Source organism: Doryrhamphus excisus, linkage group LG18 (assembly GCF_037039965.1).
Source record: "Doryrhamphus excisus strain RoL-2023G ecotype Guam linkage group LG18, RoL_Dexc_Guam_v1.1, whole genome shotgun sequence".
NCBI lineage: Eukaryota > Metazoa > Chordata > Actinopteri > Syngnathiformes > Syngnathidae > Doryrhamphus > Doryrhamphus excisus.
In genome coordinates this window covers 16,495,001-16,734,335 of record NC_136374.1, presented here as the reverse complement: position 1 = coordinate 16,734,335, position 239,335 = coordinate 16,495,001, and the positions used below count along the sequence as shown (strand labels likewise).

Below are 239,335 nucleotides of genomic sequence, written 5' to 3'. Positions count from 1 at the left end.
CTTTATTTGGATGCCTTTATTCTTTGCAGATTTTTCATGGCATTTACTCTTCCGGAAACATTACAAAGAAAATAGCAGAGGTTTTTGAGGTTGGGTTTTCATTCCCTGCAGTGCATTCAATTTAAGTACTGTACTTCTTGGAATGCTTCGTTTCACATGGAAGACAAAAAGGAGAAATGCCAATGTTGACCACAAGAGGCTGCTATAACCTCACGAAAGTTTCGATAACTGCCAGTCGAGGAAGAGTCCTCTCGTCCAATGAAAATTCAGGTTATTCTCATCCTGACCAATCACAAGGCGCGGTGTATGGGCCGCTAATGAAGATGCGTTTGTGGGTTTGTCGGGGTAGGGGGGGGGGATGAGGTGGGTCAAGAGGAGTCAGTGTCGTGGATTAATGAGACACCGTGAACGCGAAACTGACCAGCCGTCTTTTAAACATGCTTTCCGTGGCTTATATTTTAACGTGGGCTTTATTTACATCCGCGCTGGCGAGACATTTCCACGCCGGGGAAAAGTCGTCGGTGAGGAGGCCGCCGAGGGAGTTGAGCGGTGATGAGGAGCGACAGAAGTTGGCACTGAATGGACACTCATGCCCAACTTTTCCTGGAGTGGAGTCAGCGCTGCTAAACAACACCCACACTGTAAGTCACATTTTTAAACATCCGTAATTATCCGTCATTATATGGACTACTAACTATTTAAAGTCACACTAACTTGTTTGGAACGTGTCCTCCGGGATTAGGCTACGGTGTGTTGTGTTGAGCAGAGAGACAAGTGGGGATTGTTAGGGTGAAAGATGTCAACCATGCCTCTCAAATGGGGCTTATGAAACCATTTAAATACACTTATATTGTAATACATTATAGCTAATATGAATCCCTGTGATGTGTAGGGGGCATTTTGCGCCGATTTTCAAAATAATTTGTTTTTAAACATTTTAGTGCAATTGTCCAAAACGGGGAACCGTAAACGCTACACAACACACATCTACACATTTGTTATAATTCCACATTTATCTTAACATGAAGTAACACAATCCCTAATGTTAAGGATTTGGAATCCAAATTCAATTTCTAATAATGATGTTATTTGTCCACCAGATGGCGCCGCTTTTTCCCATTCAAAGCATGCAGCTGGAGTCCTCACTCCTTTGCTGTTAATACAGTAATTGTGTGCCAAATTGTCCATAGGTATGAATGTAAGTGTGAATGGTTGTTTGTCTATATGTGCCCTGTGATTGGCTTCTCGCCCGAAGACAGCTGGGATAGGCTCCAGCACCCCCGCGCAACCCTCGTGAAGGAAAAGCGGTACAAAATGAATGATTGAATGAATGAACTAACGCAATCCTTAATGTTAAGGATTTGGACCACCGGCCTTCAATTTTTAATGTTGTTATTTGTCCACCAGATGGCGCTGCTTTTTCCCATTCAAAGCATGCAGCGAGAGTCCTCACTCCTATACTGTTAATAGATAATACAGTAATTGTGTGCCAAATTGTCCGTAGGTATGAATGTGAGTGTGAATGGTTGTTTGTCTATATGTGCCCTGTGATTGGCCTCTCGCCCGAAGACAGCTGGGATAGGCTCCAGCACCCCCAGCGACCCTTGTGAGGATAAGTGGTAGAAAATGAATGAATGAACTGTGATTAATTGAATTAAAATACCAGGTATTGTTATCATACTACTTTGAATCCTACTTTGTGGAAATTCACCGGGTCTGGAACCAATTAACCGCGGTAAACGAGGGATTAATGTATGTTGTGAATTGTGTATTTGTGTTTTTACTTGAGCTTATCAAAAATTTTAAGACCAGTTTAAAAATTGCAAGAATAAATTTTGAGGTTGTGCAGGGGCGTCAAACGGCAGGAAACTTTTATACTGAGCTCTCATATGCGGTAATTAAATGTAACCTTACCGCAATTTAAAAGCCCAGAACAGTTTGTTTAGCCTTGCATTTGTATACGCTCCCTGGCCACTTTATTAGGTACTCCTGCACAGGCTGATGATGATCACGTCACGTGAGTTTGCCGTTAAAAAGACAGTACTAGTCGCTTTTGATTGACACCGTGAGACAAGTATGTCTGTATTGAAGTGCCCAGTGCGCGTATGTAGCCCGGTCAGTCTGGTTCGTATCCATCAGGACCCAATATGGAAGGTGCGGGGAGTTTTAACAACACAAAAGTTCCCCGTGCCGGTCGGTCTGGTAATTGGAGGTTTTTGGAATGAGCGATTGAGACAACACAGCGGTATTCATCGCACTTCCAAAAGCAACTCAAGCCTTCATTATTACGTCCAGTGAGCCAAAAACACATCGTCTGCGTTTCAAAAGAAGGCACAACGTGAATGACCTTGAGGTGCCGGAGGAATGTTAGGTCCACGGCTACTCGTCTCCGTTGGATTGTCTTCCTGTTTGCGTGTGGCGGTCTGTTCCGAACCACCTGGAGCACATGTTGACCATGAAAAGAAGCGGATAATCCGTCTTCACGTCGGCACTCGTACGTCCACGATTCAAAGATGCACATATCCATCAGAAAAGGTCATGCTTTGTGTGTGTGGGGGGGGCTTCATTTAAAAGACTTTACTGCTCTACCAACTGGATTTTTTTTTTTAATTCCCCCTCCTTTTCTCACAAGCCTGTCGTCTATCCCCTCTGGCTGAAAAATGTTGAGGGAAAAAAAAAACAGTGGAGAGGTGAAGCTGGTCCGTGGCCAGCTGTTGGAGCACCAAAAGAAATAGCAGAGTTGAGCGGCAGAGAAGGCAGAAATCATTCATTTTGAAATGAACAATTCTATTAAAAGTTATGAAAAACATACGTATGCACACAGGACCGCTATCTATTAGTGGCAATGGTGGATTAGCGGTTGGGGATTATCAGAATTATTTTTGTTTAGGTATTGTCTTTTTAGACTTTTGCAGTGATAAATTGCTGGCATGGCCCTTTAAATAGAAAAGACCAACCCAGTTAGCATTTATGCTAGTCATTGTAGTCTGGTATCTTTTGTAGTTCACCAGGAAGGCTAGCACAAGTAGCTACACAGGAAATTCCTTTCCTCCAACATGATGAACTCAAGAAAGCAGCAATGAAAAAAGTTGCAAAAAATGAAACTTTATCAAACTAATTTGTTTATCGGAGGTATACTAATTATTTCAAGCATTGGGGAAGGTCACATTTTCTTCTGTTGGCACGTTATTGTTTATATTAAAGGCCAACTATTTGACGGTTTGTATTGCGTTGTGGACTCCTATAGAGCAGTGTATTTCCTTGAATTACAAAAACAGTCAGTTTTAATTTTTACTCCCACGACACGCCCACTCTGCTGAGGACTTCCGGTTTACTGCCGAAACCCACTTTCTAATTTTGTCAGTATAGGAGTTCATAATAAATGAATAAACCCTGTGGAATGGTGGTGCTTATATGCAATTTTAAATAAAACTCCATACTATACACTTCATATTTATTTCATGTTAGAATTATATAGGTGTATTTCCTTGGATTACCAAAACAGTCCGTTTTAATTTTACTCCGCCCACTCTGCTGAGGACTTCCGGGTTACTGCCGAAACCCACTTTCTAATTTTGTCAGTATAGGAGTTCATAATAAATGAATAAACCCTGTGGAATGGTGGTGCTTATATGATATTTTAAATAAAACTCCATGCTATACACTTATATTCATTTCCTGTAAGAATTATATAGATTATATAGATTGACCTGGAGGGTAAAACACAGCGTATTTAAACCAAAGCATTCAGTCATGCAGGCAGTCCGATGTGCGATGTGACACAAGTGCACGGCGGCCTCTCCCCCCGTGATGCGGTCCAACATTAGAGGACTGGTGTGTCGGATCAGAGGCTGGCGTTTGACCTCCTCTTCTGATGTTTTATATGCGTAAACATTGGCCGGGTGCAAGGGTCAAAGCTCAGAGCGGAGTGAACAAGCGGCTCATTGTGTCCATGTCGGACCTGTGACGGGCGACTTCATTGGACTCCCTCCCAACGTTGCCAAGTAGTGTGTGTTTGTGTGTGTGTACATTTTTGTGCGTGTGCAGCAGCTCTTATTTTCTTTGCTCACTAGTGAAGCTGCTCGGATTCGAGGCTTAAGACCAGAGACAAGCACATCTCTTGTTAGTCTCCGCTGCATTTGTCCTGCAAGGCCGTCAGCTGAGCAAACGTGTAAGAACGCCCGCCGGCTTCATTTAAAACACGTGGAAATGCAGCTGGCGGTAACATTTGTAAAGGACTGACAAAATACTGGACTGACTCTGACTATATATGTCACGGGGTCACATCTGCGGACCCGACTACAGTACATTAATCCCTCGTTTACCGCGGTTAATTGGTTCCAGACCCCGGTGAATTTCCACAAAGTAGGATTCAGAGTAGTATGATAACAATACCTGGCATTTTCATTCAATTCATCACAGTTCATTCATTCATTTTCTACCGTTTATCCTCACGAGGGTCGCGGGGTGAGGGGTGCTGGAGCCTATCCCAGCTATCTTGGGCATACAGACAAACATCCGTTCACATTAAAACCCTCTCTCGCATTCATTCATTCATTCATTCATTCATTCATTTTCTACCGCCTATCCTCACTAGGGTATGCTGGAGCCTATCCCAGCTATCTTGGACATATAGACAAACAACCATTCTCATTTAAACCCTCTCCCACATTCATTCATTCATTCATTTTCTACCGCTTATCCTCACTAGGGTTGCAGGGGGTATGCTGGAGCCTATCCCAGCTATCTTGGGCATACAGACAAACAACCATTCACATTAAAACCATCTCCCGCATTCATTCATTCATTCATTCATTTTCTACCGCTTACCCTCACTAGGGTCGCGGGGGTATGCTGGAGCGTATCCCAGCTATCTTGAGCATACAGACAACCATTCACATTAAAACCCTCTCCCGCATTCATCCATTCATTCATTCATTCTCTACCGCTTATTCTCACTCGGGTTGCGGGGGCATGCTGGAGCCTATCCCAGCTATTTTGGGCATACAGACAAACAACCATTCACATTAAAACCCTCTCCCGCATTCATTCATTCATTCATTTTTACGAGGGTGGAGGGGTATGCTGGAGCCTATCCCAGCTATGTTGGGCATATAGGCAAACAACCATTCACATTAAAACCCTCTCCCGCATTCAATCATTCATTGCTTTCGCTTATCCTGACAAAGGTCACGAGGGTGCTGGAGCCTATCCCAGCTGTCTTCGGGCGAGAGGCAGGGGTACACCCTGGACTGGTGGCCAGCCAATCCCAGGGCACATATAGACAAACAACCATTCACACTCACATTCATGCCTATGGACAATTTGGAGTAGCTAATTAACCTAGCATGTTTTTGGAATGTGGGAGGAAACCGGAGTACCCGGAGAAAAGAACATGCAAACTCCACACAGAGATGGCCGAGGGCGGAATTGAATCCACGTCTCCGAGCTGTGAGGTCTGCGCGCTAACCACTCGACCGCCGTGCAGCCTAAATGAATCCCAGTTTTCCACTTAATTTTGGTGCATTAATCTGCATTAATCTGCTTGTTTGTCGCTGTCATAGAGTGTTTCGTATAATACTTTACATTTAAAAAAGGAGTTAAGGTAAAATACACGACTTGTGACTCTTTGCAGGCGTTTCCCAGCAGACAGAGCTAACATCTCCTGTAGCTTTATAGCTCCTGTCTACCTTGTAAACATTGTCAAGCCGGAGGATAACGTCCTAGCGGCGAATGGCAGCCAAACACTTGAGCATCACTCGGCCATGATTAGACCGGAATGTTGTTTCCCGGCGGGATCCTCATTCGCCCGAACACGATGCGGCAAGGTGGCGCGAACTATAAATCCTCCTGAAGTGAATGTTGCAACTGTGAACGTTTAAATTGAGTCTTAACAGCGTAACGGTAATTGCTGCAGGCTGCCGCTCGCTGCCGTCCTGCTGTGCTCGGAACGTAAGCGATTGTCTCGTTGTCTGGCTGCAGCTTTGTCAACGAGGCTGAATTTAGGTCACACGTACACACGCAGTCAGGGCAGTTTTTTTCTGGGGTTGTCGTGGTCAATGTGCAGTGATATTTAATTTATTTCCCTACTTGTGTTCTCCCCTGCAGTTCAACTTTAAAGTGAGGACCATGGGCTCCCTGTCACTGGCCTGGGTGGGAGGTGAATCAGGGGTGAGTCTGCTTATAAGCGATATATGTCACTGAATGGACAACAGGTGAGCATGCATCCGTGGTGGGGGGTCGCTCAAAACTTTCCGTATAAGACTGCGGAACTAGAAATCAACGTGTTCCAGGGTCCATCCACTGCCGTCATAAAATGAACTTTTTTATTGTACCCAGCAGCCAGGACCACTTTTGTAGTTCTATTTCCTGTTCTATGGTCGTCATCACACTTTGCCAAAGATAAAGGAACGCACTTGTGGAATGAATCTTACCTAAAAATGTCATCCAATACTTCTCTACAAGAGAGGAGAAATATGATCTTAGGGAAGAACTAAATTTGAAATACTTCTATGCTAGGACTACGTTATGCTAGCCATAGCATTTCAGTATGTGGAATCAAACTATGGAATGGATTGAGTAAGGAAATCAAACAATGCACAACGATGAGCCAATTCAAGAAACAATACAAGCAGTTGATGTTTGCTAAATACAAGGATGAAGAGTCTTGAACCAGTCATGATGTGCTATATATATCACTATATTGACACGCACTATGGTACCCATTATGGCATTGGATGCTCATATCACCTTGTACTGCCGTACATGACAAAAATTAAAAAAACAATTTTTGATATAATTTTTTGTGTTTTTTTTTATTTTAGTGATATTAGATAGAAAATAAAAAAAACATAATATTTTGACTTTATTGTATTTTTTCATAACTTTTTTAAACAAATATTTTGATTTTATTCTCATTAAATGACGTTTAAAAATAAAAAACAATTTTTGATATAAATTTTTAGTGATTTTTTTTAGAAATTTTAGTGATATTAGATAGAAAATAAAAATTAAAAAACCCATAATATTTTGACTTTATTGTATTTTTTCATAACTTTTTTAAGCAAATATTTTGATTTTATTCTCATTAAATGATGTTTAAAAATAAAAAACAATTTTTGATATAAATTTTTTGTGATTTTTTTAGAAATTTTTAGAAATTTTAGTGATATTAGATAGAAAATAAAAATAAAAAACCCATAATATTTTGACTTTATTGTATTTTTCATAACTTTTTTTAACAAATTGATGTTATTCTCATTAAATGACGTTTAAAAATATGTTTCTGTTATTTTTAAAAATGTTCCAACTATTTCTTCTCGTACAATTTTAATTACAATAATTATTTCATTAAATTGAAATAACTTCATTTATCATAATTTTAAATTTTCTAATTTTTTTTCTTGACGAGTGTTCTATTTTTGCTGTTTTTTTTAAAGTTTATATTTTTATAACCTGTCATAATGTGCTATATATATCACTGTATTGACACTTACTATGGTACCCATTATGGCATTGGATGGTCATTATTTAAAAAAAATAAATAAATAATAATAAAAAACCTTAAACTATATTAGGAAAGCAGGAAGTGAACAAATGTAACAGTTACTGATTATAAAAGTACCAGATGGAGGGGTAGGATTTAATAAGCTTTGCTTCTTCCTACTCCTTTTGGACATGTGGAACTGGGAACTGATTATGGGATGCATTCAATTGTAATCTGATGCATGTTCAAATGAAATAAAACCATTACCATTACAATTATCATTACCAATCCTTTCGATTTAAGCTTAATGATGTCATACTCCTCCGTTGCCAGGTCCTGCTGGTGCTGACCACATTCCAGGTGCCGTTGTTCATGATGCGATTCGGACAGTCCAACCTCTACAGGAGGTAAGCAGGGCCCAAGTGGTGACGGTACACTTAACAGCTTTTGTTTTGAAGCTTTTGTTGTTGTTGTTGTTGTTGTTGCTGTAACGCAACACTTGTGGTCTAAATCTTATGGTCTATGTGTGTGTCAGTGAAGACTTTGGGAAGACGTTCACTGATGTGACCCACCTGATCAATCACACCTTCATCCAGACAGAGTTTGGCATCGCCGTCAGTCCCGACCACTCTGGCAAGGTACGTTCCCTAAAAACGTGTTGTTTTTTTCCTGTATGGGGTGGAACATGCAATCTTAGCTCATTCAATCCCAGATTATTTACTAAAGCCGTCCCTCTCAGTACCAGCCATTTTGGACACATGATTTTGACAGATTTTTCAAAGCACACGGAAGGCTAAAGGATTAGACTCTCATCTGTCATCAGAAAATAAAGTTTGTTTTTCCCAATTTTCCTGTCTTTAGTAATTAGCAGTAGACCATAGGAACATTTTAACAAAATATCAGTTCTCAACAAAACATGGAGAAAAACAGCTTTTTGTGAAAAGATACCTTTCAAGCATTTCACTTTGACACAAATTTTGCCATATACTGATTCATTCATTCATTCATTTTCGCAGGGGGTGCTGGAGCCTATCCCAGCTATCTTGAGCATACAGACAAACAACCATTCACATTAAAACCCTCTGCCGCATTCATTCATTCATTCATTTTCTACCGCTTATCCTCACTACGGTTGCGGGGGTATGCTGGAGCCTATCCCAGCTATCTTGGGCATACAGACAAACAACTATTCACATTAAAACCCTCTCCCGCATTCATTCATTCATTCATTCATTCATTTTCACAAGGGTGGAGGGGTATGCTGGAGCCTATCCCAGCTATGTTGGGCATATAGGCAAACAACCATTCAAATTAAAACCCTCTCCTGCATTCATTCATTCATTTCTACCGCTTATCCTCACAAAGGTCGCGGGGGTGCTGGAGCCTATCCCAGCTCTCTTCGTGCGAGAGACAGGGTACACGCTAACCCAGCTGTTTTCTACACCCTGGACTGGTGGCCAGCCAATCACAGGGCACATATAGACAAACAACCATTCACACTCACATTCATACCTATGGACAATTTGGAGTGGCTAATTAACCTAGCATGTTTTTGGAATGGCGGAGGAAACCGGATTCCCCCGAGAAAACCCACACATGCACGTGGGAGAACATGCAAACACCACACAGAGATGGCCGGTTGTGGAATTGAACCCCGGTCTCCTAGCTGTGAGCCATATACTGTTTATATATTTATCCAAAATATATAAAGAACTAAAAATGTTGTTTTACATGAAAAATACCCATTTGTTCACAACCGCAACACCATGAACTATTTTCAGTGTTCACATCTGGAACTGAAACGCTTGCGAGTGTGCACGCGTGAGCGCATGTGAATGCGTTCAAATCGTCCTTCAATGCGTGTAATCTCTTCAATGCTGCAAGGCTCCGTGTTTTCATGGTTGCTGTTCATCATTTATCTCTATGTGAAATATTCATGCCGAGCTCTTATAAAATGCACGTTTGCCACCTCGTGACCGTTTTGCACCAAACATGCTCTCATTTTTTGTGCAGTTGAGTCATCACCTCTTTTTGCCTGTAGTGCAAAAAAGGGCAAAAAAAAAAAAACCCGTAAAAGACGTCTTTAGGATTGGGCGTTCGGGTCGAAATAAACATTATAAATACGTTTGACTCTGTATATCGGTTTTACCACCTTGGAGGGTTTGTTGCATAGAACAACAGCATAAACGGAATGAGCAATTTTGACATTCATATAGTCTCTTAGTCTTGGTGGGTGGAGGCGGGTCCGGTAGCATACACACAGAGTGCAGAAGACTGTAACAGTGGAAATTAAATTAGTTTGACGCAAATTGCAATATATTGTCATATATTTGTCTAAATTAAAAAATATATATTTTTGTGTATCACCTCAACTCGTGAACTCGACTGTCTACTGGATTTACACAGCTCTGCGTTTTTGTTTTCAAGGTGATCCTGACCGGTGATGTGTCAGAAATTGGCGGATTCCGACTCTTTCGCTCCCGGGACTTTGGCCGGACATTCACATCATCTGAACTGCCGTTTGAGCCCTTAATTCAGATGCTGTACAACCCAGGAGACGCCAACATACTTTTGACGCTCAGCATCACGGTAGAAACATGAAAACGAGGGTGTTAGCGATCAACTGGATCGATGCATTTATTCCCAGCCTTAATTCTCATGGATAAACCCCTAATCAGATAAAAAGCTGAGTTGCTTTTTAATTGCTTATGGATCCATTTCATTGTCTAGTTGAACTTGTGGCTGTCGGAGGATTTTGGCGCCACCTGGCGGAAGATCCATGACAGTGTTTGCCTCGTCAGATGGTGAGAATTGTCCTCTTTGTCATTTTCACACACAAATAACAACAACACTAATGGGAACCAGAAGCGTTGTCATTTTGGAGATATGGCAGTTTGATGCAGTGTAATTTGACAGTTGCATCACCTAAATTGTACAACTGTATCAGCAAAAACTGTTTCTAAAATAATGTCAGTGTATATCAATGTTATTATGAGAAATGAAGCCAATATATACTGTTTAAAAAAAAACATCTATTCATCACTGACAAAGACGGCGCTGTTTAAGTCGCTTTTCCCAACACATTCTTATGTTTGTGTGTTGTTATTCCAGCTGCACACAATTTTGGACCACTTGCCCAACAATGGTTTGAACCGTACACGCAGGTTAAACGCGGGGTTTCAGTGTCAACCCGCGGTTGTTTTGCGCTGCATTGTGGGAGCCCCGCGCGACCGTGGATTTTGGTCATTTCGCTCCCTAAACGGCACGCCACCAAAGAAGGGAGTAGAGGTTTCTGTTGCTGTGAATCATGAGTCAGCAACAGTTTTTATTATGATGTACTGTACCCCGCCTCCCCCCCTCCCTCTTCCATGAAAACATTTGTCCCCTCTCGCTTGCTTACACTACAACAGCACTTGGACTGCAGCCTGGAATTGGAACATTTGACCATGCAGGAAACCACAAATCCAGTCTTTCCTATTTGCATCTCAACTTAGGCAACATTCAGCGCTTGCAAAATGTGACCTTCACCGAAGTTCACTCTTTCTTTTTCTTTTTCTCACACACAGGGGGTCAAAGAATAGCATCTACTTTACAACAAACTACAACGGCTCATGCAGTAAGTGATGTACTTACTCGTTACACAAACACTTTCATTAGTAACAACGTACGTATATAATCGTCGTCACTTCCAGATCACAAAGGAATGTTGGAGTTACGGAAAACAACAGACTACGGTAGAAGCTTCCAGACAATCGCAACAAGAGTTTACTCTTTCGTACTTGGGGGGAGATTTGTCTTTGCTTCCATCATGACCGGAGAGGTGAGAATCTTTTTCACTCGTGATGTTAAAAGAAAGAATTAAACCTGGGGATTAAGTCATTCGCATTACAGTTTCAATATTATTAGATTAGATTAGATTCAACTTTATTGTTATTGCTCATGTCACTTGTACAGGGCAACAAAATGCAGTTAGCATCCGACCAGAAGTGCAAATTTATAAGTACCTTATTAGGAAGTAAACGTAGAAGTAGAATAGAGCTGTAAATGGACAGATCTATGTACAAACTATAACAGGCTGTGACTATGATGCAGTGTGGATATATACAGGGGTATAAATGACTATAATATGGTTATTGCAGATTATAAACAATATGCACGGTATGAATGTGACAATATATAATAACAGTAATATGTACAGTAGTGCAATGAAGTGACTATGATACAGTGTGGATATATATATATATATATATATATATATAGGGATTTAAGTGACTACAGTATGGCTATTGCAGATTATACAAATTATAAACAGTATGATCTATGAATGCGACAATATATAATTACAGTAATATGTACAATAGTGCAATGAAGTGATTAATTAGTATGTGTGGAGTAAATGGCATTTCATTCATTTCAATGACAGTAATTGATCGGCATTTGGATACATTTACTTGAATGACTTTGAGGAAATCTGCGACTTTGTCACAAAGACAGCTGGGATAGGCTCCAGCATATCCGCAACCCCAGCGAGGATAAGCGGCATTGAAAAAGAATGGATGGATGGAGTTTGGGGAAAGGCCTGCACGGTGTCTGAGTGGTTTGCATGTCGGCCGCACAGACCTGGGTTCAAATCTCTGTGTGGACTTGACAAAAACATGCTAGGTTAATTAGCGACTCCAAATTGTCCATAAGTATGAATGTGAGTGTGAATGGTTGTTTGTCTGTATGTGCCCTGTGATTGGCTGGCCACCAGTCCAGGGTGTACCCCGCCTCTCGCCCCAAAAGCCAGCTGGGATAGGGTAACCGGCATAGAAAATGGATATCTGGACTTTGATGTCATATTGGATTATTATTATTACATAATTGTACTCTTTGGAAGAGATGCCATAGCATGGATGTAGCTCGGCTTCCCCAGACTGACTCCATGCAAACGACTTAAGACTGAATGAACAAAATATCTGCTGGTTGCTGCATATTTCATATATAATATGCAATTTCAAATGCTTCAAGATCCCATGAATCACAATAACTCGCCTAACTTCCCTAGTAAACATACTACTATTGGATATTGTTATGGATGTGTGGATTACTGTTCCTCAGGGCACAGAGCGTATGATCCACGTGTCGGTGGACGGAGGACAAGTATGGAATATTGCTCAGCTTCCTGCTGTCAACCACGATCAGTTCTATTCTATCCTGGCATCCAATGAAGACATGGTGTTCATGCACGTGGACGACCCCGAAGGTCAGAACCAGTGATAGCGCTAAGAATGAGACTCAATCATGATGATGATTATGTATGAAGAAATCTCCTTGGGCAGAGTAATAGTACAGTAATGCAATATCATGTAGTACCCAAATATCATATATATGTATGTGTGTTGTGTGTGTGTGTGTGTCGCCCAGACTCTGGGATCGGAACAATCTATGTGTCTGATGACAGAGGAGCCGTGTTCTCCAAGTCTCTGGAGCGCCACCTCTTCACCACCACAGGAAGTGACACTGACTTCACCGCCATTACTTCACTTAGGGGCGTTTACATGACCAGCGTACTCACAGAGGGTAAGCCAACACACTTTATTACACTGTCGGAGTACAGGGGGGGGGGTCCTGGACAGCCTTGTCCAGGACCATAAAACATACGAACAAACATACAAAGCACGGTTAGCAAGGTTGTGAGCGCTTTTTGGTTTTGTGGAAAAGAAGGATTTCGCTATAAAGAATGAAATGGTTGGATCCTGATAACCAAATAATAAACTAACCATCCAACGTAAGCTAACGTGACGCTAAAGTGACTAAGGTTTCATTGCACAAACAATGCACAACGATGAGCCAATTCAAGAAACAATACAAGCAGTTGATGTTTGCTAAATCCAAGGATGAAGAGTCTTGAACCAGTCATGATGTGCTATATATATCACTATATTGACACTTACTATGGTACCCATTATGGCATTGGATGCTCATATCACCCAGTACTTTGGTACGTGACAAAAATTTAAAAAAGATTTTTTGATATACATTTTTAGTGATTTTTTTTTTTTAGAAATTTTTAGAAATTTTGTGATATTAGATAGAAAATAAAAAACCCATAATATTTTGACTTCATTGTATTTTTTAATAACTTTTTTTAACAAATATTTTGATTTTATTCTCATTAAATGACGTTTAAAAATATGTTTCTGTTATTTTTAAAAATGTTCCAACTATTTCAACTTTCTTCTCATACAATTTTAATTTCAATAATTATTTAATTAAATTAAAATATTCCCATCATATTTGGACTTAATAATATTCATAATTTTTAATTTTCAAAAATATTATTTTTTTTAAGTTTATATTTTTATAGCCAGTCATGATGTGCTATATATATCACTATATTGTCACTTACTATGGTACCCATTATGGCATTGGATGCTCATATCACCTCCTACTTCGATACGTGACAAAAATAAAATAAAAAACATAATAACAATTTTTATTTTTTTTTTGTAAAAAAATACTTACTATACTATATTAGGAAAGCAGGAAGTGAACAAATGTAACAGTTACTGATTGTAAAAGTACCAGATGGAGGGGTAGGATTTAATAAGCTTTGCTTCTTCTTACGGGGCGGCACAGCGCGCAGACCTCACAGCTAGGAGACCACGGTTCAATTCCACCCTCGGCCATCTCTGTGTGGAGTTCGCATGTTCTCCCCGTGCATGCTTGGGTTTCCTCCCACATTCCAAAAACATGCTATGTTAATTGGCTACTCCAAATTGTCCATAGGTATGAATGTGAGTGTGAATGGTTGTTTGTCTATATGTGCCCTGTGATTGGCTGGCCACCAGTCCAGGGTGTAAAAGACAGCTGGGATAGGCTCCAGCACCTCCCGCGACCCTGGTGAGGAAAAAGCGGTAGAAAATGAATGAACGAATGCTTCTTCCTACTCCTTTTCCTACTCCTGCTCCGTTTGGATTAATCTGATTAATGTTCAAATGAAATAAAACCATTACGTGTGTAGACGGCGCCGTGGAGACGGTCATCACGTTCGACCAAGGAGCTCGATGGCAGACGCTGCGTCAACCACAGAACAGCCAATGTGACACGGAGACCAACAGGCCAAACAGAGTGAGACGCACAGAGACTGTAACTAAATGATACAAAAATAGCCCTGGAACACATGGTTCCTATATACGTATAATTGCGTCTTTACAGTGCAGACTTCACATCCACGCCACGTACAGCACGGCCATGAAGATGAACGTCCCCATGCTGCCGCTGTCACAGCCCAGTGCAGTAGGACTCATTATTGCTCATGGTAGCAAAAACACTAAAACCTCCTGAATGTTTTGTTATCTTGTAAAAAATAAAAATAAAATAAACATGTTTCCTTTTTCAGGCAGCGTCGGGGATGCCGAGTCGGCCGTCATGCCTGACGTGTATGTGTCTGACGATGGCGGCTACTCGTGGCTGCTATCTCTCAAAGGCCCTCACCACTATGCCATATTGGACTCGGGAGCCCTGCTTGTGGCAGTGGAGCACAGCAACATGGCTGTCAATCAAATCAAGTGAGTATAAGTGGATTGCGATTCGTGTCGTTTGCGACACGTGTCACTAAGAGTCCGTGTCCAGGTTTTCCACCGACGAAGGCCGATGCTGGCACACGTACAACTTCACCAGCGACCGTTTCCACTTCAGCGGCATGGACAGTGAGCCGGGCTCCCGCTCCATGAATGTCAGCCTTTGGGGCTACAAGAACGACTTCACCAAATGGGTGGTAATCACCATCGACTTCAGGAAGCTCCTCGCCCGAGATTGTGAGTGATAAGCGAGAAGATGGCGAAGGAGGAAGTGGTGTTTGAGATGCTGTGTTTATACAACAGGCGGCGACGACGACTACGTGCCGTGGTTGGCTCACTCCGCCGACCCTGGCAGATTTGATGACGGATGCGTGCTGGGCTTCAAGGAGACGCTCTTACGTTTAAGGAAGGATTCGGCCTGCTGGAACGGGAGGGACTACGCCGTCAGCAAGCAGCCGTCGCCTTGTCCTTGTACACTGGATGATTATCACTGGTAACGTATGTCCTGTTGATCTCACCCTGGGAAGTTGCTGTCGCCTGGTGCTGATAAGGGAGCCGTACCGTAAATGCATCACTATTCAATTAACAAATCCTTAGTAACTTATTCGCTACCAAAGATGTATTTAAAGTTTACGTTTTTTCCAACACAAAGCCTAAAACACATACATTTATATTTCATGTTGTTTTTTTTTTGCACAAGAGGCACCAAGAGGTGATGAACTGTGCAATAGAAAAAAAAAGCATGTTTGAGGTTGTTAAGCTGAAAAATCAACCACAAGGTGACAGAAATTCATTTTATAAGAACTCGGCCCGCTGCACAGCAACCAGGAAGTCTCAAATGGAAAAAGTGTAAATCAGGGGTCTCAAACTCAATTTATTTGGGGGCCACTGGAGCTGAGGTCTGGGTGAGGCTGGGCCGCATCAGGTTTAAAAAAAAAAATATATATATATATATATATAAAAAAAAAATATATATATATATATATATATATTAAAAACAGAAAAAAAACTGTCTTCAATGCTTCTGCTTCTGCTATACCCTCCACTTTTTCAGCGCTTTTGGTTCTCTGATAAAACATTAAATTATTATAAATTATTGTAAATGATGATAAATTAATTTTAACTTATTATTAAATTATTAAATAAATGTTTAATGTTATTTTTTATTTTCAACACTAAATAAGATGGAAAAATAAATAAGCAAATCAAAAAACAAATGAAACAAATTAACAAATTAATGTTTCTTTATTATTAAATTATTAGATAAACATTTAATGTTAATTTTTATTTTTTGACACAAAATAAGATGGAAAAATAAATAAGCAAATCAAAAAACCAATGAAACAAATTCATTTTTTATTTATTATTAAATTATTAGATAAACGTTTAATGTTAATTTTTATTTTTCAACACAAAATAAGATGGAAAAATAAATAAGCAAATCAAAAAACAAATGAAACAAATTCATTTTTTATTTATTATTAAATTATTAGATAAACGTTTAATGTTAATTTTTATTTTTTGACACAAAATAAGATGGAAAAATAAATAAGCAAATCAAAAAACAAATTAAACATTCATTAAACAAATTAAACTTTCAAGGTGGGGGCCTCAAACTAGCGTCCCGTGGGCCGCATTTGGCCCGTGGGCCGTGAATTTGAGACCCCTGGTGTAAATAGTTCTTGGTGTTCTATATGTGTCTATGTTGTGGCATCATCGTGTAGACATTTTGCCTAAATTTCTATGTCAAAATTTGATGTCACTGTCAAAGTTATGCTGGAAATGTCGCAAAAATACTTTTTTTGTTGAGAACTATTATTTTGCTGAAATTCCTGCTGATGACTAAACACTGAAAAGGGTAGAAAAAAACCTTTTTGTCTGTTGAAAGATGAGTCTAATCTGTCTTCGTGTCTACTACGTATATAGCCCTAGAACACAATATTTCGTGTGCTTTGAAGAATCTGTCAAAATCATCAAATATGGCTGATACAGAGAGGGACGGCTTTTTGAAAAATGGCTGGTATTGAATGAGTTAAAGTTAAAAAAATAAATTAAAAAAAGGTTTGCACTATACACATATACCTGTTGAAAAATTGCAAGAATGTACCTTTTTTACCGTTGGATCCTCTAAGTAGATCCTAAGGTTCTAAGTAGAGCTTCGAAATGCACCAGGAAGAGAAGTGGGAGTGATTTATTGACACCATATTTCATTTTAATGACCGTTGCCAATAAATTGCTTAGTCATATTTTTTTGTGTGTCTCACTCCCACTTCTTTTTTTGCTTTTTCAAGCTCTACTTAGAACCTCCTTAAGATCCAACAGTGTAAAACGTACATTCTTACCATTTTTCTACGGATACTTGCATGATCTGAATGTAGTAAGTACTTTACCATTGTTACATGGCAACACATGTTTTTTTTTTTTTTTCAACATGTTTTGAACTACAAATAAACAAAAATGGCAATCTTCCATTTTTCTGCCAGAAGCTCTCAATGAAGTTTGATACGACTACTATTTTGTCCCACAGTGACTTCGGATTCTACCGACCCGAGAACAGCTCCGAGTGCGTGGAACAGGAAGAGATGAAGGGCCGTCCACTGGAGTTCTGTCTGAATGGCACCACCGAAGAACTAGAGACCAGTGGGTGAGGATGCGTCTCATTGCAGGTCTTCTCTCACCTCAGTGAGCCCATGACTTTGAGATAAATAACTACTTTTGGGGCTGCACGGTGTCTGGGGTCTGGGCGAGACTGGGCTTAAAAACAGAAGAATGAATAAACTTTGCTTTGGTTTCGATTTTCTGCAAGAAAAGCTGTGATAAAACATTCCACTGTTCTTAAATATCTTAATTTTTATTTTTGTGCACAAAATAAGATGAAAAATAAATAAACAAATCAAGAATAAAGAAAATCAATCAATCAGTAATAAATAAATATAATAATAATAATGGCAAATAATAAAAACTTAAGAAAGCACATATAGTTGGTGGGTAGACAAATTATATTTTTCAGATTAAAATGAACAAAGCATTATTAGAGCCCTGTAGACATGACAAAACACGACTATAGTCACATTTATACTCTTTTTATTTACAACATATTGCGCAACTGCAGGGTCTTGAGACACATGCTAACTCGCAAACTGGAGAGCTAGCGACCTAAACGGTAGCCTTCAAGTTATTTCCTTTAAACTTAAATAGCCAAAAACTTACCACTTCCACACGGATAGGGAGGATAACTGTTAACAGTTATTTAACCTTTAACATGAACATTAATCAAACGTAATAATTTTTTCCGGGTACATGATACCATACAGCATCCATATCAAACTTGCGCGGGCCGCACTAACATTATATTCATATCAAGGCGGGGGCCTCAAAGTAGTGTCCTGCCGCGTGTTTGAGACCCCTGGATAAGATACTTATATAATGATGTCGGTTTTCTGTCTTTCATTTCAGTTACCGGAAGATTCCAGGAGACCAATGTGAATTTGGTTTCCAACCCGTGAGAAAAGAGACAGACCTGAGAAGGAGGTGCACCAGCAATATCCTGCAACCAGTTTTTCTGGTTGGTACCGCCCATTTATGAATATCTGTTTTATGGTGACCCCACGCTATCAGGGTCCTACTTCAATCTTCAACGTCCTGTCTCTCTGTCAGACCGAAAGCGCCTCACCAAACGCCGCAATCATAGCCATGGTTGTCATAGCGATACTGCTGATGAGCGCCATCGTGGGCGTTTGGATGGTTAAGAAATACGTCTGCGGGGGACGGTCAGTTAGCGATTTGTTTGCGTCACGCAAGTCATCAATATTTATTGTTGTTGTGGTTGTGGTTCAGGTTCCTTGTGCACCGCTACTCCGTCATGAGGGAACACGTTGAAGCTAACAAAATAGAAGGAGTCGACGACGTGGATGCCCAGTACATGGAAACGGGAGCGGCGCAGTACAATGAGGATTCAGATCAGGTGTCCCATGCAGTGTGAAATACCTCATTTTTTTAAAACCAGGTCTACTTTATTACTCACATTTGTTTTTTCACAGGACCTCTTGGAATAGGTCGGACGTTTTGACCCCCTTGTAAAAAAAAAATTTACTCTCACTTGTCCCACATGCTGAACAACATCTGCTCTCACGTCTCACTGTTCCCCCCTGGTGGCTGAAGGAGGCAACAGCAGCAGGCTGAGTTATGACTGGTTGGAGGCTCCCACAGAGACAAACTAATGGAACCGGGATGGATTTTGGGGGGGCTTAACCGAGCTCACGACACAAGAAAGGGCTTTAGGTCCCTGCGGAGCTTTTATTGTGTCTGTCAAAAAGATTTCTGTTAGGACGTCTGGGTCTCAAATTGTGCTCTGCGTGATTCCTTTTAAGATGTTTCACAATGCACAGTGGAGGAATTAGTTTTTTAGGGAATAACAAAGTAGAATAGAATAAATGCTGTGTATTTTAGTCTTTTTTTTTTTTACTTTGTAAGATTGAAACCTAACTTGTTGTTGATATGGGCCTTTTAAACATTAATTTTTACAGTTTCACCTTTTTTTTTTTTTTTTTTAGACACAAGCACTTTTCATTCTGTGTTCACCACTCCCGCAGAATCGTTTTTCATTTTTGACTGTCGGTAGTTTCACTTTTCTTTTTAAGAGTGACTTGCATTCCAGGATGCACTTTAGATGTCAACCATTCCGTGCACGCTGTTACTTAGTTACACTGCATATTTTCTTACAACAAATTGCCCTAAAACTAGGAAATGAACCGTGATGGAATAACATTATTCCAGTATTACTCTTAATAAGATTTTTTTTTTTTTAGTATAATTTAACACTGATTAAATATTAGAGTCCGGAATAGAACAAAAGAAGATAAGTTAAAACAACCTGATGTTTTGCAGTGAGGCTTTTCATTTGCCTTGAAATTAAAGTACTTTTTAAAAAATAGTTCTTTACATTCTCCACATTCCTTATTCTAAAAATTATGTTTTAAAAAGAACATGGTATGTGCTCAGCTCAATTAATCATAGTTCCTGATGTGCAACATCATATAAAAATATTTTTCACTTCCCGCTTTGTCAGGTGAAAACAAAAGACTTGAATTATTACCAAAGCACTTTTAATGTTGAGTTAATAAACCTTAAAGATGAACTCACCATACCCCTGCAGTGAAAAAATATATAAGTAATCATAACTCGGAAACTTTTACTTGAATTTTCTAATACTACATCTGCTTAGTAACATTCACCAGTTTCTTCTTTTGTATTTTCTGTTTGAAAAAATGTGTCCCCACTCCAGTCAACATACAGTGAAGAAAATAAGTATTTGAACACCCTGCTATTTTGCTATTTCTCCCACTTAGAAATCATGGAGGGGTCTGAAATTTTCATCGTAGGTGCATGTCCACTGTGAGAGAGATAAACTAAAAAGAAAAATCCAGAAATCACAATGCATGATTTTTTAACAATTTATTTGTGTGATACAGCTGCAAATAAGTATTTGAACACCTGTGTATCATCTAGAATTCTGACCCTGAAAGACCTGTTAGTCTGCCCATTAGAAGTCCACCTGCACTCCATGTATCATCCTGAATCAGATGCACCTGTTTGAGGTCGTTAGCTGCATAAAGACACCTGTCCACCCCATACAATCAGTAAGACTTTAACTTGTAACATGGCGAAGACCAAAGAGCTGTCCAAAGACACCAGAGACAAAATTGTACACCTCCACAAGGCTGGAAAGGGCTACGGAGCAATTACCAAGCAGCTTGGTGAAAAAAGGTCCACTGTTGGAGCTATCATTAGAAAATGGAAGAAGCTAAACATGACGGTCAATCTCAATCGGAGTGGAGCCCCATGCAAGATATCACCTCGTGGGGTCTCAATGATTCTAAGAAAGGTGAGGAATCAGCCCAGAACTACACGACAGGACTTGGTCAATGACCTGAAAAGAGCTGGGACCACCGTTTCCAAGGTTACTGTAGGTAATACACTAAGACGTCATGATGTGAAATCATGCATGGCACGAAAGGTTCCCCTGCTTAAACCAGCACATGTCAAGGCCCGTCTTAAGTTTGCATATGACCATTTGGATGATACAGAGGAGTCATGGGAGAAAGTTTTATGGTCAGATGAGACCAAAATAGAACTTTTTGGTCATAATTCCAATAAGCGTGTTTGGAGGAAGAAGAATGAAGAGTACAATCCGAAGAACACCATCCCTACTGTGAAGCATGGGGGTGGTAGCATCATGCTTTGGGGGTGTTTTTCTGCACATGGGACAGGACGAGTGCACTGCATTAAAGAGAGGATGACTGGGGCCGTGTATTGTGAGATTTTGGGGAACAACCTCCTTCCCTCTGTCAGAGCATTGAAGATGGGTCGTGGCTGGGTCTTCCAACACGACAACGACCCGAAGCACACAGCCAGGAAAACCAAGGAGTGGCTCCGTAAGAAGCATATCAAGGTTCTAGCATGGCCCAGCCAGTCTCCAGACCTGAACCCAATCGAAAATCTTTGGAGGGAGCTCAAACTCCGTGTTTCTCAGCGACAGCCCAGAAACCTGACTGATCTAGAGAAGATCTGTGTGGAGGAGTGGGCCAAGATCCCTCCTGCAGTGTGTGCAAACCTGGTGAAAAACTACAGGAAACGCTTGACCTCTGTAATAGCAAACAAAGGCTACTGTACCAAATATTAACATTCATTTTCTCAGGTGTTCAAATACTTATTTGCAGCTGTATCACACAAATAAATTGTTAAAAAAATCATGCATTGTGATTTCTGGATTTTTCTTTTTAGTTTATCTCTCTCACAGTGGACATGCACCTACGATGAAAATTTCAGACCCCTCCATGATTTCTAAGTGGGAGAAATAGCAAAATAGCAGGGTGTTCAAATACTTATTTTCTTCACTGTATACAGTACGTTAACATCACCATATGAATGTGGTTGCCGGTACAACGAATGAGCAACTTTTTAAAGTGTTTTGGTAGCATATAAACACGGCTGACATTTTACATCCAGGCAGGTAATAACTACCCAGCAAATAAGCTATGTACTGTAGAGCCGGCCTACTATAGTGGCGTATTCTCAAGGACTCTTGGTTGTTTGAGAGCAGCTTCACATGCTTGATGTCTCTTTATATATACAACTGTAAATACCCAACTATTTACTGGCGTGTGTCATTTTATTTTTGAACTACGTCCACATCTGTGAAGAAACTATTTGCATTCTCACCATGTACACGCAGCGTACTGTCATATATTTGACTTGAGACTCATGCCTTCGTGTTTTGTTGACATTGCTGTGATAACACCGGACAGGAAGTGCATTTGAATTAAAATATCTTCTAGCACAGTTTGTGCTGTATTATAAAAAATTATGAGGGTAGTGACACATTTTTTACAATTTTTCATAGTGAATATTCCATTAACTCCATTAATAATATATGGTCATATTCATTTTTTGAAATAATGTTTTAATTGATTATATTCTCAATGTGATAATTATTTTCAACCTATTTATGCCATTGTCTATATACGTCAATTGCAGCTACTGAACAGCAGGGGGCGCTACCTCGTCACATTGGAACAGCCTTTCCGGAAGTTGCGTTTTTGAACGTAGTGTCAGTTAGGCTAACAGAGTACCTTACATTTAGCTGGCGTAGAAATAAACCTCCTCAGTTTAACCTCAGATATGTTTCGAAAAAACCCTCAACAAAGCAACAATGCATACGGAGCGAGTTAATGGATCCAAAGTCGCTTCCGGTGAGACCCGTTTTAATGCACCTATTGTTCAAGAATTGAAGCTACATGCTAACTAGCTGACAGCCGACATTACGTTATTTTTGACAGACGGGTTTTCAACTAAGCTTTAGTCACTCTGTTATCATAGTTTACGCACCAGTAATTACCTTTTCTTGTATTGTATTCCGTGCAGTCAATCGTATTATGTTTTTTATTTTTGTTTTTCAGACAATAGTTGCGCAATGATTTAGCATAGCGCATCTACTGTATGTGCAGCTGCGATGAGCTACATAGACCATAGCGAATGTATTCGGGCGTCAATAATGCCTTTTGTAATTACGTGGCTTGTTATACGTATCGAAGTAGTAAAATATGTAGTAAAAATAAGTAACAATTAAAATATGAAGCCCAACATTAACTTTATAATACATTTAAATAATGATTTGACCTCGTGCTATGACGTCAGACAGCGTGCTCTCCCACTGATGTATATGATTTTATATGATGATGATTTTAGCATCTCAGCGTTTAGTATGAGCTCATTATCAGCCCAAACATCTGCCTCGGGCTCATCATGCAGGGCAGGAGGGCCTGGAGATGGGAATCAGGTATGTAAGAAGTAAATAATATCAAAATTACAGTTTAATTTAAACCCCATATATTATTTTCTTATGAAAGTATTTGTTCATTCATTTCAGGTCCAACCCAAAGCCCCACTTTTACAACTATTGCGTATTGCTGGAGCCCAGGAGGATGTCTTCACACTCAAAGAGGTTAGTTGTCAAGTGTAATATCACCTCGTACTTCGGTTCATAAAAAAAAAAATAAACTATATTAGGAAAGCAGGAAGTGAACAAATGTAACAGTTAGTGATTGTAAAAGTACCAGATGGAGGGGTAGGATTTAATAAGCTTTGCTTCTTCCTACTCCTACTGTGGAATTGGGAACTGATTATGTGATGCATTCAATTGTAGTCTGATGCATGTTCAAGTGAAGTAAAACCATTACCATTAATACTCACTGTTTTGTGAGTTACGACATTTTTTCCACGTCAGGCAGGTGTACAGTTCTAGTTGAATTTAGGATATCAAACTAATGTTGGGATTTAAAACCTGAGGAGAACTTAAGAGAGTCCAGCCACTCATTAATCCTTAAGACGCCCTTAAAATTCACACTACAACAAAAAAATATTGTAAAATACTCATATTAATTGGATGTTTCGGGAGGTTAATTGGTGACTCCAATTTGTCCATAGGTGTGAATGTGAGTGTGAATGGTTGTTTGTGTATATGTGCCCTGTGATTGGCTGGCGACCAGTCTAGGTGGTACCCCGCCTCTCGCCCCAAGTCAGCTAGAATAGTCTCCAGCATACCCCCACGACCCAATGAGGGTATGCAGCATAGAAGATGGATAGATGTATGGGAATATAACAATATTTATAATAATCTCTGGCATATTTCACTTATAATCAATAACATTTGCTCAATCGAACACACGCATAAACACAATTAATGCCCCCCTCTGTGATTTACTTCTACTTCTACTAAATCCTTCCACTGGCTATTTGGTACATGTATGTACCTGCATATGTCTTTGCATGTAATATTGAGTGTTTTGTGCAGGTGATGCACTACCTGGGTGAATACATCAATGGCAAGCAGCTCTATGACAAGCAGAGGCAGCACATTGTCCACTGCCAGGATGACCCTTTAGGAGAGTTGCTGGAAGTGGACAGTTTCTCTGTGAAAAACCCAAGGTACTTATACAGCATATATATAACGCTTTTGTTTCAGTATTTTGTCTTACTTTATTTTTTTTTCATTTATGTTTAACAGCCCAGTGTATGAGATGCTGAAGAAATACGTCATAGTACTTGGTAGTGCTGGTAAGCAAATAAGTTTCATTACTTGTCATACCTTATTGGTGATGTCATTTTGGCTTGTCTTGATTAGATGGACTCAACATTTTATCGTTTCAAATTGAAACCGAATGTGTGTGTTTGCGATGAATGTGTGTCTAATGAGGTTCAGGGCACTGTCAGAAAAAAAACAAAAAAACAGCCTTTGCTGCAAATCTACCAAAGAAGGCCTTAGTCCGAGTGTGTGGTGGTGTTCTTGTTCTGTTACTGTGTCTTATCTGAAATGCAGACGCTGCAGAGAATCTTTCTGTGGGCCGTGAGTGTGTAGAGGGCGGAGTGGAGGATCGTGGTCAGGTAAAAATGAAACATGGTGCTTAGAAGAACCAGAGCCCCCCCCCAGCCTTTCTCGCCTCACTGCACACTAAACGAATGCTGTTTTTAAGATGTGGTGACCTCTAGTGGCGCATTTGCAGGCTACAACCGCGTTGACGGCGGATTGCGAAACAAAACGGCGTCGGATTGTGTGCATTGAGATGAGGAGGGTCGGGGGCTGCTGTCTTCGTCGGTGTCCTCCTGTACAGAGTGGCACCGTCTCTGTACAGCCCCATCCTCGGTATGGGTTGGGTGGGAGGGCCTGCATCTCTGATGCGCCCCCACCAGCTCCGCTATGGATGGGGGACAGAGTCACCGTCTCTGTCTGTCTCAGAGTTCTCTTCTCTGCTTCGCAATGGAGGGTCGCAGCTCCTGATCACAGACACCGGCCTAAAGAGACCCCAGGGCCTCTCCACTTTTCCTTGTCCTCCTACTTTCGCTTTGTGGACGTTCATTGCTGCTGTGCACTATTGGGCTTTGCTTAGTAGAATTATTACTATAACCTTTTCACTTCAGCCATTTTAACATGGCTTATAGTTATAGTAGCATAGCGATGAGTTACAGTCTGCTTAGAAGCTTGGTCACTAACAGCAGTGTTGTCCTGCATAGTCTGGTTTATTTGGTGTCCATTGTAAAGCGTGTACCTTGTCTCAGGATGAATCTGATCCTAAAATGGCAGCCTAACTTATATATAATCAGTCGTCAAGGTTTGTGTTAGCTACCAAATTTAGCAAATTTTCAGTAAAATCACAGAATTGATCATGTAAAGATACCTGCATGTTAAGGACTTTTGGTAGCAGTCTCGTTAACTTGTAATAAAGCTAAGTACATTTAGGATAAAACAAGGATAAATTACAGTTAGTCATACCAGTTTCACTACTGGTCAGATTATACCATTTTTTCCCTGTTATGCTCCCATTATTTTGAATTTTTCTTAATTTCCAGTATTTGTTTCACCTCACAGTTATTCAGTTAGTACTCCAATTGCCACTACCCACCCCCCCCCCCCAACTCCACCCCATATAAGGCCATCTTGACAAGGAGCTGCGAATCCTCCAAGTAACCAGTTACGGTTGAGTATTCTAATATCCACCTTCCCTCCCCATGTAGATGTGTGGGGGTGCGATCAAAGCAGGACTAGAGGCTACCAGTGACGGGCCTCCCCTGCAGACTTCCTCCCAAAGAAGACCACGAGAGCCGGATGAAGGTAATCGCATGTGGGGGGGGGGGGGGGGGGGGACAAAAAAAAAAGAACCCCAAAAACTAAACAAGCCTGTTTTAAACCTCTGCAGACTCACTTGAAGGTTTGCCGCGTTCAGCCTGCAAACGACCCAAATTAGATGTCACTCTTGATGAGTGGGACCTGTCTGGCTTGCCCTGGTGGTTTCTGGGTAATCTCCGCAGTAACTACAACCGCAGGAGCAATGGCTCCACTGATATTCACACCAACCAAGTAAGAACACCCGTGTGTTATTTCATTATTCATTTGCATTAGTGGCCATGACACATGCACATGTAATTTTTATGGATGGAAAGTCGCGAAAAGCAAAAAAAAAAAATTAATAAGGTGCAATGGTCCCATTATAATGCGTTTGTGTTGGGCCACAACATGAAAACCACCAGGATACAGACTTTGTTGGTGCTTTTTTTGGTTGACCTTCTCATCAAAAGACTGATTGTCGTGAACTAAGAGAAATTAGAGCGTGACGGTGGTGGTCTGACTGATGTGTCAGATGTCTCCCGTACAGGAGGAGGACACGGCTATCGTGTCCGACACCACCGACGACCTGTGGTTCTTGACGGAGGGCGGGAGTGAGCAGGTGAGCGTGGAGATGAAGGAGGCTGCGCTGGAGGAGGGAAGCGCGGGAGAAGGAGAGACTCTTCCCGAAGAAGAGGATGGAGGCGGAAAGGAGGAGAAGGCGGATCTTGAGGTAGGAGTCCAATTTTGGTCACTTTTATTAGAAGAAGTGGGTGTTAATAGCTGTAATGTGTGTTCTTATGTTATTGTTACTTTAGCATGTTATATTTAGCAGCCATGTTTGGGTGATGCTGCCACGTAATGGTGACATCGTTAAATGTTCACATTCAGATGCAGGAGGAGCCTGAAGAAGACTCCCAGTGCCTCAGTGATGACACAGATACGGAGATCTCCACGCAGGTTTGTATTGTCTCTTTGTTCTTCTTGTCAGTCTTTAGTGGGAACTTTCTCTCGTGAACTTTAGTGTGACTTTTCCCATCAGGATGCATGGCAGTGCAGCGAGTGCAGGAAGTACAACTCCCCTCTCCAGAGGTACTGCGTTCGCTGCTGGGCCCTCCGCAGGAACTGGTACAAAGACGTGCCCCGACTGGCCCACTCCCTTTCCGTTCCCGACATCCCAGCCTGCAGTGCTCTCACCCGCCACGACGAGGAAGACGACAGCGACACCGGCATCGACATCCCAGATTGCATAAGGACGGTTTCGGACCCCGTCATCTTGCCGTCCCACTCCACGCCCGATCGGCCGCTGCCCACCATGATTTCGTGCAAAGGGAAGGGACCTCGGCGCCCGGTCGGCTACAAGAACGAGCCGCTCTCTGGCGAGGAAGGCCAGGAGGGTCTGGGCATGGAGGTGGAAGTCAGGCCGGAGGCACTGCTGGAGCCGTGCAAGCTGTGCAGAGTTCGACCCCGTAACGGAAATATCATCCACGGACGCACGGCTCACCTTCTCACCTGCTTCCCGTGCGCCAGGAGGCTCCATAAATTCCAGGCTCCTTGCCCAGGATGTGGGAAAATAATCCAGAAAGTTATAAAGATATTCATCCTCTAACCTAACATAAAAACAGCATGCACATACAACAGCGCATTCATTTGCATGCTGTGTGTGTGCGCGTGTGTGTGTGTGTGCACAACACCTCACCATGTCAATTCAGCACTTTGCTCTTGGTTGCACGCTTCAGCATCGCAGCCTCTCTGAAGGACACTTTTGTCTTTGTCCGCATTCCCATGATGGATCAGTAGGAACAGAAGTATATATTTATTTATAAGAGCTGGAGGTGCTTCGTAAAGACGTGAAGGCTTCTTGGTTGGTGCCATGTGGAAAAGGGGTGTTTGTCTTTGATTGAAGGGCGTTTTGCCAAGACGAGGGTGCATTTGAATTTTTTTTGTTTTTATTTTGTGGTTCTGAGATACAATTTGAAGACCAGATTGAAGAGAAAAGCACAGCGCTCTTATTTCCCATGATATCTTCGTGGACGTCAGTGTGCTCATGATGTCACTTCCTCTGTGATCTCAGCCTCTGCAGTATTTCATGTTTTTGTGTGTAGAATTTTCACAAAATGACGGTGCAACATGGTTTGCCATATTATGGCAAGCAATCCCTGATTATGTTGTATTTAATTTATTTATGAGATTAAATCGGTAAGGGCCGTCTATAACGAATCGGAAAACTGCACTTGCTCTGTTAAAGAGCTGTCAAAGTCAAATCAGTCCAATGAAAATAATCTTATTTAATTGAATTGTAGCCTGTAAAATCAGTTTAGTACTTGGAGGGAGTTTGGTGGGGGTTGGTTTGACTGTTTTCACTGCCGTGTTAGGATTTTTGTGCATTTTATTTCCATGCTTGCGTGTTACTTTGAACATTCTAGGAGCTAATCTTCCATTACCTTTTGAGTGATGATGTTGAGCGTTCGCCATGACTCCGTGAGCTGTATAGGTGTCACTAGGCTTCTGTGAAGTTGGAGTTTGAATTTTTGGGCTTTTTTTTTCTTTTTTTTTTTACTCGCGCTTAATTTCACCGCCACCAGGGGGCGAGAAGTCCCAGTGTCGTGTGTTGTGTTGACAAGGCTGTACATTAGCACTAACAACAACAACAGCAGCATGCATGCAATCTGTAAGGACTGTACGACCAACAAATGACCTGACGGGATAGCGACATTGGCTGTACTTGTATGCTTATCTGTGTAACATCAATGTGGCTTGTTTATGGCAAATAAATATATGACATTAACGCAATGAAGGTACTGCGGTGTGGTGTACTTTAGCTTGGCTTTATAGATACACATGTGAAGATGAAATGCTTCCAACGGGAAACCAATTTGGAGTTGTGAAATATTATTGCTCAAAAGATGGTGAAAAATCATAACAATGGAAATGTTTTGCTTTTTCTTTGGCTTTTCTTAAGTGAGGTCATCACAAGGCTGGCAAAGAGGAAATGTGATGACAACCATAGAACCTGAAATTGAACTGACAGGACAATTTTGTCTGTTTTGTACTATATGTTAGCAATAACATTAAATATTAAATAGCCGTTCACGTTCATACAAGTTCATCTTGCTGGAATCGTTGCTTCATTCAGATAGTAAAGGTGACAAACAAATGAATTCAATGCACATGATTTCCAACAGGAACCAGTCTTACAGATTGTGCTCAATTTTGCAGCGTCCGCTCTACTCTACTTGGATGGAACTACATGGATGGTAGCCATACATTTGTCTGTGTAGAGGCCAAAGAATAAGTCATTGTATGACAGGCCAGCTGTCGTGTCCTCTCCTTTTTTTGACTGGTGTGGAGCACCTGTGTCTCCCCTGTCTTTGCTTAGTCATACACCCGTCTGCCCTTTTTTCCTCTCCTGCGGGTGTGTTGTCCTCTCCGAACCAATCTACGGGAACTGAAAAAGAAACAAACGACAAACAAAATACACATCAGCATAGTCTCACCGCAAACTCGAAAAGACGCCTTCAACTGCACTCCTTTAGTGATGGGAACATAAACTAAATAAAATGCTATTCCTAACAGTTGAAAAAAATCAATTATTATTATTATTAATCATATATGAAGTACAGTATTCTGATAAGTCATGATGATGATTATGTGCAAGGGGAACAAAGCAACACTTAGCATGACTCAGCCCCCCCCGCTGGTGGTGACATGGTACCTCCCCAGCATTGCTTGGTAATCTCAACAACGGTACTGGATGCTTCTAAGAGGCGCGGTGTGGGGGGGGGGGGGGGTATTTCGAGATATTTCTATGGTGACACTACCTCCTTTCCAACATCCCAGAATAACATGACACATTCTGTATAAACGAAGTCTCGAATTATAATTATTTTAATGTTTGTTTAGTTTTTTAAATGGTTATAGTGAACATAAAGTCGACCCCCTGGTGTTTTGGATTAGCAATTAGGTGGAACTGGCTCTTCCAATCATCGCTGCGCATGTGCGTGAGACCAAACCGGAAGTCCGATCTCTGTGCGCCGCCATTTTGGGTTTATAGTTTTGTATTAATTGCCTAATGTGGCGTGTTTACTTTTATTGAGAGGTGAACTCACGCTGACTGGTTTTGGTGAGTGTTTTGTGTTACCATTTTAGTATTTTTTACTAATTTCGCTTCATTGGTTTGTTGATTGTAGAAGTCATTGATTGTTTTTTTTGTTATTCCTGGGCTTAAATACTTAATTTTCTTTGGCCTACCGGTGTGCTAACTTTCCCTGCCCAGTATTTTGTTTTTACACTTTTATGTTCCATCCTAAACCCCTAAACTCACCAGACACTACATTAGGTACACCTGCTCGAATGAATGTATCCTGACTGCTGATTGGATGAGCCAGGAAAAGAGAGGGTCGCAGTTGAGCTGGAGCCTATCCCAGCTGACTTTGAATGCGAAACTGAGTATTGTTACTTGTTCTAGTCAAAAACGTTCATCCACAGCTCTAATTTGATTGTACATGTCTGCTTCATGCAGTATATAGTATATACAGTATACTGTACATACTTGTATATTTACTTTTATGACACACACACAAATATCCCCTCTGTTTTTGTGCGACTATTTGGTCGCTCCAGAAACCAGGCCGCTAAATTTGTCCCGGTGCTGACACAGGAGAAGGTCAATGGAATCAGGAAAAGAAACAAGGATAGGAATGTGGCGAAATATATAAAGAGATGAATGATTTTCAGAATAAGTTGCAAAGTTGGTTTGCTGAAACGGGTCAGTGGGTTCTCCTACATAGTACAAAATATATCGTACCATCTACTGTAGTATCTATACATCTACCTGTTAAAGTCATGGAAGCTGATTGATGGTGAGAAAGAATACAAAGTAGTGTGAGTTTCAATAACAATATTTTAAACAGATATTGATAGATTGTTTATATGGATCATGATGATTATAGTGAAGTTATTTTAATGATATGCTGTTAATATAAACTTTATGGCTATGCATGAGCTGCAAAGTATGTTTGTGGGAAGTGGGTTATGAATGTTGGCGTGTGTGTTTTGTTTCCTATACGCAGCGCGTGGCATGCCAGTGAAGGGAAGGGCAATGGACGGTCCGGTCGTCCATTCCTGTGATTTAACCCGACACCACTTGCACTAAGACGGCGACAGCTGTGCATGCACATGCCCCCCATTCTGTTTGTTGTAGGGGATTACTGTGCGATAAAAGCCCCAGTGAGCAGCGGCGCGGCCCGGCCGACACAACTACTGTTTCCTCCCTGACTTAGAAGGCTTTCTCCGGGCCTTTCGAGTCCCGTGAAAGCACAGGTGGATCACTTCATTCTAAGAAGGAATGAATGGGAGTATTCTCTGGCCGTAGTAGCGGCGCGTCTCCTTTTAGACGTTAGTCCAATTGGACAGCGCCGCAGCTTATGTAAGGACCATGATACCCATCACAGATACTGGGTTGGCTTTCTCATTTGTGGCCTCTGTTGTGTCATTGGGACGCATTTGCATGGAGCGATATAAAGGAAATGTATTATCTGAGTGGATTATGTTTATATTGACAAGATGAATAATGTGCGAGGCATCTGTTGCCGTCTCCCAGTGGTACCCCCATAACACTAAATCTTAATTCATCTTAAAACACGTTCACAATCTTGTCTGTTGCATGGCGGAGTACTCGTCATTAGATATACACAATGGAAGTTGGCTTGGTATGTTTGTTTTTCTTTATTTTCTCAAGCCGCTGTGCATCCTCTCTTAAAATGAAACATCAGTCGTCTACATATTTGGCATATTTGGCGACTGTTAATGCTACTGTTAATGAATGAATGAATTACCGTATTTTCCGGACTATAAGTGGCACTTTTTTTTCCTAGGTTGGCTGTTCCTGCGACTTATACTCCAGAGCGACTTATAAATGATAAAACTGTTCAAGTTCCATAAACACTGGACACCTTTTCTGTTCATGTTTATTTTTTGTGTAGCTGAATAAGCATTGTGTTAGCATATCTTACACCTATTCAGCCTGTTCTCTATTCTTTTATTGTTAGAACTTGCCTTCCAAGAGGACCTAATGTCTGTTTTGGTCAAGTAGTTTGGAAAATAAATTACCCGCAAAAAATGCAAGTCATACTCCAGTGCGACTTATGTATGTTTTTTTTCTACCTAATTATGCATTTTTGGCATTGTGCGGCTTATAGTCCAGAAAATATGGTAATGTTCGTGCCACATGTTGCCGTTATTTGGCGCCACAGCGAGCCACTACGCGCCAATCGCATAATCTTTGGCACCAACTGGCACCGGCCCAGTGGACTCCTACCTAGCATCATTGGCACAACTTGGCTCGCGCCACTACATTCCATTGGATTCCAATTGGCGGATTGTTTGTGACATTTGGTTCCACTTGGTGGACAAGAAGATTTTAAACATTTTGAAATTTTCTTGCTGCCAAACTCAATTTTTACCGCCGTCACGGGCCACCACGAGCCAGTTGGGGGGCAGTTTGAGCCACTGCACACCCCGAGGCACCTTATTGGCGACAAAGCAAATTTCATTGGTGCGAACTGGCACCGGCCAAGTGGACTCTTAGCATAACTGACCACTCACTCCCAAATACTTTTGCATGGGAAGCACAAAGAGGTGATGATGAAACTCCACCATAGAAGAGAGCACATTTGGTGCAGTTTGAAGCCGAAAAAAACGTCCACAAGGTATCAGAAGTGTATTTTCTAAGAGCTCTGCCTGCATCTTTCCCATGGAAATACATGCTCCGTTGCAACCAGGAAGTGAAAAGGCATCTCGCCGTGTTGCGGCAAGAAGGTTATGCATTGAAGGGAAATGCGAGTCAATGCAGGCACAAACAGTTCAGTTGCAAATGTACAATTGTAAATAGTTCATGGTGTTATATTTGTAAAATAATTGTTATTTTCATGTAAAACTACCATTTTTTGTAGCAGATCATTTCCTCCTCCATCATTCTGACACATTTGACCATATTCTAAAGAATCTAAAGAATCCGATCCCACAATATAGTCGGCCCTTTTGTAGAAATGTTCTGTAATCTAGTCATTTACATTAAGGTCCTACTTTAGCCACCTTTAATCAGCAACCCCTTCCCTTTTTGTTATTTTAGTCTCGTCTTACGTGTATGAGATTTCCCGACCGCGCTCACATGACAGATCTGCAGGTCAGAGATGATCTTGCAGGCTAACCTAAGAGTGGAGGTTGTGCGGTGGGGTCTGACGGGGGGTCTAATGCTCAGCTGTCCTGCAATGTGCTGCTTCTTGTCACTGAGGAGAAGTGGAACAGTGTTACCGGTGACAGAGCAATCCCTGGTACACACACACACACACACACACACACACACAGTCTAATGCGGTGAAATGATCTCATCCTGGAACTTTATATCTACGTATGGAGCAGCCCTATAAAGGTGTGTTACACAGACATGGAAAGACAAGACAAGACTCTTTCTAACCGTCTGTTGTTCTGGTTGAATTATGTTCTTAGTATGTGCAGCCAACCAATAGAAGATGCCCCCAGGCAGCACTTTGGACACCCCTGCCCGAAAGGGTCAATAAAGTTCAATATTGGGACGGCAGATGGAAGAAGCTAAATATTTGACCCATCACTCCATGACTGATTCATATACTGCCTGGCTACGGGATACTAGACATAATCTAATGGGTTAGACAGTCATTTGTTTGAAAAATCAACCATTAAAAATCAACCAAAAATCAAAACAAAAGTCTCACAAGTCCCACGATATTGTATTAGAAGTGTGTTGGCCAAAATCTGACCCTGATGCTGGAATTTAGACGGCTTAAAAGTACTTCATTTTTTACATATCCTGTACTTGTACTCGTTTATTGCGGTTAATCGGTTCCAGGCCTGATGAGTAAATTCCCGCAAAGCAAGATTCCTGATTTATAAATTGAATATTTTATATTAGTTAGAGCCTGTGATTGGCTGGAGACCAGTCCAGGGTGGACCCCGCCTCTCGCCCAAATACAGCTGGGATAGGCTCCAGCACCCCCGCAACCCTCATGAGGATAAGCGGTAGAAAATGAATGAATGAATATTTTATATTAGTTAGAGCCTGTGATTGGCTGGAGACCAGTCCAGGGTGTACCCCCAGCTGGGATAGGCTCCAGCACCCTCATGAGGATAAGTGGTAGAAAATGAATGAATGAATATTTTATATTAGTTAGAGCCTGTGATTGGCTGGAGACCAGTCCAGGGTGTACCCCCAGCTGGGATAGGCTCCAGCACTCTCATGAGGATAAGTGGTAGAAAATGAATGAATGAATATTTTATATTAGTTACAGCCTGTGATTGGCTGGAGACCAATCCAGGGTGTACCCCCGGCTGGGATAGGCTCCAGCACCCCCACGACACTCGTGAGGATAAGTGGTATAAAATGAATGAATGAATATCTTATATTAGTTACAGCCTGTGACTGGCTGGAGACTAGTCCAGGGTAGGATAGGCTCCAGCACCCCCACGACACTCGTGAGGATAAGTGGTATAAAATGAATGAATGAATATCTTATATTAGTTACAGCCTGTGATTGGCTGGAGACCAATCCAGGGTGTACCCCCGGCTGGGATAGGCTCCAGCACCCCCACGACACTCGTGAGGATAAGTGGTATAAAATTAATGAATGAATATTTTATATTAGTTAGAGTCTGTGATTGGCTGGAGATCAGTCCAGGGTGTACCCCCAGCTGGGATAGGCTCCAGCACCCTCATGAGGATAAGCTGTAGAAAATGAATGAACGAATGAATATTAGTTAGAGCATAGAAAGGCCGTTTAAACCTTCAAAATATGTGTTTTACACATACATTACATTATTTTTATTTACATTATTAGAGCTTCTAGACATAAACTAACACCCCTACAGTCACTCTTACACTCCTATTACCCAAAATAATAATAGACATAATCAGAGTAAATTAAGGCTGATGCTCACATGTGTGTTGCTATAAATTGTGTTCCATAGGGAGGCAGAGTGAGTGTCGGACAGGAAGTGACGTTGCGTTACTGCAGCAACATAGCCCATGTTGTTATTATTATTATTAGGGGTTATTGTGCCTGATGTGAGACAATTCAAACCTGCAATAACAGCCTGTTTATTTACGTTACGGTAACATTACCAAGTGACACCTCACGTCTTTGAACGCATCTTCAGTGTACTTCATTTAGACATTTTATGCATGAAAATTCTCAATTATTAAAACAATATGTAACATTTGTATGTTAATTATGCATCAACTACAACGCAGGTGATTTATTTGTATATTTCTGAACAACCATGATAGTGAAACCATGCCAAGGAAGACTCCATGTTGGATTCACGTATTGCGTACTAAAAGTAAACAGTAAGTAAACACCCCGAGCACACATGCCCCCCCGCTGCCATTTATTGCATGTCAAGTGTTCTCTTCAAAAATGCTGAGCGGGGGGGGATTTATCCCTGCAGGAGGCACAAGTGTGCCCACCCGACATGTACGACAACACACACACACACACACGTCTCTAGTTGTGCTGACAATGGGTTAAGATGTGAGACCCTTATGAGTGACTGGGACTCCTGTCGTAGTCCGGACCAACACAGGCGTCTTTGTGCTCCCTCCGCCATCAGTGACCATCCATCACAGATTAACCTGACAGGCCACCCCAGCCCTGCGCACGAGCACGCCTGAACGTTACACGAACACTACATCCTGACATTCACTACTAGGGCTGGCATATTTAATAATACTAATACTTTGACTTTTATCACAGCAGTATGAATTCAGTTGCTTGGTCATGTGTTGCTAGGCAGATTGTCCCCAAAAATTGCCTTATATGTAACTGAAATTCGCTTAACAGGTTTGAAAAAAAAAAGTTTTTTCTTTATTTTTCTCAAGCTACTGTGCCATATCTTCTAAGGGAGCATGTGACAGTCCTAAGGACGTCTGAAAGTGAAATTTTATCATGTTGAAAAATATTGTGTATATCAAAACAATGGGTCTTAATTTGCATACTTGGTAACAAGCAGTATGTACTACAATATTCCACTTTCTTACACAGACAACAAAATCATGTGTGACTTATTACAAAACTTCTCAAAAGAAATCATTTTAAGATTTGAACCCGGAGTTGCCCACGCTTTTACTGCATAGTCGTTTGTTGCTAGGCAGATTAGGCCAAAAAATCACAAATAAAAAAACACACTTTACCACAGTGTGAATGTCAAACTAGCATATTGCAATAGAAGTTAACATACTCTTTATGTCCAATGTATTATTGTTCATACCCAGCATGCCTTGCGGGCATTTGGAAATAACAGATTTTAGTTATGTGTTATGTTTAGCGGGTATTTGTTGATTTACGTCCGGGGTGTCAAACTCGTGCCGAGCAGGTGAAATTAACTAATTTCTGTGATGCATTCACTTGATGTGGATTTGTCGTGTTTTAGAGCGACTACTCCAAATTGACTCTGTATTAAATATAAGACACGTACTAGCTACCCCGGCCTTGATGCACTACTGTGCCTCTCTTGGGTGTTTCTATTGTGTGTCCATGCCTGCGGAAGCTAGTCCGGATTAGAGGCATCCTGGATGGATTAACACCGAGATCTTTGGCGGAAGAACATCTCCACCTCTGCATGTTTACTTTCAATATCCACTCATGGCGACAACTTGGTGTGGAGCGCTGCCCGTTCCTGCACAGGCTTGTCTGCGTCTGAGTCCAGCGTGACCCGGGAGGCGCCTACAGCATCACACGACGTACAACCTAGCAAAGCTTTGATGTGACGGGAACATGTTGGCGTATTTCAATATCAATCGGACCTTTCATTAACATTATTAGAGCTTCTAGACATGAACTAACACCCCTACAGTCACTCTTACACTCCTATTACCCAAAATAGTAGACATAATCAGAGTAAATAAGGCTGATGCTCACATGTGTGTTGCTATAAATTGTGTTCCATAGGGAGGCAGAGTGAGTGTCGGACAGGAAGTGACGGACAATTCATTCATTCATTCATTTTCTACTGCTTTTCCTCACGAGGGTTGCGGGGGTGCTGGAGCCTATCTCAGCTGTCTTCAGGCGAGAGGCGGGGTCCACCCTGGACTGGTCGCCAGCCAATCACAGGGCACATATAGACAAACAACCATTCACATTCACATTCATACCTATGGACAATTTGGAGTAGCTAATTAACCTAGCATGTTTTTGGAATGGGGGAGGAAACCGGAGTACCTGGAGAAAACCAACGCATGCACAGGGAGAACATGCAAACTCCACACAGAGATGTGGAATTGAACTTGGGTCTTCTAGCTGTGTGGCCTGCACACCAACCACTTGTCCACCGTGCAGTTAAAAATGCAGTTTTTAAATGAAACCTATTATTAATCATTCATTCATTCAGGGTCGCGGGTGTGCTGGAGCCTATCCCAGCTGTCTTGGCGCGAGAGGCTGGGTACATACATCCTGGACTGGTGGCCAGCCAATCACAGGGCACATATAGACAAACAACCATTCACACTCACATTCATACCTATGGACAATATGGAGTCGCTAATTAACCTAGCATGTTTTGGGAATGTGGGAGGAAACCGGAGTACCCGGAGAAAAGCCACGGAAAGAACATGCAAACTCCACACAAAGGGTGGAATTGAACCCTGGGGTCTGTGCGCTAACCACTCAACCGCCGTGCAGCCCGGACCTCAAACAATGAAGTATTAATCTCTGACCTAATTTTAGGAAAACGACAAACAATCCTCGGACTCATTTCCTTTCCATAAACAAGTATGATTCAAACGACTCAATGGCGGTGGCGTATGATTGGTGGAAGTGACAGCTGCTTGTCCTTAACTTCACGTATAGCGTCATGGATGGAGACGCGAGGCTGGGATTAGCTCATTAAGACGGACATCTTTGATGCACGGTTATCTTTCTCATTTCCACAGCAACTCGATCTTGAGACACACGCGAGCACAAAGACCCCACTCACACACACACACACACACGCGCGCACACGCACACTCGGACGGGCCGTGAAAGCTCCAGAGATCAGGGCCCAACGTGAGATACGGAGCGTAGATGTGCAGCAACAGCTAAACGTCGTGTCGGGTTTCTGGGGGCTCGTGCTAAATTTAACCCAGCGATCCCGCAGCAGGCCGAGGGGTTTAAATGCCAGCCTACAGTTGCTCCACACCAGTTGTTCTCCACACGTCTCCCACTCGTCACCAACGCAGGCCAAGGACGAAGGCAAGGCGCACGCGTGCACTCTGACACACACGTCCAGGCTCGGGACTTGAACAGCGTGTATGATATAGCGGTTCCGAAGGGGGAAGCAAGGGATTTTTGAACCATCGCACACCCACCACGACATTATCCAAGATGGAGCTTTTTGAGACCAACCCTTACTTCTTCCCAGACCAACGCTTTTATGAAGGCGGGGATAACTACTTCCCATCTCGCCTGCCCGCCGCGTACGACCAAGTTGGCTTCCAGGACAGGAACTCCATGATGGGTTTGTGCGGGACTCTGTCCGGAAGCGTCGGCGTGACGCCGCCTGAGGATAAACCCTCGCCGTCCGGCCTGTCGCCTCAATCCGAGCCTCACTGCCCGGGTCAGTGCCTGCCGTGGGCCTGCAAGCTATGCAAACGGAAGACGGTGACCATGGACCGTCGGAGAGCGGCCACGCTGAGGGAGAAGAGGCGCCTCAAGAAGGTCAACGAGGCTTTTGACGCCCTGAAGAGGAGCACCCTGATGAACCCCAACCAGAGGCTGCCCAAAGTGGAGATCTTGAGGAGCGCCATCCAGTACATCGAGAGGCTCCAGGCTTTGGTGTCGTCCTTCAACCAGCAGGACACGGAGATGGGGCAGCAGGGTCTGCACTACCGGACCGGACCGAACCAACCCAGAGTGAGTAGCAGGAACGGGGGTGTCATGTCGATGATACTGGAAGTAAAACGAGGTTCCTAAATGATTAGATTAGCGTCAGTGTGGGGGGTCTCGTGTGTTTCTGCAATGGTGCGCCGTGTCATAACATCGTGACTGACAGCGACTTCTGCTTGCGTGCGTCTCCATGGCAACAGGTGTCGTCATCCAGCGAGCCCAGTTCAGGCAGCACCTGCTGCAGCAGCCCGGAGTGGAGCAGCACCCCGGAGCAGTGCACGCAAAGCTACGGCAGCGAGGGTGAGTTCAGTTCAAGCAAGCGATAATGTTCGATTCCGCGTCACGCACTCTCATATCGTGTGTTTCTCTGCAGAGCTTCTGAGCGCCGCCGAGTCTCCGGAGCACGCCAACATCCAGACCCTGAGCTCCATTGTGGACAGCATGACGGCAGCGGACGGATCTGTGCCCTTTCCTGTGGACATTCCCAAATAAACCCCCCCCCCTCCAAGAGTGGACCCAGAGCAAGCACACTGTTCCTCAAGACACAAAGCAGCATGACAATCAGCAAAGAAAGCTGATATTTTTATATTTAAATTACAAATCATTTTAACAGTAACTAAAGAATTCCACCTTTGGCCTGATTTCCTTTATTCCCGGCTTTCCCTTAAAGCCGCGCTCCAAACAATCATTTGGAAGATTACACTTCAAAACGTTGCATGAACAAGGGCCTTGTTTCAATCCTTACTTAATTTAAGCTTTCCTTATTTTTTCGAAACCTTTCCCAGATTTTTCATTCTTGTGTGTGTGTTTTTTTTTTTAAATGCAAAAAATCAAAAGAACCATGAGTTTATTTTGTGGGGCCAACATGTATCATGGCAGTTTTGACCAAGATCTGCTTAAATGTTTAACTGGTTACAGATGCTTAGTGATGTAAATACGTTCCCTTTTTCTACAGAGTGGTTTTGCCAGTTTATTTTGTATTGTTTTGTCTGTTATTTTGCTAACTTATTGTTGTCTTTTATAACTAAGATTGTTGTGTATTTGTAGATGTTTGGAAATGTCATATTTCCTGACCAGTCCTTGTAATAAAGACCATTTTCAATACAATGTCTACAGTGTTTGTTGTTGTTGCCTCGCAAATTCACATTATTACCCTTAGTCCGGGGGTCGGCAACTCTATAGCGCCGCCCTACTGGCTCCCTGGAGCTTTTTGAAAAATGTTTGAAAATGGAAAAAGATGGGGGTGAGAAATATAATTTTTTGTCTTAATAGGGTTTCTGTAGGAGGACAAACATGACACAAACATTCTTAACGTTTTCCAATGCTGTAAAAATGTGTCAAATGAGTCAATATTTACGTCATTTACGTCGATTTACGTCATAGCCTGCGACACACGTTTCTATCAGCGGGGCGGGATGCCAGGCAGGTGCCTGTTGTAAACAAACCGGCGGCTGTGTGCTGGGCCATGGATCCCAAAGGGAAAAAGACAAAAACAACTGAGGAAAACAGAGGATTAAAGGTTTCTTGGACCGAATCTTTTGTATTCATCTTACATGCCCGATGTTGAGAAGCAACCGAAACGTCCGAAAACAGAAGTCACATTAAACGGGTAAGAACACAATCCTTTCATAGGCACATATTTAATAACAAAGTGGCTGTTTTTTAAGGTGATTTATGATTTTCGTCAGTATACATTCGAAATGACACTTAGGGATATTATTTGTTGTTTGTTGATCGGGTCCGAGTGTTACAGGCATTTGCCTTGGACAGCTATGTAGGGTGGACTTGCATGAACTTTGAACCAGGAAGTTCGTCCGGTGTGAAATGCCTCGAGGCTGGAATCTTTTTTTTTTATTATTATTATTTTTAAATATATTTTATTACAAACGTCAATTGTACAAAACAGTGTAAGCAGAAGTAGAGGAATATAAAAGTGCAATTCTACAGAACAATATCAACATAAATAAGAAAAAGTAAATAACAAAGAAAGGAATGTGCGAGGGATGCTGCTTCAAAATAAAAAAACAACTAAATAAAAACAAAAGAAAACATGTCACTTAAGCTTGTTCTTCATATGGATTGTTTTTAGAACGTTCTCCAATGTATGAAAGGTTTTCACTGCTTTTCTGTTTTTGATTATCAGCTTCAGTGATTCATATAATATTTTTGTTATACGTTTGTTGCCCAGATAAGGCGAAGGGGGTTATGCAGGTTCCATTTTCTTGTTTTTTCGAATCCTCAAAATAAAAATTACATTAAAAAATCGGATTTCTTTCTTGCATTTCTTTAATTTCATCAAAGCAATGAAACATAATTTATTAATATTTTAATGAAGTTAAACTTTAGGTGGCATCGTACAAGAGTCGTCACGCGGTGCGTCATTCCCTACAGGAAGTGCTGCAGGGAAAATAAACATTTAATCATGAAGGCTTATTATGTATTTGTAGCCAACTTAGTCATTTTGATAGTCGGCTAATATAGATACATACATCTATGTTCCCTTCATTATAAGGCTTTTAATTTTTTGTGGCTCCAGACACATTTGTTTTTTTGGTCCAATATGGCTCTTTCAACATTTTGGGTTGCCGACCCCTGCCCCAGTGGAATTGTGTGCAGCTGTTTGCAATTGTAATTAGTCGGGTTTATAAGCCCCAGTGTCGCTGCTACAGGGAAGTAATGGAGTTTAGGCAGCGTTTTAGGGGCGAGTATGGGGTGCTTTATTTTTTATGTGTGAAAATATGTTTTAATTTGTTGCCTGTAACCCCGTAAAGAGGCATGCTATTACATGATAGAGTAGAGTATGATAGAGTAGGTTGCATACCGGGGATTAAGCATTCCATAGCTCCAATGAGAATCTTAAGAAGTCATTCTCATTGCAAACGTTGACGCTCACTCACCTGACGTCTCGGCAACCATCCTGAAATTTCCTTATGACATCGGACTTCTGAAATGTACACTTGTATTAGTCCGTCTCTCCAAATGACGTGACTTTGAGGGTAAAATACACCACATCCACATCTTTAAAAAACAGCTTTACTCATGTCTATATAGTGTCATAGATACAGTACAGTTTTTAAATAGCCAAATAATAAAATCTTGATATGTCAGCATTGTTTCACACCTGGAATAAAGACACAGTACTCATAGCTGCCACATAGCACGTTACACCTTTTAGACACCTTGGTAAACAGTAAAAAAAAAACAAAAACAAAAAGAGGGAGGAAGATTGTACACCCATTCAGTAGTTCACTGGATCACACGCTATGTTTTTCACTGAACGAGGGTAGCCAAATGTACTGACTCCTCACTGGCATGTCGCCATGGTAACTAAATGGGAAGCGGATGGACGGGAATCATCAGGAACAGTGAAATGAAATGATGCAGAGCAGCAGCAGCAGCAGCAGGGAGGAGCTACAGTGTTGTCGAACCAAACATCCGCATCGTAAAAGTCAGATGATCATATCATTCGTTCTCACACTCACTTTTTTAAATCATTTCTCTAGGCCTGGGGGTCGGCAACCTTTAACATCGGAGGAGCCACTTTGCTTCCTATTGTAAAAAAAAAAAAAGTGTTGCCGCAAAACATGACACAGCTCATAAACTTGTAAACGTTGTAATGTTCTTTAAACGACTTAGCGGCTAACTTAACGGGTAACTTTAACATAAAAAGCGTTGATTTCTCAGTAGCGTTCACGCCTGTGTTGAATTGTCATCAATGACCTTTCTATTGGTCCCGTGCTTGGCTGTCTTTGCAGAGAGGAAGTATTCTATCATTTTCTCAATCTTTTCTTTTTTATTTTTTCATTGGGTCAAGAGATGCTGTGAAATTTTTATGAATGATTCTTTCATGTATTCTCCATCTGTGAATGGCTTCCCTCTCCTCCCCAAACCCAGTTCTGCCAACTTGGCCGATAAAGCTGGCGACTTTGTGACGTATTTTCCCAAAAATCGACCAGCGACAAAATGTAGGAAGCAGTCGTCGGAGACTTCGTAAAAGCAAAAGTGATTCTGAGGTTGCTGCCGAGAGGTCCTCCCCGCTTCACAGCCGTCAATCAATGCGCGGTCGCCAGTCAGCAGTCACTATCCGCCTCTCGCCACCGAAGCGCCAAACACACTAAAACATATTGCTAGAGCTGGATAATTTTACTGTTATTTTAACTGCAACACTAGCCTGCCTCCGATTCCCTTGCTCATCCAATCAGCAGTCAGAACACATTCACGGACCTGCACCGAGTCGGATATTTCACATTCTTTTTAAAAATGCACAAATCACCTGACTCGGCGAAGGAAGCCTGAAGAAGCTGCATGCGGCTCCCGAGCCACGGGTTCCCGACCCCCTGGTCTAGGCTACATAGCGTCATACGGAAAGATGGGGGGGGGGGGGGGGGCGGTAGAGAGCTACGTGGTGTCAAAAACAAGAAGAGAAGAGGCAAAGAGAGAAATTGGACCCACGAACCTGTGAGGAGAACTGTTCTTAGCGAGGTCCTCCCACTAACGAGTCACACTTTCATCATACGGCAAAAGACACACGGAGGTCCGACAGGAAATGAAAGAGTGAGAGAACAGTCACGATTGAATACAGGGCGATATTTCATACAGCCATTATATCATTTTCCATATATATTTCCAATATATATACTTTATAAAAAACATACCTCATCCATTTTATATACAGACACCATAATTGCGTAATACCTTGCATAACCGATAATGTGTAGTGGTGGTCCGCCATGAGTCGGCCATGTTGACACTTTAGGAATGAGGACGACGACCCACAGCTGAGATCGGGGGGAGCACAAAAACCACAACGACGAGGCTACCGGGAGCACTGGGTTGGACTGGGAGAGACCGGAGTGGGTCTCCTTGACAGCAGCGAGAGCAGGCCTGGGAGAGCGCTCTCAAGAGTTCAAAGGTCAGACTTGGCCTTGGTATTGCACGTGTGTCCGAAGGAGGAGGTGAAAGGTGTGAGGCGAGCCGTGGGGGGGCCCTCATCTGGAGAGAAGCCCTTTCCCCGCTGGCACCCTGATCCCACTCTCTCCACATTTGGCATATCACTCTCAAAAGGCCGCAAGCATGTGTCCGTATAGGTAATGGGAATGCACTGGAGACAGAAAACAGGAAAAAATGTCAATCTTATGGGGATGCATGTTATATACACTATTTCTTTAAAGTTTATTTATTTATTTCGAAAAAGTTCCGCCCAAGTTTCCCGTGGTGGCACCGTACCGGGGAAGGTTTACTATATGACCAAAGTCACGGTGCATTTGAAGCAATGTAACATAAGAAACTCCCACGGAACGACAAGAAGTCGTTATTAAATGTCGGGTTTAAATTCCCCTCTAACCTCGCTATATGTCTTCGGGCGATAGGCGGGGTACACCCTGGACTGGTGGCCAGCCAATCACAGGGCACATATCGACAAACAACCATTCACTCTCACATTCATACCTATGGACAATTTGGAGTCGCTAATTAACCTAGCATGTTTTGGGAATGTGGGAGGAAACCGGAGTACCCGGAGAAAACCCACAGAACAGAACATGCAAAACTCCACACAGAGGGTGGAATTGAACCCGGGTCTCCTAGCTGTGAGGTCTGCGTGCTAAACACACGACCGCCGTGCAGCCCTTGTTTGAATAACAACACTTCATCAAGTCATAAAAAGTACGTTCCATATTCAAGGATGCGGTATCAGTATCGCCTGGTACTGCAGTTGATCTACAGTTGATACTTTCACAGGAGACCAACAATCGAGTGGATGACACCCAAACAGAAAACACCCCAAACGTAAATATATGGTGTTGCAGTGAATCAGTATCGTTTTATTAATGTAATATCAGGATGTTCCGATCAGGGTTTTATGTTGCTTGATTCCGATATCAATCATCCATGAGTGAAATCGGCAGACATCGATATCAATCACATGGATTAAGTTTACATTTTGAAATGTATTTATGATGCGTAATTCCAAGTCCCCCTAGCAAATAGGTAATGTTCATTAAACAAGAGGACAAGATATAGTTAGTATAACAATAGACACTTCAGAAAGTTACTACGTACTTTATGGACGTGATATCTACTTCCTGTGGAACAAAAATGAGCTCCAAACTAACCGCATTGCTTGTTTGTTTTAGGTGTTAGCTAGGTAGGTAGATACTTTATTCATCCCCATGCCATGGGGAAATTTGCAAAAGACAAAATGTCACTGTGGTAAAACTGTACCTGGCTAGCTAGTTAGCCACAGCTAGTATGTAAACAATGTCAATAAAGATGCAAGAGAAGAGTGATCGAACATACTGGCATCGATTGGCGTAGCTTGTGGCAAGCTACCGAAACTGAAACCATCTGAGGTTTTCCAGACTAGTGTTGATTCTCGCGGCAATACGGGACAAAGTTGGTTCCTTGTCGGTTCCTTGGGAACCTTACGTGATGCGGCACACGTGCACATTTATGTCTTGGGTTGCAGTTGGCATGTCACCATCGCACGGCCAAAGGCGTCTATGGGCATATCACGACTGATGCTAATCAGCGGCGGATCCATGTAGTGTATTATATATAAATGTATTCACCATTCAAGATGGCTACTGTGTTATTACTGTTACTGTGTGTATACTTTTTGAAAGGATCACTGCACCATGTTTTGACCTTACCTGATAGCATTAGGGCTCCTGTTAGTAAGCCAAAAGGAGTTAGCATGAGTAGGTCCGCACCGTAGAGGGGTCGAGCCTTGGCGATGCTGGGGGCGGAGCTTGGCACAGAGCAGCGAGCAAGAGAAAACACAGCATGCAGTTAGTAGAAACCCAGTTTAGAATCAAGCACTCGTGTCCAACGTCTGGGAGATGTGGTCAGTCCACACCTTCAGGCTGGAGCTGTTTCTTGGGCAAGAGATTCATCGAGGGTGGCATGGACATGGAGGGCATGCGGAATCCAGCAGGCAGTGTTTCCATGGAGCCCGCCATCATCCCCAGCCCCGCTCCACCCTCTCGGGCCCGGAATCTCTTCCTCCACGATGGGGAGCGTCGAAAGGACTTGTCATCTCCACACTGCGAGATCAATGAGAAGGATGAGGCTATATGTTGTAAACGACGATTGAATGGTTACCGGATGTCACCTCCTCGAGTCGTCGGTCGGTCCCCAAGGCCAACAGATTGTTGAACTCCCTGTCGAGAACCTGTCGGGCCTGGAAAGCAAACACACGACATTTGTTCAACCTTCCTGTAATTGTAACGGCAAGGTGTCCCAATACTTATTGTCCATATATTCATTCATTCATATTCTACCGCTTTTCTTCACAAGGGTCGCGGGGGGGGGGGGGGGGGGGTGCTGGAGCCTATCCCAGCTGTCTTCGGGCGGAACACTTTGGCGTATTTCTGTGCCAACATGGCTGATCAATCGGACCTCAAACATTCATTCATTCATTCATTTTCTACCGCTTTTCCTCACGAGGGTCGGCGGGGGTGCTGGAGCCTATCCCAGCTGTCTTGGAGCGAGAGGCGGGGTACATACATCCTGGACTGGTGGCCAGCTAATCACAGGGCACATATAGACAAACAACCATTCACACTCACATTCATACCTATGGACAATTTGGAGTCGCTAATTAACCTAGCATGTTTTTGGGAATGTGGGAGGAAACCGGAGTACCCGGAGAAAACCCACGCATGCACGGGGAGAACATGCAAACTCCACACAGAGATGTGGAATCGAACTTGGGTCTCCTAGCTGTGTGGCCTACACACCAACCACTAGCCCACCGTGCAGTTGAACAAAAATGCAGTTTTTAAATGAAACCTATTATTATTCATTCATTCATTCAGGGGTGCTGGAGCCTATCCCAGCTGTCTTTGGGCGAGAGGCGGGGTACACCCTGGACTGGTGGCCAGCCAATCACAGGGCACATATAGACAAACAACCATTCACACTCACATTCATACCTGTGGCCAATTAACCTAGCATGTTTTTGGAATGTGGGAGGAAACCGGAGTACCCGGAGAAAACCCACGCATGCACGGGGAGAACATGCAAACTCCACACAGATATGTGGAATTGAACCCTGGTCTTGTCGCTGTGAGGTCTGCACGCTAACCACTCGACTACCGTGCAGCCCTAATGTTATGTCAATAAAAAAATCATCCTGTGAGCCATTTGTACTAAACGTTACGATTGTGGAATGGTTTCAGTGAGCGACTGTGCATCAGAGAATAACTAGAGCAGAAGTAAATGCGGAAGGAAGCCAGTAGAAATAAACACGGGTTTCCAACCTATTGCCGCATCATCCAGGCTAATTTAACGTAATCACCAGAGAGGACCTCTCCTTCCACGTGTACTGTTTCAAAGTGAGCTCGCTTCTGCCAGCACCTGAGTGTTCTGCATAGGGATCTGCAGGATGAGGGCCAGGCTGCTGTAGTCGAAGGTCTCATCCAGAGCGACGAGCGCCCCGTGAACGCCGCTCTCCAACAGGTTGCCGCTGTATTCCCTCAGACCGATGGACTGGACCCAGTGGATGACTTGCTCATTGGTCCACACCAGCACGTCTACAGGGGGACAACAGTGGCTCCGATGTACTTATGTACTCCAACAAGGATCATCAGAGCAGCCGGTAAAGCATCGATAAAGAGCAAAGGGGCTTAGAAGCAGAAGCGGACAGAGACGGAGAGAGAGATAAAGAGATAATGTGCATGTCCACGTCGTGTCAAGTGCCTGGCACGCTCCCTTTGTTGCTTTGCAGGCCAGCTGTCGGTAAACTTTCCACGTTGGAACAGGCGGCGTGTGTGTGCGTGTCGAAACTGGCCGGGGTCTGACTTGAACAACAGCTGAATCAAGTTCATGTACACACTTTAAGGTCAAAAGGGTGAGTGGGCAATGAATATCAGTGTGTGGTTTGGTGTATTGTGGATGCAGAACTTGCAGATCATTGTGGAAATTATTAAATTTCTACATTAAAATATTAGTTAAAAGCATAGTTTTTATGTGATTTAACACAAGCGCACCCCTCTCTGTTATGACGGAAGATGGGATCACAATCACAACCTTAATAACTTTATTCTGACCTGACACATTAACAGCAGACATCATGTCCAACTCGCAAACACGTCTTTAGACTGCACTCGGAACCACACTTGTTCATTATCACTAGATGACAGTGAGTTGCATTCAGGGGCACTCCGAACATCACCAAAACGTCTTTCTGCGTTTATGTAATCTGGATAAATAGAAATAGAAAGAAAAGTTCTCAGGGAAGAAGTAAATTTGAAACACTTCTATGCTAGGACTACGTTATGCTAGCCATAGCATTTCAGTATGTGGAATCAAACTATGGAATGGATTGAGTAAGGAACTCAAACAACGAACGACTTTGTGCACTACAGAGGCACAATCATGGTGGAAAATTAAATATTTCCACAAAGTTAAACACATACAATTGGTAAGATGATGAATTCAATATTAGTATATTATACAAATATTTCAGTATTGAACAAAGCAAAATTTGTTCTCAATCAGAAATCACTCCACGCTCTTTATTGCTCTCTGGTTCTACCATATCTTACTTATTGTGTGGAAATATGGGCTAATAACTACAAAAGCAATCTTCACTCGCTAAATGTACTGCAAAAAAAGGTCAGTAAGGATAATTAATCATGCCGCCGACAGAGAACATACTAACTCCTTATTTCTAAAATCACAAATACTTAAACTTGCTGATATAGTTAATCTTCAAACAGCTAAAATAATGCATAAGGCTAAAAACAACCAATTAGCTAAAAATGTCATCCAATACTTCTCTACAAGAGAGGAGAAATATGATCTCAGGGAAGAACTAAATCTGAAACACTTATATGCTGGGACTACGTTATGCTAGCCGTAGCATTTCAGTATGTGGAATCAAACTATGGAATGGATTGGGTAAGGAACTCAAACAATGCACAACGATGAGCCAATTCAAGAAACAATACAAGCAGTTGATGTTTGCTAAATACAAGGATGAAGAGTCTTGAACGTACTTCGGTACATGACAAAAAAAAAAAAAAAAAAAAAACTTAAATTATATTAGGAAAGCAGGAAGTGAACAAATGTAACAGTTACTGATTGTAAAAGTACCAGATGGAGGGGTAGGATTTAATAAGCTTTGCTTCTTCCTACTCCTTTTGGACATGTGGAACTGGGAACTGATTATGAGATGCATTCAATTGTAATCTGATGCATGTTCAAATGAAATAAAACCATTACCATTTTTAGTAACCTTATTTAATGACATGAAAGGTTCAAATAATCACCTTCCAGTATGATTCAGAGCAGTTCTGTAAACTGCAACCTATTACCACACTACTAAAACTAAATAAATAAAAAAATATGGAAATGTAGTTTGCCACTAAACCTTAGTCTAAAGCATTATATCATGCAAGGCATCATATTGAACCAGATTTTGGTGTTCAGCATCATAGCTACAAAACTAACTACTTTGAACTGATTATGTGATGCACTAAAATTGTAATCTGATGCATGTTCAAATGAAATAAAACCATTACCATTACCAAAAACAATACGTGGATATTCCTTTGTAGCCACTTTGTAACTTTCAATGCAGAAGTACTTAACTGACGAGGTGTACCATGGGTGCTAATAACACCGTCAGTGTGATTCAAATGTTCAGCTAATATAAAGAGACTAGAGTTAGGTAAATAGATTTAATATAAATATAGCATATGGAAGTGTTTACCATTATTTTATATGAGTTCCTTTTCCTTGAACCCTCATTGTTGACATTGTGCCTTTTCCAGAAATGACTTTCCTCGTGTTTGTACTAAAATGGCTTTACGGTGCCATCTGTTGCTTCGGCATGTGAGTATAAATAGAATCGCATAGTGAGAATAGATACTTTACTTAAGAGTATGTGTGGACATAGACTCATTTTTTACAGCTTCACTTTTGAGGGAGAAGACTTGAGGGGAGTAATGAAAGTATTCCGCCATCACAATTGAGTGATGTGTGTGAGTGCGGAGATGGTTGCCATTTTTTGGCTTGACTATTTGACAAATGAAAGCGCAGCTGTCGCCATGCTTTGGTGGCTATCTGCCACTAGGCGGCACACCGGCCCTGAGGGGCTGTTGATGTGTGAAAAGGTGAACATGCTGGCTTTGTTGCCATCTTTATTGCTATCTTGATCACTGATCTACCTTTCATGTCGTGTTGGCTGTCCTCTCTCCGCCGCTCCAGTTCTTTCCTGTCATAGTTGAGTCTCTTCAAGCACATGATCCCATACTGCAGACTCGCCCTAAAACAAAAAACGAGTAATGCCAATAATAAGAATCATAACATGATTATTTCTCTAATAGTTTCTGTTAACAAGCTAGAGCTTCACGCCGCAGACCTGTGGAAGCTGTCCACCATCTTGAGGTGGCTCCTCAGGTCCTTCTTGGTCAGGTGGTCCAGCATACGCGCATCCACCAGACACTCCATGAAATAGGATCGGTACTGAGGAAGGCCGAGACTTGGCAACCACTCGTTCCCTATCCATTCATGATTCATGTCTCCGTATGCCAGCGTCTGCAAGGAGAGGAGTGTTGTTCATGCGTACAATTAATGACCGGGAATGAATGTGTGATTAATAAATACAAAACTATGTGGTTGATTAATTAATTAATCCTGCCTTCAACAGATTTAAGGTGTACATAGTGTGTAATATGGCTGGCTGTTTGGGGCACTATAAGTGATATTTATTACAACCCATGTTTGATACATCTTAACATTACAACAATATGTTTTTAGTAACCTTATTTAATTACATGAAGGGTTCAATAATCACCTTCCAGTATGATTCAGTTCAGAGCAGTTACTAGAACTAGAACCTATTACTACGGTACCCATTATGTCATTGTATGGTCGTACTTCGGTACGAGGTGCATTACTAAAAAAAAAAACTTATGATTTATCATCATTTTAAATTTTCTAAATTTTTTTCTTGACGAGTGTTCTATTTTTGCTGTTTTTTTAAAGTTTATATTTTTATAACCAGTCATGATGTGCTATATATATCACTGTATTGACACTTACTATGGTACCCATTATGTCATTGGATGGTCATTATTAAAAAAAAAATAAATAAAAAAAATAAAAAAAAAACCTTAAACTATATTAGGAAAGCAGGAAGTGAACAAATGTAAGAGTTAGTGATTGTAAAAGTACCAGATAGAGGGGTAGGATTTAATAAGCTTTGCTTCTTCCTACTCCTGTTGGACATTTTGGAACTGGGAACTGATTATGGGATGCACTCAATTGTAATCTGATGCATGTTCAAATGAAATTAAACCATTACCATATTACCACACTACTAAAACTAAATAAATAAAAAAAATATGGAATATGTAGTTTGCCACTAAACCTTAGTCTAAAGCATTATATCATGCAAGGCATCATATTGAACCAGATCTTGGTTTTCAGCATCATAGCTTTTACAGTACAAAATGAATTATTGCGATGCAACTCATATTCGCAGTGCATCTTCATCAATAAAGTAAGAGAACAGTAATTTGTATGACCATTAATTAAAATGTCACCTGTTATTTCCTATGTGTAAAAATGTTTTAAAAAAATCAATCTAACCAGATACTAAGGACCAGTTCCCCACGAGTGTTTGACCTTGGGGGTTGTACTGTATTTAGATACGAGATACATTATGTACACCTGAGGACACTGGCAGACATATTCAAGCAGAGGTGTCAAATAGTTTGTACGTTTGGGGCTGTGACTTATCGTTACGATGTTTGATCGGACAAATGTTGTCAAAGCGGCGACCTCACCTGCGCCCAGCTGCCCTCCTCATTGGCCTGAGCGGCAGCATGACGGGAACAATACACAAGTTCAAAACACATGCTGATTAAACACATTGTCGAAACAGCGTCAGGTACTTCACCTTGAAGTACCCTAAATGAGACATCTGCATGATTTGGTACAAACATGACACAAAAGCACACATATTACACACCACAACAACACACAAGTACCAGCACAAGCACAAAGAGGCGTTCGTGTTAGTATGGGCGTTGTGTGTTTTTTTGAGAGGCGGCGTCCGGGAGCGGACATATGTGTATCGTGGTACGGACAGTGGGGTGTATGTGCGAGTGTTTGGTGGGAAGAAGGTCGGGGGAGGCGAGGGGAGCACCCAGATGGTACTGACCGCTTTGGTGGATGAAGCCAGGTTCTCCATCTCTTCATGAGTCACCCACACATTTCCGGAGGACTGCTCAGAGGACGAGAACACACCCGAGTGCATACACACACACACACACACAAACAAACAAACACCCAGTGTGTATTTTCACACATGATGACCCCCCGTCCCGCCCACATGCACACGCATACAAACACACCCACACAGACAAACATTTATTGTGTTGAGTGATGCCAAGGGAGGGAGTGTATTTCAGGCTATTTGTGCAACCACGTGCGTGTTGTTTTCCTACAGAGCTCCATGCAATTCATGTTAGCGGAAAAAGAGCCAACACTTCTGAGGGCATACCATCAGGATAACTAAAAGAGTGACGACTCATCAATTAAAGGTGCCGGTGAAATATAAAACAAAGTTTTCTGTGCACTTAATCTTAACAAATACATGTTTTGTGTAGGTTTGTGTGCACATTTACTGATATGTTAACGCTATTGCGTAGTTACCGTTCTGGACGTCAGAGGTGCAGACGGGCTGGTGAGGGACACCATCTCCTGGATGGCTAAACGGAGTTTGAGTCGATGCAGCGGGTTGCTGATGCCAATCTCCCTCTGGATCTCCGTGTCCGACAGCGCAGACATGATGGCTCCACTTTTCACGTTAGCGCGACACGCGGCCACATACCACGCCGGCATGCCCACCCACAGCTGAGAGGAAGAGAGAAAGGGTCCGAGGTCAACTGAAATGTCGCGTTAGTTTTTTTTATATTTTTACTCATGTTTTAACTGTGTATAAACGAATGAATGTTGTATTTTAACGTATCTTTTACACTGTTTACTTGTTTTTACTACATTTTTCTGTAAAGTCTTTGAGTATTTTGAAAAGCTATACAAATAAAATAAATTATTATTAGTACAGAAAATATGAAAGCAGAACCTCGAGCCAGGAGACAACAGTCGGGCCGTCCCACTGGGCAAATGGTAGCCCTCTTTTTCTAGCGTCTTCAAGAAGCTCATGTCTAAAGGGAAAAAAATAAGCACATTTTAAACATAATACTGGATAAAGTCAGAAAATGAGAGAAGAGTATAAGATAAGATAAGATAAGATATGCCTTAATTTGTCCCTCAGTGGGGAAATTTGCATTGCACAGCAGCAAGAGTACACAATCAGTTAAGCAGTACAAAATACACAATATAAAAAAATAAACAATATAAACACTCCAAGTATTAACAAATCAGAGTTATATAGAAATACAGTTTGCAGATAATATGAAATGAGATGAAATATATGACCAGTCTTGCTAGTGAGTTAATATGAGGCATTATAGAAATACCTCACTTAGAATTTCATATATTGCACTTAGAACCTTAATATTGCACAGTGAATGGAGTCTGGAGTAACTATACTTTACTTTTTCTTCATCCTGCGATCCCTCTCTGCTTGGGTGCCCAGTTTTCCCAGCGTCATCGTGTCTCCAATGTTCATATCAAAGTCTGAATATGATAAACACATATTGTTAAAGTCAAGTATGACTACAGTGAGTCCATGTCGCACCATTGTGTAGCACTGTATCTCTTTTTTTGGAACACTCTACTATAGAAATCAAAAATGAAATAAAACGTTCCTTTTAACGATAACAGCTTCTCTTCTGGAAGGACTTCCTACAATAATCAATATTTCGGCCATAACTTTATGGACCTTGCTAGCGCTGTAGTAATGTCTTGGCAAGATGAACCTGTCTCAATATTTTTGTCCATACGGTGACCTTACCTGTCAATGCTGGCAGGGGCTGCCCATCCCTACACATCGTCTGCTCCATTCGACCCTTTTCCTTTTTCCCGAACAACCGTCCGATAGATGACTTGATACCTTTCTTCTGCTTGCTGCAACCAGATATGAGACATAATTATCGTCAACTTTCAGTTTTCGTATCGCAAACATCCACATTAGGATACTATATTGGCTTTTATAATAAGTTTATATTCAAGTTTCATTTGATTATTATCCCATAAAATGACTGTGGGTTGTAAATGATGATCATTTTTGCATAAGAGTGTCTGTACCCTCGTCCATCCTCCAGGCTGCCGGTAAACTGAGCAAAATTGGTCTCCAGCTGTAAACTGCGCGGCGAGGAAGGAGGCGACGTCTCACACTTGATTGTAGCTTTGTCCACCTCCACTGGAGACTGCAAGAGTCACCGATGTCAGCAAAGGAGGTACCAGAAATACACAGTAGGACTTGTGTACTTACTGCCACTTTTCTACGGTGTTTTCTCAAGTCGCTTGGCTATAAAAAAAAACGATATCTTTAAAGGAAGCCAAATAAAGTGACGAATCTACTGCGATGTGAGTCTGACCAAAGTCATGATGCCAAGATGGTGGCTGGTATTGCGTGCATGGTGTTTAGGCGTTGAGTGGCCACTGGTGGGCGGCGAGGAGGATGACGCCAAGGACTGAGCGGTGGCTGATGTGGGTAGCGCCCGAGGTCGTAGGGTTACGTTAAGCCCGTCCATGCTGCCGCTGTTCACGCGTGACTCAATTTCGTCAGAGCGCAGATCAGCTGACTCTCTCTCCACCTGGATCATCCTGTGACACAGCACACGGCGAATTCATTCATTGTCTATCCCGTATGCTGGAGCCTATCCCAGCTGAGTTTGGGCCAATCGTAGGCAGATACTATCACACGCTATCCTCCAAGGAAGTTGTGCCTTAATGACTGTAGCTGAGGCACAATACTATGAAAAATAGTACATTTTTGAGTAGTCTGTACAATAAGATTTACACACAGTAATGTTTAATTTCTATAGTGTTGTCCTTTAAGCAGATATCATCAAAGTTGCTGAAATGCGAAGGGTGTACTCACTTTTTAATATACTAGAAGCAGTTTCTATGAAGGTTTGTTAATCAAATAAAAACGAAAGCAAATCTAACTGACATTACATAACAGATGTGATCACGGGAATGCACTATCTACACCAGGGGTCTCAAACACGCGGCCCGCGGGCCAAATGTGGCCCGCAGGACACTAGTTTGAGGCCCTCGCCTTGATATGAACGCTTAATGTTAGTGCGGCCCGCGAAAAAATTATTACGTTTGATTAATGTTCATGTTAACGGTTACATAACTGTTAATAGTTATCCTCCCTATCCGTGTGGAAGTGGTAAGTTTTTGGCGATTTAAGTTTAAAGGAAATAACTTGAAGGCTACCGTTTAGGTCGCTAGCTCTCTAGTTTGCGAGTTAGCATGTGTCTCAAGACCCTGCAGTTGCGCAATATGTTGTAAATAAAAAGAGTATAAATGTGACTATAGTCGTGTTTTGTCATGTCTACAGGGCTCTAATAATGCTTTGTTCATTTTAATCTGAAAAAAATCATTTGTCTACCCACCAACTATATGTGGTTTCTCAAGTTTTTATTATTTGCCGTTTTATTGTTATTATTATATTTATTTATTTATTACTGATTGATTGATTTTCTTTATTCTTGATTTGTTTATTTATTTTTCATCTTATTTTGTGTAGAAAAATAAAAAGATATTTGAGAACAGTGGAATGTTTTATCAGGCTTTTCTTGTAGAAAATTGGAACCAAAGTGAAGTTTTTAAAATAATTTTGTTTTTAATAAATGCGTTTTTTGTTTTTTTTTTTTGGAAAAACCTGATGCGGCCCAGTCTCACCCAGACCTGAGCTCCAGTGGCCCCCAGGTAAATTGAGTTTGAGACCCCTGATCTACACTATCAAATGTCACCTTATCTCTTCATTGATGGCGTCGAGCTGCTCCTGCAGCATCAGAGCCAGAGTCTGAGCGTCCGACTGGCCACTCGGGGAGAGCATGGCCGAGCTAACGTCATCTTCCAGGTCTGACTCTGCCTCGATGTCACTGCCGAGGAGGTGGCTGACGCTCCCTCGCAGGGACGGGTAATCCTGTTTCAACATGGCGCAAACCTGGATACAACAGACCCAATTTGTGAGCCAATTCGCTAATAAACACACAACATGGAGAACGATGCATACTTGAATTTAGTTATGATCAGATATGACTGAACGAGAGACTTACATTATTAGAGAGCATGTCCGTATCGGCAGGTGAGTGAGAAGCAGATAAAGATAGGTTATTTCAGTATGAAGCATGTCATCTTTAAGTTTGCCAGGTACCCTTTGGTACATCATGACGATATGACCACATGAATATGATATTGGCACCTTGTTTGGGTCATCTCGAAGTGCTGAGAGTCTGCCCTTTTGCGCCCGCCTGATCACAGTTGTGCTGTAGTGGCCATCTTGGCCCTCCACCACAGAGAAACGAAGGTCGCTTGCGCTACCCAGATGGGACCTGAGGTTCGGAAAAGGTTTATAAGTGAATAAGAGTTAAGAGTTAACATTCATTAGGTAAGTCGTCAAGCAGGTACTAATGCAACAATGTGTTTACTATCATGGCTTGGTTTTAAATTTGTAGCGGCCTTGTAGCTAGAGGCGCCATTTTTAGACAAGGATGCTGAAATACGATGCAGCCATTTTTGTATAGGACTATATTAGGTTTTGCAGGTTTATTTACCGAGGGTGACTTCCATCTCCAAACACTCCACTGCGGCGTTTCAAATGGTCAATCTCATTCCTCAGCTTGTCAATCTCACCAATTAATCTTTCCTGCAGAAGAAAAAGATGCACAGAACAATTATTTGTCGCTATAATGTTAGCCTTCCAAAATCAAACGGGTGGTCCTCAGGTTACAAAAGAGTTCTCTTCCTAGACTGTGATGTTAAGTCGGGTTTTAGTGCTGAAGTTTTAACTAAATTATATTTAACACGTCTGGTTCAGCAAGCCGCCATTCCACTTTGGACTCAAAATGAGTGCAAGCCGTCAAAATAAAAGCACAAAGTATCAACTAGACATCCAACTCTTGAGGTTTCAGGGAGTGAGGTTTACTAAACTACTTCAACCATCCAATGATTTAGTTCTGGATTAAGTTCAAGTTTACCTACCCTGGTGTGGTGGAATTCTTCCAGCTGCTTCTGGCAGTTCTCAAGATCTTGAATAAGCGAGTTCTACACACAAATACATTCAGATACATACAGTCAAAAGAAATACGTGGCGTGACCATATTCAGATTATATATGAATTAGTTTGAGAGGCCATAACGAGGCGTGCGTAGGCCTTGCCTTGTCTTCCAGCGCAGCCATGCGTTCTTTCAAATGTAGTTGCAGCCTTTCATTGGACTCGGTCAGGAGACGGTCCACGGTGTCTGATAAACGCTTGTTGTGCTCTTCATTCATCTTCTCTCGCTGTCGAGCCTGAAGAATGCAAACAAGACCAGGCGTCACATTTTCTTTGAATTGTTTATGCTGCTTAATTGAGCAATTTATGCACGGATTAAAGCATGACACGTGTGCACGGTCTAAGAACACTGGCTGCCAGATATAGGTCCATTTGGCAAACAATGCATCTCGTCTAATTACATCGTCATCAATTTTTGTGCCAGTGAAAATAAATGTATTGTGCGGAAATGTTATTGAAGTAAATTAACCAAGACGCGCAAACACACATTCTCAGAGAGCGCCTTCAACTATGTATGTATGGACGTGGAATAGCAGAGAGAGGAAGAAATAAGCCTAGCGTGAATTATTCCGAATCTAAAGATAGCAGCAAATCACTCTTATAGTTAGAGGTGGGGGGTGGAGGGTTGGGGGGGTGAACGTGTCACAGGGACGATATGTGGATTTGGTTCAAATTCATGCAACAATGAACCAGGAAAATGATGTGTGTTGGTGTATGCATGAGCGAGCACAGAGGCGAAGCGTCCAACTAATGTGGAGCATCAGTCCACATGTACACACATCACATTTAGAGGTCAGAGAGACCCTGCAGGGCACACACACACACACACACACACACACCCTTCCTAGCTCTTGGTTCTTCTCCTCAAGTTGTGACTCCAGCTGTCTGAGCCTCTCTTCCACATTGCCGTGGCGTTCCTCGGCCTAAAGGGGGAGACACGTACTCATCAGCATACATTTAGATCCATAACTGTGTTTCACTTCACTTTTAATATAATTCCATTGAGCATGCATGTGTGTGTGTGTGTGACCTTGGACAGCGCTGCCACTCGCTGTGCCAGTTCAGCTTCCACCTCCGGCAGCGTCTCAGCCTTCCTCATGGTCTGAGCCAACCTCTGCTCAGCCATCTCGAGCATCTCCTGCAACTGGCGCACCTTCTCCTCGCTCTGACTCGCAAAAAGACACAAACATAATGCGGCTAAGTGACATCCGTGTACACGAGGCAGCGGCATGTTTCTTGTATTCCCTTTGGGAACGTGAACTCAGATTCACCCTGCACTCCAAATGAACCTTGGAGATATCGCTAAGGAAGCCCTAACAATATCTGCCTTGTATAAAAAAAGCCAAACATGTACATACTAGCCTTGCATTAGTTGACATAAAATATTTCATAGTGGAGACAGCATTATTAGCTAATATCTCATATTATTTCATATTAGTTGCGCAATTTTATAACACATGGGACACAATATAAAAATATGAAATTGTCCAATGCAGGGGTCGGCAAACCGCAACTCTGTAGCCTACTTGAGTAGGCTTCAGCCTACTTGAGGGAGGGTCCACACCAAGATACTGCACAGTAAAATAACACTGTAATTAAAAAAAGAGTATAACAATATGTTTAATAACAATAGGTGAACTGTAGTAATGTGTTAAAAGGCAGATAGTTGCCGTGGGAGATGACATTGTGTATTGAGTGGGGAGAACCTCTTGGCAGCAACTGCACAACAATGAGTGCTTTCATTTTAGTCCTTTGCACTAAGTCTCCAAATAACAGTCCTTACATTTGTGGGAAATAACCAAGATGGTTTAGAATGTCGCCAGATTTAAAAATGGCCAAGTTGGCTGAGATGGAAAGGAGATGGAGAATATGTCAAAGAATTGTTCATAAAAATATCAGTGCATCTATTCTCCCTATGAAAAAATAAACAAATTCCTCTCTGCAAAGATAGAAAAGGATAGAATGAATAGAACGGTCATTGATGACAGTTCAGTACACAAGTAAATGCAATTGAACAAACATGAACTCTGATGCAGTTTACTTCTGTTTGTTGAATTCTGTTGTAACATTAAAAAAAAAAACATTACAACTTGTACACATTTATAAGCTGTGTAATGTGTCATGTATTTTTCTTTACCGGAAGAGAAAACTAAATGTCTCTTCTGATGATCTCCGACCCCTGGCTAAGCGTTAGCTTATTTTACTGTCAAGAATTACAATATCAACATTTAGCTTAGCTTGTTAAAAAATACTTTTAAGGCAAAGAAACTGCTATCCTAGCTGGGTTTACAGGTTAAAAATACATATATTTAAAGACTACATGTAATTTAATACCAATAAAATAGAAAAACTTGATGTAGTTTTACCATGGTGTGTAGTCGTCGATGCTAACTGTATTGCTCTCCAGTTGTATTAGCTGCATTTTAGTTAATCATTAATAATACCAATATTGTTATTGTTTCTTACATCCTAGAGAAATTTAGCCGTTAGGATGATACATAATCTAGTGGCACAAAGAATACTGGTACATAGAACTGCAACACGAGGAAAACTAAGGAAGTTAGCATCTCCTAACACGGTATGGCTAACTATTATGGACTCAACAGTGGTAAATACAAAGTGTATCATTAAATGTAATCCTCATTAACCCTCATTAATGTCCATTTCCAGTACAAAAGTTGACTTTTTATGTGGCGTATGCACGTTACTTGTCTGTGTAGAGAGTCCTTTGTGGCAAGTTCATTCTCCAGCTTGTCGTTGAGGTCGTGAATGTGTGTGGTTTCCCTCTGGGCAGCAAGGTAACGTTTCTCCAAAGTTGTGATCCTTTCCTCCATGTCTTCTCTCTGCACAGAGAAATAGCAATAACCACAAAACCAAAAGGGCTTTTACTGTAATGTCATGCCACAAAGCATAAATACGGCTGAGTATGGTTGAAATGGTGATCATTTCATGTAGGGATGGGCATTTGATAAAACTAATGTATTGTTTTTTTTTATTATTGGGCCATTATTGTTGTTATTTACTTTTATACATTATTTTTACATGTATTTTTCAATTTTCAATGCCAGTGTTGTAGTCATCAGAACAATGACACCCGGAGGTGTTGCACCACAGCTGACATCGTGCTGTTGGTCTTTAGACTGCAAACTAGTTGAGACCTAATCAACTCTACTGGTTTCTGCTAAGTAGTGCATGCCATGTTGCCTCAATTTCCTCAAAACATACAAAAAAAACAAATTTTCATGGTCATGAAATGATAAATGTACCCATCCATACAGTACAGGAAAGTTTTTTTTAATTTTTCCCATAAATGCATTTTTAAGTTACAATTATTTATACGGTTGTCCTTCGAATTTCATGGCTTCACTCTATCACGGTTTTTGAAAAATATAACACTGAATAAACAATGCTGTTTTTCGGTTGAATACGGCCAATTATTAGCCAAAATGTAAACAAAGGTTACATATTTTCTGCCTAAATTAAGCATTGTCAAACATAAAAATGTCATTAAAACCGAAAGATGAGGTTTGGATGGCCCTGCACACTTGCTTTTACACTAATTTTTTTTTTAATTAAACAGACCGTTTGGGTCAGAAGAAGGAAGCCCATGGAAAACATTGCAGAAAGAGGTGCAGAATCTGGAAGATCTAGAAAGCTTTCTGTGCGAGTTATTGTGTGTATAGGAGTCCACCGTTCAATACAAAGTGCAGAAAATGAGCAGAATAGGTCCCGTTTAACGATAAAAAAGGGATCATTGGGATACTGTGACCAAAAAAATGTTCACCGTAATAGCTAGTCCTCGTCAATAGGTGGAAAAATAATAATAATAATAATACATTTTATTTGTTATTTTTTACAGCAAAGAAAAAAAAATAAAAATAAAAAAATAAAGTTTCAGTCATTGTAAAAAAACAAAATTAACAACCTTAGTAGAATTAATTACGATTAACCTCCTCTCATCCATAAGAAATTGCCTTATTAGCATTTGTTATATTGTTGTTTTTACCTGACATTGTTTCCAATAAAATCAAATAAAAACTTGATTTATTCCCCTCACCTCCCTCTGCTCTCTCTGCTGTTTGATTGATAGCTCTTCACTGCGACTCAGTTCACGGCGTGCACTTGCAAGCTCGGCCTCCAGCTCAGCCACGCGGCCATTAAGAGATGCAGAGTGTTCGCGGGTCTGGGCCAGCTCTTTATTGGTCCTATCCAACAAATCTTGAAGTTCTGACACTCGGCTGCCATCGTCATGAACATCTATGGAGCCATTGGGAAGTCGCTGCAAGGTACACATACACAATTAATGAACACGCACACGTTTTTAGGCAGTGAACATGTGTACTAGTCTGACTTGGGTAGGTTTTATACATGCAAATGTTCAACAACTTGGATAGCTTGTAAAGACCGATGACCTAGATAACACTGGTGTGGTGTGATTTATGCAAACAGGGATTTTTGAGGTTATGCTGCCATGTTGTTGTTTTGATGTTTCTCCTCTCTTCGCGGCTCAAAGTGAAGTGAAAGCGGGGGCATTAATTAAACAAACCTTAAGAGACACATATTCAGACGAGCAACACAGTGGGCAGCCAAAGTTATTTGGAGAACTTTGCCTGACTGTGAACGCAGATCACAAAAACACAATGTGTACTACCAGCAGACTGTTTGAAGCAGTGAAATGAAACACACCTAGCGATTCTCTCTCGATCTTGTTTTTGGAAAAAGCATCAGACATTCCAAACTGCTGAAAAATCTTTTGATTGATTTCTGATGAAAGAAATGTACCTATTGTTTTATGCAGTTTTATGTCATTTTCGTTGAGAAATTGTAGCCAGAGACAGACTCTGCGTTACTATCACTGAGCGTAAGACATAAGTAAATGGTGGGAGGGGATCAGAAGTCAAACCAGGCGACAGGCAATGGTTGTAGGCTGACAAAAAAAAAAATAAAACACAGAGCAGAAAAACAATCACACAGTCTGGAAGACCTTCCATGGAGGTTTGGATCCTTCTGTCCGCTCCAGTGAGTCTCCGTCCTTCCTTTGCCTCACAATGTTCAGCTGTAATGAAGAATCAAAGAAAAGAAAAACACAAAACTTTCAGCTCTTTCAGTAACATAACAGTTTCAGGATGTCAGGGTTTAACTTTACATTTTATAATAAAACATACAGAATTTGATTTGACTATTTCAGTGGTTTTATGTGATTTCTGAGTTGATTTAAAATTTATAAATGTGTTCATAGTTGGTAATAAATGTTCAAATGTATATTACAGCTATAAAGTCAGACACCCTGTCCGAAAAAACAATCGTTTCAGTGATAGCAAGAGTGAGTGCTCTTCTCGCGATTAGACAATCTTTGACGTTTTTTTCTTTTCTCTGTGAAGCACAAGCTAGCAACGGCAGAAAAGAAGTTTATGAAGGTCATTAACAAGCTGTGTTTGTTCTAAAACCAACTCTTTGTGAGTATCTGTGTGAAATGCACTGCAACTAGCGATCCTAAATTATTATTGTGTATGTGTTTGTAAACTTTATTGTGTACTGTAGCTGTTAGCTATCTTGTGTTTTGGCTAGCTACTTGTGTTTAGCATTTTTACTATACTGAAGCGCCGAAGAAGTGGAGTCTGAGGCGGGGTGTCGAACTTGGGTGAAAACTTTATTCTTCTCACAAACATTAACTCACACTCCTCGCTACGTGGGGCATAACTGCACACCTTGCAACCACAACAGGAAGAGAAACCCCCATTCCCTCGCGCCCACCCCTCCGGGTGGCAACCACTCCCCTATCGATCGTTCCGGGGTGAATTATGTACCGGTAACCTAGCACTAAAATACATTTATAGATAGTAATTGTATTCTCTCAGTGTTACAGTTACCACACGCATACACGGACGACAAAGAACGCTTCACTAAAGCAAGAAAAGTAAGCCTTGTGTTTCCTTTATTGGGTCGCTTGCTGTCTGGCAGCATACAGTCACTTGTTGTGAGGACAGCACAATGGTAACAAAATGAGATGCCCTATAGCTAAGATCACCCAACCATCCAATCAGAACCTGTGGTGACATCATGATGGATACAGCCCTGCCTGCTTTAGCTAACACATTCAATCAAACACACTTTCAGACACACCTTACCTCTTGCGTGGTTGCTGAAAGCTGTCCCTCCAAGGTGGATACCCTCTCCAGAGCCACGCGAAGCCTCTCACGCACCTGATCAGCCCACACACACATAAACACATTTAAGTATAAAAACATGACCTGCAAGACTACAGTGACTTTGATCATTGTCTTTTGTTTTTGTGTGCTTTCACTTATTTTCAGACTGCAAAATTGCTGCAGAAAGGTTCCTATGGAGGGGTTGCTCAGCGCTAGTGTGGTTTGTTTCGAGTGTGTCTACATTATCCTTGCTCTTCCATCATGTTGAAGGTGATCACCTTTTCATCCAGAGCCTTGTGATGTTCAAATAGCGACTTGAGGGCTTTGAGAACCTCCACCTCACTAGAGACTCCAGATGGTGGGGGGGCCTGCCTCTTCACAACTGTCATCCTGAGACTGCGTTCGTGACGAGACACCAAACACTCCAGGTGCTCCAGCAGCAGCTACACACACACACACACACACACACACACACACACACACACACACACAGTAAACACACGTACACACAGTAAACACATTATACTGTATTGTGTAGAGGAAAACACACAGTAACATCAAAGATTCAAAGAAAATGTCTTTGTCAGTGGCATATGCAGTAGAGCGTGTACACCAACACACGTAGGTGCACACACATACCCTGGTGTTGTTCCTTTCAGCTTTCAGCTCCGATATTTCTTCCTCTTTCTCCAGCAGCTGCTCTCGACATATGTTCAGCTCCTTGGTAAGGGTGGCAAACTCCTACACAACACACACACACACACATATATATATATAAATATATATACAGAGGTTAATATCGTATCACCCATCAACATGCTAGGCTTTCATCTTGTGACGTTTGCAGCATCAGGGTACAAACACGTGGACATGGAGGATGACACTGCAGCATCGAATTAAGTCACATTTCGTATTTGTAAGAGACTTTAGGAGCAATTAGGCATTTAAGTTGAATTCACATGTTTTGAATGTGTTTTACGGCGTTTCCGAGCATACATAAATGCAGCATATTGTACTTCCACATTAAAGGCTATGAAGCGAGTGATACCAATTCAAGTCAAGAGATAAAATAAATGTAAAGATTGATTAATGATGTGTAATTAACTGATCTAATTCATCTTTTTTAATCTCAATGCATTGCCCCCTGGAGTCGCACGGATTACACAAACCCAAAATCAACCAGCCATCCGTATGCTGGAGCCTATCACAGCTGTTTTCGGGTGAGAAAACATCAATTTAAATGAAATAACTAATTATCTTGCTCTATTTTCTCCCTTTTTACCATATAACTGACTTGCACAGGATGCAGTTTCAATTTTAGGAGAACATTTTTATTATTTCTGTTGTTTGAGTCCACTCCTGCACCTACTGTTTGTATACTGAAGTGAAAATACACTAGTTTACTATGTCTCTGTGTTTGCTTCTCTCTGTGCTTTTTGTGGCTTCCGTCCAAATCAATACTCAAGAGGTTTACGCTGTCCTTCTTTGTTTGAGGCACGCAGTGCACATAAACACAGCAGTAGTGTTTCACTTTAAGAACATACACACACATTTGTTTCCTGGAGTTTACCCAAACATTATATGAACGCTAACCTTCCTGCAACCTTACACACATCTTCACTTTACTCTCTAATGATTTATTACAATGTGACCTGTCTTTCACCTCCGGAAATGAGTTATTGAGTCTAATAGAGTGGTCCACAAAGTGCGGCCCGGGGGTCGTTTGTAGGTCAGAGTTTGACTTTTATTGGCCCACAGCAAAATCCAAAGGAATCCAATCAATAACATACATCATCATAATACTAATACTGTATATCAGGGCCCGCGCAAGTTTGATATGGATGCTGTATGGTATCATGTACCCAGAAAAAATGATTACGTTTGATTAATGTTCATGTTAAAGGTTAAATAACTGTTAATAGTTATCCTCCCTATCCGTGTGGAAGTGGTAAGTTTTTGGGTATTTAAGTTTAAAGGAAATAACTTGAAGGCTACCGTTTAGGTCGCTAGCTCTCTAGTTTGCGAGTTAGCATGTGTCTCAAGACCCTGCAGTTGCGCAATCTGTTGTAAATAAAAAGAGCATAAATGTGACTATAGTCGTGTTTTGTCATGTCTACAGGGCTCTAATAATGCTTTGTTCATTTTAATCTGAAAAAAATAATTTGTCTACCCACCAACTATATGTGGTTTCTTAAGTTTTTATTATTTGCCATTTTATTAGTATTATATTTATTTATTACTGATTGATTGATTTTCTTTATTCTTGATTTGCTTATTTATTTTTCATCTTATTTTGTGCAGAAAAATAAAAATTAAGATATTTGCGAACAGTGGAATGTTTTATCAGAGCTTTTATTGTAGAAAATCGGAACCAAAGCACTGAAAAAGTTTGTATATTTTTCTGTTTTTAATAAATGTGTTTGTTTTTTTTGGAAAACCTGATGCGGCCCAGCCTTGCCCAGACCCTAGCTCCAGTGGCCCCCAGGTAAATTGAGTTTGAGACACCTGCTGTATATGTATATGTAAATATATATAATGTGATGTTAAAGTGATAAAGTGGAAGTAGTAGGATGTATTTTGCGGCGTCAGTATGGTTAACTTGTGCTAATTAGTGTGTCAAAAGCCTTGCTGACATTTATACATGCTTCTAATCCTCCTATAATAAGTCCATCTCTCTCTCTGTAAAGGTCATTCTTCAATGTTCCTAGATTCCTGACCCGGCACATCAAACCGCAGCCAAGAACAGACAGCTGAGTCGGGGTGACAGCGGGGATGCAAGAGAAAACAGGTCAGCTTGATTGACTTATTCCACAGGGGTGCGCACACGGGCAAGCGGCTCAACCCAAATCCACCAACAGATGTTGGCGCTCACCGTCTCTTCCAATCACGGCAAAAAGACTCAACAGGCCGCTGACTCTCGAGTTCATCCCCTCATCCCTGTGCCTTTTGGGAGTAGTCCACTTTACATGAACTCTCCGAAAACACAAATAGGGGCAACATGAACCGACAAATTCATTTTGTTACGTAAGCCAATGCGAGGGATGCATCGTACAAAACAAAACGATGCATCACTGTCTAGACAAATAAAAATTTCCATTTAATTTCTCAGGAGGGTCTTCCCTCTGGTACAAAGACATGCAAACAGGCATGATTGTGGGCACCACGCCTCCCCCTCCCAAGTCAGCTTTGAAGAATCCCGAGATATTCCTTCTACTTCACAACAAGCGTAGCTTGGCTGACAAGGCGACGTCGACATCTGTCAGAGGGTATATCACACAGAGCAGAGAGAAGGTTCTGGGCGTCTGGAGGAAGCAGCTCGTCTGCCTCCAACCACATTGTGAGATAGCAAGCCGTGAGCGAACGCTGCTGAGCCCAGACATTGTAAAGGGATTGCTCCCTTTCGCTTCCTTAAGCAGTTTGGGATTAAAGGATGAAAAAAAATGCTGTGTGTGTGTGTGTGTGTGTGTGCTAAGAGAGGGAGTGAGATTGGAGCGCCGTTGGATAAAAAAAAAAGCGCTTCATCACACACGCAATATAAAAAAATATATTTTTCCTAAAAGTCCTTATCCGTGTGTGTGTGTGTGTTTGGTAAGCAGTGAATGTGTGTTTCTCATTTGCAACAACTGAACTTCAAATTTGGAATTAAAATGACCTTCCTCTCACATAAAACGATAAAATTTTAAATTAGCGTATGTTTACGTGACTATGCAAACCCTATGAATTCAGCAACTTTTTACTTTACATGCTTCTATATTGTGGAAATCTGCTACATTGTGGCCGTGTGTTTTGCTTTTTCTTTGGTTTTTGGCAAAATAAGACCTAAGCGTACCTGATCAAAATAAAAAAAATTAAATTTAATATAAATTTGTAAATTAAAATGTAATAAATGTATTTATAAATTTAGTTATAAATGTAAATTTATTAATAAATGTATTTATAAATTTAATTCATAAATAAATTTATTGAATTTATTAATTAATATATTAATAAATGTATTTATAAATGTATTTATAAATGTATTTATGAATTTAAATTCCTAACTACATTTATTAAATTTATTAATTCATTCATTAATAAATTTATTTATAAACGTATTTATAAATTTAAATTCATAACTACATTTATTAAATGTATTAATTAATTCATTAATAAATGTATTTATAAACGTAACATAACATAAACATAAATAAATTTATTAAATTTATTAATCAATTTATTAATACATTTATTTATAAATGTATTTATAAATTTAAATTCATACATTTATTAAATGTATTATTTACATTATTATTTAAATTTACATTTAATACATTTGTTTATAAATTTATTTATACATTTAAATGTATAAATAAATTTAATTAAAATTAGAATGGTAGTAACACGCATTATTTTTTGCCGTAATATATTCTTTTTACAGTGAATGTTAGTTAAGTGTTTATGTTTCCATTGCGTCTGACAGGATAATAATACCATACTGTATATACATCCAAACTTGACAAAAGTAAAAAAAAAACACTGGTATGAACTAGTATGAACTGATGTTATCAGTAGTTGCCAATTTGACACCAAACATGAATGAAGGGTTCAGAGAAAACCTGACAAGATGATTCAAACATCACACACCCATAAATGAGAGCGGTGAGAAATCCGTAGAAAAACAAGTTCTTCTCTCCCACGGTTCTGAACCAGCACGGCACTCGTGACGCAAATTACCACCCTAACACTTTTCCTATGTGTGAGTAATTTGTCGCTCTGATGCTGCCCTGCACAACATCGCTATGGCAACAGGGCAGCAAGGAAGCCAAGTGTTTGAGCAGGATGCCAACTGCAAGTTTTATCAAGTGACTACAGATGTTCCCAAATGCAAACACACATGGAGACCAGGGGAGACGTACACTTAGATGCAGCAGTTCAGGTGCTCCGGCCTGCAGTCCGTTTTATTGTTTTCACTTATTATTAGCCGGGTTTGACTTATTTTTAGACTTAAATGACAGTTCCGAATGTTAAAAATGGCCTGATAGTATTTTGCTTCGCTGCTCCACTTTATTCCAGGCTAAAGAACTTTGTTGATGTTGTTGAAAAAGTTTCAGGAAACTAGTTTTTAAAAGATGAAATATAGTGTGTTTTTAAGGAAAATGTGTACAGTATCACTTGCCACTTCATGCTTCAAATTTTGTCACTTTTTTCAAAAATATATTAATAAATCATACTGTTTCATGGATGATTACGGCATATTCGTGTTTTAAACTATGTTGGATTTTTTTGTCTAAATTAAAAATTTTCAAATGAACTAAAAATACAAATACAAGGCATTCAAACAAGTTGTAGTATTCCGCACTGGTCACTACGTATCAGTAATGGTACTCCAATGCTCAGTGAGACACACAAGGATCAGACTTGATTGCCGGAACAACAGGCTTTTATTGCAGGTTTGAATTATCGCACAACAGGAACAATAATCCTTAATAAAAATCCCCGATAAAAACATGGGCTACTTTTGCGGCTGTTATCAACGCAAAACTGAAATACTATAAAACTATGAACCAGAGACTTTCTTGTTCAGATCCTCACGGGAACACATTTAAAGTAATTTAGTAGGAGTCATATTTATGTCTTATATAGCTTATTTACTCTTTTTTCTGTCTACCATATTGTTTTTTACATGTGCACAGATTACTATAGGGGTGTTATTTCATGCCAAGAGGTCTCTAATAATGTCATAAACCGTATTTTTCGGTCGTAAATACGTAAGTTTTCTTTAACTATAAAAATATTAAATTTATAGAAATTCACTTGCGACAGTCGAGTCTGGAACCAATTGACTGCGCTTAATGAGGGATTACGGAGTGGAACCTCTAAGGTTGAACACTGGGTTTTATCATTGCCAGGGATTGTCATTTAAGTGTAAAAATAAGTTTTGCTGCTGCTGGACGTGATGGACTTGATGGATGGTTACATTACAAAGTGTTTTATGATTTTCCACATTTATTCCAATTAACTTTAGAGCTTCTATTGAAAAAATAATCAAGCCGGAAATATTACTTGTTACAAAATTTAAGTCAAGTCATCTGACAAAGATATTCAAGTGTTCGCCTTGTCTTCAACCATCCTTAAATCCGAACATGCAAAGGATATTTCTAACTGCCTGGGTCTCTCATCTGTGCCCATTGAAGGCCCGAGACCAGAATAGCATCCATTCGTGTGTCCCAGCGTTCTTCATTAAACAAAACCTGCAGCGGAAAGAAGGACATGGGAACAGAGGGAAGGATGAGACAGGAAGCAGTTCTCTCCTCGGCCGAGAGGAGAAACACAAAGAGTTTTTTGTTGTGTGCCACAAACACGCAAGCCGACGAGCACATGGTGCAGCCGAAGACAGAATCCCGCTCGTTGCTCAACATATGGAGCTTGACGCCTTGTGAAAGTGGAATACGACAAGATTCAAAATACCACATCAACTAGGGAGAAAGCCCGAGTGGAGCATCTCTTTGAACCATCAATCATTCCATGGCAGCCTGATTGAAGCATGCGGAAAAAAGCAGGACAGGGAGAAAGAAGGAAAGGAGGCCGTGTCTTACTTTAAAAAAAAAAAAAAAAAAGAGTCATCAGCAGTGAAATCAATACTCAGCCAAGGATGTGTGACTTATTTCCACTGGAGACCATCCTTCACTGCCAATATCCACTCCGCACGCCATACCTGGTACATGTAGGTATTAAAGTGGGTCCCATTCTGAAGGTGGATCTTCACCGTTGAATTCATAGCGGAGGCTACACATAGCAGATCCCACAAACAGAACCCCCATGAACAGAGAGATAGAAAGCAGACGGGAGAAGGAAGCGAGGACGCAAGAGAGGATGGTGAAAAGTGGATTCACGACTTGTTCCCTAATGCGGTTCCCTCTGCCCTCCGACACAACACTCTGCTCGCTGGCCTAAGAGAGAGAGAGAGAGAGAGCACGAGCGAGTGAGGGAGAGTCGAGAGAGCGAAACAAGTGCAGGCAGTCAAGGGGATTTTTGGCTACATTTGGGTTTTTGGGTTTTTCACATTAAGAGGAGAGAGGGAGGAGGAGGTCAGCTTGTAGTGATCAGCTGATAGAGGAAGTGATGCGAGAGGTTCATAGGAGGACGGGCCACCTGTTCCAAATGGATGTGAATGGAAGTAACGCCAAGAATTAGTAAAAAAAAAAAAAAGTGTCCAATCACTGCTCGCTCGATTTCAAGAGCCCTATTTTCATCCACCGTGACACCGCTGTGCCGACTGATTCATTCTATTTATAAACGTTCCTTCGCTCTCAGTAGGGTTTCATAGTGCATGACTGCAGTCTGAAAGCGCTTCCGGCGATTTCATACTCATGGACATCATCAGCTAATGTCCGCAAACAATGCATGGCAATTTGAGCCTACGGTTTGAGGACATTGGCTGGCTGTGTGTGGTTTCCTTCCTGGTCTATACAGTCAGAAAAACCTCAACTGCGACTAAATGTAGTCTGCTGTAATACAGATAAATTAAAAGCAACCGGCTTTGGTAATCCCCTCATATGCCATCTGGAATGACCAGAAGGTTGATATTTCTGATATTTCATATATTTAAGACCAAATTCAATGTTACTGAATGTCTAAAACAGGGGTCTCAAACTCAATTTACTTGGGGGCCACTGGAGCTCGGGTCTGGGTGAGACTCAGGTTTTCTCCCAAAAAACGCATTTATTAAAAACAAAAAAAATTAAAAAAAACTTTGCTTTGGTTCCAATTTTCTACAATAAAAGCTCAGATAAAACATTCCACTGTTCTCAAATATCTTACTTTTTATTTTTCTACACAAAATAAGATGAAAAATAAATAAACAAATCAAGAATAAAGAAAATCAATCTGTAATAAATAAATAAATATGATAATAATAATAAAACGGCAAATAATAAAAACTTAAGAAACCACATATAGTTGGTGGGTAGACAAATGATTTTTTTCAGATTAAAATGAACAAAGCATTATTAGAGCCCTGTAGACATGACAAAACACGACTATAGTCACATTTATACTCTTTTTATTTACAACATATTGCGTAACTGCAGGGTCTTGAGACACATGCTAACTCGCAAACTGGAGAGCTAGCGACCTAAACGGTAGCCTTCAAGTTATTTCCTTTAAACTTAAATCGCCAAAAACTTACCACTTCCACACGGATAGGGAGGATAACTATTAACAGTTATTTAACCTTTAACATGAACATGAATCAAACGTAATCATTTTTTCTGGGTACATGATACCATACAGCATCCATATCAAACTTGCGCGGGGCCGCACTAACATTAAACTTTCATATCAAGGCGAGGGGCCTCAAACTAGTGTCCTGCGGGCCACATTTGGCCTCTCGCCCAAAGACAGCTGGGATAGGCTCCAGCACCCCCGCGACCCTTGTGAGGAAAAAGCGGTAGAAATCGAATGAATGAATGAATAATATTCACGGAACCCATATAATAGTCGGCGTACCACTGGGGTGTATGCGTAGCCCACTTTGGGAACCTACAGTTTCCGGGATGTTAACAAACAGTTAATCAGCAATCAATAAATCATGCGCATGTCAGTCTATTAGCATTTAGTTCACAACTTTGGATTGTTTTAATTTGAAACAAAGCTATTTAAATTCCACTTAATCGTGATTTATTTAAGAAAGGGGTTTTTGTCATAACTACATAAGCCCGCAGTGAGAAGACCTAATCTGAGCGCATGAAGCAAAATGAAATCATGAAATGAAATGCAAGAGGTGTCGCACGCATTGGCTTCTGTTTCTGTGATGAAGACATGACCAATTTGCTACAACTGGCATCTCTTGTTTTCATTATTGAACTATATCCCGTTATTGGCTTGTTCATGCTTCATCACTCGCTGCGTTCACCCACTCCATGATATATTCACACCTCCGTGCTTAATCTTTGAAATTGTAATTAAATGCTCATCACAATATAGCTCTCATCAGCAGCTCCGCTGATGGGAGAGAAAAAGAAAATGCAGAAAAGAAGCAAAAACAGTTCCTGACAACAGGCCGACTCGCTGCACCTGGTTGTCACGGAAACAAGGGCTCGGCAGTGAGAACGTGTGTGCTTGTGCGAGAGAGGAGATGAATTAGTGAGACAGACAAGTCGCCACAAATCATAACGTCCTTTAGTGATTGTGGTGACTTCCACCATTAACTGACAGCATCTCGGTGCACCCTGGAGCCAAATGGGCCGCTCCTGTACGGGCTCGTGGTGGGATAGTGACACCTACTGGAAGTGCAGCTCTCACAAACCCACTTAGATGAAATCACATACAAATAGTCATTTAGGCCCATGCATGTAAACTAAGGAAAGATGACTGGAACCGGACATTAATGGTAAACACTGTCCGTGATGGTTTAGTATGGTTAGAGGCAAAAAGATTCAAACCACACAAGTAGCAAACCACACAAAATGTTCCGTCAACGTCCAGTTTTTCACTGATTCCATCTCTCCTGCTGATGAATGTAAATCATTTTTTCACACCGAATTCAGCTGCTCGCTCCTATTTTTCCTCCCTTCTTCATCTATGTATTTTTTCCAAGCATCGCTAATCTCAGCTGAATCTTCCCTTGATGGAAAGCAGCCGTTATTCATCAGAACATACGATGTGGCAAAGGGCACCGCCCCTAAAATACCATCCCCCATCATTATCTTCCGTGTGGTATAATAACCACGTCATCATTTCATGGACTAGACAGTGTAATGTGGTAGTAGCTTTAAAATTAGAGAGCACTCTCATTTGTAACTATGGACAATTGTTGTTGCCAATCAAAAGTTTACATTTAGGCTCCAGCATGCCCGCGACCCTAGTGAGGATAAGCGGCATAGAAAATGGATGGATGGATGAGTGGTTTACAATTATTTACAGTGTGTATATGTTTGTTTTTGTTCGGGACAACCTGTATATGTAGAGAAGCATCTCTCTGCTTACGTAGGTTTTTTCGCACACTGTCCAAAAAAATGCTTTTAAATTGTGCATAGGTGTGATTGGTTGTTTGTCCATATGTGTCCCGTGATTGATTGGGGACCATTCTAGGGTGTACCCTGCCTCTCACCCAAAGTCAGCTCACCCCTGAGTAAGAACAGGATGTGAACGATTAACTTACACTTTCTTGTACTTGTATGAGAGTTAAACTTGTTCTGAAACCTGAACAAAGTCAGCCAGTATAACGGAACCGATGTGTTTGACATTCACGCTTGCATTATGGTTTTATGAACACTTCTTCTTTGTCTTTGGGCTTTTCCCTTCAGGGGTCGCCACAGCAAATCAACTGCCTCCATCCAACCCTGTCTTCTGCATCTGTCTTTCTCACACCAACTACCCTCATGTCCTCCTTTACTACATCCATAAACAGCATCCTTCTACCAATATATTCACTATCTCTCCTCTGGACATGTCCCGACCATCTCAGTCTGGCCTAAAGGACTTTATCTCCAAGGCCTCTAACATGTAATGTCCCTCTGATGGACTCCTTCCTGATCTTATCCATCCTGGTCACTCCCAATGAGAACCTCAGCATCCTCATCTCTGCTATTTCCAGTTCTGCTTCCTTTCTTTTCCTCAGTGTGGTCTTATGAACACACAAAATGTAAATATGTTCCAAAAGAAACGGCCCTGCGTTCTCTAGGGAGATCTACCTGTTCGGAAAAGTGGGATCCAAAGTCCCCTTGTGTGTCATCGTAAACAAATGAGTGTGACCTGAATGAGGCTATCTGCATTTTTATCAGTTTGGAGCTAATCCGGTTAATGACTGCTGATCAAGCATGTAAGTGTAATTAAATCTATTAAAGTTCTATAAATAGCACAAAGAAAACTGAAAGGTAATATTCTCCCTTCCTCCTGTTGGCCTTCTTCCTCCTGCCGAGCAGAATCATTTTTTTCACAGCCGTCCCGCCGGTTTAAAGCAGCGGCGTCAGCTTCGTTTCCCTCCACTGTCACCCTAATCGCTCAGTCTCTCCTTCGCTGCGTCCTGTTCGATCCCGGCGTGGCGTCGCGACTGCCATCGCAACAGATGCACTCACGAGCGCCGTGTGCGCCAAGATGTTCACAAAGTCGTCCCGTTCCAGACATGTTTCTATTTATAACCGGCTTTTATTGTTCCGCATCTAAATAAAACTACATAATTCAGGCTGTGTTAACTTCCAAACATCCCGTTCCTGATAGACACCCAGTCTGTGGCTGATGACTTTAACATACTGAACTACACACCAGGAACAGACACATCCCGTCCGCAAAGTAACGCATACGTACTCCTGAGACCCCGCAAACCCACTCGGTGCACGCCTTGCAGATCAAAGTGGATGGCGCTAGACAGCTGCATTAATATTAATGGCCGTTATATTGAATCAAAGTGTAAATAAGGCACACTCACTACTCAAAGTGTGTCTCCAGCATCATTCCCAATCCGTCCCGCACTGCGGTGATACACTTGAGGAGGTCAGGCATTTCGCCCTTGACCTTCACTGTGTAAAACTGCAACGGCGGGATGTAACGCAACACCACTGCGTGTGTGTGTATTTGTGTACGTGTCTGCAGTAGAGCTTCAGTGGTTGACTGTGGTGACAAAGGCATGGCAGGTATTGCTCGATATGCTCATAAAAACAAAACTGGGATAGATTCCCCTAATATGGTAATGGTTTTATTTCATTTGAACATGCTTCAGATTACATAATCAGTTCCCAGTTCCACATGTCCAAAAGGAGTAGGAAGAAGCAAAGCTTATTAAATCCTACCCCTCCATCTGGTACTTTTACAATCACTAACTGTTACATTTGTTCACTTCCTGCTTTCCATAATACGGTTTAAGGTTTTTTTTTTAATTTTTTTTAAATAATGTACCTCGTACCGAAGTACAAGGTGATATGACCATCTAATGACATATTGTGTACCATAGTAAGTGTCAATATAGTGATATATATAGCACATCATGACTGGTTCAAGACTCTTCATCCTTGGATTTAGCAAATTTATTTTATTTATTAATTTATTTTATTAATTTTTATTAATTTTTTTTAGTTTTTTAAATTTTTTAAATTTTTTTTATTTTTTGTCCCGTACCAAAGTACTCGGTGATATGAGCATCCAATGCCATAATGGGTACCATAGTAAGTATCAATATAGTGATATATATAGCACATCATGACTGGTTCAAGACTCTTCATCCTTGTATTTAGCAAACATCAACTGCTTGTATTGTTTCTTGAATTGGCTCATCGTTGTGCATTGTTTGATTTCCTTACTCAATCCATTCCATAGTTTGATTCCACATACTGAAATGCTATGGCTAGCATAACGTAGTCCTAGCATAGAAGTGTTTCAAATGTACTTCTTCCCTGAGATCATATTTCTCCTCTGTTGTCGAGACGAATTGGATGACATTTTTAGCTAATTGGTTATTTTTAGCCTTGTGCATTATTTTAGCTGTTTGAAGATGAACTATATCAGCAAGTATTTGTGATTTTAGAAATAAGGAGTTAGTATGTTCTCTGTAGGCGGCATTATGAATTATCCTTACTGACCTTTTTTGCAGTACATTTAGCGAGTGAAGATTGCTTTTGTAGTTATTAGCCCATATTTCCACACAATAAGTAAGATATGGTAGAACCAGAGAGCAATAAAGAGTGTGGAGTGATTTTTGATTGAGAACAAATTTTGCTTTTTTCAATACTGAAATATTTCTATAATATACTAATATTGAATTCATCATCTTACCAATTGTATGTGTTTAACTTTGTGGAAACCTTTTATTTTCCACCATGATTGTGCCTCTGTAGTGCACAAAGTGAGGCCCATAAAGGCGGGAGAGGTGGTAGAACCTGAGAGCCCTGACCTCAACCCCATCAAACATTTGGGATGAACTAAAACTGAGATTGTGGGCCAAGATTAGTGACATCTGTGTTATAAATGTATTTTCTCCATGACTGCAATCGTTTTTGTGTGCACCTGAAGGGGGCGTAGGTGTAAATCTGACTCCAAAAGGAATCAGCCGTGAACCTCACTGCATCCGTGGAACACACTTTCCCTTTCTGCCTAATTTTGTTCAGCTGTAAGTCCCACCCCCCCCCTTGTCTAAAAATATGTGGCGTGCCAGTGGAAACTCATAAATGTGCACATTCAACATCATAGCCTTTAGGGAGTGTCAGCGTGTGAGAGAGGTGAGCGCGCCACAGACGAATGTGTGACACAATCTTTTCCTATCACACACAGGTTCCTAAAATACTCTTGCGCTTCTTTGCATTGCTCAGGAAACACACACAAACACACACACAACCAGACACACAACCGATGCACTGGGACAACTGATAAACATATTAAAGCCAAAAGCCGGTTTGAATATTAAACTGGGACACGCGCATGGCACGCTGCATCACTCCCCACGGGCTGACACCCATCTTATACAGTAGGTCCCCTATTAGGCTAAATTACTTTTTTATTATTGTACTGTCCGCACAGTAGCTCACATTGATTTCTCAGTGTTATTTGTGTTCTTCCTAATACTCAATGATACGTTGTTGTTGTTGTTTTCTGCATTGGAGAAGTATTCATTTACCGTGTACAGTCAAGCCTCAAGTTTTTGTACGATTTCAACGAAAAATGTTGCCCCGTTTATTGTACTCCAATGTAGAAAAGATATCATTGATTGCGCAAAGTAACCTACACGTTGGTGATTCAATGCCTGTGCATTTTTTTATTGAGTCACACTGCTAAATAACCCTCCATGGAGCCAAAAAAAAATTCTGACTGCCAGCAATTTGAACAAGTTGAAAAACATTCTTTAATTTAAGGAAGAAATTATCGCAAAAATATCGTTTTTCAAGCCTCACATTCGCTCAGAAAAACGCATGGACAAACACAGCTCATCGCGTTAAAGCTACAGACACACAAAAATCAAGGATAGCTGCAGGGCAGCACACAAATACACTATTATAGTACCTGTGAGAATTATTGTAATGCTCTAATATGGGACAATCTAATATACATGTAATCTAATATACATTAATAACAACTAGCGGTGTCTCGAGACATTCATTTCACCAGACGATACACAAGACCGGGTCTATGTGAATGAGATGAGAAAGGAATTTGACTTTTAAGGAAAGTAGAATGAAAAATAATATAATTTTTAGGGGATGTAACAGGTTAATTAATATGAATAATTTAATTTAATTTCTACTACATGACATTGTATTACTCCTTACGAGGCTACACTCTTCTGCAGTGTGTATATGCTAGCGGCACTGCCTTCGCCCACCAACACAAAGAGACTGTATCACTGGCAAAAGGGCTCACTCTGTTCATGTTGTTGTTCTATGTTGTCATAGTGCTGAAACCAATGCACAGAGTGAACTCTCTTTGTACCTCTGGGAGACAAGGAAAACATACCATATGGGAATATATTTATGATGCAGTTCATTGTCATTTATTGTGTGATTAATACAGTTATTTATTATTATCCCAGATTTGTGCCCACAAGAAAACATCTTGTCATGTTTTAATTAGTGACAGCCTTAATAACAATATGTCATTTTTGTCAGTATACTTTACATAAATGCGGCGGTTTTACTAACATAATGCAATTTGCAGTATTTACTAAGCAGCAGAGAGTAGCAGGCATTTATGAGGGCTACTATATTCATGAAATATATACATATATTATGATGGATTATATGACTATACATTAAAACTTCTACCACGGCCTCTGTCACTCACTGAATGGTAAACAGCTTACTTGTCTTTTGTGGAAACTACCTGCTGTGTTTATCCCGCACTGAATAAATCCACTCTAAAAGCTTTCTGTTCCACTCATCGCTAACCTTCTTCCTCCCCCCTTCAGCGAGGCACGCTCTCCTCTTGTTCTTTAGTTTTTTTTCCCCCATTTCTAACTCTTTTCGGGTTAATGTTGAAATTTTTTCTTTCTTTTTATAGTTCACCATAAAGTTCAGCTTTACAGATGCCATGTCTGATCTGAATGCAGATTTGTTGTGGTAGTGGCATCTATCCAGACATGTGATATCTTTAAAAAGGTAACTACGTTTGCCTCGTAGCATCACTTGTTATTTGGTTTTCAGAGGGTGAAAATGGGAGGTGTCCGTTACAGGTGCAGTGTTTACTTTTTGGGTGTTAAAAATGGGGGTACAGTATCTATATCAGGGGTCTCAAACTCAATTTACTTGGGGGCCACTGGAGCTCGGGTCTAGGTGAGACTGGGCCGCATCAGGTTTTCCAAAAAAAAACAAAAACGCATTTATTAAAAACAAAAAAATGTAAAAAACTTCGCTTTGGTTCCAATTTTCTACAATAAAAGCTCTGATAAAACATTCCACTGTTCTCAAATATCTTCCGTTTTATTTTTCTACACAAAATAAGATGAAAAATAAATACACATATAGTTGGTGGGTAGACAAATGATTTTTTTCAGATTAAAATGAACAAAGCATTATTAGAGCCCTGTAGACATGACAAAACATGACTATAGTCACATTTATACTCTTTTTATTTACAACATATTGCGCAACTGCAGGGTCTTGAGACACATGCTAACTCGCAAACTAGAGAGCTAGCCACCTAAACAGTAGCCTTCAAGTTATTTCCTTTCAACTTAAATCGCCCAAAACATACCACTTCCACACGGATAGGGAGGATAACTATTAACAGTTATTTAACCTTTAACATGAACATTAATCAAACGTAATAATTTTTTCTGGGTACATGATACCATACAGCATCCATATCAAACTTTACATTAAACTTTCATATCAAGGCGGGGGCCTCAAAGTAGTGTCCTGCGGGCCACATTTGGCCGCGTGTTTGAGACCCCTGATCTATATGGAAGTACACGTAGACATCAGCTTGTAGACAAGGCTTTGGAACACAAACACACACAAACACACACCATGGCCATCATACTATGAACCAGATTAGAGGAGAATGGTTTTTAAGAGCTGTGTGCAGACTATGATGGCCATGGTGTGTGTTTGTGAGAGTGTGTGTTTGTGTGAGTGTGCATGAGAGTGAATGAGCCTGAGTTATAGGGCAAGAGAGCACCAGAAGAAAAATCACATTTCATAAATAAATCATCTGGGTCCTTGTGATCTCGTGATGGATGCACACAGACACACACACACACACACACACTCTCTCCCTAGAGATGATTTTGTTTATTTTGAGAAATGAGGTTTTAAAGCCTGTGTATGTAACATGCACATGTTTAGGGGGGGGAAGGAGGTCATTCTGGTGTGTTTTGCATAAATGTGTGAAAGTGTGTGTGTGCGGTCCCTTATTTTCCTGCATGGTTTAATCCCTCACTAAGAACCAGTCCTTCTCCTTATGACTCATACAGTGGCAACTCATTTTCCCTGGGTGTATAAATGCTTTAAAAAACACCCCGTTTGCGTGTGTTGCCTCATAATTTCTCCAATCTTTCCCAAAGTGGCGCTCCATCATCACTGTGTTTAGCGGCATGCGTGTTTTTAAGCAAAGCCGGCGGTGGTATATTTCGATGTAGCATGTCCATGTTTGCGTGAGTGTGCCACTTTTGTGCCAAGCTAGCCAGTCATAGTGAGTGACTGAGTGAGCTCATCTGTATGATGATGGGGGGGGGGGGTCTATAAATATTGTAGATGCCTGCAGTCGACCCTCTCAGCAGGCTACTGTATGATGTCATCCAGGAACACCGCTCACCAGGACACACACACACACACACACACAGTGATGTGCTGCTGCCAAGTCACAATAACCATGGCAACCGTGGGTGTGGTACGTAGAGATGCGAAAGGCTCAAACTTCCTGCTTTTTGCACTTGTCGTTGTCTTCCGTTCATTTCCTGTCCTCTTTTATTCGACTCCTCGATTGTATTCAACTTTTCCATTTCCTTCTCAGTCGCCGTGTCCCAACTCCTTGACATTCACGCGGGAAGCAGAGAGGTGAGAAGAGCAGGGCTGACTTAAGCACTTAGTAAAGTATCCTTCAATCCATATAACGATTCCCTACATTTACCACGGTCACAATACACTGAAGACACGTGTTGAACCCTGCTGCTTATACAGCAGTGCGGCTAATTTATGACTCGTGACATCTCCTATACTTCATTTCCCCCCCTCCTATACTTCAGGACTACTAATTTAAGGTAGTTCTTTTTTTTTTTTTTTTTTTTTAGCAGGAGCCAATCACAAGCTACAAGCGAACTTCCGACAACCCAACAGAAATAGTAGGAAATTACTCAATATAACAATGTGACTCACCGGATTAAAATCATCACACAGCAACTTAACAGACAAAGGGTAGCTAAGAAATATACAAGACAAGTACCAATATGTGTTTCTAATAAAAAATAGCAACTATTTTAACGGGCGGCACGGCGGTCTAGTGTTTAGCGCGCAGACCTCACAGCTAGGAGACCAGGGTTCAATTCCACCCTCGGCCATCTCTGTGTGGAGTTTGCATGTTCTCCCCGTGCATGTGTGGGTTTTCTCCGGGTACTCCGGTTTCCTCCCACATTCCAAAAACATGCTAGGTTAATTAGTGACTCCAAATTGTCCATAGGTATGAATGTGAGTGTGAATGGTTGTTTGTCTATATGTGCCCTGTGATTGGCTGGCGACCAGTCCAGCGTGTACCCCGCCTCTCGCCCGAAGACAGCTGGGATAGGCTCCAGCACCCCCCGCGACCCTCGTGAGCTGCTTTGGTTCCCTCTGGTGGACAGAGGCAGCATTACAGTGCCCCGGCAACAATAACCAATGAAATGAGATGAAATGGATTATTAAATTAAGTGAAAATTGGTATACTCGTATTGGTACGTATTGGTATATTTTCTACCTAGCTTGTTAGTTGCTGGTTGCTGTGTGATGATTTTAGAGTTCTTTGTAAGATGACATAGTGAGTTTATACAGACTTTTATATTAATGACGTCCTGCGATTTCCAGTGGGTTGATAAGCTCGTCGTGAGTTCACTTTTAATTCTTGATTGGCTTCTTCCAAAGAAAGTGCTACCAAGCGGCACCGAATTTAAACAATTACCAGGGGTGCCCAAACCTTTTCATACCACTTTATCAGTTCCTTTAATATTTTATTTTTCGCATTTCAGAAAGAAGGTTGCACAACAGGTTACACTAAATATCTGATTTGGGCCTCTTGCTAAAAATAAAGCGCACAGCGATCAAAAACGGCTCGTCGTCCAATACCATGAACCACGAACGCGGTCGTTTTGCTTGTAGCATCTTTGCTCTTCTCACTGCTCATAAGATCTAACAGCGGATTGCTCTCTGGCTCTTTGCTCCGGGTAGCTTTAGCTTCAGCCTTAATTGCTGACGGAGCAAAAGGGGACAGCGGCTGACTTTCACAAGTTTGCAGCAGTAGATAAGATTAGCCGGCCGATGCATCGATCTGACTTTCAACGGTTAATTGGTGTGTTCACTGAATCCGAATCCACTCATATTGCGTTTTCTCCTTTACAGTCAGAAGCAGCAGCATCATTCTAAAATGGCTACAACGGGTAAATACTGTATACCAGGGGTCTCAAACACGCGGCCCGCGGGCCAAATGTGGCCCGCAGGACACTAGTTTGAGGCCCCCGCCTTGATATGAAAGTTTAATGTAAAGTTTGATATGGATGCTGTATGGTATCATGTACCCAGAAAAAATGATTACATTTGATTAATGTTCATGTTAAAGGTTAAATAACTGTTAATAGTTATCCTCCCTATCCGTGTGGAAGTGGTAAGTTTTTGGCTATTTAAGTTTAAAGGAAATAACTTGAATTCTACCGTTGAGGTCGCTAGCTCTCTAGTTTGCGAGTTAGCATGTGTCTCAAGACCCTGCAGTTGCGCAATATGTTGTAAATAAAAAGAGTATAAATGTGACTATAGTCGTGTTTTGTCATGTCTACAGGGCTCTAATAATGCTTTGTTCATTTTAATCTGAAAAAAATCATTTGTCTACCCACCAACTATATGTGGTTTCTTAAGTTTTTATTATTTGCCGTTTTATTATTATTATTATTATATTTATTTATTACTGATTGAGATATTAAGATATCCATATGCTTTAAAAATATGACTTATTTCAGTTTCTGTAACTTTAATTTGTACCCCTGGCTTTGTTGTCTTTACGGAGATTATTTCTGGGTGACTGGCTGAATGCGACGCCCGCTTCCCAGTACTCTTCCCACACGGGGGACCAAAAGAAGAAGAGAATTGTCAGTACATGCAGGACAAGAGCTGAGAAGAGTAGAAACTGTAGATCAGATTTAGAAAGAAGGCTGCAAAGCGAAACCAGATATGGATGGAGAGGAAGAGTAGAAGACGGCGGCGGATGTGTGTGTGTGTGTGTGTGTGTGTGTGTGGACAGTAATGGGACATGCCAGGGTGGGATGCAAGCGGCAGAGCTTCAAACGACCTTTATGCAACGCAACCGCAGGCCCCTCCTCTCCAGCGCTCTCATTCACGTTTGTCTTTAGCCTGGCGCTCATTTGCAAGCCAACACGAGCTCCAAGGAGTCCAAATCTAAAACGGCTTCATGCTCAAAGCTGAGATGAGCGCACAAAACCCCTCTTTGACTCGAGTGGCTGCAATTAGCATTTAAATTCCATCTTTATGTCGCCCGTGTGAATACTCCGTGAATGTGTTTGCTCGGAGCAAAAAGACAAGCACATGAATGTTCTCGTCTGGAGACAGAAAATAGAAACATTTTGACAAATCTTACGCTAAATCAAAAATAGGCTGGAGATGAAAAGCAAACTTTGAAATGTTTTGATATTTAAAATATAGCTTATTATAATGGAAGAACGCAACAAACAAGCGTTAAGGATGGGTAAAACCTCTCTAGTGGACACCTTCAAAACCGTGAACATCAGCAGAGTGGGTTGACCGCCTTTAGCTTGCTGGCAAATACTTCTCCACTTAACTCAGGGATGTACTTTAAAATACTTTAAAATAAATTACTAGTAGTGGCCGAGTGCTTCTTCTTTTCTCTTTGGGCTTTTCCCTTCAGGGAAATCAATCTCCTCTTCTGCATCTGTCTCTCTCACACCAACTACCCTCATGTCCTCCTTCACGACATCCGTAAACCTCCTCTTCCTTCTACCAATATATTCACTAGCTCTCCTCTGGACATGTCCCAACCATCTCAGTCTGGCCTAAAGGACTTTATCTCCAAGGCCTCTAACATGTAATGTCCCTCTCATGTACTCCTTCCTGATCCTATCCATCCTGGTCACTCCCAACGAGAACCTCGGCATCCGCATCTCTACTACCTCCTTCACTACATCCATTATTTATTTTTTATTTTTATATATTTTTTTATTTACAGTAAACCTCGGATATATCGGATTCAATTGTTCCCACTGGTTTTGTCCGATATAAGCGAAATCCGTTATATGCGTATACCGGAAAATGTCCGTTTTACGCATATATCGGATTTATATCCGGTATATGCGTAAATCGGATTTTATCCGTTATAAAAAGGCACTTCCTTGTCAATGTTACTCTTTATAGTGTCCTTATTTTTGAGAATGTCACTCAGTGTTGAAGATTTCAAACCGAATTTGGCGACTATGGTCACTTGCTTCTCCCCTGGATGTTCCTCGGCATACTTTACAACATCGTTATTTTTGCTGAAAAGTAAGAGTTTTTCGTTTGGGTGGCATGGTCGTAGCGATTTCGACGATTCCTGTGCCCGCCAAACCACTCCTAGCGACGTGAATATAAATCGCGCAGGCAACGCTGCAAATGACGTCGTATAGCGGCCTGTCACGATTCGGCGAATCGGAGCGCCACGATGCGGCCATCCGATATATGCGAGGGAAATTGGAACGGGACTGGAGATTTTGTCCGAAATAGGCGAAATCCGTTATAAAAAATCTGATATATGCAATGCATTTTTATTGGAAATGCATTACAGAAAAATCGGTTCTTTTTTATCTGTCCGTTGTGAGCGAATTTCCGATATATCCGAGGTTTACTGTATTTCATGCTGTCCAATACTTTTGACCCTCTGAAATGAGATACTAAAATGTCTGTCCTTTTGTCAAACCTTTCAAATGAAAGATGAAAGTCTCCCCTTTCAATTACAATTTTATTGTTTTATTCAAAATCCATACTTTACTATATGTGGCAAAACCATAACTCCTCTGTCATTGTTCAAATCCCTTTGAGTACATTTGAGTACTGTGTGTACAACTGATTAAAAGTGTCTCATGTGTCCATGTTTATGTTTTTTGGGGGTAGAACCAGAGTAAAGCGTGGCTGAAGTCTGGAATCTGGAGTGTGGAATCGACGGCAGGAAGAACCAGTATCAACCAAGGAAGCTCACCACTGCTCATCACGTCCGAGGCCCCATTATGCTTACTGACCTTCATCATCACCATCAGTGAGTGAGCAGCAGTTTTTCTTACAATCTGAATTTTTGGTCTATAATTATATAAGAGTGAACAAACGTTACCTTGTTCCTGTGAAAGAACGTGTGGAGATTCAACACACATAAAAAAAAATCATGTTCCCAGGCTACCATGGAGTCATGTTGCTTAGTTTAATTAGCTGATTTGGGTCAATTCGATGCACATATGCGATCGCTAAAGGACATATTTGCACACACACACACACACACACACACACACACACACACACACTGGGCAACTTCTGGACTCGGAGCAAAGCTCTGTGAGTGAGCAGAGATATGATAGCTAACTAATAGACCTCTCAACGCATACGCTTCCAGCTAACGCCGCTGATACGGCAGAGAGCGAGCAAGTGAGTGGCGAGACGGCGTGACGTAAGAGTGGATGTGAGCAGGTAGACCACGTATCGCATTTGATCATTTCTTTAGTTAAGGCCTGTGGTCGTCGTGGGAAACAACACCGCGCTGCCCCAAATGGCTCTTTTGTTGGTAAAGGTTGCCGACCCCTGCATGGACTAGACCAGGGGTCTCAAACGCGCGGCCCGCGGGCCAAATGTGGCCCGCAGGACACTAGTTTGAGGCCCCCGCCTTGATATGAAAGTTTAATGTTGGACAATTTGGAGTCGCCAATTAGCCTAGCATGTTTTCAGAATGTGGGAGGAAACCAGAGTAGCCGGAGAAAACTCACACATGCACGGGGGAGAACATGCAAACTCCACACAGAGATGGCCGAGGGTGGGATTGAACTTGGGTCTCGGAGCTGTGAGGTCTGCGCGCTAACCACTAGGCCGCCGTGCAGCCCTACTCGCAATGTCTCAAATTTAAATGTAAAAAAAAATGTAAAAAAAGTCATCTGACACTGTAGGGCAGGGATCTCAAACACGCGGCCCGCAGGCCAAATGTGGCCCGCAGGACACTAGTTTGAGGCCCCCGTCTTGATATGAAAGTTTAATGTTAGTGCGGCCCGCGCAAGTTTGATATGGATGCTGTATGGTATCATCCATCCATCCATCCATTTTCCTCCGCTTATCCGGGTCCGGGTCGCGGGGGCAGCAGTCTTAGTAGGGAAGCCCAGACTTCCCGGTCCCCGGCCACCTCCTCCAGCTCCACCGGGAGGACACCAAGGCATGTACCCAGAAAAAATTATTACATTTGATTAATGTTCATGTTAAAGGTTAAATAACTGTTAATAGTTATCCTCCCTATCCATGTGGATGTGGTAAAGTTTTTGGCGATTTTTTTACCCACCAACTATATGTGGTTTCTTAAGTTTTTATTATTTGCCGTTTTATTATTATTATTATATTAATTTATTACTGATTGATTGATTTTCTTTATTCTTGATTTGTTTATTTATTTATCCTCTTATTTTGTGTAGAAAAATAAAAAGTAAGATATTTCAGAACAGTGGAATGTTTTATCAGAGCTTTTATTGTAGAAAATTGGAACCAAAGCGAAGTTTTTTAAATTTTTTTGTTTTTAATAAATGCGTTTTTGTTTTTTTTTTGAAAACCTGATGCAGCCCAGTCTCACCCAGACCTGAATTCCAGTGGCCCCCAAGTAAATTGAGTTTGAGACCCCTGGACTAGACCATCTGAGTGCCTTTTTCCTAAAATATGGTATTACAGTAAAGTCTCGTTATATCGATATTCTTGGGAGTCGGAAAAAATACCGATATAACCGGACTATCCATATATCCGATCCTGCGCCGAACTGCATTAAAAGTGGGCAATAATGCACTCGACATTGTTCTATCGAGCAGCTTAAATCAATCTTTGCTTAAGGATTTCAATACCAAAAAAGAACACGGCGAACGGCTGCTTCCAGTCAACTTTATTTTTTGTAACTTTTGTATCGATATAAGCAGACCAAATTGGCTGGCGGGAGATGAAAAGGGCATTGTAGTAACCGGATTATCATAATAACCGGGTATCGTACTAACGGAACTAATTATATCATAAAAGACTAGAAATTTGCCGGGAAATGAAAATAGTATCGTAATAAGTAGTAATTCGTTATAACCGATATCGATATAACGAGACTTTACTGTAGTTTCTTGGATGCATTGAGTTTTTTAAATCAAGGCAGCATGTGGCCTCTATGCAGCAGAGCAAAGTCGGCGTCCGTCATCTTGTATTTATCACACTTGACCCTGAGAACATGGTTTCATTTGGTGTGTGACCGGCCGTGACACAGCCCTCAAATGGCTAATATCTCATTTACATCAGCAGAGACACTTTGAGCGTGCGAGCCAGCGTTGCGTGTTGATGCCCATGCAGTGAATGAGTGTGAATGATGCGGCACGGCCACCGTGCACACCGTCTAAGTCAGTGGTCTGCAACCCGTCGTGCCACGCTGTCGTCCTACTGATGTCGCTCCAGCTGGTTTACGCTCATCTTAAACAGTGCAGCCTAAAAAAGGTCCAACACACCTGATGTCAAACCAGATTTGGCGGAAAACGTGATGACTGCCATAAACTGGAAAGGAAATTAGCTGTCATATCAGAACGCGGTGTGCACGTCCTGTCTTGGCTGCTCAGTACAACATGGCTATCAATAGGCTCATTCATTCAGCCAATCCCAGGGCGCATATAGACAAACAACCATTCACACTCACATTCATACCTATGGACAATTTGGAGTTGCTAATTTACCTAGCATGTTTTTGGAATGCGGGAGGAAACCGGAGTACCAGGAGAAAACCCACAGAGATAGCCAAGGGTGGAATCGAACTCGGATCTCCTGGCTGTGAGGCCCGCACGCTAACCACTCGACCACCGTGCAGCCATATCAATAGGTCAAAAATAATAACATAGGAAGAGACTGTCGTATTTACTCGTAATGTAAAACTAGTACATTTTCCATTGTAGTAAAAGCAGTAATGCATTATTATACTTACTTCAAATGTTGCATGTACAGCTAATAAAGTGTTTATGATATATTTTCAAAGATTAAAGTATGTACACCTTAACAACTGCAACAACGTGAATAATAATGTATAAGGATCAAACATTGGACAGAGGAGCTATACTGTATGCGTCCTAACACTGTGTCCTTCCCCTCTAAAAATCCTCTATTTAACTTGCATCGTCACGCTCTCACAAATGTGTGTGTGTGTGTGTGTGTGTGTGTGTGTGTAGTAGCAGCAGAATAAGGGTTGATGGGGGGGGGGTGCTTCGTCGCTGACAAACTGTATTTCACGGAGCATTTTCAACTCCTTTAAATCCCTTTTAAGGGTTCAGCGATGGACTTTAGCCTCTGATGCTGCCACATAATTCTCTCACTGGTAAAAAATAAAAAATAAAAATAAAAAGGCGCTTGAAGATGCTGTGTATGTTTTAATGCATCAGTATGCTGCCCCGTCCCTAATTTAATGACACACATGCTTGGAAATTGTCGTCATTGCTACTGCTCGTCCTGTCTAGATCTAAATCAGTCCATCCTACTCTACTCTTTCCTCCATCGGCTATGATGTCGAGGGTTCAAACCGGCACCCGGCTGAGTTAAATTTGCCCGGTGCTGAGAACCTGATGATACTGGCACGGGGACGAATTGAGCGAAGGATGAAAGCTACTAAAAAGGCGGCGTGCCAAAGCTGTAGCGTGACGGGGGCAGCATGGACGTGATAGCGCCGCACAATTAGAATCCATTAGTACTCAGTCTTGGACCTGGTCAAGACTGAGCGTCACGGTGGTCTTGTATCGGGATTGAATTTCAAAGCGGTGAGAGGATGGCGACTGCTGAGAAGAAGAAAGAGTGACATTATGTAAAGCTGTCGAGATGCAGGAGGGGAGAGAGGGAGAGGAAATGGAGGCAGGAGAGGAGAAGAAAAGTGTGATGTCAGGCTGCTGCCGGGTGTTAGATGCTGTATAGATCCTCTATGCTGGAGTCACACTCTGATGTCACTTGAATACTTGAACACTTTTATATTAATATTAGGGATCAGATCAAGCAATTTAGTAGTGGCGTATACCAATTATGTACTCTGTACAACCGCCTATCATTATGTAATGCATATTATACGTAAGGCAAAATTGCATCATATTCGTATTAATGCATTTTCTGCAACACCCGTGCAGCTTTGTGTGGTATGACTGTAGGAAAGACACAATCATGCTACTCACAAGCTGTACACTGACTGCTCTAAAATATATCCATATTTATATAGTATTATCCCTTGCAAAGATGTAGTGCAGGGGTCTCAAACACGCGGCCCGCGGGCCAAATGTGGCCCGCAGGACACTAGTTTGAGGCCCCCGCCTTGATATGAAAGTTTAATGTAAAGTTTGATATGGATGCTGTATGGTATCATGTACCCAGAAAAAATTATTACGTTTGATTCATGTTCATGTTAAAGGTTAAATAACTGTTAATAGTTATCCTCCCTATGCGTGTGGAAGTGGTACGTTTTTGGCTATTTAAGTTTAAAGGAAATAACTTGAAGGCTACCGTTTAGGTCGCTAGCTCTCTAGTTTGCGAGTTAGCATGTGTCTCGAGACCCTGCAGCTGCGCAATATGTTGTAAATAAAAAGAGTATAAATGTGACTATAGTCGTGTTTTGTCATGTCTACAGGGCTCTAATAATGCTTTGTTCATTTTAATCTGAAAAAAATAATTTGTCTACCCACCAACTATATGTAGTTTTTATTATTTGCCGTTTTATTATTATTATTATTATTATATTTATTTATTACTGATTGATTGATTTTCTTTATTCTTGATTTATTTATTTTTCATCTTATTTTGTGCAGAAAAATAAAAATTAAAATATTTGAGAACAGTGGAATGTTTTATCAGAGCTTTTCTTGTAGAAAATCGGAACCAAAGCACTGAAAAAGTTTGTATATTTTTCTGTTTTTAATAAATGCGTTTTTTTTTTTTTTTTGGAAAACCTGATGCGGCCCAGCCTTTCCCAGACCCTAGCTCCAGTGGCCCCCAAGTAAATTGAGTTTGAGACCCCTGATGTAGTGAAATAAAAATAAATCTTAATAGAAACAGATGCAGAAACGATCGTGCACAATCAACCTGGAAGTTGATTGGTGAAATACTACATTATACTACAATAATACATTGAAACACTTCCTGCGAGACATTGCTAACAACGCTAACAACAGAGAAACAGAGCTTGGGCGAGGACAGAGGAAGCAGAGCTCGGAGGCGGGACGAGAGCATATCCGGCCTATAGCGCACACCCGACAATCTGTGACATCACAAACCGCCAGTGTTAGAACGCCCTCTGAAATCGAACATTCAGAGCTATCCCGAATTTCTCTCAGGGCTCACTTCGAAATGCGTAAACGTCTTTATCTGAAACTTTGGCATGGTTTAACACGAGAATAACGAGATATACGAGAATAACGAGAAGTCTTTGGTGGAAAAATTAATTTCACAAGAGCACATAAAAGCGGATTCCGCGGTTAAAAATTCCGAGGTGGAGGAAAGTGTAAAAATATTGACAGCGGCTCAGTTTCCACGGAGCCCTTGAGAACATTTTCATGTCCTTTTTGTCTTTGGGTCTCATGTTCTCTCCTGTCTGTCTCTCTTCCTGTCTCGCTAACAGGGCTTCTTGGTGGCATTCAGCTGCTCACTTTACGCTCCACTTTGCTCCACATCAACCCAAATTCCCCTCTTTGGTGCTTACATAACACAGGGAAAGATTGGGCATCGGCAGCCGACCAATGAGAACGGCCACTTTTTTTTTTTAAGTGACTTCACCCGGCCTCGCCAATATTCTCCTATCAGGCTGCCTCTGCCGTTCATGTGTAAAAAACACTTGCTGTGGGCACGCTCCCCCACTCACCAACATATTAATAACACTTAATCACATTTGGATGGGCTTTAGTTTGTCAATGGACCATGATGCTGACTTTTTAGAGGATATTTTCCCCCTACAGCAGGGGTCTCAAACTCAATTTACTTGGGGGCCACTTCTTAAAAACGCATTTATTAAAAACAGAAAAATGAATAAACTTTGCTTTGGTTCCAATTTTCTACAAGAAAAGCTCTGATAAAACATTCCACTCTTCTCAAATATCTTAATTTTTTTTTTCTACACAAAATAAGATGAAAAATAAATAAACAAATCAAGAATAAAGAAAATCAATCAATCAATAATAAATGAAAAAAAAAAAACGCAAATAATTAAAACTTAAGAAACCACATATAGTTGGTGGGTAGACAAATGATTTTTTTCAGATTAAAATGAACAAAGCATTATTAGAGCCCTGTAGACATGACAAAACACGACTATAGTCACATTTATACTCTTTTTATTTACAACATATTGCGCAACTGCAGGGTCTTGAGGCACATGCTAACTCGCAAACTAGAGAGCTAGCGACCTAAACGGTAGCCTCCAAGTTATTTCCTTTAAACTTAAATAGCCAAAAACTTACCACTTCCACACGGATAGGGAGGATAACTATTAACAGTTATTTAACCTTTAACATGAACATGAATCAAACGTAATAATTTTTTCTGGGTACATGATACCATACAGCATCCATATCAAACTTTACATTAAACTTTCATATCAAGGCGGGGGCCTCAAACTAGTGTCCTGCGGGCCACGTTTGGCCTGCGGGCCGCGTTTTTGAGACCCCTGCCCTACAGTGTCAGATGATTTTTTTCCATTAAAATTTGAGACAATTTGAGAATAGACCTCACAGCTCGGAGACCCAAGTTTAATCCCACCCTCGGCCATCTCTGTGTGGAGTTTGCATGTTCTCCCCGTGCATGCGTGGGTTTTCTCCGGGTACTCCGGTTTCCTCCCACATTCCAAAAACATGCTAGGTTAATTAGCGACTCCAAATTGTCCATAGGTATGATTGTGAGTGTGAATGGTTGTTTGTCTATATGTGCCCTGTGATTGGCTGGCCACCAGTCCCCGAATGAATGAATGAATGAACATTGCGAGTAAATTTTCAAAGTAAAAGTCTCTTATTGAGTTGACAGGTGACGCACTTTGTCTTTTATTACTGTGAGAATGCTGCATTATTGCATAATAATTATTGCATTATTATTGTACCCCACAGTCTCCACATTGTTGCACTGCCATTTTTTCTTCCGCAGTCTCCTCTTGAATGAAATCTGTTCTGCTAAACTGCCTCTTGCTTGGAAATCAATACAGGAATTCCTTATTTTTTTCCATTCTTATTGTTTGATTACTGATGTGTTCACTGTGGCTTGGGTTTCACAGTCTTCTGCTGTCTTTTTAAAGTACCTAAATGAGGAAGAAGGAAAACTGACAAATGAACTACCAAATGTGCAGCGTGCGTGGTACCAATTGCAAATTTGAAGGGTCAAAGCCGAAGTCAGTAGGACGTAAGGTCAAGTGAACAAAACCCATGGTACGTATTAGAATTCCCAACAAGAGAGGGGTGGCTGTTTAAGAATGCCAATCATGTGTGTGTCCTTCCGTTTGTGTATTTGTATGCTGGCAAAAAATAGCCAGTGTTGCATCTGACTGGAACAGGTGTCCGAACATCACAACAAACACCGCTGAACTTTTTATAACCCAATAAGACCTGATCCAGGGATGCCATCAGGCTTTCTTGGAATAACGGTGAAAATAAGACAGGACGGCTTCTGCGATTAATTGTACTCGTACGTCCATAAAACATGTTTGCATAGTCAAAGTAGCGGCACCGAGCCACATGCCGTCGTGTCAACACTGCGAGGTCGCTAGGCGATTGTTTTAGGCCACCATTAAATGTACACAAATACACGCAATCTACGCTACAAAAACCGCTGCTCAAGCTCTGCAACCATTCAGACAGTGATCAATTATATAATAATCATTATTATATTATTAATTAGCCTATTATTATTACTATCGTCATTATGCTAGTTAGTTAGTTAGGCTAGTGTTAGCCTGTTTATTGGCCTGTTTATTAGCCTGCTTTTGCCCTATTAACCTAGCATGTTTTTGGAATGTTGGAGGAACCCGGAGAAAACTCACGCATGCACGGGGAGAACATGCAAACTCCACACAGAGATGGCCGAGGGTGGGATTGAACCCAGGTTTCCTAGCTGTGTGGTCTGCGCGCTAACCACTAGGCCGCCGTGCAGCCCAAATTTATACAAATTATATGAGATTTTTTTTGTAAAAAAAAAAAAATCAATAAAAACATTTTTTAAAATTTATAATGCAAACTCGCAGATGGCCGAGGGTGGGATTGAACCCTGGTTTCCTAGCTGTGTGGTCTGCGCGCTAACCACTAGGCCGCCGTGCAGCCCAAATTTATACAAATTATATGAGATTTTTTTTGTAAAAAAAAAAAAATCAATAAAAACATTTTTTAAAATCTATAATGCAAACACAGAGATGGCCGAGGGTGGGATTGAACCCAGGTTTCCTAGCTGTGTGGTCTGCACGCTAACCACTAGGCTGCCGTGCAGCCCAAATTTATACAAATTATATGAGATTTTTTTTTTGTAAAAAAAAAAAAATCAATAAAAACATTTTTTTAAATCTATAATGCAAACACAGAGATGGCCGAGCGTGGGATTGAACCCAGGTTTCCTAGCTGTGAGGTCTGCGCGCTAACCACTAGGCCGCCGTGCAGCCCAAATTTATACACATTATATGAGATTTTTTTTTGTAAAAAAAAAAAAATCAATAAAAACATTTTTTAAAATCTATAATGCAAACACAGAGATGGCCGAGGGTGGGATTGAACCCAGGTTTCCTAGCTGTGTGGTCTGCACGCTAACCACTAGGCTGCCGTGCAGCCCAAATTTATACAAATTATATGAGATTTTTTTTTGTAAAAAAAAAAAAATCAATAAAAACATTTTTTTAAATCTATAATGCAAACACAGAGATGGCTGAGGGTGGGATTGAACCCAGGTTTCCGAGCTGTGAGGTCTGCGCGCTAACCACTAGCCACCGTGCAGCCCAAATTTATTCAAATTATTTTTTTTTGTAAAAAAAAATCAATAAAAACACTTTAAAAAAATCTATAAAAATATCTAATTATTTAGGGGGGCTGAAGCTCTCCTAAAATAGGCCTAATGACGCCACTGGTTGTTGTTAAAAATAATAGAAAAGGGAAATAATTGCATAACATAGCAAACCAAGCTGTTAAGACTCTCTGTCTGTAAGACTGATAATCTTCCAATCACATTCCAACATTAAAGTTCCAACGACAATGACAAACATTCCAGTAACGGCAACATTACTGCAATGTATTTTAGTGGCTCGGGAATCAAAACGGAAGAGCATCTTTAACAGTACACAGACACCAGCAGGACCTAGTTTTTCCTTTTTGGTTTTCCATTCTTACTAAAATTGTTGTTCACATAAATAAATAAATGAAATGTTGCTGCACTGGCGGCGATGTCTCCAATCTGAGATTTGTCTCGTAATAAATCTGTCCAGGGACAGATTTGACCCTTGCCATAGTAAGAAGTGACAACATGACAGATACAGGTGAGTCCATGAGATTAAAATGGGTGTGGTCCGGGCAAGGACTCGGGTTGTAACCTCAAGCAAATCTGAGTCTCGGCAAGGACACCAATTGAGTTCTCAAAATATTACATTTCACTTTTAAATTACAAATTGGAATAAATATTTAGTTAATAGTTTAGTTTTAACTTTATGGAGGCGCACAAACTACTGATGTACTACTACCCGTCCACGGCTATAGACAGCTATAGACACTCATCTCAATATTGTAGGATCCAAGTTTTTGAGTGTAGTTTTTGTGTAGATGTCCGACAGTTTTGTGTGGTCATGAACGTGTCACGTGTTCACCTTTCGTGGATTCACTTAAGTGCAGTTTTGCAGCATATGAATGCGAATTGTGTTCTGCATCCTTGTGGTGTATTGAAGCGTACTCTGTATTGTATTTACTATTGCTACCAGACTAGGGTGTCTCTACGGGTGTCACCAGCAATGTCGCGTCCCTGCACCTCCTCTCAGTATAGAACCACAACAGTCCTGATTGGTGAAGGGAGAACCCACCCATAGACCACTGTCAATCAATATCCTCAATCAGGACTTGAAGCATTTGCTACCGACATCCTTCTTCCTGGTCCTAGCACCTCCCCTGGGTGGGGTAAGCCCATAACTCACTGGTGTGAGCAAAAAATATGATCCAGAAAATCTTTTTTGGGGGGAGTAGAGGAGGCCCCAACCGAATTCTATCCTTTGAGGGGAGGCTTTGAAAACCTGTGACAGTATTACAGTACAGTATTTTGCTCTAATAATCAACTACTCAATTCAAACCCATTTTGGGTCCAGATAATTAGTTTGGAAAACTCTTAATCGGGTCGTACTCATCACAGGTGAAATTTGAAATTGACGTACTGATATGTTTAACGATATTTTAACAATATGTTTCTTATGGTTGCTGATCTGACTGATATTTTGGTTATAATGTTTAGCTGCATGAATGTTCTCATTTTATCACATTACATTGTGCATGTTTGAGTGTATGTTCCTGTGTGTGTGTGTGTGTGTGTGTGAGTGTTTGTGTGTGTGTTATGACTCTTTGGGAGCACACTGGCCCAGAACTGTCAGCTCACACACACACACACACACACACACACACAAAGGCCAACACATCGGTACAGTAGGTGTGGATGATGCATGTAAGATGACAAATGTTTGTTTTGTCAAAATCAGCATTTCGTTTGAGGGCTAACAAAGTCCTGCCATGCTAATACTCATGCATGGCCTGTACCACCTTGAGAGCAGAGGGAACTGAATACAGATATTTCCGACTGGAGGCTTACACAGTGTACGTCAGGGGTCTCAAACTCAATTTACTTGGGGGCCACTGGAGCTCGGGTCTGGGTGAGACTGGGCCGCATCAGGTTTTCCAAAAAAAAACCAAAAAAATGTAAAAAACTTCGCTTTGGTCCCAATTTTCTACACGAAAAGCTCTGATAAAACATTCCACTGTTCTCAAATATCTTACTTTTTATTTTTCTACACAAAATAAGATGAAAAATAAATAAACAAATCAAGAATAAAGAAAATCAATCAATCAGTAATAAATAAATAAATAAATATAATAATAATAAAACGGCAAATAATAAAAAGAAACCACATATAGTTGGTGGGTCGACAAATTATTTTTTTCAGATTAAAATGAACAAAGCATTATTAGAGCCCTGTAGACATGACAAAACACGACTATAGTCACATTTATACTCTTTTTATTTACAACATATTGCGCAACTGCAGGGTCTTGAGACACATGCTAACTCGCAAACTAGAGAGCTAGCCACCTAAAACGGTAGCCTTCAAGTTATTTCCTTTAAACTTAAATCGCCAAAAACTTACCACTTCCACACGGATAGGGAGGATAACTATTAACAGTTATTTAACCTTTAACATGAACATTAATCAAACGTAATATTTTTTTCTGGGTACATGATACCATACAGCATCCATATCAAACTTTACATTAAACTTTCATATCAAGGCGGGGGCCTCAAACTAGTCTCCTGCGGGCCACATTTGGCCCGCGGGCCACGTGTTTGAGACCCATGCACTACATCTTTGCAAGGGTTAATACTATATAAATATGGATATATTTTAGAGCAGTCATTGTACAGCTTGTGAGTAGCTTGATAATTGTCTTTCCTACAGTCATACAACGCGAAGTGTTGCAGAAAATGCATTAATACGAATATGATGCAATTTTGCCTTACGTATGATATGCATTACATAAAGATAGTGACCTGCGGGCCACATTGGGCCCGCGGGCCACGTGTTTGAGACCCCTGGTGTACGTAGTTGGGCACAGCAAGGAGCTGCTGTTTTTTCTGTATTTCGGTGTGTTCAGGCAAACCCCGTGCTTATTCTTTCTCACCTCTCTGAACAGATTCTAGTGCGCGGTGCTTTAAAAACATGTGTGCATTTTACAGAATAGAAACAAGAGCTGCCAGCTTCTAACCACGCATGCCAGTCATAACGTGAATATAATGTCCCCGAGGTCTCTGACTGAATAACTAATATGTGCGTTATTATGACAATTACACATTACGCTGAAGCAATATTAGAAAACAGGCATGACAATCTCTTCCCACCCTCTCTTTCTCTGACGCACACATATACATGCATGTGTGGAAGCAAGCAGCCCAGGGCCATGTAGACTAGCAAGCAGCCATGTTACCCCCCACCCCCCACCCCCCACCCATCACCGCCACCACAAGCGGCTGCAGCGATGCTGTCATCACCAGCATGGTTCTTTCTCTCTCTGTCGCACACACACACACACAACACAGCATCATGCTTGGTGTGACATCATGCCACACTTTTAGACCCGAGGGTCAGAAGGTATAACACGTTTTTTTTCTCGACTGAAGCCTCATTGTCTCAAATGCTAGGTGGCTCACGCAGCTCCCCTCGACTCAAACGCACATTTAAAAGCCTTGTAAGATATTCCAGGTCAGCATCAGCGCATGAACATCCCCCTGAGGAGCAGGCAGGTCACGGCGTGAGGCGCTTTCAATCATATTAATGATAAGGCGGGCCTTGACCTCATCTCTGAACAGCATTCAAGCAAAAATGTGGGCCAGACTGGAATAGTCACGGCTCGCTTTACTTGTTTTGTCAAACACGGTTTGTCGTATGTGCAGAGAAATGCGATCAAGAGATGAAAAACGGCAAACCATTAATGAGGCAACTCGATGCCAGCCATGACGTACGTATGCAACATCACAAGAAATAACTCCTAGGCAGAGAATCTGCGCTTCCCGGCTTCCTTAATTACTGCCTTCAAATGCAGTATGAGAAGTATTTGGCCTGATCTGGGCATACTTGAGTACGTCGCAGTCAAAACAACACATTCATTCTTATAATAACGGATTAATAATTTTTAACACCGTATGAATGCGAATTGTGTTCTGCATCCTTAAGGTGTATTGAAATGTACTCTGTATTGTATTTACTATTGCTACCAGTCTAATAAGAAATAAGAAATAACTCCCAGGCAGAGAATCTGCGCTTCCCGGCTTCCTTAATTACTGCCTTCAAAGGCAGTCTCTTAGGTATTCCAAATGCCAGTATTTCCCAAAATCTGGTCCCAAACTTTGCATTGTATTGCTACAACATCATGTTACTGCATACATGTACAGTACAGTATCGCACAAAAGTGACAACGTATGATAGTGAGAAAGTGAAACTGGGTCTCAAAGTGGATATATTTTTTACATTTTTGTATTTTCATGTTCAATCTGGGCATACTTGAGTACATCACAGTCAAAACAACACATTAATTCTTGTAATAACGGATTAATAATTTTTAACAGCGTATGAATGCGAATTGTGTTCTACATCCTCAAGGTGTATTGAAATGTACTACGTATGATAGTGAGAAAATGAAACTGGGTCGCAAAGTGGACATTTTTGTATTTTCGTGTTCAATCTGGGCATACTTGAGTACATCACAGGCAAAACAGCACATTCATTCTTATAATAATGGATTAAAAATAATAATGCATTCAATTTTATAGCACATTTTCAAGCAACCTGAAGTCACACACACACACTGGTGGTGGTAAACTACATCTGTGGTCACAGCTGCCCTGAGGTACAGCGTCTCCGACCAACGCCAAACATTCATCCGCAATCGCACACCAGCGTGGGCATCACTCAAGGCAAGGTGGGTGAATTGCCTTGCCCAAGGACACAACGACGGTGGGAACGGGGATTCAGCGTTTTTTTCACAGTTGTCTGTATGTAATATATATGTATATATGTGACCTAAAATATGATCTCAGGGAAGAACTAAATTTGAAACACTTCTATGCTAGGACTACGTTAAAAAGCCATAGCATTTCAGTATGTGGAATCAAACTATGGGATGGATTGAGTAAGGAAATCAAACAATGCACAACGATGAGCCAATTCAAGAAACAATACAAGCAGTTGATGTTTGCTAAATACAAGGATGAAGAGTCTTGAACCAGTCATGATGTGCTATATATATCACTATATTGACACTTACTATGGTACCCATTATGGCATTGGATGCTCATATCACCTCCTACTTCGGTACATGACAAAAATAAAAAAAATAAAAAAATAACTTATTATTATTAAATTCAATTTAAATAATAAAAATATGAAAATTATTAATAAATAATAATAATGATGAATAATAAATAATTAGTACAATTATTATTAATTAAATTAAAATAAACATTTAATAAAATAAATAAAAAAACAACCAAAAAAACAAAATTATATTAGGAAAGCAGGAAGTGAACAAATGTAACAGTTAGTGATTGTAAAAGTACCAGATGGAGGGGTAGGATTTAATAAGCTTTGCTTCTTCCTACTCCTTTTGGACATGTGGAACTGGTAACTGATTATGGGATGCACTCAATTGTAATCTGATGCATGTTCAAATGAAATAAAACCATTACCATTACCATTACCATTACCATTACCAAAATAAATGAAATAATTATCTTTGCTATGGAAAACAACCCGTGTCCTGATGAGAATATGGAAATCGGGAGTGACTGAGAGGGAGAGAACACGTTGGACCCACAGCTGCTCTTTGGCAAGGATGCCGGCAACCCATTTTGACCCATTTCCATAGAATTTCCCTTTAAAGATGCACAATCCTTTACAAGCAGGGCCGCTATCGTTAAGAGTCATCTACCGGACATCATGGCTGCTGGAAGATCACATAATAATATAAAGCTTCAGATCGACCCAGTCTGACTGTAGACCAATGCCCAGTTGAACATTCTACCACAGCGGCCCAAATAAAGGTATGGCGCCCGGGACCCACCAGAGGCCGGATGCTCCTCACCTGAGGCAGGGCTGCATTGATCTGACGCTGCAGCACGTCCCTCTCGTGTAGCGCCCCCTGCAGTTTGGTCTGGGACTGGATGAGGGTCTCCTGGGTCTCCCTGAGGGACTCGAGCAGCTTGTCTCTCTCGTCCAGCATGTTGACCATCAGCTGCTCGAAGTTGGCCTCTTGCTCGGAGCCATTCGGGACGCCGCCGGTGCCTCTCGGGGGACCGGCCGAGTCCCCCTCGCTGATGGTCGGCATCACCTCGCACATCATCCTGCTGCGAGGGTTGTGTGGGCGACGCTAACTGTCGGCGCAAGGACGTGGATGTAGCTTACATATGAAACGTGGATGCATTTTTAACTGATTCGAGGGCCTGTTTCGCGTCAAGCAATGAAAGGACAGCCATGCATTTGTGGACTATTTTCACGCAACGGTGTAATATTTCTTTTACGCACGCCTTACCTATTCGGAGTGATCAAAACGATGCGATAGTTGGCGACCTTTCATCCTCATTAACCGGCGTCGGTTCTCCCCGTGTGCAGATCCGCCCTGGCGGGCGCGCCATGCACTCCCTCGCTCACATGTACCGACCCCCGGCGTGACGTGATTGACAGCTCAGAGAGGCGCGCCGCCGCTCGGAGGGGCGGTGTCCGCGAGCACGGCGGTTCTCATAGTACGGAACAGGTCCAGATACGAGAATAGATCCCTGGGCGAACGTCTGATGTGGTCTTGGAGTCGGTGTGTGCGTGTGTGCGTGTGTGCGTGTGTCTGTCTGTGAGAGACGGGAGAGAATCTTATCTGCATCCGCTTTCTCTGCTTCCTTCTCCTCCCACCACACACACACACACACACACACACACACAGTCAGCTGAGTCTCCTGCTCACACACACACACACACACACACACACAGAAGGGAATCTGCACTTGTCACCACTAGTCTTCCAGAAGGGACCAACTATCTAAAATCAGAATGCACATTGACAAGGACGTTGGTGTCATGTGATGCTTTATGGTTGACCTTGCATGTTTGCATGATCCTAACCATGCATCTCCATCATCATCATCATCATCATGACACAGTCACCATTAAGCACTAAAGCGGTGCATGGTTGCACACTTGGATGCGCAGCGCTCCCTGCAGGATCTGCATTGAACATGTGATCATGCCATGTGTCAGGTGTTTGTAATGGCAGTTACTAAAAGATGAATATAGTGAGTCTAAGTTAGGATTGACTGCTCTGACCTGTGACCTGTACAGGGCAGTTTTGGGGAAAAATACTCTTTGTTTTTGCACACGAACTTAAAATGCAAATGTGCAATATTTCCATCACTGCCTCTGTTACTACCTCAAACATATTTATTTATTCAACAACTCAATACACTCAATACAATACACTCATATGTGACTTTTACTCATCTGTATACACCAGTCATTATTATTTGCACTAAGACCCATTCATCATTGCACTAAAATTAATCTATGCAATATGTCTGCTCCTGTATATGCTCCTGTGCAATATTATGTGTATATTTTGGATATCTTGTATATATCTTAAACTGTCTTTTTTTTATTTACTTTTTTAACTTGACTATTGCACTATTGTATAATGACAACAAAGACAAACAACATAAAAAAAAAATAGCAGAGCGAGTAGTGGCCTAAAACTTTTGCATGTACAACTATTTTGTTGGCGAACATCAAGGGCCATGTCTGACCATGCAAACATGTGCAGTGGAAATCATCTAGTATCTTTTATAAGACATTGAATTCATGCTGAAAAGACAAGGTTGGATGAATGTGAATCAGCTGATTTTTAAGTATGTATATCAATATGCAGACTAATAACTACTGCATGGATTTTGGGTCTGCTTGTTTTTTAATACTACCTAAAGGCTTGATATGGAGACATATTCCTCTATTTGCTTTTTTTACATAATGTGGCCTGCATATTAACCAAGCTACAGCATTATTTTTATTTTTATTTTATTTTATTTTATTTTATTTTATTTTATTTTATTTTATTTTATTTTATTTTATTTTATTTTATTTTATTTTATTTTATTTTATTTTATTTTATTTTATTTTATTTTATTTACGTTTGTCCACCAATTAAACTGTTACCGCCGTATTGGCAGCTCCCCACACTTAAAATGTATTGAGAGATTGCAATAAACACAAACCAAATAAATATATTTCAGGTGTAAAGACAATTGTAATCCATGTTTAAGTAGTAATTTAGCATAAATGTAAGTGTACTATGTGCCAACAGGTGGCGGTAAAGCAGCACCACAGCCTGAAGTGACGCAAAACAAGACTCCAACTATAATCTCGCGATAATGCCGACCTGACGTCATTCCATGATGGCTGAAGATCCTGGCGGGACTAATTTCAATATCACTCTCATTCTTTTTTCTTTTTCTCTATTCCGGCTTGCCATAGAGCCATGGCTGGATTTACAGCGACGTTAAGCGTCAACAGAACATTAGTGTCGACATGCCCAAGAAAGGGAACCGAAAACGGCTGAAATTTAAGGCCGGGGACGTTTGCTCGGAGTCAGGTAGGGTATGACTGGTGCACATTCACATTAGCCAACAAGCTAGCTATGTCAATATTGAAGCTGTGTTTTTTTCATTAACGCTTCACATAGTCATTATAAGTATTTATATTATGATGGTTTCGTTTTGAGCTCGAAACCTATAATAAGCAGTATGTTCCCAGTATGTCAATGCATACATATACACAGCGTGAATGTAAAATAAAATATGTTGTGTTGGGAAAGTTAGCCAAAAGGGCGGCGCCCAAGATCATTGAGGAGCCTGATGGATGGATATTATGTTATTACAAATTATCTGTCTTGAGGTTATTGGGTTGCTTTTGCAACAGCACAACACGTATTCCGTGCTAGGACATGTTTCTTCTCCATTAAACCATATGCTTAGCGCAAAAGAAATATTAATATACAGCATGACTATACACTTTTCATCAGTGACTGTTGCTGATTATGCTGATGCCGATCCAGCCGTTGTCAAGTCTGGTAGAGTGAAAAAGGCTGTTGCAAATGCAGTTCAAAAAGAAGGTAACACTCCTGGTGCTTCTTTACATTTTGTCTTAAGTTTGTAACCGAGCTGAAAGCTGAGCAAGACTTTGCATGTTTTCAGTCAAATTACTGTGCGGCCTGGAAGCATCGCTGGGTGCTGTAGAGGTCCTCTCATCTGCGGGAACCGTCAAAGTAGATGCTTTGGAGAGCAGCGATGACTTGGACCTTGAGGAAGATGGTGACAGTGAAACCAAAGTGGTCCACAAGAAGAAGAACAAGAGGAGAAAGGGTAGGATTATGACCGTGTGGGTGTGGAAAGTGGGTTTACAGGAGAGAACTTTGTACTTACAGAGAGCAACGGGAGCAGGAATGGGGAGGAATATCCAGTGGACATCTGGCTTGTGCTTTCTTCTTATATTCGGCCAGAAGATGTGTGCAGATTCTCACTAATCTGCAGGAATGCCTGGATGGTCACATGCACTGCAGTATTTTGGAGGAGGCTATACAGACGGTATGATTGTTTCTACCATGGCGGGCTGTTATTTGCATTCATATGTAGTTCATTAGTGTAGTTCAAATGTGACTGCTGTACTGATGTATTTTTTCCCTCCATTTCTCCCATCCAAAGACACTACCGAATCGATGTTGACCTGCCCTTTCGTCTCCAGCCTGACTGCATCGACAGGATGTGCTGTCTCAGGGCTTGTGTGATTCGCTCCCTTTTTCATTTGTATGAGCCTTTCAGCTCACGTGTCTCCAAAATTCCGGCCCTGCCCGAATCTACACCAACAACCTTGCTCAATTCCAAGGTGAAGTGAACCTGTCAGCTTGCTGTCAGTCACTGTTACTTATTAATGTTTCCATTTCCACTTCTGGTTAGTGAAATTTTATTTGACCTTGCAGTAGTATTACAAGGTTTAGCTTGCATTTGTTGTGCAGTATAGTCAGGCCTGTCATGACAGTCAATAAATCAATTAAGCCCACTATGAATTATAATGAACTTGATAATTTTGCCGGCCTTGATAAATTGACATAAGCACGTCTGTTTGTTGCTGCTAGCGAGACGCTAGTTAATGTACACACAAAGTGCTGCAAGTGACCTTCCAATTACCATGTTAAATACTATGGGTGTCTCGTGTGATGAGATGTCTCATTTGAGGAAAAGTTGTCTCGTGAGAACAGTGCAGCCAGAAGCCAATCAAGCTGTGAACTATTGCATCGTTATTATGAATGACTAAGTCATTGTCGCAGCAAAGCATCATTTCCGGAAGTGATATCAGAAGAGTACCACCTCTTAGCTAACGCTGAGTAAAGAAAATGCTTCTTGAGGTGGCTATTTTTCATCAAAATAGTAGTCATGCCAAAAGTTTGTGTTGCTGCTGGATGTTTACAGTATCCGAGTGATACTGTAAGAGGAAGGTTTAAGACAAAAATTGTTCATTTCATTGGTGACTGCTTTGAAGGAACACCTTTAGAAGAAGCATTTGGCTTCAAAGTAGAAAAAGAATGCTGTTCCGCCAGTGGAATAGTACCACCAAGTGTTGCCACGCTCCAGAGTGTTTGTGTTTACTTCATATCCCTGGTAACGGAACTTTTTGCTCCTGACTACCCATTTTCTTCTTTCGACATCTTGCCCTCGTGCATCTCATAAATAAATGACTCGTGTTGGTCTATCAATTTTAATTTTATGTGATGAGTTGACAATAGCAAATCTCTGTCAATTAATTTTTACAGTTGACATGTAGTGAAAATAAAAACAAAAAATATAATAAATAAAATGGTGGCTAGCCTGTACTGTAGGGCACTAATACCAATTGTCTTATCTAATTTCATATCTGATTTGTTGGTTATTTATTGTATTTCTTTCTGCAGTGTGTATTGTTCTGGCTAAAACAGGTGACTGGGACTCGACCAGAAGGATTGTGGGAATTCAACTTCAAGTTTGTAAAACAGGTAACCAACCGTCTTTGTCTGAAATTTGCTACACTGCAGATACTTAACAGTAACAATCGGTAATGCTGATACAGTCGTTATTTCAGCAGGTAAACACTAAAAATGGTTGTGCAAAGTCCTTGCGGAAGCCACAACAGTACGAAGACGTCCACACCAATCCTGACTCGGATTGTCATTTGCTTCAAGTGTCCACATTAAATTACATCTTTACTCCTGTTGTCCTGGGCATGACGCTTTCTCAGGTTGGTGCAATACTACGTTAATAGCGGAAATATTTTTAAACATAATGATGAAGAGATGCGATCAAGTACCATTTAATCTGTCCTTTGAGATGCACTGTGGAAAAAAATGCCTGCCAAGACATTGAAACATTGTTTTTCACCGATGCCGCTCTGTCTGCTTTTGTTGTAGTTCACAATCAATGTTAGCCAGGACATGCGCCACCACCGCGTTCGTCTGTTGTTCCAGGACTCTCCGGTCCCGAGAGGCAAGAAAAGAGCGGATCATGGTGGGATGCAGGTGGTGCTGGACCCTGTACACAGTGTGAAGCTAATAGATTGGTGGCATCCACAGTACCCGCTGTCCAAGTAAAACTGTCACACAAAGAACCCCGACCGTTATCACACCGCTTGCCCGACACAAATTTGATTTGATCTGACCCCTGATTTATTGTGAATTTAAAACACTCCTAAAGCCTTAGGAGGTGCAACCAGCTGTCTGCTTCTCAATAATTCTGCATGCACCATCACTTAAATCAGTCAAAGGTAAATCTCTTAACTTGTATAACCACTTGTATGAACACACAATATTTAGTGTGATTATATTCAATGTTGAATGACTCCTACAAATCACATACATACATTGCTTGTAGCCATTGGTAGATGACAGGATTCCAAAGCAAATGACAATTGATTGTTCAGTTTGGGGGTCAACTATTCATTGACGACTTACTGCACTAAAATAAAAAAAGCCCCTTTGAACACCCACCTGAGGTTGTCATTTTTTTTTTCATTTGGGTTCCTCTTGTGGTAACTGAGAGGAGATGGCATGACACATTTATTATATATGCACTGCCACAACATTCAATACAACTAGGTCAAGCTCATGACAACGCACCTTCAGTTCTGCTCATCCATACATGTTCTATAATGCTTGGAGCCCATCCCAGTTCACTTTTGATGAGAGGTGGGGACTGGTCATCTGTCAATCACAGGGCTTGTAGACAAACTGTACAGGAAATGTTAAATGACCACAGGCTATAAAAGCCAAAATCTGGCTTTCACACGGTCATGCTCTCCTGACAGCTAAAGCTAAGAATCTCTTCTTGAACGTGATCGGATTGTCGAGCTGCATAAGAAAGCCCTCAAGCTTCAGGTGGTGCAGGGTCGTCAAATGGTGGGAACAGCTGGGCTTTTCAACAGGACAACGCTGCAGTACACAATGCTTGACCCAGGACTTATTAAAGGAGAATAACGTCACTCTTTTTTTTGGACAATTCTACATGTTCCCCTGATTTAAATCCCATAGGGAACATTTGGGGATGGCTGGCAAGGGAAGGTTATAAAAGCAGCCATTGTTTGATGCCCTTCCTGAAGCCATCTTCACTATTTGGAGAAATGTTCCCAATAGCCTCCTCTGGAATCACTCAGATCAAACATGCCAAAATAATTTTTGAAGTGAGAGCTACTGATTACTAAAAAATATTTTAGTTCTGGTTTGGAGAGGTTTTTAATTTTTTGAGCGATGGTCTTAAACTTTTAATGAGCTAATAAACAGCCTATTTTAATTTCATTGTTGTTTTCAATACATTACTTTTTTTTAAAGTGCTTTTTGTCTCACTCCACTTCTTGCTTGGTCTACAGACACCATGACACACATTTTACACATCCGTGGCTTATTTTTTTTCCACATAAGCCATTAATTTGTTCAAGCAAAACCGGTGTTTTTCAGAAGTTTCCATTAATTTGCCACCAACTGTCTTTAATAACAAGGGGAATACCAGTCCTCAGTCAACTCCCATCTTTCGTAACAGTCTTGATTATAACGTTGGCTGGACGTCAAACGAAAGTTATAAATAACCAAGTTGCCACTACGTTTTTAGTCTAAAGTTGGCTGACCTGTCGCCTTGTTCTGTTGTCAAAAATGCTCACGTCATTGTCTAAAAATGGGCCATTCCTGCTCTAAGCGCGTAACAACTACATTACCCACAAGCCCCTCGCGGCGATTCTATTGGTGGTGGTACAGGTGACCGGAGACGCTCGGAGCGGTGACAACAACTCGACGGTCAAAAACAAGTTGCACGCAGCGTAGCAACATGTGGAAGTATCGGGAGAAATAATCTTTTTTTTTGAGGGGGGGACTGGGGAGTCGTTTACTTGATAAAAGTTAGCACTTTTATGGTTTGTCGCTGATGGCTTAGGAGTTGCTCAAGGGAAGTGTTGGCGCGCTCTTTTCCAGAAGCTACTGTTGACTGTCTGACCTTCACAGCTGGTACGTTGACATTTCGGCAACATTTTAGCAACATTTCGGCAACATTTCAGCAACATTTCACATTTAAAAGAACACAAACACCGGAAAACATCAGCTGCAACCCCTTTTAACGTAACAGATATCAGATTTTAGTGTTCTCATTAATAGTAGAACGTATTTGGACGTAGAAAGCAGGCTATATGCTAACACAATCCAATATATTTATACAGTAATCTATGTACGATGAACATGTTTTCAATAACCTAACTATGTCATGGAGTTTCAACCATTTCATTAAAAAAATTATTATCATTGAAAATGACACTGCCAGTTTGTCCTACTGCAATAAATCGATCTAAAAGTTTGAAATGGAACATTTTAATACAGTAGTTGCTACCCCTCTTATTGAAAAGTCACTCCTGCCTTTTCTGAGCAGCAGCCAGGCCCAGTATCAGTAACAACACCTCAGCCCCAGGCTATGTTGCTATGTATAAAGCTGTGAAAATATAAACTATATTGCCTGTTGAAGTGCTCTGACTGAAAGGTACCGCACTGTATTTATGTCCGGTTTATGTCCCGTCCCGAGTAGGCTTTAATCACATACCATGTGTTTATTATTAGTATGGATATAAACTGTCGTGTTGGTTGCTATCAGTTGTGATGTATTTTTGTTGTTGTTTGAATAGGAATTGTGGGTTTAATATTTGTAATAATAGATCATTCATCAGTCGGTGTAACTTTAGCCTTCTCTGAATATCTTTAGGCGTTATGAGGCCTCCTGTCCATCCGAACATCTTCGTACGCCACTGACAATACACCGACATTAGACCCAGCTCCTTGACCCTTAACCCCTCCACATGGTGTACATGTGGACCATTCTCCAAAGAACATCGTTTAAAGGTCAGAACAGAATGTTCTGCCTGCTTGTTACCTATATTACATTTCAGAGTTATTAGTTTTTGTGCTTTCCTTTCCATCACTTGCCAGGAAACATCCTCATTAGTATAACCTTACAAATCACTTCCGGTAAAATAAGGCTGGATTTCACATAATGTTGGAGGTGTCACTCATGCATTGTTTGAATTGCTTTGTGGCAAAAAAAAAAAAAAAAAAATGAAACTAGCAAGTTGTTCAAACTTCCATTTTGTTGCAACTCCACTGTTTACCGGAAGCCTGCAGGCATGGGCAAGTTGCTGGAAGTAGAACCTTCATGCTGCAGGCCACATGTAAACGATGTTTACACAAGTATACCTGTGTACACACGCTGACATGAAGTTGTTGTGGTGCTGTATAATTCCTGAAGTAGTAGCCTCTGCTCCAATGGATGCCGTGCGCCTGTTCATTTTAGGGTGCAGCTACCAGTTAAGAGATACAGCATTGATCCTGAGGGAAATTCAAAAAAATTACCATAAATTTTTGTAAAATATTACAAATATAATATAATATTTCTCCGGGTACTCTGGTTTCCTTCCACATTCCAAAAACATGCTAGGTTAATTAGCAACTCCAAATTGTCCATAGGTATGAATTTGAGTGTGAATGGTTGTTTGTCTATATGTGCCCTGTGATTGGCTGCTTGCCCAAAGACAGCTTGGGATAGGCTCCAGCACGCCCTTGACCCTCGTGAGGCTAAGCGGTATAGAAAATGGATGGATAAAAATATGTGTATATACGAAACACACACATGTCGTACTGTAACTCACTGCACTTTTGTGGTACTCCTGTTGTGTTGGGATACACATCAAAATACACATGAGCATTGATTGACAGCCATGTAGCATGTGTCAACTTGCAGTAATAGAAGTCACTTTAAATTCAGTATTTTTCATATATTCAAATATTTATTAAGTTACTACATGGCATTAGATAAGCAGTTTAATCAGTATGGGTGTTCCAATACATATTTTTGATAAGTCTGATACGATACCAATATTGCACACTTAAATACATATACTAATATCGATCTGCTATCACTTACTTTCAATGTTAAAATTATATCAAAATTATAAATGATATCAAAACAAACAATACCTGCACCACTGGTTGCATTGCATTATTTGAATTATTTTTTGCTCATATTGCCTTGATATCAATATCGGATTGAGAAACCCACATTAATTATTGTACGTATATCTGCTGTGCTCAAGTGGATGTATTTGCATATTTGGATTTCATGCTTATAAAATGACATTTCTAGTAAACAAAATATTTTTTAAATGTTTGATTGTGCACAGCAATTGCCAAATGTCATTTTATTTTATTAGAAGGGCTACTTTGACGAAATAATCCCAGATAACAAATGACATCCGTATCTGTAGTTTCTAATTTTCCAAACAAGTGCAGCTGAGAATGGGACAGATGTATTCTCGACTCGACTGTGAGGTTGCAAAGTCTGCACAGTGGGGTGGGGGGGTGGGGGTCAGAGGTCAGTAAAAACACTCAACAGTCAGCAAGGTGAGAGGTTGCCGGCCACTAAAGAGAGCCACAAGTGCAGCAACAAAAAACGTACTTATTCCCTAGAAAATATATTGTATCCTTACCCAGCGTTGTGCTTTTTTTGGCTGGGTCTTTATGCTAGTCAATGTTTACAAAGTAGGGCAAACATGTAAGCTATGCATATGGAAAAGTGTGCAAGGGCGAGTGGTCATATTTCAGCCTCATTTGGCTCATGTCCGTTGCTAAGTGTCAGCGATGGGGCTAATTTTCATTATGTAAACAGAAGCATTCACACACACACACACACACACACGGAGAGGCTGGGTTGGGTGGATGTACGCTAGTGTGAACGAGCATCAGGTGTGTGTAAATACAGCTTCATCTGCCATATGGCCACGGTCTGTTTTCTTTGGCTTCGTGACTAGACAAGGCAGGGTATGCGTGATGAAGTGGATTTCCCTAAAAAAAAAAAACCCCAAACAAAACACCACAAAAATTGTGTTTTGTCACATAAGTTCTGCTGTTTCTTAGAAACCAGCGGAATGACAGTTTGGCATGTGATATTTGACAAAATGACCCATGATCTAGCAGAGTTGAGTGTGGGTGGGATATTTTTTTTTTTATATTTTGGGGCATGTGCTGAATGTGTGACTGCACTTCCCCATCTTAGCTCATTTCTACTGGCTCATATCCTCTTTTGACTCACGGACTGAAACCTGTCTTACACATTTTGTGAGAAAAGATGGCGTTTGAATTGCATCTGTGGAGCACACAAACACACACACACACACACACACACACACACACACTGCAGCTGGGCTGTTGTTTGTATGAGCTGCAGGGGTGATGCACAGTGATGCTGTATGCTTTGTAGCATTCTGTAATTGTAAGGCCCCTGGATTGGATATTCCATCTCTGATTTTGGACAAATGGTGGCTGGACGTTCAACATTGAAAGAAAGTCTCTTCTTTATAGCATAAAGCTGAATCGGCTCTTTTGAAATGACCTACCGATGAGTTGGCGTGGCTAGTTCTGGATTCGGTTTTCACATGTCATCATATCACGTGGTCCAGACCGACTCCAATAGCTTCCACTGAATTGACTGAGATGACATTTCAGAAATATTCAATCGACTGTTACTGCAAAGCGTGTGTATTCTTTTCACGTTGTGATTCGTTCCTGAAGGGATGATACCGTCTTTTTAAGTTGACATTTAAAAATGCCACATTTTAATTGCTTTTGCCATAGTGCGTTGAAGAAAATCCATGCTATAAAAGGCTACGTGTCACTTTGTTTTTACATACACACATTCTTAAATGCTCCTTTTGTCTTTTTTTTTAAGTTTGAAGGGCTTAACCCTTTCTTTGCACATAACAGCAATTAGTTCTCAAGGAGGAAAGCAGTAGAGAGTGACGGACATTAATTTTGTGTGACCCTTATCTGCCAACCGATCTCCCAAATACCTCCCATTCCATTTTCCAGTGCATGGTGACTCTCAGCCATGCAGAAAGAAATGCTGCAGGGTGGGTTGCACATGCTTTTTTTTTTTTTTTTTTTAAACAAAGCTCACTTACTGTTTTCCATTTGTTTACATAGTGTTAATAATGAACAAGGAACCATTTTTGGATGGAAAATAAAGCTAAAAATGTCCATCATGTGGTATCGACAACTATGATAGGAACATCCATCCATCACCGTGCTCTGGAGTATAAGTCGCAAAATGCCAAAAAATAGGTAGAAAAAAACATACCTGGAGTATAATTGGCATTTTTGCGGGTAATTTATTTTCCAAACTACTTGACCCAAACAGACATTACGTTATTTTGGAAGGCAAGTTCTAACAATAAAAGAATATAAAACAGGCTGAATAGGTGTAAGATATGCTAACACAATGCTTATTCAGCTACACAAAAAATAAACATGAACAGAAAAGGTGTCCAGTGTTTATGTAACATAAACAGTATTATCATTTGTAAGTCACTCTGGAGTATAAGTCCCAGGAACAGCCAACCTATGAAAAAAAGTGCAACTTATACTCCGGAAAATACGGTAAAATACTTTCACGGCCATGCCGCTGAATCTGTGTCATGTGCTCTGTCTGGAAATAAACTGTTGCCATACATTTAACTGTAAAATCCAATATGAGCGGTTAAATATTTTTTAATAGAAAATACATATGATGCACTGCCCAAAGTACATTGGAAGGTTTCATTTGTCAACTTTTCTTTCTACTGGTTCCCTTTCAAGGAGCTAAGATAGCATAGCATAGCATCGCCACACGTCAGCACAATCATTTGACACCTTCAATGGGGTTCAAATCGAGGCCTATACATGTGTCATTTGTTTTCCTCCACTTTGCATCCATGGTGATAGCGAGCCTGAATGGAAACCCACCCCCATATAGCCCCACTACCTCCCCACCACACCGCCCCATTCACAGAAATAGTCTTGCATGCTATCCTAGTCCACTACCTGACCAAATAAAAGTTACACAAGCTAATATTTGTTAGACTGTCTTTGGCTTTGATGATGGCATATGTTTGCTTTTTCTACAATGTCACAGCATTTGAAAGATTCTCACTGGGGTTCAGGTCTGGATTCTGTGGTGGCTAATCCAAGTATGAAAATGTTTTCTCATTCTTCCTGGACCACTCTTTCACAATTTGAGCCCAGTAAATCCTACCATTGTCATCTTGGAATAACATTCAGTTCATTCAGGTAGTAGTCAGCTGCAGGTCACAATGCTGACTCGACCAAGGAGAATAACGTAACTCTTTTGGACCATACTGCATGTTCCTCTTATGTAAATGTCATAGAGAACATTTGGGGATGGATGGCGAGGGAAGTTTATAAAAATGGCCATCAGTTCCAGACAGTTCCATCTTCATCACTTGGAGCGAAGTCCGCAAAACCTCCTGGAATCACTTTTGGCATCAAGCAAAACCAAATTTTTGAAGTGATTAGTAAGAACGGTGGAGCTACTCATTACTGAGGTCAACTGAGATTTTTTTTGTTTTGGTTTGGAGAGTTTTTTTGTACTTTTGAATGATGGTCTTATACTTTTGATCAGCTGATTAATTGTTGTTTTCAAAACATTACTTTTTCAAAGTGGTTTTGTCAGACTCCCCTTCTTGGTTTTGCAAACAGGGGTCTCAAACTCAATTTACTTGGGGGGCCACTGGAGTTAGGGTCTGGGCAAGGCTGGGCCGCATCAGGTTTTCCAAAAAAAAAAAAAAAACGCATTTATTAAAAACAGAAAAATATACAAACTTTTTCAGTGCTTTGGTTCCGATTTTCTACAATAAAATCAGTAATAAATAAATATAATAATAATAATAAAACGTCAATAAAAACTTAAGAAACCACATATAGTTGGTGGGTAGACAAATTATTTTTTTCAGATTAAAATGAACAAAGCATTATTAGAGTCCTGTAGACATGACAAAACACGACTATAGTCACATTTATACTCTTTTTATTTACAACATATTGCGCAACTGCAGGGTCTTGAGACACATGCTAACTCGCAAACTAGAGAGCTAGCGACCTAAACGGTAGCCTTCAAGTTATTTCCTTTAAACTTAAATAGCCAAAAACTTACCACTTCCACACGGATAGGCAGGATAACTATTAACAGTTATTTAACCTTTAACATGAACATTAATCAAACGTAATAATTTTTTCTGGGTACATGATACCATACAGCATCCATATCAAACTTGCGCGGGCCGCACTAACATTAAACTTTCATATCAAGGCGGGGGCCTCAAACTAGTGTCCTGCGGGCCACATTTGGCCCGCGGGCCGCGTGTTTGAGACCCCTGAATTAAAACCTTATTAAGATTCAAAAGTCTTAATATTTTGAAGGTCTTGTACATACGTATATATCTGTATATATGTTGTGTACCAGTGTATATGCTGTGTGTGTGTATGTGTTAAAGCTATTGTTAAAAGAATACAAGGCTGTCTTGGTCAATGATGACTTCTCCGCCTTCACATTCACCTTAGGATTGGCCGGTCTTGGCAGGAATGCGGCTTTCCCAACCAATAGGCGGAGGGCCTGAAGGGGTCCTGCCCCTGCACCAAAATAGCCCTGTAAATACACTGCTGGCACTATGAGAACTGGAGCTGGCCCTGCTGATGAATGCTTTGTGTACAAACAAGGAATGTTTGTCAGCCGGGTCCTACTGAAACATGCAGGCCAATGTTGGTCTTTGTTGTGATAGGCACCGACCGCTAATGCACTGACGCTAATGTTTGTCTGCAATTAGGGAAGTGAGGAAAGTTGCAATGTTCTAAACAATTACATATCCGATAGAGATGTTTACTTACTGTCTGTTGTCAGAAATGGGTATACTGCTTTTAAAGTATGACTTTTAAATTGAACTGAGAATAACATAATACATATTTTAGTGTTCATTTATATTTTTCCGTCCAGTGTCATACTCCAAATGACCACCAGGAGGCTCTGTTATTGGCGCACCATACAATGTAGCCACACGGTAATGCTGTATTACCTTATCAGATTCTGACTTGACTCTTTTCTGCGGTTTGTATGAGTGGACACGCCCGGAAATAAACAGGAGGATGTGGGAGGCTTTCAATGACATCTGCTTGGAATTTCATTCATCCATCAAAAATGTATTAGCCATGACTTTTGTTGAACCGACATACTGACGCAACATTATGGATGTTTATAACATTTGTCAAAATGTGTCAAGTATTACCACTATTTCAACTTTTTTTCTCAGACCTCCAGCATTCCTTTCAAGATAAATCACAATATTATTGTATATTAGTTTTGTATAACCTTTAATGTTGAGATAGTACAAACGTTAGATTACCAGTTACTGTTTTTTCCTGTAAGGATTATTTCTAAGTCAATCGCAAATTACCATTTAAAAACGGTACAATCTCTTCCAGGCTACTGGTCAAACTTCAGAGCATTTTTTTCCCATAACAAATCCTAGAAATTGAATAAATGTCTTTGAATTTAAAGTAAAATAAAGATGTCATACAGATGGAAAAATAAGTCAAGAACTGATTATTAAATCTTACTAACTAACTCAGCATGCATCGATCAATCAGCGCAGATTTTCTTAATTCACTCAATACCAAAAACGTATTTCTACATTTTTTTAAAAACCCAACGTTTGCTTCCAAAGATGTAGTTTTTTTCGTATGAGAGGCAAAAAGAGGTGATGACGACCGTGCACAATAAAAGAGGTCACTTTTCAAGCAGTTTTAAGCAAGGGGGAAGTGAGAGCGTGGAGGAGTGTAGCGTGCAGAAGGTCGTGCATTTAAGGGAAATCTGAAGGCTTGCACACACGCACGTGGACACACACTGTTTTTTGTGTTGTTTATGTTGTGGTGCAGCTTTTTAGATATTTGAACTGTAACAAAAAAAATTAAAGTTTTCAAAGATTTCCTCACTTTTTAGTTTGGAACTGATTTTTTCCTGAAACTTTCCAAAAGGAATGGAAAGATGTAGGAACAAACTATTTTTTCTGATGAAAGACGAGAGTCTAATCTTTCTTTTGGTAAGTTCCATGTTTATAGCGCCGTAGAACACAATATTTTGTGTGGCTTGAAAAATCACTCAATATCGTTTAAAGGGCCGGTAATGGAGAGGTTGAATTTTGAAAAATGTCTACGATTGAATGACTTAATTCAGGATGATCCTTATATATGAAACCGATCTTATCCACCGATCTTATCTTATACATGCAAAAAATACACTGCTAATAGAATACAGGAGATATGACCTGAGAATAATAATAATAATAATAAAAAAATGATAGCAATAATAATAATAGCCGTTGGCGCGGCAGTGGTGTTTAAAATCCTGCTGTGAATGATGATGATGGCTAGGTTTGCTTGAGAGATGAGTATCACCATCATCATCATCAAAATATGCACATTAGATGAGTAAATCTACTCCCATTACAAACTTTGGGTCATACTGATTATTTTTCCAATTTATAGTTTGTCTCTTATCTCAAACCTTTTTCAAGCTACAACCTTTTCAAATGTAAAAACTGAAAAAAATGCTAACCTTGCAGTCTACTTTGATTTACAGTATTTTCATGTTAGCTGTATTGTACTGAACTGCCAGGACAGAGCACCACTTTTTTATGCTTTTTAATATGTTCCATTTCTTTTTCTATGGTCGTCATCACATATTTTGTAGGATTTTTATGTTGAACTCTCAACATGTTTTCGGGGCATGTGACTTTGATGTTTACAGTTTATTTGTCTGTAAAACCTCCTTGACAAAATTAGCACTTGTGTACATTTCATGTAGTTTCAGTTTCACGTACTAGATTGTAGTTTCCAGAGTAGAAAGATAAGACTTATGACATAAATTTCCTAGACAGGATTCCTCCTGTTGTGGCTGTAGACTCCAGCTATCTGACTAATTTAGGGGAATGGGAGGAGTGGGAGGAGAAGGAGAAGGAAGCTGAGCCTGCTTTCAGAGAGAGCGAGGAAGATGACGAATAGTGACTGTAACTCCTCCAGTTGAGGGAGGGGTGGCGTCAACGACCATAGAACTTGCTTTTGGTAGCGGTAGTTTGTTAGCGGTAGACTCGGCGAGCACAGCGTGTCTGCAGGCACGTGGAGGAGCAGCTTTCGCATGGATGTGTTGACTTTGGGATAGTTGGAGAGTGTTGGTAAGAATTTGTGCTCATACATACATACATATGCGGCGTTTATTGCAGTTTAATGCTGTCTGTGTAATCACTTGATGTTGTACATCTTGTAACATGAAGTTAAAATAAACAGTCTCTGCAATTTGCACTTTTAAAAACATTACATTTTGGTTAGCTGCCATGTAATATCATGTCTGAATTGGCACTTGAAAGCAACAGTTCGCTAATGTTTGGCTTTGGCTTTGACTTGATCTAATAGTTTGTCGCATCCATGTGTTTGTGGCTATTGTGTGTCTCATAATCTGAGCGTGAATACCTGTGTACTCTGTGTTCTGTACATAATTTTTGTCCAACCAGTTTGGTTAGGCTTGGGGAATGGTAATTTTCATTTTCTGATTTCTTCAACATTGTCTAGAACACATGTGTCAAACTCAAAGTTCTTCTAAACTTTAAAATATGATCATGCAATAAGAAGTATATTTTGTTATAAAGCATAAATACTTGAATGTCTGCTTGACACGGTGACAGTTTCACTTCACTTTAATTTGCCTTAGTAAAAATATCATAATCAAATGCAATTATCTAATTATATCCATGATATGAATCCCTGTTTTAAGCTTTATATTCAGAATTTGTAGAAAGATATCATGCAAACTGTGTTTGTGTCTGTAGAGGAAGTTGCTTCACCGCCGACAAATGTAGGAGTTGTGATAACTGAAGGAAGAATAGGGAAGTGATGCACTGTATTTTGATTATGATGCTAATCTATTGTCTCCTCCGTGCGTTAATGGGGCTTTTGTGTTACATATTCAATGTGATTCACTCATAATTGTCGGCAATGAAATATGATGGCCTTCAGAATGTTGGCTCCTTGGCGGAAATGTCCATCTTCATCACAGCAATTGATATGAAGATGCACTTTTTGCAGTGTTTCACCAATCTATTTGAAACATGCATGTTGAAATGTACATTAGTCCACATTATAAGAAATCTTTTAAACCCAACAGACCTTCATATTAAAAGATGTTCTGTTTCCGTCATTCAGTGCTGCTTAGTATCTCAGCATGGTTTGTTCCTTCCGTGCTTTCACTGCCGGCAGTCTTAAAGTGCTGTTCTGCGGCTTGTACGCACCTGTTGTGTTCCTCATTCAAATGTGGGAGGGGGCACCACAGTATTGAAGGGCATGCATTGCAGATTGAAAAAAAAATATGAATTAAAATATTTTTAATTATTTTATATTATTATTATTATTATATAATTTTTTTATTATTTATAAAATTAAATTAAATATTAATAAAATGTATTATTTATTTTATATATCCTATTTATATATATATGCTGGCTCTCCTTGGCTCCAAACTCCACTTTTTTTTTTAAACCCCAAAAATTCAGGATGTCCGATATTGGCTTTTTTTGCTGAAAACCAATATACTGATGTTACATATAACTCTCAATTTCCAATAACAATAACAATATGTGTAATATGTCGGTTTTCATGATCTAGAAATAATGTGATACCGATGTCGACCGATATCATATTATTATGCTGATATCGCTACCGATAATTATCAGACATCCCTAACAAAATACATGAACAAAACACCAAATATTGATTTTTAAAAGTCAGATAGAACAAATACACGCCAATATTTAGGCATACATTCATAGCTGATGTTAGTAGCTAAACTTGCCAAATCGCTATTAAGAGCTGACAACAAACACAACTAATGCGGGACTTGCAGTGTTTGAGTAGGAAGGGGGCAGAATATACACATTACATTGTCATGAAAAATAACATTCATTGGGATATGATAAGAGGTTATGAGTACAGTAAATAGTACAACAACAACAGCAGTAGCTGCAGTAATATATTCAAAATGTCTTCTCTGACCGGAGCTTCAACATCCCACACTTTCAAAAGCGCTGACAATACAGTCCAATTTACATTTTGTAACCAAGCTTCTTCTCTCTGTCTTTTTTGTCTCCTCCACTTCTTCACCCTCATCCTGCTTCAGCATCCAGACATGTAGCCAGCAGCAGAGGCGGATCCAATTCCCGTTTGCAAACTATTTTCCCTCTCAAACAAGGTAATTATTCATTTATCAAAATCTGTTACTTCTATGAAGGAAAAAAAAAACGCCCCATGTGTTCTCAACCAAAACAATCCCTGATCTACGGGATACAGTACATAGTACATGTAGTATAAATAATGGGTGTAAACGGAGATGATTTTGTAGCTAAAGCCCAGAATACTGAGCCTGGGTGTACAGTGTAAACATGAGCCGCCTGCCTGCGTGTCTTTCTGTCTGCATCCACTATGTCTGGTGTGTTCTTGTCGCCAAGGGCTATATCTGTTTGCGTTTGTGTGATCATATTTGCGGTGCCAGCCAAGTCACATAATCTTACCAAACATAGTGTGAGTGCTACCTCTGTTCATGCACTCGAGCCTACAGTACGCACACAGTAACACACATGTGAATGACAGTAAGACAAAAAATATGTATGCCTACAAGCAGAACAGAGACAGAGAATGTTATTTTAGTCATTAATAAAATTGTGTATATGCTTGTGCAGTGAGGCTGATATCGTCCAATGTTATGGTTTTTGAAACCTAAACATTTCTAAAGCATACGATTTGTGTTTGAGCACATTCTCGTTTTTAGTCCTCTGTCTTTGGTTGCTAAAAGCCCTTCCTTGGTGCGTCTAAAAATAAATACACACACAAATTAACACCATATTTGTAAACCCAGGTGCCATGGCCCCACACTGCCCCCAAGTGTGTGTGCAGACTATCCAGTGTATGCACGCTGCCATGTATGTCTTAGGAACATTTATGTACAAACAGGAAGTGAACCTGGCCTCCTTGACATATAGGATGTGAGCAGTTTAACGTCTTCCATAGTGTGCACACCTATGTTGAGATACAATTACTGACTAATCTGTGACCTCTGACCCCTGCTTCCTCCGCTCCGGGTCCTCCCACTGTCACTCAGTGTTTGAAGTGCAGGGCTTGTGACGTCACAGCGTCAGGACACACAATGGCTGCGCTGTCCCAGCACTGCGTCACAGATGCCTGCTTCCCCCAGTGGATGCTTGGCGATGGGAAGGCCAGTGTGGGAGGTCACACTGCCTGGTAGCAGTGTGTCACCATGAGAGATCAGGAAGTGATATCCCGCTAGCGTGTTTGCATGTGTAACACACAAATGTTATATATATCATGGCTTAGTCATGATTGGGAAGCTAGCTACTACTTATATAATGTTATGTGCAGTGTTTGACATGGGGAACCAGGACCACTTGAGAACCAAAAAATTATGTGAACTAAATTCTACCTCTGCATCAATCTCCTGGTATGGCTGCTAATCCAAGTTCATCATTTTATAAGGCTAATAGACTATTAGAAAAGCCATCTAAAAATCTAAACTAAACCTAAAATATCTTACCACGCTGTTAACTACTCCCTTCAGAGAGCAGCACAAACTGGTTCTAACAAGGACAGAAAAACACTGGACTTCATGGCAGGACTGCCAAGAAAAAGCCATATCTCACACTGACCCAAAAAAATTCCAAGTGATCCCAAACTTTTGAGCGGTAGCGTATGCTAACAAAACCAAAGCCACAGTTTCAAAACCACTAAAATTATTCGTCATACCATTTTCTGCAATATCACATTTTGTGTTATTCCTGGGCTTCGATGTGTTGACACCACAGGTGTCATGTGTTCTTTGTTATTAAAAGTCGGGCATAGATAACACTGGTGTTAGTTAGCATCGTTAGCATTGAGTGGAAACGGTAAGACGGTATTGTACTGTCAGATTCTCATACCAGCCCATGCCTGAACAGGACCGTTAATAACCGTAGGATAGTTATGGAGGGGGGAAAGCAAGGCACTAATTGTTTGTTTGTACAGTGTGAGGGTCAGCATTTCTTAAAAAGCCTTAAACCAGGCCTGCTTCATGCTTCTGCGTCGGGACGCTTGTATGCACAACACAAGCTCAGTCCTTAACCTCCGAATGCTCGTATGTAGCTTTACATAATAGCCTGATCTGGATGCTGCTGTGATTTGTCGGATTTTAACACATTATTTACTCGTCAGAAGGCATATAGCCTACTTTCCTTCTGTTTGCAGTAAAAGTGAGTGCTTTAACGTGCCTTACTTCCTCTGTACCGTGAAATCGACACCTTGTGACAATATTTTTGGTGCAAAACTGCACCAAACATGCTCTTTTCTATTGTGGGGTTTCATCATCACCTCGATACATACAGTACGTCTTTGCTAGCGAATGAGTAAATCTGTTCCAGGAAGCCAAAACATGTTTCCGAATGAACATTTAAGGTTGATGGGATTCTTGACAACTGTTCCCAAAGACACAATGTTTTAGCGAGATCAACCACCACCACCTTCCTGTTTTGACATGAGTTGTTTCAGTAGTGTAACCCAATGGAGTAAGCAGCTTGAGGACGGAGCTCTTGCAAAATGCAAGAGCATCAAACTCCCAATTTGAGCGCACGTTCAAACGGTTGAATGTCAGTGTTTCCATTTGTCCTTCTGAAGGGTTTGTGTTTTTCATGCGGGTTATCCAACGGGTACAAAGCGGGCAGTGTATGCCCCCTCGGGTGCTGAAATGTACACTTTGGACAACAGACAGCTTCAGCCTTTCTCAATAGGAGCTGCCCATCTTATTGTACCTCACGCACAATGACCTTTTCTCTCTCTCTTTGTCTCTTTTGCCTCCGTCTTTCTTTCTCTTCGTGACCATGAACATCCAATGTCTGAGTCTGGCTCTGATTGGTCGTTAAACCCTGATGTGACTCTTTCTGTGTCTGTCAAAACAACACTTCGGAAAGGAAAATGAAGTTGAGCGTCAGTCACTTCCCATCGCACCTTTTGTTGACTCCAGCCCGGCTTAGTCATGCAGACATGCAATGAACACATGCCGCTGCAGAAAGGGGAACTGTGTCAGTCTTGGGACTCCCCGCTGAGTTTGTGTAAGACTTTGTGTTTATTTGTGTCTGACAGAAAACAGAAGGAGGCGCTGTAAAGATGAAGGGTGTTCACCATTATCCCTTTGCTCACATGACTATAGAAAGAAAGCACATGAGTGCCATGTGACCTCTTCATTGTTATTGAAATCAGAGTCAGCATGTATTACCTGTAAGTTTGATCACCCCACTGCCCTCTTTCATCATCATTATGGTATGTAATGGTAATGGTAATGGTTTTATTTCATTTGAACATGCATCAGATTCCAATTGAGTGCATCCCATAATCAGTTCCCAGTTCCACATGTCCAAGAGGAGTAGGAAGAAGCAAAGCTTATTAAATCCTACCCCTCCATCTGGTACTTTTACAATCAGTAACTGTTACATTTGTTCACTTCCTGCTTTCCATAATTCATTTTTTTTTTAATAATGTACCTTGTACCGAAGTACGAGGTGATATGACCATACGATGACATAATGGTTACCATAGTAACTGTCAACTGTATGTAATGTCAAGTATGTCCCTTAGTTTAATGATGCTATTTGATGTACAAATACGTCTGGAGATGTTGAGTTACTCTTCTATTTTATTGAAGGAATAAGATCATTTTGTTATTTGTTAACAAAATGACATCCCCATCGGCAGTGTAGTGCATCAACTGTGACTTACCCCCCAATTCGTCCTGTGAGCCGAGTTCTGGTCGGATTTTGGTGCTTTAGTTCCGGTTAAGTTAAAGACGCTAAAAGTCTTCATCCGCTGTGGAACACATCCACAATGGACAAAACATGGTACTATCAAAACATGTGATAGTACCGTGTATTTCACTACTTCCTGATAGTGCACTCTAAGCATCATGGAAACTGTAGTTTGCCAATCACAGGGCACATATAGTCAAACAACCATTCACACTCTCATTCATACCTATGGACAATTTGGAGTGGCCAATTAACCTAGCATGTTTTTGTCCCCGGGGAATACCCACGCATGCACAGAACATGCAAACTCCATACTGAGATGGCCGAGGGTGAAATCAAACTTTGGTCTCCTAGCTGTGAGGCCTGCGCGCTAACCACTCGACCCCCGTGCAGCCTGTTTTGTGACTCATTTAAATAAAAAAGTCATTTTGTCCGGTCCTGTATTTTGTCATTGTAGTTGTCGTAGTTAAAATATTGTCTCATATTGTGTATTGTCTTGTCTCATGTATTCATTACCTTACTACTACACAATAACTGTCACTAAAAAAATAATTTTTTTGACTGTGCATTTTATCACAGCTTACACTACCTCTCGGACTGGACTGTGGTACACTGACTTCGTCTCGCCCTCCCCTGCCCCCTCGCCCTTCAGCAATGGCCTCACGCATTGGTCTGCGGATGCAGGTAAGGGACACGGACGCATTAGAGAAGATATTCTTTACTCTGTAACGGCATCAAAATGATCAGTGTGAGGGTTCAATCCAGCTAAACTCGGACAAAACTGAAATCAATGTCTGTGGCCCACAGAAACTGAGAGAAAGTCTTATCAGTCACCTTGAGACTCTCTCTAAAACCTAATCATCAAGATAGAAATGAAGTGATTGTACCCTTAAAGCACCATGATTTAACGTGTGTATGAATTGTGCTCTATAAATAATCTTGCATTGCCTTTCCATGCAGCAGCCACTACTTAATATGATATTAATACTATGTTGCACGCATGCTAATTGTGTGCATGTGTTTCCTCAGCTGATGCGAGACCAGCTGCAGCAGGAGGAGCAGCGTGAGCGGCAACAGCAGCAAAATGCAGCCCTGCAATACATGCAGCATCGCATGGCTGCACCACCTGCGCCCAGCGCGGCAATTAGCACCCCGCAGAACTACCAAAGCATGCAGGTCCCCGTGGAGGTTCTAAAGGTCAGTTGGACTGCACCATAGCATCACTGTGTAGATCACGGGTGTCAAACTCACGGCCCCCGGGGTCAGATATGTGACCTGTGAAAGCCTGTGACTAATGTCTGTCAATCATACGCTTTTTCCTTCGAATGCATTTCTTCTTTAATTTTGACAGAAATATTGTACTGTGTGCAGTTCTTCTAAAATGTAATATTCTGGATTTAATTTAAATAAATATAAATAAATTTAACATATATAAAAATATATAAATACATATAAAATTGAATATAAATAAATTGAATATCTGATCATGCAACAAGAGTATTTTTTCCGAGCACGTTTTGTCTGCCTGAATTGAATATAGTAATCAATTGCATGGGCAATTGTGCAATAATATCATGAGGCTCATATTTATATTCATATATATGGACAGTTACAAGTTACCCTCCAAGGGCAGCCATAACTGTGATGGGGCCCTCAATGAAAACAAGTTTGACACCCCTGCTGGCTTTTTTGGTAAGATTAAATATCATATATCACTCTGTATGTGCTATTAGACTCAGCGCTGGTTATTATTTACATATTTATGGTAGTTTTTTGGACATTTCAGAAGAATATATAAGGTTTAGTTTTTGTTATTAGCTGTGGAATAACATAATAGGCTATGGGAGAGCCTAAGGAAACAGTAGGAACTTTGTAGGATGCATTAAGCTGTAAATCCATAAATCCATGTAGTGAGACGTGGTCACCAAGATGTAGTGGAAGTGGTTAATGTCTCAGCTGCCATTGTCTCAGAAAATTGCTCAGGGGAGACACGCAAAGGACATACGGTATTTGAAATGAGGTATGGAAATGTGGTGGAACAGCAAGGAGGTAAGAAGACATGAACAGAAGATAAGAGTGGTTGAACATGTTTCGAGATAGGACAGACAGTAGTGATGTAGATAAGCTTAGTCAGACAGTCACTGATAAGACGCAAGTGACATTTCGCCTGATTCCATAGATGTTTCTGTGCCTTTTGAGGGCGTGTTTGTACACAGTATGCTTTTCAAGGTATTTGTAACTCCGACGTGTGTATCCATATGTGCCTGTTTACTACAGATTTCTAGGAAGACTTTGTACAAGATGTTGAAGAACTTTGTCAGAGTCTCTCAAGACACAGTCATGGAAATGTGTGATTTGATCTCCACGCCATGACTTTAATCCAATTTATATCCAAAATTGTCTAAATAAAATGCAAAAGTGACACATTAGTAACTGTGCTTTTCTTTCTCATGCAGGTGCAGACCCACCTTGAAAATCCTACAGACTACCACATCCGTCAATCTCGGAGGCAGCAGGTGAAAGAGTACCTCTCCACCACCTTTGCCACCAAACAGGTATCTATCTGTCCATTCATTCATTCATTTTCTACCGTAAGGTATGCTGGAGCCTATCCCAGCTGTCTTCGAGCGAGACGCGGGGTCCACCCTGGACTGGTGGCCAGCCAATATCACAGGGCACATATAGACAAACAACCATTCACACTCACATTCATACCTATGGACAATTTGGAGTCGCTAATTAACCTAGCATGTTTTTGGAATGTGGGAGGAAACCGGAGAAAACCCACGCATGCACGGGGAGAACATGCAAACTCCACACAGAGATGTCCGAGGGTGGGATTGAACCCAGGTTTCCGACCACTAGTCCGCCGTGCAGCCCAAATTTATACAAATTAATTACTTCATTCATTTTCTACCGCTTTTCCTCACGAGGGTCGCTGGGGTGCTGGAGCCTATCCCAGCTGTCTTTGGGCAAGAGGCGGGGTACACCAATTTGGAGTCAAAATTTGGACAATTTGGAGTCAATTAACCTAGCATGTTTTTGGAATGGGAGAGGAAATCGGAGTACTTTTGTACATGCAAACTCCGAACAGAGTTGCGCAAGTCGGGATTCGAACCAAAGTTTTCAAAGACAATAGCCTCCCAAAAAAAAACAAAAGAAAAAAAACAACAAAGACAAAAATTGTGTCCAAAAGGGAGTAGTTAGCGTAAAAATGTATGGTTTATAGTCATATGATACACAACAATATACAATACAAAACTAAAGAATAGAGAATATAACACATACTAAAAAAATCTCACATGATCATATTTATTATATAATACATTACACCATGAATATATTTTATGTTTCCATTTTTATATTGTACAAAAATATGTTTTTGTGTTCTTTTTAAATTAGGTGATGTTATTGCTGTTTCATTTCTTCATCTAATTGATTCCACCGAGTCATCCTACAAAGCAATATGCAAATACTTTTTGAAGTAGTGTTTAAGTTTACCCCTCAAATTATATTTTCCATGTCTATATGTCAGTAAATATATGTATTGCTTTAAATATGTCACCGGAGCCACAGAGTTCATAATTCTAGACTAAAACTCAACAGTCTTGAACACTTGAATCGACAATAATATTACTGTTACTTCAGTCTCACTCATCGCTTATTTTCTAGATGGTTCACGCCGTAGCCGGGCCGATGCCACCGTCTCCTCCCGCAGCCATTGGACCCACGGGGGGCTCAGCGTCTCTCCCGCCTCCCCCGCAGTCCCCACACAGGCGCACCGAGCAGCTCATGAGCGGCAACAGCGCACCCAACAGCCCCATGGCCATGCTCAACATTGGCTGCAGCCACGAGAAGGAGGTGGGACGTCTGAGAGCGCGGCATAAATATAAACCTGTAAACATTCACTCCAGGTCATGTCATTTAGTTTGAACAAATATCCCTGAAATATGACCTTATTGCGCACATATATAACATTATGAGGTTTGAATATTATCCCCATTATCTTCACATTTTATGAAGCATCGTAATGACTTCAGAGGCCAATGGTGAGCCGAAGCTTGACTATAAACTGCATTTGTGTTGTGCGCACAGTAGTTGCCTAAATGAATGTGTTGACTAACTGACACTAACTGAGAATGGCTTTCATTGAAGTTTAAACGCTCCATTATGGCCTTGCGGCAGCAATTACGACTTAACAAGTGACAGAGAAGAAGCACTCTGCCAAGGCCCTTTGAACCTGACAGACTTTGACCAAAACTTCTCTTCTTGTAACGCTCAGCCTCTGTTGGCTCGGTTTCACTGAGAGGGAATAGTCTAAGCAGTTAGTCTCCATGGAGCAGGAGTCACCTGTTAGATCTTTTCCACTGTGAAACATGCTCCTGCAGGTGAGTTCACCTGCTGGACCTTCATATCTTCACAGGAGACTGTGTGCAAATGTTGTTCTTCTGTGCTCTTTGTCATGACATTAATTACAGATCGTGAAAATAATCACATAATGTATTTTTTTTCAGATGGATGAGGTCATTGATGACATAATCAGCATGCAGTCTAGTTACGATGATATCCAGGCCTACATAGACCCGATCCAGATGCCCAACACAGTAAGTGCTAGTGAATTAAGGTTCTGAAATACGCTTTTGTGTGACACTCCTCCAAATCAATGCATGAATCATTCGGTTTCGGTTCATTTCCTCTGAATCCTTTTATTAGCAATTCTGTGGTTACCTCTGTGTAGGGGAAAAACAACCAAGAACAGAAATTGGTAGTCAACGTCACTGACCTCTGACCTCATGAAGGTTTTTCTGAATGAATGGAGCAAAATTTCCTCCGCTGTATCCCACAAGAGTTCAAAGCTTTTAAAACTGTATCGCTTCCATCTCCACCACCTATGGATGTAAGAGTGTTTTGATAATATTTACAGTATTTATCATAATTAGATGTTTGATTTAACAGTTGTTCTCACACCATGTGGAGATGAACTGCAAATTTAGTTTTAGAGCCATTTTTACAGCATTCAAAAAGATTGGTAAAAATAGGTTTGTTTGCATTTTTAATTTTTTACATTTTTGGCAAACTCCAAATTGTATGTAAGGTATGAATGTGAGTGTGAATGGTTGATTGTCTATATGTGCCCTGTGATTGGCTGGCCACCAGTCCAGGGTGTACCACACCTCTCACCCAAAGACAGCTGGGATAGGCTCCAGCATACCCGTGACCCTAATGAGGACAATGAATGGATGGATGGACATTTTAAATCCATTATTTTGTTGGTTAATCTTTTTTGGTCCAACCCATTTTTTCCCAATAAGAGAGAAACGTTCCTCCCATACATTTTTTTTGTCTTTTTTTATGCAGTCAAACTAAAGATATTTGCAAACAAAATGATTTTTTAAAGAAAGATGTTTTTTTTTTTGCAAATCAAACTATACATTTTTTTTGCCTTTCCGGATTTTTTTTTTTTTTGCATGACAACTTAAATCTTAAATGAACAGTCTTGATTTGTAAACAAAAGCAACATTTTTATTTTTTATTTTTTTTTTGAAAATCTGAACATTTTATTTCCAAACTTAAAAAAAAAAGTAAAATCCATTATTTTTGTTTGCAAATCCCTCTTTAAGAATTTCAAATCCATTTTTGTTTGATTGCATGAACAGACACAAATGTCGCTCTTCATCCCTAGCATTGTTGTCACTTTAAAAAATAATACCAACAAAGATACGACTGTAAAACGAAACAAAACCAACAACTCTTGGTTTTGCTGAAAATGTCATTTAAAAAGAAGCTGGGATTTCTTGGCACACAAACACCCCCTTACATAAACCAGTGGTTTTATTGAGTTATTGGACACACTTATACACTGTAGCAAAAACTTGTCAATTGAAGATTGTAGGGGGGGGGTGGGCCCAACTAAGAAATAACAATTAAACTTCCAGCAGTTAGAGTTCAACTTGTTTACAAGATGTTTGGAAAGAAGGAGGTGGAGGGGAGCAGGGAGGAGGGAGGAGGGAGGAGGGAAAGGGGGGATGAGGGCAATTTGTGCAAAGGGAAAACAGGCTGAAAGTCCAGTTAGGGGAAAGTTCACTCTTGTTTGGTGGCGGAGAGAGGAGGATCGAGGAGACAGATCGGATCAGTGCTGCTTAGGTCAGTGTCTCGGCACAGCTCGCCTTTTGAAGTGAGGACGAAGAAGCCCCCCCCCCCCTCCCGACCTTGCTGGGGGGTGTAGAGGATGAAGGAGATGAACAAGACGTATGCCATTGTGGAAGTTTTTGAAGGAGAGCAAATTAAGCTGGTAAGATGCTAACACGTTGTCATTGTAAAAGTCGTCGGTTATCTCGGGTTGAGGACTGAATTAGGACCAGCATGATGCCGTCTCTTAACTCTCGGCCTTGGGTGGCTAATTAAAAGAGGATGCACATGAGTGGGGGCAGGGAAGTCTCTTTTTGAGATACATTGACATAAATACTGCTGCATTTGATTTAACGTCATAAGTAAATATTATTAAAGGTTGCTATGAGGCCTTCTGGTGTTGATTGGTTTAATCAGGGTGCATGTAATTCAACATCCCGGTGATTGATTGATTGATTGATTGATTGATTAAATTACAATATTATCAACACTGAGAGGCGTGAAATGTGTGGGTGTGAGCTGCCGAAAAGAGATGAACGACTCTCTTTAGCGCAGAGACCAAAGCGTTTCCATGTGAAGTATATTATACTGCAATGTAAAAAATAATAAATATGCTTCAAAGTACACTGAGTGAAAAGCTTTACTTTATTCCCCAACTGACAAACCAGTGAGAGAAACTCACCTGCTAATCCTGATGGGGATTAAAGAGGCATAGTCTTGGAATTCTTGGAATCTCAAAGTTTAGTAAGACCCGGGAACACCACTGAATACCAGGCACGGTAGTTTGACCGAAAATGGGTGGACAATGAAGCCATCAAGCCCTGTTAAATTAACGGAGAGGGGTGTATAATAGTGAATATTCAATATATAGGTCAGACAATTTTAACTGAAAAGCATATTGCACATTATGGTAATTTTTGTCATGTGATTGGTCTAGTCTGCGTCTCCCGTAAAGACAGTTGTGTGGCTCCTGAACCAATGAAATGTAATTAGTAGAATCCTATCAGGTTCATTTGATTGTTTAATATTAAACTGACCTTTCACAGATGAATGTGTCGAGCGGTCCGTGTGTGTCCAAGCTTGCACAGTAGCCAGCAGATAAGCTATCTTTTCCTTTTGGCTTCTTTATCTTTCAGGCCTCATTAGCGTCAGGGAGTAAAACACGATTGGTAACAAGGTATTCAAAAGTCAATCAATAAATGACTCGTTTAAAAGGAAATTAGGACTTTTAGTGGTCTTGGCGACGCTAAATCACAGCTTTTGGCTTTGGTGTTGAAGTGCAAGTCTTTACGAGAGCGTTTGTGGGGGCTGCACGCGGCCGAGGAGGCCGAGGAGAGCACAAAGCCATAAAAAGAGATAAGATACTGTCAAGAGGATGGCAGTCAATCATTACTCTATGTTAGTCAGGGTGTTCATAGGTGTGATGTTATTGCATTATCTTCAGCTATCTGTACTTTACAGCGCACTAAACACGAACACAGACTTCATAAAGGTACTTAAGCAGAGATGTGAGACTTTAAATGATTCGGTTAGGAAGCATAGCGAGTTAATGCCCAGTGTATGACTTTTCACGTTTATAACTAACACTGTTTGACATTACATGTCGGATTACGTGGAGAATCAGCTTTCCTTAACGTTTTTATTTGCTCGGTGCTAGCATTTCATATTTCAGATATTCATAATTTCTCCACGTGTCAGGACTGCACTCTAGATTTAAATTGCATGTCTTGTAATTGTATTTGTTTGTGGTTCCTCCCCAGCTCCCCTTGTCCAGCAGCCACCTGGATGTGTACACGGGTCCTGGCATGAAGGGGCCAGCCATTGCGATGACGAGCAACTCCTGTCCTGCCAACTTGACCATCAAACGGGAACTCTCAGGTGCGAGCCTTTGGTATACTCGGTAAACATGATGACAGCCGATGATCATGAACGACTCCGATACAGCTCAGAAAATAAAACATCTGAAGCCAGATTAATAGCGTTGGTTATGAAATGGCCTTTATTGTCATAATACGAGATGTACAACGAGATTGGAGAGCTTCTCCTTTCTGTGCAGTAGTCAAGTTAAAAAAAAGTATTTTAATTTAACAAGATATATCCAAAATATACACATAATATTGCACAGGAGCATATACAGGAGCAGACATATTGCAGATATATTAATTTTAGTGCAATGATAAAGCATTGGTTGTCACATACGTGTAAAAATAAGTCAATATCAAGCTTTAAAAACAATAAAATATTAGATAACAAAGGTATTTTAAAACCATTCTTAAGTGTCATTCAAGTGTAAAAGTAAGTTAACCAATGTTAAAAAAACAAAACTTTATCTAATATTTGATAAGTGGTGACTCTCATTTTTCTTCTCTTGACAGATTTGCTAATATTTGTCCTTTTTTTGTTGCAAAAAAGCCAAAGAAAAAGCATACATTACATACATGCATGATGTTTTGTGTAACTTTATGCTTCTATCACTGCTCTGGTGTTTTGAGACAACATCTCCAGTACTGACCAGCGACTGATTCATATGTACGCCCCCTTCAGGTGCAGCAAAGTACTGTCTGACTCACCTAAGGACCTTTCTCTGCGCTTTATTGTAATGATTATGCATTACACAGGCTGTAGAAAGTTATAATGTATAATAAATATTTCTGCAAACATTATATTTGACACATTTTGACGGAAGGTTTGTGCTTTCAAATGTGCTGCCGCATCTCCGATTTCCGATTTGATTGTCAAATGCACAAATTCAGCACTTTTTACTTAAGAAGGTGCAAAAATGATCAGAAGATCAGTAGACAAATATGAATATAAATGTATATTATCATTATTTGACCACTTATAACTGGAACTTCCAGAAAGTCCATATGCCAGAGTGACTTTCCACGCTGTACCTAAATGTGTACTTTGTTCTTTGTCAGCCATTAGTTGATCACTTTTGTTATTGCAAAGATGCAGAAGCCCGTGCCCTGGCCAAGGAGCGACAAAAGAAAGATAACCACAATCTAAGTAAGCATGCACTTTTTCTTTAAATGGAATGTTTTCAGATGATTCTTTCTATTGCATGCATGCGCTGACATAAGCACAGTGCACACACACACACACACACTGAAAAAACTGTTGTATTTACCCTTTTGCTGAATGAGCAGACATAGTACAACGCGTGGGTGGATGGATAACCTGCTGCTCTGGCACTGAAGTGCACTTAATTGCTTGTTCCTGTGTGTGTGTGTGTGTGTGTGTGTGTGTGTGTGTGTGTATGTGTGTGTGCTGGCAAATATTCTATAAAGTCTTCTTGCCACCATTATTTCTTTGTATTTATCTCCTTTTTGTACTTGATCAACAGTTGAAAGAAGACGGAGGTTCAACATCAACGATCGTATTAAAGAGCTCGGCACAATGATTCCCAAAACCAATGACCTGTAAGTACTTTTATAGTCTACCGTGTTTTTAGTGCAGGCTTTATATTTGTTAATGTGTAATTTTCTCTCCAGAAAAACACACCAACATAAGTTAATTATCTTCATATGAGCAATCAGATGTTGTGTAGTGTTACATACATTCATTAGTATCTGGCAACCCACCACAAATACATTTGGACCGCCACAGATAGATTTGGTGCTACCTGTTCACCCTTGCTCATGGACCCATTATAACGCACCAGATCTGCCAGAGAATAAGAATCCGTAGCAGGAGGGATCCATGTAAATTTAGCAACATTAGCAACAGAACATATTACTTTTACTTTACCCACCCACCACCGCCACAAATAAATTGCGGTCGCATAGGAAACACTAACACTAATGTCTCCTTAAGTTACTATGGAATCAGATCAACTTATAACGCACCAGATCTGCCAGAGAATAAGAATCTGTAGCAGGAGGGATCCATGTAAATTTAGCAACATTCACAACAGAACATATTACTTTCACTTTACCCACCCACCACCGCCACAAATAAATTACCGTCGCATAGGAAACACTAACACTAATGTCTCCTTAAGTTACTATGGAATCAGATAAACTTACAACGAGCCAGATCTGCCAGAGAATAAGAATACGTAGCAGGAGGGATCCATGTAAATTTAGCAACATTGGCGACAGAACATATTACTTTTACCACCCACCATCGCCACAAATAAATTGCGGTCGCATAGGAAACACTAATAATAATAAAATATATAATAAAATATGTGATTAATCATGCAGTTAAATGTTTTAATCATTTACAGTCATTTTGTATTATATATATGTTCACTTCAACATGTCAATGGTTCCCGTAGTGATGTGCGCTGGAACAAGGGCACCATACTGAGAGCGTCTGTGGAGTACATCAAACGTATGCAGAAGGACGTCCAGAGGACCAGAGAGGTGGAGAATAACTTCAAAAGGATGGAAATGGCCAACAAGCAGTTGATGCTTCGTATTCAGGTAATTTTCCAACAAAAAAAACCCTGAAAAGATCCATACCTGAGTTGTATTATTACATTTTTCTGCATGTGGCCCACTGTGGAAAACGTTTTGACCCCCCTGGTGTAAGTGTGTGTAGGTGCAATACTCGGTACAATACTGTCATAAACTGAAAGTGATGGTGTTAACAGGAGCTGGAGATGCAAGCTCATCTGCATGGACTACCGAGCACCTCTCCGTCCGGCATCAACCCAGGTGACGTGATGGCCCCCCCGTACATAAAACAAGAGACCAGCCCAGAGGAGAACCTATCCCACTCCCAGACACAAGCCCCACACCAGCACCTACCCCAAAATCCACCTCCGCCGCATCCTCAGCAGCATCACTTCCTCCCGCAGTCCCACCTCCACCCACAGGGCCCGGCTCAGCCTCAGCCGCCCAGGCAGATGACCATGCTCCCCCAGCACCTCCACTCCCAGGCGCCCATCCAGTACCCAGCTGTGGGCAGCTCCCAGCCCTTTGACTTTGCCCAGTCGCTGGACTTGTGCGACGGGATGCAGGCGTTCTCAGACGGCATGTCAGGGCTGGGCGATCTGGGAGGACTGGACATGCAGGGCCGCAGAGGAGACATGGGTTTCCTGATGATGGATGAGCCCTTGTCCCCCATGGGAGGGGACCCTCTGCTCTCCACCATGTCCCCGGAGGCTTCCGTCGACTCCAGTCGCAGATCCAGCTTCAGCATAGAGGATGGAGACATATTGTAGACGCACGTATGCGCACGCCGACACACTCTGGATATTTTACCACTTTGGCAGGAACAGAATCCCGCATTGCATCCGACATGTACACACGTGCGTCTACTGCAGTTCAAGGTCAGATGTTTTTACGGTATGTTATTCCCATGAAGTGGTCATCAAAAGGCTGAACCAGAAATAAGAAGATAAATCTTATAATGTTATGTTATGATGTCACCGTAATATTAATGGATGACCCCGAATCAAACGGAATTAGCTTCACGGTCCTGCACGTGTAATGTAGTGTAAAGTGACGCCGCTCTGTTCCACTGTTGTGTTGGTCTGTGTGGAATTGCACAGTTTGTTGTCACTGTGAGCACCATTCGGGTGGTGTTTGTTGCTTTAAGCATGCTATAATTAGCGTCTTCTTGTCGTGGACACATTTTGGGACATGTTGAAATGCACGTTGTGGGACGTTACTGGAACCTGTCTAACATTTTTACTTTTTGCAAACTCACACATCCACCCGTGCCACTTTTTTTAGCACCTCGTTTTAGTTGAAAACCACGTCCATCAAACTCAGGTACTGTAACAGAAGTCACAAGCAGGGTCATTTGGAATATGTATGACAATACTTTATATACTGTAAATGGTTTTTTTTGCCCATTTTTTTCAATGGTGGAAGCCAAGACAGTAAGATACACTCGCATTCTCTTCCTCGTACACACACACTGCACCTTGTTCACTGAGGTTGTTTTCAAATCTACACACGGCCGACTGTCCTTTACTTGACTCCCGCTTATCTGGGCGGAGTGACGTTCACACGCTCATCCAAAGAACATCTTTTTGGACGCTTGCATCTGGTTGTCATGGCAGTCTGAGGATTATTCATTATTAAGATAGGAAAACAAATTGTTTGTGATTTTTTTTCCTTGTAAGTAGGGATGGGCATGACTACATTTCCTTGATTTACTATGACGGGAATTAATGATCAATTCATCGATTTTGTATAATTTTTTAAAATATGATGCTTCTCTGAATGTTCTGAACTCCCTTTTTCATGTATTGATACAATGATGCATCATGTAGTTGTTCCATAGCCGAGGTCTGAGTAGCTCCTCATTTTTTTGTGACGGCAAACTAGTTAAGAGTGAATCGACAGCGCCTCTGCTGGTTGCAACCCGGTACTGCATGTTATTTTATTTCCACTGAAGATCAATTTCACACCGTTGACCAAATTGTCAATGATTAATTATCGATGAAGTGATTATTTGTCATTATGCCTATCCCTAATTATGAGATGTGTTTATTGTAGTTTGTTGTTTATCTAATCTCCCAAAGCACTGGAAACTATATTCTTTAGACTTTGTACAAATATGGACTATTATTATTATTATTATTATTATTTTGCTGTTTCATGCCACAATGCAGCCTAAACGTATTTTGTTTTTGTTTGTTGTTTTAATTAATTTACTGTTTTGAAACAACCCCCTTTTTCCAACTGAAGCCCCCAATGTGTTTCTTGGGATGGAGCAATTGAACGGACTTAATGAGGATAATGTACATTTTTGATGCCATTTTTTTATACACAATTAGGCTTTTATTGTTTTCATTGTTATCATTTGAAGCCAAATAATAGAGGGTAAGTGATTTTTTTTTTTTGATCCGATTGAAGTCAAGTTTCTCATTTTGTGAATGTAAAGTTTCCCAGTGGGTCCGGTCAGAGTGAAGTCAGTTTTGCTGTGCCTTGCCCCCCCCCGTCTGCGCTCTTCTTCCTATCTGTGGTTTCCATGGAGACAGGAAACAGGAGACTGACTTGGCGTCAGCTCCGTCACATATCACTGACTGTGCTTCTGTTTGTATGCCAGATTTGTGCCTTTTCCCATTTCAACCACAGTTAGGCTGTTGACAAGCCTGCCAACACTCCAAAGAACAGCTCTCCACCCCTCTGCTCCGCCGCTAGAGGGCGCTGGAGAGCAACCCGCACAGGAAAATGTCCTGATTTTGATTAAGTTATAAAATGTTTTACCAGAATCCATGAAGTTGCTTCACGTGTTTTATTTGTATGATGAGTGTGTGTGTGTGTGTGCACAAATGTGACAACTGAATGAGTTTAGAATGTTCCAACTCAGGAAGAGTTTGGGGTTAGAGTCCATACATGCCTCACCCTTAATGTGCCTATTTGCTATTGGATGAGAAAGTCTGTGAAAATAGTCTATAAAATGTAAAATGTTAAAGGGGGCATATTATGCTAATTTTTCATCCCTTTGTATTGAGTTCCAGACACTTATAGAGCAGCTACACACAATAACCAGCACACAAAGCTTTCTAGTTCTTCCAGAATCTGCACCTTTTCAGCTCTTTGGATTTCATGGTTCCTGTAAAAACGGTCAATGTTAATGTATTCCACCCACAGTCCGCCTCCAGGCACACGGGGTACATCCTGGACTGGTGGCCAGCCAATCACAGGGCACATATAGACAAACAACCATTCACACTCACATTCATACCTATGGACAATTTGGAGTCGCTAATTAACCTAGCATGTTTTTGGAATGTGGGAGGAAACCGGAGTACCAGGAGAAAACCCACGCATGCACTGGGAGAGCATGAAAACTCCACACAGATGGCGAGATGGTGGATTCGAACTCAGGTCTCCTAGCCTGCGTGCCAACCACTCGTTCACCATGCAGCCCGCTATGAACAGTATAGACGTTGATAATAAATGCTGATGTATCTTTTAAAAATTTTGGCTTTTAACATACAGGCGTATGTGTTGGATTCCGAAGGATTCAAGTGCAATGATTGAAAAAAATACATTTTTAGAAAACATAGAAATAAAAAAATTACAAAAATGCAAATCAATATTTAAAAAATAATAATATACAGTCATAAATCCCATAGTTTTTGCATGTATTTGTTGTTAAATGCAAACGGCGACCAGTCCAACTTTTTTCAAAAGTCCATGAACGCACCACCGTGTGTGCTAACTTTCTCCCACTCAGCACAGACAGACTATAATACTGTATTTTTCGTAAATCGTTTTCCTTTCATCTTGTATTTGGTCTTACATACTATGTGGAAATTGCATAAAGGTAAGTTTTTGTGACGTTATTAAGTGCTAATGTACGTATTTGTTAATTAATTAGTTAGTTAATTCATGCTAGCACATTGTCTTTTACTACACTAGCAAGCAGCTATCAGTTATCATCTTCACTTCACAACTCCAAAGTCGAACTGGTGGATGGACAATTTGGGATCGCTAAGTAACCTAGTTTTTGGAATGAGAAAAACCCACGCCAGGGAGAACATGCAAACTCCACACTGAGATGCCTGAGCGGGGAATCGAACCTATATCTTTCCTATCTGTGTGGTCTGACGTTAGACGTTAGACTCCTGTCAGTTTCCATTGATACAATAACAGTGGAGTTCAAATGTTGCACTATGGAAAAGGAAGAAGGAAAGGAAATTTTGAATATAAACAGCACATTACACCAAATTTTGATGCATTGTAGTTGGAATTATTGCATTAATTAAATTTTAATTTGTTTCTGTATCTTTAAAAAAAACTCAGAAAAGAGAAAGGCTCGTGTTCATAAGGATTGCGGCTTGTCATGACGACTTTTGTCCACGAGAGGGCAGCAAAGATCTATGATTTGAATATACTGTACATACATCACTGCTAAGACATTTCTAGTGCAGCATTAAACTGCAGCACAATATAAGCTATAGTAGTGAGTAGTTATCAATTTTGACATACATTTTCTATTACGGGCAATTGAAATCTTAAAAATATTTATCCGCACAGCAATTCATATGCACCTTCAACATCAAGTAAAAATGTAATTTCCTGCAGTGTCCTTCACATTTCACCTGTTTCCTTATGTCCCTTTTGTACCGGTCCCTCCATCTTCTTGAGATGAATTAGTCCAAGGCACCTTCAGGATGAACCATAAACCATTTAATAGTCCTTCTTAACTTAAATAGAGGTAATCTTATTTCTAATCCACACACACACACAGCGATGCAGCGAGAGCATGTTAAAGTGTAGTGGTGCTGTGTGTAGCCCATCTAGCGGCCCATTCTCCAGGGTCTTTATGATGCTAATGTACTCCCTCGGTCTAATAAATCCCTGTAGAGCCGCATAGAGTAGATCTTATGGCTCACTCCGATCACCACCTCCGATCTCTCCCCCCACCCAAGTACACACACACATGTGCACACTGCTATTACCGGCGCAGAAGTGCCTGCCTTGCACTTCCACGGATACTTGGGAAGCTGTTTGGGAAGAGAAAGGAGAGGGGAAAGGTTGAGACAAATCAAACATGAAGGAGCGCCCAATAGATGTGTGTGTGTGTGTGTTCCGTGTGGCGTAACACGCTTCCGAGCGGGTGCAAGGATGAGAAGGAACACACACATCATCTGTTTTATATGACGGACGGCCATCTTGTAAGGAAGCATCACAAAATTAAAAGTCACACTTCATCCCCCCGACTACCTTCTCAGGGGAGCAGTGTGTCACTTTGCTGGAAGCCCGTGGAAGCGAGGTGAAAGGGGGCTGATTGAGCTAATTTAGCCCCTGGATGTGAGAGCAGCAAGGCCTCACCTCGTACTAATAGACGGACATCAAAATGGAGATGAGGAAGGGATGAAAGGATGGCAAGACGACAGTAAGAGAGAGGAGGAGGATGGACTATAAAAACGGGTGAGATGTTTTTTTTGATGGATTTATTTCTTTTTGTCCACGGGGAGGAGAAGCAAACTTTTATGGACAGCGAATGACATTGTGAAGTTGGTAAAGGTCTATGTGTGTTCCTCATTGATCCGTCCTCCTCCATTAAGTTGCCGTCAATCACGGCCGGCTTTACGATCTCCTCTGCATGGGGCCGCTCGCCATACATCCAAAAAAAATAATGGAGCTACCACAGGATGAAGATTGGAGACACAATTTATAGCTTCCGCCGCCCAAAGAATATTACGCCACATTGATTTGAGAACCATCATTCATCAGCGCTGCAGATTGAACTTTCAAAGTTAGATCGTTACGGCCCAACCTCTGATTCAACCACAATTCAGCCAAATGTTTGCGATGAATCGCGCTTTTTCTTTCGCTCACATTTTGTGGTGTCGCAAAAAAAAACCAAATTGGGATGAAGACCATAGAAGCAGAAGAACAACTCATTGGGATGCTGACTATGACTATGGACTCAAAACTAGACTATGACCATGACTATGGACTCAAAACTAGACCATGACTATGACTATGGACTCAAAACTAAACTATGACTATGACCATGGACTTAAAACTAGACAATGACTATGACTATGTACTCAAAACTAGACTATGACTATGTACTCAAAACTAGACCATGACTATGGACTCAAAACTCGACTATGACTATGGACTCAAAAATAGACTATGACAATGGACTCAAAACTAGACTATGACTATGACTATGACTATGGACTCAAAACTAGACTATGACCACGACTATGGACTTAAAACTAGACTATGACTATGGACTCAAAACTAGACTATGATTATGAATTTGGACTTAAAACTAGACTATGACTAAGGACTTAAAACTAGACTATGACTATGACCATGGACACAAAACTAGACTATGACTATGGACTCAAAACTAGACCATGACTATGACTATGGACTCAAAACTAGACTATGACTATGACTATGACTATGGACTCAAAACTAGACTATGACCATGACTATGGACTTAAAACTAGACTATGACTATGGACTAAAACTAGACTATGACTATGTACTCAAAACTAGACCATGACTATGGACTCAAAACTAGACTATGACTATGACTATGACTATGGACTCAAAACTAGACTATGACCACGACTATGGACTTAAAACTAGACTATGACTATGGACTCAAAACTAGACTATGATTATGAATTTGGACTTAAAACTAGACTATGACTATGACCATGGACACAAAACTAGACTATGACTATGGACTCAAAACTAGACCATGACTATGACTATGGACTCAAAACTAGACTATGACTATGGACTAAAACTAGACTATGACTATGGACTCAAAACTAGACTATGACTATGACTATGACTATGGACTCAAAACTAGACTATGACCATGACTATGGACTTAAAACTAGACTATGATTATGAATTTGGACTTAAAACTAGACTATGACTATGGACTTAAAACTAGACTATGACTATGACTATGGACTTAAAACTAGACTATGACTATGACCATGGACTCAAAACTAGACTATGACCACGACTATGGACTTAAAACTAGACTAAGACTGTGACTATGGACTTAAAACTGGTAGAAATTGAATGAATGAATGAATATAAAGGTGACTATAGGGGTGTTATTTAATATCTACAGGGCTCTAATTTTTTTTTGCATGGTCATAAACAAGTTTTTTTATACTCTGACTACAAAAATCTGTAACTATTAAATCCTACTTCTGGAAGCAATTGACCACAACAAACTCTTAACTTCTTTTTCCACTTGTGTGACAGCTAAGAATGCCAAAATGTTACCTTTAAAGGTTTTAGGAATATTTGTCCTCTCATTGTTTTCTATGTGAACATTTCCTTTCCCAGATTCACACAGATTGAGCTCCTATTGTATTCTTTTTTATCAGGCTATGACAGCAGCATCATTAGATGTTGGCACTTTGGAGCTGTCCTCATTTCAGGTGCTCTCCATTCAAATGAGGGAGAAAAAGAAGCGGCCGTTTTCTTTTTTTTTTTTTTTTTTTTTGAAAGGTCACAACCGAGAGCTCATAGCCATCCGTCAGCAAAGCCAAGCGCCTTCTTTCTCTTTTCTTTCTCCGGTCTTCACATTCTTTCACTACCTCAACATCTCTGCCGCACCGCTCCCGCCCTTCTTCATTCCCACCTTTGCTGCCCCTCTTTATTCTGACGCTCCTTTTGTCCATCTTCTTCTACATATTTAATACTCCTCACTGACTCCCCTCAACCTCCCGTGCTTCTCCTCCTTACAGAAAAGGAGCTCAAATTGGCTGGAGAGATGAATAATGGCCCCGCCATTAACAGCAGTAAAGGAAAAGGTTTTGTCTTTTCATGTGTGTGGAGGTGATGTGATGGGGGGGGGGTGATGGTGTGATGGTGTGATGGTCACTCGTGGTCGGAGGATCTGTCTGTTCCACCAAGCTCGCTCAGGCAGCTGTCAGGAACGAGAAGAGATGACGTGCAAAGAGGTTAGATGGCTTGAGAAATTAGACTATATGCTGCATTTAAGTACTTTTATTAGTACGGTTATTCCCACTGTAGACAATTGGAGTGGACTAGTGCTGGAACCTATCCCAGCTGTCTTCGAGTGAGAGGCGGGGTACACCCTGGACTGGTGGCCAGCCAATCACAGGGCACATATAGACAAACAACCATTCACACTCACATTCATACCTATGGACAATTTGGAGTGGCTAATTAACCTAGCATGTTTTTGGAATGTGGGAGGAAACCCGGGGAGAACATGCAAACTCCACACAGAGATGGCCGAGGGTGGAATTGAACCCTGGTCTCCTAGCTGTGAGGTCTGCGTGCTAACCACTCAGCCTAGTTTGGGACATGCAAGGAAAAATAAATAAACCTTGCAATGTCATTTATTTTTGTACTAAAATACAACCAATGCAGGCTGCACGGTGGTCGAGTGGTTGGCACCGAGGAGAACCGAGCTAAATTCCACCCTCGGATATCTCTGTGTGGAGTTTGCACGTTTTCCCCGTGCATGGGTGGATTTCCTCCCACATTCCAAAAACATGCTAGGTTAATTAGCGACTCCAAATTGTCCATAGGTATGAATGTGAGTGTGAATGGTTGTTTGTCTATATGTGCCCTGTGATTGGCTGGCCACCAGTCCAGGGTGTACTCCGCCTCTCTCCCGAAGACAGCTGGGATAGGCTCCAGCACCCCTCATGACCCTGGTGAGGTCATAAGCGGTAGAAAACAAATAAAAATGAATGAATGAATCCAAACCAATGTATGCTGATTCCTACCAGGCTGCTCTACTCCTCATCGCCACTAGGGGGAGTTAGCGGTCCACAATGTAAAGCAACCCCATTGAGGAGCTGTAAAACAAGACCTGCGTGATTGACATCGTTTAGCTTTAACAGCAGTGGACAAATCATGTGACCCAACTCTTAATCAGTTAATTAATCAATCAGTTACACCTTCAAGGTTCCCCTGAATCCTAATTCTTCATCTTACCGGCGATACGTTTTGGACAATCGGATACGGGAAGGCCCCCCCGGGGGATGAGTTTGTTGCGAAAGAATATCATCGAAAGACTTTGGGATGAACGCATGCACGCCGACATCTTGGATCTCCAGCTATGTGTCCCGATACTTTTGTGTTATCTGGAAGACGAGTGAAGAAAAGAAGACACTCGGGAAAAATATTAGGCAAACTCTAGTGCAGGGGTCTCAAACTCAATTTACTTGGGGGCCACTGGAGCTAGGGTCTGGGCGAGGCTGGGCCGCATCAGGTTTTACAATAAATGTTTTTTATTAAAAACAGAAAAATGAATAAACTTTGCTTTGGTTCCGATTTTCTACAATAAAAGCTCAGATAAAACATTCCACTGTTCTCAAATATCTTAATTTTTATTTTTCTACACAAAATAAGATGAAAAATAAATAAACAAATCAAGAATAAAGAAAATCAATCAGTAATAAATATAATAATAATAATAAAAACTTAAGAAACCACATATAGTTGGTGGGTAGACAAATGATTTTTTTCAGATTAAAATGAACAAAGCATTATTAGAGCCCTGTAGACATGACAAAACACGACTATAGTCACATTTATACTCTTTTTATTTACAACATATTGCGCAACTGCAGGGTCTTGAGACACATGCTAACTCGCAAACTAGAGAGCTAGCGACCTAAACTGTAGCCTCCAAGTTATTTCCTTTCAACTTAAAAAGCCAAAAACTTACCACTTCCACACGGATAGGGAGGATAACTATTAACAGTTATTTAACCTTGAACAACAAACAATTTTTTCTGGGTACATGATACCATACAGCATCCATATCAAAACTTGCGCGGGCCGCGCTAACATTAAACTTTCATATCAAGGCTGGGGGCCTCAAAGTAGTGTCCTGCGGGCCACATTTGGCCCGCGGGCCGCGTGTTTGAGACCCCTGCCTTAGCGGCTGTTAGGATGATGAACGAGGGGAACACAAATATAGGCGCCGTGATTTAGTTTTGCGTTTGCTAATTTAAGCTCGTCATTATAAAGATAAATAATACAGCTGGCAGAATTTGTCTCATTTTGAAGGTTACACAGAGAAAAAGAGAGAGAAAGAGAGAGAGAGAGAGAGAAAGAGAGAGAGAGAGAATTTCATGGCGGACTTTCTTGGAACCATAAATTCCTAAATGATGGTTGGTTTCATTGTCCTTGATGGAGGCGTGCCAGCCGCACATACGTAGCTTGTGTTTGTTCTAATGCTAGCTTTGTTTGTTTTTCTCATCCGTTCATCCATTCATCCATCCATCCATCCATCCGTCATGCAAATCCTTCCCACTGTTGGGAGCGAGAGGATGTTTCAGTGAACTTCTGATCTGAAGGTCGCAAAGATGAGATTTTTTTTTCTCCTTCCATGAGAAGTAGCTTATACAGCCTACAGCTGTTATCACATTTACGCCCCTTCTTCAAGCTTCTTTTTTAGTCTCATCCTGCCGTCTCCCTGAAGATAACGACACGCCGCATGACGCCATTGCCCCCCCCCCGCCACCCCCCCACCTCCACCATCCACATCTCCTCTCCTTCCCTCGTAGGTGGAGATTTAAAGTTGTGTTTTAAAACTGCCACTGTTCCAATCCTACTTAACCCCCCCCTCCTTCCGCCTCCTCCCTTTTGTCTCCCCCCCCCCCACCCCCTTGGAGTATACCACCTAACCCCTCTGAACTTCAGTCAGAGTTAGTGAAGACTGAGAGTACACTGGGGAGCCCAGATAGACGCAGACTTAGCTGCTTGCTATTCCAACACTTTCTCCACTAATAAGAAAACTTTGTCTCCTCGGTGGTGTTCACGTGTGATTTTACCAAGGTTCACATCGACGCCGCGTGGACAAAAGTGTTGGGACACATGACGGCGACGCACGCCCACAGCAAAGGAACATGGACGTGAATGTGGAGGCGGGATATAAATTGGGTCTGTGATTGAGCAAAGGCCTCGCACGTCGATATGAAGTCTTGGGTTTCCAACAAGTTTTCCACACTACCGGAATACTTTAGCTCGATTTGGGGGCGGGGTCGTACGGAAACTGCAAAAACCAAGCTTCATTGAATGTGTCATTTAGAGAGATAATGTAAAAGCTACACTTCTTTTACACTTATTGTTGGAAAGAGTTTGGACACCCTGTGTCTACTACCTGGCCGCACGGTGTCCGAGTGGTTAGCATGTTGCCCACACGGTCAGTAGATTTATTTTGTCCCTTTTATTTATGATATTGTGCTGAAATCTACTTATGTTCTATTGCTTATTACTAAAAAACTTTAGTAAACTTTAGTGTAAATTTGGCTTTTGATACATTCCATGTCTTTGTAGCCCAAAAACACAATATTCTGTTCACCTTGAAAAATCTGTCAAAATCATCAAAAAACGACTCGTACCGACAGGGACCGCTTTTGAAAAATGGCTGGATTTGAATGAGTTATCACCATATCACCAGGTTTTCAAAATAGATTTATAAATGATAGCAGTTTCATAGTTGACTTCGGCCTATTATTAGTCCAAAAAATTGATATGTAAGCAAATGTTACGTATTCTTGGCCTTAATTAAGCATTTTCAAGCATACATTTAATTTAATTTAATTTAATTTAATTTAATTTAATTTAATTTAATTTAATTTAATTTAATTTAATTTAATTTAATTTTTCATATTAGTAGTAACACAAGCTACAGTTGTGGCCGGTACACTAGTTAAATCTTTTACTTGCACTTTGAATCCCAATTCATTTCCTGCCGACATTATGGGAAGACATTTATTTAAAAAAATAATTCTTAAAAATAAATTTTCAAGGCTTTATTAGTAAAAATAAAGTCTGTATTTATGTATTCAATGGCTTATTTTGATTATTATTTTTGATTAAATATACTATATTTGGATATATGAGTGTAAAAGTGACTATAGGGGTGTTATGTCATGTCTAGAGGGCTCTAATCATGGTAAAAAAATCATATTTACAAAGTCATTAACAGGTTTTCTGTGCTATAACAATTAAACTATTCCGTTTATTAATATAAAATGTGCCTGCTGTGGTTGCGTCTAGAACCAATTAACCTCAATAAAGGAGGAATTATTGTGCTGTTATTTATTTTATTTATTGAAGAATAATCAATTTTCTCAAGAGCTATACAACTCCCATCACTTTTTGAAAAAAATATATTCATTTGGACCTGAAGGACACATTATAATTTGAACTAAGCGCCACATAGCAATATTTGATTCTTTCATAAAAGTCAAAACTCGGCAAGATGATTTTTCGACATGTAATAAACTCCTCCAATCCATACGCTAACACACACGACCAAAGAAGAAAAATAAAGGAGAAGGAAAAAAAAGGAAGAATGCGGCAAATGTAAATGAAAAAGGAGACTGAGGGCAACAAGAACATTATAAAAAATAAATAATAAAACACTAAACATAATAAAGGATTCCAAACCACGGCGTGCATGCGTGTACAACGTTGAGCGTATTAGCAGCGTCTCCATATGGCGTATGAAATTATTTCTCACATACACCTTGCATGGGAACAGAAAAGTAAAAGAAACAAGGAAACGTGATTTTCCACAAAGGTCAACATATTCAACACGGCATCCTAGCAGCCAGGAAATTTAATACACCCCCTTTTTGGCTTGAATTCATTAATTATAATATTAGGCTAGCTCTGGGGGCCCTTTCTCTTCAGTGATTAAGCGAGCACACATTTTTAAAAGAGTGTGTTGGTCTCTGGGGCTGCTCGGGGGGGGGGGCTTGTGAACCTTAGAGAGATGTTTAATACATGAGAGGACGGAGAAGAAACACAGTCCACTCAACTTGCTCACCTCTGCACATCATGTTGTGTCTTCAGACCCACAATAACGTGTGTTTCTCCACGGAGGAGGAGGACAAGGAGGAGGAAGAGGAGGACGTCCCTCATGAGGTTCGGCTCCAAATGTCAAGCGTACTGGTTAGTCCTTTTGCGTACACGTACTTTATTTGTATACTGCATCACAGCGAATGACAGGAATACATATTAACATAAAGCATGTGTGCAAAGGTAGTCAAGTAAAACACATTAGCAGACACTCCCTAACTCCCATGGAGGATTCCATTATGGATCATCAACGAGGGGTCAAACTTTTGGTTTATGGTGTGCACACAAAATGTGATACATTTTTTAATGTTTTCTTTTACTTTATATATTTATGCCAAATTGGTCCACATAAGCACAACAAATATGTAATTAATGTAATTAATTAAAACTAAAATATAGTAAAGATATTGACTGGTATCCATCCATCTACTGTATCTTCTATGCTGTTTATCTTCACTGTGGTCACGGGTATGCTGGAGCCTATCACAGCTGATTTCGGGTGAGAACCAGGGTACACCCAGATCTTGGGACTGTTAGCCCAATATGCTAACCACAAGACCACCGTGCAGCCCCGAATGTGATAATATTAATCTTCTTTCCCTTTGGGCTTTTCCCTCCATTGGTCGTTCTCACTGCAACTACCCTCATGGCCTCCTTCACTACGTCCATAAACCTTCTCTTTGGTCTTCTTCTACCTGGTAGCATCCTTCTATCAATACGTTCACTATCTCTCCTCTGGACATGTCCCAACCATCTCAGTCTGGCCTCAAGGACTTTATCTCCAAGGCCTCTAACATGTAATGTACCTCTCATGTACTCCTTCCTGATCCTATCCATCCTGGTCACTCCCAATGCGAGGTTGCATGTTCTCCCCGTGCATGCGTGAGTTTTCTCCGGGTATTCCGGTTTCCTCCCACATTCCAAAAACATGCTTGGCGACTCCAAATTGTCCATAGTTATGAATGTGAGTGTGAATGGTTGTTTGTCTATATGTACCACAGCTGGGATAGGCTCCAGCACGCCCGTGACTTTCATGAGGATAAGTTGTAGAAAATGAATGAATGAATGGATAATAGGGGTGTCCCGAGACACTCAGTTAACAAGACGAGAGAATCCACAAGATTGGGTGTACCGAGGCGAAATTTTAACCTTAAAAATATGACTCTGCACTCTGTGTGTACGCTAGCAGCCCCGCCTCCACCAACCGAGACAGAGAGACTGTATGACTGACAAAAGGGCTTATTCCGTTCCTGCCATTGTTCTGCGGAACAAACATGGCAAGGTGCTGAAAGCAAAGGAAGACGTTCCCGCCTGTTAGAAGGCAAGAGACGAGGAAAACGATACGCATGAACGTGATAATTATTAGCTTCATTTCTGTTGACAAAGGAGACATTTTTGTTCTAAGCGAGAAATCCTGTCAGGTTTTCATATCGTCTTGTGATCTTTTGATTTTTTATTTATTTTTTTGACAAAAAATATTCATATTTATATATTTATATATATATTTGTTTTTTATTATATTATTTTGTGTTTAATAATAAACACAAAACTTGCTCAACAATGGATGACTGTACTGTATGTGTACTGTTTTTTTACATTTCAAAATTTGGGCAAAAAAAAAAAATTCATATAATTTGCTGAAATATTGCATATTTTCTATATATGTTTGAAAACCCACAATGGAGTGAGGGAGTGATGTTGGAACCGCGATGTAGCAAAGGCCAAATGCTGTGAAATTGGAAGTGAATAGAGCAGAAGATGACTGTATACTAATAAAAAAAAGTATACTCATGTGAGAAGGTATTATAATTCTCCATAATTCGCCTGTCAAGGGTGAAAGTGTGTGTGTGTGTGTGTGTGTGCGTGTGTTTGAATGAGTGACAGGTCTCGGACATGGCGTCCAAATCATGACGACTTAATGGTTCTTTCTGTCTCTCACAGGGGTGGAAGATGGAGACAAAGAAGAAGGGCAGTGATGACAAGAAGGTGATGACGGGGTGCCAGACAAATGACGAGTTGCCGTACGAGCGTATCCGTGCGTGCGAGCGCGGGTGCGTGCACCTCACTTAACCTCCCCTGGCACGAGAGGAGTCACCTGACCCCACCGAATATCCAGGTACAATTAAGAATTCATTCCTGATCTAAGAAACACAGCCAACGGATTGGACACCCCCAGGCTAGCGGGGGCACTATTCTGTTCGCTTTCAACTCATGAATTTTAATCACTTCAAATATATGGATAAATTATTAATTAAGTGACTTTAAGTGATGCTCGGTGCTTTAAGTGATGGTTTTGGGGGGGGGGGGGGCTCTAATTTGATGTTAAAGTGTGGATTGAACAGGCTTTTTTTTTTTTTTTTTTAGCTTGGCAGCTTAAACAATACTGGATACTGAAAGTATATACACACATATTTTGTACACAAAATAACTAATCATATAATAAAAATAAATAATAAATATAAATGATAAATAATATATATATAAATATATAAACATATATAAAAATACCCTAAAAAAAACTGAAAAAACCCTAACCCTAAAAAAACTGAAAAAACGTTTTTGTCAAATGTTAACGTTTTGTTAAAATGTCAGCATTTTATGCCATTTTAGGGTGCTCCTGGGGCCCCTGTTGAGTGTGTGTGAGGTTTCCCCTGTTTTTTTTTTTTACCTGAAAAGTGCATTAGAAACATGTTGAAAAAACTGAAAAAAAAAACTTAAGTTTTTTGCCAAAAATTGACGCCCTAAAATTTTGGCATTTTATGTCATTTTTGGGTGCTCCTGGGACCCCTGTTGAGTGTGTGTGAGGTTTGCCGTGTTTTTTTTAACCCGAAAAGTGCATTTGAAGGAAGTTGAAAAAAATGGAAAAAAAACCTGAAAAAAACGACATACTAACTAACCCCTTAGGTTTTTTGTCAAAAATTGACGCCCTAAAATTTTGGCATTTCATGCCATTTTTGGGTGCTCCTGGGGCCCCTGTTGAGTGTGTTCGAGGTTTCCCCTGTTTTTTTGACCCGAAAAGTGCATTTGAAGCAAGTTGAAAAAAACTGAAAAAAACGACATACTAACCCCTTAGGTTTTTTGTCAAAAATTGACGCCCTAAAATTTTGGCATTTTATGCCATTTTGGGTGCTCCTGGGGCCCCTGTTGAGTGTGTGTGAGGTTTCCAGTTTTTTTTTACCCGAAAAGTGCATTTGAAGCAAGTTGAAAAAAACTGAAAAATACTGAAAAAAACGACATACTAACCCCTTACATTTTTTGCTTTTTTGAAGCAAGTTCAAAAAAACTGAAAACACCCCTAACCCTAACCCCCCAACCTTAACCCAAAATAATAATATAATAAATAATAGTATAATAAATAATAATAATTCATAATTATTGCTGGTAATAATTATATTCAACTATAAAAATTCATTGTTTAATTTTTTTATTTAAATTTGATCGACTTTTCAGCAAAAACGCTAATTGGTGATGATTTTTATTTATAAAAATCCTGCTAATGGAAGAATATGCGCCACAAAAAAAGCCCATCCATATTGTTGCAGCGTGTGTGCATGTGTGTGAAAATGTTCTATAGGTTAACCTCCCGAACAAGACCCGAGCGGGAACAGCACAAATTACAAATTACCTTCCTTATTAGGCATGACCCCAAATTTCCTTTCATGAATATTCATTATTCCGGGCCCGCTCCGCACCGCCAATGAAATGAATTTGCCCTCTACTCGGAGTGGACGGCGAAAAAGGAATGATTAATGGAATTCTGCGTGCTATGAATCCATCATTCCTAGATGGAGGCTGGCCTGGTAATAAGGATCCAATTAGAGACACAGTGGGTGGGACACGGCAGGAGACACTGCAAGACCAACCTTATAGCACCTACACACACACACACACACACACACACACACACACACACGCACACGCACACACCCCCTTTTATCATTTTAATGTTCTACCTAAAAATGTCATGAAAGATGAAACATAGAGTTTGAATGTACACACTAACTCCTAGTCGGGCTAACTTCTCTAATCTTCAACACCTCCCTTTTTGGGTTGGTTTTCACTCCTCGTTTAGCTTAGCTGGCTCCTCCCCCTTTTTTCCCTGCTCAATTTTATGTTCTTTTGCATCGAGACGCCTCACCTGTTGCCAAATATAGAAATATAGAAATATATAAATATTGGTGAAGGGGGGGGGGGTTGGCAGCTCATCAGCCGCAGTTGGTGTTGAAATATGGGCAGCAGATGATGACTCTGAATCACTGATCACCTTGATCTTGACCTTGATCACCTTTATCCTGACCTTGATCACCTTTATCTTGACCTTGATCGCCTTTATCTTGACCTTGATTGCATTTATCTTGACCTTAATCGCCTTTATCTTGACCTTGATCGCCTTTGTCTTGACCTTGACCGCCCTTATCTTGACCTTGATCGCCTTTATCTTCACCTTGATCGCCTTTATTGTTACCTTGATTGCCTTTATCTGTACCTTGATCACCTTTATCTTGACCTTGATTGCATTTATCTTGACCTTGATCGCCTTTATCTTGACCTTGATCGCCTTTATCTTGACCTTGACCGCCTTTATCTTGACCTTGATCGCCTTTATCTTCACCTTGATCGCCTTTATTGTTACCTTGATTGCCTTTATCTGTACCTTGATCACCTTTATCTTGACCTTGATCGCCTTGATCTTGATCACCTTTATCTTGACCTTGATCGCCTTCATCTTGACCTTGATCGCCTTTATCTTGACCTTGATCACCTTTATCTTTACCTTGATCACCTTGATCTTTATCTTGATCACCTTTATCTTTACCTTGATCGCCTTTATCTTGACCTTGATCGCCTTCATCTTGACCTTGATCGCCTTCATCTTGACCTTGATCACCTTTATCTTTACCTTGATCACCTTGATCTTTATCTTGATCACCTTTATCTTTACCTTGATCACCTTTATCTTTATCACCTTATCTGTACCTTGATCACCTTTATCTTTATCTTGATCACCTTTATCTTTATCTTGATCACCTTTATCTTTACCTTGATCACCTTTATCTTGATCACCTTATCTTTACCTTGATCACCTTTATCTTGACCTTGATCGCCTTCATCTTGACCTTGATCGCCTTTATCTTGACCTTGATCACCTTTATCTTGACCTTGATCACCTTTATCTTTACCTTGATCACCTTGAAAAATGAAACAGAGTTTGAATGTACACACTAACTCCTAGTCGGGCTAACTTCTCTAATCTTCACCACCTCCCTTTTTGGGTTGGTTTTCACTCCTCGTTTAGCTTAGCTGGCTCCTCCCCCTTTTTCCCCTGCTCAATTTCATGTTCTTTTGCATCGAGACGCCTCACCTGTTGCCAAATATATAAATATAGAAATAAAAACATCCCAAGTTTTTTTCCATATGAAAAAAGTTAAATCGATGGAGGCAAAATGTGGTGAATTAAACCATCAATTTGCTGGTTAAAGAAGTAGGGAAGATAAAAGAAGGCCGCATGATATTATTCTATGGATTTGTACCTCAGGGAGCATTACTCCGCTCCACAATGGTTCCACAAACCGAACATAACTTTCCATGATTCAGTTGCAACCTTCTGTTCTTCAGATGAATTTACATTTTTCTGTTGATCTACCAAAAGCGTTGACATGAAATGTTCATATTCATGTTCATGTTCATATAGTCCCGGCCAGTGAAGCGCATCATTCCGCCGAGGCATCCATCCATCCCAGTCCAAAAGACGTCGGCGTCTTACCTGTGGCCACAGGAAGTTGACAGGAGTGTCTTTCTTATTGCTTCATCTATTTCCTCGCGTCCTCTGCCCGCCTTTAATGAGCTTCTCTGTTTCTCTCCCTCATCAAGTAAAACCTTTTAGATGAATTAAATCTTGAAGATTTATCTCCTGCGCCATTGCCCCCCCCCCCTTCGCCGTTATGATTGCATTTAATCCACATCACATCTTTATCCGGAAACAAACCTCCGCCTGACACCTCGGCGAGCACGGGCCGAAGAGGGATGTTGGCGTGGAAAAGGGGAGAGACGTGCCAGCCCGCTTTGCGATGATATCCCGGATAAGACTTTGAGCTAATTAGCCGCTCGCTTGCCTTTGAATGCAGCAGCGATGAAGACAAAGGCATTGAACCTGCAGAAAAAAAAAAGTCTGTTGAAAGAGAGACAGATTAACATTTGTTCTTTTACATGCCTCCCTCTCACTCTCGCACAATAACTTTGCTTATACTAATTAACAATTAGCAAAGACTAGTTGGCTAATTGTGTTATTGCTGCTAATCAAGGGGCTAATTACCAGAATGTCAATTTAGATTTAATTACTCGGTGCTTTGTTAATTCCCACTGAGCATAAGTTACACTCCCTCCTTCTGCACATCTCTTCTTATTCGGCGTTGAACCTGCTCCAAGGTCCTCTGTTAGGATTTTTTTTGAAGGGGTTGGAGTGGGGGGGGGGGTAAATATATAAATAAATAGCGAGCTAAATGAAGGAAGGTATTTGAGCAGGGGAGGACCGAGAGGCAGAGGCGTTAATGAACAGCTTTTTACCACCGGGCCTCCAATTAGTCGGCGTCTCCTGCCAACATCACAGAGAGGAGAGATCCTCCAAGATCCACTCAGGCATGGCAGCCCCGGGCCCACCTCCGCTTCCACCGCCGCCATCGCCACCGCCACCGCCATCGCCACCGCCACCGCCCTCACAGCCACATAGGGACATATATAGTACTTACAGTTTTTGTACAAAATATTGAAATAGCACAAGTACACTTTGCCGGAATGCAGTCGTTTAAAGGATAATTACTCCTTACGTTGGTGCGTTCTATTGGCTCCACGAAACCCGACAGTTTCTCCACGGGTCCTGACAAAAGTGTCCATGTTTTGCAGCACTTTTGGCTTTCCTTTGTAATGTCTTGTACAGTACAGTTATTGGCCAGTTCGTCAATAAGTATTCATTCACTAATTGGGGGACAATAAATCTATAATAATAATCAATAATATAAATAATATAAATAAAATAAAATATAAATAAAATAAAATATAAATAAAAAAATAATAATTAAAAAATTAATAAATCTATATGTCTATAATCTATAAATAAATCTATCTATAATCTATAAATAAATCTATCTATAAATCTATCTATAATCTATAAATAAATCTATCTATAATCTATCTATAATTCTATCTATCTACCTACCTACCTACTTACCTACCTTCTCTGGTTTCCTCCCACATTCCAAAAACATGCTAGGTTAATTAGCCACTCCAAATTGTCCATAGGTATGAATGTGAGTGTGAATGGTTGTTTGTCTATATGTGCCCTGTGATTGTGACTCGCCCGGAACACAGCTGGGATAGGCTCCAGCACCATCGTAACCCTCGTGAGCATAAGCGGTAGAAATTGAATGAATGAATGAGTATAAAGGTGACTATAGGGGTGTTATTTAATGTCTACAGGGCTCTAATAATTTTTTTGCATGGTCATAAAGAGGTTTTTTTATGGTCTGACTACAAAAATATGTAAATATTAAACGGTGGTAGAAAATGAATTGATGTTTTTTTTTTTAGCGCTGACACGACTATAGAAAATCAATTGTTGATTCAAGCGTTTGATTCTGTAAAAAAGTCCAAAATCATGAAACGCAACCATAATTGGCGTGAGCTATGGACATGGAAGGATTGCGTGTGCGTATGCACATGTGAGTGTGTCCTCGCATACATGGGGGTCTCGTAGGTCTGAAGAAGTTTGCGCTCAATCTTGCAGGAACTTAGTCGGCGGGGTATCATCACAGCAGTTGCCGTGGAGACATCAGGGGGTCTTATGCCGCACTACCAATAATACATTTTTACACAAAAGTATTGCATTCTGGTGATTTCATGAGATTTCTTTATGAATTGAAAACATGGCAAAGTATGTACATTAATGACAGTTTTGTTGATATGATGAAATGAACTAATAATGTCATGTATAACCAAAGTCACGTTTTTAATTTATTTTTTTATTTTTGATCTTTTAGGTCGGTAATTTCCCCGTCTGGTCCCCTCATACGCCACAGCATATAAAACGCCGATTTAAGATAACACGATACATCATCCCCATGTTCTTAGCTAATCGCTTTCCCAATAAGTGCAACATTTGTTCTGTCAAAGTAACCCATCCATCTTTTTCCCTGGACCGGGAATGTCACACTAAACAATTATGTGTGTGGAAATTTAAGCTCGTTTTTAAAAATTGCAAGCATTTTGTTCAACTGTTGTCCCACATCTATTTGTCGTTACCTGCAGCGGCGGTGAAGACGAAGCCACGCGTATTCACACATACGCAAACACACGCTGGCATATCTCAAAGAGCAAGTTCTTTCACTCTTACTCTCTAACTGTCTGGCTCCTCATACTCCTGCCAAAATACCACAAGACAGGGTATAATATATATAATTATCCCCACTTACATTAGCCATTATGCCAGTGGAGCATTGCCTGCAGAATGACACACGACCTGTCAAGACTTCATTCATGCCATTAATAAGCGCCATTAGTGTCTGCTTTGAATACCCCTCTTGCTCACTGCAGTCATTTCAACATGTCATAGATTTTAATTTGAGGGTAAAAATAGCTGTGAGGATATTATGCACTCTCCCAGCCGGTCTTTGTGGTCTTCTGATGGGTAGGAAGTTCACTGTGTGACCTTGGATTTTCTCTTTATTGGAATTAGAACCATTACTGTGCTTTAGTGCTGTGGGGCCAGCGAGTATAGCGCTGACGGTGTGTGGCGTGGGTCTCGCTTTGTGGCGTCCATCAACGGTCTTCCAATTTAGACTTTTCAGCCATTACTTTGTCATGGGTGACATTGATGCAATCGACCTGCATCTTGTGCCAAAACGGTTTAACTATCCTCGATTATCACTCGTATGGAATACGCTTTTTGCTCATTTGGTTGTCATTTTTTAATATACATAACTAAGGCTTTTTTTTTTCATTTTTTCAAAATGAATCTGGTTTTAGAGGAACCGACATCCATTCATTAATTCGTTTTCTACCGCTTATCCTCACAAGAGGGGGTGCTGGAGCCTATCCCAGCTGTCTTCCGGTGAGAGGCGGGGTTCACCCCGGACTGGTGGCCAGCCAATCACAGGGCACATATAGACAAACAACCATTCACACTCACATTCATACCTATGGACAATTTGGAGTGGCTAATTAACCTAGCATGTTTTTGGAATGGGGGAGTAAACCCAGAAAATACACACAGAGATGCCCGATTAGGGAATCGAACATGTGTCTATGAGCTGTGTGGCCTGCGTTCTAACCACTCGTCCAACCGTGCAGTTATGATAATTGATTAATTACAGGAAATATTCATTCATTCATTTTCTACTGCTTATCCTTACGAGGGTCATTTGGGTGCTCTAGCCTATCCCAGCTGTCTTCGGGTGAGAGGCGGGGTACACCCTGGACTGGTGGCCAGCCAATCACAGGGCACATATAGACAAACAACCATTCACACTCACATTCATACCTATAGACAATTTGGAGTGGCTAATTAACCTAGCATGTTTTTGGAATGTGGGAGGAAACCCACGCATGCACGGGGAGATGGCTGAAGGTGGAATCGAACTCGGGTCTCCTAGCTGTGAGGCCTACATGGTACCCACTCAACCACCGTGCATCCCATCTTTTGCCTCCTGCTGCCGTGCACTCAAACTACTCTACAGCATTTGGGCTTTTTTTTGTTGCTGTTTTTGGTTCTTTATTTATTTTTCAGAGTTACAGTTAATAACTACGGTGAGAAGTGTTATGAATATATGGAATATATGACAAGTCCAGTCTCCGTTATTACTGTTGAGCCAGGCTTATAGGCCCAAGTTTAATTTGCTTCTCACAGCACTTAGGTGTCAAGTGTGGCCTCGTTGAACCCTATCCACTACACGGTAGGCCCCCACTTTTTTAGGGGGGTTACTTTCCAGGACACAACAGCCTATAAAAATGTTAGATAAAACTATTTTTGACACACGGCTCGTCCCTTTTCCCTCCAAACGCTCCTGCTAGCTTGACATTATTCCTATGGAATACGCTCATTCTGTTTTTGTTGTATGTGCATATTCTTGTATGGTTGTGTGTACTAATCCCAACACAACCTTTCTGTGTCTAAGTGTGTCACCCTGTGTGTGACACCTCAGGAGGAAGCACAAGGGAATCTCCCACAGGTAACAATAGTGATGAGTGTGTGTGTGTGTGTGTGTGTGAGACAGAGACCGTCCCACAGGTACGGCAGTGTGTGCGTGTCCCACAGGTAGCGAGCGTTGGAGCCTCCTGACAGCGTAGCGAGTCTTTGATGCTGGGTGAGTCAGTGCTTGTTTGCCTTGCTGTAGGGGCTAATTAACCAATGAAAGACTTAATCACTAGAGCCTGCTGTCAATGCTGCACCTTGTTTTGCTCTTCAGGGGTCTTGAAAAGGAAGGTTGAAAGGAGGGTGGAAAAAAAGTGGTGGTGGGTTTTTGTTTTTAGCTTTTTAGAAAGTAGACTTCTGCATTCATGCAAATCAAAGGATGCATTTTTTTCTGTTTGATTTTCCTATAGAGTGTACAATAAACATATGCTTTTTTTTAACAAGCAAAATGATTCATTTTCTGTACCGCTGGAGCCTATCCCAGCTGTCTTCTACACCCTGGACTGGTGGCCAGCCAATCACAGGGCACATATAGACAAACAACCATTCACACTCACATTCATACCTATGGACAATTTGGAGTCGCCAATTAACCTAGCATGCCCAAGCAGGGAATCGAACATGTGTCTCCTAGCTGTGTAGCCTACGTTCTAAAATATTCATTCATTTATTCATTTTCTACCTCTTTCCCTCACGAGGGTCGTGGGCGTGCTGGAGCCTATCCCAGCTGTCTTTGGGCGAGATACACCCTGGACTGGTGGCCAGCCAATCACAGGGCACATATAGACAAACAACCATACACACTCACATTCATACCTATGGACAATTTGGAATCGCCAATTAACCGAGCATGCCCAAGCAGGGAATCGAACATGTGTCTCCTATCTGTGTAGCCTGTGTTCTAACCACTCATTATTCATTATTCATTATTATTCATTAATTCATTAATTTTCTACCACTTATCCTCACCAGGGTGGCAGGCGTGCTGGAGCCTATCCCAGCTGTCTTCTACACCCTGGACTGGTGGCCAGCCAATCACAGGGCACATATAGACAAACAACCATTCACACTCACATCCATACCTATGGATCATTTGGAGTCGCTAATTAACCTAGCATGTTTTTGGAATGTGGGAGAAAGCCGAGGAAATACACACAGAGATACCTGAGCAGGGAATCAAACTTGTGTTCCAATGGCTGATCGGGTCACAAAAAAACAAACCAAAACAAACCATTTTCATTTTCTACCGCTTTTTCCTCACAAGGGTCGCGGGGGTGCTGGAGCCTATCCCAGCTGTCTTCGGGCGAGAGGCGGGGTACACCCTGGACTGGTGGCCAGCCAATCACAGGGCACATATAGACAAACAACCATTCACACTCACATTCATACCTATGGACAATTTGGAGTCGCTAATTAACCTAGCATGTTTTTGGAATGTGGGAGGAAACCGGAGTACCCGGAGAAAACCCACGCATGCACGGGGAGAACATGAAAACTCCACACAGAGGGTGGAATTGAACCCTGGTCTCCTAGCCGTGAGGTCTGCGCGCTAACCACTCGACCTCCGTGCCACCAAAACAAAACAAAACAAAACAGAAAGTACAGCGTAAACAACATGTGTAACAATGGCCTAAGACTTTTAAACATTTGACTAAGTGACTAAGAAAGTGCTTGAAAGCCTGAGAGAAGAAGACAAGCAGCGAAGTGGAGAACCAATAGTTAGCGTGTTGGAGTGATGAGATATTAGCTACGGGCTAAATAGCTTCCATTTCGCCCTCGTTCTCTCCTTCAGCTCTCCTCTGACTACGTGAATGACAGCCATGTTAAGTGGCGTTTGACACCAAAAGACGGAGGTGAAGGTAAGCTATCTGAGAGGTTCTCCACCATGTGTGTGTGTGTGTGTGTCAGGACGGGGGTTGTGTAATGAATTAGAGACGTAGGTCCGATTAAAATGACTGGTAATTTCTCCGGGGAGACGAGCGCCCGGAGCTGCATGAATCAAACGAGTGGCGGGATGACTCACCAGCGGTGGACTTTTCGGCGGAAGGGAAGACGGCGACACCGGCAGAAACACATGAGATGAATGGCGGACGTGCGACATCCTGAATGACGGGAAAAGAAAAGCGTTTCTGTGAGACGGGAAGAAGGTGTGCAGAATGGAAGGAAGTTTCGATATATTCTCATAATTTCTGTGGCGTATTGCGTCAGGTGAGAGCGCCACAGCTAAATGACCTCCTGCTGCTAGTCAAATTAAAGCGACCGTATAGAAGACATATAGAATGTGTGTGTGCTTATGACAAGAGTGTCCATGGTCACATTAATGCAATTTCTTTCCCGATCCCTCCGTTCTCTCAGCCCGGCCCTGGATAATGAGCTCGTGAACACCCCCCCCCCCCCTCGCCCCCCTCGCCCCCCCAGTGGGCCTATACCTGCTACGCACAAAAGGCTCTCAGTGCTATTTTTGGAGCCCCTCTTCTCATTTATCTGCCTGATTTGGTGATGATAATAATCACTGTGGCTCGGGGGTTCCGTATTCAAATGAACTGCCATTCCTCCGCTTGCTATCGGCCCCCGGCATCGCCGTCCGTCGATATATACCGCCACTCCTCCTACGTCCCCCCGTCACGCGATACAAAGTCAAGCGAAGCGGCGCCACCCTGATATGTTTCCTTGTTGAGCGTATTTAAATGAGCCGTTTGAAAACTAACCTTGTTTGCATTGTAATGCGGCGTGCATTGAGAGTCGCCCGTGCAGGCCTCCTGTGAATATGAGGTGGTTGTTCACGTGCGAGTGGAACATGATAGCTTACACCCGGGGCTCTGAATGGACGTCCGACTAAATCAATTGGAATTGAAGAGCGGGTGTTTGGCAGATTGCGACATTCGCCGGGTGCTTTTGGAGATAAACGCATGCACACTTTATTGTACGTGATAGGATGCAAGAGGCTTTGTATAAATGCTGGAACTGGAATTCATTTGGAGGAAAATATTCAAATGTTCTTTGGATCGGTCTTTATTGAAAATGTGCTGGTACTATTTCTGGTTTCCTTGTCTGTCGCCTCCAAACATGCAGCAAAGGGGTTTGTTCGGTTTTAGCACCCGGACACTTTTGTTCCATCGAACAACGGCATGACCAAAGTGAGCCTTTTTGTTAGCCATACAGTCTCTTTGTCTTGATGGGGAGAGGCGGGGCTGGTAAGAACAGTGTTGCCACATGAGGAGGTATGCAAGAAATGAAATTAGTGGATTGCAATATACTGTATTGTCATATAGATTCATTCATTCATTTTCTACTGCTTTTTCCTCACAAACTGGAGCCTATCCCAGCTGTCTTCGGGGGAGAGGCGGGGTACACCCTGGACTAATTTTTTTATTTAGTTGATTCATGTGATTGATTGACACTAGGAAGTTTAACATCGCTCCAAGAACTAGTTCCATAACAAAGCATTAAGCATTGCCTTTATATTATTATTATATTCCAATAATCAACAATAATTGTATCATGATTACATATTTTAATTGTGAATTTAATTGTACTTTCTTATAAAATGGTAAAAATATTAACTCTTTTTTTTCTACCGCTTATCCTCACAAGGGTTGCTGGTGTGCTGGAGCCTATCCCAGCTGTATTCTACACCCTGGACTGGTGGCCAGCCAATCACAGGGCACATATAGACAAACAACCATTCACACTCACATTCATACCTATGGACAATTTGGAGTCGCTAATTAACCTAGCATGTTTTTGGAATGTGGGACAAACAACCATAAAGTGGAATGGATTGGATTCCAAAAACATGCTAGGTTAATTGACTAGGTTAATAATATTAATTAATATTAATAATATTAATATTAATTGTTCTACCCGTGCATGCGTGGGTTTTCTCCGGTTTCCTCCCACATTCCAAAAACATGCTAGGTTAATTAGCCACTCCAAATTGTCCATAGGTATGAATGTGAGTGTGAATGGTTGTTTGTCTATATGTGCCCAGTGATTGGCTGGCCACCAGTCCAGGCTGTAGAAAACAGCTGGGATAGGCTCCAGCACGCCCGCCACTCTGGTGAGGATAAGCGGTAGAAAATGAATGAATGAATAAAATCTTAAGTGTAACTCCAAGTGGTACAACTTTTCATGTATTCCACATTCTACTTTCAGGCACAAAAAGGCGACGGCGCTCACATACCGTAGAGGTGAGAGAGCCTGTATATCAAATCTTGTAGATCTGTAAAAAAAAAATAAAAGTGTCACTCTTATACTTTCATTTTCTTGTGATTTTTCCAAACCAAAAACAGGGGGATTCAAGGGGATTCTTGTCATCGTCACTGACATTCAACTTTTGAATAGAACTTTTTTATGATTTTGCTCAGTGGAGAGTTAAGGTTTATACGTATTTAAAAAAAAAAAAAAAAGGTGTAATTTCCCCGTTCTGTGACAGATGTGCTTGTGTGTTTTTCACGTGTGCGTGCGTGCGTGTGTGTGTGCGTGTGTGCTTAGCAGCTGCTCTGGGTAATCTGGGCTGGTCGTGGCTAATGGCTGACTTGTTTTCTGGTCCAGCTGAGCTCTTAATTACATGATTGAGCTCGCTATGGCCTAATTAAAATGGTGAAACACGGGGCACAGACAGCGAGAGAGAGAGAGAGAGAGAGAGAGAGAGAGAGGAAGAGCGAGGGAGCATTAATAAGAAAAGAAAGTGAGAGGGAGGTGCAGCGGTCCTCCTCCTATTAAGGCCTGTTGCCCCCCAGCTGTTTAGCGGGGGCCCAACATCGCCACCTTCTTAATCATTTAACCTCCAGTTACCAGCCATCAAGGTTGGCGGCGCATGTTGCATTTCAGGAAACGCCATCCGTGGTGTCGATAAGAAAGTTAAACACAAAAACAAAATTATTACCAAAGCCCGAGGAGGGAATAAAAAAAAAAGTTGTAAGACACAAGAGAGGAGACAATGTTTTTGTTGTTGCGTTTTTTTTTTATCATCACCATGAGTGTACTTTTGGGTCAATTAACAATAAAGATCAATTGATATCCTTTCTTCTGTGATTTTTGGCCTGCGGTGATGAGATAAATATTTATGAGGGCTGAAAGTCCCCTGCCTCTCCTCCTTGTGTCAAATGCTCGGCTTGATCAAAGGCGGAGCCCAAAAAAACACATGGAAAGCATTCAGGCTGTGTTGGCATTGTTTTGCCACTGTCCCACAGCACTCCCACGCTAAACACCCCGTCACCCCCCTCCCTCCATCCCTCCATCCCTCCTCTCATACCATGCATGATGAAAAAATAAATTCCACATAGGTTTGGCACCGGCGCACCGTCGCTTTAAGTTAAAATATTCTATCTTCTACATCATAATTATCTCCTTAAGGTAGAAATATTAGCATATCCACCAATCTTATTATCTGAAAAATTGTCTCATTAAGTCAGCGGCCTCCCCTTGCGCCCACCTTCTTCTCCACTGTCCACACTCCATCAGGATGGGGAGGCAGCTGAGGGGCATTCTGACAGACAGGGGCGCTCCTCCGCGGGGGACCGGGCGGGGCTCGGACCCGTGTAATGTGACGAGGCCCTGCATGTCCTCCTTGGGACAAGAGGAGAAGTAATGGTAATGGTAATGGTAATGGTTTTATTTCATTTGAACATGCATCAGATTACAATTGAGTGCATCCCATAATCAGTTCCCAGTTCCACATGTCCAAAAGGAGTAGGAAGAAGCAAAGCTTATTAAATCCTACCCCTCCATCTGGTGCTTTTACAATCAGTAACTGTTACATTTGTTCACTTCCTGCTTTCCTAATATAATTTAAGTTTTTTAAAAAAATTAAGTTTCATTTTAATTTTTACAACTGACCCTCGTGAGGATAAGCGGTAGAAAATGAATGAATGAACAATCAGTAACTTACATTTGTTCACTTCCTGCTTTCCTAATATAATTTAAGTTTTTTTTATTATTTTTTTATTTTTATTTTAATTTTTATCATTAGTAACTGTTACATTTGTTCACTTCCTGCTTTCCGAATATAATTTCAGTTTTTTTTATTATTTTTTTATTTTTATTTTAATTTTTATCATTAGTAACTGTTACATTTGTTCACTTCCTGCTTTCCTAATATAATTTAAGTTTTTTTTTTATTTAAATTTTTATAATCAGTAACTGTTCACTTCCTGCTTTCCGTAATACAGTTTTTTGTTTTTTTTTTAATTTTGTAATTTTTTGTCCCATACCGAAGTACGAGGTGATACTTCCTGTATGATATTTCTCCTCTCTTGTAGAGAAGTATTGGATGACATTTTTAGGTAATTGGTTATTTTTAGCCCTATGCATTATTTTAGCTGTTTGAAGATGAACTATATTAGCAAGTTTAAGTATTTGTGATTTTAAAAATAAGGAGTTAGTATTATATTCTCTGTAGGCAGCATTATGAATTATCCTTACTGACCTTTTTTTGCAGTACATTTAGCGAGTGAAGATTGCTTTTATTGCTTTTTAGAAGTAGGAGGAGACTGGTGGTCGCATGCAGTATCTTCCTGAAAACACATGACAACAACAAAAACATTAAAAAAAATCAATGTATATATTATATACATATGTATATATATATATATATCATATAATGTGTGCAGGAGTTGGAGGTACATAGCTTCAGGTCACATAGCAAAGTGAATGTAAAGTTTGGCAACTACCGGCTTGTAGAAAAGTTGCTACACATACTTCAGCGAGTTTGGGTATCCAGCATGGGGATGCGGGCTAAACCCGGACGGACACACTGATCTCAGCCCAATTTCTACTCTTAAATGGCAAAGCATACATTTGCTTAGTAATCATAAAGCCGACATTCCCAAATTACATCTCCTACGCTCTTAGATATTAATGAGATGCTGAAGAATCGCCTGGACTTCTAATCTGCAGAATTTAATCCCCAGACTGAAACCTGACACCAGAGGAGGCTAATGAAATCATCTTTCTAATCCGGGGGGAAATGTCCCTGGTAAGCCCACAGCTTTGGGGAGCGGCGGGACACTTCGGGGCGGACAACGCGGGGCCAGGAGAAGTTCTGGGAGAGAGAAGAGAGGCACAAACACACAAAGAATAGTCAAGTCTGAAAGACCGAGGGGCGGGTAAAGGGGTGGGGGGCTGTAAATTGCATCGGTATAGTATGGCCACGCTCTGTGATTAAAGATGAATTTGACCAATCTTTCTGACATTTCCTCAGCACCGAACGATGAATGCCCACTATGCTGTGTCTCTCCCTGTGTGGCATTGACTTGTTAATTAGAAAATGGTGGCCCGGGCCAAATGAATTTAGACCTTCTTCCTTGTGTAATGGCGCTGCAGACACCAAGCTGAGGGCGTTTAATTCTCCTCTCATCAGCTTGATGGAAAAATCACCTCGCTGCCATTCAGCTCTGGCCCTCATTAAAAGCAAGCCTACAAAAGGTGGCGGACACAATGGACAATTATATTATATGCTTTTTTTTTTCACTTTCACTTTCTTTTTTAAGACTAGACTATGTGTGTGTGCATCAGACTGTCACCAAAATCTTTGCAGCTTGCACCATCTGATACTACATGATCAGTTGTTAGTCATTTGTATGTTCCCACTGTGGCTAAACTGATATTAGAACCCCCACCCAGAATGACACACTACATGTGTGTGTTGCAAAAGTGCCTAAATACTTCTGAGGCCATTGTGTGTATTAATAGGCGATGTGCGCGCGAGACTCCGGGGTCGAGCCGCGATATGCTTAACAGGCAATTTACAAAGGTCAGGTGAGCAGGATCAAACGGGTGGGAAGATCACACCTTACACTTCTAAATGAGAAACAATCATCCCCGCAAAGGTCACCGAGACACAACCAAGGATTAGAATAATAGAGTGGACCGAGGTACGAGCCGCATTGGGCGCCCTCAGAGCGTAGAGAGACCCACCTTACCCTTTCCGGGTGTTCGTCACCCTCACCCTCATTGTACTTCATATGTCGTAGATATAAAACTTTATTGATAGGGAACCATATTTTGTAACTTTGTTGTGTGTTAGTATGAAGGACCACATGCTGTATTTCTCCATTGGCAATTAGCGCAGAAAAATCAGTATAATAATGGGGAATGAAATATTAAAATGGTAATATGTATTTTGATATATTACCATAGTGATTAGCATTGGGAAAAAAAATAATAAAAAAGTGTTAAAAAAACACAATTACCGTATTGTCAATGCCACACAATAAGCCACCTTAACCTCACTTATAACATATTTTTTAAATTAATTTATATATTATTCAATTATCATTAATTACAATTAAGTATGTTTTTTATTTAAATATTATTGAAAAATAATATTTTTTCTTTAATTTTTAACTAAAAAAAGAACTTAAGTGCACTACTTCAATAACTAATACTACATTTAGAAAGATTTTATCAAGGGAAGTGTATTGCATTAATTAAGATGTTTTTTTTATTGCTACAAATTGTTATTTTTATTTTTGTAATCAATTTTCTAAAAACTATGAAGTACATGAGGGCCTATATGCAACCACAACAAGCACCTTAAATTTGGATTTGTTTGCATGAAATTACCAAATTATCAAATATTAATTTTTCATTTTATGCTAATAAATGAGAGGAAGTAATGTAATTAAGTAGTTTAGAGAATAAAACAAATGTTCACTGCTAGGCTCATTCATTGACAAAAAGCCTTTAACATAAAAATCATATAAGTTGAGTGGCACCAATGGCGGCTTGGGAGACCAACAGCTTGGTCCTCCAGTGAGCAGCTGAGGTGCAGCATGCAGTGAAGCATCAACAGGGGGCAGTATTGGGTCACACTGAGCAAGACACTTTGTCCACTTCTGTTCCTCTCACTCTCTCTCGTGGGCCGCAGTCCAGTGTTGCCACCTCTCAGGATTAATTACTCTTTTTCAATTAATGTTCTAATGAGAACCGCTGGTGCAGAAGTCTGATAAAGCAGTTAGGGAGAGAATAACACACACTCCAGTGAGAGAGTGATGCGTGTTGCAAAGGAAGAAACGTGCAAGGCCGTGGCGGTCCTGAAAAACGGGGAAAAAAAATCGACCCGTCGGGAAAGTGGGATTTTTTTTTGCCTTCTTTGGGTCCTGTCAGGACTCCTGCTGAATGTGTGGTGGAATTTCTCCACCTCTCGGATCGGAAAAGTGTTGTTTCGGCACCTCAAAAAACGAGAATTTGCAAAAGCTGTAGACCTAAAAAAAACAGGCAAAAAAGTGTGATTCTTTTGCCTTCTTTAAGTCCTGCCGGGACCCCTGATGAATGTGTGGTGGGTTTTGTTCACATCCCGGACCAGAAAAGTGTCATTTCGGGACCTCAAAAACAAGAATTTGCGACAGCCGCAAACCTGAAAAACGGGCGAAAATCGACCCGTTGGTAATAGGAATTTTGTTTCCTTCTTTGGGTCCTTCTGGGACCCCTCATGAATGCGTGGTGGGTTTTGTCCACCTCCCGGACCGGAAAAGTGTCATTTTAACAGCTCAAAGAAAGTAGAAAAAAAATGTACGCCGCAGACGTGAAAAAACGGGCAAAAAAACGAAGCGTCAGAAAAGTGGGATTTCTGGCCTTCTTAAGGTCCTCCTGGGACCCCAGATGAATGTGTGGTGGCTTTTGTCCACCTCCCAGACCAGAAAAGTATCATTTAAACACCCCCCAAAAAAGGAGAAAAAGTGACAGCCGCACCTGAAAAACAGGCAAAAAACAAAGCATCAGAAAAGTGGGATTTTTTGCCTTCTTTAGGCCCTGCCGGGACCCCTGATGAATGTGTGGTGGGTTTTGTGGTGGGTTCAGTCCACCTCCCAGACCAGAAATTGATGTTTCGGCAGCTAAAAAAACGAGAATTTGCGACAGCCGTGGACCTGAAAAACGGGCAAAAAAACGAAGCGTCAGAAAAGTTGGATTTCTGGCCTTCTTAAGGTCCTGCTGGGACCCCTGATGAATGTGTGGTGGCTTTTGTCCACCTCACGGACCAGAAAAGTGTCGTATAAACACCTAAAAAAAGGAGAAAAACCAACGGCCGCGGACCTGAAAAACAGGCAACACAGGCAAAAAACAAAGCGTCAGAAAAGTGGGATTTCTTGCCCTCTTTAGGTCCTGCCGGGACCCCTGATGAATGTGTGGTGGGTTTTGTCTACCTCCCAGACCAGAAATTGACGTTTTGTCAGCTAAAAAATGAGAATTTTTGACAGCCTGAACCTGAAAACCAACCTGAAAAACGGGCAAAAAAAATTAACCGTCAGAAAAGTAGGATGTTTGGCCTTTTTTAGGTCCTGCCGGGACCCCTGATGAATGTGTGGTGGGTTTTGTCCACCTCCCAGACCAGAAAAGTATCATCAACCCCTCCAATAAAAAGGCGACAGCCTGAAAAACGGGCGAAAATCAAACCATCTGAAAAGTATTATTTTTTGCCCCTTGCTTGGTTCCTGCCCGGACCCCTGATGAATGTGAATGTACCTAAAAATATATCCATTTGAAATCATGATTGGTACACAATTGGAATGAAAAACCCGGCCTAGCGTGTTCTGACGAGGCCCCGGTGACACCCGCACCCACACAAGCACAAACCGGGTTTCCATGTTAATGAGCTCAACTCTTGCAACACACAGACACACACAGACACACACTGACAACAGGCGCCAGGGGAGCCGTCAAGTATAAATTAGTCACAAGATGCCCTCCAAGGTCATTAATTGGTCAGCGATTGGAGGTTGGCGTGCCATTTATATAAAAGATCATTTGCATGTACTGTACCCTGGAAAAAGTATTTTAAAGAAACTATATGTTGAAGCCAACACTAACGAGGACCCCCTTCTTATTCTAAACAGTTTCAAGGAATGTGGACTATTGATAACGAGTCTAGTTATCATGTCAAGTACTTAACAACAATGTCAAATACACCAAAAATACCGAGCGTTCTCAATAATTAACACATTGAATATGTTTTATCCCCCCACATTCATATTATCATTGCAGACTAAGTCATATTTTGAACAGATGAAAATGAACATCAATGGAGATCTGATGAGTCTTGAAGGCGGCCATTGTGGCTCAACCAGAACCAGATTGAAGGTCAAGGAATAAAATGGAAAATCACAGATTTTTTTGATGACATCCTTTTGAGAATGTGGAGGCTTACTGTTCTTGGAGGACAAAGGAGAAGACATATGTGTGTGTGTGTGTGTGTGTGGTGAAATGTCATTTTTTTTCTAATAATGAAATCCAAAATGCTGAATGTGACTCTTACTAATCAGAGCAAAGCATTACATCACACTTACACTTTTAAAGATAATAAGAATTAATAATGTCTGCTCGCTGTATGCATTTGATGGTTAAATTAGAATACCATTTCCTCTCATGTACTTGGAATAGTCTGCAGCAAAAAGGGGAGTGTGACACACACACACACACACACACACACACTTTCTTTCTCCCATTCTTTTCTTTTTTCATCTCACTTTGACTCTCTCGGTCTCATTGGTCCATAACCGCAGCGAGATGAGTTCAAGCCACCGTTAAAGCGTTAAAAATTTAAATATATATATATAAAAAAAAAATCTTAACGTTCTTTTTAATTAAAAAGGATCCTAATAATCCACATCATATTATACGTCGCAGATTCATCGGTCAATTTAATAACAGTGAGGCTTTTGGATCTTAATATCTCTGCTAGCAGGTTTCCTTCATAACTGAGAGCCTGTGTTAATTACAGCAGAGCCTAATGGTGGGGAATATTCCGGGCCTCTCCGTGTTTTGATAAATGGCTTTCCACTAAGATTTATTCCTAATTATCTCATTTGTCTTTCTCCATTACTTTTTATAGCTTAAATTTATGAAGTCATTAAGACGTTAGTGGGCCTGATAATGATTAGGAGAAGGAATTGTATGAAAGTGAATTATATGAAAATGATTATGGCTAAAGGAGTGTTTAAAATGAGGGTTGCCGTGTGTGTGTGTGTACTTGGTGGTTCAAGTTGCCATCCTTGCCCGCCACTTCCTGTCCGGCTCAGATGATGATGGTGCCACCTCATGCCAGCCGAACTGACCAATGGCAACAACACCCTTATGCAAGGGAGGGAAAATATTTTGACTCACGGGCCAAATCGGGTTAAAAAATTAGGTCAAGGGGCTGTCTATATGTAGGTGGCATCAAGCAGAAATAGCATACTTTCTCACAGTGCAACTAAACAAAAACACAACACATCAAGTGTCGTTTAAACACCTAAAAAAAGGAGAAAAAACAACAAACAGGCAAAAAATGAAGCGTCAGAAAAGCGGGATTTTTGGCCTTCTTTGGGTCCTGCCGGAACCCCTGATGAATGTGTGGTGGGTTTAGTCCACCTCCCGGACCAGAAATTGATGTTTCGGCAGCTAAAAAAATGAGAATTTGCGACAACCGCGGACCTGAAAAACGGGCAAAAAACGAAGCGTCAGAAAAGTGGGATTTCTTGCCTTCTTTGGGTCCTGCTGGGACTCCTGATGAATGTGTGGTGGGTTTAGTCCACCTCCCGGACCAGAAAAGTGTCATTTAAGCCCCTCCAAAAAAAAGGCGACAACCTGAAAAACGGGCAAAAATCGAACCGTCTGAAAAGTGGGATTTTTTTTCAATTCTTTGGTTCCTGGCCGGACCAAACAAAAACACAACACATCCACAGCAAGTTAACGCATAACATAAATCAGCAACGCAGTGCTGAACATAAGGCATGCTGGGTAGCTTTGGCTAAATCCTCCATGTTTCCTTCTCTGACAACCTAATTAGCATATTTGGTAATATGGCAAAATACGACAAACACAGCAAAATGATGGGGAGGAAGAGTACCACAAGCTACCCAGCATGCCTTGTGGTGGCTATTTGTTTGTTTGCCCACATGGTGCAAGTAAGTAGTTGACTTTGTGCAACATGTATGATGACGTGTTGTGTTTTTTGGGATGGCTTTTTTTGTACAAGTTACAGATTGTATTTAATACAGAAATGCGATTCAATTTTGAAAGTAATATTTAATCTTAGTCCTTAAAGTGCAGTTTAAGGACTAGAAGAATGGCGAAAAATTTGTTGGTCACAATAGTGACGTAAGCGATTATTTGAAACGTGGAAAACCCCCTCGACTACTTTTTGTAATTGAGGTATTCGAATTATCCGGATAATTGTTGCAGCCCTTGTTTACATACAATGCAATATTGGTTTAATCCCTGAATATGACTCAGATGCTTATTAAACACATTTAAAGTATTCAGTATTTTTTAAGTATGGTTTTTATTTTTTATTTAATTATTATTGAAAATAATATTTTGTTGTTTAATTTTTATCTAAAAAAGAACTGAAGTGCAAGTACTTCAATAACCAACATTTAGTATAACTCCAAGTGGTACAACTTTTCATGTATTGACATTCTACTTTTAGGATAGGTAGCTGGGATAGGCCCTTGTGAGGATAAGTGGCATAGAAAATGAATGAATTCGGGTGTATAAGCACCCAACCAAATTTAAAGAGGTAATCAGATTAGTTCTTTCTCGAAGCTGCACCGATGTAAACGCAACATATGTCCACATCGTAAAGGTCTTTCTCTTAAAGTCAAGATCCGCCATAAGTTTTCCTTCTGCTGCATTTTTAATTCCATTTTCCCTCTCAGATAATGAAACATATAAATACACCAAGCTACTATTGGCTTTTTGGAGTTATGATCATTTTATAGTGTGAGAGCTCCCTGCTTTAATCTGTTAGATGAAGCTGTTTGAGCCCCAGGACAACGGAAATGATGGATACAACGTCCATGGGTGTCCTGTGTGATGCTAAGTATCGGCAGTCTGTTGTAATGCCCCCCCTACCCCCCTGTCCCCCTGTCCCCTCCACACTGACAAGCTGTGTGCGGCGCAGATCATAAGAGACGGTGCAAGCCCTCCGCTTAATGAATTAATTATTTGATTATTTAATCACCTAGATGAGACTCGTGTTAATTAGCTAAACATCTGGGCCGGTCGGCAGGCCAGACACACACGCAACCTCGGTGATGAACACACACACACAACATTGTGTCACTTCGGATCTACACTGAAAACAAAGCTGCACGGTGGACTAGTGGTTAGTGTACAGTCTTCACAGCTAGGAGACCCGAGTTCGATTCCACTCTTGGCCATCTCTGTGTGGAGTTTACATGTTCTTCCCGTGCATGCGTGGGTTTTCTCCGGGTACTACGGTTTTTGTTTTTTTGTGACCCGTTCAGCCATTGGGACACAAGTTTGATTCTCTGCTCAGGTATGCTTATGTGAGGATAAGCGGTAGAAAATGAATGAATGAATTAAATACTATCTTTCCTCATCCTTACTTTTAGTTGGTGTAATACCACATTTCACCGTTAGGAGGAGCAATGTCTTTTCTTATAAGATTCAGAGCACACAATGGATGCCCACAATATGGTTCCTAACAGTCCATGGTACACTTAAACTATCTTCACGCAACAACAAGGACGTCCCCACCTGTCGTGTGTGCTATTACAATGATTAGCATACAAGAAATTGCCACTTATTATAAATAACTAAAAGTTCATGGGATTATTCTGAAGGTCATTTGTGCGTCCTTCCTTCAACTCATCCGTCTTTTCACTCATCTGTGTTTGAGAAGCAGAATCACGGAGGAGGAAATATATATTTTTGGCTATCTGCTCTGATTAAGACCACTCAAGTGTTCTACTTCTTCCTCAGCCCCGAGTGGACAAAAGAAGCGGACTAAAGAGGTCCAAGTGCATGTAAAGAGGGATTAATTGCAATCATCCTGGCAGCTTTGTAAGGATCTACGTTTGATTTATTGGACTGAAGAGTAGAGGTAACCTTTGACCTGTACATGTATGCAGAGCCGGCCGCCCATTAGGCCTTATAGGCAAATACCGGGGGTCATTTCACTAATAATAAAAAAAGCAATGTGGTAAAGTATGTGCACCACATTCTTGTTTTGCTATGAGTTATTTCTTACAGTGGAAATGTTTTTAGCATCACTAATCCATTCTGAAGAGTCCATATACATTTTTTCCATAAGAAATAATCTAAATCCAATTAATCTCTTCTCTCTACCAAAAGATGTATTTATGCGTTTTTTAAATTTTTTAATTTTGTAATTTATTAAAAAATTTTATTATTATAAAATCCCTTATTATTATTTAATTTTTTTTTTTATTTTTTGCACTCCAGTTTCCTCCCCCATTCCAAAAACATGCTAGGTTAATTAGCGACTCCAAATTGTCCATAGGTATGAATGTGAGTGTGAATGGTTGTTTGACTATATGTGCCCTGTGATTGGCTGGCCATCAGTCCAGGGTGTAGAAGACAGCTGGGATAGGCTCCAGCACCCCCTGCGACCCGCGTGAGGAAAAGCGGTAGAAAATGAATGAATGATGAGAAACAAAACAAAGAATAAAGTAGCAATTTTAGGAAAATTATTCTGTTAAGTTAAAATGTTACAATTATAAAGTCAAAAGATATAATATTACAAGAAAAAAAACATTACAAGAAAGTTTAAATATGAAGAAAAATTAAAGGGTAAAAAAATGAATGAATTAATTTATTTTTCGCACGAGAGTTACAAAGAGGTGATGATGCAACTCCACAATCAATGTAATTAATGTAAAAAATTGGCCAAAAAAAACCCACGCATGCACAGGGAGAACATGCAAACTCCACACACAGATGGTCGAGGGTGGCATTGAACCCTGGTCTCCTAGCTGTGAAGCCTGCACACTAACCACTCGATCACCATGCAGCTTCATGGTGTTATATTTGTAAAAAAAAAAATTCATGTTTGATGTTGTGGTATTGTTGTTTACACATTTTGGTTATATATATATATGTCTATATATATATAAATAGTTTGTTGAATGCTGTATTTAGAATTTATTGATATTATCTTTATTTATTTATAGGATATTTTTAGGTCAGGATATTTATTTGTAATACATAATGCATAAGAATTTTGAGACATGTTATCTAAGTTAAAGACAATAATGTTAATGCACTACACAGTGCACAAGTGGTGAGCATGTTGGCCACACAGTTAGGAGATCTGGAAGATTGAAATCTGGAGTTTACATATTCTTTCCATGTGTGTTGGTCTTCTCCGTGTTCTCCAAAAACACGTGTAGTGTTTTTGCACTACATGCACGTGTAGTTAATTGATTGGCTGGCAACCAGTCCAGGGTGGACACCACCTCTCACCCAAAGTCAGCTGGGTTAGATTCCAGCATAGTCACATGACAGAGGTGGGCGTCATATTAAACCTCAGGTTGATTGTTTTGAAAGTATTATTGAAAGTAAATTAGTGGTTAAAGTGAACACATACACACGTAGTTGTTACTTTTGTGTTACTTTATGGAAACTTTTCACCGATGCCCATCAGGATCTCTGACTTGATTGGATCTCCTCGTGCTGTACATCAGCGCTGTGCATGTGTAGCATCCTGATATGTGTGTATGTGTGTGTGTGTGTTTGTAAGTATATGCCTTGCGTGTTTTTCCAAGGTTAATTGAGACACAAAGCTCATCTCTGCCCTGATGAGGGTCAGAGCACAGAGGCAGATCTGCATTGCATTAATCTAACCCCAATTTATGCCGCCACACACTGTCAGTTGCCGCCCTGCCCCCGCAATCGCACGCACACACACATTTGCACACATAGTCATTAATTTAGCCCAATTTGTGTTGTCTTGGCCAGCTCTGATGCATGGCACGTAACACACACACACACATACAGACTCACAACTTGATGGCATTTCTTTGAAATGTCAGTATTGTAACACCTAGCAGGTAAAACTTATCATGAAATTAGCAAACGGCTAAAGAAAGCGCTGTCTCGCAAATACACTAATTCTTAACACACACACACACACACATACACACATCCATGTGGCCTCTATTATTCATGCATAAGTTTCTTGCGGAATGTTGGCCTGACAAAAGCTAAAGGCTCTGCCGTAGCCCGAGAAAAGGGAGGCAAATTAAGCAGCCTCACTCCAACACTGAGGGACCATTAAAGTCGAAACGCCTGATCTCCCCAGTCGCCTTCCCTCTCCATCCTCTCCCTCGTTCCTCTCACTCGTTTGCTCACTCTCCAACTGGAAAGGTTAACCGTGAGAGGCTCTCAGAGACACTCCAGCAGACACACAAGTGATCTTTCTTTTAATTGGCTTTACCCACTCCCTCTCTGCTCTCTCTTCTCCCGAGCGGGTCAGCAACGCGTCCACTGCGGGGCGAGGCGGAGGAAACACACACATTCACGTGAAGATGCGCACAATACGCCAAAGACGCAGACAGGTTGAACCGAAGTCTTGATATGCAAAGGCAAAGTGCACGTGTGCGTCTGAGGGGTTTTTTAAAGCTCTCCATCTGACCAGTCAATCCGTGGTTAGCAGTACGGCAGGCGAGGAGCTGCGTAATTGAGCTATGTGCCTGCATAATGTCTTCATGCATGAAGCGGCTGACACTGCAGCTCCGTGCACACATGCTGGAAGAACAATGACAGGTGTGGAGCCATTATCTTCCACAGCGCTTTATATAGAAGCTGTACATTTATACATACAGACTGTACATTTATGATGATTTCACAAAATGGAAAATTGTATTTCAGAACCATTAAAGTTGTCTTTACAAGATATGCGTGTATTCTAAAGCTTTCATGCCAACTCAGGGTTTGGCTCCAAGAAATGCTATTGTGAACATTATTCATTCATTCATTCAATTTCTACACAAGGGTCACGGGGATGCTGGAGCCTATCCCAGCTGTCTTCAGGCGAGAGGCAGGGTACACCCTGGACTGGTGGCCAGCCAATCACAGGGCACATATAGACAAACAACCATTCACACTCACATTCATACCTATAAACAATTTGGAGTCGCTAATTAACCTAGCATGTTTTTTTTGGAATGTGGGAGGAAACCGGAGTACCCGGAGAAAACCCACGCATGCACTGGGAGAACATGCAAACTCCACACAGAGATGCCCAAAGGGGAATCGAACCCGGGTAACTTGCTGTGTGGCCTGCACGGTAACCACTCTCCACCGTGCAGCCTCATACCTCATACAGTGAAGTGAAAATACAATCATTCATTCATTTTCTATCGCTTATCCTTACGAGGGTCGTGGGGGTGCTGGAGCCTATCCAAGCTGTCTTCTACACCCTGGACTGGTGGCCAGCCAATCACAGGGCACATATAGACAAACAACCATTCACACTCACATTCATACCTATGGACAATTTGGAGTCGCCAATTAACCTAGCATGTTTTTGGAATGTGGGAGGAAACTGGAGTACCCGAAGAAAACCTGCAAAACTCCACACAGAGATGCCCAAGGGTGGAATTGAACTCGGGTCTCCTACCTGTGAGGCCTGCTCACTAACCACTAACCACTATGTTTTGTGGTTGAATACGGTCTATTATTTAGAAAATGCAAGTTTTAGCCAATTTCATGCATTTTGCATCATATTACGCATTCAAATTGTGAATGTAGTACGCTACATTGGTCACTAGGTGTCATTAATTGTTCGGTGAAAAAAGCAGTCGACTTGATCAACTGGCTTTTACTGCAGGTTTTAAATTATAATCATGAATTAAATTAATAATAAAGGTAATTATAACACTGACTACTAAGGGTGCTCCAATTGATCGGCCACCAATCGGTATTGGCTGATATCAGTGAAAAAAGGACGGCACTGATATCAGCCAATACTTCTAATACTCCGCCCCTGGTGCAGCATCCAGAACTTCCTGCCTGTGTGGGACTTCCTGTGATATAATCCTGTGATGCCTTACTTTAAGCTTTAGATTGGTGTGACATTTGGGGCCGAACACTTGGCAAGGTGATCATCGGATGTGATCATCCGTCAGGCGGCGACTATAAAGCCCCGGTCCCGATCCGCTGTACTTGCCAGTGTGGGCAAAATTTGGGGACGAGTACCACCTCAGTAAGGAGCATGTAGACACTATGGAGCACTTTTAGTGCTCCCAGTTCCACATGTCCAAAAGGAGTAGAAAGAAGCAAAGCTTATTAAATCCTACCCCTCTATCTGGTACTTTTACAATCAGTAACTGTTACATTTGTTCACTTCCTGCTTTCCATAATACAGTTAAAAAAAATTTTTTTTAAATAATTTACCTCGTACCGAAGTACAAGGGTACAAGGTGTTATGACCATACATGACATACTGTGATCTAAGAATACTTAGAATACTTAGAATAATAACAATGATGCTTTTTTAGGTACCAAAAAGAGGACATGTCGGGTGATGAAAGGACATCTGGCCACCTTAGTTCTGGCATCAAGATGACCATTGTTTGATGTTTGAACCGAAGCCCAAATGACGCCATTGCAAACAGCCCAGACAAAGATATCCAATCCTACAACTTCTCATCACATCTGGAAAAAATATTTAATCCTGTTCTTTTCAACTCAATCTGGCAGCTAGCAGCTCCGTATTGGAGAGAAAGAATCACAGTGTGAAATGAGCTATTCGCTACACTGACTTGAGAGCGCGAGCCAAGAATCAGAAAGAGATGACGAGACAAGGCCGAGTCCGAGTTACGCCAATTATTCTGCTTCACCTCGCCGTACGCCGCGGCCTTATCTGCGAGGTGCGGTGCGTGAGCGAGGACATCATTAACAGTTGTCCACGGGGGACGTCGGCCGCACCAATCTCTGCTGACACTCCTCCATCTAAGAGACGAGTCTAAGGAGAGACAGCCAACGCGACGATGGAGAAAGAGTCTCATTCCCACCTGACCTGACACAGATAGGACACACAGATAGATGTGGCCTGCATTCTGGCCTCCATCAGCCTGATAATGGAGTGCAGCTTCTCACTCATCAAGTCACAAGTTCAACTCCTAGTTAACTTAGATGTTTTTGAAGAGAGTTTGTTGAGAATCTAGCACCCAGTAGCAGGCAGTAGTGACAATAAGACAAGAAAGAAAATTTGCTAAAAATTCAATATTCAGTATTGAACAAAGCAAAATTTGTTCTCAATGGTTGGAGGTGGGGCCACGAGAGTAAATGTGAATGCCACAGCCCATCCATCCATCCATCCATCGTGAAGGCAGCAGCCTAAGCAGTGAAGTCCAGACTACTTCATCCACTGGTCACCCATCCACCCAGTGAACAGATAGATAAAATAGATGTTTTTTTTTATTATTTTAAACTCATATTAGTACCTGGTACCTTGTATATTTCCTAGCTACCGTTTCAGTGTTAAGTTGCTGTGTGATGATTATAGTCTTGACATTATAGTAATGACATTCTGTGAGTTCCGATGGGTTGACAAACCTGTTTCCTGATAGCTAATGATTGTCTGCTGTCAAATAAAGAGCCGCGTGGTCCTCACGGTCAGTATGTTACTTTTTGACGTGGACGCATGTGGTTCATAGTCCGGTGCAGATTATTTATGTACTTTTTTTTCTCTCTGTAAATTTAGTGTGTGCAACTTTAAAACCAGTGCATCTTATACGGCAAATGAAAATAATTTTGTTGCATTTGCTAAATATAATAGTTGCATTTTTTTTTGAAGCCCATGACTTCTGACATGACTCGACCTGACTTGCACGGCTTGACTTGAGACTTGGCTCGATATTTAGGAGTAGACTTGCGACTGACTTAATAATACATCGTATACATTGTGTATACATTGTGTAATGCGTTCGATTTCCCTCGCATGAATGTGCCACAGACATGCGGTGTTATGATGTACTGCAATGCAACCATGTTTTCCTCCGAGGTGAAACATGCTAAAGCAGGTGGGCAACCGCGCCAGGGTGAAACGCACCGACAGGAAATGGCTTTTGAGGTTACTATGGTAATACGGCACCAAACAGCGTTAGAGCCCATTAGTCCGAGCCATGCTGCTGCTGCGGGCCGTCCGCTCGCAGACTGAGGCGTAGGTCATGCATTTAGGTCACTTGGCGAAGGTCTTTTTGAAGTGCGGCCATCATGCTGCTCTGTGCTTCCTCTCAGACACACACAACACGCATACACAAATATACAATGGTCTCAGGCTCCCTGTCGGACATGGGACAGGAAGTAAGTATTTATGTGGACAAGACGCCCCTTCCTTCGCCTTCCCCGAGGACCACTGAAACTAGGTTCCGTGTCTGTTTTCAGGATTCCATCTTCCCGTAAATGCCATCACTAGTTCTATTTCTCAATCCCTCCAGTCTACTCTTACTGGAAGTGGAGAAACAAAGAAGTTTTGTTAAGTGATTTCACCATAATAGGCACTATTTCTCACACACATTATGTTATTAGCTTATTCAACTTGTAGAGTCTCCAGTTTTGCAGAAGGTCAGTAGTGAATCAGACACAAGTGTGTGTATCAAAGCCAATTTACAGATGCAGGAAAAACGTGTGTGTGTGTGTAAGGACAAGGCTCCGGTCTGTTGCGCCCTGTTTGCTCAAGGTGGCATGAGTCAGCTCCACTCAAAAACAGGAGCTCTGTTTTTATGTGTGGCCTGCCAGCAGCCTGTCTGACACGCTCACACACATCCAGCCCGCAAGTTCAATCTCTGGACCAGGGCGCTAAACTAGCCCTTGATTCCCCTGATGATTACATTTTTGCCTTACTGTCATTCTCACATCTCATGTTTCCGGCAAAAGTAATGGTAATGGTTTTATTTCATTTGAACATGCAGCAGATTACAATTGAGTGCATCCCATAATCAGTTCACAGTTCCACATGTCCAAAAGGAGTAGGAAGAAGCAAAGCTTATTAAATCCTACCCCTCCATCTGGTACTTTTACAATTGTGCACTACCCACTCATCCACCATGCAGCTCTGTTGCTTTTTCAACAAGGTCAATTCATTTATAGAAATGCAATTAGAGTTGCACACTTAATGCCATGCTACCCGTTTCCCTTTTTAATTTAGCTAGCACACGACAGCAAGGGTACGTGAATGAGTTAATACTCGGTCAGCACGACTCGGTCAATCCTTTTATTTGATTGTATGGCTTGTAGAGTTTATTTCCATATGAACACATTGGAATAAATCCCATGTTTATTCATTCATTTTCTACCGGTTTTCCTCACGAGGGTCGCAGGGGGTGCTGGAGCCTATCCCAGCTGTCTTCGGGCGAGAGGCTGGGTACACCCTGGACTGGTGGCCAGCCAATCACAGGGCACATATAGACAAACAACCATTCACACTCACATTCATACCTATGGACAATTTGGAGTGGCCTAGCATGTTTTTGCAATGTGGGAGGAAACCGGAGTACCCGGAGAAAACCCACGCATGCACAGGGAGAACATGCAAACTCCACACAGAGATGGCCGAGGGTGGAATTGAACCCTGGTCTCCTAGCTGTGAGGTCTGCTAACCACTCGACCGCTGTGCCGCCTATCCCATATTTAGAGTTTCACAATTCAACATACCCTTAAAGCAGCACAAACGTTTCTCTAAATATGACCCTTCTAGCCACAAGTGAGTCAGGTGAGATTGTAAACAAGATAGTCGTTAAACCGATTGATTGTCCATAATTAGAGCAACAAACAGGAGTTGTATCTGAAGCAGTAGTAGTAGTACTAGTAGTAGATTTATAATTCCTAGTGTGAGTCATGAGGGCAAAAATACAACAAACCAAATAACTGGAATACTTCACAGAGAGCAAAGATTTTGGGTCGCGTTTGGGCATCTCCCACCCACACAGATGAAAGTCAACACTTAAGTGGCAGTGTCTGCTCTGCGTGCACCACCCATGTCCTGACACGTGTGTGTTTGCGAACGCAGCACTCATTATAGGTTGGTTTAAAAGTTAAATCACTCAATTTCTGCATTTTTCAGCTCTCACTGAGAACACAGAGTTATGTAGTTTTAAGAGTTACCGACTACTTGAAAAATAATAAAGGCACAACTAGTTGGCAGGGCCGGCCGACATGGGATGAATATTATTATCAAGAAGATTTCTCTTCATCCTAGCATTCTCTTCTGCTATTTATGGTTAGCAGGCAACTTGTCACCATCTTCTGCTCTGTTTTGCTCTGATCAACCAGTCAGAGGGCATAAAAATACTGAGGTGAATCTACCAATCTACTTACAGCTCTAAAATATTGTTTTCTGTGAAGTGCAAGTACAGTCTATACGACCAGGGGAGTGTCAGAGGTGACATAATGTCCACCCTGAACCACAACCTTTTGAGTGCTGTAGAAATCCTCCCCCTGAGGACTCTCACTGGGTTTCGAATAGAGTATAAGGGAATCTTAAAAGAACCAAATCATAGAATGAGAACCAGATTATTTATTCCTGACAACAATACCTAATACAGACGTCCGGGCTTATCTGCAGTCTCTGTATGCCTACAAGTAAGTGGGTCTTATTACAGCACAACTGCAAAAAAGCAGCCTTCCTTTCCCTGCCTTTTATACTCTTGAGGCTGGAGTTCTGAGGCTGGAGTCCTGGAACAATCAGTTTTTGTCACTGCCCTTGCTTGAACTGCTTTCATGGTGTTTCTCCTTTTGTTTGTTCGCTGGGGCATCAAGGCATCTTTCCTTTGTTTGCAGGGGCATCAAGGCATCTGGAACATTTTGCTTTTCCATCTTAACTGTCAGTTGTCACATTAGTCCTTTTTTTGTGTGGGTGCGTGTATAAGTATCTTTTGTCAGTATATGTGAGACTATGTGTTTGCGTTTATCTTTAGCTAGCAAAATTGAGCAAATACCTTCATTGCTTCTTGTCTCATAAGTCCGGGAGATGATAAATTTGATCATATTTTTGGTGGTCATGAACAGACTCTAGCGACACATAATACCGTTAGAGCATAATTAAAAAAGTCGATTTTGCACAATAGAGGACTTTAAGGACTGGAGCGAGGAGGGTTTTTACACAAATAATCCACTTTGCTGACGTTTATCTTCATTGAATCGTGACTCTGAAGGCTCTTTCGGTTTCCCACATTTCCCTAATCCAACTAATACCGATAACTGTCATCCATTCCGGTCACAGATATAGAAGTTTTTTTTATTTAATGTCAGATAATGCTCAAGAAACACCTGTAGGGAAATGACCGAGCTGACCCTAGATCAGCATCTTAGATTGTTCTGCTACATTTTTCCAGGTTATGCATGGATATTAAAATGACTGTCTTAGATATTTCATCAGTGAGTCATTATCTAACGGATGCTCTCACAGCATCGGGATCGAGCTCACTAGATTAATCTATCTGTCACTGTCTGGTAAGGAAGATGTATGGGCCTTTTTCAAGCTGGCAGGGATTGGATATTTGTAATGAGAAGATCACTCCTAGCGCGTATTGGGAACGAGGTGCGGCTATAAAGACAAAATATACAAGTTCTCTCCGCCGCAGCCAGCAGAACTTAAGCAGCTGTAGAAAGCTGACCCCAGTTTTCACTCTCTTACGTCAAACGCACATCAGACGGTATTTGATACTTCTTTTTTAAAGACTCACGCACGCAAACGGTCATCTGGCGTGCTCCGCCCAGGCAGTGCTCCGCCCACTCTTGGGCCGGCTGCTGCCTCTGTGTCTGTGCACTTTGTGTATGTGTTTGCATTTGGTGAAAAGCCACTGGGCTGCGGTCGCCTCAGTAGCTCTGCAGCAGCAGTAACTCGATACAGTAAACACACATTTTTGTCTCGGATCCAAGCTTGTCCGCTTGAAGTGATTTAGGTTTGCTTTAGCTCGTAAAAAAAAAAGCTGCCGTGCATCATCAAAAGGCAAAAGTTAACACAGTGCGAGCCACATTGTGCGTAGCTTCATAAGAAATATATGCTGCTGTTCTTGTTTTTTTACATATTTGATGCATAGAGTAATGGTGGACCCGGTTTTAAAACCACAATCTCCTACATTTCCTCTATGTGACATGTACACATGTACACATGATACATATGCAAGAGGAAGAAATGCTTCTTTGTAAGGACTGACTCAACATCTGGCCCGCTTCCCTTTCATGTACAGCTCGCAGGGCAATCAAACCTTTTTAGTTCAAAGCGACATACTTACCGACGCTATTTGGATTTGACCTCACGTTGACTTTATGCAATTAGCAAATACGGTGGAACCTTGTGTCGTTCAAAAGCCTTAATATAAGATGAACACTGGTAATTAAGAGCGAAAAATGGGTGCTCACTGTTGTTCACTGTTTGAGTAATATCACTTGGTCATGCCTTTTAATATTCCACGTGACTAAACAAGTAATAAGTGGGATTTGTGCTGATATCGCAGGGGGTGTCCAAACTTTTTCCACCTGGGGCTGCATACGGAAAAAGTGTGGAGGTCACTTTAATGCGGACACATTTAAAAAAAAATTTTTTTAAGAAAACACAGCCTGCATTTCGGCTTTGATTAACTGTATTACTAATATGAGCCCTATTTTTGCTAATTTTTCCCTTTAATATTTAAACTCTTTTAATGTTTTTTCTTGTAATATTTTATCTTTTGACTTTATAATTGTAACATTTTTACTTTAATCCAGGATAATTTTACTAAAATTGCTACTTTATTCTTTGTTTTGTTTCTCATTATGAACTTTTTGTCCTCTTTTCGCTCATTTTTCCCTTTATTTTTTATATGTGAACTTTCTTTTAATGTTTTTTTGGTAATATTTTATCTCTTGACTTTATAATTGCAACATTTTAACTTTTATCCAAGATAATTTTCCTAAAATTGCTACTTTGTTTGTTTTGTTTCTCATTATGAACTTTTTGTCCTCTCTTTGCTCATTTTTCCCTTTATTCTTTTTATTTAAACTTTATTTTAATATTTTTTCTTGTAATATTATATATTTTGACTTTATAATTGTAACATTTTAACTTTTATCCAGGATAATTTTCCTAAAATTGCTACTTTATTTTTTGTTTTGTTTCTCATCATACAAAAATTCTATATTATTTAACCTTTGTGCTATTTTTTTTAATTTATGTAAAATGAGTGTTCTTATTCCCATTTGTAATTGTATGTGGCCAGGTCGATGGAAGGACCGGACCAAGCACAACATTTTATGTGGGTGTTTATTCCCGACTGGACATGGAATGTTCAGCATTAATGACAACTGATTGGCAAGTGAAGGTGAACACTTCTACTTGCTTTCCTCTGTCCCTAGCACTCAATATTGGTCCTACTAGGTGGCGGTTATCCTGACTTGCACCAACACCCCAAAAATTGCACTTCCTGAAAACATAAAAGGTTATTAAATACAATAGACAACCGTAGTGGCTTGCAAAAAAAGTAAATACAAAAAAATCTAATTAAACTTTCCCTCGGCACATACTTTCCGATGTTACACAGTCGCAATTGAACAGCTACATCTTCAAATCAGTGTAATATTGTACATTACAGGCAGATTAACTTACTTCTTCCAGTGTGTTGAACGGGAGCTGTTACACCCTTTGCAAGTAACACATCACCTCTCCCCTCTAAACAGGATTCAACAACATATTTGTTAATTGCTGAGTCACATAACACACATAATTACAAAAACAAGCTAACTTTAGCGATACTCACCTGCACTGCTGCTCAGCGCGTCCCTCCAATATTGGCCAATATTGCGGTTAGCACACAACCTTTTTCTGTGTAAACATCGTCAACGTACAATATCATCCACCGATATGTATTGTCCAATTCTTTAAATTTCAATGTATTATATTAATTTTATGTACTTTTCAACTTACATTAGTGTTTACAGCGATTTTCCACAAGCTGTGATGCTAGCCACCTTGCCGGCATCACTTCCTGATCTCGCGGGAGCTCCACTACGTACTCTCGCAAGATTTCCCCCTCCCTCCAGAGATGCCTTGCTCTTAAAGCAACAGTACTACAAGGGAGGGCAGCACAATGTCAGCCCACCTGGATACATGCGTTTTTACATGTCGGGGGACAGAAAATATATCAACCTCCCCACCCCAAGGAGGTTAAAAAATAAATAAAAAATAAATATATAAAATTTAAAATATAACCCGGAAGCTGAGGACCCGTAAAAACGTAAAAAATGCCATGTTTTTTTGGAGTGTAGTTGCGCAGGCAACACAATGTATTCCTCCGCCCAGCACGCGTCACACACTGCTTTCTGGTGCATATCCTTCCGCTGAGACACGCCATCACTAGTTCTTAATTCTTGGCGCTATTTTGTGACATTGAATGTAACATTGTTCACCGCACCGTCATACATCAGTTGCCATAAAAGTGTACGCATCCTAATTGTCTCCAGGAAATTATGAATGAATTATCCAAAGTTGACATTGTCCTTCAAACGCTAACAACAAAGCTGCAGCTACACGCGGAGGTTACCTTGTTGTCGTCTCCTACAAGTGTCACACGTGAACACGATCAGGCGTATTCACACTTCTGCCGTGTGTGTGTGTTGCGGCATTGCTGTGACCCCATATTAATAATGAATCAACTATTCCTTCCTCTAACTCTCTTTTTTTTTTTTACTCTACTGGAGGAGGAAGAGGAGGAGAGAGCTGTAGTTGGTGTGAGCCAAGGGCGAGTGGCTTGTCATGAGAGGAGTATTAATTTATGATTTCCATCCCAGCGTCTGACCTCATCACCTTCATTAGAATGCAGCCTTTGTCATTTCATGCTTAATATTCAATAGCCACTTGTCCCCTGTGCCCGCCTTGCGCATGTGAAATTTCTGCAAGGGATGTGTATCATTTTTGATTTGTTGAGTTTGTGTGTGTGTGTGTGTGTGTGTGTGTGTGTGTGTGTGTACATGGAAAAGGAAATGAGGGCTGACTGCAGCATAGCTTCCTGCAAAACACTTGCAGATGTCCAAAGATGTCCTCTGTGTCTCGATTCCAATTGTGGAGCTTGAATTGGCTCGAGGTCTCGGTATCTGAGTCATCCGCCTTATATACGCACTTTTCTCTCTCTACACACACAAACACAAGATCATCCCGGTGTTTTCTTGTGGAGCAGCCAAATGCACGGGGAGAACTTGCAAACTCCACACAGAGATGCCCGAGAGTGGAATCGGACTCGGGTCTCCTAGCTGTGAGGTCTGCGCGCTAAATACTCGGTCATTTCCTATGGAACTCGCCATTTTATAATCATTCAAGTCACAGGGGTATGCTGGAGCCTATCCCAGCTGACTTCAAAGGAGAGGCGGGGTACACCCTGGACTGGTGGCCAGCCAATCCCAGGGCACATATAGACAAACAACCATTCACACTCACATTCATACCTATGGACAATTTGGAGTCGCTAATTAACCTAGTTTTTTTTTTGGAATCTGGGAGGAAACCGGAGTACCCGGAGAAAACCCACGCATGCATGGGGAGAACATGCAAACTCCACACAGAGAAGGCCGAGGATGGAATTGAACCCTGGCTGTGAGGTCACCATGCTAAACACTTGCCCACCGTGCAGCCACAATGTTCACCAACAGTAGCATCGTCTCTTTCCTTTTTCAACATCACAGAGACGGGATGATGACCCAACACCTCATTCTCGTAGGGAAAAGTGCTCATAACTCCACACACACACACACACACACACACACACACACACACTGTGTACATTGTTTTTATCAGACACTCGTGCTGGCTCCCGTCAAGATGCAGCCAACCAGAATAAAATGAAGGAAGGATTAAGGCAAAAAAAAAAAAAAAAAAAATCAGTAAAAATCAACGTCCCCTGACTTTCTCTCCACACATGAACATCCTGGCCTGGAAGCACACATTCCTGCTCAACGACTTTGGCAAGCTGTTAAAAAACAACACATTAAAGGATTCTGTTCTGCTTGAGCCCAGTTGTTGTGCCGTTTCTCGTATTTCTGCCATTTTTTTTTTCTCTCTCTCTCAGCTGCAGACAACTAATCTGCTGGGGTTACGGGAAAAGCTCCAGATACTAAGAGAAGACATTTTTGACAACATATTAATGGTAAAAAATAAAAAATAAAAAAAAGCACAAGGAAAGGATGAAAAACATTCCTGTTTAAATAACAGAAAATGGCCTTGATCTATTTCTACTGCTATCTCAGAGTGACTGCTTTTCCGTCAACATGTTGCTGTGTGAGCAATGAACACCTTTTTTCCAGATGAAATAGCATACAGTACATCTTTATTTCATGTATTTAGTCTTTTTAGGAAATAATGGAAGTGTCCCAAGACTTCCATCATTATACATATATATTGTTTTATATATACACAAGTATAAAAATAACATAACCATCTACCGCTTATCCTCACCAGAGTCGAGGGGGTGCTGGAGCCTATCCCAGCTGTCTCCGGGCGAGAGACGGGGTACACCGCACACTGGACTGGTGGCCAGCCAATCACAGTGCACATATAGACAAACAACCATTCACACTCACATTCATACCTATGGACAATTTGGAGTGGCTAATTAACCTAGCATGTTTTTGGAATGTTGGAGGAAACCAGAGAAAATCCACGCATGCACGGGAAGAACATGCAAACCCGAGGGTGGGCTTGAACTCGGGTCTCCTAGCTGTGAGGTCTGCGCGCTAACCACTCAACCGCCGTGCAACCATAACATAACCATTCATTCATTCATTTTCAACCGCTTATCCTCACGAGGGTCGAGGGGGTGCTGGAGCCTATCCCAGCTGTCTCCGGGCGAGAGCTGGGGTACACCGCACACTGGACTGGTGGCCAGCCAATCACAGGGCACATATAGACAAACAACCATTCACACTCACATTCATACCTATGGACAATTTGGAGTGGATAATTAACCTAGCGTGTTTTTGGAGTGTGCACGGTAAGAACATGCAAACTCCACACAAAAATGGCCGAGGGTGGGATTGAACTCAGGTCTGCTAGCTGTCAGGTCTGCGCGCTAACCACTCGACCGCCGTGCAGCCACAACATAACCAGTAAAGCAAAAAAAAACCCAACAAAAAAACTCAACAATCCGAACTTCGATATTGTAAATGTCGATTGGGCGCCTCATGCATCCATCATCTTCTACTTCTTATCCAAGGTCGGGTCGCAGTGGCGCAGTAAGAGGATCCATTCATCCATTTTCAGTACCACTTGTCCTCACTAGCGTGGCGGGTACGTACGCTCTCAACGATTCCCCTGGTGGTCAGCCAATCACAGGGCACATGTACGTAAGACAAACAATCATCAGTCACAATCACACCTATGGACAATGTAGAGTCCCCACTTAACCTTACTTGCATATTTTTGGAATGTGGGAACGTGAAGCTGGAGTAGTCGTGGAGATGATCAGCAATCTGTTTCTAATCGAAAACTACATTTGAAGCGCAACTTCACAGCAATTGAAGCCACAATGTGACCCAAAAGTCCACTCTGGAATACTTAGTCCATTTCAAAACAAAGAACTACAGCACATGGTCCAAGACAGGGATGTCAAATTAAGACGCCGTCCCAAAGGGTCGCTTTCCATCCAGGATATCAGTTTGACAAATTGATCCTGGAAATGGTGCACGGCATTATTTTGGTGTTTTGAAAGACAAACGATCCATGTTGTGTGGAGTTCACATTGTTTATTCAGTATGAAACAAACAAAAAAAACAAGTTTGAATGTGACTTCCGAGACAGCAACTGAAATGAACACGGAGTTGGGATATTGTAAACAAATTGACATAATTGAGACAATCAAGTAAACAGTTCATCTGGACTAAGATAGACTTAAAACTACGAGCAGGAAACTTTTAATAAATCTATCTCAAAATAACGATTACAGGTCCGCAATGTTACAAATGTTTGTGGTCAAGGTTAACGAAGTGGGACCGGAAATAAAACAACATAACAGAACAGAACATCTTCCAGTATGAGCATCATGTCAGTATACCAGAAAATAAATGTTATGGTGCATAAAATCTGTATTTCCAGTAATAACACCCATGATATGGCATTCTTTAGGTATTATCCACCTCCAGATGTGCTCTCTAGTTCCAGACCAACCAACTACGAACTATGAACTACGAACTATGAACTATGAACTATGAACTATGAACCAGGTACGCTTCAGGTGTTCGCTTTACTCTGCCAGGAATGAATGCATTAAAGAGGACTACAATGTATAGAACAGTAATATATTGGAATAAGCTACCACTATATTTAACTATGATAAATAACAAAGCAAGATTCAAAAATTAAGAGAAGCAGAATTTAGCATTGGAATTAAATTGAAAAAAAAATGCAAAAATTAAATTGAAATAATTTTTATTGTTCTGGTTCTGGTTGGCTTCAATAATTTTAAGGTTTGTATTCCATTACATTCATTTTCTACCGCTTTTCCTCACGAGGGTCACGGGTGGGTGCTGGAGCCTATCCCAGCTGTCTTCGGGCGAGAGGCGGGGCACACCCTAGACTGGTCGCCAGCCAATCACATGGCGTATTCCATTACATCTCAGATAATTTTTGTTTAGATTTAGTTATATTTAATTGTAATGTCTGCTTTTATTGTATTATGTTTGAAGTCATTCATTCATTCATTCATTTTCTACCGCTTTTCCTCATGAGGGTCGCGGGGAAAGCTGGAGCCTATCCCAGCTGTCTTCGGGCGAGAGGCGGGGCACACCCTAGACTGGTCGCCAGCCAATCACATGGCGTATTCCATTACATCTCAGATGATTTTTGTTTAGATTTAGTTATATTTAATTGTAATGACTGTTTTTATTGTATTATGTTTGAAGTCATTAATTCATTCATTTTCTACCGCTTTTTCTCACGAGGGTCGCGGGGGGGGAGCTGGAGCCTATCCCAGCTGTCTTCGGGCGAGAGGCGGGGTACACCCTGGACTGGTGGCCAGCCAATCACAGGGCGTATTCCATTACATCTCAGATGATTTTTGTTTAGATTTAGTTATATTTAATTGTAATGACTGTTTTTTTTATTGTATTATGTTTATTGTTAAGTTTGAAATGTAATTTTTTGGACCCCAGGATAATAGTCTTCACTGCAGTGAGGTCTAATGGGGATCTGTCATAAACAATAAACAATAAACCAATCACGATGTACTTGGCACCCAGATCAAATTTGACCTTATTATAGCTTTACGTTGCTCGAATTGATGGCGTTGTCAAACGTTAGCATAGTAACTTTTCCTGCTCATACAAAACCAACAGTACGTGTTAGCAGTTCCTCACAAGTAAATTCGCGGACCCCTGGTGTAACCTGCGTTCGTAATGGGATACTAGAGCACTGACCGTTGGGCCAAAAGCCCCGACGCTCTCTCTCGGCTGGCACTGGAACAAAAATTGCTGCTGTAAATGACAATTTGATGTCCATTAAACATGCGCCATGTCATTACACAAAACTGGAATGTGCTCTAGTCCTTGATGATCCTTTTAACAGATTACACATATTTTACATAATTCATGTCGCGTAGCGCAAAAAAAATGTGAGTGTAAATGTACGTCAGGGTACAATAATGACACTGTTTTAATTAAAAGTCGACTACAATTTAGGTTGTGCAGTCAACCATGCGGCTATTTTCTATACGGCTTGTCTTCATTAGGGTCACGGGTAAGCTGGAGCCTATCCCAGCTGACTTTGGACAGGGCACATACGGTATATACAAACGACCTTGTAGAAGCGTTAGCTTTTTAGCCGTGAAGCTAACCATCCTTGTGGTATAAGCAGCTGGAATGCGGCCATTCTTTTAATACTGTTTATTTTCTTATGCACTTGCATTGCATATCTTTTTCATATATTTTTGTTTCATGATTCATCTTTGGTTGGTCTGGTGACAAGAGAAGCAGCTCCCAGTTAAAGTGCTATTGACTCTCGGCTTTGGAATATTTTGCATCTTACCCCCCCCTCAAAAAAATGTCACCGTAATGCATTTTTATGTCCTGTAGTATTCCAGTTGTCGCATCATAAATCTCTCTGCACTGTGAAATATTGCATTGTTTTCCAGAGCTTTCCAGGATTACCATTTGAAACATGTCAGGAAACACTTGGTCATAACAACTTCTCCAGTTCCACTTCTTCTTTCCAGAAACTTGCATTGTGAGCATTGCTCTTCTCGGCCTTATTATTCCCTCTTTTGCGTATAAAGTGGAACCTGGATTAGCGTCATTAATGAAAGTGATGTTAACCAAAACCATTTTTCCATTAAGAAATTCATTCATTCATTCATTCATTTTCTGCCGCTTTCCCTCACGAGGGTCGCGGGGGGTGCTGGAGCCTATCCCAGATGTCTTCGGGCGAGAGGCGGGGTACACCCTGGATTGGTCGCCAGCCAATCACAGGGCACATATAGTCAAACAACCATTCACACTCACATTCATACCTATGGACAATTTGGAGTCGCTAATTAACCTAGCATGTTTTTGGAATGTGGGAGGAAACCGGAGTACCCGGAGAAAACCCACGCATGCACGGAGAGAACATGCAAACTCCACACAGAGAGATGGCCGAAGGGTGGAATTGAACTCTGGTCCCCATAAGAAATAATGTCATAAAATTTTTGAAATTGTAAAGTTATAAAAACATATTTTATGGTAATATTTCTAAGAACAGAGGCATCTTGTTTTAGGTATTAGCAAGCCAAAAAGCTGTTTTGGTGATAAAAATATATTAATTTGGGAAAATTCTGGCATACATGTTCGATGTTAACTGAAAAAACATGTTAACTGAGGCATACGCTAACCAAGGTTCCACTCTATTCCACAAGGTGAGCCCCTGAAATAGGGTTTTAATCCACTTTACTTAACACAAACCCTTCTATATACAAGCATGTTTATAAGTATGAAACTAAGATCCAGTCATAGTAAACTTATTAAAAAAAAAAAAAAAGAATTGCACAAGTACTGAATAGTAAAAGGACGAGATTGCATCAAGTCATTTAAAAAGCACATAGTAAAGAGGTATTGGGTTGGCGGAAACGACTGACGGTATGAGAGTTGGGCCTGTTATCAGGAGCGTACCATTCATACTACAGGTATGTGGATGTAACTTAGCATAATGTCATGAGACTTTCACTGGCGGGGATTAAATTAGACGTTGAGCAGCACCTGCTCTACAGTGAGCTTGGCCAAACCTGATAACACAGAAATGTGATTTTCACATTCGAGAAGAAATGCAAATATCTTAACTACAATCTAGCCCCCCCCCTCCAAAAAAAAAGGATTAATAGAGATTTAGAATCTACTCGGAAATGGAGGCAGTGAGCTAAGCCGCCGAGGCCATTTGTTCATATGACGGGAGTGACAAAGAAAAATGAAATATATTAAAGTCCATCGCTGCCCTTTCATTCGGTTCTTCTACCAGTTTTGACCATGGAAGAGCTGAAGTTCCTCAAAGAAATGTAAAAGTAAACAAAACGTGAACTATAAACGAGGAGTGATATTTGATGGCGGACTCTCCTTTCACAGAGAACACTAAACGCCATCAAAACGCTGATGTCCATCGCTAACGGCGCTGATTTGATTCGCTTCATCTGCAGCCTGATGAACGACTCTCTCATGATTCTTTACTGATTAAGTCCGCGAAATGAGACGCTTTACGAACAAAGGAAATGTGTCTATAATATTGCCACAAGCCGCCATTATTCTGTGTTTTGTACATTTCTCCGCAGACAAAGACATCAGTGGATCCAACGTCAGTCTCTCGGGCCGTGCGTGTCACAAAGGCCACGGCATGCAATCAAACTGGAAGACTTTAACCTTGCCAAGGACAGACCGGGACAGTTCTACTGAGAGCACGGCTTCAATTTTTTTCCATTATGCCGCCGCTCTTATCAACAGAAACACTAAAATCCGGTTAAATGGATCCATTTTCTCATTTGCCTTTGGAGGTCGTTTTTCATGCTTGGAGAACTCTCGTCACTTAAGACGACGCAAAGGGGCTCCATTGGAACAATCCGGTCCGCACGCGCTGGTGAAAGACGGCTGAAACTGCAGCACACATGCAAGTGTGTCGTGGTGGCCTATGTTCTATGGTTGGATCCATAAAAGAGGGAGGAATTCACCATTGACCGCTCTCGTGTTCGCTCGCATCTTTTGTGAGAGACGTACTGCGGTAAGCCAACGTAGCGAGCGGCCACGGAGTCCGAGCCGAGCTACGACAACAAAGACCGAACGTAGCACTTTGCAGCTTTTGACAAGAGACCGATTAAAGTCGCTCCCGGGGGCTCGCTGGAGATGGGAATCAAGACAAGTGCGCGCCGGCCGTGAACCTCAGGAGGAGAAGCAAAGGCTGCAACACTCCATGCAGATCTCCAGACAGTCGGCGGACTCACAGCAGGCGTCGATGATGCCGCAGTCCATGTCGCACGGTAGATCACAGTCACCGCATTCCTCGGACGCGCAGCAGCAGCAGAAACACGAGTCGTCGCCGGCGCACGAGCCGCAGGTGGCGCAGTCCAGCACGATGTTGCACAGCGTCAGAAATTCACAAAAGAGGCAGGCCAGGATGCAGTGAACGCAGCAGTCTGGAGATGAAATGCAAATTACTGTCATTGAACTTTTTACCAGGAAATTGAAATTTCAAGTTAGTGCATCCACCCATACACTCAACCACTATACCACTGATCATAAAATGCCGTATTAAAAGTACCGTTAATGACAACAAACAGAGGAGTTTAGCCCATTTGTTTATGGATAATGTTACTATGCAGTACTTCCACCGTGACACATAGTATCTTCTTTGTTGAATTTATTGGTAAATTACACATTATGTTGTCACGCTAACTACATGGCTGACGCAGCCGTCCTGCCTACACACCCTGCAATTTTAATGCAAGCCAGATCTTGATTTTAATATTGGGTTTTTTCTAGATGACCCCCTCCCCTCCCAAAATGGGTACATTGCTGTCATGATGTTTTTTTTTATATATATATATTTTCACCATTTATTGTCACAATTACTATTATTGTTTCATTATGCATTTTTTTTCTTTTAAAAAAATGATTTTTATGCTTTTTTTGCTATTAATTTATTGTTTTTTTTTGTTTGTTTTTTTATGTTATTTTATTCTGCTGTTTACCTTCTGCAAAAGTCTATTTAGAATGTCCAAGTACATTAGATTTTTTGCTTTTTAAAAACATGATTTTTATGCTTTTTATTATGTTTTTTGCTATTTATTTATTTTTTTTTCTCTCTATTTGTTTTTTTATGAGTCCAGTGTGATTTTATTCTGCTGTTTACCTTCTGCAAAAGTCTATTTAGAATCAAAATGTCCAGGTACATTAGATTTTTTGCTTTAAAAAAATATATTTTTATATTTTTATGCTTTTTATTATGTTTTTTGCTATTTATTGTAAATTTTTTTATTTTCTCTATTTGTTTTTTTATGAGTCCAGCGTGATTCTATTCTGCTGTTTATATTCTGCAAAAGTCTATTTAGAATCAAAATGTCCAGGTACGTTAGATTTTTTTGCTTTTTTTAAAAATGATTTTTATGCTTTTTATTATGTTTTTTAAATTTTAATTTTTTTTTATTTTTTTAATTTAATTTTAATTTTTTTTATTGGCACTATTAATATTATATGATACTATATTATATTATATTATTACTATTATTGTTTCATTATGCATTTTTTTCACTTTTTAAAAAATGATTTTTATGCTTGTTTTGGCTATTTATTTATTGTAAATTTTTTTATTTTCTCTATTTGTTTTTTTATGACTCCAGTGTGATTTTATTCTGCTATTTAGAATCAAAATGTCCAGTAGTTTTGGTTTTCATGATTTAAATCTAAAATGTTACTTTCTGGAAAGTCCGTATTAAAAATGAGGACATGCAAACTCCAAACAAAAATGCATGAGAACTAAGATCCTTTTTGCTGCGAGGACACAGCGCTAACCACTGTTCCACTATGCTGCCAAGTTAGTGCAAGGTTAGGCGTCTATATTAAAATGATTCATGCCATACTCCTGCTGTTTGTTGAGTCATGCCCTAAAAGTCGAACGTTCAGCCGTAAACAATTGAAAGCTGTCACAGCCGTCGAGTTGTAGCACTCGGAATGTTGACGTTGAAGCACGCCGCCGCATCTTACCATCCTGTGCTTCTGTGGGAATCTGGGAGCTGTTGCTCTTGGAACTGTTGCTCTTTGAGCTGCTCTTGGAGCTTCCTTTGCTCCTCTTGCTGCTCTGGGAGGTGATGGAAGGGTTAGACTGCAACTTCTTGCCGTGCTTGGGTCCTGCTGACGACGACGAGGAGGTGGATGAGCCTCCTCGTGGGAGGGAGCCCAGTTTGGGATGCTCATGAGGGCCGCCGTTCCTGTCCCCGCCGGATTGGAGTGCGTGTGTGTGAGGCGTGGGATGCGGACAGTGGGGGGAGTGTGTGTGTGCGTGGTGTTTGGTTCCGTTGCGTAGTTGGCTGCTTGGTTGCGTCCGACATGGTTGGGTGGGGTGGATGGGTGTGGATCTGGCTGTCGGTTGACCTGTGGAGAGACAAAAAAGTTATTGTTGAGAGATACTGACTTCATATCACATCAAGACTCGATAACAACTTCTCCATTACTATTACAATACGTATGTGATTTCAATGTTTATGTCGAAATACAAGGCAGTCTGAGAATTATCTTCTGGTATGTGTGCCAACTTAAACACCAGGAGGCTCCCTAAAGCTGAGTTCAATCACAGAACCACGCCCAAAGGAAAGGACAAGCCTTGAATTTGTTGAACCTTTATCCCACTTGTCTAGACTCTTTCACAACAAGCATTAGATTCCAGAGGAAAGACAAACCTTCTGAAAGTTCTGATATTAATGATCGGGTGCAATTTTTCGTGGGCAAAGGACTAACCGATCAGATCCGGGCCGTTATTCCAATATTCATCCGCTGAACTGTAGGATTTGGTTGGAATGCTCACTGCTCCGAAGTTTGTCATTTAATCAAACGATTAAACGACAAACGGTTAAAGGACAAACCTTCTGAAAGTTCTGATATTCATGATCGGGTGCAATTCGGTGGGCAAAGGACTAACCGATCAGATCCTGGCCGTTATTCCAATGTTCATCCACTGAACTGTAGGTTTCGGATTCGGTTGGAATGCTCACTGCTCTGAAGTTTGTCATTTAATCAAACAATTAAAGGACAAACGATTAAAGGACAAACCTTCTGAAAGTTCTGATATTAATGATTGGGTGCAATTTTTCGTGGGCAAAGGACGAACCGATCAGATCCTGGCCGTTGTTCCAATGTTCATCCGCTGAACTGTAGGATTCGGTTGGAATGCTCACTGCTCCGAAGTTTGTCATTTAATCAGACGATTAAACGACAAACCGTTAAAGGACAAACCTTCTGAAAGTTCTGATATTCATGATCGGGTGCAATTCGGTGGGCAAAGGACTAACCGATCAGATCCTGGCAGTGATTCCAATGTTCATCCACCGAACTGTAGGATTCGGTTGGAATGCTCACTGCTCTGAAGTTTGTCATTTAATCAAACGATTAAACGATTAAAGGACAAACGATTAAAGGACAAACCTTCTGAAAGTTCTGATATTAATGATTGGGTGCAATTCGGTGGGCAAAGGACGAACCGATCAGATCCTGGCCGTTATTCCAATGTTCATCCACTGAACTGTAGGATTCGGTTGGAATGCTCACTGCTCCGAAGTTTGTCATTTAATCAGACGATTAAACAACAAACCGTTAAAGGACAAACCTTCTGAAAGTTCTGATATTCATGATCGGGTGCAATTCGGTGGGCAAAGGACTAACCGATCAGATCCTGGCCGCTATTCCAATGTTCATCCACTGAACTGTAGGTTTCGGATTCTGTTGGAATGCTCACTGCTCTGAAGTTTGTCATTTAATCAAACGATTAAACGACATACAATTAAAGGACAAACCTTCTGAAAGTTCTGATATTAATGATCAAGTACAATTCGGTGGGCAAAGGACTAAGCGATCAGATCCTGACCGTTATTCCAATGTTCATCCACCGAACTGTAGGATTCGGTTGGAGTGCTCACTGCTCCGAAGTTCATCATTTAATCAAACGCAAATGATTAAACAACAAACGATTAAAGGACAAACCTTCTGAAAGTTCTGATATTAATGATCGGGTGCAATTTGGTGGGCAAAGGATCCTGGCCGGTATTCCAATGTTCATCCACCGACCTGTAGGATTCGGATTCGGTTGGAATGCTCACTGCTCTGAAGTTTGTCATTTAATCAAACGATTAAACGATTCATTTCATGTTGACAAAGGCGGAAAGCCTCAGCAGAACACATGTGATGCATGATCCCTCATACGCGGCTTCATCAAGAACCATCATTCATCAACAGTTAGATCGAACCGCATGAGGCCGAGCTTACTTTGGCAGCGCTTTGTCAAACAGAACAATGCATAGTTACATCCACCAATGCCAAATTTAACTCCACCGTGCCAAGAGGAAGTTGAACGTTAACTGTGTCGAGAAGCAACGTCAAGTCCTCAGCCGCACTGAACCATCACATAGTCGAAATGTGTGTGTTGTGGTTAGATGAATTGGTGTGGACACTGTGTGCTCCACGGTACCATTTCGTCAGACACACTTCCAAACGCCAGGGTCTTGTCAGGTTGCTAGACTGTGTCAGTAACTTGGAAGTACCACCATGGCACCGCCAATGCCAAAAAGCACAAGTATAAGTGCCCATGCATATTTCAACAATACAAAAACACTCTGTGCAACGTTTGCAGGCGTGGTTGCAGAAAGACGTTTGGTCTGCCTCTGGTCTCCACCTGTCAAATAGGAGAAGCGGTAGAACATTGATGGACGGGATTGTTGCTAGTTTCCTAGCCTCACAGCTAGGAGACCCAAGTTCAATTGCCATCTCTGTGTGGAGTTTCTCTTAATTGGCGACTCCAAATCAATGTGAGTGTGAATGGTTGTTTGTCTATATGTGCCCTGTGATTGGCTGGCCACCAGTCCTGGGTGTACCCCGCCTCTCGCCCGAAGACAGCTGGGATAGGCTCCAGCAACGGTAGAAAATGAATGAATGAATGCTGTTCTTTTGATGCACTAATGGTAACATATGGTTTTAACATACAAGCTGGCCACATGACTTATAAGTAGTCAGAGTTAATCTAAGACAACCTTTTGATGGTTTACATGCCGCAGTCTGGACAACTGTACCTCACCCATGGTGCCAAGGTGCCATTTGGGTCGGCTGCATACGGTCCCCTTATGGTTATGTGATGTTTTCAAAGGTTCCCTTCATCAATACTAGGAAATAAAGCATTCCTAGATTAAGCCACAGGCCATCAGACAACAACCGTCACATGGCGGATGGCAGAGGACAAGCAGGTGAGCGATATAATGATATAATGAATCCACCATTGCGCTACAGCGTGCTTTTGCAAAGAGGGACATGTTCTAAATAAGCCGGGAATCTCTCTAACCACCTAATAAAGCATCATGGGATTTTACGCAACAGCAGCAGCTGTTTAACCCTGGAACAGATTATTGACCCCGGAGGTCAACCAGCATCCTGAAATAAATGGTACGTGAAACTCAAATGAAAGATAGCAAGAGTACAAAAACACCCATCCATCCATTTTCTATAGCGTTTATCCTTACGAGGGTCGCAGGCGTGATGGAGCCTATCCCAGCTGTCTTTGGGACATATATAGACAAACAACCAGTCATTCATTCATTCATTCATTTTCTACCGCTTTTTCCTCACGAGGGTCGCGGGAGGTGCTGGAGCCTATCCCAGCTGTCTTTGGGACATATATAAACAAACAACCAGTCATTCATTCATTCATTCATTTTCTACCGCTTTTTCCTCACGAGGGTCGCGGGAGGTGCTGGAGCCTATCCCAGCTGTCTTTGGGACATATATAAACAAACAACCAGTCATTCATTCATTCATTCATTTTCTACCGCTTTTTCCTCACGAGGGTCGCGGGAGGTGCTGGAGCCTATCCCAGCTGTCTTTGGGACATATATAAACAAACAACCAGTCATTCATTCATTCATTCATTTTCTACCGCTTTTTCCTCACGAGGGTCGCGGGAGGTGCTGGAGCCTATCCCAGCTGTCTTTGGGACATATATAGACAAACAACCCGTCATTCATTCATTCATTCATTTTCTACCGCTTTTCCTCACAAGGGTCGCGGGAGGTGCTGGAGCCTATCCCAGCTGTCTTTGGGACATATATAGACAAACAACCAGTCATTCATTCATTCATTCATTTTCTACCGCTTTTTCCTCACGAGGGTCGTGGGAGGTGCTGGAGCCTATCCCAGCTGTCTTTGGGACATATATAAACAAACAACCAGTCATTCATTCATTCATTCATTTTCTACCGCTTTTTCCTCACGAGGGTCGCGGGAGGTGCTGGAGCCTATCCCAGCTGTCTTTGGGACATATATAGACAAACAACCAGTCATTCATTCATTCATTCATTTTCTACCGCTTTTCCTCACGAGGGTCGCGGGAGGTGCTGGAGCCTATCCCAGCTGTCTTTGGGACATATATAAACAAACAACCAGTCATTCATTCATTCATTCATTTTCTACCGCTTTTCCTCACGAGGGTCGCGGGAGGTGCTGGAGCCTATCCCAGCTGTCTTTGGGACATATATAAACAAACAACCAGTCATTCATTCATTCATTCATTTTCTACCGCTTTTCCTCACGAGGGTCGCGGGAGGTGCTGGAGCCTATCCCAGCTGTCTTTGGGACATATATAAACAAACAACCAGTCATTCATTCATTCATTCATTTTCTACCGCTTTTTCCTCACGAGGGTCGCGGGAGGTGCTGGAGCCTATCCCAGCTGTCTTTGGGACATATATAAACAAACAACCAGTCATTCATTCATTCATTCATTTTCTACGGCTTTTTCCTCACGAGGGTCGCGGGAGGTGCTGGAGCCTATCCCAGCTGTCTTTGGGACATATATAAACAAACAACCAGTCATTCATTCATTCATTCATTTTCTACCGCTTTTCCTCACGAGGGTCGCGGGAGGTGCTGGAGCCTATCCCAGCTGTCTTCGGGCGAGAGGCAGGGGTACACCCTGGACTGGTGGCCAGCCAATCACAGGGCACATATAGACAAACAACCATTCACACTCACATTCATACCTATGGACAATTTGGAGTCGCTAATTAACCTAGCATGTTTTTTGGAATGTGGGAGGAAACCGGAGTACCCGGAGAAAACCCACACATGCACGGGGAGAACATGCAAACTCCACACAGAGATGGCCGAGAGTGGAATTGAACCCTGGTCTCCTAGCTGTGAGGTCAGCGCGCTAACCACTCGACCACCGTGTAGTAAAATTATACACAATAAAATAAAAAAAAATCATTGAAATAATAATGTACTATTTCCTGTTTTGATTTAATTAACTTAATTTTCCCATTGGGAATTTTACTACACGGTGTGGTTATTTTCTAGTCTACGCTATAGAAAAAGGGAGGCAGAAAAACACGTTTGCTGCCAAACTAAACCCATAACTTCAAAAGAAGAATGCAATGAAAGGTTATGGCAGCATTACGCAGCTCTTTCTAACTCCCATTTTCATGTCCTGAACGCATATGACGTCTAAAGCCACGGTGAGGCTTGGCAGTGCCGCTTCGAGTACAACAGATGCGCAGACAATCAAAGTGGAAGCCCCCCCAAGCACACGCAACCAGCACACACGCTGAGAGTGCGGTCTTAAACGCTGGCGATGAAACATGACTGGCAATAAAAGCGTCTGTTCGATAACCGCTCCGAGACAGATAACCCAACCAGGACTGTTTAAACTGGCTCACGTCCGGCGTCGCACAACCAATCCACTGTTATTTAAGATTCTTTTCATTCAGCGTTTTCTAACTTTGCTCCAGATGTTTGGCAAGCTCCACGGCCAGTGTGTGCATGCGTATAGCGAGGAAGGAACTACATTTAAACTCCTCTAAACTATGCTGCTGCTTTGTCTCTTCTGCTTTTTCTCCCTCACTTCATCAAGCGCCCCGTGTACCTGTCTTGTTGAAGCATTTCGGACAACAGAGCTTTTAACACCGTGAGCCCGCCAGGATGTATGCTGGTGACAGATGAAGGGGATTACGTCCAGCAGAGCCTTGAAGTTTGCATTGTCCTGGAAGGACTTTGAATTGTCGAGTTAGCGTGCACGAGTGCTTGACTATAGCAGGATCTGGCATGCAAACAGACAAACTCATAAAGGCCAGGAGTCAGGACTGGGGTGGGCAAACTACGGCCCGGGGGCCACATCCGGCCCGCCAAGTGCTTGAATACGGCCCGCCTGTTCTTTCCAAAGTATTTTATTTAAACTCAACATACAACCTGGCATCAAGGCTTGAGTCAACCTTTTGATGGTTGAAGTAGCTGTTTTATCAATTTCGTTATTTGATGTGGTCTGTTGTTTACAAAATGCTTGTGAAAAAAGGGACACAAGCACATAATAATAATAAGAATTATTATTATTACTGTTCAATAATATTAAATAAATAATAATTATATTAATAATACAATTAATATAATATTATTAATTGTTGATATTAATAATATTAATTAATCACAACATTAAAAAACATTAATAATATTAATTAATATTAATAATACTAAATAAAAAATATTTAAAAATAATAATAATTATTATTATTATAATACATTTAATTTAGAACACACTTTACATCAAATATATAATCTCAAAGTGCACATATAGCAGATTGCATAACACTTTTACATGTAAAACGTGTGTGAAATATACGTGTAAAAATGGACCGTTACATGTAAAATATTATATAGTCTGGCCCCCCCCGTCAATGTTGTTAAATCAATGGGGCCCACAAGTCAAAAAGTTTGCCCACCCCTGGGTTAGAGGCACTTGACATAAAATACATACAAATATATGCACGCATGAACACGTGAAGGCAAAAAAATAACACACACAAGGTCCCTTTGTCTGAAATTGAGAATGGGAGCGACATAAAGCGAGCAAAAAAAAAGAGAAGGAAGAAACGGTTCGGTGTTTGAAGATATCTGGAGCAGGAGGACTTGCACAGGCGTGACTCATAAACAGTGATTCAGCAGCGGTTAAAAATAACAGCAACTTCAGGAGACGGATGGTGTTGACATGATGACATTGGGGAGCGACACGCGCTGCTTTACCCCAATGTTCAATTGCATGCGCATTTATTATGCTATATTATTACTAATTATTATGCATGATGTGCCAGGCCAGAATGAGCAATCAAATGAGTCACAAACGGTAAAAGCACACCATGCTCGTCCTCACACACCCTCCTTATTCACGCACCCACACCCTCTACCTCCTTTTTGGGTATATTTCAGCTACCCTGTACTTAGCCCAGAGACGCGTTCAATTCCCGATTGGAACCAGTTAGCAAGATAACTATGTTTCATTAAGTTGGTGAATTTGTTGAAGCACTAAGCAGAGGAGCATTGTAGAAAACTAGTAGACAACCACAGTGTATCTCACCTGGCATATTATTTATTCATTCATTTTCTACCGCTTATCCTCACGAGCGTCGCAGGGAGTGCTGGAGCCTATCCCAGCTGTCTTCAGGGTACACACCCTGGACTGGTGGCCAGCCAATCACAGGGCACATATAGACAAACAACCATTCACACTCACATTCATACCTATGGACAATTTGGAGCGGCTAATTAACCTAGCATGTTTTTGGAATGTGGGAGGAAACCGGAGTACCCGGAGAAAACCCACGCATGCACGGGGAGAACATACAGAGATGGCCAAGGGTGGAATTGAACTCTGGTCTCCTAGCTGTGAGGTCTGCGCGCTAACCACTCGACCACCGTGCAGCCCTTTACTACATTTAGTTGACTGAAATTCCACATTTTGGTTACTGCAAATCTTGTTATTGTTTTTGATGTACATATATTTACACTTATTTTGAATAGCACCTGTCAGTTTTATATTCATATTGTTATTTCTTGTTTTATTTTTATCCTTTTCCTTATTCTTATTTTTACTTTCTACAAACTTTCTCAAATTCCGTTGTATGCAATACAATGACAATAAAGGCGATTCTGATTCTGATTCAGTATATCTCACCTGGCATATTATGCGTATGATAAAAGTTACTCAATACAACAACCAGCAATTAGATCGTATTGAACTGTCTTTTCAATGTATTGCGTCAATGCCAAAAAAAGCATTGACTTCATCAACTTGAGAACGCTTTGCTATATTTTGCCCTGAACCGAACCGTGTGCAATGCACAGGAAACTTCAAATTTTTAAATTCTTGAACATTTTTAGGCACAATGAAGGAAAATATTAACAGGACGACCTCCCTTCCAACATCTCACCTCCTCAGTCTTACCGCCTTTTTTTTTTTTTTTGGTCTTTTTAAACGTTGGCAAGCATAAAACTGCAAGGGTCGGTGCTGTAAAACACTATTTAAAACTATCTTCAAAGAGAATTTCACACATTTCTGGATGCTATAAAACCCTTCGCACAACATTGCAATGTTAATGAGACCTCTTTTTATTGTGGGTGCTGATTATACTGTACTACAGAAACCAGGGTAGATGGTTGGGTCATAGTCCAGATACAGTAGGGGTGGTAGGGGAGTATAGCTGGATTTAGGAAAATCATTCATTCATTTTCTACCGCTTATCCTCACCAGGGTCGCGGGGGTGCTGGAGCCTATCCCAGCTGACTTCGGACGAGAGGCGGGGTACACCCCTGGACTGGTGGCCAGCCAATCACAGGGCACATATAGACAAACAACCATTCACACTCACATTCATACCTATGGACAATTTGGAGTCGCTAATTAACCTAGCATGTTTTTGGAATGTGGGAGGAAACCGGAGTACCCGGAGAAAACCCATGCATGCACTTCGGCCACCCGGTTGCCGCTTTACTGAATAAAAATATTGTTAATAATCTCCATGTTTATGTTTGTCTATAGTTAAAATACACCTAAATAAAGTTAAATACTGCATATTGCCCTCTGTCGCTATTCCGTGGTTAAAATTTCACGGATTCACTCACGTTTTTAAAAAAAAAATATGAATTAATAAATTGAATACCGCCTATTACTAGTCAAAAATATTATTGCATATTGAAGCAAATCAAACATCCATTCATCCGCCTGCAACTCAACTCCATTAGGAAACATGTTGCCTCTTATTTATGCTCTTAATGACTTATTTACTCTAATTATGACTACTATATTGGTTAATACACGCGTAAAGGTGACTATATTGTTAAATGTTATTGATCCGATATAGTTAAACAACATATTTAGAAGGTCGTGAACAGGTTTTCTATGCTCTAACTACAAAAATATTCCATCCATAAATAAGAAATCCTACATGACGTGTCATATAATAAGGTATACATTATAGATCTATTGAAACGGTTGCTGAGGCTTGTTCTTGCCCGAGCACCAGTTCTCGTCATATGAGTACCAAACGCAGTGAACCGAAACAACCACGCTGCAAATACTTTTACCCCCGCCTATAGAAACATTACTGCAGTAGTCGAGTACTGACCTCTTTGTACAAGCAAAGCAAACACGCAATGTATAACCTGTGAGAAGATGTGTTAGTGTTCTATTATTCTTGACAACTTGTTGAAGTATTTACACACAACAACATGTGACCGGTGTGCCGTTTGACTGACACGTTCATGCCTGCACATGTTGGACAGCGGAGTGTTTTCTAATCCAAGAAAATCACAGATGTTAGTTCTGTATTTTGCTCTGCATCATGTACTAAATGGACAACTACACTTCAAGGGTGTATATATTAGCTGGCGAAAAAGACCAACCATTATCCAAATAAGTACATTTTCTGGAAGGGCTTTTCTTGTGATTTTTGACATTCAAAACTTATTCATTTCAACCGAGCAACTACAGTATTTTTTTGTAATATTTGACCCACTTGAGTGAATGCCACTTGACAAGTGAATGGAAATATTGTGCAAACATAAGAGGAAGAGGGTTAGGCCTGTATTATAGCCAAGAATAAAAAGACATTGGGCATGCAAGAGAGACATGACACACAGCAGCATTTTTTCATAACCAAAAATATTAACCCACCAAAGACAAGCCTTCGCTGTCGCAGCTATCTTAAGGCTGCTTTCACACCTTCAAGGGGCGTCTTGAGCAAATTATCCTCATTCACGTGATGACACGCTAACCGCACACGTGCTAGACATATTTGGTTAAACCGACCATGAGGGGGGGAAAAAAAAACTGCGATTAAAACTAACTGAAGGTGCTAGTGTGAATACAGCAGTGGTGGGCTGTCAGGGCCAGCAAGGCTTTCTCTGCTGGCCTAACCATTACCAAAAGCACTGAACTGTAGTTCAAAACAATCAGATTTCTGCTTCAGCTTTTATGTAATCTGCCCAGGACCTTCAGAATCAGGGGCGCTGGTCTCTGTCACATATAAGATAAGATAAGATAAGATAAGATTCGTCCCTCAGTGGGGAAATTTGCATTGCACAGCAGCAAGACAGCAAAATCAGTTAAGCAGTACAAAATACACAATATAAAAATAAGCAATATAAACAACCCAAGTATTAACAAATTAACAATTTTACCCAGGGTTATATACAAATACAGTTTGCAAGATAATATGAAATTAAATATATGAACAAATGCAAGTTCCCTGATGGGAATCGAACGCGGGCCACAGCGGTGAGAGCGGCAAAGACTACCCACTAGACCACCGGGGATAACCTATAGACCATCATACACTATCAGCAGTGGGCCTGTTTTTTTTTTGTTTTTCTTAGACAGTCAAGCTTCTGATTCGACCCTCGAGGCCAGCTTGCAGGCCCCCAGTTCTGATTGGTTGATCAGCGCTATTGGCAGGCCCCCTTTCTTGATTGGTCGATCAGGGCAAAACTGTTCAACAATGAAAGTTGTTGACTGAGGAGGAGGCCACATCTGATGAGCAGATTTTACTTTATTTTACTTTATAAATTTTACTTTATTTTACTTAATAGGTTGAATATTTTGTCATGTTTTTGTGTGAACCTTAAATTTACCCCACACTCTTCCCCTCCCGGTGTACTCCCAATCACTGATGGTAATACCAGACTCAAAGTTGCTAGCAGTAATATAAGGCAGACATAGTATTGTAGTAGTAGTAGTGACTATGTATTCGGAAATAAGGGGACGTATGGTGGTAAAATATCGTAGCCCCGGCAACACTCTGTGTGTATGGTAGTGACTCTGACAAAGAGACTGACTGATGAAAGGGTTCGTTCCGTTCATGCCGTTGTTCTATGCATCAAGATGATGAAACCAATACACAGAGTGAACCATGAAATACAATGTAATGTACTGTATTTAGGCTGGCGCAATTAGCAAGTTCATTTTCATTTACTGTGTAATTAATCCATTTATTATCATCTCGGGCCTAGTGCCCACAAGACTGTTTTTTTCTGAATGAGAAATATTGTCATATTTTAGTCTGACGTAAGACAAAGACCCCTTGTTTATATATCAATACGGGTAAAAAAGGACAAGAAGGATGGGGAAAGAAGAATTATATACACTATAATTTTCAGGCCATATTGTAAAAGACTGTGGTTTTATTTGAGGTCATAATTTGAGGTACACCTTCACGGATTTAGGATACTGCGTTTAATACCTCAGGTTATTCATCAATAATACCTTCCCATCTTGGAACTGGTGCAATCTGTACTGAGTACTTGTAGCAAACGAAGTATCCTTGAGTAGAATTTCAGCACTGAGGCTAGCCTGTAACAGGAAATGTCACCATCTCGCCAGATTATCCACCAAGGACACATTCAACACCGAGTGATGACAAGATGCTTAAAATAAACACGATATCTGTCATCATTTTTGCTAAAGACATCGTCTGCGTTGTCAGCGGGATTGTACAGAAACTACCAGTTTCCTCGTTAAAGTACAGCATGGATCAGGGAGGAAGCAGAAGAAAAACTGCATTTTTTTAATGTTGGTCTTGTGTAATAAATACTAATGTGTACCCGCATGAGGTGAATTACAAGTGGCATTATTTCGCCGTCAACACATGGACATCGTGCTGTGTCTGTGACGTCAAAGCATGCAGTCCATGTTCCTGACATCACTAACAAGGAGTGTAGAAGTCTGACTCACACTCATATGCTAACAGACAGCTCGTCACGGGCTCCGGGCCAGACACATGCCCGGGTTGTGATGTCATCACAGAGAGACACAACGTCAGTGGGGCGAAATCTTCTGTTTTTGCTTCTGTTTCTTCACGCTCATTCGTACGTAAATAGCACACACATCTAACATCACCGTGACCTCAGCATAGACCTGAGTCATTTGATGTGTCTTGAAAACATGTTCACCTGGGAAAAGTCTGGACCAAGCCCACGTTGCATAACTCTCTGCACGCCATATGGAGCCAGCGGGTTCCATAGATTTTATTGCCATGTAAAGAAAGTCACAGCTACAGGACTCAAACCAGCACCGTAATAGTCCTGAAAGTAGCAGACAGAACAGGTAGAGGCAAAACCACCGACCGAGACAGCAGACATTCACACACCCACTCACCCACTCGCCATTCACCTAGTTGTACGCTTCCCGACTGTGCTGCGGGTCGGGCGGTTGCCACAAAGTAGCTATTACCAAAGGGCAGGTTCGGATGTGCGTGTCGCCCGTCACTGGATTCCAGGAAACAAATGCACATGCTTCACTAACACCAGCTCAAATAACAACTTACTCAACTTTAGTCCCAGTCCTCGTTTGTTCTCGAAGGGCAAGGAAGGCAAATTTAGACAATGTGAAGCATTTGGATTTTTGTAGGGTGTTAGAGGCCAATCATCAAAAGACTTACTGTAGCGCCATAGCTGTGGGTGTTATTACCGTGGACCCAAGTCAGCAAATGACACAGTAGAGCTATTGGGTTTATTTGCCTTATTTCAAACTGGAACGAGAGCAAGACAAATATACATCAATGGTGGCGTAATGGCAGCATAATTGTGCAACCTTTGCCTTTGATACAGTGGGCGTAGCCGAGCTCCACAGAATGGGAGACAGTCTCTCTGGCTGACAAGTTGGACTTGTGATACAAGGGAGGGGAAATGGGCGGCGGTGGTGCTTGATAGCAATATGACTCACGAGGGAGGACCAGGTGTTGCGGACATGCAGATCAAAAAATAGTCTGAGCGGTGCTGAGACTCCCAATAAGAAAAGCAAAACTGGTCCTCGTGAGGGAAGCCACAAACCCGACATTGACATACACTACCGCTCAAAAGTTTGGGATCACTTGCAAATTTCTTTGTTTTCCAAAGAAAAACACATTTTCATGCATTTCACAAACAATTAAAATGAATCAGATGATTTTCAAAGAAAGATCTACATTTTTTGCATAGAGGCCTACTATCAACAACTGTCAACAACTCCTGGTGTGGCTGCCAATCCAAGTTAATCCTTTTATAAGGCTAACAGATTGTTAAAAAAAACCCATCTAAAAATCTAAACTAAAACTAAAATCTCTTACCATGCTGTTAACTACTCCCTTCAGAGAGCAGCACAAAATGGGTCTAACAAGGACAGAAAAACGCTGCACAACTGTAACTGTAACTCTGCAACATATTCACATTTATGTTTTATGGTTTATTCATCTGACCCAGATATCAATATTTGCAATGTAGCATTTTAATGCTGTTTAAATGACATATAAAGCAGCAAATAGTGACTAGTTCCTTAGCAGGTATCAAAGAACCAAAAATGAGAGGCTGCCGGAAGAGACCGTGACATCAGACATGTGGCTTTCAACCGATTAAATCTAATATTTAATTAGGATTCATATTGATTTGACTGATAATATAATGTGCCGTGAAAAATTAAATGAGACCTACAAATGGAAGCACATTTCACAGTGGCACTCACATTTACCTAGTTGTCAAGGTAACGACAAAACGAGTTTGCATTCACCCCGGAGTAGCAAAAGGAAGAAGAAAAGGAGGGAAATGTGCTGATTTGGACGCTAACTTGTTTGTGTACAGAAATCAGGAACTTAAACCATACTTGGCTGCCAACGTGGATTTTTCTGCAGGGCTATTTGTTAAAGGTCAGGACAATGTGACTCATTCAACCTGATGATATGTAATGGAAACACAATTCTCACTCGTCTCGCTCCATTTGTGCGTCTGTGTTTGAGTGTGTGCGTGAGAATGCGCTATTTACTCACTTGTGATACTCCTGCTGGGTGTTGTAAGTTCCGAGTGCGAGAGGCTGCTGTTACACTTGCCTCCGTCCTCGCCTTGTGACCTCTCTGGGGGATCTGACCTCAATATGAGGGGCTCAGTGTAGATGTTGGCCACATCTGAAAAACAAACACATACACTGTAAATGACAGTAAAAGCATTAACATTTCAAATGAACTTTATTTTGAAGGTGATTCTCATCTCTTTCTGCATGCGTAGCTGCTGTTCTTGGCCGTATCTGGATGATTAAGAAGCCGTGTTCTCCGCTGGAGTAAACATGCCAACTCTTGTGTTGTTCACATCCACACGCACTTCATTAATTTAAAAAGCAGTCTTGCTGACTTCAACAAAGCAGAAGATTTTGTCTGTGTTGGTGCGCTTTCTGTCCTGAACTTGCATCTGGAAGTCGTTATAGCCAACCCCCTGGGACTGTTCAGGGGTCTCCGTGCACATTTGTGTAACCTGAAATCTTGTGGCTCTATGAGTGTGTCGGTGTAAGTGCGTGTACGTATGTGTGTGTTAAAATCATATAGAAGGAGAACACATAATATACATATAGTATAAAAAAAATACATATACAGCATGGTAGGGTGTTTTATGTGTTCACTGGCACCACAGGCTCCTCTAATGAAGCTGTTATTATGCGCACACACACACACACACACGTATGTGCATATACACAGCACAGAGGCCTTCAAAGCAGGGCAAGCTAGGGCCTCTGAGAGGTGCAGACTCATTCCGAGGCAAATGGGTGCCAGCTGGGTTTGATAAACACACACATACACTCACGTATGCACACACACACACTAGCCAAACCACGTCCTGTGCATGGACTCAACACTTCCCGGCTATGTTTATTTATTTTAGCTACTCCAACTCACTTCTCTATCTGTTTTCCCGTCTCTGTCCCTTCGCCTCTCACCTTCAAATTCACATTCCCTCCACCTTTGCTTCAAATTCATTCCCTCCAATAGCTGGAATAGCCCAAGTTCACACTTCAATCTATGGAAAGTCTTTGCAATGCTGTCTCAGTTGGAGATGCAAAAAAAAACAAAACTGCTGTCAGACATAGCAATATGAATATATTGATAAATGGCCATAACAGGCAACAATACAGTGTTTCCCCAACAATTATGTTCCCCAATGAAATGTAACTATGCTATGCTGTGTGTATTTGTGTCAGTTGTCAGTTCGGTCAGCACAATCCCCCGCGCAACCCACACACAGACCGTTGGAATGGAATCTATTGTATTACACTACACTATGTCATAATCAAAGCCACTTCATTGTCATGCTTGGATTAATTTTGCCAAATGAAACTACTGTTTTGGTCAAATTCTATGCATTCCTCAACATTCACTTCAAAAGATATCATCAAAAATGACATGTAGATCAAAATTAGGGGTCACTTAAAAGGCAAAAAAATAGTGCAATTACACAAGTACTACCTGCAATACCTCATGATATCTATTAAAAGAGGCGGAGGAAGTTGAGTTAGAGATGCGTTCATGTATTTAAAAGTGTTTACTGTAGAACAATACAAACTGGTAATATTACAATATTGGTGAAATAATACAAAATGTATTTGGACCGGCCACAGATCGGTATCGACCGATACCAGTGTAGAAGAACGGTATCGCCGATCCCCTCCTGGATGCTTCAGCATCCAGAACAAGCATGTCTGCCGTGTGTGGGACTTCCAGTCTTTGTGAGAGGGATAGTGCACCCTGCAAAATGTGTGGCGATTTGCAAAGCTTTATATTAGTGCGGCATTTGGGGTTGAACACTGGGGGCAGGGTGTGCGTCGGACTCCGGATGATGGTGACGTGATTCGCCAAAGAAAGTGTTCAATTCAAACAGGACGCCCGTATTTATTGACAAATGAGCACACTGAGTGGTTCAAATAACCATCCTGTAATTTTCTCGGTTCATGTTTTGAATCAATAAGTTAATAAATAAGTCATTAAAAATTGCTACATGTCATTAAAAAAACGCTGACACAGCAGTGGCATGACGCAGTAGCTCCCAAGCAGCCCACCACCACAGCTTCAAAAAATCCCAGGCCAAACCCTGCGCTGCCAAGAGAGCATTATGGGTTAAAAGGTCTTGTGAGTGAGTTCTTGAGAACTAAACACATTCCCACTAAAGCCCTCAATGCCATCCAAGCAGGCCCTCAAACCAATTGCTCACTGGCATCAGCATCAAACCACCAAACCGCTCAACCTCAGAGCCATTACTAAGATCTAAGAACGATGAGTCTCTAATTCGAATCAGACCAGAACAATCAAGAAAGGCTGAAGAGACCGGGCTGCATGCTTACATGAGTTTGTGTGTATGCGCCATTGTTTGTTCACATACATGTTCTCATGTGTGCTTGCAGCATGTGCTCCTGTGTGAGCCCCTGAAGGGCGATGCAGAGGAATTTAGTTTCCTGGTAAACACAGCTATTAAAGCAAAAACATATGGATAACACACACACACACTGATACACAGAGGCTACTATATGAGCAGATGCAAATGATGTGATATATCCTGAACTAGCAGCAGGAGAGCACAGCTTCCTGTTCCTCTCACCGGGATCTCAGCTGGCTGCAGAAGGGCAGAATTTCACACCATCATCTACGTAGTCATTCTTTTTCAATTATCATTTTCCTGTTCGGGGTTCATTCATGTGGAATTGTCTGTCAATATGTGTACCACTTATACTAACCGTGGTTTGTCATAAGAATAATCGCAATCATTGGAGGGTGCTGGAGTGGTTGCCTCCCAACCTGAAGGTAGTTGGTTCAATCCTCTGCTGCGGAATTCCAGTTCTGAAATTCATGTATCCGGATTTTCAACCAATTAACGACTGTAAATCTAATGAATCCATTGTAGACACCCAGAAATGTGAAAAATAAAACATTTTATATGAGATAATAACGTTTGCATGAAGGCTGCACGGTGGACAAGTGGTTAGCGCGCAGATATCACAACTAGAAGACCCGAGTTCTATCCCACCCTGGGCCATCTCGGTGTGGAGTTTGCATGCTAGGTTAATTGGCCACTCCAAATTGTCCATAGGTATGAATGTGAGTGTGAATGGTTGTTTGTCTATATGTGCACTGTGATTGGCTGGCCACCAGTCCAGGGTGTACCCCGCCTCTCGCCGGAAGACAGCTGGGATAGGCTCCAGCACCCCCACGACCCTTGTGAGGATAAGCGGTAGAAAATGAATGAATGAATGAATAACTATAATATCACTTTGATGCATTTTATGGTGCAAAAATAACCTTGTTTGTACTAGAAACACGGCATGTAAGAAAATAATAACTCTCTTTTCAAGTCTTACTGGACAAATAAATAAAATATAAGAAAAAATATAAGAAAAAAAACAACCCAGGACAGCCATGGCAGGACGTGCAAAGTGAAAACAGGACATTTGGTCCCCCAACTTTTGGGTATTTGAGTGCACATTTAGAGCAAAAACTTAGAAGAAGAGATACGAGTGAAGCGGACCAGAATGTTTAGTCATGTTTAGCAGCATAAGGTCAGCAGAGATGTTGCAGTAGTTTCGGCTTGGCCAGCGTTAATAACTGGAACTGATTGAAACCGCACACAAACAGTGAGGATTCTGACTAGAACAAGCAAAGAGAAAACACACCACTTCAGCCATGGACAATTTAAAAAAAAATCAGAATCCAACAATATACATACTGAAAACAAAAGTGCAAACAATTGTCGAGCAAACACATGAACACACACAAACACATGACCGTATATCACTGCACTGGGCCATGTCCAAAAGCAGAGATTATAGCTGTTAAGGGAATAAAACTGTGTAAGCTCATTAAGACTAAACCTGTCTGCCCTTAAAAGCCTTAATTGTGTTACTTTGTCTCTGACATTTGTCTGCCTCGAGTCTTAACAACCAGAATTCGTTACATTCTGTTTGCTGTTTTGACTCTTTCAGACAAGCACAACTCAATCGGAGAAACAGCCTGCTGGGAATTGGGAATGAATTTCACTCTCGCTTGTAACGATCTGACACATTTGTAGGTTAAATAAAAGGCAAATAGAGTAAAGAAACAAAACAGTGTTTTAATTTTCGAAAAAAATTTGCTTTGATTCTTTAGAATGTTTTTCATTACAACAAGCATTGCGTTTGCACTTCAATCTTGGTAGACATGATCCCGTACCAGCTGGAACACCATCTTGTTAGGGGTTACCAACTTCAGAGCTACTGGATCTGCATTGAAACGAAAATCAACCAACCGACCTCGCACCGCCGGAACAGATTTAATTTTTAAAACATAATGAAAGAGAATGGCATTATATGTACTTTCGAAAATAAAAACACTTTCTTGTTACTTTACTTTATTTGCCTTTTATTTAACCTACAAATGTGTCAGATGATTTTGTCTCTTTACTTTATTTGCCTTTTATTTAACCTACAAATATGTCAGATAATTTTGTTTCTTTACTTTATTTGCCTTTTATTTAACCGACAAATATGTCAGATGATTTTGTTTCTTTACTTTATTTGCCTTTTATTTAACCTACAAATATGTCAGATGATTTTGTTTCTTTACTTTATTTGCCTTTTATTTAACCGACAAATGTGTCAGATGATTTTGTTTCTTTACTTTATTTGCCTTTTATTTAACCTACAAATGTGTCAGATGATTTTGTTTCTTTACTTTATTTGCCTTTTATTTAACATACAAATGTGTCAGATGATTTTGTTTCTTTACTTTATTTGCCTTTTATTTAACCTACAAATGTGTCAGATGATATTGTTTCTTTACTTTATTTGCCTTTTATTTAACCTACAAATGTGTCATATGATATTGTTTCTTTACTTTATTTGCCTTTTATTTAACCTACAAATGTGTCAGATAATTTTCCTGACCCTGTAGAAGAGCGCAGCAAGTCCCAGGCAAGTTATGCTAACACTACACAACAGAAACAAATAGCCTTCCAAACATGCAGCAGCAATTCTCCAATCGATACAACAGCAACCTCATGTAAACGACACGGACATGAGCTTCTTATTTTGGGGGAGTGAGAATATACATCTGTAAAAGAGTTACAGAGTCCTTGGTTGAGGAAGGAAATGCTTCTTCCATTCACCACAGAAAACATAACACAATTCACCAGAAAAGCCAGAAAAAAATGGGAATGCTGAGAAAAAACATTTTGCAGAACTGGCTGTCTTGAGAATACTGACGCCGATTTAAGGGGATTCAAATAACATCAAAGATGGATAAAGTCTTCAGTTGCATCAGTCAACTTGAATCGAGAGCAGATAAGCCATACAAATATGAACCCAAGACTGCATTATGTTGACGGAGTCTGTGATTAGTTACCGTGTTTGTGTGCGTGTGAGAGGGAATGTTTGCGAGGAAAGAAAGCTCACACATTTCAGTACTTCAAATATGCTGTAAAAATGCCCCAAATTGCACCTTGGTTATTTCGATCTCGGTGGGAAACCAAATTAGACCGGCCTCAATGAACTTCTGTGCCTAAAAACAGACAAGCAAGCACACGGTTGCATCGAAAGACGACATGGGGGAGACATACTCTGAAACAAGCATGGGGAAATCAAACATTGACCAATATTTAGACTCTAGCTTATTTTTGGAGAAAGAAACAAATTCATTTATGAATGTATGTAAATATAATCATGGCTGAAGTGTCCAAGCGGTGATGACTCCATCGTAGCCTTATATTGAAAGTCCTTACTAACATCCAACACGCTATGATTTAAGACTGAAAACCAAAACCTGGTTCCAAATTGGTAGTTCTTGGGTAGGTCCTAAAAGCAGACACAGTTTTATATGCAGTCTGCCTGTATGTTTACATGCAAGCGCCATCACTGGAAAAAACCACAATGAAATGCCTGTGAAGTTAATTTGTGGGACAATGATGTTGTCAATCTCTGGTACGATACAGGCTGGAACACAAATGGTCTCCTAACTGTTCCCACGATATTGGAGGCTATACAATTAGGATTTGGGGGGAATATTGTAAGGAGTTTAGTCCAAGTCCTGATTGGTCTTCATTGTCTTCACAGGATTAATGAAGTACATCTATGGGTTAATTGACTTAAAGTGTGTTTGGATACTTTTGTCTGTGTCGATAAACAGATGTTTAGATGACCAAATAACTATGTAACCTCTAAATGAACGAAATAAAGATGAAGATTATATTAATTCTTAAGAGAGGCCGTCCATTTACCCAGTTTGGACAAGGCTAATGGTTATTTTTGACTGCTGTTTTTTGCTTTTTCTGGAACCCGAACAAACTAACAATTAAAATTTGTCCCTCGCAGTATTTTGTGGTTTATTTCTCTCTGGCCATATTCTCAAAAAAAAAAAAAAATCATAAATGATCAATGTTTCTGAGTTGAATTAATAATGATTGTTACGGTGACTGAGTGGTTAACCCACAGGCCACACAGCTAGTAGACCCGGGTTTGGGTTGTTTGTCTATATGTGCCCTGTGATTGGCTGGCGACCAGTCCAGGGTGTAGCCCGTCTTTCGTCTGAAGACAGCTGGGATAGGCTCCAGCACCCCTCCGCAACCCTCGTGAGGATAAGTGGTAGAAAATGAATGAATGGATGGACTTTGTGAGGGATGACCGTATTTGATGATGCATGAGCAAAGGAAAAAGTCATACATTTTTGGTATCGATTACAATAAAGTTAATATAAAATGTGATTTTATTAAATATATTATGCATTCAGTCATATAATAATCTAATCATAATCTAATAACAGGTCTTTTAAAACCCCAAACATGCAAAGTACTGACACAAGATTATTATTTTGCTAATTATTTTCTAGAATTCTCCTATTAAAATCAACTAATCAGACAAAGACTATAACAGAAAGCAAGACAAAAATCAACAAAAGAGAGAAGTGGGTCAAAAACACGAGGAAGACGAGGAATTGAAAAAAATAAAAGAACCCGGCAGATGCCAGCGGTGAAAAAAGAATGAGGAGCGAGCGTATGGAGCTGAGGGTTTCCTATATAAACAGATAGCCTCATTGCATCTTCATGTCTGAGAGAGACAGCAGCATTCCCAACAGTGAGGAGCACACATCTGTCAAAACACAGCACCATTCCGTGGCCTTGGAGCCACTGAGGGGAGCTTCACTTGCTGACAGCAGGAAAGGCTGTGAACACATTGCGAGATGACTATGTGGAGACAAGATAGTATCGCTATCTCTCTGTGTGTGTCAAATTCTTCATGAAACTCTTGTATTCAAGCATAGAAATTGCTAAATGAACTAAAATGCAAATATAAGGCATTCAGAAGATGCATTCAAATTATATTTTGTAGTATTCACCACTGGTCACTAGGTGTCAGTAATGTTACTGTTTGGAGAGGCGCACAATCACCAGATCGGAAGACCAATAATAAGAACATAATAATCATGATGATAACACAGGCTGCATGGTGGTCGAGTGGTTAGCATTTCAGCCACAATCGGGAGATTTGGTTTGATTCTCCACTTGGGCATCTCAGTGTGGATTTTGCCTATTCTCACTGTGCGCGTTGGGGTTTTCTCCAGCTACTCCAGTTTCCTCCCACATTCCAAAAACATATTAAGTTAATTGGGGACTCCAAATTGTCCATATGTATGAAAATAATTGTGAATTATTGTCTATATGTGTCCTGCGATTGCTGGCGCCAAGTGGACGGTGTACCCCGCCTCTCGCCCAAAGACAGCTGGGATAGGCTCCAGCATAGCTGCGACCCTGGTGAGGATAAGCGGCATAGAAAATTAGAAAACGGATGAATGGAATAACCCAGCCGTAACCCAGCTACTGTAGAGCTAAAAGCTAAAACTCAACTCTGAACACCTGACATCACTTCCTGTCCACCACCTACTAATCTCCCATAGCAACATACACGAAACGAAGAGTTTCATTTATGTCTTGAATGGCTTATTTTCTGTTATTATATCTACTATATTGAGTAATATATACATTGGGTAATATGAATGCAAAGGTTATTGTTATTTTACATGTAGAAGGCTCTAATTATGACAGGTTTTCTATTCTCTAATTATGAAACTATTAAATTTATTATAAGGAAACCTACTTTTTCATGGAAATACACTTAGTCTGGAGCTAATTACCCACAATAAATAAGGGATATATAAATAAGTGCTGAGTTGATTTCAGATGTCATTAATTTCTTTCGACAAGAACGTGGAGTCGGTACTGTCGCTCCGAGATAATCCACTTTGTCAGTTCCACTTTTAATATGACTAGCAACTGAAGACAAACATTTTTTAGAGATAAAATTTCTTGTTTAGTGAATGAAGTGAGAGAAAGACACATTTTCTTTTTCGTATAATCACCCCCCTGCAGGCCATTCGAAGAATGACATGTTAAAGGCATATTAACACTGTCTTCATTTGTCAGTCCTAATTAAGTATCGTCATAACATCCAAATATTTGTTTACAAATATGCTGACAGGCCATCCTCAACAACATAGACCAATTCTTTGTGTTGTATTTGTGTTCTGAAAGCGTCTTTAAGCATGACATCATGGCGGTGGCTGAACAAGTCTTTGCACAAGTTCTTAGGAAGTCAAAGCGACGCGCTGTCATGAGCTGTTCAGGCAAACAGCGAGAGAAAACACTTTTAATGTGTGTACTGGCAAGGCAAATATCGGGTACATTCTTGTACGTGTTGCGTGCGTGCTGTCAGATGTGTTTTTCAATGTAGTTGTGCGTGTTGTGTTGCCCCACAGTCCTGCGCTTTCTGTTGGAAGAGGGGCGGGGGGGAGGGGGGGTGAAGTAGCGCACTGAAAGCGGGGCCTTGTTGGTCTCGATGCTAGCCTGACCAATCCTCTCCGCCCCACCCTGGCTCACCTTCCTACCCTCAACACACACACACACACACACACAAACACAAGCAGTCAGGCGGACAAAGTCGAAGTCGTCCCAGTTCCACTTTGTGAAAGATTCCTGAGGGTTTTGCACAGATCAGTCAACGAAACCACAAGAACATGTTGAGACACTGTCCTGCTTTTTAATAACTCAAAAAGGCTTCCCTCGGGTATTATCATTACAGAGGAAGTTCTGTTTAATCCCACAATTGTACGATTAGATGTAGCGGATTGTAGCCAACACGAGTGGCAAATATAATACAGTAACCATAACACATCGGCTGGGGATGAAAAGGTTTTGTTGCGTCATGGCAACATGACAACTCTGCAGGCTCTCCTAACCTACTCTAGCGTACTACCAACTGTACACAAGACCTGCTGATCTACAAAAAGCCAACATCGAGAGGACGAAAGGCAAAATCATTAAAGTATGAGGCGGTCTGATTTCTGCCAACCACTCCCCGTGGGGTCATTTTCCTAAATGTGGAGCCAAAACAACACAAAGACATTATCTTACATCAACACTGAATGAAGTCATGGAGTCCTCCAATTCCGTGTGGAAGTGGTACATATTTGGCTTAAAAATTAATACATTTGAGGCTAATTGGTTCGCTAGCCAGCGGCTGTCTCAAGTCCCTGCAGCATAAAAGTTGCGCAATGTACTGTAAACAATGAATAATTGGGGCGTAAAGGTGTACATTTCACACCATGGTGTGTTATTTCATGTCTACAAGGCCGTAATGTTAAAGACCGCATTTAGAAAGTCAACAGGTTTCCTTCCATTTTGACATAAAACTCAGAAATTACACAGAAATTTAAGTTGACATTGTGTGTCAAGCAGTGGCGTCATTAGACCTATTTTAGGGGGGCTTCAGTCCCCTAAAATGTTCTTGAGCCCCCCCAAATAATTAAAAAACATTTTTTTTTATTAAATTTTTTTTTTTATTGATTTTTTTTTTTAAATCCCTGACTAATTTTATATAACAGCAAAAGCAGGCAAATAAGCAAGCCAATAAGCAGCCTAATACTAGTCTTCTACTACTACTACTACTAGTAGTAGTAGTAGTAATAATCAGAAGAATAATAATGATGATAGTAATAATAATAGGCTAATTAACAATATAATAATGATTATTATATCATTGATCACTGTCCACTGGACAGAATGGTTGCAGAGCTTGAGCAGCGGTTTTGCAGTATAGATTGTGTGTACTTGTGTACATTTAATGGTGGCCTAAAACTATTGAGTATCTCTACTAAATCTGTCCAAAAGTGGGAAAGTTATATCCCGGTTCTTTTTCCTTAATTGGTTTTTGGATTTTTTTTGAATGTCTACTACATTCATTCATATCCTGTGCATCTCCAGGGGGCTAAGCCCCCTCTGTCCTCAGAACCTAGTGAGGTTCTTGTGCTTTGAGTTTGGTCAAAGTACATGTTTTAGATGCAGCAAAATGAAGGGTACTTTGGAAATCACAGCAGCTGAAACGTAAGTTCCATCATCTTGTATTTTGTTTTCATCATCTGCGTGACACACTATATTGCATGTCATCAGATCTTGTTTTATACACAACAGACCAGAAAAAACTATTCAACACAGTTTCCCGTGTTTATTCAATGTGTTTTTAGTATATTTTAGTTTATTTGGAGCTGCAAATCACTCGAGTTTGTGCGCCACGCCCCTTGAAGTGACGGCACCCTCTCTGGTACCCATTTCAAGCGAATCAACCCCGTGACCAGTCGCACAAAAACAAAAGGTCATGGGTTCATTTGTAAATTCCCAAGAGACGCATTGCTGAACTTCAAGGTTCCTATCAGCTCCAATCCATGGCCTCTGATTTCGCAACCAGCTGTTTCATCTGTCACTATGGCGTCTACGAGGGGAAGTCATTCTTCCCATTTGATCCCAAACAAATCTCAAGCCAGCAACTTTATTGAATGTTATCATCAAATACCGATGTGATATGTGTTTTTCATTCAGATAGAGCTTTGATTTGCACCACAGAATTCGACACTGGTGGTTTGGGGTTGGGCATCGAGCCTCGCATATCGATGGGAACCGGGACTAATATTCCAATTCTCCCCGGATTGTGCAAATTCAATGCCTAGGAAGAAATAGACGGTGAGCACCAGTGAAGAAGAAGCGGCATGTTGTAGAAGTACCTCATCTTTGATACGTTACGCCAGACTACAGACTACATTGAAGCAACCACAATAAGGAAAGTCAAAGAATAAATGACCTCTGTCTCAAACCAATGTCACCGAGGGTTTCAGGATGCAAGCTGATTCGCTCCAATGGCCACCAACGAACACGCATTGGCATTTTTCACCAGTGTGAGCAGCACTGGACGCAAGGTGGGTGAACTGTTTTGCTCAAGGACACAACAGCGGCGACAAGGATGGAGGAAGTTTGGTTTAACATGCTCTATGTGTCCTGAGCCATTTTAACCTTTTTTTCTGACACTCATTGAAGGGGTCGTGATTCCGTCTCCTCCTGCTTTTACATGATATACTTCATATCATCTGATATAAAGAAAGAAAATATAAAGAAAGAAAAGACTAATGGAAGTCCTTTATCTTACCTCGACTTGTTGTTGGGATCGGGCTTCTAGTTTCAGTTTTTATAGTAGTGTTTACATGTGAACTGGGTTGGAGGGCTGCTGGAACCGGGTCCCCATCATCGGGTGGCTCTGGGGAGATGGCTGGAACACTCCTCTCCTCATCCATGGACATGGGCCTGGCTATTTTCGAGGGGGGTGGAGGGGCCGAGGCGCTAGCCTGGAGGAAGAGAGACACACATATAATTACAGGGATAAATATGAATAACAGGAACAATGTCTTATTGTCTTAGATCGTGGGGGCCGAAAGTCTAACTTAATTTAGGTTTGGACATTTTACTTCTCTTTTTTTAAAAATTATTTTTTAGCATACATTCATTCTGTCTTGAAATTGCTACTTTCTGTGGAATTACGTACATCTATGGTTGTTTTGGCATAGTTGTTGTGTCTGGCGAAAGCTACAGTATTTTATACAAATCCCAGAGATGTGTGAGCAGGAAGAATGGGCAGATTATGCATTTCCCAGCATGCTTTGCTGTCACTAAAATGATCACATTTGACTGTCTAATGCCTTTTTAAGTTGCTAAGCGTAAGTAACAGCGATAATAGAGTGTAATAGTTAAAGTGCTGTTGTTTTTAGTCATGTACAGTTAAATTATTTGGACTTTTGTGGTTCATGGTTGTGAATTTTATGCTATATACAGTTTTATTTCTATTTTTAAGAGTAGTTTATACCGGGGAATCGCTTACTTACTCCGATCACTGTAAGAACTTTGACAAGCCCAACTCAATGCTATGTTCAAGGTCCACTGGCTGGATGAAATTGAAGTGTCAGACAAGTCTCAGGTGACTAATGCAATGGTAAAACTGGAAATGGGTCAACATTGTTTGATTTAAAAAATATATTTTTCACTACAAAACATAGCAATACTGAACAGATAATAATAAGCACAATTTGGAGGAAATATACAGTGTGACTAAGATTATTCTGCTTAATGTTAATAGTTTAATAGCCACATTCAGAAAGCAGCTAATTATTTTACATTCTTTCACAAACAATGGATCACTTCTTTTTACACTTATATGATGATTAAAATGTTAACGTTACTTCAGATTGGTTTAGGTATTTTTACATTCAAGAATGTTTCTAAACTGTGCGATTAATAAAAATGTTATGATGGTGACAGTTGACACTGGAACAGATGACCCATTTCACCATGGTGAAATTACTGTCAAAACACAAACAAATTAGAGATGAGCGGTGTCCAGGAACGGACCGTCTTCATCCTCATTCAAATGAAGAATAAATGGGGAAAGAATTTAAAAACTATAAAATGTCAATCTTATGTCAAATAAGATAAATTGCAAACAGATGACAGCTAAAAGGAAAACAGGTGTACTTTAGCAGAACATTCCATCTTTTAGTGTTGTGATGATGAAGTTAGTTAGTGCTGGCTAACTACAAAGATTGCTGTGTCATCAAAACAGTCAGCCGACTATTATTTCCTGTTTTGAATCCAATGTGTCACATCAGTCAAACACGGTGCAAAACATGCGTTTCTTCCACTTATAATCAAAATAGCTTCTTTGTATTACTGAGAAACACGTCCAAGTGTGATCACAGTCAAAGATAATGGCTCTAGATGAAGATATTTCACATTTATATGAAAAATACCGTAAAAGCTGAGTCACGTTCGACCGTGTGTTGGGCGCGCGCCTGCCCCTCAGCTGGACAGCTGCTTGCGCGCTCCCGCTGTTTCACTCGCCGACATACTACCTTGATGACTTTTGCTTCAAAACATCTGAAAAAAACACTTCAATATGTTCGAATACTCATACATAATAACGGACTACACATAAAAAGTGACGTTATGAAGTTTTAAAAGTTTCAAATCCCGAATAAGGAGATTTGAGTAAACACGTCCCGTTTTCAAACTCCGTATACTTTGACATTTCGCGTTTTTACGACAGTTTGGAGACAAACATGTTGTTGTTTTGACGCTAATCCACTAAACGAGCCCCCCCAGGCTGAAAAAGAAAGAAACCAGCGGGAAGAAGTTTCGGTTTTATCCGCCATCGAGGCTGCTTTAGCTACACAATAACAACACTCACCTTGTGTGTAGATGTGGAGAAGATCTTTACTCTAATTCATTCTCTGACCTCTCCAGGTGGACTTGGACCATCGCAGACCTCCTTCCCCTCCTCGTACGGGGGGTAGAGTGGGGGTCCACTCTTATCAATGCACACTTCCACGAATCTTGCCCACGGAGAGAGCTCCAAAAAGAATTTCAGTGCATTTTCAGTGCATTTTTCTCCACTTGAGATCTTCTTTCTCTTCCTCTCCGCCTCCTTCAAAACTTTCTCCGGCTCGCCCCTCTTTTCTCCAGATGTTGGGACGCTTTCTGGTAGCTTAGTGAAGAAAAAAAAAGTTGTGACTGCAGCCTTTTTTCTCTTTCCCACGCGTGTATTTAAGAAAAAAAGGCGACTTATGACGTGACGTCTTCGTGTATGTGCTTGGGTATGTGCTGCCTTCACGGTGCAGCAATTGGACAGGAAACCAGAGCAAGGCAGCAGTGATTGTGCTTCCTCCAGGCTCTACTGTCATATAATTACCTCTTAAAGCCAAGCAGACAGCTAACACTGGTATGAATTATGAGTCTAGTAAGCACATGTTTTTGCATTAATAATAGACTTTGCAATGCAGGTAGATAGCACCCACAGCCGGCGTGGATCAGGGTGAGTCATTCCTCTGATATCTGGTTGGGTTCCTTTCATTGAACAAAGTTTCCCTGACACTGTCGGAGAGCTAATAATTTAATGCAACATTTTAATTGTACTGCATTGCATCATGCTGGTAGGGGGTTTTCCAGATCACATATTACGTATTATTTGAAGTTTCATGTTCTAGAGCAGGTGTGGGCAAACTACGGCCCGGGGGCCACATCCGGCCCGCCAAGTGTTTGAATACGGCCCGCCCAATCTTTCCAAAGTATTTCATTTAAACTCAACATACAACCTGGCATCATGGCCTGAGCCAACCTTCTGATGGTTTTATCAATTTCGTTTTTTGACATGGTCTGTTGTTTACAAAGTGCTCCTGAAAAAAGGGACACAAGCACATAATAATAATAATAATAATAATTATTATTATTATTAGATTAGTATAATTATTATTAGAACTATTATGATTATTATAATTATTTTATTAATGCTAATTATTATATTAATTATATATCATATTACTGTCATATTTGCATATTTTACATAATAATAATATAATTATTATTATTTTAATTTTATTGTAATTATTATAATATTTTATTATTTTAAAAATATTTAAATATAAATATAAAATAATAAATAATAATAGCAGATTGCATGACAATTTTACAGATACAATAATACCAGGTGGACTGTTACGTGTAAAATATATAGTCTGCCCCCCCCCCTCCCCCCCGTAAATTTTGTCATATCAATGCGGCCCGCGAGTCAAAAAGTTTGCCCACCCCTGTTCTAGAGTGTAGTTTAAGAACGTCGGACAAAATCTAGACTTGATGCTGGACTTTAAAAAAGCTTTCAGTAAGGAACTAGTGTTGGGCAGATATGTGCAAATATCGATATTATCGATGCATGGTGGTCTCGGTATCGGGTGCATTCCAGGTGGACTTAAATTTGAAATAAAATGCATAATTTTAAGAAACAGCAAACATGTAGAATGTGAGTACAGAAAGCTAAAATGATGATAATAATAATTAAACCAAACTTGAAATAGATATAACATGTTTTAGCCTTATCACAAAATACGCGCATGTTTTTGGAATGTCCACCAGAGGGAGCCAGAGGAGCCCAGAGGGAGGCTGACATCATTGCAGCACCCACGCCGGCACCAATGAATGCTTTGCTTGGACACAAGGCATTATGGGAAAACTTAAAATACAGTAATGGAAAGAAATGATCAGACAACCCTTGTTTCTTCAGTTCATCAATCTATTTCCATGTCTGCTACAACTAAAATTAGATTTGTTTTGACAGATATGATGATGATAACAAAAGTAGCCTATAAGAGTTTCATTTAAGAGATGATATCTAGCAACTTCAATGTTTTTTTTTTATAATAACCAAAATCTCTGAACTACTTATATGAATAACGGAAAGGTCCCTTTAGTTGTACCTAGGTACAGTTTGAATGTTAAGTTGCTGTGTGATGAGTTTACCATTCTTTGTAAGATGACACTGTGAGCCAGACTGTTATATTGAGTAATTACCTCCTCCTCCTAATGAGGAACGATTACTGCTCACTCATATAGTGTAGCTATGGTGAAAAAAACTTACTTGTGGTCATTTATTTGTGTACTTTATATCATACTCATTCCAACACATGTTATCATTGTGAACATATGAACATGTCATTTTCTTGTCTTTAATGCTAATGACGTGTTTGTCCAAGAAATGCACTTTATCCACTTTTAACATATACACTGTAACACTGCATAACGTAAAAGATATTATTCATCACATACAATAATGTAACATTAAGGAATGGTACAGGAGGATACTACGTTATAGCAACGTTAGCATGTTACATGTACAGTACTGACAAACATCATTAAACAGCGCATTTTGCATAATAGGGGACCTTTTGGATCAAAAAATGTCAACTCTAGTTATGAAATTTCCAAAAAATGAGATAAATTCTGACCAGTTTAACCGTAAATCAAACACATGCAAACAGAGGCACAGCTACTCGGTGTCAAAGCCTCACAAGCTCAGGTGAGTGATTGAGAACACCAATTGAAAAGGAGGCCATCAGGTTGTTAACCAAAATGGAGGCTGTCTAGAAGACCGCACAAGATTTGCTGCAGCAAATTACCTCGCCCACGCCTTCGCACATCAATCAAACAGCACATTCTCATCAGCTGCAACCTCCAGGTGTCGGTCTAGTCTATGCAGGGTTGGTCTCCATCCAGGCTTGTGCTACATTTTCAAAATAAAATGTATTTTAGGTAGAACCCTATTTATTTTGGATCAAGTACTACAAAACACAGGGACATCTGTACTGCTTACAATAATTCATCAGTTCTTAGTATCAGTTTACGGTATTCTTGATCTATTTCAGAGAATCCCATTGATTTTGAATGACATCTGATTAAAGTTGGTCACTGGTTAGTTTGTTACATTCCATTTTCTGAAGTAGTGTATGAAAACCAAGGCAGTGTACGAAAACCAAGGCAAATCTTACAAAAACCATCTTGAATGACATTTGATTGAAGTTGGTCACTGGTTAGTTTGTTGCGTTCCATTTTCTGAAGTAGTGTATGAAAACCAAGGCAGTGTACGAAAACCAAGGCAGTGTACAAAAACCAAGGCAAATCTTACAAAAACTGGTGCATACAAAAACCATTTTGAATGACATCTGATTGAAGTTGGCCACTGGTTAGTTTGTTGCGTTCCCTTTTCTGAAGTAGTGTATGAAAACCAAGGCAGTGTACGAAAACCAAGGCAAATCTTACAAAAACTGGTGCATACAAAAACCATCTTGAATGACATCTGATTGAAGTTGGTCACTGGTTAGTTTGTTGCGTTCCATTTTCTGAAGTAGTGTATGAAAACCAAGGCAGTGTACGAAAACCAAGGCAGTGTACGAAAACCAAGGCAAATCTTACAAAAACTGGTGCATACAAAAACCATTTTGAATGACATCTGATTGAAGTTGGCCACTGGTTAGTTTGTTGCGTTCCATTTTCTGAAGTAGTGTATGAAAACCAAGGCAGTGTACGAAAACCAAGGCAGTGTACGAAAACCGAGGCAAATCTTACAAAAACTGGTGCATACAAAAACCATTTTGAATGACATCTGATTGAAGTTGGTCACTGGTTAGTTTGTTATGTTCCATTTTCTGAAGTAGTGTATGAAAACCAAGGCATTGTACGAAAACCAAGGCAAATCTTACAAAAACTGGTGCATACAAAAACCATTTTGAATGACATCTGATTGAAGTTGGTCACTGGTTAGTTTGTTGCGTTCCATTTTCTGAAGTAGTGTATGAAAACCAAGGCAGTGTACAAAAACAGAGGCAGTGTACGAAAACCAAGGCAGTGTACGAAAACCAAGGCAAATCTTACAAAAACTGGTGCATACAAAAACCATCTTGAATGACATCTGATTGAAGTTGGTCACTGGTTAGTTTGTTGCGTTCCATTTTCTGAAGTAGTGTATGAAAACCAAGGCAGTGTACGAAAACCAAGGCAGTGTACGAAAACCAAGGCAAATCTTACAAAAACTGGTGCATACAAAAACCATTTTGAATGACATCTGATTGAAGTTGGTCACTGGTTAGTTTGTTGCGTTCCATTTTCTGAAGTAGTGTATGAAAACCAAGGCAGTGTACGAAAACCAAGGCAGTGTACGAAAACCAAGGCAAATCTTACAAAAACTGGTGCATACAAAAACCATCTTGAATGACATCTGATTGAAGTTGGTCACTGGTTAGTTTGTTGCGTTCCATTTTCTGAAGTAGTGTATGAAAACCAAGGCAGTGTACGAAAACCAAGGCAGTGTACGAAAACCAAGGCAAATCTTACAAAAACTGGTGCATACAAAAACCATTTTGAATGACATCTGATTGAAGTTGGTCACTAGTTAGTTTGTTATGTTCCATTTTCTGAAGTAGTGTATGAAAACCAAGGCATTGTACGAAAACCAAGGCAAATCTTACAAAAACTGGTGCATACAAAAACCATCTTGAATGACATCTGATTGAAGTTGGTCACTGGTTAGTTTGTTGCGTTCCATTTTCTGAAGTAGTGTATGAAAACCAAGGCAGTGTACGAAAACCAAGGCAAATCTTACAAAAACTGGTGCATACAAAAACCATTTTGAATGACATCTGATTGAAGTTGGTCACTGGTTAGTTTGTTGCGTTCCATTTTCTGAAGTAGTGTATGAAAACCAAGGCAGTGTACAAAAACCAAGGCAGTGTACGAAAACCAAGGCAAATCTTACAAAAACTGGTGCATACAAAAACCATTTTGAATGACATCTGATTGAAGTTGGTCACTGGTTAGTTTGTTGCGTTCCATTTTCTGAAGTAGTGTATGAAAACCAAGGCAGTGTACGAAAACCAAGGCAAATCTTACAAAAACTGGTGCATACAAAAAACAAAGTATGACTGTACGCACAAACATAAACACAGTGTTCTGTGATTCCTTCTTGGATAAAAAAAAGAATAATTTTCACACATCCTCATCCTCAGTGAACCAGGAAGTGGCCTGCTAACAATCGGTCAGACAAATGAACACAAATCGAGCTCAGAGCGCCGCTTTAAGCGCAACCAAGACCGGTTTGACCTTCTGTGTTTTTGATATAGAGCGTCTGTCAGCGCCGCACATTAGTAACATGTGTACAAAGGATGACTCAGTGGAGACAACTGCTTCGTAATGTTCGAGAACCTGCCGTTGTTTATGGCTTTTTACCGGAATAAGAGAGGAAGATTCCCCAAGGGGAATCACAACAACTAAACTTCAAATAATAATCATTGGGGAAAAAAAATCATTGTATGATATTGTACAGCATTGCTGGGAGCATTTCCTGTTTCCCAGCATGCATTGCTAAACTGCCTTGTAAATATTTGTAAATATTATACGTTTGTATGTAGTGTATGACGTATTTAGTAGGTATTAGTAGGTACCCCCCTTTTCCTTCCTATTGTGTGTTACTGTTGTTTGCCCAAAGAAAGAGCAACGTCACCACAATGTTTTAAATATTTCTTCTCATAGTAATGGGACTTCATATTTAGGCTGCGGACAACGTGGTGTATCCGACATTTTATTCTTATTCTTTATTTGTTTATTCTTTCGCCATATTGTACTGAGCAGTCAGGACAGAGATGAGCAAATCACTTTGTTATGTTGCAATATGATGTTTTTCCAGGTCTATGGCTTTCATCACACTTTTCATTTTTGTCATCAATGTGATGGGATTGCAAAAACAACACACACAAAACTATAAATCGTATGGTTTAGATATGAGATTTGTCTTCCTGTGCTTCTTCCCTTTAGTCATCACCAGAATTTGACGGAAAAGTTAATTAGTGGCATGAAAGGGATAACATACTGTTGTATCAAAGGTCGGTTTTATGCCAAAATTGATGATACATTAAAAAATAAATAAATTCCCTCATTTGTTTGCTCCACTTGTGGTTCTGGCGATTGATGACATCACGAAGGGAAAAACCTCCTTCCCCCATCGACCGTCTCTGACCCCACACTATAGAGATAGATGAGTCTGTCTCGTGGACAATGTTGCAAAAAAAAAAAAACAAAAAAAAAACACAGGCTTCGCTACACATCTTAAAATATTACTATATATTGTGGAGCTGTGCTATTTTTTTTTAGTGAACAGGCTGATCTAGCATCATGTTGTTATTAAAATGTGACTGAAATGAAGCTCACATAACATGTGTCCTTTTTTTGGAGGACATGTGTCCTCTTTTTGGAGGACATAAATTGTATGTGCAACATAGCATCGATTATATCAGATGTGCAGAGTTACAGTGTATTACTTAAAAAGCGGATAAAATGCACGATAGCTTGGAGCCGCACCCACTAACATAGCTAATAAGCCTTAAAGCTACAGACACAGAACGACATTTATTACACCGACTGATTGAGTTATCAGTGATTGGACCTTTAACACAGAGGTGTTGTGCTTCTTAGGCGTACTTAGTATGGTTCTGGTTTTCTGGTTCTGAGGTGGACAGGGCCCCGCCGTCCTGCGACTGAGCGCGGCAAGCAGACAAATATGACAGCGTCCTTCCACATTCCTCACCTCCAACCCTTCGATCAAATCATCTTGCAATTATGACTCCACAGCCACTGTTGTCGCTAAAGACATTGTTGCAGTATTTGTACACGCTGGAGAAAAAATACATCCATCGAGTATCAACCACGGTACCAAAAACAACATTAAGCATGAGAATGAGGCATATCTTGGTATTTTTTTTGGTACCTCCAAAGTTCTTATCTGTTTTGCATCAATCCGAGTGGCTCTTGGTTAAAGATGGTTCCTAGGAGTAAAAGGATGGTAATAGTAATGGTAATGGTAATGGTAATGGTAATGGTAATGGTTTAATTTCATTTGAACATGCATCAGATTACAATTGAATGCATCCCATAATCAGTTCCCAGTTCCACATGTCCAAAAGGAGTAGGAAGAAGCAAAGCTTATTAAATCCTACCCCTCCATCTGGTACTTTTACAATCACTAACTGTTACATTTGTTCACTTCCTGCTTTCCATAATACATTTTAAGGTTTTTTTTTAATTTTTTAAAATAATGTACCTCGTACCGAAGTACTCGGTGATATGAGCATCCAATGCCATAATGGGTACCATAGTAAGTGTCAATATAGTGATATATATAGCACATCATGACTGGTTCAAGACTCTTCATCCTTGTATTTAGCAAACATCAACTGCTTGTATTGTTTCTTGAATTGGCTCATCGTTGTGCATTGTTTGATTTCCTTACTCAATCCATTCCATAGTTTGATTCCGCATACTGGCTTCTTAACATAGTCCTAGCATAGAAGTATTTCAAATTTAGTTTTTCCCTGAGATCATATTGGATGACATTTTTAGCTAATTGGTTATTTTATTATGCATTATTTTAGCTGTTTGAAGATGAACTATATCAGCAAGTTGAAGTATTTGTCATTTTACAAATAAGGAGTTAGTATGTTCTCTGGAGGCGGCAAGTAAATAATACATTAATAATCATTTTAAAATAACATTTTCCAGTTAAAAGTGGACCCGTCCTGAGAAAGGACGATTATCTGAGCCATAAGGTTAAAATGTTTTGCTTTGTGTTTCAAATTTAGTTCTTCCCTGATGTCACATTTCTCCTCTCTTGTAGAGAAGTAACGTAAAATAAGTAAATTTCTATTATTTTTACGTTTGTATGCCAGTTAGGAAAGGTAAAAAGTATTCACAATAAAAGTTTTATGATGGTGACAATTTGACTCTGGAACCAATAATAAGATTTCTTCTTGTTTTATAAATTTATAAATAAAAAAATTAATCAGTAACTGTTGCCGAAAGATACAGGTATGTACATATCGAAGTGAAAAAGTGTTTACAAGGACAGGCTGTCCTCTAAAAGGGATCCATGCCAAGCAATGAAGAACTGCAGCTTTAACAATAGAGTCATCAGCGAGAGAGAGAAAGTTGACCCAACCAGGAGAAGGAGGAGAAGGAGGAGGAGGATGGAGCAGAGGTTTGCTCCACTGCCCTACAACCTCACCAGCGCATGTGAGAATAAGAAGGTTTGTTTGTGAGCAGGAACGTCAAACGAGAGCCACATGCACCCGGCAAGTGTCTGTTAAGAATTATGATAAACTTTCAATGTGGATTGTTGGAGGAGTTCAGCGCATTCTGATGGGAGAGAGGAGGAGGAGGCGGAGGAGGAGAAGGAGGAGGTTGAAAATGTGGTTCCAATCACTCACAAAGATGCTTTTGTTCTGCAGCTGTGGTCTCCCCCCCCTTCTCTGAAATGGTGAAATGTGTATTTACATGTATGTGTATGATCTTGACCTCTTCTCCACGTGGTTTTTTTTTCTTGAAATTCTAGCTTTCTTCCAAAAATGACCCAATTATGTTTAAGGTCAACATTTTTTGTGGTTATTTTAGCTACAAAACAATCCACTGTTGAGTTGTGCATATTCGGTGCATTTGATGATGGCTATACACTCAATGCATGTCTCTAACTTAAATATATGGAAGCATTTATTATGCAATATCATGTAATAATTTACAATTTTTTTTAATGAATACAATTTTACCAGGGGGCTGCACGGCGGAAAGTGGTTAGCGCTTAGGCCTCACGGCTAGGAGAACCGAGTTTGAGTCCAAAAACATGCTAGGTTAATTGGCCACTCCAAATTGTCCATAGGTATGAATGTGAGTGTGAATGGTTGTTTGTCTATATGTGCCCTGTGATTGGCTGGCCACCAGTCCAGGGTGTACTCTGCCTCTCGCCCGAAGACAGCTAGGATAGGCTCCAGCACCCCCACCCGCGACCCTTGTGAGGATAAGCCATAGGAAATGAATGAAGGAATGAATATTATAGAAGTAAAACCGGGGTGTCCAAAGTGCGGCCCAGGGGTTCCTTTCATCACATTTTCACAGAAATGGTGCAACAACTTCCATATTCATTCATTTTCTATCGCTCATCCTTACAAGTGTCAGGGGGAGGGGTGCTGGCGGGGTACACCACTGGTGGCCAGCCGATCACAGGGCACATATAGACAAACAACCATTCACACTCACATTCATACCTATGGACAATTTGGAGTCGCTAATTAACCTAGCATGTTTTTTGGAATGTGGGAGGAAACCGGAGTACCCGGAGAAAACCCACGCATGCACGGGGAGAACATGCAAACCCGAGGGTGGAATCGAACTCGGGTCTCCTAGCTGTGAGGTCTGCGCATGTCTGCTAATGCTAAATATACTGCTGGCTAAAAAAAACAGTACTAAAACGACCTAGTGATTACTGCCATTAAAAGACCAGCTACAGCAGTGCATTCTGGGAATTGTGTTACATTAAATACTAAGTTAGTTCACACAGGAAATGTTTGCCATCTGCGTTTTAGGCTTAGAAGACAGTACTGTAGTAGAAAAATATAAAGTGCATTATGATTAGTACTTTGGTACCATTATGTCATTGTATGGTCATATCACCTCGTACTTTTGTACGAGGTACATTATTTAAAAAAAACAAAAAAACTAAAAAATATTTGGAAAGCAGGAAGTGAACAAATGCAACAGTTACTGATTGTAAAAGTACCAGATGGAGGGGTAGGATTTAATAAGCTTTGCTTCTTCCTACTCCTTTTGGACATGTGGAACTGGGAACTGATTATGGGATGCACTCAATTGTAATCTGATGCATGTTCAAATGAAATAAAACCATTACCATTACCATTACCATTACTTTGACCACCATACTGAGTGTTGTAGTACTACCACTTGGAACACAGGTTTCCCAATCCTTTCACAGTATATTGGATGAATGTGATGACAGTTGCAGTTGTCGTTACACACTTAATGTTGTGTTTTTAGTGAGCCAACATGCTGTTTGGAGGCCGGCCCACAGTGGCGGCCTCGGACACGGCGGTGGGAATAAGAAGATTGGGAGGCCGGAACGAAAGCGGGAGCGAGAGAGAGAGCAGAGAAGCGATCTCTGTACAGTACATTTATTTAGTGACTCACAGGGTCTGGCTGGACCTCAGTGCTCTCCGTGATGCTTGGACCGGTCGCACCACGCCGCCACACACAAACACACATCACACATCCCGATTGAGCGTTGCACGTTCAAAACCGGTATGTGTATAAAAGCGATGTAAAAGCGTACAAGCAGTACTAGTAGGAACGCCGCCATATCCGCACACCTCATGTTTACTCAGTCCAGATGAGCATTTAGAAATAAAGCCAGAGTTGAACCCTGCCAAACACGACCGTGGCACGCCAAGAACAACCTTTTTATGTGTTGCTTTGCACCCTGGCTCAACTTGTGCAAGGATATATCCTCATAATGTACCTTATATCTGCTCTTCTATGTTGTAGCAGACCTCTCCTAAAAAAAAAAAAAAAAAAAAAAAAAATTCAGCAGGATTTCAGTGTCAAGAGTGAATTTCCTCCCAGGTGACTTGAGAGAAGTTCCCTAAAAGCAAAAGATTAAACAAAGTTTCAACTCCCCCCCACCCAAAAAAAACATGCAGGCCTCCCTGTGGCATCGCTTCCAGAGTGCAGCGCCGAGGTTCAAAGATAAGCTGCAGGGCATGCGGCAAAAAAAGCGCAAAAAAAGATGGAAAAGTATCGCACAAGGTGACTAAAACTAGTTTGAAGCATCTCCATCAGCTCTCAATCTGCTGGTGGCTTCACTTGATGACAAACTGTGGAGCTAAGCCCATCCTGAATACAACTCACTCTGGTGAACTCTTTGGCGCACCCTGTTGGCGGGACTGTGTAGTGCATATTTGTTGCTGTGTGGGTGTTTGTGACATGCTTGCTTGTGTTGTCTGGTTTGTTTACTCCTCCTGGTGGCTGTTTTCTGTATCACAACACCCCCAGCATTTCATGTCATAGCAACACATATATATATTTTTTGTTTTGGAATGTGATTATGTTATAATATTGACACATTCATAAATGTATTAGTACATATTTCAATCTGTATAAGGAGAAACTGGACACAAATTAACATAGTGTAGTAGTACTAGTTACCATTAAATACAATAACGTTACAATCTGGTAACACTACTCTTCATTCATTCATTCATTTTCTATTGCTTATCATATCCTGGTGCTGGAGCCTATCCCAGCTGTCTTTGGGCGAGCCAATCACAGGGCACATACAGACAAACAACCATTCACACTCACATTCATACCTATGGATTATTATTGATAATTAACCTAGCATGTTTTTGGAATGTGGGAGGAAACTGGAGAACATGCAAACTCCACACAGAGATGGCCGAGGGTGGAATTGAACTTGGGTCTCGTAACTGTGGGCCCTGCTCGCAAACCACTCGTCCACTGTGCAGCCGTGTTAGCTCTACTATTATTATTATTATCACTACAAAAGTTTATAATGGCTGCACAGTGATTGAGTGGTTAGCATGAAGGCCTCACAGCTACGAGGCCCGAGTTCGATTCCACCCTCTGGGCATCTCTGTGTGGAGTTTGCATGTTCTCCCCGTGCATGTGTGGGTTTTCTCCGGGTACTCCGGTTTCCTCCCACATTCCAAAAAAAAACATGCTAGGTTAATTAGCCACTCCAAATTGTCCATAGGTATGAATGTGAGTGTGAATGGTTGTTTGTCTATATGTGCCCTGTGATTGGCTGGGACAGCTGGGATAGGCTCCAGCACCCTCGTGAGGATAAGCGGTAGAAAATGAATGAATGTTTCTCATCTGCTTCCATCATTAAATATTTCGGTATCTAGCACATATTAAACACAGGAAGTAAACATATTTATGAGTAATTTCTGTTCCAGAGGTAAAAGAATGGTTAGGATTTAATTCCTTTTTGGACATGTGGAATTGTGTAACTCCAAACATGTATTCCGGTGTAACCTTGCTTGCATATTTATGATCAATATGTTATACATCCATGAATACATTAGAATGAACTATTATAGATAGTGCAAAAAAACCTTAAACTGTATTATGGAAAGCAGGAAGTGAACAAATGTATGAATACATTAGAATGAACTATTATAGTTAGTGCAAAAAAACTGTATTATGGAAAGCAGGAAGTGAACAAATGTATGAATACATTAGAATGAACTATTATAGATAGTGCAAAAAAACTGTATTATGGAAAGCAGGAAGTGAACAAATGTATGAATACATTAGAATGAACTATTATAGATAGTGCAAAAAAACCTTAAACTGTATTATGGAAAGCAGGAAGTGAACAAATGTATGAATACATTAGAATGAACTATTATAGATAGTGCAAAAAACCTTAAACTGTATTATGGAAAGCAGGAAGTGAACAAATGTATGAATACATTAGAATGAACTATTATAGATAGTGCAAAAAAACTGTATTATGGAAAGCAGGAAGTGAACAAATGTATGAATACATTAGAATGAACTATTATAGATAGTGCAAAAAAAACATAAACTGTATTATGGAAAGCAGGAAGTGAACAAATGTATGAATACATTAGAATGAACTATTATAGATAGTGCAAAAAAACTGTATTATGGAAAGCAGGAAGTGAACAAATGTATGAATACATTAGAATGAACTATTATAGATAGTGCAAAAAAACCTTAAACTGTATTATGGAAAGCAGGAAGTGAACAAATGTATGAATACATTAGAATGAACTATTATCGATAGTGCAAAAAAACTATTATGGAAAGCAGGAAGTGAACAAATGTATGAATACATTAGAATGAACTATTATAGATAGTGCAAAAAAACTATTATGGAAAGCAGGAAGTGAACAAATGTATGAATACATTAGAATGAACTATTATAGATAGTGATAATAATACATCAAAAACAACAAGGACACGACGTGTGACAGTGTAATAAGTATTTTATTGCATTTTATAATGCCATTGTCAATAATTAGTACAGATTACATGCAACTAGACCTACTGTACAGTTTTTTATTGTCTGCATGGACAGACACAAGAAGATTCAGGTTACAAATACACAGATATATGTGTGTGTGTGTGTGTGTGTGTGTGTGTGTGTGTTTTATACAGCATGAAAGAAAGGGCAGTGACTGGCATTAACATGGCTACCCGGGGTGGGGGCTCCACTCTGTGTCTTAAAAGCCACCACCCAATCCCCGCCTCTTAAAAACTCTGGTGACACTTCCAAATAACAAGAAATAGCAAAAAAAAAAAACAAACAAAAAAAAAACAAACAAAAAAAGCAATAAAGCATAAAGTGAAACTAAGTAACAACACAAAAAGCCACTGCTGAAAAATGTACACACATTCCTAAGGTTTAACCAGAGGAGAGCTAAAGTGGTCATTCTGACTCGTTAATAGTCCCTCCCCCCTCTTGAAGTGATGCCTCAGAACCGTCCAATCACACGTCAGGATTGAGGCTCCTTTTTTTTTTTTTTAACGCCATCCATCACACAAAAAACGTACACGAGATAACTAGCTAGCTACCAGCGAATGAGATCTGCAGGCGACGGAGACTCAACGGAGACTTTTGGAAGTAGCTCGCTCTGTGTTTGGTTAAGGTATCGGTTTGGTTACAGTTCAAGAAGTTTGGACTTTGGTCGTCAAGACGATGATGAGCTGAGATCTCAGAAATGCCGGTCCACGTTTTGGTACTGAGACTACGCACAAAAGAGGAGGAGCATCAATAAATGCAAGAGGGTCAGCGTTTGATCTGCCTCTGCGGGATTAAAAGAGGGAGGTGTGTGACTGGTCACGCCCAACCCCCACCCACCACCACGCCACCCCTCCCGATCCCGCCTGCAGATAATTGACAGCTCTGCAGGCCAGAGGTCAGCTAAGGAATGACAGAGGTCAGGGGTCACAGGGAACTGGGACACAATATTGGCACCTGAAAGGACCGGCAAAAACTTCACTCCATATTTTTTTTTTTTTTTTTTTTTTAAAGCAAGAGAGAGGCTAAATATTCTGACACTTTTCCTTTTCAGAGGTTTTGGTCCTGTCTTTGAGAAAAAAAAAGTTCTTCTGAGGTATCAATACATAATGAAGTAACTTTTTAGTTCATCCATTTGTGTTTTTTTTTTTTTTCCTTAAAAACGCATCAATGCAGTACAGAGACAAAAAAAGTATCAAAATAGACCTATAGCTAAGATAAATATACAAACAGGTCTTACCTAAAACCACTGATCTAACTTTTTCAATCTTTTTTTTCCTTTAGCGATAATACATTAAAAAAACCCAAACAATGATCTGCGTCCCAGACGTTTTTTTTTTTATGAAGAACCGAAAACATGGAAACAAACTATTAAAACCAAGATACCTGCTGTACTTAATATGATAAATACTTCAGCGTTAGCAGTACAGTATAGTATACCAATCGGAACAGTTGAACAGGTGCAGGAAAGGAAATGAAAAGGAAAAAAAGAAAAGGAAAGAATGCCCCCTGGAGAGATAAGTCAATTATGAATATACAATAATACATCAGGTTATGATGTTAAGAAATGTTACACGGTGACCTGCGAACAATCTTTATAAAACACTTTTGTTTACAGGTGTACCTTAAAGCACGAGATCGTCTACGTAAACCGCTCCATGCAGCAGTTCCTCTTGGTGTGTGTGTGTGTGTGTGTGTTTCACTGCTTTTTTTTGGGGGGGGGTCTTTGGGATATTTTTGGTCAGAGCCTCTATTTGCACGAACCCACGCAGCCCTGCTTTCGATGCTTGTGTGACGCCCCGTGTGTGTGTGTGGAAGTGAGTGTGTAGGGTAAATTGTGCCGTCACATCCCCGAAAACAGCACATTGGCGAAAGGACGGGACATCCCATCATGCTTCACACGAGTGACACTTTGACATTTCGATAAAGAGAGAGAGAGCGCTTCAGGTTCAAGCTACGGCGAGGTAGTCTTTACAGTTAGTGATGTGATTTTTTTCGGGGCCAAAATTTTGGCGTTTGTTGTTATTGAGGAAGGATGCAAGGGGGAAAATATTCCAAAAGGAGGTAGTGTTCTTTTTGGTCTGTCTTTTTGCTCTTTTTCTTTTTTAAGAAATCTGTTCATCAATTAAATAAGAAAATGGTATGAAGTGCAAAAGTTAGGAAAATGTGAATTTTTTCGTCTTCTTCTTACATCTTATCTTCTGAGTGTTGTTTGTATTTGTTCCCTCTTCGTGGAAAAGATTCCTTGCTACACATATTTGGAATAAGTTAGTCCCGGGGGTTGTGTTTGGAACACACTTTAGCCTGAGCATGGCAGAGACAGGCTTTCACCTCTAAGTGCTTTTTCTTTGTCTTTTTCAGAGGAACTGTGCATATTGGTAATACTTATTTGTACTAAGGAGTATTTGGGGCCCACTGCAAAGAATTTTTTTAAATTGAAATAATTATCTTTTGCAAATTTGCTAAAATGTAATTTTCAGGACATTAAATAAAATTAAAATAATGAAAATAAAATAATTTTTTTTTTTTATGAAAAAGATATGGTCATACTACAAGACTATAATACTATAAAAAAACTGATGAGACTAAATTATTTTTGGTGTTGGATATTTTGTTTTTTTTCCATGAAAAAAAATGTAATAACAGAATAATCTAATGTATTTTTTGTGAAGATAGTTGCAGTTCAAATTAATGAAGTAATATTATGTTATATTTTTGTGAGAAAAATATTTGTTGTAATTTTATCACATGTCATGTTTTTAAAAAATGTGTAATTTAATAGGATAAAGCCTCAATATTACAGGAAAAAAAAAAGATTTAACTTTTTCAGTGTGATACTCCTTTGTATATTTGGCCTCATATCTGATGGGAAAAGCTTCCATGTCCAATTTTGTTAGTTTGCTTCTACACTTTGGTTTGCGGGAATGGTGAGCACTGTAAGTCCTGTTCAACTTCCAAGCAATATTTAAAAAAAAAAAAAAAATCACAATAAAAAAAAAAGAGCTCAAACTCCTGGTTTGTTGTCTTTTGGCCAGTTCTTATAAAACAAAAAGGGAGGGGGCTCAAATAATAATAAAAAATAAGAAGGTTAAAATAAAGTACAGGGTTTTTGGTTTTCTAAATATTTCTTTGGTTACCTGTAACAAAAACAACGCGGGAGTGAGAATCGGATATTCGAAAAAAAAAACCGTTCAATTTGGCACGGCACTATGAAGATACTTTTTTTTTTAATGCTCATGGAATAAAAAAAAACCCAAATCTCCAAATGTCACGTGCTATATTCCTTGAACACATACGCACACAGTGAATGCTGGCTAGCATCGACGCAGCAACTCATCACAACCACGGAGCCACGTTTTGGTGTCCCACGAAAACAATTCCCCCCTTTTGTTTCTTGTGAATTTGGAACTTTTTAGTGGGATGAGGTATTCTATGACTGCATTAATATATATTTATACATTTGTTTTAAAGCGTTACTGATATCTCTCAACTAAAATAAAGAACCAAAATAAGCGAATAAGACAGAATTAACCAAAACTAAATAAAACAAAAGCAAAAACTGCTATTAAATAATCTGTCTGATTAATGGTAACCTTTTAAGTGCTATTTCCAAATTTCTAGCCTGCTACACTGAAAGGGAGCGGGGACAATACTGCGCGTTCTTTTTTTTTTTTTTCATACTCTTTAGGAATGGTGTGAAAAAAAAAACAATAGAAAAATAAAACAGCATCCTCAGCAAAGATACCGTACATCGAAACAGAAAAATAATGATCGTCAAAAATAAAGAATGATAATAACATCACCAAAATAGGAAATGACAAAGAAAGCTACCACACATTTTTTCTTGTTATATTCCATATCATCGACAGGTTCCTTTTTTTTTTTTGTCACAATATTTCTGTAGACACTTCCTGGCTATTTTCTTCTACTGGTGTCCCAAGTTCATCCCTGCAGCCCAAATCCGATGCTCCTCTTCTTGCAGTCTTTTCAGGTGCTTGGGACATTGTCTTCTTTTTTTTTTTTGTTTTTGATAAAAGCTGAAAAGATGTCCGTGTAAGGGGCCACGCTCGCCCCCCCACCCACCCCCATCCCCGGTCCCTTCCCTCAGACAGGGATGGAGAGACATGGATGTGCGAGAGCACACTTCGAGGTATTCTTTGAAAGCATCCGTCTTCTCGTCCCATCCTGACACCCTCAAGTTCTGTTTGGATCCGGTTGAAGTAAATGAAATGATTGACTCCAAAAAGGGGCGGAGTGAAGAGAGGCCCCTCCCCTTGCAGATGCTCCAAATCTATTTACACATGATCCTGGATGTGGGCGTCGAGTGAGGAGGAAAAAGAGGATCCGAACCTCTTTGGGTCTCCAAGGAGGAGGTTTTGACACGTGAAGGAGTGCGCCAGTGTGTGTGTGTGTGTGTGTGTGTGTGTTTTGAAGAGACATGGGAAGTTAAAGCAGTGCTCCACAGAGTAGTTTTTGCGTCTAAAAGTAATGGAGGTCTTCAAACCCTGTTTGGAGTTTCTCAATATCATCCTTGGTTGCTTGCTCATAACAACAAATATATATATATAAAAAAAAAAAGGAAATAAAACATTCTTGTTATTTTTCTTTTTGCTATGGTTTCTTCTTCAGGACTGATCTCGCTAAGCCCCGCCTCCTGGATCCATCTTACTCCAGATCTTCGGTGGGGAGGTCCTCCTCCAAGTCGCGGTCGTCGCACGACAACGGCAGGTTGTGTGTGACCCCGGCCAGGAGGGAGATAGGCCGACCGTCCTCCTCGATCTCAGTGGGTTCCTCCTTCACGTGCACTGGGTGGCTGCAGGAGGTACACACACATGTAAACATTGAAAAATAATAATAATAATAATAATAATAACACATTTTATTTGTATAGCGCTTTCAAAATACTCAAAGACACTTTACAGAAAAAAATGAGTTGAATAAAAGCAAGTAAAAAAAGTAAAAGATACATTAAATAAAAGTAAAATAAAATAAAAAGACATATTCCACATAAAGAGACGTAATTCCCGAATGGGAAGGATCTTAAACATAAAGACGTTATTATAAATACACCTAAATGATGACTTTTCACATCAATCATATCTTGACAGTTTTATTTAATATACATTATTCATGTGTCTAAATTTGCAAAAATATTCCTAAAATATAATTATATTTCAGTTACTTCTTAAAGAATACAAGGAAACCCTTAGTTACTGCGGATGTGCTGAACAACAATAATAATTACTATTAATAATTTCTGTAATCTGTATTATTATATTGTTAATCAGAATTAGAAAATTCATTCATTTTCTATCGCTTATCCTCACGAGGGTCACTGGCGTGCTGGAGTCTATCCCAGCTGTCTTCTACACCCTGGACTCATGGCCAGCCAATCACAGGGCACATATAGACAAACTTTGGCAGCCCGGTGGTTGAGTGGTTAGCGCAAGGCCACACAGCTAGGAGACCCGAGTTCAATCCCACCCTCGGCCATCTCTGTGTGGAGTTTGCATGTTCTCATGCGTGGGTTTTCTCCGGGTACTCCGGTTTCCTCCCACATTCCAAAAACATGCTAGGTTAATTAGCCACTCCAAATTGTCCATAGGTATGAATGTGAGTGTGAATGGTTGTTTGTCTATATGTGCCCTGTGATTGGCTGGCCACCAGTCCAGGGTGTAGAAGAGAGCTGGGATAGGCTCCAGCACGCCAGCAACCCTTGTGAGGATAAGCAGTAGAAAATGAATGAATGAATGAATAAAATTTAATGAGTTAATATTTTTACCATTTTATAAGAAAGTATAATTAAATTCACAATTAAAATATGTAATTATGATAAATGATTATTGGAATATAATAATAATAATATAAAGGCAATGCTTTGTTATGGAACTAGTTCTTGGAGAGATGTTCAACTTACTAGTGTCAATCAATCACATGAATCAACTAAATAAAAAAAAAAGAGTGCGATACCCCTTTAAATAACACAATAATCATGAAAAACATGATAAAATATTGTTATGAGATTTAAGAAAAAATATGGATTTTTACAAAAATTAAATCATTTGTAGAAAAAAAATAATCCATAGCTTTATAGGCCTTGGTTATCAAGTGGTGGTGTTATTATATTTGATTTATTTAATATATTCAGAGGAAGCAGCAACTCATATTTATTATTATTATTATTATTATTATCATTATTATTATTATTATTATACTGTCAGAATC

The 239,335-nt window shown here is 40.8% G+C and overlaps 8 protein-coding genes and 1 long non-coding RNA gene across 19 annotated transcripts in view; 5 read left to right on the top strand and 4 right to left on the bottom strand.

The window, feature by feature from the left end:
* The first annotated feature begins 354 nt into the window (after positions 1–354).
* LOC131106328 (sortilin-like) lies at positions 355–19,599 on the top strand. The gene is made up of 20 exons (XM_058055273.2): positions 355–641; positions 6,109–6,171; positions 7,820–7,893; positions 8,022–8,124; positions 9,914–10,075; positions 10,217–10,290; positions 11,053–11,102; positions 11,179–11,306; positions 12,587–12,731; positions 12,893–13,048; positions 14,493–14,599; positions 14,687–14,789; positions 14,871–15,039; positions 15,104–15,288; positions 15,355–15,544; positions 17,579–17,695; positions 18,508–18,616; positions 18,709–18,821; positions 18,889–19,015; positions 19,092–19,599. The coding sequence occupies exons 1-20, from the start codon at positions 438–440 to the stop codon at positions 19,104–19,106; spliced, it is 2,394 nt and encodes a 797-aa protein (XP_057911256.2). The 5' UTR covers positions 355–437; the 3' UTR covers positions 19,107–19,599.
* A 3,019-nt stretch (positions 19,600–22,618) lies between these two features.
* Positions 22,619–29,020, top strand: mdm4 (MDM4 regulator of p53). 2 transcript variants are annotated; one of them, XM_058055274.2, is made up of 11 exons: positions 22,619–22,802; positions 23,299–23,389; positions 23,480–23,554; positions 24,404–24,537; positions 24,617–24,666; positions 24,929–24,993; positions 26,122–26,218; positions 26,304–26,464; positions 26,745–26,942; positions 27,101–27,169; positions 27,252–29,020. In XM_058055274.2, the coding sequence occupies exons 2-11, from the start codon at positions 23,315–23,317 to the stop codon at positions 27,816–27,818; spliced, it is 1,491 nt and encodes a 496-aa protein (XP_057911257.2). In that variant the 5' UTR covers positions 22,619–22,802; positions 23,299–23,314; the 3' UTR covers positions 27,819–29,020. The 2 variants fall into 2 exon arrangements, with proteins under 2 accessions (XP_057911257.2, XP_057911258.2); XM_058055275.2 differs by having other exon boundaries at positions 22,620–22,802; positions 26,760–26,942.
* A 1,164-nt stretch (positions 29,021–30,184) lies between these two features.
* On the top strand, positions 30,185–40,212 carry myog (myogenin). Of its 2 annotated transcripts, XM_058055927.2 has the most exons (4): positions 30,185–30,332; positions 38,642–39,132; positions 39,306–39,405; positions 39,479–40,212. In XM_058055927.2, exons 2-4 carry the CDS (start codon positions 38,731–38,733, stop codon positions 39,595–39,597), a joined length of 621 nt encoding a protein of 206 aa, XP_057911910.2. In that variant the 5' UTR covers positions 30,185–30,332; positions 38,642–38,730; the 3' UTR covers positions 39,598–40,212. The 2 variants fall into 2 exon arrangements, with proteins under 2 accessions (XP_057911910.2, XP_057911909.2); XM_058055926.2 differs by lacking the exon at positions 30,185–30,332 and having other exon boundaries at positions 37,891–39,132.
* A 1,434-nt stretch (positions 40,213–41,646) lies between these two features.
* Positions 41,647–100,491, bottom strand: ppfia4 (PTPRF interacting protein alpha 4). Its single transcript, XM_058055904.2, has 31 exons — positions 100,121–100,491; positions 99,674–99,962; positions 64,108–64,209; positions 63,747–63,911; positions 63,448–63,522; positions 62,304–62,375; positions 61,377–61,598; positions 60,028–60,162; positions 58,350–58,484; positions 58,159–58,242; positions 57,424–57,555; positions 57,247–57,309; positions 56,820–56,911; positions 56,468–56,597; positions 56,013–56,188; positions 54,624–54,852; positions 54,518–54,553; positions 54,331–54,452; positions 54,038–54,150; positions 53,679–53,760; positions 53,204–53,285; positions 52,774–52,974; positions 52,280–52,342; positions 51,903–51,929; positions 50,474–50,649; positions 50,280–50,377; positions 47,464–47,639; positions 46,217–46,285; positions 45,962–46,148; positions 45,756–45,853; positions 41,647–44,206 (listed from the first exon to the last, which is right to left on the bottom strand). Exons 2-30 carry the CDS (start codon positions 99,929–99,931, stop codon positions 45,795–45,797), a joined length of 3,561 nt encoding a protein of 1,186 aa, XP_057911887.2. The 5' UTR covers positions 99,932–99,962; positions 100,121–100,491; the 3' UTR covers positions 41,647–44,206; positions 45,756–45,794.
* On the top strand, positions 63,770–105,637 carry tmem183a (transmembrane protein 183A). Of its 3 annotated transcripts, none has more exons than XM_058055918.2 (12): positions 63,770–63,896; positions 64,165–64,192; positions 66,156–66,256; positions 80,383–80,426; positions 102,100–102,217; positions 102,647–102,736; positions 102,819–102,986; positions 103,049–103,208; positions 103,326–103,506; positions 104,570–104,650; positions 104,737–104,892; positions 105,062–105,637. In XM_058055918.2, exons 3-12 carry the CDS (start codon positions 66,241–66,243, stop codon positions 105,239–105,241), a joined length of 1,194 nt encoding a protein of 397 aa, XP_057911901.2. In that variant the 5' UTR covers positions 63,770–63,896; positions 64,165–64,192; positions 66,156–66,240; the 3' UTR covers positions 105,242–105,637. The 3 variants fall into 3 exon arrangements, with proteins under 3 accessions (XP_057911901.2, XP_057911903.2, XP_078654672.1); XM_078798546.1 differs by having other exon boundaries at positions 63,775–63,896; positions 104,740–104,892; XM_058055920.2 differs by lacking the exon at positions 64,165–64,192 and having other exon boundaries at positions 63,773–63,896.
* A 1,227-nt stretch (positions 105,638–106,864) lies between these two features.
* Positions 106,865–133,283, top strand: tfeb (transcription factor EB). 2 transcript variants are annotated; one of them, XM_058054309.2, is made up of 12 exons: positions 106,865–107,140; positions 118,221–118,292; positions 122,464–122,568; positions 122,914–123,081; positions 124,341–124,439; positions 125,557–125,745; positions 126,399–126,488; positions 129,774–129,891; positions 130,966–131,022; positions 131,360–131,435; positions 132,296–132,443; positions 132,614–133,283. In XM_058054309.2, exons 3-12 carry the CDS (start codon positions 122,539–122,541, stop codon positions 133,184–133,186), a joined length of 1,548 nt encoding a protein of 515 aa, XP_057910292.2. In that variant the 5' UTR covers positions 106,865–107,140; positions 118,221–118,292; positions 122,464–122,538; the 3' UTR covers positions 133,187–133,283. The 2 variants fall into 2 exon arrangements, with proteins under 2 accessions (XP_057910292.2, XP_057910296.2); XM_058054313.2 differs by having other exon boundaries at positions 106,869–107,140; positions 130,972–131,022.
* Positions 133,284–155,386: 22,103 nt separating this feature from the next.
* Positions 155,387–239,335, bottom strand: part of LOC131105876 (uncharacterized) — a 265,039-nt gene continuing 181,090 nt past the window's right edge. Inside the window, exons 2-5 of the long non-coding RNA XR_013630256.1 lie at positions 160,901–161,034; positions 159,647–159,685; positions 157,487–157,565; positions 155,387–155,741 (exon numbers count right to left, since the gene is read on the bottom strand). This is a non-coding gene — a long non-coding RNA (uncharacterized LOC131105876). The remainder of the gene's footprint in view (positions 155,742–157,486; positions 157,566–159,646; positions 159,686–160,900; positions 161,035–239,335) is intronic.
* On the bottom strand, positions 161,960–220,510 carry mdfi (MyoD family inhibitor). Of its 4 annotated transcripts, XM_078798444.1 has the most exons (6): positions 220,073–220,510; positions 217,985–218,180; positions 206,502–206,636; positions 192,394–192,780; positions 190,635–190,826; positions 161,960–161,981 (listed from the first exon to the last, which is right to left on the bottom strand). In XM_078798444.1, coding segments are annotated over exons 2-6 (867 nt in total). In that variant the 5' UTR covers positions 218,136–218,180; positions 220,073–220,510; the 3' UTR covers positions 161,960–161,979. The 4 variants fall into 4 exon arrangements, with proteins under 4 accessions (XP_078654570.1, XP_057911063.2, XP_057911065.2 ...); XM_058055080.2 differs by lacking the exon at positions 161,960–161,981 and having other exon boundaries at positions 188,923–190,826; XM_058055082.2 differs by lacking the exons at positions 161,960–161,981; positions 220,073–220,510 and adding an exon at positions 219,636–219,766 and having other exon boundaries at positions 188,923–190,826.
* Positions 233,058–239,335, bottom strand: part of foxp4 (forkhead box P4) — a 114,376-nt gene continuing 108,098 nt past the window's right edge. For all 3 annotated transcript variants that reach the window (XM_078798742.1, XM_078798744.1, XM_078798743.1), the window contains one exon: positions 233,058–237,923. In XM_078798742.1, coding sequence (XP_078654868.1) covers positions 237,776–237,923 — 148 coding nt within the window. In that variant the 3' untranslated portion in view covers positions 233,058–237,775. The remainder of the gene's footprint in view (positions 237,924–239,335) is intronic.

Excerpts from the sequence above, each read along its gene's own strand:
- tmem183a (XM_058055918.2), top strand. Across the intron at positions 103,209-103,325 it reads TGGAGGAGGCTATACAGACG|ACACTACCGAATCGATGTTG; the intron begins GTATGATTGTTT and ends TCCCATCCAAAG. Across the intron at positions 104,893-105,061 it reads TGGGCATGACGCTTTCTCAG|TTCACAATCAATGTTAGCCA; the intron begins GTTGGTGCAATA and ends CTTTTGTTGTAG.
- mdfi (XM_058055080.2), bottom strand. The coding sequence starts at position 218,135 with ATGTCCATGGATGAGGAGAGGAGTGTTCCAGCCATCTCCCCAGAGCCA. Across the intron at positions 192,781-206,501 it reads ACCCAGCAGGAGTATCACAA|GTCAACCGACAGCCAGATCC; the intron begins GTGAGTAAATAG and ends GTCTCTCCACAG. Across the intron at positions 190,827-192,393 it reads TCCCACAGAAGCACAGGATG|ACTGCTGCGTTCACTGCATC; the intron begins GTAAGATGCGGC and ends TTTCATCTCCAG.
- myog (XM_058055926.2), top strand. The coding sequence starts at position 38,605 with ATGGAGCTTTTTGAGACCAACCCTTACTTCTTCCCAGACCAACGCTTT. Across the intron at positions 39,133-39,305 it reads CCGGACCGAACCAACCCAGA|GTGTCGTCATCCAGCGAGCC; the intron begins GTGAGTAGCAGG and ends CCATGGCAACAG. Across the intron at positions 39,406-39,478 it reads GCAAAGCTACGGCAGCGAGG|AGCTTCTGAGCGCCGCCGAG; the intron begins GTGAGTTCAGTT and ends GTTTCTCTGCAG.
- ppfia4 (XM_058055904.2), bottom strand. The coding sequence starts at position 99,931 with ATGATGTGCGAGGTGATGCCGACCATCAGCGAGGGGGACTCGGCCGGT. Across the intron at positions 57,556-58,158 it reads AGAACCAAGAGCTAGGAAGG|GCTCGACAGCGAGAGAAGAT; the intron begins GTGTGTGTGTGT and ends TGCATTCTTCAG. Across the intron at positions 56,598-56,819 it reads GGAGATGGAAGTCACCCTCG|GTCCCATCTGGGTAGCGCAA; the intron begins GTAAATAAACCT and ends TCCGAACCTCAG.
- tfeb (XM_058054309.2), top strand. The coding sequence starts at position 122,539 with ATGGCCTCACGCATTGGTCTGCGGATGCAG. Across the intron at positions 125,746-126,398 it reads GCTGCAGCCACGAGAAGGAG|ATGGATGAGGTCATTGATGA; the intron begins GTGGGACGTCTG and ends ATTTTTTTTCAG. Across the intron at positions 131,023-131,359 it reads GAAAGATAACCACAATCTAA|TTGAAAGAAGACGGAGGTTC; the intron begins GTAAGCATGCAC and ends CTTGATCAACAG.
- mdm4 (XM_058055274.2), top strand. The coding sequence starts at position 23,315 with ATGAGCTCATTATCAGCCCAAACATCTGCCTCGGGCTCATCATGCAGG. Across the intron at positions 26,465-26,744 it reads CTGATATTCACACCAACCAA|ATGTCTCCCGTACAGGAGGA; the intron begins GTAAGAACACCC and ends CTGATGTGTCAG. Across the intron at positions 27,170-27,251 it reads ATACGGAGATCTCCACGCAG|GATGCATGGCAGTGCAGCGA; the intron begins GTTTGTATTGTC and ends TTTTCCCATCAG.
- LOC131106328 (XM_058055273.2), top strand. The coding sequence starts at position 438 with ATGCTTTCCGTGGCTTATATTTTAACGTGGGCTTTATTTACATCCGCG. Across the intron at positions 11,307-12,586 it reads CTTCCATCATGACCGGAGAG|GGCACAGAGCGTATGATCCA; the intron begins GTGAGAATCTTT and ends ACTGTTCCTCAG. Across the intron at positions 15,289-15,354 it reads GAAGCTCCTCGCCCGAGATT|GCGGCGACGACGACTACGTG; the intron begins GTGAGTGATAAG and ends TTTATACAACAG.